At 36.7% G+C, this 288,022-nt stretch overlaps 1 protein-coding gene across 6 annotated transcripts; it reads right to left on the bottom strand.

Annotated features, from left to right (window-relative positions):
• Positions 1-44,986: 44,986 nt before the first annotated feature.
• On the bottom strand, positions 44,987-232,630 carry LOC149565304 (uncharacterized). 6 transcript variants are annotated; one of them, XM_089818836.1, is made up of 19 exons: positions 232,388-232,588; positions 232,215-232,286; positions 227,858-228,342; positions 214,078-214,249; positions 165,707-166,030; positions 165,499-165,588; positions 164,853-165,383; positions 164,617-164,724; positions 145,748-145,878; positions 145,500-145,632; positions 121,987-122,353; positions 121,329-121,867; positions 120,982-121,161; positions 120,741-120,899; positions 117,235-117,309; positions 99,491-99,692; positions 99,020-99,216; positions 76,694-76,909; positions 44,987-45,789 (listed from the first exon to the last, which is right to left on the bottom strand). In XM_089818836.1, exons 3-19 carry the CDS (start codon positions 228,019-228,021, stop codon positions 45,169-45,171), a joined length of 4,209 nt encoding a protein of 1,402 aa, XP_089674962.1. In that variant the 5' UTR covers positions 228,022-228,342; positions 232,215-232,286; positions 232,388-232,588; the 3' UTR covers positions 44,987-45,168. The 6 variants fall into 6 exon arrangements, with proteins under 6 accessions (XP_089674962.1, XP_089674961.1, XP_089674966.1 ...); XM_089818835.1 differs by having other exon boundaries at positions 232,215-232,588; XM_089818840.1 differs by having other exon boundaries at positions 44,987-45,442; positions 232,215-232,588.
• Positions 232,631-288,022: the final 55,392 nt, after the last annotated feature.

Below are 288,022 nucleotides of genomic sequence, written 5' to 3'. Positions count from 1 at the left end.
TGCACTTTCAGGTTTCAATACACCAAAAACTCTCATGGTAGTTGATTTCTTAAAGAAGCATAAAGTAATAGTGTTGATCAACTCAGGTAGTACTTCTACGCACCCTAAAATGGTCACCTAGACTATGGGACCCCATTATTCAATTTATCAAATTTCTTAAATCAATTATTTGTAATATTTCATTAAATCAATTCAAATCAAATTTCTTTGATCAAATTATAATTAATTCAATTATTTCAATATTTCCTAAGGTTTCATCATTTTATCCTAAGTCTTATTTAATGAAAAGGAAACTTCTCTTTTAATTAAATAATTAATCCACATTTAATTAATTAAGAGAAAAACCCCTCTTTTAATTTAATTAAATATTTCTTATTTAATTAAAAGAACTTTCTCCCTTTTAATTAAATAAAATCCCACGTGAAAAAGGAAATTAAATAAATAAAAATTAAATCCACTTGAAAATATATATAAATTAAATATAAATAAATAAATTCTTTTTTTGGTCTACACTTAAATGCGCATATCTCTAAGTTGGATTTCTCTTTTTTCTCTTTCCACTTTCTTCTCAAATGCTCCTCTTTTCTCATTGGTGGAATTTTGTCTCACATGGATCAAACTCTATTATTCCATATTAGTTGTGAGAAGTTTCCCACCTCCACATTTTCCTTTATAAGGAGCCCTCTCCTTCTCATTTTCATATAGAGCAATAAAGAGAGATATAGAGAAAATAGCTCATTGTTGTGGTATTGTTATGCTACAGGTTTATAGAGTGATTTTGAAGAAAGAATTTGAGACTTAGGGTTTGGACATTGGAGCTTCATTGCAAATTCTCTCATCTTGTCTTATTCTCTATTGCATCCATGGCTTCCATCATGAGGTTCCATCCTTGCATTTCATATTATCTTAGAGTCATATTTGTTTTCATAGATATTGCATTGTTATTTCCTTTCATAGATTAGAATTTCTTTCTTGCATTGTTTTGCATTCTTATCATTTAGATTAGTTTGCATCTCATTTTCATTCATATTTAAATATTTAAATCTCTCATTTTATGATGTACTTGCACCGGCACAAAATAGGTCAAACTAAGAACCTCCATTACAAACTCTTGCACTCCATGAATAAAGAGTTATGCGCCACCATTCAAGACCTCATTCTTGAGAAATCTTGAATATAGTGACTCATAGATGTGTGCTCACATTTTAGGCATACATTTTTGGCACCCACCATGGGGCAACCCACCTTTACTTGTAGATTTTAGATATTTTTGGAGTTAACCCCCTTGTGTAGATTTGTTTGGAGACAAAAAAACTCTAGATCTGAAAGATTTGATCATATCTTCCAAAGGGTTTGGTGTTTTGGTCTGAATTTTATTTTTTTTAGGGCGGCAACATATGAGACAAGCTTAAGTCCAATTTTTAGATTTTTCTTAGGTATTTTTTATTTTTTATAATTTTTTCCTTGATTTTTCATGAAAAATCATTTTAGGACACAAATTAACAATTTTTTTGGAAAAGTCTACATTTTTGGACAGCTCTCTAAATTCTAAACAGATTTGGTTCGTTATATTTTGATTCTAGAGACCATATTAGGGCTCAATAATTTGATTTGCAAAAACTAGTCTACTTTGACAAAATGGCTCTCTAGGGCACAAATGAAAAGATCTTTTCAAAATTTTGACATTTTTGGAAAGCTCTCTGCTTTTTGATTGGGGTCCCTTTTTTGCATTTAAGTTTTTAGATCTAAATTCAAATCATATAGGTCCAATTTTGTTGACTAGGTCAAAAATCAATATTCAAAAAAGGGCATTTAATGAATAGCTTGCATTTAATTTTCATATGGATCAATACATGATGTGATCTTTCATTTGGGTTATTTGTTGGTTATTACCACCCTTAAAAATTAGATTTTGAGACCTAACCCTAGTTTTGCATAAGTTGGATATATATTGCATATCTTGTTTTTGTTTGTTTTGCTTGTTATTTTGTTTGTTGCAAGCGAGCATTCAAGCGTAAAAAAAAGGTACAACAAAGAAAGGATGCATTGCAAGGATTACCAAAAAAAAAATTTGGATCTCTATAACATTTGGATTTGGAAATAAAATGAACCCTCTCATGTGTTTGGTTTGACAGTTTTTACATGCTTTCATAGATTCACACTTCATTTTGTGCTCTAAAATTGGATCTAGATTTAATTTTACACATATGTATTTCACATAGTAATTAGGCCCTATGAACACTATTTGTGGAGTTCTTGAGAGAATGTTCTTCATTCACTTGCTTTACATGCAAAGCTCTTCTCGATGATAGATCCCCTTGTAGGTAGGGAAGAATATTTGTTATTATCTCACTATTCTACTTGGATTTGTCCTCAACATCCATTAGTACTTTCTCTTTTGAGATTGGTGGTGTTTGTTGTTGGATTTTTCAAAAATTTGGTGAGGTGATTTTAAATTATCATGTCAGAGAATCTTGTTTGCTATGTTTGGGTAAAGTGAAGAGGTTAGAGGATTATGCTTTGTTCCCTTTTAGGCACATTAGAAATGTGGAACCCTTGAATCCAAACCAAGTCATCATGTGGTACAACATTGTGAGCCTTCCTTGATTAGAGGGTTAACTGTAGTGGGCATTCCCTTTATTGGGTCAACCACGTGGATGGAACCTCAAGCGATAATAGCTATTTTTGATGTGATAGTAGCAACCACCATATAAATGTCCTTATGGGGGAAATTCTCATAGGTGTAGTCTTTTTTTGGGTTGTTATATCTCTTCGGCATCTTTGATTGATTAAATTCTCAAAATATGTCAAAACCCTAGTGCGCCAAGATTGGATTTCACCCTCTAGATTGTAAATGTTACAGAGTTCAAAATTACTAAGAACCATAGTCCTGCCAAATTTTCTTTTCTAGGACTATGTGTATGATTGGAAAGTATTTTGAGAATATACAAAGTGGTGGTTTTAGGGATTAGACTAATACTACAACACCATTCTTATTTATGTGCAAGGTTACTTTGCACCTTGCTCATTGTTTGAAGATGTTTTCTTGAAATCCTAGTTTATGATTCAAAATTTATCACACCTAGTTGGATATTGAAAAAAAAAAAAATTTGAGTTCTTGAATCAAGACTTTATGATCAAATTGCTTTGCTATCCTGCTATTTCTAGTCTCCCTAGGTTGATCTAGTTTAGATTAGGCTACTTACCCCATTGTTACAAACTTGTTTGCACCTTGGGTTATTGTGCTTTGACCCCTTAAATTAGTAATCTTTGATTTCACAAGTGACCTTTTTTGGAGTTGGTGTGTTAGAGATCATACTTATTGAGAAAGATATACCTTTGGATTCTTTGATATTATGCTTAGAGAGTCTTAGTAATTTCTTGTCCATCCACTTTCATAAAAATTAAATTTTAATTATTTATAATTTGGGTAAATCATCCTCTTAGTCCATATGTGCTAGGGTATTCACCCAAAGTTGTGGGCACCTCTGTGGCAATGTTAGTTTATGCCTATTGCAAAATTCTATCTCATCACATCTCTTTTGGACAAGTGAGTGCTTTTACTATCCTAGTTTGGTATCAATGTTTCCTAGGGTTATCATATCACCTAGTACCTTTTCCTTCATGCTAGGTACAACAAGATATCAAGTAGATTAAGCAAAGAAACCTCAAGTCATCTTTAAACAATTACCTTTTGTTCAAACTCATCAAAGATGTAAGGGAAAAGAACCTATGTTTGTTCAATCGCCTAAGAATATTTCAGAAGCTTTGTTTGACACTAGTAGTGACCTTATTGAGTTGAGTATACCTTAGCATCACCTCACTTGGATATGGATATGGATTTTACAATGGCTGAAAAAAAGAAGAGTCAAAGTGGTGAATAGTATGTTGACCGCTTGATTGGTGGTCCCACTCATGAAAATAGACCAACCTCACCCCATATTGAGGATAGATATTTGGATGCATACCAAAGGGCTAAGAAATATAAGCATTATGCATATCAAGAAGAGAAATCCGAATATGATGATCAAATTAGTGAGCCTTCTAGCACTCATGTGAATGCAACATTTACCAGTAACCAATTTAGACAGTCAAGATTGTGTGCATCATTTATGACACCTTTAGGTTATGCAAGTGGTAGACTCAAAGTACTTGAGTGTGAGAGAAAAGACCTTCTAGAAGAACAAGCTAAGAAGGAAGAAAAATTTAGACACCTAGAGGAAGAAAGGAAAGTTATTATTGAGATGGAAAGGAAATCCCATCAAGAATCACAAGAGATTCTCATGGCTTCACAACTGGACAATCAATTCAACAGTGCACACATTAGTGGTGAAAACAACTCTCCTCCATCTACCCCTCCTAAGACTCCATGAAGTGGAAGACACTCAAGAACATATTTCCAATCTCCTAGCTAGAGAGGAAGGAGAGCTTCAAGACATGATTATTATAGGAGACCAACACCTCCTAGAGTTTCAAGAAAACCTTCACAAAAAGCTCATCATGGTTTACAATATGGAGATGGTAGCTCAAACTTTGACTGTAATGCTTATGATTTCCTAGCTATGCAACTAGATCCACATTTTCAGCAACATATGGAAGCATATATGGACCAAAACAAAGATTCAATCTTTCAATGTTTAATTAACAAGGGTGCTAAGGTCCCTTACAACTTTTATGTAGACAAAAAGATTCAAAATCATGATCCCTCTATAAAAGAAGAAATTGATCGATTGAAGAAATAGCTGAAGAAAATATTGGCAGCCAAGAGTTCTTTTCACTTGATTCAATTTGTCCTAATCCTATATAAGAGTGTTGATATGAAAGATTTTCCTAGAAAAATTGAAATCCCCCAATATGACACAATATGATGTAAATGGGGATCTAAATGATCATGTGCGCCAATTCTTATATCCCTCTATATAAGAGTGTTGACATGAAAGATTTTCCTAGAAAAATTGAAATCCCCCAATATGAAAAATATGATGGAAATGGGGATCTGAATGATCATGTGCGCCAGTTCTATACTATGAGTTCTAAGTTTCATCATGAGGACTCATATCTTATGAGACTATTTCCTAGGATTCTTAAGGGTCAAGCAATGGAATGGTTTACCAATATAACTCTTCCTATCAAGATGTTCCCTAAGTTAATTTAGAGATTTGTTCAACACTTTGCATACAATCTTTCACAATTTGTCTCACTATTGGACTTATGTCACACAAAGCAAAATCAAGGAGAATGCTTTGTTACTTTCTTGCAAAGATGGAGGCAAAAGTGCTCTCGCTACTCTAGGATTATTCCTAAGAAAGAAAAGATTGAAATCCTCATTAGTAACATGGTTCTTGAGATGAAGTAGGAAGTTAAGAAGATGGTTTTTGAGTCCTTTGATACCATGGTTGAAGTTGCATTTAGAATTGAGGATGTTTTGAGAGAGCAAGGTATTTTGACAAAAAATGGAAACAACAAAAACAATGGTCAGAATAGCAATAATAATAAGGATAAAGGAAAGAACGCATATTGGATTAAGAACAAACAAGTGGTTAATGATGGAGTTGTGGATTCCTCTAAGCCTAAAGACCAAGCTATTCTCCATTTGGCTAGTGCTAACCAACAAAGTAACAAGCCAAAATATCAAGAAAGGCCTAAAGGAGAGAAATGTAATTTTACAAAATTGGGTGAGCCATGTGAATAGATATTCATGAAGCTCCTTGCTCATAATTATGATGCCGCAAAGTTTTGCATACCTGAAGTTAAGTGGTGGTGGGTTGAGAACGCCTATTCCAAGCTTCAAAATGGCATTGGACATGATATTGAAAATTGTGGGAGATTTAAGCATATTGTTCAAGATGTTATTAATAATGGAAAACTTGAAATAGATGGATTAAATACTAATTCTGATCACATTGAATTCAAAGAGCATTTTCCCAAGTATGAGAAAAGGAATGGCAAGGCTATAATCAATTACACTTATGCAAATTCAAAAAAAATTGTCAATATTCTTGATTTTGTAGAAGAAAGTGTCACCATGATGGAAGATAAAGATCTAAATGGTTATAATTTAAATTTGAACTCTCATATCCTTGCTGAAAAACCTATTTTGGTGCTAAGGGGTGCTCACTCTAGAGAGTCATCTCAAGGTCCCCTTGTTATTAGAGGACCCAATTCAAGCCAGTCAAGTAAACATAAGCAAGTGTCTTCCCAAAGTCTCAATGTTGTTATGCAAAGTCAAGGTCCCCTTGTTATCAAAGGACATAGTTCAAACAATCCAAGTAAACCAAAACAAGTGCAATCCAAGTATGTTCCTTTAAGACTACTGCTCAATCCTAGGCCAAATTATAATCTTGTTGATCAATTGCAAAGAACACCCACTCAAATTTTGATCTTTGAGCTTTTAGAGTTGTCTCTGAGACACAAACAAGTCCTTGAGGATGCTTTGCACATGGAAAATGTACCTAAAAATTTAGATGTTGATTAATTCCAAAACATGGTAATCATATTGCTAGACCTCATTACCTTTCCATTTTGGAGAAAGATGATAATCTTTGAGCTATCTCCATTATCTTGCCCTTTATATTGAGGTCATGATCTATAGGACCCGTGTTAGATGTGTGTTGATAGATGAGGGTGATGGGCTTAATATTTGTTTTTTGAGTCTTTTAAAGACATTATGTTATTCTAAAAAAGTTATCGATACTAGAAGGAAGATTATTATCAAAGCCTATGATGAGGCAAAGAGAATTTCAAAGGAGTTGGTCGTCCTTCTTGTTAGGATTGGTCCTATTGAAAAAGATATTTTATTCCAAATAGTTGATCTTGGACCCCTTGCATACAATGTTTTACTTGGTAGACCATGGATTCATGATATGCAAGTAGTGTTGTCTACCTATCATCAGTGTGTTAAGTTCCCTTACAACGAAATAGAAATTTGTATACCTGGGGATAATATGTTGTCTATTAACTCAATTTTAGAAAGTACTCATGTTCCCCTCAATAGAGAAGTAGATGATTTTGATGAAACTCTAGTTGAATATAAAGAGAAGTTTAAATCCATAGACCTTGGCATGGGGGGATATTAACTCAACTCCCTTGCAACATTACCAGTTTCACCTAGGTCTTATGGTAAACCTTCACAAGAGAGGAAACCTTCCTCTTTAGCTATGACATTATTTGACACATTTGTATAGTCACCAATGCCTATTCAAGATGAGAAAGAAGATGTGCCTATTAGAAATTTGATTTATAGAGAAGAGAAGTATATTCACAATGAGAACTTCACTCCATCTCCTAAAGCTTATCGAAGAGGGTATACTTTTGTCAAGAAGATGGGCTATCCTAGACATGGCCTTCTTAGTAATAGATTGGATGCTAGATCTAAACCCCTTGATCATGATCTTTTCATAAACAAGTCTAAGAATCTGGTTGGCCTAGGATATGAAAATCACAATAATGTTGCTCTTATCCTTGATAAGTCAGATAGTGAAGAAGAACAAGAGTACATACCTAATTTGGAAAATCAACAAGATATGTGTGAAGATTGGGTTCCTTCTACTAATCTCCTTTAGGGAGATTCAGATAGTCATGTATCTCATGAGATAGTTGCCAATTTAGAACAAGAGAGTGTGACCCTTGATGATATTGAGGCTTCCATGTCTAGACATCCCAAGCCTTAATGGTGTAAGCATCCTAGTCAAGATTAAAAAATAGATTCTAATGAATATGAATGGGACTCCCTCTCAGAGCCTTCTACAATTGATATGGACATTGATTTTGTTCATATATATAGTTCTCAACCCAAGTTAATCGACGATTCATGTGTAGGATCAGATGATTTGAACTCACATGTTACCTTAGTGGATGATTCTTCACTTGTTAGGAAAAATCCCAATTTTGGTATTTTACAAAGTTACTTGATAGACTCTGACTCTTTGGTCACTAGAGATATCATTCATATTCATAACCTTGAACTAGTCATTGATTTACCCCTTGTTCATCCTGATTTGATTGATTGGTCCCAATGCAATCACGGACTTGAGTTTTTAATGTTTCAAAATGATTATGGGATAGCCTATTATTTGAATTCCATTGAACCCAAAGTCTTTTCCATTAGTGAACCAGCTACCAACATGATAAAGCCAGACATCAAATACCTTAATCAATAAATAAAGAGAAAACAAAATAAAAAGAATAGGAATTTTGACTTTGAAAACCACTAAGTGGTGGTGTTAGAACCAAAAAATGTAAAAAGAAAGGACATATCCAAGGGTGAAAACCTCTTTGAGGTGCCTAAGGATGAGGTACTTTATCATCTCCCTAGTTATTTTCAAGATAGATCTTCCATTCTTATTGAACCAACACAAGCAGTCAATTTGGGTATAGATGAAGCTCCAAAAATGGTACATTTGGCTCAGTCTTTGTCATCACAATAAAAAGAATCCTACACAAGTTCTTATGAGAAAAGAAGATCAATTTTGCATGGACTTATTCAGATATGCTAGGGTTGGACACTAATCTTATTATGCATCACTTATCCATGGCTTTAGGTGTTAAACCAATTAAGCAAAAATTGAGAAAGATGCATCCTCACATAGCTCTTCCAGTCAAGGCAAAATTAGAGAAACTCCTTGGTACAAAATTAATAAGAGCTATTGACTATGTTAAATGGATATCAAACATTTTACCAGTTTCAAAACATGACAAAACCATTCGAGTTTGGATAGATTTTAGAGATGTTAATAGAGCAAGCCCAAAGGATGATTTTCCACTTCCTAATATAGACATGATAGTGGATATGACTTTGGTTATGTGAATTATTCCTTAATGGATGATTTTTTTAGATCTAATTATATTAAGATAGCTCCTAAAGATCAAGAAAAGATTGCATTCACTTGTGCATGGGGTAACTATTGTTGGAACGTTGTGCCTTTTCAATTAAAAAATGTAGGATCCACCTATCAATGAGCTATGACAACTATTTTTCATGATATAATGCATAAAAACATAGAAGATTATGTGGATGACACCTTGTCCAAGTCTAAGAAAAGAGATACACACTTATATGATTTAGAAGTCATTCTAGATTGCATAGAACAATTTCAACTAAGGTTAAATCCTAAAAAGTGTGCATTTGGAGTCACCTCTAGAAAATTACTAGGATTTGTTATTTCAGAAAAAGTAAAAGAAGTGGACCCTAAAAAAGTTCAAACAATCATGGATATACTACCTCCTAAAAACATTAGTCCAAAGAGGAGTCTTCAAGGGCACCTTCAATCTATAAGGAGGTTTATTTCATAGTTGGTAGATAGAGCTCAACCTTTCAACAAGAACTTACATAAAGGAGTCAAATGTGTGTGGAATGAAGAGTGTTAAAAGAGCATAGATCAAATCAATAAATACTTGGCAAATCCTCCTATTTTAATGCCTTCTATCCCAGGGAAACCACTTATTCTATACATTTCAATGACAGAGTCTTCCTTGGGGGCATTATTAGCTCAACTAGATGAACATAGGAAAGAAAGAGAAATATACTACATTAGTCGTACTCTTGTTTCATATGAGGTTAATTACACCAGTATTAAGAAAGCTTTCCTCATAGTTGTATTTGCTTCCCAAAAGTTGTGACAGTATATGCTTGCACAGACTATACACTTCATAGCAAAAATATATCCACTTAAGTGTTTACTAGGTAAGGTTACCCTCATGGGTAGACTTGTTAAATGGATGATGATCCTTTCAGAGTTTGACATAGAGTAGGTTGAGCATAAAGCAATCAAAAGGAAAGCCATAGCAAATCAATTGGTTGATTTCCCACTACAAGATAATGTACCTATTCAAGTTGATTTCCCAGATAAGCACCTCATGTGTATGACTGAAAGAACATGGAAGATGTTCTTTGATGGGTCCTTTATGCAAAATGGTTCTGGAGCAAGTGTGTTGTTTGTTTCTCCTCATGGGTACATAATTCCTAAATCTTACAAGTTATTATTTCCATGTACAAATAACATTACTGAGTATGAAGCTTTAACAAATGGACTTAAGATGGCTATAGAATGGAGAATTATAGAGTTACATATCTATGGGGATTCATAGCTGATAATCAACCAAGTTAATGAAAATTATTTAACAAAAAATGAGAAATTGGTACCTTAGAAACAAATGGTTGATTCCTTGAGATGCTACTTCACATTTGTCTCATTTCAGTAAATCCCTAGAATAGAAAACAAGGTGGTTGATGCTATGGCTATAGTTGCTTCACTTCTTCAATTAGAGTAACATGAATAAGATTTGAATTCCTAGTGGAAGAGCTACATCACCCTATCAATGATTCCCAAGAAATTCATGTTATTTGTACCCTTGTTGGTCATGAGTCACCCCGTTATGGTGCCATTTATTCATACCTTTGTGATGGCATTATACTTGACACATTTAACAAATCTGAGCACAAAATCCTTATTCAAAATGCCTCTTGTCATTCCCTTATCTCTGGAGATTTGTATAGGACGTGTCTAGATGGAACACTTCTTAGATGCTTACAAAAGGAAGAATCCAATCAAGTGTTAGTTGATGTCCATGAGGGTATCTATGGAGGACATTCCAATGGTCTTTCCATTGCTCGACGGTTGCTTAGGGTAGGATACAATTGGCCTATGATGCAGTAGCTTTTGCAAAGTTATGTGAAAAGTGTCAAAAACATGGTAACCTGATACATGCTCTAAGTAGGGAACTCATTCCTTCTATCTCTCATTAGTTGTTTCAACATTGGGCCATTTATCTTGTTGGAAAAATTCATCCCAACTCATCATGTGGACACAAGTTTATTATCATTGCTACAAATTACTTCACTAAATAGGTAGAAGTTGTCCCACTTTCTGTTGCCTTGGGCAAGACAGTTTCTTTGTTTATTCGAATCATATTATCTATAGATATGGAGTTCCTTCCAAGATTATCACTGAAAATGGAGGCTAGTTTATAAATAAGGACCGTAATCAACTTTGTAAGAAAATCAAGATAAAATAGCATTGGTCCTCCATTTACTTCCCGCAAGGAAATGGTCAAGTCGAAGCATCAAATAAAACCATTCTCAAAATCTTACATAGAATAGTTCATAGCAATGGTAGGGATTGGCACTTACAAATAAATTTGGCTTTATGGGCCTATATAATGAGTATTCATACTCCTACTGGGGCTACTCCTTTTGCCCTTACATATGGTGTCAAAGCAGTGTTACCTTTAGAGGTTGAGATTCCTTCACTTAAAGTTTCCCTCAAAGGTCTAGTTATAGATGAAGACTACCATGCCATGAGACTTAACGAGTTAGAACTTCTAGATGAGAAATTCCAAGCATCATTTGACCATATGAGGGTCTATCAAAAAGTGTATGTCAAAAGCATTCAGTAAAACGGTTCACCCTAGAGAATTCTAGGTGGGAGATCTTGTCCTACATGAAAATCCTAAAAATCAATATAATAGAGATCAAAAAGGTAAATTTGAACCTAATTGGCTTGGAAGTTACATTATTATAGCAACTTCTGGGTCTGGTGCCTATTTACTATCTATAGTAGAGGGAGAGCAACTCCCTGATCCTATCAATGTTTTATACCTAAAGAAGTTCTATCCATGATGGTCATTCTATCTAAGGGCATCTTTATACATATTTATCTTGAAAAAATACAAAAAAAAAATGATATATCTCAAAAATCCAAAAGAACAATATATTTCAAAAATCCAAAAAAAAATTGTATTCTGTCAAAATTCTAAAAATTGGAAAATCTCCTGAAAAAATGATCATCTTAGTAATAAGTGCTTTGATGTATCTCAAAAAAAAATTATATATTCCAAAAAATTAAAATTAAAAAATATCCAAGTGGTGAAAACCTAGAAATGGGCACTGCTTGAGGTCTTTGCAACCTTGTTTCTTAGCACATGTCCTAGACGCTTGGCCTTTCTCCATCATGCCTTGTCCTTATTTCCTTCATTTGGAATTGGTCTTTGTCTAGGGGGCATAATTGTGTTATCTTTGGTCTTTTGGTTGTGTTAGTCTTTAGGACACCTTGCAAATGGTGTTTTTTAACACTAACCCAACTATATTTTTCAATACAACTCCTGACATCGAGTGTTTTTCAACAGTTATCAGTTTGGTCTTGTCTAGTTACATCATGTGATCTTACCTGCCTCCAAGCATTTGATCCTTATCCTCAGAACTTAGTATCAATTAACACACTTAAATTTTTAAATAAAAATACTTAATGTTTGACCTATGTCATGATCTTTTCTTTGCGTGTTGATTGCTATTGATTTTTGTTGAGTGTCCCCATCTGATAAGTCTTTCTAGGATGCATAGCTAGAGGAATTGGGGCATGGGGCATGATTTTATTTTTTTTCTACTTTTGGGTATGGTCTTGAAACTCTAGAGTATCTCTTGTTGTCCCCTTGAAACACTTAGGAGATTTGAGGCATCATCCTTGACTATTTTTGCATAACAGTTCTTATGGTCATCCTAGCATCTATGCCTTGATGCGAGCATGGTTTTGCTACATTAAATTGGGTAAGCTAACGTCAAATTCATCTTGACCTTTATGTATTTGATGCTTATGTTAGAATCTTTCCACATTCTAATATGATAGAAATCACATTCATATCTTCATAGTTGCGCTTGTAATTAGTGATGATTGTGTGATTTTCTAATGTCCTTTAATAATGGCCCAATGATGAAAATAAGTTCTTTTACATTCTCTAATGAATGATAAACACAAAATCCTATGTTACAATTTCTCTTTTGCAAGTGCACCTTTGCATTTTCATGTAGCTTGCATTATTAGACTTCATGTTAGTTTGCATTTTTAGGCTACATTATGAGTTTGAGAGGTTTTTCCCTTCATCTTTCTTGTGGACTTTTAATCAATTGTGGTCATATTTTGATCTTCTTTCATGATCTCAATCAAAATTTATTCCATTTTCTTTTACCCCACTTCTTTTCTTATATATTTTGATTTTTCAATTTTTCGGCAGGCTTTAATATGACCCTCGGACCTACCTGATTCACACTGAGGGATTAACGTGGGCACTCAATAGTTTTGGTTTTGTACTCTCCGTTATTGTTGAAAAAACAAATCCATGATTCATCCCGGGCCTTTGTATATCCTCTTAATAAACTACATCATTACCTTTTTTGGGATCTCCTTATTCTGGATGTAGTATATGGAAAATAAGCACGACTAGTATTACTAGTAGGAATAGCAGTTGGTTTCGATGAAGGAGTGGTTTCATCCCCAGTAGTACCGATATCACATAAAACAAAGGGAGCACCTAAAATTTTAGGTCGGCTTCGCTCCTTCTTATCTACTAAATAGTTCATAGTGAAGCTCCCCCCTATATATCTATGGGCTCAGGTTAGACCTAATAGGAGTGTCACAGAGCAGCTACGTGGCCCTGTCCCAATCCCGGATGTAGTCCCATCATCAGTAGCTAAAGTAAAGGTGGGACCCCCCTTGAAAAGTTGTATTTTATCAGGAGATTGGATGTAGGATCAAAAAGGGCAGCAGCATCACGCCCCAGATCCCTATTCTGATCATAATATTTCATGCTTGATGATCTACCTTGGTTTTGTGATTCTTATATCTTTCATCTTACATCAAAAACTTTATCTTTTGTTCGATTTGATCAAATTTATCAATTTTTTGTTTCTCCTCTATCTCATTTTGATTTCAATCACGAGGGGGAAGATCCTATCAACTTCAATCCTTGATTCAATTTTATCAATTTTATCTTTGAATTTTTTAAGTCAAAATTTATTTGTATTCTTTGTCCTAATGTGTTCCCTAATTGACCACACATCTAGGTTGTTTTGTGATCCCAAATGGGTCTCACACTTTAATTTCTTAATTTGACTACATGTGTTCCCAAATTGATCACACATTAGTTAAAGAGGGGCAAATGTATGCACTCTAAAATGGTTGCCTAGACTATGGGCCCCATTATTCAATTTATCAATTTTTTTGAATCAATGGTTTGCAATATTTTATTAAATCAAATCAAATCAATTTCTTTGATCAAATTGTAATTAATTCAATTATTTCAATATTTCCTAAAGCTTGATCATTTTATCCTTAGTCTTATTTAATTAAAAGAAAACCTCTCTTTTAATTGAATAATTAATCCACATTTAATTAATTAAGAGAAAAACCCCTCTTTTAATTTAATTAAATATTTCCCATTTAATTAAAAGAACTCGCTCCCTTTTAATTAAATAAAATCTCACATGAAAAAAGAAATTAAATAAATAAAAATTAAACCCACTTGAAAAAGGAAATAAATTAAATAAAAATTTCATTTATACTAAAATGTGCATATCTCTAAGTGTGATTCCTCTTTTTCCTCTTTCCACTTTCTTCTCAAACACTCCACTTTTCTCATTGGCAAAAATTTGTCTCACATGCATGGATCAAACTCTATTATCCCATATGTCTCACACCTCTACATTTTCCTTTATAAGGAGCCCTCTCCTTCTCATTTTCATATGGAGCAATAGAGAGAGATATAGAGAAAATAGCTCATTGCTATAGTATTGTTATGCTACAGGTTTAGAGAGCAATTTTTGAGCCTTAGGGTTTGGACATTGGCGCTTCATTGCAACTTCTCTCTTGCATCCATGGCTTCCATCATGAAGTTTCATCCTTGTATTTTCATATTATCTTAGATTCATATTTTTTTTCATAGATTAATACTCCATTATTATTTCCTTTCATAGATTAGATTTCCTTTCTTGCATTACTTTGCATTGTTATCATTTAGATTAATTTGCATCTTCATTTGCATTCATATTTTGATCTTTGAATCTCTGTTTTATGGTGTACTTGCATGGGGCACAAACTAGGTCAAACTAAGGGCCTCCATCACAAACCCTTGGACTCCATGAATAGAGATCTATGAGCCACCATTTGAGATCTCATTCTTGAGAAATCTTGGATATAGTGACTCATAGAAGTGTGCTCACATTTTAGGCATACATTAAATTTGGCAACTCTTCTAAATTGTTTTATATATCTAGCCCCAGAGTTTCAGGTTTTGATTATAGACTAGGGCACATTTAGTTGTTCAGAGAAGTGTCATAGCATCAAATTATCCATGGGAGATTATCAACTTGATACCCCAATGTATGCAATATCTGTGGCTGCAATAGATATTGTTTTGGGAGTACAATAGCTTACTATATTTAAAATAATTGAGATGAACTTCTAAGAACTATTCGTGTGAATTCTATCAAAAGGAAAGGTAGTGGAGCTAAGGGGATTGAAGGAAAAACCCCCACAAACGGTAAGCTCTCATCAAATGAATAAGTTTCTTAAGAAAGGTGCAAATGGATTTGTGGCCCAACTATGTGCATTAGAAGTCTCTTAATCTAATTGTCTTACACATCCAGATTTACAAGCAATAATTGATCATCATTCAGTCATTCTTGATAATGCCTAAAGGACTTCCTCCTAAGAGGGATCATGACCATGCCATACAACTAGTTCCAAGGAGCCAGCCACCAAACCTCAAGCCTTATAGGTACCCACACATACAAAAAAGTGAGATACAACAATTTGTTAAGGAAATGCTAGAGGTGGGAATTATCAGGCATAGCCAAAGTTCCATAGCTGTTGTGATGGTGCATAAGAAGGATGAAACTTGGTGCATGTGTCTAGATTATAGAGTGCTCAACCAGTACACCATTAAAGATAAGTTTCTTAGTCTAGTCATTAATGATCTTCTAAATGAGCTAAATGGAGCTATGTATTTTACCAAGTTAGATCTTAGATTGGGTGATCACCAAATTCGGATTAAGGAGGAAGATATTTGTAAGACAACATTTCGAACTCATGATGGTTATTATAAATTTTTGGTAATGTCATTTAGTCTTACCAATGCACCATCTACATTCTAAAGTTTGATGAATTCCACTTTTAAGAAGTTCTTGAGAAAGTTTTTGTTAGTGTTTTCTGATGACATATTAATTTATAGCAAGACTTGGGAAGAACATTTGCAGCATGTAGATCAAGCATTATGATTACTTGAAGATCATCAACTCTAAGCTAAGCCATCCAAGTGTGCTTTTGTTCTTAAGGAGTTGAAGTATTTGAGACACATAGTTTCACATGAACGAGTAAAGTTGGACCCTAACAAAATTAAGGCTATCATGGAATGGCCTATTCCAAAAACTATTAAGAAGTTGAGGGGTTTCTTGAGATTGATAGAATATTATAGAAGATTTGTGAAGAATTATGGTTGTATAGCAACACCCCTTATCACACTATTGAAGAAGGATTCTTTTTATTGGAATAAATCTACTAATGTATCATTTGAGAAATTGAAGAAGGCTCTATGTACAACTCCAGTGCTTGCCACTCTAGACTTCACAAAGGAATTCATTACGGAATGCGATGCTTCTAGAAATGGGATAGGAGTAGTTCTCATGCAAGAAGGTCAACCAATTACTTTTGAGATTCATCAATTTAAAGGTAAAAAAACAACTCAAACCTATTTATGAGAAGGAAATGCTAGCAATCCTTCATGCAACTAAAAAATGGAGGCCTCATATTAGGTTGACACTTCAAGGTTAAGACAAATCATGATAGCCTAAAATATTTTTTGGAACAAAGACTATCGTTAGAAGAGAAAAAAAAATGGGTCACTATGATGTTGGGATATGACTTTGAAATCGTATACAAGAAAGGCAAGGAAAATATTATGGCTGATGCACTTTCCAAGAAGGATGAAAAAGATGAAGCCTTATTTTGTTTCCTTTCAATATTACAAGAAAATTGGGTGGTAGAAGCTAAAGAAGAGTGGCAAAATGATGTTGCAACAAGTAATCTCATCTAGAAAATAAAAAGTGACCCTAGTAGTTTAGATAAGTTTTGTTTAAAAGCAGTTATTCATTGGTATAAAGAGCACTTGTATCTCTGCAAGAATTCCACTCTTAAACACAAGATTCTCAAAGAACTACATGAGTCACCAATTGGTGGTCATTCAGAATTTTTGAAGACATCATTAGGTCAAGCAAGATTTTTTTTTGGGAAGGGCTAAAAGGTATCTTGTAGCCTTTATCTTTTCCTAGCCAACATTGGGAAGAGGTGTCCATGGACTTCATCACAGGGCTTCCCAAATCTAAAGGTCATAATGTCAACATGGTAGTAGTTGATTGCCTCACTAAATATGCACATTTCATTGCATTATCACATCCTTTTACAACAAGTACAGTGTCAAAAGTTTTCTTGGAGAATATCCAAAAGCTACATGGTACACCTAAGGTTATTGTTAGTGATCATGATCCTATCTTTACTAATCACTTTTGGAAATATTTATTCTCATGTTTGGGTACTCAATTGACTCATAGTTCTCAATACCATCCTCAATCAAATGGAAAAACTGAGGTTGTTAATAAATGTTTGTCTACATTGTTTCACTTCAGAAAAATAATCTCAATGGGTAGATTGGCTACCTCTTGTAAAATGGTGGTACAATACTTCTTTTCATAGCTCATCAAAAATGTCTCCATTTTTGCCACTTTATGGATATCATCCTCCTTCCATCACATCATCATTAAAGTTTTCACCAAGAGTTTAGGAAGTAGATGACCACTTTCTTCATCAACAACAGGAACTTTCAAGATTCAAGGAGAATTTAGGTATGGCACAAAATCAAATGAAACAAGCGGACCAACATCATAGCGAAAGAAATTTTGAAGTTGGGGACTAAGTCTTCTTGAGATTGGAGCCTTATAAACAAATATCAATAAAGCAACAAAAAAAAGAATAATAAGTTGTCTCCAAGATATTATGGACCATACCAAATCATACAAAAGATTGGTAGTGTTGCCTACAAGCTTGAGTTTCCACCAACGACAAAGATATCTCCATTTTTTCATGTTTCTTGTTTGAAGAATGTAATTGGGAAAAATATTTCTACTCAAATAGTACTACCAGAACTTGATGAAGAAGGAAGAATAATTTTGGAACCAAAGTGCATTTGTCAAATACACATGAAGAAGCTGAGGAAAAAAATCCTGACTCAGTATCTCATCCAATGGAAGAACTTACTAGTTGAAGAGGCCACATGGGAGGATGAGGAGTTCATTCAAAAGAATCCACACTTGATTAGCATTGAGGACAATGCTTCTTTCAAGAGAGGGGGCATGCTACGCTCTTAATATTGGTGTATATAGGGTTATGAATAATCAACTTGTGACCATCTTAATCCTTAATTAAGTCATGTTATCATTATTATATTATTATTTAGGTAGGTAGGTTAGCGTAGGTGTTATGTAGGGTTGTGTCTATTAAACCTGAGCATAATTAGGTATATATAGGAGGTTGTGAGTCTTATTTCAACATCATATTGTGACGTGTATTCTCATTGGATATATTTGGAAGTTGCCCCCTCAAAGTGGCCTATTATTCTAAGTTATTATCAAGTATTTATATAATATTTCATCTTATTTCTTCTATTGTGCAAGTTATTTCATTACAAAAACACTCTTATAAGCAATGGCAAAGAAAATGTAGATGCAATACATATATTACTATTATCTATGCATATGTATGTATGTATGTATGTATGTATATATACATATGTGTGTGTGTGTGTGTATACACATACACATATATGTGTGTGCCTATGTATGTATATATACAGAGAGATCTTGGCACAACACAAAATTCATCTAGTTGCATACATATTCCAAAATCCAAATAATAAAACAATAAAATTCACTCAACCTGCACTAAGTGACTTACCTCAAGATCATGCTCAAAAATAAGGTAGACTAGGAAAAATGGGCAGAGTTCACAAGAAATTTTACAAAAACATATCATAGCAGGAACAATCAATTGTTCCTAGCTAAAAGGATCAAATACAATTTTTAAAGGTGATAAATTGTATATACAAATGTATGTATGTGTGTACATATGTATGTATGTATGTATGCATAAATGTGTGTGTATGTATGTATGTATGTATATATGTGTGTATGTATAGGTTTATATGTTTGTGTGTGTCTATATATGTATCTATCTATGTGTGTGTGTATAGATGTGTGTGTCTATGTATATATGTGTGAATATATGTGTGTATATCTATTTATGTATGCATATATACAAAGAGATCTTATGGATTGTGGAGAAGATCTAGGATTTCGTTGTTGTGATCTCTACATCTTGTTGTTGCACCCTTGTGATCTCTATATATGTATGTATTGGTATGTATGTATGTATATAAACATAGAGATCTTGGCACAATAGATAAATAATAAAACTCACTCAACACATAGCATGGCCACAGATGCGATAGAAATGCCTATTGCTAGGTAGATTCCTCTTTTTCTCTCTCATTTTTCATGTGTTTATTACACTTGAACTATTATTTCTTAGGGAACATTTTGAAATATTGGATTCATTTTATGCAAGACACGAGGAGGACATTCTTGGATGTACCTGTGTTAGTTGTATAGGAATCACTAAAGAATTTTGATGAATTGCTCGTGATCAATGAAGATGGGCTTTTCTTGAGAGTAGCAAGAGGTGATGAGGACATTTGAAGTACTTTAAAGATTGATTCTTTCTTAAATATTTTAGATATTAATGGGGAATCTAGATGTTGGGGGGGTGGGGCCAAATGAGCTTCCACCTTCACAATTAATCTCAGATTGCTTTTGACAAGGCAGTGACAAAAAATTTAGTTATTATTCTATCAGTATTTTTGTGCAACCTGAGTGCTCAAAGCAAACTGAGCAATAAGTGTGCACTGAGTGATCAAAGCCAGAAAATATATGTTAAGTAATATACATAGTCAGTTTCGAGCACAAGTATATGTTGAGAAAATAGTTAGTGCCAAGTCACTCGTGATCCAACTAAACAGAGTATGTCAAGTCATTCAAGAATCGAGTTACAGCATTGAAGATATAGTGAATGCTGAGCATCAGAGACTTCAATTGTCGAGTGAATGGTTTTGGACATAATTGTTTGTAATAGCACAAATTTTTATGTAAACCATTTTTAGGTCGACTTAACATTTTTTTACAATTCTAGATGTATATAGATGTATATTATGAATCTCTATGCAGTGCATGAAACCAATCAAATTGAGGGATGTTCTAAGTGGAAAAATGGTTCAACCTCAGTAGTTGATTCTAACCTAACCCTAGACAACTTGCGTTTACTTATGGAGACAAACCCTAAATAGTTTTTAAGTGCATGAAGAGAAGGAGACACAAGAGAGATGAATTCTAAGTGTAGAGAGCATTCATAGTGGCTATGTAGGTTGTGTTAGTGTTATGAATTATAGAATCAATTAGAGAGAAAAAAGGAAAGAAGAGAGAGGACAAAGGAGACATATCTAAACAAAAGGATCAAGTACACAACAGGAAAGAGAAGATCTAACATCTAGCAATAGAGTGCTAGCCAAAGGATCATGGTGTTGAATCATTCTAACAAGTGATGTAGAGAAAATCTTCTAATAGAGCAGTCTTAGCAGGCTTGTGTAAATCTCTTAATTGAGTGCTTGTTTTATTGCAAGTTAAAGTCCTCTAACAAGGCACACTTTTAGTAGGGTTTTTAAATCCTTTAACAAGGTGAGACCTAATAGTATTTGTAAGTCTCTAATAGCGCAAATCTTTCATAGGGTAGATCAGAGTTAATGGTAAAACTTCTTGTGAACTTAATTGGCTACACTTTATAGCTACAATAGTGAAGATTTGTGGGTGTCATCCCCACTGCAATTTTACCTTCTCATTAGAGGTTTTCTAGGCTACAAATTTATTGTGTTATTTGTTATTTGTTTGATGCTATGGATGGTCATGTGTAGTTATCTATTTCAGTTTACATGCTAAATTGTGAGATGGATGTGTGGTGAATGTTTTATGGTTAAAATTTGAAGTACTAATTCACCCTCCCCCCTTCTCAAAGTTTACTTTCTCATTGTTATTTCCAACAATTGGTATCATAGCCTTCTTCTCTGGAAAGGAAAGCTTTGCATCTTTGAGGAAAGATCTTGAAGATGGAAGTCTACAGGTTGGGAAAGACTATTATGAACCAGAAGATTGAAATCCACCTTGCCCTACACCAACTCATGGAAGCAAGAGATGAACTGTGGAATTCATTAAAGAGAAGGAAAGAGATAACTATTGAGCAAAATGACACTCATTACCAAGACGAATACACTACTAAATTGTTTGCAAATGGAAAATGTTGGTAAACAGATTCATCGTCACACAGAACTTCCTAAATAACCCTTATTTTCCCAATAATAAAGACACAAAAAGCTACCAACAGTTGGGTCGCTTTGCCATCGGATTGTGCGAGCACCCTCTAAATTTTATAGGGTACAACTCCCTGATTTAGATATAAAATGAATGAGATTATGAAATTCTTTTAACTTGAAAGTGAAGGCTTCCCTCGCTACTCTTAGATAGGGGAAAATAACTAAACATAAATGAAAAGAAAAAATTTGCACATATGACAATGGAAACCCACAGTCACTCCACTCGTATACGCAATTAAAAAGATCAAGAAATGACTAAACAAACAACAACTCTACCCAATATAAAGATGCAACAATACAAGATGACCCCATAATCCAATCTTGATTCAAATATAAACCACAAAAAAAATATTAAAAGTTTACAATTTGAATAAGATATGGTGCTTTTCATTCATCCAAAATTTATTTGAACAAGTTACACTACTAAACATTCAAAATATTTGTAGAGAACTGAAAATAAAATATCTAAATTAAAACTATTAGCTTTGATCACAATAAAAAATGCTCATCCTTGTACATTATATCCCCCAAATGTAGCACATAGTCTGCCTCTTTCAGAAAAAGAACCCCTTGTCCCTTAGCCAAATCCCCTACTATAGATCATTCCTTAAAACTTTCTATTCTAGTAGCCCTTTCACTTCAAAATAATTGAATCTTGAAAGGGATCCCCACCTGCTCTTTTATTTTCATGTGGTTATTAGGAACCCTATGATAGTTTCAAGGATATGATAAACTAAGACTCTAATGGATTAAGAGAGTAATTAAAAGTTGATTCTAGCTTATAGTACTTTCTTCACATTAACTCTGGAAACCTTTTAGGGATGTCACAAATAAAATCAATCACTAATATTTTCATATGACTTCGTGTGGTTGATGTACTTTGCTACCTAGTATATTCAATGTCTTCCACTGATGGGCATATACAACCTACCAACTATTCAAGTACAAATGTGGCCACCAAACTTTCTACTATCCCAAATCACATAGATTGAGGGTAGTTGCCAATGATGTGCCTATCAAGAGTATGGATGACCACAAGAAATTACAGTCAATTCCTTACCAATGGATTTTGGGTGACAACGAGGAGACTTCTTTGGTATCTAACTTTGATGAAATTTGTGTTCAAGAGTTCTATCGAAAGCTTCTCCAAGTTTCATGCCACCAAAGTATAATGTGATTTTATAAGATTCCCAACTACCTATCAAATGATCACTACCCAAGATGATCATGTGTGCTCAGTATATGGAGGTTTCAACATATTTCTCTCTTGTATGAAAAATTGAACATTGATGTCATTTGGTCAAACAGTTCGTAGAGTTCTCCATATTGAGACTTTTTAGTGATGAGAGGTCGCCCAAGTATTTTGTTGAGTACTTTGGCCAGTGTTCTCCACACATGAAGACCCAACCAATTAGATGGGATCAAAGATCTCACAGCTCATCTCATGTGCAACTCATGGCTATTCACCATACTTTTTCATCATGTGTATCCTTTACCATCCAAAGGTAACTTACTGAAGCTTAAATCTTGCTTTTGCAATATGTAAATGGGATTTGACTTTCAGTTAGTGAGTATTTGGCTTGTCACTATGGTGAGAACCATGCTAGGATCCAAAATGATTTTCCACTAAAACCTTTCTCAATGAGAAATATCTTGATTGCTAACTCCTTCAAAGATCGAGTATAAATGTGATGCACCCCTAATTTATGGACTTATCCTCGGGCCAAGACATTCCCTTCTTAGCTATGTGCATGAAAACACACATTTGACCAAATAGTTTGTCAACAGCTACTATATCCTTTCCATTTCAAGCATAAATTTAGGAGTTTTTCCTTTCTGATAACAGTCAACAAATTTCTCAATGCGAAGAGTATATTTTGAACAAAGGACCTACAGATTTCCACCATGAATCTCCATGTATCCATAGAATGTGGGATAACTTTCCATTTGCAACTCGATGGCTATGAATGTGATCTCTATGTGGCAATAGTGATAGGCTTTGGCTATGGAGGGGCCAAAATGCACCTACATAACCAATTTATTTTAAATTAAAATACATAAATTTGTTATATGTTATTTTAAAATTAATTAATAAAAGTGCATTTTGGTCCCTACATATACAGTACCCTGAAGTGATAATGGTGTCGCTCATTTCAGCTAAACATATTGTATGTATCATGTGTACATATATGTCAATATGTGTGGATTTCTCTTCTTTGAAGGTCTTGGGAAATCAACCAGTGGCCCTATGATTTTTCTCCACACATACTAAAATATTTACACCTATAGCTATCGTGATTGGAACATTCCCAATCAACATCATACTTGATTGGCTTAGTTTCATAAATCATCAAGAATTTTGGGGTTTCTACCAATGAGCTTTATACCCATTTCATGTAGCTTGTTCAGTATAATGAAAAAAACTTAATATATGAACTAAGTCATCGGATAACTCTGTGTTGAATTTGTTTCTAGGTTCCCCTTTCATTGATGCACTGACCTCTTTAAACATAGAGGATAATACATCAAGACCCTCATTTTTACCTTGCGTTCTCCAATTTAATACTTTATATATTAATACCAACACTGAGATTATATTAATACTAGTAATAAAAGTACACAACGTAGAGTGGTGATGACCTAATGATCCAAACTTAGAAACCTTTCATCTAATTACTACATTGATGTAATTGAATTTGACTTGCTGCCTTTGAAAATAGAACTTTGAGTTTTGAGTTGAGTGTCTAAATGTGCTTTTTACTTGAATCACAATTTTCACCTATGCTTTTGAGCTAATGAGCTTGAAGTTTGAATCTGAACTCAGAAGTTGAACTTCAAAACTTTAACCAAAACTAATTTTTGGTATTGAGTCTTGACATTGAACTTCTAAACCAATGAATTTTCCTTTTCAATCGTCTTCTGTAAATTGTATTGTAGCAAAGTGCAGCATCAAGACTACTAAATGCACTTTTGAACTGGTGAAACTAAACCTTGAACTTCAACCTGACCATTTGTGCTCTTAAACCTGCACTTTGAATTTCTAGCCTGAGAACCTTGAAGCTGAACTTTGGATCTATATTTTGACTTCTACACTTATGAACTTTTGAATCATTGTAAACAAGGATCTAACAAAGGTCTTGCACACTCTAGAAACAATCATCAAAACACGCCTATTGTGCCATATCGAACCAATGAACCTATTTGAAATGTAGTTGAACCTTTGAACCTGTTGAACTATCTAAGCTTTGTTTAATGAGTACAAAGTGGTCCAGGACCACTTTGAACCTAGCTAAATATGGTTTTGAAATTACAAACGGAAGATTTGAACCTTGAGCTTGAATATTTTGGTTTACTTTTGTGAAATTTCATCTGAAACCTACTTTACACAATGTGATTTTACATAGCATATTCAATATAAATCAGAGAGGGGTCATTAGGAATACTGAACTTTCAAGTTCAAAATTGGGGTTCAAAACACCAACTAATAGAAACTCAAGTGAGTTTGATGTAGTTGTTGCAAATCTGATGGAAATGAATGGTGCCCTAACTAAACAGGTTAGAAATATTAAGATAGAACAAGAAGTCCAATCAGTATTGGTATGTGGGGTGACCAAGCAGAAAATGAAAGTTGAGGAAGACAAAGTCATAATTGAAGATGACAAAAGAACACTAACCAACAAACTAGAAGAAAAGATATCAGATGTGCAATATATTGCTAACATGTAATTGGATACAATGAATCAATTGATGATTTCTAATCATGAATTGAATAGAAAGGACATTGAGATCACAACCTTGAAGTTATAGAATGAACAATTGAGGAATGAATTGTGAAAAGAAAAGGAATTTGTTGAAAGTTTCAACGAACCTAGTGAAGCCATCAAATACTTGAGAAACAAATGAGATCTCTTAGATCTAATAATGATATTGTTGGATTAGGATACACCAATACTGAGGAAGGAGAATCATCTAAAAGTGGAGAACAAAGAAACAACAAAGGTAAGAACTACAAACCCACTTGTCACAATTGTTGAAAGTTAGGCCATACAACAAATGTTTGCATGACCAACAATGCAAATCATAACCCTAAGCAAAAATTTAAGGGTTACTGTCATAAGTGCAACAAGAAAGGACATTGGGCACATAAATGCAGAACCAAGACCTTAAGCACATAGAGATTTGAAGGATATTGCCACAATTGTTAGAAGTATGGATATAAAGCATATGAATGTAGATATAATACCAAGTGGATATCAAACAAGAAAACAAAGGTACAACAAAATTGAAAATCCTACAATTGGGATTACAATAAATGTAGAATTCTTACTATTGTCAAGAGTATGGTCATGTTCTTAAGAATTTCATTAGAACACATTTAAGATGAAACTACAATAGATGGTTGAGTGAGACTACATGCTTTAGCTATTTGAAGATCGGTCATATTAGCAAAAACTATCCAAACAGATCACCAGCACCAAGCATTGGAAACAATAAAGGCATAGAAAAGATCAATTTTGAGAAGGTCAAAGTGCATATGAACAAGACATGGAAGAAGGAATATTGTAGCACATTAAGTTTAGATGAGGTCACTTCATCTAATGGATTAGGTGATCACATCATCCCCAACTAGGCAATCAAAAGGTATGTGTGGGACTAATATTCGAAAGTTATATTATGCATTAGTTCCAAGAATCTAAGTTTTGAAAAGATAATATATGCATGAATTAAGATGCAATGGATTGGTTAGAACCTAGAAGAAATATATTGTTTTTCTAGTTTTCATGTTGTTGCCGAGCATGAAAGGTTTCATAGTTACTATCGAGTGAGAATGGAATTTCAGTTGTCATTGAGTAATGAAGGTATGGTAGTATTGGCCAAGTTTTCTATGTTAACTGAGTGTAGTGGAAATCATGTGTAAGTTGAGTGAGTTGGAAAGCCTATGATGACCGAGCTTACAATTGTGTAAGCAATAATCATTTATTGCAAGTTACTCAAGGGTTATATAGTTGTTTCTCGACTCATTTGCATTCACCAGTGATTGAAGAGAGCATGAGGAGCATGAAGGAGAATTGCAACATGAGATTCTTGCATTTGTGAACCGAATTCAACTACAACTTGACATATTCATCATATTGGAAAGATATTTTACTGGTGTCAAGTTAAATTTTTGAATTTTCGTGAACCCTAACTATCAAATATGGCAGCTAGCTCTTCTACAAGTGTTAGGAAAGAGGGAAACAGAGTGTTTAATATGAAAATAATTAGTAATGATAGAAGACAACCACCATTCCAAGCAATATCTGAAATTGCATACAAAGAAGACCTGTCTAGTGCATTATCAATGATACCACCAAAAGTTCTTATGATTTAGGATGTCAATTGTTGTTATACATGCAAGGTTGGAAGTATATGAGATATGGAGATAAGGAATTTGTACAGACAACTTTATGATGATGGAATCTTAAGGGAAGGGAATAAAATTGTAGAAAAGAAAGGGTTGACCCATGGCCTAGACTTCCCTAATGTATTCAAGACTGAATGGATAAAGATTGTGCTCAGTAGAATACATGATGACATCATATGGTTGCAAAATGGACCAATTAAGATCACTAAAAGGATCATCAACCGAGTGGCAAGATATTCTACCCTAGACAAACCTAAAAGCATGTGAAGTGATTCCAAAAAGATAATTGAGAAGAACACAAGTGCAATATGGAACAAGAGGGGAATGTCTATAGAATTTATCTCAGACCCCCTAATTTCCTTTGTTGTGAGAGTGATAGCTCAAAATTTCTTTCAATCTAGGAAATGGAATAGTGTATCTTGCATGTTGTAGATTTAGGATACAAAATAGTGAAGAGAGACCATACCTATGATCTTGTCGAGTTGCAACTTCAACAATTAGCTAAAAATTTGGACGCCATTAGGAAAATAAAGAATGCATCTTGCAAGTTTGGCTCTTTACTAGTTTGTATACTCTTTTATGTGTAGAACACATTTCCTACATTTGGAAAAGTTGCTTGGAAGACCAATAGGTCTATTACAGTTCAAATTACAGAATTCATAGAGCAACTTGGATATAACTTTGAGTTAGTACTGACTAGTTATTTTGAGGATTTTAAAAAATCCATGAGGCAGAGGCTAAGGATTCATGTGTCACTAGTGGAGAAACATTACAATGATGTTTTCTTCTTAGTTGATGTAGATTATACATATGTACAGGTAGTTATTCGTAGGGTCAGATGGCTTAAGCCCTTTCCATATGAGATTAATGTAGATGAGACATTTGTAGCTACAATAGTTCTACTGGCAGAAGAAAAAGATAAAAATGCCACCTCATTTGGGAACTATGAGGAAGCCAAGTCTAGAATTTCAATTTTCTTGAAAACAACTTTTGTGGTAAGGAAGAAGAATAAATTTGTGAAGAAGCTAAAAGAGAGATTTGGTGAAGGGGGAGAAGAAGAGGAAGAGGAAGATGATGAAGATGACAAGGAAAAAATGAGGAATTCAATCTAGAAGGTGCAAGGGGAGAAGAAGTCAATGAAGCACCCAAACCAATTGATAAGAAGAAGAGAAAGGCTAAGGAGCCGGAAGTGGAGAAACCCAAGAAGAAGCTTGTAAAAATTTCACAACAGAAGCCAATGGTACCTACTACCAGGTAGCACAAGGGTAGCCACCAAGCAAGTTGAGGTTGTTGAGAAACCAAAAGGAAAGAGGACTATAGCCTCAATAGAGCCGAGCCAGCCAGCAAAGAAGACATACGTGAGGAGAAAATATACTCTAGTGGTCGAGTCGGATGAGGAGAAGATAGAATCTGATGACATGAGTCAATTCAAGGTGGTAAGCCACAATCCATCCTCTGAATAGATAATTTGTGTGAGAATGTAAAATCAAATGCAGATTTATCTGGCTTTGTACACATAGATTTTGATAAGTTAGGAAAAGTTGAACAAAATACTACTGAGGAAGCCATATATGTGATGATGGCTACATTCAAATCAACTCCTATTGAGATTGGCAACTCCCTACCTAAGAGTCTATATGACCGAGTTGAGAAGAAATGGCAATACAGTTTACAAACAAAGAGACGAATCAAGGAATCCACTCTAGCCCAATTAATGTCGAAATTGGATATGAGAAAGATCACCAAGGCTATGGAAAAGCACAAGTCTAAATTTACCCCTAAATATAGAGTTTTTCATATATTTAATAAGAACATTGAGGATGTGGTAGTCAAAATCACATCTATTTCGAGATCTATTTATGGGTTACCTACTTTTGCAATAAAAGAGAAAGGTGAGCAAGATATGCAAGAACCTAAGCAAGATGAGCAAGAGACAATAGAAACAATACAAGAGGTATTAGTAAAAGATGGTAGTGTGGGAGGCACTAAGGAAGCAGTAGCAGAAGAGGCTATAGTTGAAGAAGAGCAGCAAGATGAACAAAATGTACAAAGATGTACAAGTGTCGAATGTCAGTTCCCCAAATGTAGAGTAGTCAACATGACTTAATACAAATCAAGGATGTTTCTGACAATTCTATTCAGAACATCAATCCTTTGACTGATGATGATTTGAAGAAGATATTGAAAGATTCCACCATCGTAGCATAGTTGCAATGGAGTATAAACCTTTAAATACACCAGTAATCTGTATAGCTCGTCGATACAAACTATATATTGATGAGAACAAATGAAATTGAAAAGGTAGAAGTGGCAAGAGCAGGGGGGAAACAAATTGACACATCCAGTGTGCCCCCTACAACTACAGAGACATTAGACCAAAGTGCAAGAACTAAAAAACTAAGTTTTAGTACTGAAACACCAGTAGCATTGTCTCTAGTGCCACTCATTTCAACTAAGCAAGCCTTAGTTATAGTTGAGAAAGATGGAACATAAGTCAAACTAGGTCAAGAATCCATTCCTCTACCTACTCCACAAACTCAAGGTGAAGTTTAGACATAAGTGAGACAACATGACAAGTCTAAAGAATTGAAGGTGACTACTGCTCCAAAGGAACAAATTGCCATCCAGACTTTGGTTACCTTACCATTTTCCATGACTCCTACCAGCAGTCAAGTACTTCAGAGGTCGAGCACTCATGCCACACCATTGTAGATATCAAGGCCAAGTGGAAAAACATAAAGGAGCTCAAAAGAAAGAGCTTATGGAGATGTAAGCCTAGATGAGGTGATTGAACTACTCAAGTTTAATCTTAACACAATCACCGTTCAGCTAATAAGCATTCTACAAGAGGCTCTCCAAAGGAAGAAACAACAAGATTTTCTAAGAAGGGAGCATAAGCAAAAGCAATTTCTTCATGACATCAAAGACATATTTCTTGATGCTTTAAGTCTTCCAGTTACTAATGAAGACAAACCAATTATTGAGCAATTGGTACACATTGTTGATAAGATTATTCATGAAGACCTAGGTTCAAATACTAAACTATTAGAATGGTTTGAAAGAAAGTTTCACATTAAGGTACTTGAAAAGATATCTAGTGCCTTTGCACTACAATGGGTTGATTTAGCAACCAAGATGGAGAGTGTGAAGATGTTGGACAACATTTTCTCTCTTTACACCAAGTTATGTGATGTGAATATTTTCACACATGAGATTTAGATCCATGTTGACCAACTAAAGGGAGATCTAAAGACTACAGGTAATATCCTAAAACTAGCTCCTTGTCAAAGTCAGTCACATTTTCAAAGATTGATATCCACTCAAGGTAAGCTTGCTGAGCTAAAAGCACAAGATACTAACATTCAAGCTACTTTGATCAACATCCAATCCATGTTGACCCCACACATGGCAGTATTTCACAAGGAACTAGCCTATGTTGAAACATTGATGAAGAATGATTCTCATCTTTCCACTCATGATGGCTTAGTTAACCTTGTTGTCGAGCTAGAAATCTAGTATCAATCTTAGAGGTAGTGTGCAACAATTAGAATGTAGCATTGAAAATCATAATGGAGATCCATCAATTATTTTTAGATAAACACACTATCAGTGTACCACCATGACATAAGTGTCAAAAAAGGGGGATAATGATTATAAGGGAGATATAGTACAGAAAGGGATATAGTGAAGTGAAGGGGAGTAATAATGTAGAAATAGGGTATGATAAATATACTTAGCAAGAGTATCAAATTCAAATACAAAAAGGAAACATTTACTCATGGGGAGTAATGGAGGAATTAGGTATGACAGTTCATCATCCATTTTGCAAAATTTTGAAGTTTTTGAAATTTTGTATAAGAAATGAGTCACGGATATATATTGCCCGAGTTATGCTCATAATAAGGATTGTGTATGCATGACAACATGCTTTTTCCACTCATGTCATAGGGGGAGATTGTTAATCTCATATTGGTTTTGACAAGGCAGTGACAAAACACAGTCAATATTCTACCAATATTACAGTGCAAAACAAATTATCAAAGCAAGTCAAGAAATCAATGTGAGTTGAATGATCAAAGCATGCTAAGCATAAGTTGCTAGATAATACATGTTGAGCAATATACATAGTCAATGTTGAGCACCAGTATGTGCCGAGCATATAATTAGTGTTGAGTCACTCATGAGTCGAGTAAATAGAGTATGTCGAGTCATTCAAGAATCGAGTAATAGCATTAAAGATATAGTGAATGCTGAGCATCAGAGACTTCAATTGCCGAGTGAACGGTTTTGGAAATAGTTGTTTGTAGTGGCACAAACTTCTATGTAAACCCTTTTTGGGCCAACTTAACGATTTTTTTATGATTTTAGAAGATGTATACAAATTTATATTACAAATCCCTATGCAATGCATGGATCCAATCAAATTGAGGGATGTTCTAAGCGGCAAAACGGATCAATCTCAGTCGTTGATTATATCCTATCCCTAGCTAGCTTGTGTTTACTTATGGAGACAAACCTAAACAATTTGTAAGTGCATGAAGGAAGAGAAGACACAAGAGAGATGAATTTTAAGGGTAGAGATCATTCATACTAGCTATGGAGGTTGTGATAATGTTACAAATTGTAGAATTAGTTAGAGAGAATAGAGGAAAGCAAAGAGAGGATAGAGAAGGCATATATGATAAGAAGGATCAAGTACACACTAGGAAAGAGAAGATTTGACATTTAAAACTTCTCCTTTAGCTTCTAAGTTGTCAAAGGAAAAATTGTTATCTCTACATATGCATTGTCCACAAAATGCATTGCAACCTCCCCAATTCTTGCTAGATGTAGCCTCATCAAACTTTGCCATGCAAGGAAATTCTCTTTGTTCAACTTTGGCACCTACTCCTTGTACATCTTCATATTTAACTTCAAGTACCTTGAAAGTTTTCTCTACAAGCACTAATGCTCTAATACCAATTATTAGAATGTTTAGAGTAACTGAGAGGGAGGGGATGAATCAATGATCCAAATTCCATATGTATCAATCGAATAAACAAACACTTCAACTACTTTAGATTGGAACATCCATTAGCTCGATATCTGTAGTAAACTTTCAGTAACATAAACTAGCAATCCATTATCCTAAATATAATAATCTTCCAAAATGTAAACATTAACAATAAAGCATCGCAAATAACATCCGCACAAGTTTAACACTAGGATTTAATGTGGAAACTCAATTTAGGAGAAACCACAAGTAACATGTCACCAATCTTTTCACTCTTATGAAGTGGGCTCTACCATGAGCCAACCCTATTAAAGGTTACAAAACATGATGTTAAATGTGACCCTGTTAAAGGATTTAATCACCCTGTTAGTAGTGGCCTTGTTAGACGACTGTAGAACATTCCATTAGAATGCCACCTTAATTAAACAATTTACAATAGTGGCCTTGTTAGAGGACTGTAGAACATTCCATTAGAATGCCATCTTAATTAAAGAATTTCCATATGACTATTAGGTCAACTTTGATTAAAGCATTTCAATACAAATACAATGGTTAGAAAGTAATAGCAAGTTTTAATCTAAATAAGTAAAACTCACTTTGCAAAAATAGATCACAATTTTGTTCATAAGTTGATCCACTGACTGGTTTTCATGCTGATCTCTATTTCAAGAAATCACCCTTTGCTTCTTCATAAGTCTTTTGAGCCTCCTACTTCACTAGTCAAGAGCATCAACATCTGCTCCAACCTTACTAGGCCTTCACGCTCACTCTCATACTCACAAGCTTAGCTCTTGTTCCTCCTTAAATGGGTAATTCTAATCTTTTTCTTCTTAAACACCATTGTAGATCTCAAGTTTAGGTCAGATTCATCTAATCCTTCCAACATTTTTGTCTCCTCTTTTCTATTCTAGAAACTTCTCTAAACTTCTCCATGAATCCTTGCATAGAAACGTGCAAACATGATTTCAATTGATTTTAACGTTCCAAGTCATCCAGCCTTATCTTCTACATGCTTTACATATCCCAAATAATTAATTTTGTTAGCTGAAAATCATGATTTCCTCTTAAACTGTCAAATTGTTATCCCTCAACCAACACTGTGTGTTGATGCTCAGTCTTCACTAGGTTGCTTGGTTACTACTAACTTTCTTGTTCAACATATATATTGATGCTCGATCAACACTATTTCTACTATGCACATATTGTGGCTCAGTCGACACTAGCATCACTCAGCACAAACTACAAGTTCCTTAATCTTGTGTTGTGTTGCTTGGTCAAGCCTATGCATTTGGTCAATCTTTGATTACTTTTTCAAGGCTTCAATACAACTATCTTCCTTACTTGTAACATGATTAAACAATTTTATCGTGTCAAAGTCTAACTAGTCAAGTGCCCACTGTAGTTTTATCTCATAACTTAACCTTTCCTCTAGGTGTTTTTATTATGACCAACTTCTCAAATCCTCTTCATCAATTAGCACTCAAATCAAATAGAAAACTTTCTTACCAATAAGGTTTGACATCAATGACAACATAACAATTGTTCTAATTGTAGCTTCCAACAATTTCATCCCATATGTTTTCTTCCTATGATTTGATAGTAGGGTTTGGTGACTAGACTTAAGATAGTTTTTTTATCATCTTAGGTTATCTCATAATCACATAATTATATTTTCAAGCATGTTTATATAATGGCATGCCTCAAATTGATTTCTCTTTATTCATTCTTATCATTATTTTTATATTCCTTTTCATTGACTAGAATGGTTTCATTTCTTACCCCACACAATGGCAGGATCATGCTCTAATACCACACTAATGCCCCCACTAGCTACGACTAGAATACCTACAAAACCAATGTTAGAATTTATAAAATAATAAATTATGTTTCACTATTCTACCCTCTATCATAACCCTGACCTTAAAGACATCTCCATATTGACATTGATAACCCTCTCGAAGATCCTTAGGTGCCCAATTACTTCTTCGTCTTCCATGAAGTGCTCCCTTTAAGGCCTTTCCTGGAAGAGACATTCTCTTTCTAGGGCTCTTGTCACATATGCATATGTTAACATGTACAAAATATTCTAGCCTTAAACCATATAAAGATCACTCTTTTCCCAAAGGGACTCTCTTGATTTTAAGCTATTAAGATCACACTCTTCCCAAAAGGACTCTCTTGATCTTAAAAAATAACCACATTGAATCATATGTATCATTCTCTTAGTACTCCATATCTACATATACATGTTTACTTTTGTATATATGTATAAGTTTAAATTATCCATTAAAAAGTATATCAATATCTTTTCTTTTCATATATCCTATATATACATACGTATGTATATATAACATAATAATTCATCTTATTAAAAAATAAGATAATTTCAAATTCTTAAAGTTAACTCTTTATAATCTTTCTATTACCTTCCATTTATTATACTCCTTTTTCCTTACTTCTGTATACTCCCCATTTTGAGATTCAAAAGGCTCCCTTATTTTTAACCTTAATACTTCCCATTCTCTTAATTTGTTCTCACGTGTGTGTAAAGAGTATTTTAATGGTATGAACTTTTTTGGTCATTGAAAAATTCCCTTTCTCCATGATTTATACATTTTCATCCTCTCCAATCACAGTCAGTGCAAAGTAGGATGTCTGGTGAAGAGACTTATATGTTTGGTGAGGAGGCATCATCGGAGGAGTATCCCGCAGGGAGACCTCCAAGGTCCAACATCAATATTGGACCTAGGAATACACTGAGAGTAAGTGATAGAGTCGATGACTTGGATAGTCGAATGGAGTCCCTGGAGGACATAGCCGCAGCTCATAGGATAGGGCAATTGGAGGCGGAGGTCAAGGACTTAGTGGATGACTCTGGTAGAGTGACAATGGAGTTGCAGACCTTACAACAGGAGCATAACTCACTGTCCGATGATCATACTCTTCTGGGAGAAGCTCTCAAGAAGCTTCGAGATGATCATGCGGCATTGTCAATTGAATTCCAAACCTTATCAGGGGAGCATAATACCATGATTTCAAACTGTCAGACTTTGGCAGCAGAGGTGCAGAGGTTAGTCAAGGAAGTTGACTTCATGAAGGCAGTCTTCACTCGGGGAGGTGGAAGTAAGGTCGGGCACAAGAGGAAGCCCCCTGATCCCTACGATGGAAAGAGGGATGACAAGGTGTTGGAGAATTTTGTTTTTGATATGGAAAGATTTCTAAAATCTCACAAAGGTTACACCGATGAAGAGAAACTTGATGAGTCGATGTATTGCCTCTCAGGGGAGGCCAAGTTGTGGTGGAGAACCAGGCTAGAAGACCAGAAGGCAGGAAGGCCAATTCCAACGGTGAGCAAGTGGGAAGACTTGAGTGCACTGCTCAAACAATAGTTTAAGCCAGAGAGTGCAGACTTGGAACTGAGATATAAATTCAGATATATGAGGCAAATGGGGTCACTAAGGGAGTACATCCAGACCTACCGTACATATATGCTGCAAATGCCAAACTAGGAAGAGGAAGAGAAAGTGCATTTCTTCATAACCGGCGTGAAACCAGGTCCAATGGCTAAAGTAAGGAAAGCTAGACCTCAAACAGCTGAGGAAGCCATCGCCATTGCGGCCGTTCTTGAAGACCACCAGTTTGGTAAAGAGACTAACAAAAATGGGCCATTTCATAAAGGGGACAAGAAGCAGTTCCAGAAGAAGAATGACGAGAAGAGTAGTGGGACTACCAAGTCAGCTGGATCGTCTTCAAGTACCAAGACGACAGGGTCGTCGAAACCAACACACAAGAAGGATTCGGGCAAGGGAAAACCTGATGAGTCAAAGCCAAAGCCTAAGATCCCTTACAAGGCATGTTTTACTTGTGGAAACAAGGGCCATTGGGCCAGGGATTGTCCAGAGAGGCAGACGGTGTCATCGACATAGGCTGAGGTTGCGGAGAAAGATGGTTCATCTTCACTAATGGGAGTGATTCAAGGTTTGCATGCCATGAAGAACCAACAACCTCAGAAGGCTACGGCAGCTAGGCCCGAGAACTTGAACAGATTGTTGTATGTGGAGACCGTGATGGCCAACAAGGTGACCATGGGAATGATAGACTCTGGTGCCACACACAACTACATCTCAGCTAGGAGAGCTGTAGAACTGGGACTTAAGGTGCAACCAGGCACAAGTTCCTTTAAGGCAGTGAACTCACCTGCCAAGCGAGTAACTGGTGTTGTGAAAGGCTCACTAGTGAAAGTGGGAATGTGGCAAGGCCACATGGATCTTATGGTGATTGAAATGGATGATTTTGAGTTGATTTTGGGGCAAGAGTTTTTGAGGCTGGGTAAAGTGGTAGTGATGCCTCATTTGGAGTCAATTTTGTTCTTAAATCCGCAACACTCATGTATGGTGAATACATCAGACAGGCGGCAGTCTGGGAAGGCTCCAGTGATTTCAGCTATGAGCATGAAGAAGTCAGCCAGAAAGAAAGACAAAGAACCTATGTTCTTGGCAGCACTACTTGGTGGTTGGGATGAGTTAGAAGGAGTCAAGGAGACACCGATTCCAATAGAAGTAGAAGAGCTCATATCGGTTTTTGAAGACCTGATGCCAGTTAAGTTGCCCGCACAACTCCCTATCAGAAGAGCCATAGATCATAAGATTGAGTTGATACCGGGGGCAAGGCCTCCAGCTCAGGCACCATATCGGTTGTCAGGGCCAGAGATGGTTGAACTTAAGAAGCAGTTGGAAGAATTGCTTGAGGCGAGATATATCAGACCATCCTGTTCTCCCTATGGAGCTCCTGTGTTGTTTCAAAAGAAGAAGGATGGAACATTGAGGTTATGCATCGACTTTAGAGCTCTAAATAAGTTAACCATCAACAACAAGTATCCCCTCCCACTCATTGTAGATTGTTTTAACCGCTTATCAAGAGTGAGGGTGTTCAACAAGCTTGATCTGAAGCAGGGCTACTATCAAGTATGGATTGCTGCAGGGGATGAAGAGAAGGTTGCATGTGTGACAAGATATGGGTCATACGAGTTCATGGTGATGCCCTTTGGGTTATGTAATGCACCAGCAACATTTTGCACACTCATGAACGATGTGTTTCGCCCTCTATTAGATAAGTCTGTGGTGGTGTATTTGGATGACATCTTAGTCTACAGCAAGAATATGGAGGACCACAAGCAACATCTAGCAAAGGTTTTTGAGTTGCTCAGGGAGCACAAACTATATGTGAAGAAGGAAAAATGTTCATTTTCTCAAGAAGAGGTGCACTTCTTGGGACATATAGTTGGTAATGGTCTGATTCGTCCAGACCCAGAGAAACTACAAGCAATCAGGGATTGGGAGCCTTCGAACAATGTTCACGAAGTGAGGCAGTTTCTAGGTTTGGCAAACTACTACAGGAAGTTTGTTGAAGGGTATTCCAAGCTTGCGGCCCCTTTGACAGATCTCTTGAAGAAGGACAAGAAGTGGTGGTGGTCAGATAAGTGTCAGGATGCATTTGAGGGATTGAAGGAGAGACTCACTTCTTCACCAGTGTTGACATTGCCCGATTTCACAAGGCCATTTGAAGTCCAGTGTGATGCTTTGGATTATGCAGTCGGAGGTGTATTAATGCAGGACGGACATCCAGTTGCATACGAGTCTAGGAAGTTGCAGGACAGGGAGAAGAATTATCCTGCCCATGAGAAGGAAATGACTGGGATCATACATTGTCTCAGAACTTGGAGACATTATCTCTTGGGGACACAATTCATTGTGAAGACAGACAACGTCTCCTCAACTTACTTCAAGACTCAAGCCAAAGTGACACCGAAGCAGGCCAAGTGGCAAGAGTTCCTGGCAGAGTTCGACTTTGAGATCCTGTATAATCCAGGAAAGCAAAATGTGGTGGCGGATGCTCTAAGTCGAAAGGGGCAGTTAGCTGCAGTTGAGGAGGATCAAGTGGCTCAGCCAGGGGCTAGCCGTGTGACACTATCTGAGGAGGTCTTGGAGACTATCGAAGAAGGGTATCAAATTAATCCTCAGGCAGCTCAAATGTTCAAGCAAGCATCTGAGGGTAGGACTCGCAAGTTTAGTATTCAAGATGGGTTTTTGGTCTTTACCCAGGATCGAGTCTACCTTCCTAAGTGGAAGAATGTGAGGAGGGAAGTCCTACATGAATTTCATGATAGTCCTTGGGCTGGGCATCCAGGGCAGAAGAGGACCCTTGCATTGCTTGAGAGAGGGTTCTACTGACAAAATATGAGAAAGGATGTAGATGAGTATGTCAGGAGTTGTCTCATTTGTCAGCAGGACAAGGCGGTGATGAAACCTCCGGGAGATTTCCTGTAGCCGCTTCCCGTTCCAGTAAGACCATGGGCAAGTGTAAGTATGGATTTCATCACAGGGTTGCCTGATGTGAACGGGTATACAAGTATTATGGTTGTAGTTGACAGATTCTCCAAGTATGCCACATTTGTAGCGTGCAAGGCACCATGCAAGGCGGAGGATGTTGCGGATTACTTTTTTAGGAATGTGGTGAAGTATTGGGGTGTTCCACTGAGTATCATTAGTGATCGGGATGCAAGGTTCATCAGCACTTTTTGGAAAGAGTTATTCAAACTGATTGGGAAAAAGTTGCTCATGTCGACAAGTCATCACCCGGAGACAGATGGACAGACTAAAAGGATCAATGGGATTCTGGAAGATTATCTGAGGCACTTTGTTTGGTCGGACCAATCCAATTGGCCAAGGCTATTGGACTCAGCTCAGTTTAGCTACAACATGCAGAAGAGTGCATCGAGTCAGTTCTCACTGTTTGAGTTGGCAACAGGCCAGCAACCACTGACTCCTCATACAGTTTTGAGTGGATACATGGGAGAAAGTCCAAATGCAAGGAAAAGGTTGCAAGAGTGGCATGACCAAGTAGATCTTGCTAGGCATAATTTGGTCAAGGCTGCTGAAAGAATAAAGCACTATGCAGACTCAGGGAGGAGCAGTGTGGATTTCAAAGTTGGTGAAAGGGTCTTTTTGAAGATGGATCCAGTTCAATTCAAACCACCAAAAGGGTTGAGTACAGCACTGGGACGGCACTATGATGGGCCTTTTTCAGTTGTTGAAAAGATTGGGAAGGTGGCATACAAGCTGAAGTTGCCAAACCACATGAGAGTTCACAATGTGTTCCATGTCAGCCAGCTCCATCTGTATCATCAGGATAAGGAGGACGACAGCAGGAATGTTCCAACATGAGGACCAGGGTTTGTCAAGGACAAGCTAGGGTTAGAGGTGGAGGAGGTAATTGCTGTTAGAGATCGGGAATATGGTAACAGAAAGTGGAGAGAGTTCTTAGTTCATTGGCAGGGCCAGACCAGGGCAGAGGCATCTCGAGAGCGAGCTGAGACCATGTGGAAGTATGAAGATAAGGTTCTGGAGTTCCTGAATCGAGACTCCAACTTATCCCTTTGAACATCAAACTTGGAGTTGGGTGCCTCCGCAGCACAACATGGCCAAGTGTTGCCGGCATCCGGGACGTCGTCTGTTTTAAGTGGGGGAGGATGTAAGGGATGGGTGATTCGCATAAGGGGAAATGTTATCCCTAGGTTGTGACAGAGGTCTTTAAGGGACTTGTCGACTATACAGACAATTTCTAATGCGGAGTGGGTTGAGCACTTATAACTATTATAGGGGGAAGAAGAGTACCCCGACTATTCTAAAACGAACATCTACATGTGATTGCTTTTATTCTCCAAAGCGAAGTGTCATGGTGCAGAAATGCAAGGAGGCACACAACAGCTATCAGTGAGCAGAGTGTTCTAAGATTGCAGTGTGGTGATGTGAAGCAGTGTAGAGATAGTGAAGTGCTCAAGTGCAGTGTGACTTGGGCTCCCCAGCTGGGGGAGGCTTGGGTCTTATCCGTGTAAGCCAGCCAGGGTTCAAGAGAGAGCCAAGGTTGCCTCGGCAAGTTCCAACGACACAGGGTGTTGGGGGTGTGAAGTCTACGTGAAGGACAACAGCCTTGGAGGTGAGGTGCACAAGAGGTGTGCCAGTGTTCTAAGAGTGGGTGCACAACTAGGGGTGGGAACTTGTATTGAGTGCTTGGGAAGCACTCGGGTAGCGATCAACAACATAGTTGAAATTGATGTAAACCGAGCCAAGGGCCATTGTTATAATCAATAAAGCTACTTGTTACCCCATATCTGGTGTTCAGTGTGTGTTGCGTAAATTTCCGTTTTGCAAGTTATTTTGTATTGTGCTAACCAAGGTGTGTGCAGGTGTTGAGCTTGGGGAGTTTGGAGACAGGCATAGTCTGGGATCGTCTCATCTGGGAGAGATCGCCAGTGCCGCACGAAGTAAAAACTTCCACATTCCATCTGCAGCTTTTTATTAATATATTTGGTCTCCTTTATATGTTTCACTCCCTTCTTGATATACACCTACCTCATCGGTTTTAGATTTGTTATAATATATTTATTAGTGTTTATAAATAATGTGTAAATCATTTTTGCCATTGGAATATGGTTTATTGATTGGTAAGGGTAATAATATTTGAATTTATATAATAGGCCACAAACATATATGTGGGTTTATAGGTATACATGTTATGTATGTTATGTATTATGTAATGTTTTTTAAAAATATATGTCTTCTTTATTAAATTAATTATATTAAACTATTTTTTTTCATTCTTGATCTGTTTATAATTAGACCTTCCTTATAACTTTATATTATAATTTAGTTAATGATTTATGTATTTTCAATGTTATTTACTGATATTGTGATATCATTTTGTAGTTACAATTATTTCCTTATTATGTACTTATTTATTAGATCTTTGTTTGAAAGGGGTCACAACAGCCTCTTTGATCACTGTCAAATTATTTCAAATGTTTGGCAACCTATCTTCCAAAGACTTGACATATAATGGGTGTTCAATGTTAGTATACAATAGGTGCTCAATGTTGGCATATTGATGAAAAGGATTGATACCAAGAGCATGAAGTATCAAAGTTGTGTAGCCATTGTTGGCAGCAACACATACTAAAGGTGATGTATCAATCATACCGAAAGTGGATTGAATTACACAAACATAACTAAAGGTGACGTATCAATCATACCAAAAGTAGATTGGATCACACAAACATAATTACTAAGTGTTCATTGTATTGATGACAAATAGTCAATTGTGGAACAAATGATCAACGATGGAGTTTTTCAATGTTTCAAGTTGTGTAGTTCATATGGAATCATTGTCAAAGTCATATCAATGTATGTCTGGAGTTACATTAGCTACTTAAGTACATGCAAACATCTAAGGAAGTGAACCAGTGATAGAGTCAAAACAAAATACTAACAATAAGTTGGATGGAATCGACAAACTTGAGGACAAAAAGTCAAAAGCATGTTTTATTTTCTCATTGAATTGTTTAGGGCAAACATCAAGGAATTTGAGATGGTGGATTGGCATCCTAGCTCGTATGTTTTAGTTGTTTTGGAAGTTGACATCGGCAATACATTTTAGGCTTTCCACTAACATGGAAAAAGATCTATAAAAGCATATGTAAATCATATTGTTAAGTGTTGTGATGCATGATTGTAATTTGTGAAGCTAGGGTAGAAGTGTTGTTGAAGCATTTCAAAGCAGCAAATTGAGCAGAACAATATTGGATCTATCAAGGAGTGAGTTCATATCACCGCCACTTGTTGAATCCTAGCAAGTTTGCAAGTTGTGGATTATTCATTTACTTTTCTTTTATTTATCGGTAGTACCCATGGAAACACCTTGTTAAGAAATTGTTGCAAAAACCCTTACCATGTGTGTTGGTGCATTTAGAAAGATATAAATAATCATATATTTGGACAATTTGTAAGTACCATAGACGGTCTATAATAATGTTTGACAAGCTCCTATGTGCGAATATTGTTGTCAATCAATAGGAAAACCCTAGCATCCCCCCCTTCTAATTGGGACCATATGGTAACACCTAAAAAGCTCCCTAATACTTTCTACAAGTTTGATGATGGCAAGAAGTCAGCTTTGAGCAACAACAAATAGATTCCTCATCCCCCTGCTCTAAACAAAACTTTAATGGTGCTAAAAGATAGGGATTCACAATTGATGGTTAGGTAATTAGAGATTATAAAGGTAGTTTAATTTTTGCTTATACTAGCAACCCAAAGAATTCAACAAGAAAAAAAAATCAATAGGAAACCATGCAAAGGCCATGGCCTTGTCTTCGGGCCTCGAAATTGATTTGTCAATCAGAATTAAATCAATGTTTGTTGAGGTTGACTCCAAAGTTAATTATTGAAGCAACCATTGGGTCCTTAGAATTGATTTGTTGATTAGAGTTAAATCAAAGTTTATTTCAAATACTCCAAGCTAATTATTAAAGTGGCCAAAGGAACTATGAAGGTAACTTACAATGTGGAGGGTACTTTAAAAGACATCAAGTCACTTTTGACTAGGTTTGAAGCTTTTACCATTAGGCACACTTACAGAGAAGTGAATGTTGTTGATTTTATGGCCTCTATATGTCTTACTCATGATGGTTTGCAATGTTGGAGTCTAGAACATTGTCAGTCCTCCAACTTAAAATCCCTTCTAGGGAAGGAGAAAATTTCTTCACTTCATATGGAATCCATTAATTTTTCCTTTAGTAGTCCTTTATGGTCTTGTTTGAGGTTTTGTTCCCTTCAAGGTTGGGGTGTTATTTTAAAAACCTACATGAGTTATCTTTCTAAAATTTAAACTACCTGATCATGTTGAACTTGGAGTACATTCATTGCCAACCTGTCCACATGGTTGTGTTGGTTAGGTTAACATGGCTAACTTTTTAATAATCTTAAGAGGGCCTTTTTGTGTTGTGATCTTAGGTGGTAGGATTTTATAGGATTACAAAATCTAAACATAATTTGTGTTCCTCTTCTTTCTATTATGATGACAGACTTGTCACACAAGACTTATCACATGAGCAAGTAGCCTACTCGGAAATTTAAAAAGAGGATAACATGAATAACTATGAATGCACGAACTACATACATTTATAACATATTTATGTGCCATTTTTTGTTTGCAAATTTCATTTTGGATCTTTTGCAGTCATGTATTCTCTCAACTTTGGATTGTAACACAATTGGTTGTAGCTTTAGATGATATGCCTTTTTGGAATTGTTTTAGAAATCAAAGTGCCATATTCCTCCAACTTTTCCTCCATTCCCTAGAGGCATTGTTAAAGAAATTGTTGAGGCCAAAAGCCAGGTGACAAAATGGAACATTCTATACCAAGGTTTCATGTTTAGATTATATTGTTTCCCCTAAGTCTGTGCCTGCCCAAAGGCATTTGAGTTCAAAAAGCCCTTGCTTCCTCTAGCCCACAGTAAACTACCTTCTTGGACACTGTAGGACGTAGTAAAAATAAATGTTTTAAGAACCCTTCCCTAAAAGCTCAACAAGGATCACCTGACACACCCTTTACCACAATGGCTGAACAAAAACCAAAGGAGGAATAACTCCCTTGTTAAACTGAAAGTCAAGCCCAACAAAAAGGGTAAATTTAATATATAGGAAACATACTCAAATAGTGAAGCTCCTGAAGAGAATAGTACACCTTGTTGATCTACCAGACTGGCTACTAAGCCTCCTAAAAAGGGAAATAATCTAAAGACTGACTCAGAGTTTGATGAGGGAGGACAGAATGATTCAAATGGTAAAAATGACAAAGAGGATAATAGTGTCCACTGAAAAGTGTACACCACACTGATCTACCTGATTGGCTGCTAAGTTTGCCAAAAAGGGAAATAATCTTAAAGACTGACTAAAAAATCTGATGAGGAAGGATATAGTGCTTCTGATGGTAAAGATTACAGACGATGAAGCTACTAACTGCAAGTAGTTCCTCCATGACTCTGAGAACTTAAAAAACGATATTCCTGGACTTTACTAAGAAAGTGGCCATTGAAATGAAAACCTTGTTGCCTACCACTAGCAAGGGCAAGGTCGCAGTCAACAGAGAGGGAGGAGAAAATGTGGACACCTAAGAAGAGAATAACAAAATAAAAAATAGAATCACTAACATGGAGAAATGTCTCCAAGATGTTTCTTTGTTTGTGATGAAGATCATGGACAACTCAATCACCACATTGTGTTTTTGCAAAAAGACGTTTGGGATGGACAATGACGAGGAAGATAACTTTCAAGTTCCTTATTGAAGATTGGGCAACGGGAATGCTTCCTAAACCATGCAAGGCTAAAGAGAACGGGGGGTTGGGACCCTCCTTCCTTTGTGTCATTGTTAGGCTTTATTGGTACCTATAGCCTTGTCTCTAGTACAACTTTACTAGTTTCTACTGTTAATATCTATTTGTCTAATCTCTACTAGTTTGAAACTACATTGTCTCTCACTAAGACTTTATTACAGTTTGGTATTAATCAATGTAATTTGACAGTGTTTTGGTTATGGTAGGTTTAGCGATAACTATGCACATCATTACTCTTTGGATAATGATAGTGTTAGCAGTAGTTGCTATGGACAGGGTTCCAGGCATGGTTTACTCTGTTGATGTTGGCTAGTCTGTTTTTGATATTCAGTTAAGAGTGTTGTTACTATGCTCTAATTGTTGATCTGTTGTTAGTTGTCCATAAGGTTTTTGTTTTCAAGAGGTACAACACCCTTGTTTTGTTGATGTTCATATAAAAAGCAAATCATAGAGGGAGGTGTTGAAGTATAATCTTCATTTAAGTAGCTGCTAGTAATAATATGACAAAATTAGATCATGATGTGACCATATCCCCATTTTTTTGCAATTACAGCTGATGGCTTGTATCGAACAGCTAAACATAATGCTTGGATACTGCTTTGACTCAGAAAATTAGTGTTAAAAATTTGCCTACCATAAATAGATTACTGTGGTCAGCCATAGAATTTACAGCCACTTTCTAGCTTAAAGCATTTTCACTTTTGCTTAATAATAGAACATTAAGGTTGTGAAACTCAAAACTAATATCTTGGTCGTCTCCTAACAAATGGTAGCCTGAACTGTTATTTCTCTCTATAAAACTTCAATCATATAAATATACTTTCCTTCATATATTGGAAAAAAAGGTGGGGAAAAACTACATTAAAGACATTAGGAAAAAAATGTCAACAAATGCAGAGTTTCTGCCTCGATTAGTAAATATTAATAATAAAACAACAGAAGAAAAAAAAACATTTCTGAACAGCACTGATATAAAACTAATCAACAGACATCTCAAGAACACTAACAAATGAAGTAAATATACTCGTTTTGTAAGCCTACCCAAATTTGACCCTTGCACCAACATATATAAAGGCACATTTTATCATGCTTCCAACATTTAAACGTTACATGTACATATATTATACATTTTCAAAGAATTAAGCTGAAACCACTTCCAAGAATTGAGAAGCTTGACAATAATGAAATGTATTTACATCTATTCAGTGCTCAATTTACAAGATTACATCTGCTCCCCTACCTCAAGCTCATGGCAAAGCATCTATCTTTTCCAGCAGTTTTTTTGCCAGTAAAGGATCAGCAGTCAAACTATAATTTTGACCTGCATATTGAACCCAAAGATATTCCTGGTGTGACTCTGGGAGAAGCCGAGCAACCTCTGGCAAGCCAGTACAAGGAGGATTTGGTAGCTCTCTGCCATCTTCTGAGTAAACAATGTCAGCTAGAAGCAGCCAAACAAAATCTTGATCGATGCTTGATAGACCAAGCAAGGCATCTGTAGCGGCTTGATCCAACGTTCGACTACCACAAGAAAAACCCACAGTCAACCCAGTTATCTGTTTGAATATTGCCTCCAGAGCACAAGCACTTTTCTTGTCATTTGCAATAGCTGTGATCATTAAAAAAAATGCTTCTTGCACCTTAAGCAAGGTTCCTTCTGCCATGTCTGTGTGGTCAGTAAGATTGCTACCCTTTCTAAAAGGAAGCAGCATAGATTTTTCTGTCTTAAATGAAACCTTACTCAGGTAAAGCCCCTTAGATAACAATCTTAAAAAATGGGAGCAATCAGTTTTGAAGCGGCGGATGAAAAAATCCCCTCCACATACATGAATTACATTGGCTATTGCACTCAAACATCGGATGACAACCTATTTGGATAACATAAGAAATGCTATTCAGAAACCTTATTTAAGTTGAGGGACAAAACTGTCAGAAAAAACCTTACAAAACATAAAGATTAATTTAATAAGGCTAGAAAAATTTCAGACATCCTGTAGTTGAAATACTTTGCTTCACGTATTAAAGAAATATGCGTTTGGCCTGCATTAATAAAGATCCAACTTTGTTTACAATTTACAAGAATACATTAAGCTATGCCAAAACATGCATGCAAAAACAAAGATAATCAGAATATTCAGCCAACAATCATCACAGTTGCATTTCAGGAAAGAAATAACTACTCATATTTTGAAACAAACAAAGAAAGATTTGGCAATGATTAATAGTCAAGACTGTTCTGCCTCTAATGATTTGTACAAAAATACTTCATTAAGGGAGATTAAGTACAGTTATTCAAAGCTAAAAACCATGACTGAGGTGTTCAAACAATTCCAAGAATGTCACTGAAACAGAATGACCCAATTTTAAGCCAGCATAATTGTTCATATTATCATGCATATTTGACTGCATTTGAAATTACAACTAGTGCAGATAAACAGGAATTAGATTTACCTCGTTAACTTGACAATTATTAGGAAAAACTCAGATGGCCCTCGGCAGAACGGACAAATTCATGGGAGGCTATTATTCATCACAATAAAAAAAGGGCTCAAATCAATAGGAAGAGTGGACTATATAAAAGATCTACAGTGCGGATAAACAGAAAGGGATGAACATATGAACCATGATGTTAGAAATTTGGATACATTGTCTTCGATTTCTAGTTTTTCAAAACTATAAAATAAGCCCAGCATTCCAAAAAAGAATTGTGAAAGCCTGCTACATATCAGTCTGCAAGATAATTTTACTGTCAACTTTTTTTTTTTTTCTCATAATTTGAAACCCTAGCAATGGCCAATATTAAAATTATTTTAACAAAAGCTAAAAAAATTACAGGCCAAAACATTAACATCTTCAAGTCATAAAATACTCCCCATTGCTGAGCAGAGTAATTTTGATAGAATAATTCTCAAAGCATAAACTAGAATGTTTCAAATCTTGCAGATATCAATAAGCATGTTAGAGAAGCCTGGTTATTGAAGATACTGTCCATTTCTCATGAATTGATCCAATGAGTTCAAAATGCCAGTTTCACTAGTCATTTTTTATAAATCCTGAGAAACAAGCATCAAACTTCTCAAAAAGTTAAAAGATTTCCGAATTTGAAAAACTGAAGTTTCACACAGAGTTGGGTGAGGGTGATTAATGGATTTCCAACTAACAAAATCCCTAGTGTTAAGAGTAGCCGCAGAAAGAAATCAGTAATCAATGCAGGTTCAGACAGGAAGAGCACCTGTTAAAAAGATCTATAATGTGGATGAACAGCAAGAGATGAACATATCAACCATAATATGGGAAATTTGGGTACACTTTTAATTTTCTATTTTTTCTAAAATATGAAATGCACAAGATTCTGCAAAAATATTGTGAAAGCCTACATCATTTCAGTCTGCAATTAAGAATTTTTCTGCCCAAATTTTGCTTTTTAGTTAAAGTTGAAACCCTAGCGATGTCCAATTATTAAAATAATTTTGCCCAAAGATGAAAAATTGATAGGTCAAAATATTAATATCTGGAGTCTTATGATACTCACGATCGCAGACCAATGTCTGTGATAGAATAATTCTCAAAGCATAAACTAGAAGGATTTTCAAACCTTGCAGATTATTGTAGAGAAGCCTCAATGTTGTAGACATTATCCATTCCTCACAAATTGGTCACATGGGTTCAGAATCCCAATTCTAATAGTGATTTGTGAGAAAGCCTGATAAATGTGCATCAAACTCAAAAAAGTAAAAGAATTGTGAATTTAAAAAATTACTGTTTCACACAGAATTCAGTGAGGGTGATTAATGGATTGCTATCTACCAAAATAAAACAGTGTGTGGGAATCTCTATGCTAAGCAAATATGAAAGCTATTTCCTAATGAAATGGTGTGGCATGCAAAGGTGACTTAGATCTCATTCAAATAAATATCTGTGAGCCATCCTAAAAATCAACAACAATCATTGTTACAAGGTATATTCTGTTGCTGGTTTATGATCTCGGAAAACATTAGTATACTTTTGAAGAATAAGTATAATTGCTCTGGGAATTTTGTCCAGTTCAAGTCATTGGTTGAAAAACAGAAGAATGGATTCATAAAAATCTTCAAGTCTGATAATCACGGCAAGTTCACTTCCAAGAGAACTATATGAGACAAAATGCATTTAGAGACAATGCGTACACCCCTCAACAAAATGGCGTGGTTAACAAGAAAAAAGAATTGTTGTGGAGATGAACAAGTGCATGAAACACAATAGAGGTGAATATATCTACTAAACAGATATTTGTGCAAAACCTTGCAAGGTGTGACATCTACAGAATCCTTATTTGAGTTGAGACCAAAGGTGAAATTGTGCTTTTGGATGTTTCGCATCTTCATAGAAAATGGAGTAAACAAAATTAATAAAGATGCAGATATTTCTTAGTATAGTGGACAATCTAAAGCATTTGAACTCATTGATACTTCCACTAAGAAAACAAAAGTTTGCCAGGTACAACAATCATGATTATTCTTTGATTGTAACCTTAAACAATACGCTTCCAATGATTAATCAAAAAATAGAATTAGGTTCCCCTAAAAGATGAATTTTCTAGTTCCTCTTGAGCTCCATCACTCACCAATTTGTCAACCTTTGCCTGATATTTCTCCTATTCCAGTATCATATCATAATGAACATCTTTGTGGAATTCTAAGTTGTGACTATTTATCTTCTATTGGTTGTATTTGTCTCATTGTAGAAGGTGGATTCTAAACTGTGACTCTTGATCATCTGAAGTGACATTTTCTTTCTTTGATTGTTGTGGTGTTTTGTTTCTTTGATTGTTGTGTTGAAGCAAGAACCTAAGATTTTGTATAGATCTTCAATAGTGCCTTTAAATTTTACAAAACATGATCATCTGAAGCGACATTTTCTTTCTTTGATTGTTGTGGTGTTTTGTTTCTTTGATTGTTGTGTTGAAGCAAGAAACTAAGATTTGTATAGATCTTCAATAGTCAAATATTACCACTTGGGTTTCCACGACCGTGTAACATGAGAGTCTTGTAGCAAAGTTACATCTTGAGTTTAAGCCAACTTGGATTTTTTTTAATATTGACATCGATTACAAATCTTGTGCTCATTCAAGCAATAGCATGAGAATTACAAGCTTATTCAAGCTTATTCTAAATCTGAATTGGTTCAAAGAGGGTATTCATTATGAATCTTGAAGCCTCCCCTCCTTGATCTGTAGATATAACAAATCCTACTATAACAGAGGGGAGTGAGGGAGCAGCTTCTCTAATGTCTCTCTCTTCCAAATCATCTCTTATAGAGGATTCCACCAAGTCAAAGCCTCCCTTTTCCTTAATAAGGACAATCTGCATGTTTGGAGGAGGATAAGGAAAAGAAGGGCTCTAATTCGAGATTAGATAAGCTGATGTAGGGTCCTCTATGAAAGATCCTTCCACGAATCCTGGTTCTATCCTGGGTGACCTTCCCTTAATGCAAATCTTTAAAATCTTAGGATTACAAATGTTGGCATTCATTTTGGCTATGATAATTGGACTCGAGAACCTCCATTTTGTTTCTACAAAACCTACATATTTCTCTAACTTGTTACCCATTAATTTAAGAATTTCTTTTGTTAGTAGTTCAATAGCGAGATTAGGCAAATTAACAGCCTAATCTATTATGAAGGAGCCTGGGTTGTTCGGGTCAAAGAAAGGCTATCAATCAAGGACTCTAAAAGATTTGCCTTTGAAAACTAGGGCATAAGTTTAAATAACAATTCTTTTTTCAAACTGGTGCTACAACAAGCAATATAACGAAAATCATTTTCCAAGATAGTTACTTCTAATTTCTTATCATAAGATTCATTCAACCATCTCACAATAGATTCTACCTCTGTACCTATTCCTGTCCATTTGGCATAGAGTCCATCCATCTGATTTGAGTTTAGGCAATGGCGATCTCGGAATTGGATCTCTTAGATGCATGAAAGGATTAGAATCCAAACAATGTCTAGACAAAGTCCATCGCAATCTTCTTGTAAAGGGCAGTTTGACCTATGTGAATTTTGAGGATAAGGGTGGGAAGGAATTTGAGTTTTTGGGGGATTAAATGGTACTTCTTGTTGTCTAGACCGTTTAGATTTTACAATAATCCAACCCTCGTCATCAAATTCGTTCTTTACTAGTTCAAAATGATTCTAGGGAACCAAGTCTAGAATCAATATATAGTAAAGGAGATGGCATATTTTAGTCGCCAAAAGATAAAACATTGTCTATCAATTTTTTCCCTAGACACCTAGTCTGCATAGATTGAACAAAACGCAGGATTCATTTTCACAAAAATAACAATAATAATAACAATATAGTGTTTGACAAGTAAAACTCAATATCATAAAATAAAGGTGATATGTTAGAGTTCAGACAAATCACAATTTAACTTTCCAATTGATTGCTTATTATTTGCAAACAAGAATAAAATAATTATTATCAAGTGGATATAAAAATGGATCGATTGAAATGAGACTCAGAAAAATGCAGATTTAGATATTAGATGATAAGTTGAGTAGAAATTGTTATTCGTTGGATGATGTCCATCTTTCTATATTGTCAAAGAATTTGCTGCAATGTAACTTATACTCTCTACCACCAACTACCTATAAATGCTCGGTCTGCTTATCCACGATCTCAAATGCTTGGATTGCAAAAACCCTTGAAATCGAATTAAAAATTCTATGGGAAAAAATGGTCAACAAGAGGCTATCTTCAGCAAATTTTGTGGTGAGGTGGGAAAAACGAGGCAAATTGCGTTTGGACTCGGACTCGACCGAGTCCTGACCAAGTTTTGGCTGACTCGCCGAGGTAGCTACCATAGTTGACTCGCCGAGTCCTACTAGTCGGACTCTACTATCAACCAATGAAAAATAATAAGCTTTTCAGCTTAAGGGTAGGAGGATTTATACAAATATAAAATTCTTATACTTTAAGTTATATTTGTATAAATATCGTCAAGATGTTTGAGAAAGTTTTCAACTTTATAGGAGTTAAAATGCAGATTATAGATTTTGGGGGTTTTCAAAAACTTCCAACTTTAGCCAAATTTCAAGATTTAGCATGCCTTTAATAGTGTTATCTCGCACAACTTGTTTTGGCTATTTGAGGTCAAACTAAAGTTGGAAGTTGATAATCATGTCTTCACTAAATAAGGCTTGGAGTGGGTTGATTAGGTGGATCGAAGGATAGAGGCAGTGATAGTGGCAATGGCAGTGGAGGAGGCTAGAGCACAAGGAGACCCAGTGTAGGACCCTGAGGCCAAGAGAGATTGATCCGACTCTGATGATGAGGATTATGAGGATGAGTATGAGGATGAGGAGGATGATCATGATGAGCATGTCACTGAGGTTCAACTTCACACACGGAGAGATGATGGCTCTAGACTTTAGAGTCTTACATGACCTATCTTATGCATAGTCGTAGGAAATAGGCTACTATGAGCCTTATTTTGATATATGTTTTGAATTTTTGATTCAATGGACTGCATATTCTATTAATACTATAGACATTTGACAGTAACACTATATTTCGATTATGTTATTCAATTTAAATTTACGCAATTTCTTTCAAAAATTTGCATTTATACTTATGTGATCTATGAAAAGTTGTGGATGCGTGCAAAGTAGCTTCTATTTTTCTCAATTAATGTGTATCTGATGCTATGTTACCCGGAAACGCATTTCCACCTCTAAGACCCAAGTTTCGGAAACGGGGACAGTTTCGAGGACAGTGGGACGACAGGAAACATTTCCAAGCCGTCCCCACCTAGAGAGGAAAATCGGAAACGCGTCCTCGAAACACCGGAAACGGTCAACACGTTTCCGAAACTTGTTGACTGTCCCGGGGACTTAATTTTGTTTCCTAGACGTTTCCGGGACTTTCAAAAAAGTTCCCGATTTTTAATTTTTACCACAAAAATAATAAAATTAAATAAGCCGCCTCCTGAACTTCAAATATATTAGAAAATGACTTCTAATGTTTTTTATGTAGATTTATGTTTGTTAATGTTTATTGTTTAAAACTTTAAAACTTTACAAGGAAACGAAATATTTTCATTTCCCATTCCCGACAGCTGAAGGGTTGAAGATCCAACGCAATTCACCTGGTCTGCAGTTTGCAAGTTTGTTGAAGACTCAAGAGCCGAGTTTTGCAAGTATATTATCCTCTTGGTTGTTGACTTTATCAGACGCTATAGAAGATTGGGTGTTTTCATTTCGTCATCTCTATCTAGGGCGAAATTAATCTACACATTGCTGGGGTTGGGCTTGGTGATTTATTTGGCAAATCATGCCTATTTTTGCCGTCTAAGGCTAGGCAACACCCAGCATGTTTTTTAGGGCTTGAATCACCATTAATCTGAAGCGATTTTATTGTGGGAAGCTCACATAATGTCAAGATAATGATAAAAATCGCTGGGCGTTATTTTTAAATTTTTTTGGGGAAGCAATCTACTGGGTAGACCTGCAAAAATTCCCCCTTGTCTGGCAAGCCGCAAGCATTATTCAAGACCTGGTTGCATAAACTAGGGCCCTGCGAGTCATCTATACAGGCTTGCAATGATTTCTTTGGAGTTGTTTAAAACCATTTGTTTTTCAGTTTTCCTGGTTCTAGCTCCTTCAACCGCAGCTCAGCACACCCTATTATTTTTGCATCCTGAAGGACCCCTTCCTCATCATAAATCTTTACAGTTAAATGCTGTGTGACAACATCTTCAACCTCGAACTCAAAATGTTCATTCCAGATAGGATTCAAATTGTTGTTCTTCAATACAAAGAGATCATTGATCAATTAGTTGATTGATCAAATCCAGATGGATGCAACATCCTATATTTACTGTTAAAAATGTCTATTAAAAAGAACTTTAAAAGAGTTATAAATTTATGAAATTATGATTAAATTTTAGCTCAAGAACATCTATCAGCTTAAGAGACATTGTCTAATTAACTTCATGGTTAAACATTTTTGGGATAAGATATCCAATTTGATGTTGAGAAAGATATGCCAAACATCTCTGCCCAGCAGGGAATATCTCAGCATAATTGTGTCAGAAATTTGGTGCTCAGGATGTTTGTCACGATGTTCTTATATTGTAACAGTTCAGTTTTTAGCAGAATTTACTATTTTAAAACTCCTGGATAAGCATACTTGAGTCTTAGTATGGTCTTGCTGTTCTTCATTTGTGCTCTTAATGGCCTGATGTACAGTACTGCAAAAGGATGGGTTTCATAATGAAACTTTCATTCTGAGTTTGGTTTTATCCATATTTATTTATTTTAAGATAATATTATATATGTTAATGTTAAAGTATTCTAAAATTTATATTTAATATTTATTGTGTTAAAGTTTTTGATATTTTAATACTATTTTTTTAATGTATGTCATGACTCATGAGAGAGAAGTCTAATTTTCATTTTCATTTTTGTTGTGAATGTAGAATTGATGAATATTTTTGAAAATTTCGATATGTATATGTATATAAATATACATATATATATATATATATAGCCGTCCCCTGCCGTCCCCTGTTCTTGCCAAAAAAAAAAACGTCCCGGAAACCCGTTTCCCCGTCCCCCCGTCCCGGAAACTTGGGGTAACATAGATCTGATGTTAATTGGCTAAATGATGCATGAAAAAAACTTCAAATCCTTAAAAATCTTTGAATTTCATGGGTTTTTAATTGTTGGATCCATGCCGAGTCTGGCCACCAAGTCCAAGTCTGAGCCTGATTTGGGCTTGCCGAGTCTGAGGCTAGTAACACTGCTTCAGACCCTTGTTGCCTTACTACACACACTTCTCTTTCTCTATTCTTTCATCAAACGCTACACATTGCAAACACTCCTTCACTATTGTGAGAAAGAAAATATTTTAACATAGAACCCATGTTTTTAAATCTACGGAAAAATTTCCTTGTCCACGTTGATCGTGGAATGGGCATATACCATCTCCCAACTATTCACAAATCATACGTGACAATGGAAAAAAATCAACATGAATTGGTAGGCCCATAGCAAGAAATTGCAGGCCTTATAAATCCCAACACATGCCCTGTTTGTGTAATCGCAGGCCTCTAATGATGAAGCACAAGACACAACAATGACTCGAAGGGTCTTTTGCAAATATCAGATATTTATTCGGAATATGTTGCCTTAGATTTTGACCAAAATGGAGCTTTATCAAATAACGCAAGTCTAGTCGGAGTTAAATGTAAAAAGCTTCTCAGCGGTCATTGAGAATTCCTCATTCTATGTAGATTTCTATAGACTTTCATAGTGTTTTCTATAGGTTTCCTTTGGAAGCAAACCCTAAGCTTGTTGTCAGGGAATGAAATATCCATATTTTCTTCCAAACATAGTTCACGAAAGTATCAAATTAGGGCTTATACCTCTTTTTCAAAATGGACTCCAAAATTGTTTAATTGAATCAAAACCCTCATACCATGCAGGCCAAGAAATGAAAAATTTCAATCGAGGGTGCAATTAATCGCTATTTCTATCACAAAATTTACTACACCTTCGTAGATTGAATTTCCTGCCAAATTAAGAGAGCTAGCTGGTACATTAAGATGAAATTGCTATACCTTGTCCCAACATCTCTGAATAATTCTTTTGGACATGAGAACATATCTCATTTTTTTTGTTAAAAACTTAATCAAATTCATTTTATTTATTTTTTCTTTCCTGATGTTCAAAAATCTGATTGTCATTGCTACCCTCCACCCTATTCGTGGCATTTCTCTGCAATGTCCACACTTTAGCAATTGTCCAATTGTGTGACCGTTAACCTATTTCTACATGGTCCTGGAGGCTAACGAAGAGGTTAGTGGGATCCTAAGATGTTTTGGCCTAGTTATTTCCAATTCAAACCAAAACGGAGCTGATTTGCATGGTGTTGGGAAAACTTACTATTTTTAGTAAGTTAACAGGGCATAGGCGATGTCAAAATTAGTGATTGGATTTGATGTTCCTCGATGAGATTTTTCCAACAAGCTATCACTCATATTATTCCAAGCCTAATTACTATTTTATTTTAATGCCCAAAGCTTATTAAAGTAACATTTAAATTAAATGTGAAAATAATAAAGTGTTACTTTAATATTATTCATGTTGGGTTGTGTGTTGGAAAAAGGAAGCCCAAGGGAGACATAAGGTGTTATTTTATTTTATTTTAGAGCACTTTATCCCACATTGTTTGTGAAATGTGGGTCGACCCTATGAAGTAGAAATCAAAAGGAGAGCTTGTGGCCCTTGTTCGGCAAGTTGAATATGAGAAGAAATTGGTGTGTGAGTTGCAGATCCGTTCTTGGCATTAGAGGATGTCTATTCTCTCTTGTGACATTCTAGACATCATTCCCTTGGGGTTTGGCCTTTGGAATCCATTGCTATCAGCTTGACTATTAGGCAATTTGATTGCATTTTCAGCTACAAGCAGATTCGATATTTTGCTCATATCTTCTTCAATACTTGTTCGATGCTTATGCTGCTTTGAGGGAATGATTTTATGAAGGTAGTGGACAATTTGAAAGAAAAAGTACTGTAACAGCACTATTCACGTCACACTATTCACGCAGCTCTATTCACACGATACTATTCACGTCACTGTAGCAGCAAGTTTGAAAGCATGGGCTGGAGTTTTATGCCAATGATATTGGAGTAATTAGTAAGTTGATAGTCTTCCATGTATTTGATTTAATTAAATTCTGAAAATAACATTTTATCGGCAGCAGTTCATTGTCCACTTTGCATATTATTGTAGTTTCTTTCTTGTTTATGTTGTATGATTCTCATTCCATGCATAAAACACAACAAACAAATAAACGTTTGATTCCGAAGTTATAAGGGGTTTAAACATTAAATGGAGAAATAAGAAGTTGAATCCAAATTGTTTGACATAATTGCTTTCAGCAGTTGTTGCTTTCAGCAGTTGGTTTAGTTTTTTGGTGAATTCAAGGGTGCCCATTATAGTGGTATTAGAGCTATAAGTCCAATCATCCTGTGGAGGTCTTCTAGGGAATTTGGAACAGTTGGATAAAGGGAAAAGTGTTTAACAAAATGTCAAAACACTAAAATCAGAAATTAAAAAATAGGCTAAACATTTATGTTTCAGCATGTGACAAGGGCCTTATAATTTCCGCAATACTAGAGTAAGACAAAATAGGATTTCAGACTTGTATAGCAAACAGCATAGTTCATCCGTGCAGATTGACATACAATCCAGTCATACAGACATGAAGGAGATATTCTTTGATCAGGACAGCAATATGGGTGACCGAGATGATAGCAATACAGGATTAGGCAGAGGCGGGAATACCGGGTTAGATCAAGGGGAGGTAATGTTCAAATAGTTATTGGATACATTAGAGTAGGGGCAGCATATGTAGCAAGAGCAAAATAGGTGAATGAATGTGATGTTGCAGCTTATCGCTAGACAAATGGGCATCAATATTAATCCAGGTGATGCCAACAATGGGGGAAACAATAACAATAGGGGCAATGATAATAATGGAGGCTAAGGAAACAACAGTCCTAAGAATAACATTAATGATAATAATAGACATGGCAACAATGGGAATGAGGCTGATAACTTTAGACACGTTGCATGCCCAACTCGAACAGTGAGCTCGAGACCTCTTATACCCACCTTCCCACCCCGAGATCCGGTTCAACCAATAAATGAACCATAGAGTATCAAGTCACAAGATTAGTTCAAGAGGGACTAGGAGGCTATTGGACTGGAGTTTCAAACAGACATTTCCCTTAAAGATTATATGGACTTGAGAATGAGACACATGCCTAGAGTAGAAGGGAAGAATCAAAACTTTGAGTTGAGAAAATAAGTTGGAAAACTTTCTTTACCTTATTATGATGCTTCAAGGAAGATGACTGCACGAGCTTAGGTGCAAAAGGTAGATACATACTTCTAGTTGAATTCTATGCCTGAAGAGGAGGCTATAAAGTATGCGGCTATTCATTTGGATGGCCCAACGCATGAGTGGTGGCACCATGGCATGGTAACCTTGGGGCATAATCAAATCACATCTTACAAGAAGTTCACTAAGAGGCTCATAGACAGATTTGATACCAAGGATCCCGAGTTACAATTTCAGGAGTTGGCACAAGTCAAGTAGGGGGGATCAATTGAGACATATATTAGTGAATTTCAAAGGTTAGCTATGTTGGTCACAAATATTTCAGAGAGGAGGTTAGTAGTGTTGTTTATGGACGGGCTCTCAGATCCCTTAAGGGGTTGGGTCAAGGGGCATGACCCAGCTACATTACAGGAGGCTACTAAGAAGGCTCGTGACTTAGCACCTTCTTTTAGGAGCAGATTTCAACCTAGGGATTCACATATGAAGAAGGATAAGGAGGATAAAAAACATTTTTATCGGGATGCTCAACCAAAAAGGGATAATAAGTTGGATAATGACATCCTGAATGAGTTGAGGAGGAAGAAGCTATGTTTTCATTGCAGAGAGCCTTGGGACTTATAAGTGTCCTCTCAAGGTTAAGGCAAATCAAATAGAGTATTTCTCAACAAAGGAGTCACAATCAAAGAGGGAGGATCAGCACTCTAATTCAGACAAGGGTAGCACTACAGAGGAGAACAGCATTCCTGAGGATGAGAATTCATTGGCACGATTAATGGGGGCTCAGAAGGCAATCACATTTAAGGTTAGGAGTACTATCCAGGGGCAAAAAGTGATGTCACTTATTGACACTGGGACTACACATAATTTCATAGATGCACAATTGGTACCCAAGAGAGGTTTACAAACCAAGGAGCATGTTGGATTTAGGGTCATGGTGGCGAACGGTGACAAATTATTATGCACTAGGAAGATATCTAACCTTCATATAAGGTTTGGAGATGGTTATGAGTTGGAGGATGAGTTCTATGTAGTAGACATGGGAGATTATGATATCATCCTCAGCATGACATGGATGGCCTCACTAGTTGAGTTCACACTCAACCTAACAAAATTAGAGATGAGGTTCCAACATGAGGGTAGAACTGTTGTACTTAGAGGACTTTCAGAGGGGAATTGCAAAGTAATCTCCTTGAGGAGAATGTAGAGACTATTTCGGCATGATGAAGTAGAGTGGGTGGCAAAATGTTTCACTTTTCCAGCCTTGCAAGAGCCACACATGAAGAGTCATCCACTAGATATCCAAGAGATACTTCATAGGCATGCTAAAGTTTTTGGCGAGATTCTGCATGGGGTTCGTCCTGATAGAGAGATAGAGCATGTTATTGAGCTTGAGAAGGGAGCCAAACTAGTTATGATTACTCTCTATCATCATCCTAAGAAACACAAGGATGAGGTAGAGACGGCGATTAAGGATTTGTTGGAGATGGGGCATATCAGGCCTAGTAAGAGCCCCTTTGCTTAAACAGTAGTATTGGTAAAGAAGAAGGATGGGACGATGTGTGCATGTGCATCAATTACAGGGCATTAAATAAGAAGACTATTAAGAATAGATATCCCATCCCGCAGATAGATGAGCTAATTGATGAGTTGCATGGTGCATGCTTCTTTATGAAGATTGATTTATGGTTAGGGTATCATCAAATCAGGATGAGGGTGGAGGACATTGAGAAGACAACCTTTCAGTGTCACTATGACACTTCAAGTTTTTGGTTATGCCATTTGGGCTAACTAATGCCCCTAATACGTTCCAGAGTTGCATGAATCAGGTATTCAAGGGGCAGCTTAGGAGATTTGTCCTAATTTTCTTTGATGTCATTTTGGTCTTCAATAAGACTTGGGAGGAGCATTTACAACATCTTGAGATGGTGTTGTCCATTTTGGAGAAAGAGTCACATATGCCAAGGAATCTAAGTAAGAGTTTGGTTTGACTGAGTTACCATACCTTGGGCATATCATCAACGCTGATGGAGTTTGGGTAGATCCTAAAAAGATTAGAGCTATTGTTGATTTGCCTACTCCTGTGAACCTCACACAGCTTAAGGGGCTCTTTGGTCTCTGCGGGTTTTCTAAGAGATTTGTTAAGGGATTTTCATAGACCGTTGCACCCTTGACAGACCTTACTAGGAAAGGGGCCTTCATATGAACCGGGGCAACTCAGAGATGCTTTGATCATTTCAAAAAGGTGATGTCGCCATGTCCAGTATTAGCTCTACCGAACTTCACGAAGCCATTTGAGCTTTATTGTGATGCGTCAAGGGATGGGATTGGGGTAGCCTTGATGTAGGAGAAGCATCCCATTGCTTTTGAGAGTAGGAGCTCCATGGAGTGGAGAGGAGCTATTCCATCCATGACCAAGAGAGGTTGGCCATTATGCATGCATTGGCCAAGTTTCAGTCCTACCTAGTTTGGGTGAAGTTTGTTATCAAGACTAATCACAACAACATCAAATACTTCATGAGCCAGCGTGCCTTGAATGATAGACAATAGAAGTGGATTATGAAGTTGCAAGCTTATGACTTTGACATTGAGTTTGTCAAAAATAAGAAGAATGTGGTGGCAGATGCTTTATCCAGGAAACCTCATGTTTGTGCTCTAGCTGAGATTACAGGAGAATGGAGAAATAAGATTACAGCAGAGTATGTGAGGGATACTTGGACTTATGGAGTGATTGCAGGCACCATACAGGATTATCGTTATGTGGTGATGGGCGGATTGATCAAGTTCTAGGATAGGATATATTTGATTCCTTCATCACAGTTTAGGGAGCTAATACTTAAGGCATTTCATGATGCACCTACAGCTGGACATCCAGGGATCTTTAAGACCTACAGGAAGATCTGTGAGCAATTCACATGAAAAGGGCTCAAGGATGATGTTCAGAAGCATGTCAAGGAGTGTGCAGTTTGTCAGCAGAATAAGGGAGAGCACACATTTCCTGCAGGGTTGTTACAGGCTTTGCCCATTTTGAATAGGAAATGGGAAAGTATCTCTATGGACTTCATCACCGAGTTACCATGAGTACAGGGGAGAGATTGCATCTATGTGGTAGTTGACCGAATGACAAAGTTTGCTCACTTCTTTGTTATTCCATCGACCTACAGAGCAGCACAGGTGGCAGATCTTTTCTTCAGAGAGATATTCAAGTTACATGGGCTACCTAGTTTCATTGTCAGTGATTAGGATAGTAAATTTATGAGTGCTTTTTGGCAAGAATTGTTTGGGTTGTGTGGCATAGATCTTACACCTAGCACTAGTTATCATCTGTAGACAGATGGGCAAACAGAGATTGTGAATAAATGGGTGGAAGGATATTTGAGGAATTATGTGACTACACAACAGAAAGCTTCGGTCAAATAGCTACATATGGGAGAGTAATGTTATAACACCACTTATCATATGTCCATCAAGATGACTCCATTCATGGCACTGTATGGTTATGAAGCACCTAGCTTCATGGCTCTAGTTTTGGGGGATAGTAGAGTGCCCAAAGCCAAAGATTTCTTGCAAGATTGTCAGGATATCTTGAGGGTGCTCAAGGAGAAAATATAGCAAGCCCAAAACCAGCAGAAATTGTATGTTGATCAGCACTGAATAGAGTGCAGCTTTGAAGTTAGGGATATGGTTTGCTTGAGGCTACAACCATACAGACAGTCATCACTCATGAAGAGCGGATCAGAGAACTTGAAGCCTAGAGTTTATGGTCCCTACAGAGTGAGTCACAGGGTGGGAGAGGTTGCCTAGGAGATTGAGCTTCTAGAGGGTAGTCGAGTGCATAATGTGTTTCATTTGTCAAGGCTTAAGAAAGCCATTGGTCAGGGGGTTGCCCCTTCTGCAGAGTTGCCACCATTGGAGCATGTCAATTTTTGAGCTGCAATAAAAACTTGCATTATAGAATTGAATTCAGCAAGCTTTGGGCATTCCAGATGACATAGAGATTGAAATGCCTACTACCTTATCTGGTAGGCAACAGATTCAATCTATTCAGCACTCACATTAGCAACTCGGGACCTTCCACTTGTAGTGCTATGGCTGAAGTAGGACTAGGCAAGGGGAAACAAAAAGTTACAATTGAAAGTAACCCCATAGCAGATTTATTTATTGCACACATGAAAGAGGAGATAGAGGAAGCCATTGGTAGATTCATTTTTCCTAATGTTGTACCACTTCACATAGCTCAATCTCGTTATTATAAGGAGATGCTGCAGAAGGTTGCGAAAGGGGGAGGACCATCATTTGTGCTACCAGGTGAACACAAGTTGAGGACTATTATCTTGGATAACGAGTGTGCCAAGATCAAACAATGGAGAACATGAGGGCAATTTGGGAGGAGTCAAGATGCAACATTATCATGGATGGGCAGATGAACATTAGGAACCGTCCACTCTTCAATATCATAGTTACATGCTCAAATGGCCCATTCTTTCTTAGGGCGGTTGATTGTACAGGGCATCGAAAGGACGCTGATTTTTAGTTTGACATCGTTGATGAATAGCTTCATTCAGAGAAATTGGATGATAATATAAACTATCTTGATCTGCACATAGCATACATGCATACATACCAATATAACTTAGCATATATTAATACATACACATATATATTAGAAAACAGATCAATTATTTTGTCATCCACTGAATTTGTGCTTTTTTACCCAAGTACAAAGAGTATAAAAAGGATCATTGATGAGATACTCATACTTTCGAAAAGTTGATATCCGTGACCATTATTATATGGCTTTGTTGATTCAAGTATTTAGAATTCTAATATCTATGGTTCAATGTTTAATCACAATGCAATGTTCAAATATTTAAATTTTAAAAAATCAGTATTTTTAAATTTAAATGTCTTATATTTTCAATTTTATACATATTTTCATAGCTGTCATATAGCATAAAGAATATACACCCCCCCCCCCCCCCCACCTCTCATCCCCTATCGTCATCCCCCCGTTGTCCCCAAATTGAGGGTCCTTTATGCCCCCCGCTCGAAAACTTGTCCTCTCGTCCCAATGTCTCCCTGTCCCCTAGGGCGGCATAACTATGGCGCAAGAGCAACCTTAGATAACACACAAAAATCATCTACAAGGAAAAGGTCTTATTAGAAATCATCTAATAATATCTATTTCACTATAACAATACTATCAGATCTTATTCAACAAATAACAACTTGATAGCAACTCTATTCTTAGTGAAGGAATAAAGAAATCATACAAACACCAAAATACTTCAAGGAACCACCAAAATTCAATCACAACTTCATTATCTTGATAGCTCTTAAACAACAATCTCTAACATTCCATGCTTTACAAATGAGAAGTTTATCTTTTGTATAGGTCTCAGAGTACAATGGGTGACCACGATTAAAACAAAATCAATGGCCCACCCAGATCTTACCACCTCAGAGCTAATTAGTGTTAGGGCATAGAAAGAGAATCTACAATGAATGAGCAGGCCCATAGAGACCAATTAGAAGACAACCACTCAGTGGGGAAGTGGTCAAAGTTGACCCATCAATGGAACAAGATTCCCACTAAGAAATAGATGCTGATTTTCTCAGAATAGTTTCTGCTTGGTTATTTTCCTTAAATGCTACAAATTTTGACTTGGAGACCTTTGATTGGCTCATGGAAGTGACTAGGTGTTGTGTCAACATGTTAGGGTGTTTTCCAATTCGATCATTTCGTAACCAACATCCAACTTTCATTACCTTTTTTGAAGTTATATCACTTTCTCCATTTTCCCTTCCATGAACTTTCTTGAGAATTCACCTTCTTGAAATGGATTAGACTACCTTAATGATTTTGTCATTCTAGAATTTCTTCACACTGGACTATGTGGCTATGGTCTTGGATTTTTGGAGGAAATTCAATATGTTACAATATTCCTTCTAGACATAAACTTTGATCTTAGAGGTCATGAACCTTGAGTGATAGTTAGAAGACTCAGATTTGCCTCGGGCATCTAGATTTGGCAAAAACTCAGCAAGGACTTAGCATATTGAAAACCAAGAAATTTAAAGATTTTTAAAAATTTAAAACTTTTTGTACGCGGCATTTAACAAATTCACATCAAAGACACAATAAATGAGATAAATAGAAGCTACTTTGCATAAATACACAAGTTTACATTTATCACATAACTATACATGTGAATTTCTTAAAGAAATAAGTTAAACTAAATAACACATTCAAAATATATTAGTCTCACTATCAAATGTCTACAATATTCGTGGAATATGAAATTCATTGAATAAAAAGTTTAACACACACCAAATAAAAGCTAGAGCCTGGAAGACTAAGGCCCAAAGTAGCCTATATCAGTGAATGCAAGCAAGCAACAAACTTTCACAAACAATCAGCAACCGGTATTTGAAAGCCAATCAATCTGTTGGTCTAATTTCTTAAACCCAATATTCTTTTCTCAATCCTTTTTTCACTTTTCCTTGTGGTTGAGAATAAATAAATGCTCCTTTGGGGTTTGAGAGAAGGCAATAAACACAAAAAAGTCAAAGAAAATCATTACTTTTTTTAATCATTACTTTTGTTTTAATTTATATTGTTGACTGTCACGTGAGTCTTGGGCCCAAGACTTTGCAAGTAAGTTGAGTTTGGATGACTCGGCGAGTCAGCCCAAACTCGGTCCGACTCAGCAAAGTCAAAGTTCAAGGTCAGAAAACCATGCAAGAGTCGACTCATTTCTAGACTTGCAGTCTTATAACTATGCATTGAATGCCTTGAAATGGATTGCTTGAAACTTGGATGTCTTCAATACGAGAATTGAAATTTTGGGACTTAAATATCTTCCTTGAAAATTGTTGAAGTAACTAAGATCGTATCTACAAATGTATTTTTATTGCCATTTTAATTGATGATTTCCAAATGCAGATTTGGATCACATATATGTATAATATGAGAGGAGACATGTCTCTTCAAGAGACATAAAGAGACATGTCTCTATGGTTAATCACCATTTAGTTTATAAATAACAAAATCATTATGTAATCAACATAATGTATATTAGAATCTCTTAGCAACATAAAATATTTCCTATGATCTCTACTTGCACTTAAGCAATGTCTAGAGATGTCCATGACACACTCATGATCTCTACTTGCACTCAAGCAATGTCTAGAGATGTCCATGATAATTTGTTGCTCATGATTTCTACTTGCACTTAAGCAATGTCTAGAGATGTTCATGATAACAGGCCTATCATTTGCAAGATCATCACCTTACAAAGATTACCTTCTGTTTGTTTGTTATCATGGTGTTCGGTAGATTTCGGCCCAAAGAACTATGATAACAGGCCTATCATATGTAAGATCGTCACCTTACAATGATTACCGTCTATTTACATATGCCAATGAAAGATCGTCACATTTCATTACATATCTGAAACAACAATTATATAACCAGATATATATTGAAATTAAATATTCAACATATCAAGTTTTACCTTTGAAATATTTCAATTCAACATTTCCCTTTAGAACTTCTCCTCATAGAGAAGATATCATCCATAAGAGATTGCATCTCAAAATTTCTCCCTCTGAATATTGATCTTGGGTTGTCAAGTCCTCTTGTTACTTCCTCAGAAACTCTCTTTTCCCAAGCATGCTTGTCAAACTCATCAATCCCTCATGATATATGTAGGAGTAGGCCCATCAACATCATGCAGTCACCCATATGGATTTCTAGACTCCCTCTAAGTATCAATCTTCTATGCTCCAGCATTGCCTTCGGAGAAGTGTCATACTCCCTCTTAATGTAGAAGAATCTCATAATCTCAATCATCAAAAATACTTACATCAAGAGCCACGCTTTATCCATCTTGATCATCAAGGTCTTTTGAACTACTATCCTTAGATTTAGTCTTGTACAATATTTGGTAGCATATTGAAGTACCAACCTTCTTTTCCCGTAAGAATATCCTCAAACATAAAGGAAAAGATCAAAGCAAATGACCCTTATAGTATGTATAGAATTACAAATAAAAAAATAGATAAATGTAAAAGATATAAGTACTTATCTGCCCGTGAGGGTCATGGAACATCTCCTTTTCTAAGGATGGTTCAAGTGGGAACGAAACATTGTCTATTATTCCCCCCCACAATGTAAAGTTACCACTCTTATATTAATGAACACTTTCACATCAAATTTGACGACTTCTTTCTAAGTTCCAACTTGCTCTTTTCATCCATTGAAGCTCCGACCATTCATTAAGCTTAATAGTAGAAGCTAACATAAGCTCGTCCACAATACGCCAATATCTTGATTGAGTATGATTGTGTCACTTGAATGACTCTACAATTCATACGTCAAGTATCATTTATCATTTATCATATATCGTAGATGATTAAGATCACATAGTTGCATGAATTAAAGTCCTCTTGACTGTTACAATTTATCGATCATTGAAGATTCTATCACAACATGGTTTACTCCCTCTGAATCAATATGATTGAGATCACTGAAGATTGATTGAATCACATCACCTATCTACTCTCTCTCTTTTAAGGTTGTCTCTAATGAAATGTCAGACTCTCTCAATCACCATCTTCCTGTAGTAACAATCTCAGAGGACAAGATCAAGGCACATAGCTCATATAGATATATAAAATAAGAGGGACTGCAATAGATTAGATAAATAAAATACCCAAGAATGATCAATTTAATAATGTCAAATTTATCAAAGCTCATTATTAGATAAAACTATGTTAATGATATAACAACCTTATGTAACTTATTTCATAAGAATGTGAAAAGAAAACTTTAATATTGTTCCTTACCAAAATAAAAATCTCACTCTACTGATCACTCAATGCAGGACTAGAAATGTGTTCACTTTGAAAAAACGATAGGAATAGGCATATTGTCCTTTCATGATCTACTCCATAATTAATGTTTCATTTATTTGTGCATTTCCATGTCTCAGTTAAATTAATATATTCCAATAGTTCCGGCACTTGATCTCATTTGGAAATTGATCGAATTTCCTATCACTTACGCCTCCTCGTTCCTCAGTCTAGGATCTGGGATAATGTAAAATTCTCATTCTTACATCATGAATTAATTTTGCATCACATCAATTGTGAGAAACTTCTTTATGTTATAATAGATCTTGTAACCTTGGTCTATTTGCAATGTGGGAAGATGCAATAGAAGCGATTGAGCCAAGCTTTCAGCTTAGTTTCAGCACCTTTCAAATGAAGAGAATAATTATGATGAGCACTGTAGGTAGGAAGTTTGAAAAGGTTATAAACTGTCATCTAACTGCCATGCCAAACATAACCTCTATCCATGATGTAACTCTTTTGTTCATCGATGCTGAATTGTTTAGAGAGTTTGGAAGAAGTTTATATACTAATCATAATGGTTGACCATTGTGACTTTTCGAATTCTACTTAATTCCAACGATTGTCATAACAGAGATGGAAGATTATTTTCCTTTCAAACACGTCACTAATTTGGCAGATTACTGTCATAAGTGGCAGATTACAGTCATCATGATTATGAGTCATCCTTTATAATTAAACAAATAACGATTCACTCCTGTGTGGAACATCTGTTGTCTATTCTGTAAATTCTAAAGATATTGAGGAAACTGTCGATAGCAACTGTTTGGTAACCTTGCATGTTATTAAATACTTCCATATTATGCTTGTTGTTACTGTTGTCACGACCTTCCAAAAGAAATTTCCTTATAAAGCCTGACTTTCATATTGGAAAACCATATCTAAATGAACTCTCACATTCGCAAACCATATTTGAAAAAAAATTTAAAATAAATTTTGGAACTCATGTTCACATATAGAAGACTACGCTGCAATCTTTTGTAACATTTTTCCCGGCCAACAATCTTTGGTAAATAGTTGTTGTACATCTGTCAATATTGTGTTGTATCATCCCACTATTACTATGTGAATTTGCTATCCATGAGTTGACTTCAGAATATTTCTTCTATTCCTTGAAGGTTTGCCTACTTTTGTGTTTGATGGCAAAGTCATTCTTCTCTGCCATCTCTACTCTTATGACAACAACCGTATTAGTTGCTTCAACCAATTCTAGTTATCACGCATCTATGAAATGGACTTCCTTTCTCTTCTTCCACGATCACAACTTATTTTCTTATTTCTGTGAATCTTTTAAATCTGCATGTCTTAGACAACCGTTCCGAGATTATGCAGTCTGACTTCACACTGTATGACAATACATCTTTATTTGTTGTATAACGATACTGCTTCTTCTTTGTGGGAAATGGTACAGTTATTTGTCAGTACTGTTTTTGTGTCATGTCACCAATAATATGTCGCTTCTTACTGCTAGTTGACTTAGGCTAAAATATATTATCTCCAACTTTTGCATTGTTCAGTATAGATTCCTTCATCTCTTTCAATTTATTAATATCATTCTCCCTAAATTGGTCCTTATCCTTCTATGACTCTTTTGACGTGTGCCTTACTTTGGTATTCCCTTGATCTTCCCATTCAACAAGTTATTCACTACATTTTACTTCTTCTCTTTTCTATTCTTTTTGTCTCACCTTATAAGGTGTTGCCAATTTATTATGATTTAATCCTCCTTATATCCACGTCAATGTTGTCTTTGACCAATTGTATATCTTTGCCTTCTCCATTGCTTGCTGAATTCCTTTATTTGGAATTCTCTTCCGTCCTAGTCTCGTCACGATTTAGATTCTCATCACTGCAGAAACAGTCATTGCTGCTGACAAGAAAATTAGGTAGCACTTATGGAATCTTATTATTGTTGACTTCTCCTTACTAGGCACTGGTTGAAGATCTTTGATTTCTCACTACTTATTCAGTTTTTCCTATTACTTCTTGAGCAGTCATCTTGTCCACTTTGAGTGGTATGTATGCATCCTTAGTGTCCTTTTCTCCTCCTAATTCTTCTGGGATGTTTTTTCTTCTGCTGGTCATCCGGAAAGAGACATTTTCTGTAAAAGAAGCACTATAGTATCAAGATACTCCTCCCTATTCATGTGATGCCAAATTTGATGCTGACTTGATCTCCATTCATTTGTATCCCTATTCCTATGTCCAATCTTCATTTCTATCTACTGGAATAAGAACAGAAGTCTAAACAATGTGTTTGATATTTCCGTCTAACTGTATTTCCCCGAAATGAATATTATAGCCACTTCACTTGTCATATCTCTTTCGAATTTTTTTTTTCTTCTATTACACTTAATAATCCGTGATGTGTGACTCCCTTTGTAGAGATGAAAATGTTAATCACTTTCTTACATTTGCAGCCTATGCTCTGATACCATGTTAAAGTAACTGAGATCGTATCTGCAAATTTATTTTCATTGCCATTGTAATTGATGATTTCCAAATGCAAATTTGGATCTCATATATGTATAATATGAGAGGAGACATGTCTCTTCAAGAGACATGACGAGACATGTCTCTATAGTTAATCACCATTTAGTTTATAAATAACTATATGCATAATTTATCTTTAACATATATATAATATTAATATATTAACCATATATGTAATATTATATTATATTATTATATTATTATTATTATATAATGATATATAATACATATTATATTACATATATCATATATATATTATATATATAAGATATATAATGCATAATATATAATATACATTATATTACATATACAACAAGATCCAACGAAGCTATAGTGTTAGCATTTGGGGGGGTGGGGGATTGATCTTATGTACGAATTCAGGTGAATTGAAATCTTCAAGGCAAAATCTGCAATATTACATTTATGTTAGTCCCTCGTGAAAAGAAAACTAATTCCATAAAGTTGAAGATTGTAATCAGTATGTAACGGCATCTGCCATATATCAAGTGGCTCAACAGTGTCCTCAACAAAGGTGGCAAAGGTGTTGGTGTTTTAGGGGGGTGTTTCCTCCAGTCTTGGAAACATCCTTATATAGGGGAACCTGGCATGTTTTGGCGAAAACACAAGTCCATGAAATAATGCAAATCTATAACTATTTCTCTGCAACATGAAGCCTTTACCAATTCTTGAAAAAACTAATATTGAACCTAATCAATCTAAATGATGAGGGCTATGCAATTATCCAATATTCCACAAAGTTTTTGCACTTGCTTTCCCTCTTGCTCTTGCTTGTAGTGAACCAATCAAAATTGGCAAATGTTCTCAGCCTCACTGCTGCATTCTTAACTACTTAGGTGTCTCATGACCACAAAACATTAACATTAGTGATACTATTGCAGACATTGAAAATCTATTATTTTGAAAGAAAATGCACCTTTTGAGCTAAGTGATATGGAAGATGCCAAAGCATATTGTGCACATTGAAGAGACATGATAGCCTAAACTAGGGGGAAATTTGAAGATGGCTCTAAAAAGTGACAGTTGGAAAATATTAGAGAGCATTCCCCCATAGTCCTTGCTGCGGTAGCCACTATGGTTTACCATCAAAGTAACGAAAATCGGAATTGGATCAGAATCAGCAAGGTCAAATCAAATCGTGAATAGGCCATGAATCAAAATCGAATCGGCCACGAATCGGCAAATTTAAAAACCCTTGAAAATTTAGAGATTTTAACACTTCAAAACTTATTTCATACACCCTTTATTGAATATAACTTAAACACACTATAACACCATCAAATAGAAGTTAAAATACATAAACATGGAACATAAATGATAAATCCATCACATACGTAACTATGTTACACGTAAAATGTAAATTGTAGGTTGTAGTTGAAGTAAGTAGAAATCATAAGATCATAATGATTCAAATCATAGAATGTATGTACGATGAAGATCCATAAGACATCAAATCATAAATGTATGTAAGAATCTAAGATGAAGATCCTCTCTTCTACTCATGCTAAACAATTAAAAGGTCCTTTAGGGTTAAAACAAAGAGGAATGGTAAAAAAAAATATTTTAAAAACATGTGGTTTTATTAAAAGAATGTCTTCACTTTTGGCTGTCTGTGCCAATTCATCAGGTCGATTCATGTTTTTTTTGCATGAATCGCATGAATTGGCGATTCACGTGATTCATGACAATAAATCGGTGATTCGATTCACCAGCTCCAAAAAATCACCAAGCATGAGTCGAATCACCAAACCGGCAATTCTAGCAATTTTAGGGTGATTCTCTGAACTATGCCTTGCCACTAAGTACAAGAAGCTATCTTTTGATTTGACTGAGTTCGGCAATTTAGTGTTCTTGATGTTCTATGCAAGAGATGAGTTTGGATTTCATGCTAGAGATGTTGTGAAGGTTTTGGATGGCATTCATGTTGCTTATTTGTGTTCTAGGATCATGTGATGATTGCATTGGTGATCCACATTGATTGAGGAGATCAGAATTAATATTTTGGTAGCGTGTCAATGTTTTTTTTCATTTAGGTCCTAATCGATTTGATGAAGTAATGTGTTGCAATTCTTTGTATTACAATTGTGTTTGTATAGCACATTTGTGGGTTGAAGATTATCCAAGTTCTAAACGACTTGTTTTGGATCACATTGGTGATTGAGCATATCTTTTATATCTTTTATTATGCTAACTCGACTATTACACCTTTTAGATGTTTACTCTGTGTAATTGTGATGAGATATCATTTTATAATTGTGAATGTGTGTGAGATATGTAATGTGAAAGTATGCGAGGATGATATGAGCAGAGAGAGATTGTACTTAATTTGAACTTTGTCAGCATTGAAAATGCAATTTGCCAGCTCTTTTATAATGGACTTCTTGTCCATCTTGATATAATTGTAAAGAGATCAGTGAAATCGATTGAGCATCGGATTTGAGATTGTAATGTGACCAATGTACTTTGGGCAGTGTGCCTTGTTTATTTGATTGTAAGCGCCTTTGCATGTACGTGCAACTTTTCTATATTTTTCATGTTCCTAACCGAACAGTACTTTTAACAGAGTACATCATCTTGTGCGTTAGATCCCCACCAAGGTTTTCCCTTGTTGATGTTTGGTAGCTTTAGTCAAATAAACCTATACATATAATATATGAGATAATTTATAGATACGTGTTTCATTATATATGAGATATAAGTTTATTATTATGAAAGAAATTAATATAATAATGATACACACACACACACACACATACAGAACTATGATTTTCTATTATATTAATTAGCAATTTAACAAATAGACATGTCCCTTCATGGGACATGTCTCTTCATGGCTTATACTCATTATAAATTAAGAGTTTTCTGCTTTAGGAACACACATACCAAAATTAAATGGCAGCACTATTACATTTGCAGCGATCTCTAGTTCAAATGTAAGTATATAAATTGAAAGAAGGCAATGAAGCATGCAGTAGGTCCTATTTTAGCAGAAGCCCATGTGGGCCTATGTGAGGCAGCATTACAAATATTAATGGGAAAGCATAACATTTTACCACAACACACGTGCATATGTATGCTCACAAATAGTTTTCGGCAACATAATTGCGCATCTATCTTAGTCAACACCCATTAAGAATGATCGGAAGGAGTTGATAGCACAGTCATAGAGGAGAGATCGAAATAATATAACCATATGAATACGATAGAGATACAAGGAGACTTATTATTAACTCTTCGCTAGTAAAGAAATCAATGTTCCTGAAACATGGAGATCGTAAACTTGCCTATCGAGATACCTTTTCTTATATAGTCGAATATCATAAATAAGTAACTAAGGTCAGAAAGAGCACTACAAAATGGTTATTAAAGAAGATTACATTTAAACCTACTTTTTCACTTAAGACTATTGCTAATATAAGGTTTATAATATTTATAACATTTTCAATGGTTAGCACATAATACTATCACATCTATTCTTTCATTATCGCAAGATATGGACGCAAATAAGGATATATCGTAAGCAACGAATGATACTAAAAATAAAACAGTGCGCCAAACAAGGATTCTCAAGGAGTCCATAAACAATCAACGGACCCGACATTGAATATATAGTTTATAGACAAGGGTTTCTTTAATGATGAGAACCAAAGGTCACATGAGATATCATTCATGGTCGGCCACAATGTGCAGACCTTAGCAATATCGTTGTTTTGATCGGTGTATTGGCCATCTACAGATATCACCGAATAAAACAAAGGAATTATCTCGCATTTTCCTTGCCCAACATTTATAAACTTTTGAAACTGTGGAAAGTCCAATTATACACTAACCTCAACAAACAGTAGAAAGCAACTAATACAAACCCATCAATCAAATATGTGGTGTGTGGCAAACATACCATTGGCACATAACACCACAACACTCGCATAGTACGCTAGTTGATAGGGGTCAAACCCCATTAACAAAGACCGCCTATCGTGCAGGACAGTCAAACAAAATATACGTGAGACATGATAATGTAAAGGGGTCGAGACCCATACAAGTGTGAGGAAAACAATGAACTAATTTTTGGGACTTCTTTGGATGCAACTTTTTTTTGTGTTCTGATTTTTAGAGACGAAAAAATGTTATTGTTTGTATTTACATATTTATAATATGCTCGTCAAATGTTACAATTTTTTAATAATTAAAACTTTTTCTTTATATATGTACACGCATGCACACGCGCACACACACACACACACACACACACACACACACACACACACATATATATATATATGTTTATTTTGATAAATAGCAATATTTAAAATTTAATATTATTTTACTTCATATATAATCATTCTACCATAGCTTTAACTTTTGAGTAAGACAAAAAATTAAGGTAAAAGTGAACTTGTTATTTATTAGATTAGACTATTATGCTTATTTAGTTTATTATTTCAAAATAATTATTTTTAGTATATTTAGATATTTTCTAAATTAATTTATATTTAAAATTTAATTTTTTAAATTTAAATGGTAATATTGTAAATATAATTATAGGTCATAGCTCATGTTTTTTTGTAGATTACAAGTAGTTATACCAACTTATAATTTTGAAGTTATGAAAATCTCCTCCAATAACGTGAAATATTTTGTTAAACATGTGTATATGTTTTCTATAAATGTTGTATTTAGTTATGTCCATATCAAGGGCTTTCAATAATAGTTTTACATGTATGCAAATCATGTTCATATCCATGTCCATGCAACTTTGGCCCTTGCAAGTCAAGGATGCCCAATCTCAAAAATGAATGTTTTTTTTTCCAACATGGATGCATTTGTGTACCACACAAAAAACACTGTCAACAAGTACAAGGCTCATCTTGTTGCAAAGGGATAATTCACATCCAAAGGGATAGACCATGAGAAGATTTTTGTTCCTATGAAACAAAATGCCTCCATTCTTCCATATTGCAAAGCCACCAATAGAGGAACATCTCTATATTCAGGGATATCCTCAGTATATCCAAATCAATGTAACTCAATTTAACGTGATAAACCATAACCAAGTATTGATTTGGGCACAACCCTAGCACCATGCTTGGCATTCCAAATGGAAAGAAATGCTTCTTATTATCCCTAATGCCCAAACCCCAACAAGAAAATCTCTCTTTTTGGGCAGTGTTTGCGAAAATGTTATCCTCAAGATGGCCAAGGGAATTCGCAAACATCCATTGATTGTCTAACAGACATCACAGCATCTCCATCCGCACAATAGAAAACTCATTAAATTAGAAAAGGCAGCACAAAGAACAAGTGTGATGTTAAAATGTTGATATTTCGGTATTTACGGTGCTAATTTTATATCAAATGGGTGTAGTCACCCTTTTAGCCTCACCATAGTTCAAAATATCATTATCAGTAACATATTACTAAGGGTAAACAAAGATATCAGAAATATCAGAGATAAGTCAAAAACTTATCCAGAAAATATCCGTAAAATAAAAACTTGCTTAAAATTAATTATAAATGCATTTGTTTGCAAAATATAATAAGGAGATGCATATAATGATTCACTAAATAAGTACAGAAACCAAACAAGATGATCTAGATATATACAAATGCAAATAGGTTACAAATGGTTAAACTTAAAGAACAAACCAAGTATATTAGAGATGCACCAATCTATTTAACAATTAAAAAGTGATGTCGAAGAATGAAACAAATATTTAATAAAGAACATATGCATCAATTGAAAGTAAGGCAAAAGGAAACATACAAGGTGCTAAGGAAAAGTTCAATCTCACTAAACATTATCGATTCTTTGCTTCAACCATAATTTTGTTCCTTTCGTTGACACAGCTCCAACGAACATAATTAGTACACACAATAAGAGGAAGATGTCAACACAAAGCCAGCCAATAAATAAGTACACACAAGTGGTGTAGACATCCATTTACAGTGAGAACCATAGAGGAACTACCAAAAAGAAAGACATGCGAACCAATCTGCAATGAGTGGCAACAATAGAGGGACTTCCAATACCAAAATTTCTCTGAGATTTGTATCTCATAAAGAAGAATGTTCTTTGTTTGACTAATGCACTAGGTAGTAACAATGGATGATGCCTCACCTCAGTGAGCAATATATTGAATTGCAATCCAAAAATTATGTTTTGACCCTTTTTTGGACCGTTACGATCTATATCCACTTGCGGCCGATAAGTTTTTGCAATATTGCAATAAGTTTGCAACTTATCCCAAATATTTTGACAAAATGTCTACAATATTGTTTTGATTTCTCTATGATAAGTTTATGCACGAAAGTCATGGAATATAAAATGTTCACTCATCAAAGAGATATTTGCTATATTTTGATCTATGATATGGGTATTTAAACATTACAAATTACTACTCTCTAGTGGATAGACAATGAAAGAGCACTTGTTGGAGTGTCCAAAGATGGAGTCCACTTGTCTCTCATAGCTAAAGAGGAGCATATCAACTCCTTAAGTGTCCCACTAAGAAAGAAATGCGAACATTCAAACATTAACTCTTTGGCATCCATTTTTATATATAATATCAAAACATAAATAAAAGGGTGTCATTGGTTAAAATAAACAGAAAATCATAAAGCAAACAACAATTAACTAAAGGTTTGGTCCTAGTCAATGATAGCAAAGACACTTGTTATCTCACCTTATTAATAAGTTCTTTATTCTAGATGGACTTTGAGTCAATGTTAAACGACCAATGCATGAGAGGCTACCAATGCATGAGACACTGTCCAAAAGTGTGAAGCAGATTTCTTTATCCCATTTGTTTCAAAGAAAACATATTGAAGTTCTGAATAGTATAAAATGGGGACGCGTCCCCCCCCCCCAAAAAAACTAGGCCATCTCAAAGACGGGGATGTCCCCGAGATAGAGGGACAGCTCTCGGCATTTCGGGCAGCACCACTTAGAGCGCCACCTCCACCAGAGATGACGAGACATCTCTGAGATGGCAAGACGTCTCCTGTGTGTGCATGCAGAAGGACGCTATGAAGTCTCCTTTATTGTGGTGGGATGCGACGAAGTCTCCTTTATTGCAGGGGGACGCGATGGAGTCTCCTTTATTGTGGGCGTAGGGAGACTTGTAGCTTTTTTTTGCGTTATAATATTATATACTTATTTTGATATCATGATTCATGGCTCATGATACTTATTGTAATCATCTTTACGTCATGACTCACATGATCATTGATTACTTTTAGATAGTAGAATCTAGATACTCATACTATTGATCTGAAGACTGATATATAGACTAATATTTGTTGATGTTCATTGTTTGCTTGTCATTTGATCATGAATCATGATGTTCCAGTTCAAAACTTCAATGCAATGTTCAATTTTAATTTTCTATTGTTTAAGTTTACTGTTTTTTACATCTTTATATGATTATATCAAGTTATATTGTATAATCGTAGTATATATTTTCATAACTAGCATTTTAAGTACCATATGTAAAGTATATTCACCCCTGCCCGCCCCCCATCCCCAAATCAAGGCCCCTCTGTCCCCCCCTCTCGAAAACTTGTTCCCCCGTCCCCCCGTCTCTTCAAGGCGGTATAACTATGGTTTTGAACCATTCAAACTTCTTCTTTTTTAAACAATGTTTTCAATGTGTCTATGGTACTAAAAAAGCTTACAAAACTAGGCTAAATTCACCATTGTCTTAATTGAATCCAATTCAAACGGACATTATATGGATTCATGCTTATACTTTAACTAGATGCATTTTAATGTTCCCATTTTTATAAAAATTATTTTATTTCCACTTACCTATGTTCCTTTGGCATATTTAATTTATTTGAATTGTATACTTTCAATTAGTGATTTTGATATATTAATTGACTAGAAATATTACCCACTAACCCAAAAATCTGGACTGCAATTACAAAACCTGCTCTCCCATCCACAAATCCCCCCATACTTGAAAATTTGAACTTGGAAAATCACTGACAAAGACTCATATGATGAGCATAAGTCTTCAACCAAGAAACTCTGTAGTTAAGCGCGCTCAGGCTGGAGTAGTACTAGGATGGGTGACCTCCCGGGAAGTCCCGGTGCTTCACCCCTGTGAGCATCACCTAGATCCGATGAGTGCTAAGTGTTCCATTTATTCTCGTGAGAGATGGATTCATGTTGAATCACTACTCATGAAACATGGGTCAATGAGTTTGACTCAAAATCACACAGTTAAATCCTGATATTCACATCACAAAATAACTAGGCATTTCAAAACATCAGATCTCACTCGGCCACATATGAAAATTTTAGAACAAATAGTTTTAAAATTTTGTACATTTGTCTCTTAGATACATAATTGTGTTGATTGTAAAGCAATACTAATATGATAATGCAAAATGAAATCATCAAGTAATAGAGATACAATGCATAAAGTCATTATGACACACAAAAAAATATGTTACCTGAGGCTGTGTGTGTTTAAGGCAAGCAACCAACAACGGCCATACATTGTTCATAGCAGGTAGCAGAATGTTACCATCCTTCCCTGCATCTACGTGATTTAGGATATCTTTAAGTATTAAAAAGGAATACTCATTTGCCACCCACTCAATTGCTTCTCTAGATTCTTTTTCTTTAACTAGTGCTGCTTCTATTATAGAAAGAATGGTAATCCCGTTCTGCAGCAAATTTAACCATACATAAATTATCCCTCTTTCATAAACAAGCGTTACATCATAATTCTGCAACCCCTCTAACAGCCTATGTTACAAAATAGAAAATTGGAATATTTTAAATCTTATTTAACAAAATTGCAGACCAGGCATAAAGTGTATAAATAAAATAAAATATCTCAGTAACATAATAAAACAAAATCAGATTGCTTTCCTTCCTTTCCATTACACATCAAGTAAAACAATGTTCAGTTTTGATATGCAATAGTTGCTCAGAATTTCATATCTCTAAAAGAACAGTGCAAACAAAATTTGATTTTCTCATTTGTAATGAACATTTACTTTCAAATAGTTGTTGTTTAAAAGCATTTGCTTACAAGTTAAAAAATCTCATTTTTTAGTTCCAAAAAAAACAGTTATTAATGCATATCTTCCTTAACAGCTCCGTACAATGTTTGTATAGAAGACTGAACCCAGGAAATCACAAAATGTGCATTGACAAGTTGACGCATACATCATACCACTAGATGAAACCATAGACAAGATAAGATAAGATAATGATATTAATGTCCAACAAGAGACCAACAAAGGGTCCAAGGGACTAGAAGATACAATATTATTACAAAAAAACTAGCAAAGAAAGTGAACAACAGTAGACGAGAGGATTAAATATCCTTTCTCGGTGAGAAGTCGTCCAACACCGAAGAATAAGGCCTAGGGCGACCAAGGGAACAAGCTCATCTTTGGGTACTGCTAGATATAGGATGCTGCTGTCTAGTGAAACCACGACAAGGCCTAACAGATGTGGTATGGCCGGAGATTGGTGTAGCTAGCAGCCGCTTCATGCCTTTGGAGGGGAACATCGGTGGGAAAAATGTGGTGATGAGCAGATTTGAGGCCTGGCTCTAAGGAAACATGAGTTATAGAGTGTGGTCGCAGAGATGCGAAGTCTCTCTGAATCAACAATGGAACCTGCCTTTGATTTCATAGTATATAGGGCACCGGAAGATGAAGTGGATCTCAGTCTCAGTCCTTGACATGCTACAAAGGCGGAAAATCTGGCCATCTCCGCTCAAATGATAATTTGTCTCACACCGAAACCAATGAGAGATGACTCTAAAAGACCCCAGAGAGATGCAAAGGGTGTGACTCAAGCGCCTTCTGAAGTAGTCAGGAAGTACAATAATCCCGTCACAGATCTCAAGAAAGTGCTCAAAATAGAAGGCCATCCACGTTCGCAGACACCCAAAAGGGTTAATCCAGGTTGTGGTGATGTATTGTCTACATATGTGGAGTCTAACATGCCCATTCAACTCCTGCTATGAGGGGAGATGGGCGGAAGCATCTAGTGCGAACTGGTAAGGCAGAAGACGATCAATATCAATCCCGATCGCACCCAAAAATGTAGTGGCATGTGTCATGTCCCCTTCTCCGCGTTAGTGGCGGCGCCGAGTTAATCTATCTCCGCATCCGGATAGATTAACGGCATCAATCAGGATGTTTTACCAGTCACACTGAGAACTTTAATTTAAAGGCTTATCTGATATTAATTTGGACATTCAGTTATAAAGTCACTTTATGTTTATAAAGTTTTACTTTATAAAGTGACTTAAGTCACTACAGGACGAAACAGTGGTTTTTATCCCACATATCTCATGCCAACTCTTTTCCCTCATTTCGAGGTTATAAAAAGGAGAGCCTACATTGGGATTGTCACCACGAAGTTGATATTAAATGTTCAGATAAGGCTGGTTGCTTGAATGTGACTGGGAGGACGAAAACCCTCAAGGTTGGGAATACCAAGGGAGTTGGACGTAGCCCCAGACTTCCTTAAATTTCTTAATCTCAATGATATGGGCAGTTCGGCAATAACTTTCAGGTGAGTGTACAAGTGAATATTATTTAGAAGTGATTGTGTGTTGGGCGAGTTGAATCTAGGGAAAAGTATACGTTCGGTTGTTTATACTATCTGCTCCTGCGAGTAAACGGGAACAGTATAACTATTACGCAAGGAGATTTTGTTGAGCCGAGCAGGTTTTCAGTGGTGAATCAGAAACAAGTGCCATAAGCCAGAGGTGATTGAGTTACATTGCTCACGTCGGGTCTTTGCAAACGTCCACGCCATTCCCAGCGACCACGTATTACCCCGACTGGAGTAGAGCCGCTCACGCATGGAAGGGAGTGGATGAACGAGTGATAGGGTCGACCAAGCCATCTTCCACTCGTGACGTCCCAGGAACAAAGACGCAGTCGGATTCAACTGAATCACATCCACATAGGTCGGGCGAGTGCAGGTGTTTAATTTGGGATTGAAGACGCCAGTTCCAGCTTAGTGCAGCAGCCGGTTATGGAGTGAAGACTAATACACGCAGCAGGTGTACACAGAGGTAATCGGACCAAGGTTATAAAGCCAGTTTAAATCCTTGCACACGTCCCTGAGCATCATCAGATTAACAGGACTGCATTAAATCCACTATTCCAGTTCTATACAAATCGAAGGTTAGTTCTGAAAATCCTTTGACATTCCTGGAGTCATTAATTAGAAATTAATCTGTATGAACACTGAAATTGGTTTCAAGATATTGTGACTCGAGTTCGACTGGCACATTACTGTAGATGCACATTGTGAACAAATTCTAGACTCAGCTCCAGGCAGTAATGAGTATTAGTATTTAATCTTCATGTTGTAACAATCTGTAGTGACAGATATCGGTCACTTGACAACTGTTTGCGGTAATGTCCTCGTGTATTTTTTCCATAGTGCCTGGACTAATAATACAACATTCAGAATTTACAATCAAAGGGGTACTCCAGAAGTTTATGATTTGTTTGGCAAAAGAAAATTAATATTTAAGACTCCTGAAGTGTTCATCAAAGGAAGAAAAATAGATAAGGACAGAACTACCAGAGTTTAACAGTAAATTGCTGTGGGATAGTTGATTAAATTATTACAGTGGTATCAGAGCTAGAGACCCTGCCAGCCTGTGGAAAACTATTATTGCAGGTTTATGAATGAGTAAGAGGCAGTATACATTCCGACATCTTCAGCCGGAAAGGACAGAGTCTTCAGAACATTTGGTAGTGGAAGACAGTTATTCGGTGGATGAGGATATAAGCTTTGGGCCAGAAATCCAGGTTGAACAAACGACTAGAGTTGAACAAGTTCAGGAACAAGTACAGGTTTCTCCTATGGCACGTAATGAGGAAGCAATGGATAGGGAAGTAATGGAGACCATGCGAGCTATCAGGGAAGGACAAAATAATATTGCTGCAGCATTACAACAGCTCACAGGTGCCATGCAGCAGTTAGCTCCGGTTAATAGGAGAGCTCCCAACCACCATAGTGGAGGTGGTAGCATTGCAGGAACACCCCGCACAGTAAGGACTCCTACTCGGAATATAGATAGACCCTTGATGCCTGTTTTTGTGGGAAATAACGCTGGAGAAGTAGTGGCTCATCCTGAAACTCCAGCCTTGTTAGCTGATAATGTTATAGTTACTTATGACGAGTGGGATTTACTTCCGGATCATATAAAACAAAACCTGAATTTTAATCAATATTTGAACCAAAAGAGGGAAGCTGAAAAAATCCATCACGATAGGAGGCCCAGGATGCAAAACAGGGATCTTAAACATGCTATGAACAAATTAACACTTCCCACGTTTGATGGCAGCAATAAAACTACAGCAAGGGCATGGATTCATAAATTGGATACTTACCTAACACTCAAGCCCATGACAGAAACAGAAGCTATCCGATTTGCTACAATGCATCTTGAAGGCGCAGCCTATGATTGGTGGCACCACGGTCTAGTCACTCAAGATCACGGACTCATCACTTCATATGAAGTTTTCAGCTCAAAGCTGATCACCCGTTTTGACAGGAAAGACATCGAGGTTTACTACAGAGATTTGGCTCAGTTACGACAGAGCAGGGCTTTGGATCATTATATAGATGAGTTTCAGCGGATTTCAGTAATGGTACCTGACATGTCCGAGCAACGCAAGGTGATGTTATTCACAGAAGGATTGCAGGACAGATTTAGAGGCTTGGTCAAGGTCCTAAAACCAAACACCTTGGATGACGCCATTAAGATTGCTCACGATTTGGACACTCCTTCGTTGTCGCAGCCTCCTAAGAAATCCTATAAAGGATCCTCTTCTTACAAGGGGAACAAAAAACAGCAAAAAACAAATACCCCCAGATTGGATTTTGAGTCACGCAATGAATTGAGGAGGAAGAAGTTATGCTTTACTTGCAGGGAGCCTTGGACTCCTGATCACAGATGTTTGGGTAAGGGCAAAATCCACTATGTTGAGATCCATTCTGAAGAGGAGGAAGAGGTAGAAGAACCACGGGAAGAGGATAGCAGTAGGGACAGCGAAGATGAGAAGGAAGATGAAGAGCAGATGGGTAAAGATAAGAAAAAGGAACAAACTACTCCTGAACAATCTCCAGTTTTAGCTACCCTATCTAGTGAACCAGCATGTCATCCTTTCAGGGTGAAAGGGGTTGTTAGAGGCCAGCGTATTATTTGCCTTTTAGATACAGGAGCCTCGCATAATTTCATTAGCACACAGATGGTATCTAGGAGGGGATTACAGACAATGGCCATACCTGAGTTTGATGTTAAGGTAGCTGGTGGAGATGTTTTGAGGTGCACAAAGAAGGTAGTCGGGCTTCGGATTCAGTTTGAGGGTTATCTTCTAGAGTCTGATTTTTATGTGGTTGATCTAGATGGGTTGGATGCTATTTTGGGCAGACAGTGGCTGAGTACTCTTCGTAGATATACATTTGATCATGTGACTATGCAGTTGGAGTTTTCACAGGGTGATAAATTGGTGATCCTTAGAGCTATCTCGGATAGTATTCCCCGGGTGATTTCAGCTCACAGGATGGAGGCTATCTTGAGACATGAGGATATAGAGTGGGCTACTCAGTGTTTTATCTCGTCCAAGGAGATACAGGGTACAGGACAGCGATATCACTGTGATATCCAGACAGTTCTAGACAAACACAGGAAAGTGTTCGAGGATATTCCTCCAGGGATTCCTCCTGATAGGGGATTTGAGCATATCATTGAGCTTGAGGAGGGAGCTAAACCTATTATTACTACACCTTATCGTCATCCTAGGCATTACAAAGAGGAAATAGAGAAGACGATAAAGGAGCTTTTGGATATGGGGCATATCAGACCTAGCTCTAGTCCCTTCGCATCTTCAGTAGTGTTGGTTAAGAAGAAGGATGGCACCCTTCGGATGTGCATAGACTACCGCGCACTGAACAAGAGAACGATAAAGAACAGATACCCGATTCCCCGTATTGATGAGTTGTTAGATGAGCTTCATGGGGCAGTTTATTTCTCCAAGATAGATCTTCGCTCGGGGTACCATCAGATTCGGGTTCGGAAAGAAGATGTGCATAAAACAGCGTTCAGATGCCATTACGGACATTATGAGTTCTTGGTGATGCCTTTCGGGCTCACTAACGCACCAGCCACCTTCCAGTCTTGCATGAACCATATTTTTAAGAAACAGCTAAGGAAGTGTGTTTTAGTATTCTTTGATGATATATTGGTTTACAGCAGAACTTGGGGGGAACACATACAGCATTTGGATGAGGTTCTTAGCATCTTAGTGGAGAACTTTTTATTTGCGAAGGAATCTAAGTGCGAATTTGGATTGACTGAGATTCTCTACTTGGGTCATGTGATTGGAGCTGAGGGAGTTAAGGTGCACCAGGAGAAGATCCGAGCGATATTGGATTGGCCGCCACCGAAGGATGTATCAGAGTTACGTGGTTTCCTTGGTCTTTGTTCCTATTATAGGCGGTTTGCTAAGGGTTTTTCACAGGTCGCTGCACCCCTTACTGATTTGACTCGGAAAGGGGCTTTTTCTTGGACAGAGGAGGCCATGATTGCATTTGATAGGCTGAAACAGGTGATGAGTTCATGCCCAGTTCTAGCACTCCCGGATTTCTCTAAGCCCTTTGTTCTAGAATGTGATGCATCGGGAAGCGGAATAGGGGCAGTTTTGATGCAGGACCGGCACCCCATTGCCTTCGAGAGCAGGAAACTTCGGGGCAGCGAGATATTGTATTCCACATATGATAAGGAGATGCTGGCCATAATGCATGCATTGGCAAAATTTAGACAATATTTGGTAGGGAGTAACTTTACAGTCAAAACTGATCATAACAGCCTACGTTACTTCCTTGAACAGAAAGAATTAAATGAAAGACAACAGAAATGGGTCAGCAAGATACAAGCGTATGATTTTGACATTGAATATGTCAAAGGGAAAAATAATACTGTTGCTGATGCCCTTTCACGCAAACCCCCAGCGCGGGATTGTTACATCATTTCTGAAATTTCAGCGGATTGGAAATCACAACTTCTAGTGGAGTATTCCAAAAATGTACACGCTTGTCAGATTATGGATGGCATACTTCAGGATGAGAGGTACAAGGTGCTGAACGATATCATTTACTACAAGAATAGGATCTACCTAGTACCTGATTCTAAATTAAAGGAGGATATTATGCGCACCTTTCATGATGCACCCATCGCAGGGCACCCAGGATTTTTCAAAACCTACAGGCAAATTAGAGAGAGATTCTCTTGGAAGGAGCTCAAGGATGATATTCTTCAGTATGTTAGAGAGTGCCAGACTTGTCAACAGAACAAGTCAGAACAGGGATTTCCTGCTGGATTACTTCAGCCTCTTCCCATTCCAGCCCAAAGATGGGAGAGCATTTCTATGGATTTCATTACCGGGTTGCCGAGGGTCCAAGGTAGGGATTGCATCTTCGTAGTGGTGGACAGGTTGACCAAATATGCACATTTTTTTGCGATATCAGCAGATTGGTCAGCTTCTCAGGTGGCCGAATTGTTTTTCCGAGAGATTTTTAGACTCCATGGACTACCCAAAACCATTGTGAGTGACAGGGACAGCAGATTTCTCAGCACTTTTTGGCAGGAGATCTTTAGATTGACTGGTACACAACTGACTCTGAGCACAAGTTATCATCCACAGACTGATGGGCAGACGGAGATAGTGAACAAGTGGGTGGAAGGTTACTTGAGGAACTACATTGCAGGACAGCAGAGAGCGTGTGTCAAGTGGCTGTATTTGGGAGAACACTGTTATAATTCCACCTATCATATGTCTATTCGGATGACCCCTTTCCGTGCTCTCTATGGTTATGAGCCTCTCTCTTTTGTTGATTTGGCATTATCAGACAGCAGAGCACCGTTAGCCAGAGATTGGATTGAGGAGCAGCAGGACATCCTTCGAGCACTCAGGGATAATATCCAGCAGGCGCAGAATCAGCAAAAATTGTACGCTGACCGGCATCGTACCAAGAGAAGTTTTGAGGTTGGGGATAGAGTTTTCCTACGTCTACAGCCTTACAGACAGAGCTCCTTAAAGAAGAGTGGATCCGAGAAACTGAAGCCCAGATTTTATGGACCATACTCCATCACCAAGCGGGTAGGAGAAGTTGCTTATGAGCTAGAGCTGCCAGGTGACAGCCGGATTCACAATGTGTTCCATGTTTCGTGCCTCAAGGAAGCTGTGGGACAACGAATTGTGCCTTCTGAGATTTTACCCCCGCTTGATGAAGAGGGTAAGCTTATTTTGGTGCCGGAAGAAGTAATTGAAAGCAGAGAGAGGAAGCTGCGAAACAGAACTGTCAGGGAATTTCTAATTCGGTGGAAGGACTTGCCTTATGAGGACACCACATGGGAAGGCGAGTCTATATTGCAGCATCCAGCTTTGAGATTGCTTGAGGGCAAGCAATTCCGGGAAGGGAGGACTGTCATGTCCCCTTCTCCGCGTTAGTGGCGGCGCCGAGTTAATCTATCTCCGCATCCGGATAGATTAACGGCATCAATCAGGATGTTTTACCAGTCACACTGAGAACTTTAATTTAAAGGCTTATCTGATATTAATTTGGACATTCAGTTATAAAGTCACTTTATGTTTATAAAGTTTTACTTTATAAAGTGACTTAAGTCACTACAGGACGAAACAGTGGTTTTTATCCCACATATCTCATGCCAACTCTTTTCCCTCATTTCGAGGTTATAAAAAGGAGAGCCTACATTGGGATTGTCACCACGAAGTTGATATTAAATGTTCAGATAAGGCTGGTTGCTTGAATGTGACTGGGAGGACGAAAACCCTCAAGGTTGGGAATACCAAGGGAGTTGGACGTAGCCCCAGACTTCCTTAAATTTCTTAATCTCAATGATATGGGCAGTTCGGCAATAACTTTCAGGTGAGTGTACAAGTGAATATTATTTAGAAGTGATTGTGTGTTGGGCGAGTTGAATCTAGGGAAAAGTATACGTTCGGTTGTTTATACTATCTGCTCCTGCGAGTAAACGGGAACAGTATAACTATTACGCAAGGAGATTTTGTTGAGCCGAGCAGGTTTTCAGTGGTGAATCAGAAACAAGTGCCATAAGCCAGAGGTGATTGAGTTACATTGCTCACGTCGGGTCTTTGCAAACGTCCACGCCATTCCCAGCGACCACGTATTACCCCGACTGGAGTAGAGCCGCTCACGCATGGAAGGGAGTGGATGAACGAGTGATAGGGTCGACCAAGCCATCTTCCACTCGTGACGTCCCAGGAACAACGACGCAGTCGGATTCAATTGAATCTCATCCACATAGGTCGGGCGAGTGCAGGTGTTTAATTTGGGATTGAAGACGCCAGTTCCAGCTTAGTGCAGCAGCCGGTTATGGAGTGAAGACTAATACACGCAGCAGGTGTACACAGAGGTAATCAGACCAAGGTTATAAAGCCAGTTTAAATCCTTGCACACGTCCCTGAGCATCATCAGATTAACGGGACTGCATTAAATCCACTATTCCAGTTCTATACAAATCGAAGGTTAGTTCTGAAAATCCTTTGACATTCCTGGAGTCATTAATTAGAAATTAATCTGTATGAACACTGAAATTGGTTTCAAGATATTGTGACTCGAGTTCGACTGGCACATTACTGTAGATGCACATTGTGAACAAATTCTAGACTCAGCTCCAGGCAGTAATGAGTATTAGTATTTAATCTTCATGTTGTAACAATCTGTAGTGACAGATATCGGTCACTTGACAACTGTTTGCGGTAATGTCCTCGTGTATTTTTTCCATAGTGCCTGGACTAATAATACAACATTCAGAATTTACAATCAAAGGGGTACTCCAGAAGTTTATGATTTGTTTGGCAAAAGAAAATTAATATTTAAGACTCCTGAAGTGTTCATCAAAGGAAGAAAAATAGATAAGGACAGAACTACCAGAGTTTAACAGTAAATTGCTGTGGGATAGTTGATTAAATTATTACAGCATGTGTATACCAGCAACAAGCCTTGGTCGACAAATCAAATATGGCAATATCAATGGAGGAGCAGTATGCAAGGTAGGAGTATCTATGGTGACCATCCGTAGAGGCCGCAAAGCCCCTAAGGTGGTAAAGGAACCGGATCAAATCGAAGATGGCACTAAGTCTGAAAAGGTAAGCATCGAACTCAAGCCAAAATGATACTATACAGGGTGTACTAGTGACATCTGATAACTCGACGGAGGAGAAAAATCTTGATCCACTCAACTGAAGCCCAATCCAAATCAAGAAGAGAAGGCCCCCAAACCACAGAGAAATATAAAACTATTGGTCTACCTAATGAGTCCATGAGAGATACTCGGACTCATTGTCCTGAAAGTGATGTCAGATGCACTATATACTCGGACTCATTGTCCTGAAAGTGATGTCAGATGCACTATCTCTCTAGAAGGGTGAGGAACTCATCCCCTTGGCAACCCTTGGCAAGTGGGTGGGTTTCAAGCTAAAGCAGAGACCAGAGAACTTTACCACAAAATAAGTGTACAAAGAGACAAACTCAATTGCCTAACCCTGGAAGCTAAAGTGAAGATGTGAGGTCTTTAGACAATCGAAGACCATAACCCAATTCTTGCTCAGGTTCACAACGACCTACCTCTGGTCATAGAAGCCGTTGGTCATACAAGGAGGCCAACCCATCAATGAGCCGGTGGAGCCCCTCAGGAGAGGAGGCTAAAAGGACTGCATCATCGGCAAAGAGAAGAATGGAGATTAGAACCTAGTGTAAGTGGCAACCATCACCAAAGAGCGAAGCCACACTGGGGAGAGAGGGCAGCCTTGCTTCACCCCAATGGTGCTCTGAATCCGATCGAAAAAGCCCTCTGGAGCTCTAAATCTACCGACTACAGTCTCATAAAGTCTCATAATCATTGTCAAAAGAATATCAAAAATGCTAATGTTTCTGAGCCTTTGGAAAAGGGGGCCCCGAGGAGCTAAGTCAAAGGCTTTACGAAAGTTGACAAAATAACAATAGACTTTCCTAGTGTGATGTCGAGCTTACTCGATGATAGTCCACAATATCAAAATGTGATCCATAGACTGGAAGATAGTACGGAACCCATCCTGTCCGCTAGCACAACACCCTCTACTGTTAAGTTGTCCAGAAAGAATGGTATTCAAGAGTACTCAGGACTATGGCATAAAGCTTGGCAAAGGTATGCTCAATCATAATGGTCATGTAGTTGTCAGGGTCCGAAACCAACCTAGACTTATAGATTACATAAATCAAATGTCTCGACCATTAATCTAGGAGCTCAGTACAAACCACACTGTTGAAGAGCATCGGAAGAAAGTAGCTCAAGATCAGGATACTGAGTTTAAAAATCTCTGCTTGAAATCCCCCTCTTCATCGACAGCTCTTTTGCATCTCATGAATCTCACAGCCTCACGAACCATAGGAATGAAAAGATGGCAGTGGGCGAGGGGGGTAGGGTGGACAGGTAGTTGGTTAGGGATATCGTAGAGAGCAGAGACATTGGACACCAAAGAGCGCCAATCAAGGGTGGAGGGTGGGGGAGGGTGGCAGGGGAACAAGGTACGCCAAAATGTTTTCAAGCGACGAGCAAGAATGGGATTTACATTGCAAACCCACAAACAATCGTTTCTTGTAACCAAGAAGACAGCCATATGAGGAATGCAACTAGTTATAGGAGGTGGAGTGAATAGAGAAGGACACACGTAGGGAGCAGTGGAAAGATTAACAGTTGTCGTCATACCATTGGTTCATGGGGTAGGATTTTCGACTAGCAGGACTGAGGGGGGAGGGAGAAGTGTGATGGGGGATGGAGAGGAGGGCAAACTCCCAAATACCAATAGCTAGAAGGTCAAACAAGGACAAAGCCTGGGAGAAATCCAAAAAGCGGTCAAGGGGAGAAGTCCTCTAAGGTGGAGGGTGAAGATGAAGCAGTCACACTCTGAGAAGCAAAAAGTGGTATGGGCCCTAAAAGTATAGGCGAGGGATGGAGTGGGAAGGGTGAGGGTTAGGGAACGAAGTGGCTAATAAGGCTAAGGATGAAATGGTCAGCCAAAGGGGGGCGAATGATGGAGAAGTGGCTAACCAAGGGGATAAAGGAGGCTAGCATCAGAGCATAGTCGACATTACTTGCACCACCACAATAGGGCCAGCAAGTGAAGAGTTCGGAACCCAAGAAGCAGGGGAGGTCATTCAGGATCTACAAATTAGAAGCCTCACAAAGCTGGATGAGATGATGACCATAGCATTAATGACGCCCAAGGTTGTCCTGAGAGTGGCGTTGAAAAGCCATATTGGGAAGATCGATTTCCCAAGTACAAGTCAAGTTCAAAGTGCAGTCATAGAGAGGGGTTTAAAGATCTCTAGTCCGTGCAATGAAGTCACCCAAAATGATGATGTTACCAAAGCTTGAAAATTTGGAGATCCACTCATACAAATCGGAGAAGGGGTCACCATCCATCAGACTATGAATGGCATAAGGAGAAGTGGCCAACGGAAAATAACAAACAGCTATAAAGATGTCCCTAAGACAATGATGAGTGTGGCAGATCTGAATCCACATAAGTCAAACCAAGGTGTCAGAGTGAACCACAGACATAGCATTGATGTGGTCGTCTCTGATCAAACAAGCTACACCACCAAAGCCATAGACACCACCCGTTGCCGAAACCTCCTCTTTGCAAACAACTAGCCACTACTAACCGGAAAATCCTGGGAGAGGTCGAACCTGACTCATGAGTCTCTGTGACAACCAAAATGTCCACATAATCAACCACATCCGAAAATAGACTAGGTAATGACCAAAGATTGCCATTACCATTCCAACAACTGACATGAAGACAACTGGAATCTTTTCCATGCAACTGCTGGCAAGACCGTCATTTGGCTAGAGGAGCCGGTATCCCAAATAACAACTTTGAGGTTTCGGATCACCACCCATTTCTCAGCTTGTCTCACCTTACTAACCAATCCCTATAATGTCTCAGCTCAGCAACCTGTGCTCTAGTAAGGTCTTCATCCAAAAGATCTTTGAGGGAAGAAGGAATAGCTTCCTCTTTGATCTACGAGCCCATAACCTGTCGGAAAGTGAGAGGAACCGCAAAAAAAGGGTACCATCTAGTCCCACCCAACACTTGTCTATAGTGATATCTAAGATGCCTATCTAATTTAGGAGAAAGGACAGCCCAGCTGTCATAGGATCAGTAGTGGAACTAGGGAGGCCCTGGACACTAAGGTTAAGTTCACGGGCACGTCTCCAACACTCCTCTGTAATCTGCCCCTCGACAATCTTTTCACACCCACAAAAGGAGCAGAATCGGGATTGGTGCAAACAATGCCTATGATTTGGCCTTCTTCTTAGTCTCGAATAGAAGAGAAGTGTGTTTTACCACAAGTTCATTCCGTTCTCTGGAAGCGTCAAGATCTGCCTGTTGCTCTATGACCATGTCAAAGTGGGTTTTGATGTCTGTTCTTTCAGACAATAAGGGTGGCAGAGAAATTACTTTAACGAGTTGGAATCTACATGTACTTTAATAGCCGTGATGGTTTCTGAAACTGTTTGGACTGTATCTCTCAAACATTGGTTCTCTAGCTCCATTTTGATCAGTCTACCATACAGCCTCTGGTATGTTAGAGAAAACGCAAGGATAGCACGGAAGTAAGAACAGATAAAGATCCAAGCATGACAGGAGACTAGCAAAACACGATAGAAGGACCATGGATAGCATGAGTAGAGGTTGTAAGGAAGCAGCAGTAAACGTTGAAAAGGTGGACTACTGCAAAATCACCAAAGCTTGTAGCATACAAGTTCAGGATGAAGAAACAACTAGATAAATAAGATTAGGATCACACACATCAACAGCAGATACATGAGTGACAGAAACCTCACAAGAAACAACAACAAATAACAGGATCAGGATTATGCGCATCTACAGCAGAAGAACGAGTGGCAGTAACCACTCCAGAAATACTCGTTGAACCAGACCCTGAAAAAGCTCAAACAAGCTCAAGCAAGCCTGCAAAAGAGAGAGACCCAGCAACACACAAACCAAGTCACGACATATAAGTATCAATGATCGGAAAAGTGCAAATTCGCAACAGCAGTAGTAGTTTGATGATGATCTATCCACACCCACAATTCAGATACGATAAGAAATATTACTTCAACTCGACATCTGTAGCCCCACAGGTGCAGTAAGCCTTGCAAGCCTACTGCAGTAGAAGAAATTCCATGAACGAGTGTAACTCGAAATGAATACTCAAAGATCCTCCTACGTGTGTCCTCTATTCTATGAGTATGAACAACCAGACATCGAACCATTCATTGCTTGGAACCCCTATCTCTGATGATCGGAAGAGAAGGGGAATGCCATTCATTCCCAACAACGGCATCTACCCCCGCCCCCCCCCCCTATAAAAACCAATTGAGGTTTCTAGTTGCTCACCTGAACGCCCTATTCGTTCGAAGGTGAACACTCATCTGCCCGCCCGCCCATTTTTCTAGTAGGGGAGAAAGATGAGTAACAGTGAAAAGAATGTCAATCGTGAGGAATTTGGTCCTCACAAACCCTTCAAGAATAACTCTCAAATATTTCATAGAAGATCTTGGAAATTTATTGAGATATTTGTCAAGCTCTTGTTTCTCACCCTGTTCAACAAGAAATCCTTGAAATAACTACAATATTCTGAAGTTCTTGGCCAGCAAAGTTTTGCCAGAATAATAAATGCTATCTTCCAGTTTGTTGCCCGATAAATCCCGCTTTGCATAAACTGTGATTTATTGTTTGTATAAGCAATGCTATTTGTCTATCAATCTTTCTCGTTTTTTTCTTCAATTTTATTTCTGATTTTTAGTGTTTTACAGAAATGATTTTTGGGGATTCTGAACAAGCAGCAAATTTAAGGACTTTTTTGTTCTTTTTTTTGGAATTGAGGCTAAAATAGCAGTAACAATCAACAGTATGCGACGCACATGTCCAATCCAGTCCGTTAAATCACTCCATGGGCTCTCTATTGTATGTCATCATCCTCTTCCTTGGTTTAGTCGACTGTAGGTAATGCTTGTTCATGCATTTTGTCATATCTCGGGTCAGTGATATTTGAATCGTCGTGCACTAAAGGCATTTTCAGTTGAAAAGTAACAATCTGTGACAGTTGAATTCTGCAATAATCTATTCTTCTAACTCTGCTTCATCTGGGCAATCTTCCCAAGAGTCTTCAAGGTGAGGGATAGGCAGAAATTGAATATTCAACTGGAGGGTCCATTTGGCAAAGCCTTTATCGTCAAATCCTTCTCTGTCATGACATTATTTAAATCTGAAGCTACGCAGATCATACCCTATGCTGATGGCATCAACTAGGGATTTGCAAGAAAGTCGACCCAGTTTGATAAGGAATACAGTATCCCATTCTTCTTCAGGGAGGAACCTTTTCACTATCTGAGATAGTGGTCTACATAATTCAGCTAACACAAAGCAGACAAGAGAGTACCTGGCTAATTTTACATCTTCAAATCATCCTACCCAAATACAAATGAAATGGGAGTACTATATGTAGAATCTTTCGTATGCTTTCACCAATTTTCGGGCTTCTTCTATCATCCTTTTATTCAGGAGTCTTGCTCACTCGAATGTAAACTACCTATAAACACATCATGTACCCGCTTGCAGACTTCCAACACCCTACGTCCTTGTATCATGGAATAGTACTCATAAATGGTGATATTTTCAATCCAAGGTTCATGGGGGATCCCTATCAATTCCTCAGTGCAAGCTAAGCAATATATGACATATGAAGTCATAAAGAAATCCTTTCCATTCAAGTGAGACATTTTGAGTTGTTCTCTCATTGAATCTGCTATCACTTTACCCCAATCTAAATGTTGTTTGCCTTCTAAAATGAGTTGGATAAAGTACATCCATTTGGCAAATAGATGGGCCTGTGAAGAACCCTTTACTTTGTGTAGCAACACCATTAAATCTTGGACATAGGGCTTTATCTCGTCTTTGGTGAGGATTTCAGCGGCTGAGAACCTCCTTTCTGAAATTTCAACAACCAATTTCTTGCGATAACACTCCAATGTTTATCAACACATTCATTAAACTTAACAACGGATTGGGTGGGAGGAAACTCAGAACACACCTTCTCAGGTATTTTAAACACACTGTTGATAGTCTCTCTATCAACTAGTAACAAAATCCCACCATCATTCTTTCCAATAAGCTAGGTTCAAACATCATATTGATTTATACACTCCACCAATTTTGGACATAGATCAGCTGGCGGAAAAGCGACAACCCCCATTAAACCACTTTGCACAATCTGTATCATGGAAGGTTCAGCTGTCTGATTTTCCAACTGTTCCTTAAATTCTTCCAAGCTGAACCCCATGATGTTTGTATTACTGATAGTTAGTTAGTCCCTCACAGGCCAAACTAGTAGCATTCCCAAAGAGGTGAAATGCAAACTTCATATTTTATTTCAGACACTATTCTAACCAGTCTGAATCCTTTCTATACTTCATCATAAGCATAGACAAAGAGAGGGCTATCAGTACTCACCTTGACAATGAAGACACTCTGAACAATCCCTTGCACCCAATTGTTTTTACCTTCCAAACAAAACGAAGCAAATATTACATCTTAGTTATTGTATCTCCCTGTTTGTGGCAAAAAGACTTGGTTCATGTTTTCATGGTGTATTTCATTAATTATTTGTAATCACTCCCACCACCTCATCAAGTCATGATTGTCGTAGCATTGTCAACTCACCTTTCTTACGTCATTCTGGGGAGTACAGAACCTTTTCGGAGTGCTCAACATTAAATGTTATTTTTTTAACCTTTCCATAATGCCTCAGGTAACCATCCTGAACCACCTTGAACCTGTATCAACCTCGGTTTGAAATGGTTCACAATGGTTCGTAATGGTTCATGCCTTTACCTGTGTCTGAAGTCAAAGACTTGTGTGTCTGCAAATCAGGGATGGAACCGCTTAGTGGGCCCATCTTACCAAACTCTTGAACTGGGATGAATCTTGTCAAACCTACTTGAACCTCACTGAACTTGGTTTGAAGTGGTTCACAAAGGTGCAAGATATTTCACATTTGTCTTTGTTTGTTTAGAACTATGAGCCCCCCATGTTTGTATGTGAGAAATGAAACTTGATTGGTAGGTCAGCCTTTATTGGTCTTTGAACTTCCTATAATCTTGTTGAACCCACATGAACTCGGTTCAATGTGGTTCAATGTGGTTCGTCGCGGTTCACAGGTATAAGGTAATTTACCTATTTTGAGTGTTGAGATACTTAAGTACATAATAGAACAAGTTACAAAGGTAAAAGACATGAACCGACTAGACGAACTCATATGAGATAGGACCTTCACGACTAATGAACATAATTTTCATGGACCATCCATACTTCAAAATAGGAATAGGGTGACTCAATATACAAGGAATAACACATTGTTAGGCATTTAGAGCTTCCTTGTTCAAGATCGAATTAGAGATTTGGTAATTCATCTTGAAATAATAAGTGTTTCATCCTGCACTCTAAGGTGGTGATAAAACTCACATCTACCGGTACTAATTATGGAAGGTCGTGACCTTTGAAAAGGCCAGCCATGATGAAGAGTTGTGACTCTTCCTCACGTTGTAGGATATAAACAGGAGAACATTCCATTTGAAGAGCAATTTGGGAATAATATATTATTCTCAAAAACAAACAATGAAGGTGGTAACATATTTAATGCAAATTAAATATTATATATGCTAACCAACTTGATTTGATAAATCGTATTGTTTGGTGAAAAGGTGGCTTTTGGAAGGTATAGAGGTATGTTGAGAATCATTTGGGCATCCAGTCAACGCAATATCCTTCTATTTAGGAACAAACTTATAAAGCAGATATGAGGTCATAAAAAAACGAACTTTGTGGGAATGAGAAGGCCTGTGAGCAAATATGAAGGGTATGAGCAGACCTAAAGAGTGAATTGTTACAGACCTACAACCTAAATTGAGAGCAATCTAAAAGGTCAGATTTATAGTAGAATAAAGGAAGACTTAAGGCAATGTCTAGAGGGACTTATTTGAAGAAGACCATTGAACACTAGCAAAGGGAAATGCATATACAATAGAGACAATTAATACAACAGAGAAAATCAAACCTATGGATTGATTACCCCAAGAGATGGATCTGGTCATGGTTGGGCGTTCCTACCTCTTGTTAGATGTAACACAAAACTCCATGATAAATTGAGTACCCTAAGAGATGGTTCTGGTCCCAGTTTAACGTTCTTGCCTCATGTGGGCTAAGTGATGAATTGATTACCCCAAGAGATCGATCGAGTTCTAATAGGACATTTCCACCTCTTGTGAGCTAAGTGATGAATTGTTTACCCTAATAGATGGATCTGATCCTCGTTAAACATTCCTACCTCTTGTGGGCTAAGTGATGAATTGGTTACCCAAGAGATGGATCCAGTCTTGACTTGACATTCCCACCTCTTGTGGGCTAAATGATAAATTAATCACCCTAAGAGATGGATTTGGTTACAATCGGGCATTCCTACCTCTTGTTGGTAAGTGATTAATTTATTGCCTAAAGAGAAAGTTCTAATCCTAGTTGGAAATTCCTACTGTTTGTGGGCTAAGCAATGAGTTTATTATCCCAAGAGATGCATTTGGTTTTGGTTGGACATTGTCGCCTCTTGTGTGTTAAGTTATGGATTGATTTCCTCAAGAGATGGATTTGTTCCTTGTTAGATGTTTCTAGCTTGTGGGCTAAATAATGAATTGATTACCCTAAGATATGGATCTAGATCTGGTTGGGTGTTCTTAAATCTTGTGGGCTAAGTAATGAATTAATTACCACAATAGATGGATCTTCTCCTAGGTTGGCGTTCCTACCTCTTGTGGGCTAAGTGATGAATTGATTTCCCTAAGAAATGGATCCGGACCAAGTTGGAAATTTCTACTTCTCGTGGGCTAAGTTATGAATTGATTACTCCAGAGATCGATACATTCCTGGTTGGAAGTTATTGTGCTAAGGAATGAACTGATTACAGAAAAGGATGGTTCTGGTCCAATTTAGACATCCCTGCCTTTGTGGGCTATAAAGCAAAAGGCTGTAATTTTATGATTTGTTCAGAGATGGTACCCCACACACCCTACCAATTTGAGGACATTACAAAGGAACTCTGTCAATGATATTAGTTATATCATATGATTGAGTTAATGCTTCTAACCCTAGTATGAAAGATATTTTATATTGATTATATTCAAATTTGTAACTTCAAGGCAAAAAACCAAGGCATTGTCAAACATAACATTACATAAATCCCAGCATGTGAGGTTCCTATTTGAGTTTGTCTTCCTGTGCCTTCACTAGAGTTCTAGCAGAGTGACATTCTTCACTCGATTGCTCTACTGCTTGGAGAACCTATTGTCTCTATGTTTCAAACTCATTACTTATGCCTCCATTTGTGTTGAAATTGATTTAAATAACCTCTTTTTGAATTATATGAAAATTTACCTTGGATCCTCTTCTCGGATTCAACAACTCGACTATAAGATGCTTTTAAACACATGTCATGTCTTTCATGTGGATGGGCATTAATGAATTTAGTAACATAGATCTAATCAGATAGCTGCTGCAATTTATGATCCCTCCTCCTTTGCACCTAAGATTGATAAAGGGAAAGATCCCACAATAGATGGTGGTGCATACAAAGAGGGTTTCATTCCTACTAAGACTTACAAAAGGAGAGGGGGCAGAAGAGAACTAAAGGACAGGAAATGATGATATTTTCAATTGGTGGTTTGAGGCTCTTATAACTTGGTCCAACAAGAGGGACTTCCAAATGAGCTACCTCTAGATGTTAGCTTCTTGGAAGCAATTATGGCTAATGATGGAGAGAAAAATAACTGAACATCAATAGCTTGCAAATTGGGCAAATGGATATTGACTAACCTTCTCAAAAGCAGGTTGCTTCAAAACCAAGTGAGACCACAACTTTGAAGGATGCTAGTTAAGGAAGTTTGGACCCTAGGGGAATAATAAGAGGTGCTTCTTAGGTGTTGGGCTTGTAACAAAGACCCCTTGAAAAGAATCCTTTGGATAAAGTCATGTCTCTATGAGTGTGGCTGGAGAGGGAGGAGTAAGAAAGATCAGGAGAAGGTAAAGCTAACCGGATGAACATTGGTAGAATTTGGGTCAACATAGACCATTGATTACGGTTTCTTCCAATCTCACAAATGACTGTCCTACCATGGAATGTAAGGAGTATGAATAACACCCCTAGACAAAAGGTTTGGGAGTTTACAAAGTCTCATTCTCCTGATATTATCTTTATTAAAGAATCCAAATTGATAATGTATGGTATGTTAAACAGTCCTTAGATCCAGCCTCCTGACTAAGTTAGGGTGTTGGTGCTCATGGTAACTTTGGTTGTGTGTCTTATTTTTGGGATCTAAAGGAAGTTATTACCATGTGGTGGCTATCAAATCATTCTTCCATTTCTATGGTTGCTTCTAATTTGGACTCAAGTGAAACTTATCTTTTCACTAATGTCTACGCTCTGGCTGATCTTACAAGCATGTCACAACTTTTGGCTCATTTTAGATTTGTTTGATCTCTTGAGCCTTATCTTCCTTAGATTGTGACTATAAACTTCAATGAAATTTCTACCTTGAAGGAAAAAAGATAAATCTTACTCAGATTGGATCATTCTGCTAATCTACTTAGGGATAATATTGCTCTCTTGAATGTTATTGTTGAGAAGCTAAACAATGGTATATTTAATTGGAACAACAAATAAGTGGTGCACATGCTATTTCTGAGAAGTTGGCTGATTTCTTGTCTCTTGATTTTGGATGGGGGATAGGTGGACTACCAACTCAAAGATTCTGAATTACAGAAGTTTTTGTCATTGGTCGATCAAACTCTCAAAACAACTTCTTTCCAGGTCTCAAAGAAGCCCTCTTTTAAGTTCCAACATATGTGGTTGCAAGACCTTTCTCTTCACGTTTTAATAATGGACTTGTGTGTTACGCTTTTGAGGTAGACTAGAGTAATAAATAGTATTAAATATAATGCAGAATATGAGGCAAACTAACAAAACATACTAACACAAAGATTTAGTTTAGTTCACCCAACATGGGCTACATCCACCAAAGAAATTGTCGTCCACTACTTCCATTATCTAGCAAAGAGAAAATAACAATATGATGTCTTGTTAGTTTACAAAGGTTGATTTATGTGTCAAAACAATGGTTGACTCCATCAAATAATAGGCCCCCTGCACTTCTTCAGATGTGTAGTGTCATGGTTTAAACACTTTGTTGGTGAAGCAGAAATTGAGGTTCAAATCCCTATTGGGCCACCGTGCACACGTCTTGGCCTGCATGGGTTGTTGAGCTTACATATATGAACAAACCAAGTGTCAGGATGAGATCCCCCTGTTTGTCGCCTCGCCAAGTCATAGCTTTGAATTCAAAGCATTTCATGTGGAGCCAAAAGGCGTGTCAAGCCAGCATTACAGATGACTTTAAAAAAATATTAGGTATTTAAAAAAAATAGGCACCACTACACTCCTTTGCTGATTGATTTGGGGGGGAACATGGCTGACAAAGTCACCAAAGTTTAAACCCAACAAAATGATCAATCACCACAAACCAACAATCGCCCACTTGGAGAACGCTCAAGTTCACTCTGAATAATCTCCCATTTGGAAACATATATTTGACAAATAGTGCTGCCCATGTAACTCCCACTATATTGACAATTTTAATTTGGAACTCACCATTATCGTATCAGATTACTTTAATCGATCGATATGCTATACTGTTTAGTCCCTGCAATCTACTTTGGTCATTTATGGGCAGTTCTATTATTTCTTTATTTCTTTTGGTGGTGCATAAGCATATATTGTGCATGATCCAGCTAATACGGGACATTTTTTACTTTAGCCTGAAAAACTTTATAATGTTTGTTGATTGTAGGACAGAAAACATAATAAAAAGATACAAATATTATTCAGCTAAGAAGGATTAACAAATGATTGGTAATGTTATATCAAAACAATATAAAGCCTCCTGACGTGAAGTTTTCTGAGTCATTTAAAATAAACTGTCAATATATGTCAAAAAATGGCCGCAGGCAGAGAAAGCAGCATCAAAACAGCATTATTTGAACCATAAAATATGATTATTTGTACTAGACAATTTTAATTTGGAACTAACCAAAATTGTATCAGATTACATTAATCAATCAAAATATGCTATAGCATTCAGTCCCTGCAACCTACTTTGGTCATTAATGGGCAGTTCTATTATTTCTTTTGGTGGCGCATAAGTATATATTGTGCATGATCAAAGCATTATTATGCCTTGTCCAGTTCTAGTGGTACTTACCAATTTTAATTAGAATGAAGGTGAATTATTTTGCTTCAAAGATTGCTAGCAAAACCAAAATCAGCTCCTTGAGGCTTTTATAATTGACTTGACTCGCAATCACTTCAATAATTTTGAAAATTGGAATGGGTAAAGCTGTTGTGACTTGCAATCACTTATATAATTTTGAAAATTGGAATGGGTAAAGCTGTTGTGACTTGCATAATTATTTAGAATCAAGATAATAAAAAGAATCCATAATATTTTCTTTCCACAACACAAATCATAGAGATGGAACAAGTCATCTATAACATATTTTTTCTGGAAGAAAGGCACATAAGCTCCATACCTCAATAATTCCTAGAGATTTTAGAGAAGACACTTGTCCCTTTGAACTTAGAAGTGGGATACAAGCTTTCAGACATAACTGTACAACATTCCCCAGAGAATGATAATATCTTTTTCTATCATCTAATGCCAACAAAGCCTGTTCCCAATGCTCCAAAGATAAATCATCTTCAGTGACTTTGGTACCCTCACTACAGTCTGTGACAAAGAAATCTAACTGTTAGACATTCTGTTAAACTAGAAATACTTTACTTCATTTAAAGGAAGGCAAATAATGTATCAGTTCTTAGCGGGAGATGAAATTATTACTTCGGTAGGTTCCATCAAAAACAATCAGAAAATCCTAAAATTTCACACATTTCTCAAGCAATATTCCAAGGATATCTACAAGTCAAGTAATCATTCCTGGAATTCTGTCAATCAAAACCATGCACTGCACAAGAAAAAATAAAGATTCATCTGCTTTGAATACCTCTTTCAAGAGTAGTATCTGCATCTTTGTTGTTTGCACCAGAAGGCTTGCCCAAAGATAATTCAGAATCGCTTGAGTGAAATTTCTGTATCCTCTCTTTAAGATATTCAACTTCTGATTGAATATGCTGAAAATAATATGATGATTTTTGTATTATTGAATTTGCTTCCCACCTTAAAGCTTTAACAATTTCATCCAAAGCCTGATAAGCACGGAACAGACAAAACATGAGCATATTATCAAATATTTGCACTAGTAAATCATAAAACAATTCCTCTATACACATATACAAGCTGACAAATGAGAAAAATGGAACCCAGAACTTTACTAAAGATCAAGAAATATGAAGCATGAAGAGCACATCATCTCAAATATTTAACCATTTCCAGTGTGTCTAAGACAGATTCTTGAAAGAAAGCTCTTTCTCATTTTCTGTTACCTCTAAGATCTGATAAAATAATGATCCACTTTAGAGTTCATCAAAATATATGCATTCTATCTCATCTATCCATATCCCAAAATGTTCATCGTATGCTGCAGTGTATTAATGTTCATCTCAGCTTTTATATATCCTCACAATGTTCCTCATATGCTGCACACAGTATCAAATACTAGACACTCCCCAGCTTCCCCATTCTTGTTTGGTGACAAATATCAATGTCCAGAAAAAGGACAATACATCAGCTCATAAAAATGAAAATAACAATGTGAAATCAGTTTGGGTGTGGGGCATGGTTAACACAGAAACACATAATGTATGTGCTAGCTAATACTGAATGTCTTCTCAGATCCTATGACAAAACACTGTCATGATTGCAATATCTATTATAAAATATTTATTCAGTAAGTCAAGTCCTTTACACAAGGGCTCTCATACAGAGCCATTCCTATAAGAAGCCAAGTCCCGAGATATTTGAGATGCTGTAAACAGTGGCTGAAGGCAACCCTCAAGAAAATCTGGCTTTGCCAAACTGACAAACGATCACAACAAGTGAACAAGAAAATAGATTCAGTGAAGATTAATTTAAATGACCACACACCTGGCAACAGAGAAAATTGAAACAATTTGGAGCTATTGATCGAGCACGTTTTTTTATAAAGAACATATTGTATTTGTTTTAAGTTGTAATAGAGGGATCTGCAAACAAAGTTAGAGCAGCTTCAAGAAATTAAATATAAGCATAGACTACGATGATCAGTAAAGAATTATTGCTGAAGATTCCACAGGAATTATTGCTCCTTTTAATCATATGGGAGATAAGTAGAAGGCAAGTAAAACCTGACTCCTAAACAACTAAGAGTATTTATATAAAAGATTAGCTGTGTGTAGTCGGTCTACAATGTCTATTATTATGTTTCAATCTAAGTTACCAGTTCAAGATTGAGAACAGTGTGGGTACAAGAACCCAATACATGGCTTCATGAAAATGTTTTTTTAAGGGGTTTTGGTACATGTATGTGTTGGGTGGATATTTTGCAACCGACAATTTTGGGTAAAAATTCAGTCGCAAAATACGATGACCAGCCACAGCATGTGAGATAGAGTCTCTCCTACCTTAAAGGGAAGGCTCCCCCTTCTCACTGTTCCTTGGATCAACTCAAGGTAAGAAAGAAATTGAGATATTTATAAAGAGGGTGTTACTATTATCCTTTCTTCTTAACTTTCAAGAAAGTATCCACTTATTTGTAAGGCGAATAATGGGCAAGGTGAATCTCTAATTACACTTCTATCTCGAGCTGGAAACAGTGATACCGATAAATTTTAACTAACTCAAAGGCTAGCCAAAACGTACCAGTTTGGCTCTAAGTCCTGTTGTACTTCTATATTGTAAAAGTTTTACAATTAGGGCACAAAGACTCCTAAAAGTAAGAACAATCTAACTATTTTGCGAATTAAGATGAAAATACAAGTCACAGACAAAGCTTCTAGCTATGGATTTTCACAATTGTTCCTGGTCAAAGCTCGAGCTTCAATTGTTTCTTAACTCTCTATGCTCTTTTGTTGAACACACAACAATAACATGAATCAAGACAATAGGAACAAATTATAGTCAAAGCTTCGAATCCAATTGCTTTTTTTATTCACTTTTCTCCCAAATTCGTACTACACAATCAAAGTTATGCTTGCACAAATGTGGCAGAGCTTTCTTGCATACAACAAAAGATATTTTTTACAATGAGAGGGCACTCCTTTATATAGGCAAAGAAGTTGAGAAAAAGGGGGAGGAAAAAGTGGGAGCAACTCAACCAACTTTGACCAAGTCTAACTACAAGAGAAAATACAGGGTTACATGCAATTGCACGTGCAACTCGCATTACATCTTTTACATATATGTAATTCGCATTACATGCAATTATACTTTTTCATATAATGCATCTTCTCCAACTACAAACATGAAAGAAGAAGAAAGAAGACAGACGAGAAAAGAACAATTCTGAAGGGCCTTGTACTTGACGATACAATCCTAGATGATAACAGGATTGGGAGTTCTTGTACTTTGTATTGCTGCATTCACGTTGATAACCATAGTGTTGCGTCTTTTGATGAATTGTCTATTATCATGTGGAAACTTGATGTGATCCATCTTTTCTCGCTCAAGTTGTCGTGAATTCTCCTTTGTAGATCAGCACAAACTAGAGTCTTTGACACTTTGAAAACCTTCTTGAGGATGTTCGGATGTACACTCGGAACAATTTTCCATCAGCACCTTTAACTCTTTTTTTTCTATGAAGTAAAGTGTTTCGTCCATGGGAATGCATGTAAATGGAGATTGCCGATTTTCAAAAAGTGACTTGGGCTTTCAAGATGTCACTACACGAAAAATGGATTATATGCAAATGCAACATCTAATGGAAGGTGGAGGGTGAAATGAGATGCAAGTGTGAGTGAAGGATACACTTTAAATGCATATGCGGATTAAGGCTAAGATGAAAATCATGGAAAGATACAAAAACATGTATTTGCTCATGGAAGTGCAAATGCTTATATGAAGAGGAGAAAATGACATCATTTTGACTTTTCAAAAAGTGACTTTTAGTCAAATTTGAACTTTTTAGATGCAATTACACGTAAGACATTTCATGTAATTGTGTCGTGCAAATGGAAATGAAAGATAAGATGGATGAAAACGGAAGTGGAAAATGGGATTACATGCATGTGTGTATGGCAAATGAGGTGAAAAACATGTAATCACATTTGTCGGATGAGATGTGAGGTGTAATGACATGGAAACGGAATGTGAAATGAAATGATAATGCTTTCGCATGTAGTGAAGGAAAAACAAGTTTTTGGGAAAAAACTTGCAACTTCTCCAAAATGGAGAAAAACTGGCAACAAGCACACAAAATCAAAACAAAAGAAAAACATACTTTTGAAAACAACTCAAAATATGCCAAGATGCAATACACTCCGAAGATGAAATTCGAATTTGGAACTTGGGGAAGAACCAAAAACATCAAAATGAAGGAGAAATTCATATTTAAAGGAAAAATGCACATTCTAAGGCAAAGATTCTTACGAATGACATCCTTTCAACAATTTCATGCATAAAATCAGCAAGGATAAACATGAATTAAAATGCAAGAAAGAAGAGATCCACTTACATGAAGAATATGTGCCAAAAATGAAGGAGAAAGAGCTCAAATAGCAAGTTTTATAGTCTTAAGACCAATTCTCCCTTAAATCCGGATTTTCAAACAACCTTTTGACTTTTTCAGCACTTGCATGTAATGGACATTCAATGGTCGGATTTGACATGAAAGTGTCAAATAAATGGTCTCCAAAAACAATATCATGCATTTAAAACTCAAAAACAATCCCTTTTGATCAAATGTAAGGGCTGAAAATGAAATTTTTTGAGTTTTTTGAACAAAAATATGACTTTTTAATTCAAAAATCTGGGCCGTTTTTGCAAAAACGTGACTAAAAAATGCATGTTTTAAAGTCATTTTTGACTTGTGAATGCAAAAACGAATTTCCCCAAATGCATATACATGGATCAAAATGCAAAAAAGTGACTTCAAAACGCATAAAAGTGGATTAAAACCCCAATTTTTCGAGCATTCTAAGCAAAAACGTCTCTCCAAGCAAAAACGATTTGGTGTTTTAACACCAAAATAATGATCACAATGAAATGGAATCAGCAAATAAGGTCAAAATGATTTGATTCCAAACAAAAACATGTTCCAAATTTGAAGATTTATGGAGTTTTTCCAAAAAACGTGCCCTAGCTTGGGAGTTTCAAACACGTTTTTGGGTGCAATAACTTGATTTTTGATGAGGGCAAAATGCTCACCACTCCAAAACATGATGAATGCAACTGATTTCATTCAAATCCATAAAGAAAATCAAAAGTTATGATCAAAATAGGAGGTTTTTGGAGCAAGAACATGTTTTCTTCACATAATAGGACATTTTTATGTTCATTACATATTTTAAAACATGTTGGAAGGCAAAAGAGGACCTTTTAGAGTCCATTACATGTTTTAAAATATGTCTTGAGACATAATCTCACTTTTTGAAGCCCATTACATATTTTAAAATGTGCAAGTCTCCAAAATCCCACTTTTTGGAGTCACTTATATATTTTATAAACATATCTCACATTTTTCATGCACAAGCATGAAAACTCAACTTTTCATGTCATTGCATCAAAAAGGTCCACTTTTACAAGCATTGATGTAATGACTTGAAAAAGGTCCTCAAAATGAGTTTTCATATGCATTAGCATGAAAAGTTTCCACTTTTCATAGTTTTTTACATGCATATGCACATAAAATGTCCACTTTTAGGCTTTTAAGTTATGCATTTCACTTATTTTTATAAAAATGTCAACAATATGGGTCAAAAATAACATTTATGCATCATATTGATCAATATAATACATAAACATTATATTAAAGTAACATTTATATAAGTATTTGATTTAAAAAATCAAAAATTTAAAAAGTAACTATATAGTTCTATAGTCACTTTAAGTGAAAAATTAAAAAGTAACTCAACTTATAATTATAACATAAAGTGCACTATAGTCACTTTAAGTTATAAATTTAAAAGATAAAGTAACTTAAAAACATAACAAAAAGTGAGTAAAATGTTATATTTTCAAAAAGTGAATGTCAAAATGAAAATATAACATCATTTTTTTAATTCGTGCTGTTGCACCTAAAATGTCCACTTTTCAGGGACTAAAATGACCATATCTCTTGACTGACAACTCTGATTGACCTCTAGGTTAGACCAAATCGAAGGGGAAAACGAAAGACGTGATATGAGCAAAACCAAAGGACTAAAAACAAACAAACTTCAAAAATCAAGCAAAGGCTCGACAGAAAGCAAAACGAAAATGACTTGACAAAGGCCTTCAGTAAAAGGATTCATTGTATCAATTGGTAGCAATTGGTTAATCAATACTAACCAATTAAATAATGAAATAAACTCAGAGAAATGCGAAACTAATTTGAAAAAGTTTCGTACTGTTACCTACATTTTGTGGTGACAAAATGCAGGACAACAGTACGTATATATATGCATTATATATACAAAGAAATAAGAGAAATATGCAGAATTCTAAAACTAAATCATTTCATAGTATGACACTTGATCATTGATCAATGCCACAAGTCAAAGATAAATATTAAATGCCAAGTAATGGTGGGAAAGTAATTGAATAAGCATATACATACCCACAACAGGTATCATGTGTGCACTCAATAGGTACCCATACACATACCCATACCAGGAGCGTACCTGAACCTAGTACAGGCTCTGTGGGTACAAACTCAATAACATAGTTTTTGATAATAGTGGTTATCTAAATATGCATTAATTGTTTGTCAGCTTTGCCCAGTTACAAGTGTCAGTTGGTTGACGATTGTGGTCTTCCTGGTAACCATCGAGTGTATTATCAAGCAGAGCAAACTGATCTAGATGGATCAACTCTGACTCCTAGCTAACCATCTCTAGTCTTCTTCTACATTAATTTCATGTACAACCAAACATTTATCTCTTCCTATATTCGGCATGCATTGTCATCCCTATTAGTAATTCATGTATTTTCTTTTATGAGATAGAGCAGTAAACATTTTCCATTGTTTCTTTAAACAAAATCAAGTTGTATTTTAAGTCATTCATACCCTCATATAAAAATAAAGACGAGAAAAGGCCACAATGTGGTCAAGGCAATTGTTTACCGTACAGGGTAAAAGGATACTTAATGCATGTAGTATAGTAAGATATAACACAAAACAGATACTTTATTCATATATGCAATATGCACCTCAATGCTTATAATATGATTATGCTCATTACAATGATTCTAATGATTACAATGACAATTTTCCGAAGTCCCTTTTGGACAGTGTACATACACTTTTCTGAAGGGATGACTCAACCATCACGCGCCCATTTGGATACTATTCTATCCGTCGGCTACAATATAGAATTTACTGACAACATCATCCCCCCAAAAAGTGAAGTTGTCTCCAAACGACAATTACAAAATATTCGAGACAAATTAACAAAATAGAATATGATTGTAACTAACTATAACAGGATAGATCTTTTTCCATCACATCACATTCACATTTCTCCCGTGCCTGCACCAAACTGGTCTCTAAAACACATTGCATCTATAGCCTCTGCTAACACAATACTTTCTTCTTAGCCAAGTTGACCTTGATAGCCACCCGTGCCACCTTCTCTGCTTCCAACACCTGGGTACGCTAAGCCAAGTGTCGCTCCACTGCCTCCAACTGGATGATCAACTCCTCCGAGCTCTCTATGCATCCAACAAGACAACCTCACATCCAACACCTACTCTGAGTGCCTCAAAGCATAGCACCCCTCTCGAAAGGCTTGCTCCAGTGCTCTCTCCACCTCTGACATACAAACACTCCATGCCTGCAGCAGCTTCAAGTCTCATCAACTAGTCACACTTCCCACAACTGATAACTTAACTGGCTGGGGGTCTAGAGGCAACGCCCCCAGCGGGGTTAAGGGGCAACACCCTTGCAAGGTGCTGGGCCCAAGACCAAATTAACACCCTTAAACTCATACAGAAGTGCATGGAACACACCATTTTTGTGATTTTCTTCTGATCCCATACTCTTCTTACCAACCACTTATGTTTTCTTCCTTACCTATTGATGTCTTTCCCTCTGGTACCGTACGTTTTCCATTGTCAATTGTTATGATTTGTCATCGGTCTTTTTTGTAAGAACATCCACGAGTGTCTCCTACTCGACCGTACGGTTACGACACTTCACTGCTCTTGATACGTACGGTGCTTCCTCTTTTTATACCACAACATTACTTCATACGTTGTGCGGCCACATGATGGATTGCTTTTGCCATAGCCGTACAGCCGTACGGTCTCCTTACTATCGTAGGATCTACCTGCTACTATAGGACCTCCGCACTCTAACTATTGCTACCATACGAAACGTACAGTATGGTTCTACTGCTATTGATGTCCGTATGTGTTCATGTCTGTATGTGTTCATTGTACAGTCTCTCTCATTCGTCGTACGGTCACCCAACCTCCAAGCAATACGGTCGTACAATTCACTTAAGGGCCTCTCCTTGCAACTTTCCCGATCGTACAATGTATCCTGATTTATTCCTCTATATGGTCATACATACTCCAACCTTTTGCCTGACCGTATGGTGTCTGTTCCCCTGAATGTATTCTTTAAGTCCGTATGGTATCCCTTGCACTAGATGGCCATACGGTATGCCTTTCTTTCTACTTTGAGTGTCGTGCGATGCCTTGCAATGTCTCTATTCTTTTGTCTTCCGTATGGCACACTTTTGTGCCACCAAATTGTCGTACGATGTTTAAGTTTCACCCTTCCCTCATTTTAGTATAGCACCTCTCCCTTTTTCATACGATCGTACAAAGGTTGTTTGTGTGTACAATTCCTCTTTGCAATTTCACGAGCCATACGATAAACTGTTCCTTCCCAATAGTCGTACGGTTCCAATTTTCTCCTCTTTATGCTATTGTACGGGTCTCAAAAGTCGTACGACACTTTAATATTCATGTTCTTCATACTCATCCTTTTATTACTTCTGTGTCTGTACTAAAAAAGTATGCTCAATTTTATATATTATCTACATTTTCATATATACATTAATAATTACTACTTTTACACTTTCTCTCAATTGTCCATCCACAGAGGTGCATTATTTCTTTCATGATAGACTTTGAGCTTCAACCCATTCACTGCATTGGCTACTTTCTTCCCGTCAAGCATCCATAATTTTATTGCTCTGTTATCGCCCACTTCACGGATTTTATATCGTCCTACCCAATTTACTTTGAACTTTCCTGGTTTGATCTCGTTCCACCCATTATACTTCAAAACTAACTGGCCTGATTGAAATTTATTCAATTTCAAATGCTTGTCATGCCATACCTTTCGCCTATTTTGTGTAACTTTCATGGCCCATTGTGCTTGCAATTATTGCTCATCTAGTTTATTTAAATTGTACAACCTTTCTCTCAAACTTTCCATATCTCCCAATTTGTTCTCAATCATGATCCTTAAACTCGATACCATGAATTTCGTCAGCTGCCACTCTTTGCCGTCAATAATTGTATTCTTGATTCTAGAACCTTCACTTTGTACAATTGCAGATTTTATTAATCCCTTCCTCTTTGTTTTTTGTACAGACGGTACGATGTGTTTTCCTTGCTTTCGGCACCTTTCTACTATATCCACGGTGCGGTGTAACCCTCTCTTTCCGTGCAATCCGTTCATCGGGTACCATACGATTGAATCTTTCCTTTTGCTAGGTTCATATGGTATGTTCTTCCCTTCACCTTCAACCGTAACCGCCTTTCCTTCTTCCACTTCTCTATATTCCTTCGGACATTCATTTTCCTCTCCTTTTTGACCTTCGTCAACCCTTAACATATTATAGCTCGAAAAGAGCTTGTAATCCTCCATTTGCCAATGGAGTAGGCCATTCACTGAGTCTAGGTCGTCATCATTCAACCCTCCTAATCTCAACACTCCTTCATCCGATTCTATTCTATTCTTTCCTTCATCGTCACTCTCACCTTCACCTTATGAGTGACGACGTTGCCTCCTCACCTACCATCTATGCGTGCAAGTCAATTATAAATCTTTGGCCTCCATGTTCCATGGATAGGGTATTTCGTTTCCAGTGCTGTTTCACTTTTGCTTGCACTAGCCCCGTCCAAAGATAGTGTCATACCCTCTTCTTTTCAGTGGAATGACCACAAAATCTAATAAACATGGTTGCGTTCCAATAGTTACCGGTTGTGCCATCAAGGTTCCCAACGGTTTGATTCTGTGTTGGTTCGCCATGAGTAACTAGAATGTAGGTGGCCACAGCGTAGGTTGCCCTAACTTTTTCCATATAGAAGGTAACACATTCACACGTGACCCTTTGTCCACAATTGTGTCTGTAAGTACAATTCCCAGAATACCGATCTCGACAACTTTCGGGTGCCTTCCCGTCGTGAGTGCCAGTAACATAGGGTTTATTGCCGTTGTTCCACTACCGTCCTTTCCTATTTCCTCTGTTGCTTTCGAAAGCGGTGTCATATTCAGAATGGTCGTCCTTAATTGGGGCATTGTAAGGTGGTCATTTAATTTAATAGGGACTTCTGTTTGCATTACTTGTCTTATCATGTTTTGTTCAGCTAAGTTCCTCTTCGAGGTATCGACAGTGTCTTTTACTTGCAACTTACCTTTTTTCATCTATCTTTCCAGCTCTGTTCGTGCTTGCTGTAACCTCTCGTTTTCTTCTTTTGCATCAGTGTATTTTTCCTTCGTAGCTTGCTCACATGTAATGGCTAGTACCTTCTCATCACATGCTTTGATGCTTAACAAATTTACCCCTTGCTTTGGGCATTTTGAATCTTCATGGTCTCCCAAACCACACCATCTGCATAACAGTTGTGGCATCTCCTTTGTAGTACAATCTCTAGGGAAATGCCCCCAGAGGTTGCACGCACGGCACTATATCATTGGCCGTCCATTCACGTCGTACTATATCTGACTCCGGCCTCCATTGTTATTATCGTTATTATTATTATCACCCCTTCCGCATTGATTATTGTTGTGATAACCCCTTGAGGTTGCATTGTTGTTTGTGTTTGTTCTGGCAGACACTTCTTATGCCAGTAATAATTGTTGGTGTCCTTTTGACTTCATATTAAACGGGCACTCCTTTATGGAATGTCCTGCAACCTGGCAGATATCATAGAATTGTTTCTTCGGGCATGAGCCCTTTATGTGGCCTTCCTCTGAATCCAACGATTTGTGCTTCTTGTTTATTTTTTGTTCGCTTTCCAAATCCATCGCCCTATTATATGCATCTGTGTACAATGTTGGAGGCACAATCTTCATTTTTTTCTTCAGAGCTGGTCGTAGCCTCTCAACAAACCATCGTTTCTTTAATCCGTCACCTGGTGGGCTCTCCATCTTTCCCACCAACTCTTTTAGCCATCTTGCATAGACACGAACCGTTTCGTTCTTTCCCTGCTTTGTGCCATATATTTGTGCTATAATATCGTCATTGTCCCTTAGCAGCCGGAACTCTGCTACGAACTCCTTAACTTCTACCCATGTAGTAAGCTTCTGAGGATCCGCGTCTACAAACCAATCAATTGCTATGCCCTGCAGGGTCGCTACAAACTGTCGGACCCAATCAGCCTCTTCTGTTACACCATTTGCTATCCATAATTGTTTCACACATCTTGCAATGTCTAATTGGATCTATCGTTTCGTCACCATTAAACTTCAGCAATTTCTCCTTTGATCTTGCCATTGCTACTTTATTTTGATTCTGTGGTACTTGTGTACCCACGTTGTTCTGAGTACCCACACTATTCTGAGCACCCACATTGTTCTAAGCACTCGCGTTATTCTCAGTACCCGCGTTGTTCTGAGTACTCACGTTGTTCTAAGCACCCGCGCTATTTTGCACAACCACGATGCTTCAAACAATCACCCTGGTTCCAACAACCATGTTACCTAGTGAAAGATCTTCCTCAAGCGAAGTTGTTTGATTCTCTGCTTGTATATGTTCGTCAGGTGTATCGGGAACGAAAAGTTCACTCCACACTCGTGCTCCTTCGCACTTTGAGTCGTGCGAGTTGCTTCCCTTCCATTCGGATGCTCTACCCTCGACGTATACAAGTTAAAGAACTCCTACCTTGTCTCTTCCACCAAATTTAATCGCTATCGAGTCTCTTCTAGCAGTTCCTCAGCACTCCTCAATCTGCTAGGTGAATGCACTCCCTCCCTCTATGCTCCTTCACCCCCTCGGTGTCCATCGATAATCTATTAAAGCTTCTATCTGCGATCTGCCTATTGTGCTAAAATTGAAACTTCTTGTGTTGTGAGCATTTCATCCTTATCTTTTATCTTATTCCTATCCTTATTAAGCAGATTCGGCATTAATCTTCATAACATTTCCTTCATACAATGTTCGATTGGCAATGGCGCCAAATATTTACCATACAAGGTAAAAGGATACTTAACGCATGTAGTATAGTAAGATATAATGTGATGTCCCCTTCTAGCTAGAGACATCACTTTAGCTGGTGATTAGCCTATCAGAGACCCTCGTAGGCTAATAAGATTGGATAGAGGGTCACCTTGGTGTGGAGATCTTCCAAGGACCAGAGCAGAGTACTCTTCTGGGTTGCCAGAGTTTGTTTATGATGAGTTTTCCTTTGAGTTTGGCTTGGTCAGGCTATTTTTAGCAGTTTTGGAGTTATATACGTATGTGTATATGCATGTACAAGTAAAGGTGGATACAACACGGTATCCTTATATTAACACATTGAGAGCAATTTATAATTCTACCTTTGGGAAATGTTATAATTTATTATTTTGTGCCACCAACCCTTTTAAATATTTTCCAATGACCATATTCTTTTTATATTCTTCATCACGCCTTTATAATTTCCAGCGGCCTATTTGATGTTGTTGAATTAGCCATATGTATTATCGTCTCTTTCAATGGCTCTTGAAAGTAACTCATTATGTAGAACCTTTCCTTATCTTGCTTTTAACCAAGCATGCTCTTGAAACTAGAAGACAATCTCTTTGTATAAGGTTGCATTCATACCAGCAATTACTTTCCATATCAGTGATTACATTTGCATTCACTATTCGCGATTTCATTTTCCATTTTTCAGATTCCATTCATAATGTCGTACTCCCTATTTGTGATAGCATTTCCATATTACATTTGTCCTCTTCTGCGATTTGCACCTACAGTGTTGTAATCCATACTTGAGATTGCATTCCATATTTCATTTGTTCTCTTCTGTGTTTGCACGTACATAAGCCTAGGCTCATATCTACGATTGCATACACAACAGCCTTTGTTCCTCAACTGCAATTTATTTATACTAGCGATGGCTAGAACCTATAAGCTAGGAGCCATACCAGGCATTCCTGTTTTCACTAGCACTTGAGGGTGATAACACCTCAACCAGGTCGTGCATTCTTTCTACATTTCTTTTTCCATTTATGTTATATAATAAGGCTCTAAATCCTAGTTTGGAAATCTAAAAGCAACACTGATAATATACATAGCACCAAACGAACAAGCTTTGTATTCACTATCTTGTTTACATGAATTTGTTTGTATAAAACATGCATAACAGTCCAAATTATCTGTTGCACTTGTTATGATTATTCTTTTCAGAACTTAATTTAATTTGGAAGGATCTCCAACTCTGTGCAATACTTATACAAGGGTATCTAACATATGCCTCTGAGATAAAAGAAGGCACACTTAGAAGGAAATTGTTATGAAATATCATGAATCTTTTATATAAATGTCTATCATAAGCACAGGCTGGCAGAAAGTACTTGACTATGATAAACAAATATTGTTCAAGGATATAGACAGCCACACTAAGATTCATCAAGGATGACAAGCAATTTTTGGATGAAGAATGTGGGTTGATATCAAATGATCGGCAGGTTATACTTGCAAGGTAAAAGAAAGAATTCAAAAACAATCAAACAAGTAATGAACATAAGCAAATATAATTAAAGCAAGCCATCTCATGGTGGTCAATAGGTATTAGTCTTGATTTGAGCCAAGGTAGGATTAGTGGCTCATGATTATTGCTATGATCACTAGAGGTCAGGATAGCTTACAATCAGAAGGATAGGTTGATGAAGGGTATTCACAACCTAGTCGGTTGTGAGTTTACACTCTGCCTTAGGAACGAGAAAGAGAATAAGGAATAGATAGCTAGTCCACCAATCGAGATATGGAAATAATCACCCCATCCTTTCTGAGTTTCCGACGTTGAACCTGCTGCACCAATAGATTACAGAGATGTTGAATATAGAATAGCTGGTTTCGATGCAGGGATGGATAACATCAAGATACTTAGTGGAAGGATAAAGGTGTCCCATGCCCAATCCCAAGTAGGGACGGCCTTCCTCAATTGAGATTGTGTGGGCATACTTAAGGGTCTGTGGTCAGGAGGTTAAGCCCCTGATAATGCTTCTCCTCTCCCCCAGATGCTAGGACTGGCGCAAGACAAGGCAAAGATATGCATTCTTAAGCCTTCACGATTATCGGTATATTCTTTTTTATGTTATTCAAGTTCAGTTAATTATGAAATTATTATGAGACGGTTGCAAACATTTTCTTCAGCATTAAAACAGTTGAACTAAGTAGGAAATGATCTCTCTTTTCATTAAGTAATGGTTAGTTATGATGGCAATTATCCATATTGCATTTGTTGTTTGAATGCTCTTTCAATTCTTAGTTAAGATAATTCAATTAATTAGTTATAAATGTAAATCTCTTCCATATGAACATGTAAAATAGTTGATTTAACTACCTTCTCATGCTCATGAATATGAAAATGTAATTCTGATCAATGATATGATGGTGGTTAAGACTGGGAAAAATGGGATGTTACAAAAGTAGTCAAGTTGAAAGGTTGAGTTAGCCTTCTCTGGAAAAGGGAAGTTGGGAACAAAGTCATGTTCTTTTATTGAGTTGTCCAAGAGTAGACTTCAAAGCATCAAAATGTTGTCAACCAGACGAGAAGAAGTCAAGACAAGGGTGTATAACACATGATCTAAATGCAAAACATGTGTGTTGAAGGCTGAAACAAAGGAAAGAGTTAAGAATTCCTAAATGGCCGAGTCTATGAAAGAAGCATCGGAACATCTAAATCAAAACCCCCTCGCGAACAAATTTGATGCACTAGGTTTGCATCAAAACAAAATCGTGATAAGCTCTAGTGGTGAAAAGAAAAAGTTGCCCAAATTTACACTATAAGACATGAGACAATCTAGCAAAAAATGGGCAAGATGATAAAACAATTTGGTAATAGTCTTTTCCAATCACCTTACGAAGTGCCGTAATTGATTTGTGCAACAAAAATTGACCAAGCCTTCATAAATACATGGGAGGGACTAAAGAAGGTGTTCTCAGAATTTTATTTTATTTTTTATATTGAAATCATTTACAAATCTTGTGCTCATTCAAGCAACAACATGAGAATTACAACTTTATTCAAGCTCTTTTCAAGCAACCAAACTAGAAACAACATTTGGAAGACCAAGAGTCACAACTTAGAATCCACTTTTTTACAATGAGACAAATGCAACCTATAGAAGACCAAGAGTCTCAACTTAGAATTCCACAAAGATGTCCCTCTTGGGATTTGAACCAAGGTCTCCACAATGAGAACTCATTGCTTCGTGATGATAATGAAAAAACAACAGAAATTACAATATAAAACAATTTATTGTAAGAGCTTATAATCGTAGACTTAAAGAATCGTTGGTGAAATTGGAAATAGAACTGACAATTCCTTATGCTTAAACAAAAAAGACAAGTCCTTGGGCCGACATATAGAAATAGAAAGGCTAGTGAAGCGATGGCTAATGTGGAAAATGCTATGCTAAATGAACAATGCCACTCCAATGCAACTACAAGTAGGATAAAAAGTCAATTATAATCCAAGAAAAACAGTATAAGGTAAGTATCTCAACCTATTGTACCAATTAACATAGTGGACTTATTGCGAAGTCGTATGAAGGGAACATGGAATATTGCATGCTATGACCCAATATAAGTCTGGTGATAATAAAGTTCCAATAACCCAACTTTCATTGTTGGGCTACTAGGTGATTGATCCCATTATAATGATATGTAGCACAACAAAGAAGACAATTGAAGTCAATATGGAGATCTCTTGAAGAACTCTCATGAATAAACTTGTTTATGGTAGGTATGGCATGAATGTGCTTTGGAAGACACGTGATAAAGTCTTGACAAGCCAAGCACTCAGCCTCAAACTTTTCCACTGGTGGTTTCACATCAATAAGGTATTAAGATACATTGAGTAGAAATGGGACAAAAAGGTAATTATTTGAAACCAATCATTTTTCGTAAACTTTTTCATAGTTTCGCTGAGGAAAGAAGTGTATGATGTAGTGTTCAATTGAGGTTGGATGGTTAACTTACAACCTCTAACTATGCCTCTTAAATAACATGCATTTATGTCTTAGTTGTACTGTGTGATATACATCAATAATTTGTGATTTTCCACATACAGTGTCTATATATAGTTTTTTTTTTCCCTACAATCGTCAAATAAATTTATTAGGACCTAATCTCTTAGTTACCCGGGTTCACCATTTTGGCGCAGGAACCCTACCTGGGTTCAAACCAGTTCAAAATTATGTTCCGATTCAACCTAGGTTTGAATTTACCTGGGCTGGTTCGACCCCGCAGCCCAGAATTCAAACCCGAGCGAATTTGGGCTGCCCAATTCGAACCCGTGACGAATTTGGGACAAATTTCGCTGATGGGTGACTTCAAATCATTTTTTTATAACCAATTTTATAATTTTTGAGGTCTAGTTGCCCTAAAAAGTGAATGTAAAGAGGTGGGATGTAGATGCAGAGTTGGCGGACTTGGATATTTCTACTTCTCGGCTTACAATTGAAGACTTAGAAGATTTTGATGCCCATACTATAATTGTTGGTGTTGATCCCATTGGCCTTTGCTCCATTGGTGTTGATGAATATTAAAATCTTATACATTATGATTACTTGACTTGAAGTTGAAACAATGATACTTCAACTTGCTGTTATGATTCATGGATAATGATTTACTTTTAAGTTTTAATGTTTTCAACCTCTAGTGTTGATCTTTATTCATGATGCTATGACTACAATTAACGTGTATAAAGTTTATGCCTATGGTGTTTTTGTTGATTAAATGATTAACTTAGTTTACATCATATGATTTTATGATACTCTATGCTTCTAGGCCTCATAAATATGTATATATATAATTTTTTATAATTTTACATGTTTTCTGTATGAATGAACCCAAACGAACACAAAACCCTTTCCAAAATTTTGTTGTAATGGCGAACTGACTCTTCAAATCCGTATTTCGGACCAAAAATTTTAAAATTTTCATCAATCTTTAAAAATATTTTTCTGCATTATATCATATGTTTGGAACAACCTAAATCTAACACTTGTTTCTCATCACCTCTGTTTTCAACTTTGTTGCATGAAAGAAAGTAGTGAAACATATCTTTATTTTAACCTTTATAGACTATTGTAGTCTCGTGGACCTCATTAAAATCGCATTCATTTATTCATTCATATGCTATCTATGCATTATTGTTTTTCATAGTTTGTTTTCTCCTTCATCATTTAATCCTTAAATCTATGTTCTCTCTACATGACCAAACCTATTTTAAAGCTAACACTATATTAGTTTCCTTTATACAATAAATCAATCTTTCCATCTTCATAAACCATGGCATCTACTTGGTCTTCTTCATCAAGAATTACAACTAACTCTTCATATGCATTCTCATAGTTTGAAAAAGTCGCAGAGAATCAATGAGAAAACAATTTCTCACAAGTAAGACAGACTCCACACATTTTGAGGGCTTTTACTTGCCCGAAAAGCTCACCGAGTTTGACAAAAACTCAGATTTGGAGCTTTTACAAAAACTTCACAAGGTATGTGAGAACTTCTCAGCTACATCTATATAATGCATATCAACGTCAAAACAAAAGGCTTATTTGGTTGTTGTGACTTCTTGTTTTCTGCTCACACCACAAAGCACCCTTCCAAGGTATTGCAAGGTCATTTGCAAGGATCATACCCAAGCTTGAGGTAGGAGACCTCATTGTGTCTGAATTGGACATTTACTAGAATGCAAGGGGCAAGCTATTCTTTTCAAACTTGGCCAGGACAAGAATTCTAGAGTCTTTCACAGCAAAAATTACATTAAAACCTCCCAATTACAATGGTTTCGTTTACCGAAAAAAGAAATATACAAGGCTGCATTATGCCAAAATCAATAAATGTTGCCAATATAAATGAGGATGAAATTCATTAGTATTAAAGTGCTTTAATTTGTATCATATCAAAAGTATAATGCAACAAAGATATTTGAAGGGAAATTTCCCAGATCTTTTCATGCCTGAAAAGGATCATGTAGCAGTACGTCTTCTTCCTAATATAGAAAGACCTTATTTGCTCCTAGATCACACACAACTTTAGTTTTTAAAATTATTAGTATATAGTATATACATCTACAAATAGGGTCTTCCTACATTTGCAGAATAGATGTAGCATACAATTATTTCCAACCTTAAAAACTAAGCTTTTCGTAATGAATAAATTTCTTATGCAAGATTAAATCTTATATCCAATCTCAAATTCTATTTACCAAGCCTACCTTCAGTATAGGAACTGTCAAATCTGGATGTTGATGTCGTGCAAGTATCTCAAGCTCTAATGAAATAGAACGCACCTGTAAGATTCAAATGACAATATATGAGCATAAGTTTGTCTCTAGAAAGGTTGTATTCTGACAAATATCAGCTAAAGGTGAGGATTCCATCCACAATTGCTCAAAACACTATAATTATAATAAGCCAAGTCACAGGATTCGCCGAATTTCATCAAGTTCGAATTTCAGTGAGTTTTTACCCTTTCCGAACTTCTTCCAAATTTTATGATATTTAATATAATATTATTATTTTAATATTAAAATAAAATTGAATTATTTGGTTTAATTATTTAGCAATGCCAAACTGTTTTGACAGTTTTGTGGATATATTATTATAATTAAAAATAAATAAATTTATATAAGTAAAAATTTAATTATGTTTTTTCCGAAATTTTACCCTTGCCGAATTTCATCCAAATTTTATGCTCGACAAACTCAAATTCAAATTCGAACCTTGTGACTTAGGTAATAAGCACTACAACAGCAAGTACCTATACAATGTAGAATAAAAAAAATCAATACAAAGCTCATGTGTGTAATTTGATTCCATGCTATGCAGACATGACAACCTTCTAGTATTTTACTGAAAGATGTTGCCAATTGGGTGTATTATTGAGCTACATTAAATAATTTCACTAAGGTTGCCATTTTAATTAAAATATTTTATCATGCACCTCATTGTTCTAGCTCATTGGATAGAGAACAGAAAGTTTTCAATTTCGAAAGGCTTTAGACACTCAAAAGTGACTTCAAGTGCCGAAAATGATTACAAAGTAAATTACATCACCTTTTAGAGTTACAAGGCTTAATAAATTGACAAAGTGATTTTCCAAGGGAGTCTTCCGAAAGTTCCCTATAAAGCATATAAGATGGGGGAATGAGAGCTCATTTGGTTATTAATTTATTATTTTCTAATCTCTTCGAGAATATCCTAAGTGGTTATGGAGATTTGGACCGGGTCCATCTGAATCTTCCTGATGGAAAAAACTTTCTTGAAGAAGACTAGCTATTGTGGTGAAAGATCTACTATAGCCAGAATTTGTTGGAGATATCTGAGGTTATCCACAGCGTTTTCAGATTTGGTATTTCTCTGTGTGGTATCTCATAGAGTCTGGATTACAGGAGATTTTAGCGCTGGAGTTTGGAGGGTTCAATGGGGATATGATGCAAGAATCACCTTCCTTTGAAGGTTGTACAATTTCAGCGAGAGGCCGTACCTGCAAGAGGGACATAGGGTTTTAATAAGGTGCATCTAACTCTATTTGAGAAGGGTTTCCTGTTCATTTGGGTTCACCCAGCATGGAACAGCTCAAAGGAACCTTACTCGTGACAAAAAGATCAAAATTTGAAGTTTGGCATCCGGAGTAAGGGTTTCCTGTTGCTGGTTATAATTGCAAAATAAATATTACATACTCCAAATTTCATGGGTATGTTTGAAATATAGATGGACTACTAGCAAAGTACTCTCCGAGTTACAAAAACTAACTGAGTTTTCTACCTTGGCAAGTTTTTATGACTTTTACCGGCACGAAAAACTTGTAAAATTTTTGGCAAGAACTTGTCAAGTACTCGCCGAGTTTTTGTTAAAAACTCCGTCATTGTTCTATAACAGCAGCTAAAGGCAAAAAACGGCCCAAATCAGTTTCATTTCTCATTTTTTCACTTGTATTTTGCGGAGAGGGGAGAAGTCTTCCAAACACTTGCAAACTGATTTCAATCGATTTGAAGCAGACTTGAGGCGGGTTTGAAGCACATTTGTAGTGGGTTTGGAGTGGAGCTTTTGAAGAGGATGACATAAATGATTTGAAGAGGCAGGCTATGGAGGAAGGCATGGATTTGGTTTCACGTTGGATGATATTGAGTTGAACGAGTAGTCACTGCTAGTGCCAGGAGAAGCTAGAGGCAAAGCTATATCTAGGATTCAGGACAAGCCACAAACTGAGTTACACATACCAAGCAAGAAGGTAATCATGGCTAGTGCAGACTTCTAGGATTAGACCCTCTAGTTATACCTCTCCCTTAGTTTTTATTCGAACTAAGAAAAGGAAGATGCAACTGAAATGATGTATTTACTTTTAGTTTTACATAATGATAAAGTACTTACTATTTTGCTTCCAGCCATGAGTCTTCCTCAAGACAATGCAATTTTGTACCCTCTTTGTATTTAAGCTTGTGTTCTCATTTATTGACTCGTTGGATGTATCTTCGCATTGGGTTTTGCAAAAAAATGCATATCTAATTAAATTTAAGCAATTTTTTAAGTTGCCGAGCTTTTTCTGATAAGTGGTCATGCTTTCCCGAATTTATTTTTCAGACCTTGGCAAGTTTTTGGCTATGGTCAGTTTTCCGGTTATGGTTTGAAATGTCCTGTTGGTGGTTATCATTGGAAAATAAATATTACATACTCCAGATTTAATGGGTATGTTTGAAATGGCATTGTAATGTGTTGATTTGGGTAGTGTTTATTTTTATACAACATTGTGAAATTAGTTCTGAAAATACTTGCAAGTTGTGGGTGATTCTGGCGTAGTGTATTTAATATATTTTTATTCTTTTAATTGCTGCAAATGACTTATTATTAAAATAATTCCTGTATATCCGTCAATCTCTCCAAACAAATAAAAACCAGTAAACAAAACAAAAAGTAAACAAGTATTCATATTGAAATCTGTTATCACTTCAACTATGATGGTTCGAACTTGCGATTAAGGACTGTAAGAAACAACTAATGGTAAGATACACTTGACTCTTGGCTACTAACAACTTGTGGGAGACTATTTGTAATTGTTCTTCTAAGGCAAACGGTTAACTAGTTTACCTAGGTTTTGGATTGTAATTTCTTTAGCTGCAATATTTTCTGCTGCTACAGATGCCTCTCCTTATTCAACTGTTACTAGAATTTCATTATCATTCTTAAAGAACTTTCAAAAGGGGACTTGTTCTCCACCACATGAAATATATCAAAGCCAAAATGCCATCCTGAATAATGTTAGTGAATGTTTTGATAGTTCTAGTGTGGGTTGTTAATCCTAAGCCACATGAAATAATATTAATCTAAGGAAAGCAGCAAAAACTAATTCATATCCCAAAAGTTCTAGAGATTGATAACATCACTGGCATTTGCACCAAAAATGTTGAGTGCTACCAGTTCCCTCTAAACCTACTACAACTCACACTCGCATACATTTTAGGTATTTGCTACTGACAATATTTCAATATCATATATGTTCCGTATTTCAAGATTTTCTGCATGCCACAAGCATGTTTTAATTCTTTAGCTTGACAAGTCATGGTCTAGTCGAAGGCATATCACAGTATGCAAAAGAAAATCATATTCCTCATCTTAAGATGCATTTTTGTAGATCAACAACAACATTGCAAGTTGAAGGTATATGTATTCTGTTTAAACAACAAATCAATTAATCATAATTGCATTAAAGGCAGTATCGTACTGGCTCCTCTAGTAATTGCAAGATATCCTGAACAGCACCAATAGAGGAAAGTATAGCAGCAAGTATGTTCGGCGCATGAGGATTGAGTGTCAAGTGGCGTAGTTGACGACATAACGAATTAATTATATAATCCAAATTTGCCACCACCATATCCTTTACCTGTTGGCAAAACAAAATGAATCAACACAATTCAATTAAGAGGAAATAAAATAGGGTCAATTCCAAAAGATCCAAAACCCACCGATGAATAACCAGCAAATGTGGAAAGCACTCTGAGTGCAACATCTGCTGCACCCCGTATTTGGTAATTTGAACAGACAAGCTTCTCCAACAACAAGCAAAGGGACGAATACAAGAACCCACTGGTTTCAAAAGATTTCCCAAGTGATATTCCAAATACACCAAACCCCTCTAATATAACCTGTACAGTGAAAATAAAGTGTATAACATTGGAGAAACTAAGATGAAGTGATACAGAAGTGCTTTTGACTTTTTCATACACATAAAAACGATTCTAATCTACACAAGCAATGTGGTCCCAAAGCTACAGAGAGAACAAAACTTCCATAAATATGTACACTAATGTACCTGTTGCAGCATTGCAGTATCCTGGAAAAAATGCCAAGGCAATTGCTGATTGCCTAAATTTTGTAACATACCAGGTGACGATAAATCAATAGGAAGATCCCAAATTTCAGAAGATATGTACTCATCCAATACACTACAAACACACTCAATAAGATGCTGACATAAATCTGTTCCTGCATTCAATTCCCACTTTTTTTGAGAACATAAAATATTCTCTTTTACATAGTCATTCAGACCACACTTATCACTGTCTGAAACTCCTGTCATTATCCCTGTGCTCTTTACTTGTAATATGCTTGTACTTTTGAACAAACTTGTGTATGTGTATGTAGCCCTACCTGATGCACCATAAATAATCTCATTTAAAACACATACTGAAGTAGCTGCATCACGTAGAACACGGCCTGAACCATGACTGCTATACCAAGTCTGCCAATCTTCTTCTCTGTAGTCTCTTAAGCGCATCTCTGAAATATTGTGACGAAGAGACTCTAGTGGTGTCTCTATTAGATTTGATAAGGAAATTGCATCTGGACAACCTAGATTTTTGGAATATAGATAAAATTCAGAAAGAAATATAATTACAATATTGTAATGAACAATGATCATTAACACTTTATTCAACTGAAAAGTAGAAGTATTAACACAAGTGCTATACCAGTCACAGCAGATAGCCCTGCAAGCCTTATAATCGCTGCAATCAATTGATAAAGTTTGTGACCACCAACATGGATAAACCAAGGAGGCATTCGGGGTAGCTGTTCATCTATTGGTGAATTTTCAAAGTATCTAATCAACTCTAACTCCTCTGATTGCAAAGCGTGAGAGTCCAACTTCTTGCTTGAAGCTCGCGATAAAGAAACACCATTTTTCTCTGTAGTAATATCCGAGTTCAGCTCTGAAATCACATGTAGATGCCCTGATGACTGTGTCTTATGATGTACCAGTTCTTCAATTGGACCAGTAAATGCTGAAGAGTGGCTCAGGAATTGCCTCATTACGTCAAAAAAGCGACCTATTGCACCCTGCATGAGCTTATTTAAACATTACAAACCCATGGGTATAAAGGAAAATGAACAACGCATCACAAATAAGAAAAGTATCCCATTATTCAATGAACCATTCACGGCAAGTAGAGAATCAACTAGAAACACCAGAATTGACCTAAACTTGGCTTGTTCTTGGTCTACAAAGTTGCGATTGAGAAGATGGACTGAGAAAACCATAGAAACATAATTCATCAAGCAGAAATATGCCAATACAAGGGAAGAAAGCCAGTGCAAACGGAGCCATTCCATAGAGGGCATGTGGGGATTTGAGCAAATGGATTAATGCAAGGACAGTTAAACAAAGATACAAACATTTTGACATTGAAGATCATACTTTTAGTTGTAGAGCTTTTAATTTATCAACCTATCACTAAAACAAAATATCATCCCCAAAGCAGTACAGATTACAATCACCAATGGATACCAATCGAGAAAAATCCCCATTACAAACTTGCTAGGTACAAACACAATAAAGATGTAGTAATTACATTATAAGGACTAAAAAACTAAGAGCATACTTACTGGTGAGAATGAAAAGATAGAGTGACATGTTATATAAATCAACGGACACATGCTCAAGAAAAAGCCCCATTACAAACCTACTAGGTACAGACAAAATAAATTAATAGTATTTACATTATAAGGACTAGAAAACTAATAGAAAACTGGTGAGAACGAACAGATAGAGTGACATGCTATATAAATCAAGGGACACATGTCCCATCAAGGTGAAATTTGGATCTCTTAATACGATTAATAACTAGTTGTGATTACATACATCTATAACAATTTCAACAGCCTAGGACATATAATACTATACCAAATAAATTGTTATGCATATACTAATTGGTAGATATAACTTCATGTGACCGCCCCCACTACAAATAGGTATGGGTGCTAGTCCTGGTTCAAGTGCACTGGAAGTTCTCCTAGGGTCTATATATGCGAACACAAATCCGCTTCCAAAAAATGCATTGAGAAAAGAAAAACAGTTTTTTTCAGCATAGTTAAGCTTTGTAACTTCCAAATACATGGTTTCAATATTTACCAAGTACATTTGAGTTCATAAGGTCGTCAAGTGACTCGCACTTGAACACATATGAACATAAAACCCACACTGTAATGTTCCTGTCATAAAATAAATTATTAATTAAACTTTCGTCAATGGGCCAATTGATTTAGTATATCTTGGACCCATTTTTGTTTTAGTTTCCATAGGTAAGTGTAGCCGTCGGCTATCTTTATACACCCTCGAAAAGGTTTTGTCCACAGGTATTTAAACATGGCTTCTAGGTAGTCAGTGGTATGAGATTTGAATTATTTCTTGGTACTGCAAATTCCCATTGGGATTCTCTGTTGTTCACTATTTCAGAAGTGAAAGATCTTCCCTACTTGGCTCACACAGTTTGGTGGGATTCAACCCTCACCCTATTTCGTTGCATGTAATAATTCTCTCAAATCCGGCAAATCGGAGCACATCTTGTAGCAAATATAAATTGAAGGATTATATGTGTTCAAATCTTCATTCTTGTTTGGATTTCTTTCATGAATTCGGATCTATAAGTTTTTGGTTGTAGGACTTAGCATTCCCCTTCGATCCGCACACCATCCGTTACCGTGGCTTAGCACAACTCACCATACATCTGCCCACCACCACACTACACGGCCATTTGGGCCTACCGTACGGCCATCCACCCCTATTGTCTCCATCGTACGGCAAACATTCTATTTCACCACAGTACAGACTATCTCAACAACCATACAGCCCACTCCACCGACCATATGGCCTTCTTGTGTGCCTATTGTTTGACACCGTACGGCCTGTACCACCCTACCATACGGCCTAGTGCCTCATCACTGCACAATCTTACCATTCCTTTCCCCCACAGACACGTTTTCACCTCTAGGATCATCAGACTCATTTTCTAAAGTGATTACTAGATAGGAACATTACAGTGGTATAAGAGCTTCAATCCTACCAGCTTGTGGATAGTGAATGAGAATTTATAGCCAGAAGAGAAGATGTCATTCAGTTGATAGAATGGCAGCAGAACCAGAACCCATGGCTGCCGAGCTTGCAACACTACTAAAAGAACTTGCAAGGAATCAAGCACCGATCAATGATACTCACGACTCATGGAAGAACCTCTCAAGAAATTGGCAAACAATAAAATATACAGTCAATGAAATAGTCATAGAGCGGATTTTACGTCGAGAAAAGCAAACCCTCATCAAACATGCTCACGACCTTCCATGTCGTTTTTTCCCCCACGGACAGAGGCACCACATGGATGGAAGCAACCAACCTGTGTGGAAGTTCAAGAACAGTTGAGAGTAGACTAGAAGAATGCAAATTTTGATTAAGATATATCTTACAAAGACTATGCATATCTGAGAATGAGATATTCGAGAAGTGGAAACCGAGGATATTTTAACGATGATCTCAGAAGGAAGTGGAGCAAAGTAAATTTGTCTCCATTTGACGGATCTGGATCCATATCTGCACAAGTGTGGGTAATAAAGGGCAATACTTACTTCCAGCTTAATCCTATGCCAGAAGAAGCAATTAAATTTGCGGCATTACACTTGGAGGGAGTAGTGCATGAATGGTGGCGTCACGACATCATCACATTGGGGCATGACCAAATTAATACCTATGTGGAATTCACTAAGAGATGGATAGATCAATTTGATGGTAAAGATCCAGAACTTAATTTCAAAGAATTGGCACAATTGTAGCAAACTACATCGGTTGATCAGTACATTGTGGAATTCCAGAAACTCTTTGTTTTGGTCACGAACATTTCCAAAAGAAGACAGATAGTGCTCTTCATGGACGGACTAACAGAACCATTGAAGGGTTTGGTAAAAGCGTTCAATCCTACTACCCTGTCAAAGGCCATTAAGAAGGCTCAAAGTATGGCATCTTCATCAATATCATCCTCTTGAGGCTACTCACATTCCAAACCATCGGTGTTTCCCAGAGAGAAAGATAGTAAACCTTCGCTGAGGAAGCCATCATTAGACAAAGCTACCAGATAGGAGCTCCAAAGGAAGAAAGTATGTTTCAACTGCAAAGGACCATGGCAACCTAGGTACGGATACCTTGGAAAAGGAAAAATTCACTACAATGAAGTCATGTTCGATGATGAAGACAAACAGGGAGATCTACCCTCCGAAGACAACCATCCCCACGAGGACACCAAAATGGTTAGTCTGAACTGTACAAAGAGATTTGCAGCATTAGTACAGCACAGAGGAACTATCACCTTAGCTGGGAGCCCAAGGTGTACGGTGTTTCATGTTCAGGTAACCCTTCAAGGACAAAGAGTCATGATGATGCTTGATAGCGAAGCCACTCTAAACTACATAAACTCATCTATGGTGAAACAAACAGGTCTACCTACTAAGACACACACAGGACTCCAAATCAAGGACGTCGGAGCGACCCTTCTACCCTATCACACCTTGTTCCCCAACTAAGTATCACCATGGCTAACCACACGGTGACAGAGGATTTCTTCATAGTGGACCTAGATGATTATGGAGGTTATTCTAGGCATACAGTGGATGGAGACACTTGATGAACACACTCAGAGCTTCAAACGAATGGACTTCACTTTTGTTGTCGATGGGAAGAAGGTTGTTCTCCGCGGAATGGCCAATGAGGGACCGAAGGAAGTTCAACACATCTGATGGAAGCAATCTTTCAGCATGATGACCTTGCTTGGGCTCCACACTATTTTGTCTCAGCAGAACCCATGAAAGGACAATGGACACCTCCCCAGGATGGCAATCTTCAAAATATCTTGAGTGCTCATGATGAAGTTTTTATGGACATTCCTCCAGGCATACCTCCTCATTATGGGATTCAACATACTATCGAGCTAGAAACAAGCACCAAGCCAATCATAACCACACCCTACTGCCATCCCAAGAAACTCAAATATGAGATTGAAAAGACGATTCAGGAACTACTTGAGAAAGGATGGATCTGTCCCATTTCTAGCCCTTTTGCATCATCGATGGTATTGCTCAAAAAGGACAAGACGATGTGCATGTCTGTGGACTACCAGGCATTAAACAAAAACACAATAAATAATAGATATCCTATTCCCAGGATCAATGAGTTGTTGGATGAATTACATGGTGTGGTTTATTTTCAAAAATAGATCTTTGTTTCGGATACCATCAGATCTGCATGAGGAAAGAAGATGTGGAAAACACGGCCTTTTGTTGTCACTACGAACATTATGAGTTCCTGGTCATGCCCCTTAGATTAATGAATGTGCTCACAAGATTCCAGTCATGCATGAATCACATGTTCAACAAACAATTGCGTAACTACTAACTACTTACTGGTATTCTATGATGATATCATTATTTATAGCAAGACATGGGAAGAGCACCTGAAGCCTCTGGATGAAGTCCTAAGGATCATGAAGGATCAATCTTTGTTTGCCAAGAGATCAAAGTGCAAATTCAGTAAATATGGAGTACAGGTTCATCAGGAGAAGATTCAAGCTATCCTTGATTGGCCTCCCCCAAAATCATTCTCTGAGTTGCGAGGGCTATTTAGATTGTGTAGTTATTACCAGAGATTTGTAAAAGGATTTTCTCAGCTCAACAGCCCATTCATGGATCTGACAAGAAATGACTTCTTCCAATGGAATGAAAAGGCGCAATGCACTTTTGATAAGTTGAAAGAAGTAATAAGCACTTGTCCAGTACTCACCTTACCTGACTTCACTCAACCATTCATTTTGGAGTGTGACACATCTGGAAAAGGCATTGGCGTGGTACTGATGCAAGATCGACACCCCATAGCCTACGAGAGTTGGAAACTTACACAAGTTGAGTGTCTATATTCCATTTATGACAGAGGTGTTAGCCATCGTTCATGCACTAACCAATTTCCAACAGTGTCTGGTGTGTGCAAAGTTTGTTGTCCATACTTATCATAATAGTTTAAGATATTTTCTAATGCAATGGGACTTGAACAAAAGGCAAAAAAAATGGGTAAGCAAGGTTCAGGCTTTTAATTTTGACATTGAACATGTAAAGAAAAAGAACAATGTGGTTGCAAATGCTTTATCCAGAAAACCTGCTATCTGCTTACTGACTCAGATCTCAACGGACTCGAAAGCACATTTGTTGGTGGAATATTCCAAAAACACATTTACTTGTGAGTTAATGGATGGCAACAGAGGATGATCGATACAAAGTGGTGAATGACATCATTTATTATTAGGATTGGATATACTTAGTGCCTGAATCCAAACTAAAGAAGAAAATCTTGAAGGAGGTACATGATTCACCTTTGGCTAGGCACCCAGGCTTCCTCAAAACTTACAGACAACTCATGCAAAGGTTTTCATGATAAGGTCTTAAAGGAGACATATTGCAGTTTGTAGGAGAGTGTGCGATATAAACAAATCCGAACATACTCTACCCGTCAGGTTATTGCAACCTCTGCCTATACCAGAACAGAAGTGGGAAAGTATCTCGATGGACTTCATTAAAGGACTCCCTAAAGTGAATGAGAGGGATTGTATCTTCGTGGTGGTTGATAGACTGATAAAGTATGCACATTTCTTCGCCATCCCCTCAAATTTTTAGGCCGCAAAGGTAGCTGATCTATTTTCCAAAGAATTCTTCCATCTACAAGGGTTACCTCGAAACATTGTTAGTGATCGGGATGGACAATTTATCAATATCTTCTGGACAATACTGTTTCGGTTGGCAGAAACAAAATTGTCACCAAGTACTAGTTACCACCCTCAGACAAACAGATGGATGGAGATTGTGAACAAGTGGTTAGAACACTACCTTTGGAACTATGTTTTGACACAACGGGCGTAGGTCAAATGGATGCACCTCGGGGAATATTGTTACAATACCACCTACCACATGTCCATCAGAATGGCACCTTTCAAAGCACTATATAAGTATGAACCCCTTTCATTCATCGACATTGTACCAGGTGACAGTCATGCACCACGGGCGAGGGATTGGCTACAAGAGCGGCAAGACATCCTGAGATGGCCGAAGGAAAACTTATAAGAGGGCACAAAATCAACAAAAGATGTAGGCTGATAAACACCGCATCGAGAGAAGTTTGAAGGTGGGAGATTTGGTCTATCTCAAGCTTCAGCCATTCAAGTAATCCTCATTGAAGGTAACAGGGAAAGAAAAACAGAAACCACGATTTTATGGCCCTTATCATGTTGTTCACCGCATCGATGAAGTTGCTTATGAGTTGGAACTTCCGAAAGGGAGCCCCATTCATAACATTTTTCATGTCTCCTACCTTAAGAAAGTTGTGGGGAAAAACATCAAGGTAGTTGCAGACCTTCCACCGCTCATTGAAGGGCAGCTCATATTGGAACTAGCCGAGATCATTGAAGTTCGCGAGAAGACCCTGCGGGGGTGAAGTAATATTTGGTACATTGGAGACACTTGTCGTTGGATGAAGCAACGTGGTAAGGTGACCACATTTTAGAGCATCTCACACTGTGTTTGCTCGAGGACAAGCAAAATTTGGGACGGAGGGACTATGATGTACCTATCATAAAATAAATTATTAATTAAACTTTTGTCAATGGGCCGACTGAATTTCTATATCTCGAACCCATTTTTGTTTTAGTTTCCGTAGGTAAGTATAGGCACCGGCTATCTTTGTACACCCTCGAAAAAGTTTCCCCAACGGGTATTTAAGCATGGCTTGTAGGTAGTCATTGGTATGCGATTTGGATTTCTTCTTGGTACTACGAATTCCTGTTGGGGTTCTTTGTTGTTCACCATTTCGGAAGTGAAAGATCTTCCCTATTTGGCTTACGCAATTTTGGTGGGATTCAACCCTCACCCTATTCCGTTGCATGCAATACTTCACTCGAATCTGGCAAATTCAAGCACCATCTTGTGGCAAAAATAAATTAAAGGATTATAATTGTTTAAATCTTCATTCTTGTTTGGATTTCTTTCATGAATTTGGATCTATAAGTTTTTGGTTGCAGGACTTAGCATTCCCCTTCGATCCACACACCACTATCCCTGTTGTCTCCACCGTACAGCAGACATTTTGCTTCACTACCGTACGACCCACTCCACCGACCATACGGCCTTCCTATGTGCCTATTGTCTGACATCATACAGCCTGTACTACCCTACGGTACAACCTAGTGCCTTATCACTGCACAATCTTATCATTCCTTTCCCCCACAGACACTAATGGAGCCCTTCTTTTTTTTGCGAAAAATCAGGGCCTCCATTTATGACATTGGAGGTTTGAAAATGGATAATAATTGATGTTAAATAATCTCATAACCAAATACTGGTCAATGAAAATGATAAAATCAAATATATACACAGTACAGTTAAAACCTGTCTTTTAATTCCAGTCACTTTGAAGTTGTGGTGTAACTCCGTGTTAATTAAGGGTTGTGAATGGACTTATAATGCTTCTCTAATCAGCAAGGTGACCTGCTGGAGTATCCAAAGTCAGTGACAGTCATACTCATGTTTTGATACCGTCACTTGAAATCTACTTTATCATAATCATTTCTAAAAGATTGATCCTTTTTCAAACATTATTCCCCACCATTGGACAGAGATTCCATATCCTTGGCTTATGTCTGATCATCAGAACATTGTTATAACTGTCATGAAAGTAAAAGTCAGGAGCTGTTCATTCCTTGGAATTTGTTTATCCCTTAAAACCATCCCAAGGACATATTGCTCCCTTTAGAAAGATGTAATCATGGAAAATATGTATCATATATTAAGTGAGCTAGAGAGATTTGATGGCATAGTCTGAAGAAGCAATACAAGATATAGAAGTAGACATGAAAGATGTTTTCAAATTAGAATATTTGTGCAGAGATATTTGTTGTGGGAGAGCATAAGAATTCTGATGAAGAGGAAAACCAAATAAGCATCCATCATCTGAAGCCATGATAGAGATGGTAGTGTGCCAGAAATAAGAGTGCCTCATAAATTTGAAAATTCTCAAACCAGTGATATATAAAGCAAAAATCATTAACCCATTAGCACGAAAGAAACCTGATGGGAAAGGTAGTGAATTGGTTTTCCAATCATGTCAATATCAATGTTGTGTTCATCAGCAAACAGTATTGATTAGTATTGGCAATCATTATTAAACGTACAATATCCAGCAAATGAAAAGGAATCTCCAAATGTTTGAAGATAACCGGCAACGATGAATATTCTGGAATTGACAGCATGCCGTCAGCAACATGTTTTTATTTGAACAGAGCCCTGTCACCCTTTGCACAAGTGTATGAATCAAGAGTACAAAATACAGTGGAAGATAAAACGACAAATGGAGTGTTGAAATTACCCACGTCTATCTTTGAAACATCCATCATATGAAGGGTATCATCCATACGCAGCTGCAATATCATACCTTCAAGGAGGAATATGTTTATAGCAAAGAACAAGTACAAGTTCATCCCATACAAGTGATTGAATCAATAGGAAATTTGAAGGCAATCATATGAATGGCGGCAACTCAACAATCGGGAGCAGCTTTAAACAAATCAATAATAAAATGCATAGTTCCAATACATATGATATGTAAGGGAAAGACATATTAAAGAAGATTAGAGTTGATGATTAAAATAATTATGTTATGAGAAACTGTGATTTATATTTTGGAGACACAACCTTTGAAATTTGAAAAGTTGTGTTGCTTTTGTTCTCCAACATATAAAAGGGAGATCATTTACCCAAAACAGAGATATTCAATATTTGGACATACACATCCATATTCTCAAAAGAAGTATTTTTATATTACTTGTATGGAGGGATAAGGAGTATATTATGACTTCGTAATATAAACCCTATTTATTTTATTTTTATAATAAAATAAAATGTCTTTTGTTTATTACTAAATGGCATGGAGATTTAAACTGCAGGTGAATCGTCCTTTGTAATTATTTTTTGGAATCTTGTATACAATTCAAACGTTGAATAAGTGAACATAGTCATTTAGCATTTTAAATTTGATCATCGCAGCTATTGTGATATAAATAGTTGTTTCCGCATCTATGTCCAGTTTGTCTCCCTACCAGAGGAGTTAAAATTCAATCTGGACTAATTTAAAATTGCATATATATTTGATCTATTGCATCTTGATTATTTAATTGTTGGCAGTATAAGTGCTTAAGAACTTTATTAATTTGTACATGAAAATTCACTAAAGTTGACTCTATTGCTCGGATGAGCAGAGGCACTGGTCTTTTTATTATTGAAGTCAGAAAACCTATAACTTCCTTCCTACAAGCATCAAATTAATTATTATTCAATCACACAAAAAATTCAACCATTATCCAGCATCCAATTTTCATTTTAATCGAGTTCAAGGATCTTGCTAGTCGGAGAACCCCAAAGCTTAAATTCTCTTTAGAAAAGCTCTGAACCAGGTGATCAGGTTCGAGGAGAAGGTCCACCCGCTTAGGTGTAGCGGAGCCTAAAGTGTAGGGGAATTGAGAAGTATTCCCATTCGTTGGCCAGAACTAATTGAAAAGTCCTATCGGAGAAGTGGCAGGTTCTTGGATTTCCAATCTGCAGTTTTGGGAACCAATAGACACGTTTTCACCTCCAAGATCATCAGAGTCATTTTCTAAGATGATTACCAGATAGGAACATTACACACACAAGACTGCAGGAAATACATGACAAATATACTGTAGATGCTGAAAAACGTTGATAACAGATCTATTTAACTACATTCACCAGTCCTTTGTAATTCACAGCTGCAATTGAACTCTTTCAGTTCATGATTAAAAGGGTTGAAGAAAAGATTCTGCAGATATCATGAAGACATGTTTGTTTTCCTTATTTTGTGCAACACTGACTCAAATTGCCAAATTTATTTTACATCCATTCCATTGTAGGAAAATTGAATAAAGAAAATAAACGGAGAAGAATGCTGAATTACAAGAAGGATGACACCAACAGATAAACACATAAGCAGCAAACCATTCTCACTTATTAATCAGTGGTGCATACAAAGTATAAGGATGTGCAATCACCAAGTAACCACCCTTCAATCGGTGCGGTTGACTCATAATCAAGAGACATATAAGCTAGTAAAATAAACCATAAACTAAAGTATGCGAACATACATTCAACAAACTTGAGCGTTGGTTCTAGTACAAGTATAGGTGTTGGTTCGGGTTCAAGTACACCAATACAAAAAATATTTTCTATGTACGCGTACAATTATGTGTATGTGTGTGCAAAAACATGCAAAATACAACTCTACAGATGTGAAAACATATTTGATAATTCACACTCAAAGCATCCACTGTATAGATTTAAAATACTTCTTTTTGGCGCTAAATTGAAAATTAAATTTGACACTAGATATTGATATTGATAAAGGTAATTGACAATTCAATACTACATAATAAATGTCAAATCATTACAATACTTGGAAATATTAAATAATACATGTAATAAAGAATATCTGACTTGCTATGTAGAAAAAGCATCTTGATCTAAATCGTCAATTGGTTCAACTTCATTTGAACCACAAGCAATCACAACCCCACTCCTAGTAATTGCATCAAGTGTAAAAGCTTCTTTGTCTTTTTAAGAGACCCTAACATACTCCAAAACCAATTCATTCAAGTTGGCACACCCAATTTTATGTCCGAATTCATTGTTGCATCATGAACTTTTTTGCTGCAGCATATGTGTGTGTGTGTGTGTGTGTGTCTGTGCGTGCACACATATGTGTTTACCGTATGGATTAATTAAGCAATGCACACAGGAAATCGATAAGAACACCGAACAGCAAATAGCAAAACTTCTATTATTATTTGCATATGCCAACTGTACATCATGCTTTTCTCCTCTGATAATGATAAGATATCCTCACAATGCTTCCCTAAGGGGTTATAAATACTTTCCGACGAACCTTCCCGAAGGTATCCGTCGGCCAAGTACATTATACCCGTTACAAACTGTTTTACCCGTCGGCTATATAACAATACTTCTACCGAAGGGACCCGTCGGCCGATGCACAATTTCTGCCGACGACATTATCCCCCCCAAAAAGAAAAGTCGTCCCCTGACGACTAGCAAAATTAGGAGACAACCCACAATCAAGAAGAAAGAAAAACTAGAGAGAAGGAGGGTTCCCAGAAGGGTGCTGATGACGACGCAACTCATACACTTGGTCAGTCCGGATGCGCAGATCTGTCTGAATCTGTGAATTAACTTCTACAGCCTCCTTCAGTAGAAGTGCAGCATCCATAGCCTGTCTCCTGGCCAACTGTAACTCATGCTCTGCTGCATCTTTATCCCGGATAGCTGCGTCCTTTTCCTGTACCACTGCTGCCATATCCTTCAAGAGTTTTGCCCGTTCTGCTGCCCATGCTGCCTGCTTGTCGGCCAAATCAGTGGCTATCTTTTCTGTTGCCTCTTTTTCAACTGCTAGAGATCTTTGAGCTGCAATACAGTCTGCTGCCCTATCCGCCTCCGCGCGCTGCCGCGCATAGTAAACTTCTTTGTACAGTCCCGCGATCTCATGTGCCAACTTCATCATTGGAGTGTCACTCGGTCCCAACTCCAACTCAGCGGCCCAATCTGCCAACATTTCTGGTGTCTCAACTACCGGCCACCCTCTATCAACAAAGCAAGTCTGAAATCGCTTAGGACAAATCCCACGAATATATGCACGAATCAAATGCCACTCCGTTCGCCGAGTGAGAGCCTGAATCGCCACATCATGCCCTTTCTTTAATGCAGACTTCATAGTCCTGAGGTAGTCCCTGCACCTGTCCTCATCTGACCCGTAATCCTCCTTGGCGAAGTCCTCGACTGACCATTCGGGATCACTATTGTCCTCCTCATCAGCGGGAGCCATGCCCACATCCGGTGCCGCCTCTTCTGTTGTCGGCGCACTCACGGCATGTGGCATTCCCTCCTCCTGAGACTGAGGCTCTGGTGCAGGTGCTACTCCTGAATAGCTGGGGGACTGAATGGGCGGGCCGCGCTTGTCAGGGACGAGTCGGAACTGTTGCCTCAGAAAAACACTGGCTATATCCATGACCTCCGGTTGCGCTGGGTCCGTACACTCTTGTACTCCTTCGTCTGGTACGTTGTCTACTGGAAGTGCCTGAGCTTCTGCTGACTGTGCTGCTATAACCATTGCTGTTGGCTGACTTATGGCAGACTCCACGGGTGCTGCTACCGGAAGTGCTTCAGGAGCTGCAGAAGTCTCTCGGTCAACGGGTGCGGCCAAGTGGGCAAAGCCGACCGTAAATCCTACCCCCGGCCGGACAGGAGGTCGTACCCCATGTTGCCATGGTGCGGCTAGTGTGACTGCCTGGTGGGATCCTCCAGTCATCAATATCGGTTGTCGAGTCTGCCCAAATCCTGGAATGTGAGCCATGTGTAAGCCTCGGGGTAACAACTCGGAAGTCATAGGAACCGTAGTACGCGGAAATAGCAAGGGGGTAGCCGTGACAATCTGAACCTCCTCATTATCCTCGCCCTCGCCTTCTTCTTCCTCCACACTATCCTGCTCAGAAGATGTCTCCTGTCGGCCGCTGTCAGTATCATCTGCCACGTCCAACCGGGGCCTCTTTTGACCTTCTGAACCCTTCTGCCCAGAGAATGTGTACAAGTGCTTCCATTGCATGATAGGAGGTTCTCCTGGAGCCAGTGGTCCAAGTTGTGCCTCAATCTCCTCTGTTGGAATCACCCGTGCTACAGCATCCAAGAATAGACCAATGGCGTAATGAGGCATATAGAAAGTCTTGTGCTGGAGAGTCATGAATTCATGCATCCGTTCAGCCAGCACAGACGCCCAATCATACACTTTGCCAGTCATTATGTCGTTCATCATGGACACCTGCGGAAATGTGATATCCAATGCCCTAGAGGATCCCATGAGCCTGCTTTTGACTAAGTCCATCAGACACCGCCATGGCCCTTCCGGAATGTCGGTTTTCTTTAAACCCCTCCCCTTTGATGTCTCGGCTAATGCCGCCTGTTCGGCTTCAGTCAAATCTCCACACACTAATTTGACTAAAAATAGTTTTCCATCCTTTGGAATTTTCTTCGGCTGAATTTTCCTACCCTGCTGCCCTAGAATGCCAAAAACCCGGGTGAAATATGTTGCGTTGAATGATACCACTAAGTTTCGTCCCAGATACTGAAATGTGCTTCTGCGAGAGGCTCTTCCATATGTTTCAATCATGGTACGCAGATACCCTTCATACTCTCTAATGCAAAAAACCGGCATCTGAATGGCCCATTCAACCTGTGCTCTTCTGATGCTTGCTTTGACTGGATGGTCATCAGGGGTTTCATGCCACCATTTCCGGCAATCCATTCCATTTAATCCCTCAAATTGTATACTTTGTGTTGTGACTTCAGCTGTTGCAGGTGCTATGGTCTTGCGCTTCTCCTTGCCACTGCTCGAGCCTTCATTCAAATTACCTGTACCTGCCATGCTTCTGCCTTCCACAAGTTTGGACTGTGCTAATTGTTTTTTCCATTGCCGTTTACCTGCAGACTCCATTAATTATTTTTATCTTTTTCTAACGGTCTCCCAAATCCAGTGCAGAATTCTTCCAAGTCCGTACAGTGAAGAGTTCTTTCAAAAATATGTATGGTAAATGACCACTCTTGATCTAACAAAGCCGTACCTTTTTATTAAAAAGACCTCAAATCCGTACCATAATTTCCCTCTCAAATCCGTACGGTGGTTGAAAAATCTGTCCAATGCAAAAAATACATAACAAAGCCGTACCTTTTTTTTTTTTTTTAAAAGACCTCAAGTCCGTACCATAATTTCCCTCCTCAAATCCGTACGGTGGTTGCATTCATTGCCCGCAGAATCCATACAGTATGTTGCAATATTGTTCCAAAACCCGTACATCGCCTATTCAAATCTGTATTGCTCAAGGCTCTAAGAAAATCCGTACATTGCGTTCAGTTCCCCTCTTCTTGAAATCCGTACACCACAGAAATGCATTCCTAGTGGAATCCGTACTGCCTGAAACTTGGTCAAAAGCCATTCATGCAGCAACTATGGAAGCCGTACCTTCTAGAACAAAAAATCGTACCACAGCCATGGAATCCTTACAGTTTTTAAACAACCCGTACTGTAATGCCCCTTCAATTATAAAACCCGTACGGCGATTACCACAAACCCATACAATGCTTTATGGAACCGTACTCCACTTAAAGAAATCCGTACGGTGCATCCTCTAAAAACCGTACTTCACCTTAAGAAAATCCGTACAGCTTGGAAAGAACCATACGGTGCATTACTAAAAACCGTACGGTGGCATTACTAAAAACCGTACGGTGCTGGCATTACTAAAAACCGTACGGTGCCTCCATGAAACCGAACAGTGCTTACCTCTTTTTTTCTTTTTCTTTTTTTTTCTTTTTTTGTTTTTTTTGTTTTTTTCAAAACAACAGTCAATTTTCCCTTCGACTACCGTTACCGTCAGTCTGCAGTGACGGAGGGGTCTCCCGAAGGCTATTTCCTGATGCAGAAGTCTTTCGGTCGTGATATATCTTCAACTTCGACCCATTGACCGCCTGCAGCACTTCATGTCCATCCAAAGTCCATAATTTGATTGCTCCGTTGTCCCCTACTTCCCGAATTTGGTACGGCCCGACCCACTTAACTTTGAACTTACCCAGTTTGATCTCATTCCGACCATCGTACTTTAATACCCACTGGCCGGGCTGGAACCTGTTCAGCTTCAGGTGCTTATCGTGCCATGCCTTCCGCCTATTCTGTGTTACTTCAGTTGCCCACTGTGCTAATAATCGCTTCTCCTCTAACTTGTTCAGTTTATACAACCGTTCTCTTAAGCTTTCCATGTCGCCCAACTTGTTTTCTAGTGCTATCCGCAAGCTTGGTATCATAAATTCCGCTGGTACTACGGCCTCCTGTCCATACATCAGTTGGAACGGCGTGTGTCCTGTTGTGACTTTGTATGCCGTGCGGTAAGCCCACAGAGCAGAAGGTAATTTCTCTTCCCAATCCTCCCCTTCGACGGCGCAGGATTTGTATATAATTGATACCAGGATTTTGTTGGTAGCTTCGGCCTGTCCATTTGCCCTTGGGTAGTACGGACTTGATAGCGAATGGTAAATCTTGAATTTCGTGGAGAGCAGTCGGATTACATGGTTGACAAAATGGCCTCCTCTATCGCTTGTTAATTGTAAGGGAATGTCGTATCTAGTAATAATTTGCTCGTAAATAAACTGCGCTGTACTTACCGCTGAGTTGTCCGGTAGTGCACGCGCCTCCACCCATTTAGTCAAATACTCCGTAGCAACCACAATGTATTGACATCTTTTGGTTCGGCTCATCTTCAGGGGTCCTATGAAATCCAACCCCCATCCTTCAAAAAGCTCCTGAGCATGAGAAGGATTTAGAGGCATGAAATCTCTTTTCAAGGGTTTTCCAGCTCGCTGACATGTATCGCATGCAACAACCCATTCCCTGGCGTCATTGTATACTGTTGGCCACCATAACCCTGCTAGAAGTATTTTCCGTGCAGTTGTGTCCGGCCCCATGTGTCCTCCTGCCAGTCCTTCATGTGCTTCCTTCAGTACCCGTGGAATTTCTTCCTTCAGGATACAACGCCTCAGGATCTGATCGGGTCCCATTTTATACAACAATCCATTAATCAGTTGGAATGTTCCACTCCGTATCACCAACTTTCGTTTTTCATTCGGTGGCATGGTATTTGGAAACTGTCCTGTTGACAAGTATTCGCCAATGCTTGTATACCATTCTGGTAGTGCAGCAATCTGAAACAGCTGTGCATCAGGAAAGTCATCATTTACACCGTCGGCCGGTTCTCCTATTTTAATACGTGATAAATGATCCGCGCTTACATGTTTCTTTCCTGGCCGTACGATAATCTTGAAAGTAAACTCCTGTAACAGGAGTAACCATCGGCTGATTCTTCCTTGGATGATTGGTTTGTTGATCATATACAACAAGGCCTGATGATCAACATAGAACACAAATGGAGTTGCCAACAAGTAATGTCGAAATTTCTGCACAGCATAGACCATCCCCAATGCTTCCCGTTCAGTTGTACTATAATTTTGTTCAGCTTTTGATAACAAACGGCTGGCGAAGTAGATCGGATGATCCAACCCGTGGCTTTTTGTCTGTGCGAGAGTTGCTCCAATCGCATAGTTTGATGCATCCACATGGACGTGAAACTCCTTCTGCCAATCAGGGTATGCTAAAATAGGTGTTGTAGCCAGACGTACCTTGAGTTCTTCGAATGCTTCATCCTGTGCAGTGTCCCATCGGAACAATTCCGTTTTGGAAGTTAACCTATCCAACGGATAGGCTATCTTTGCAAAATTCCTGATAAAATGCCTGTAATACCCTATATGACCAAGGAAAGATTTTACCTCTGTCACATTGGTGGACGGCTGCATCTCCAATATGACTCGTACTTTGTCCGAATCTATCTTCAGTCCTTCCTTGCAAACTGTGTCCGAGCAACCTTCCGTGTGGAACCATAAACCTGCATTTCTTCGAGTTGAGAGCCAAACGTGCACGGCGGCACCGTTCCATGCAGTCACCTAAGGCCGCCAAGTGTTTGTCCTCCGTACTGAATACTGACCAATCATCCAAAAATGCCTTGAAGTTGCCGACGGACATCTTGTCAAAGATGTGTAGTATAATCCGCTGAAATGTTGCAGGCGCATTGCACAGGCCGAACGGCATCCGATTATAAGCATAAACCCCATCTTCCACGATAAAGGTCGTCTTCAGTTTATCCTCTTCTGCGATTGAGATCTGATTGTAGCCGGAAAAACCATCCATAAATGAGTAGATCTCATGTCCCGCCACCTCCTCGAGAATGCTATCCGTGAATGGGATCGGGAACGGATCCTTGATGGTGACTGCATTCAAGCATCGAAAATCAACACATATTCGGATTTGAATGGAGTCCTTTTTCAGAGAGATCACGATCGGGGATACCCATTCACTGGTCTGTACCTTGAAAATAATTCCAGCTTCTAGCATCCAATTGATTTCTTCCGTAACTCGGGCCGCATAATTTCTGTTCATTCTGTAGGGCCTTTTCCTTACGGGTATTGCTCCTTCGATCAATGGAATGCGGTGCACACATAATTCAGGTGGTACGCCCTTCAGGTCCTTGTATGTCCATGCAAAGACATCCTTATATTCTAAAAATATCTTTAAGGCTGTTGCCTTTAATACTGGGTCCCAATTATCCCCTACCAGTATGTTTCGTGGTTCTGCTTCATCTCCCAAATTCATGGTCTGCAACGCGACTTCATTATATTTGATGGGTTCTCCTTTGGTGAACTGATGTGCCGGGGTTACATCGAGTGCCGCATCCCCTTCCTTTATTTCAGTGAATTCCTTCGGAAATGCATCGGTATTGTTTTCTTCTATGGTCAATACGTTGCAGGTTGGAAACAATTCATAATCCTCTATCTGCCAATGGTACAGACCATTTACTGAATCCAAATCGCCGTCTCCTTCCAGTCGTAGAACTCCCTCCTGATCTGGTTCCATAATTTGCCCCTTTTCATCCTCTTCTCCCTCAGAATCTGACGAGAGGGCTTCGTCCCCGACCATCTGAGTGTGTAGATCAATGACATACTTCCGGCCTTTGCTTTCGAGTGATAAGGTATTTTTCTTCCAATCGTGCTTTGCTTTTGCTTGTATCAGCCACCCTCGACCCAAAATAGCATCGTACCCCTTCCGCTTGAGAGGAATCACAACGAAGTCCAAAGGGAATGGTTGTGTTCCGATTGTCACTGGTTGTGCTGTGAGTATTCCCAATGGCTTGATTCCATGTTGATCGGTCGTTAGCAACTGGAAGGTAGGTGGCCATAATGTCGGCCGTCCCAATTTTTTCCAAGTATCCTCTAGTAGTACATTGACACCGGATCCTCCGTCGACGATTGTGTCTGTTAGCACAGTCCCGAGTATGCCCATTTCAACAACCGCCGAATAGCGTCCAAAGGAAAGAGCTAACAACATCGGATCTTCTGCACTTGTACCCCCCTGTTTGTTGTTGTCTTGTTCTACTGGTTGTTTAGCACTTGGGACTATATTTGTGAGGGTCGTACGGAGTTGAGGCATCGTGACCAACAGATCATTTATTCTGACGGGTATCTCAGCTTGCAATATTTGTCGGACAATGTTCTGTTCTGCACAGTTCCTGACGGAGGTACTCGGTATGTCCTTCAGGTGTGTTGTTTCTGCCCATGTTACTTTCTGGATCTCTGCCCTTGCTTCCTCCAGTCTCTTCTTTTCTTCCGCTGGGTCAGGGTATAGCTTCGCCTGTTTCCGAGTGATTGCCAAAACTTCTTCGTTGTCTGTTCCTACGGTAATCAAGTTTACGCCGGACTTCGGACACTTAGCATCATCATGATCTCCAGGTCCACACCATCGGCACAGCAACTTTGGTTCGTCGTTGTGCACTCTCGGGCGAAGTGACCCCAGAGATTGCATGCGCGGCATTGAACAATTGGCCGAATCGTACTGAATTCGACTTCTTCCCCCATTGTTGTTGCCACCATTGTTGCTATTGCTGTTGTTGCTGTTTGGACAGCGCCGGTTATTTCTATATCCGCCTGATGTGGCACCTTCCGCACTGGTGTTCCCGTTCCCTCCTGACGGGGATGCCTCCTGTGACAGGAACACTTGTTGCGGTGTCCTTGTTTTTAAATTGAAAGGGCACTCCTTTACCGAGTGTCCCAGGATCTGACAGATTTCACAAAATTGATCTTTCGGGCAGGATCCCTTTGTATGGCCTTCTTTCTTACATTCTGTGCACCATAGGTCATTGCCCTTAGTTTCCTTGTTCATGTTTTTGAATTCTTTCATCATCCGCATCATGTCCTTCTAGAGAGCACGGACTTTCTTGTTGCTTCCCTCGTCATCGTCGCTGCTATCTTCTCCTGAAGGCTCATCGTCATCTGAATCCGACGAGCTGGTCTTCTTCTTCTTTGTCTTCTGGTCACTTTCGAGGTTCATTGCTCGGTTGTAAGCTTCAATGTATGTCGATGGTGGCACGATCTTCATCTTCTTCCGCAGCGTCGGGTGAAGGCCTTCAATGAACCATCTTTTCTATAACCCGTCAGCGGGCTTATTCTCCATCTTACTGATTAAGTCCTTCAACCTCCTGGCAAAGACCCGTACAGTTTCATTCTTCTTTTGCTTGGTATTAAATATCTCTGCGACAATTTCATTATCATCACGCAAAAGTTGAAATTCTGCGATGAACTCCTTCTTAATGTTATCCCAACTATTCAATTTCTGTGGATCGGCATCAGTAAACCAATCAATGGCAACACCCCGTAGGCTTGCGGGGAATTGTCGGATCCATTCGTTTGTATCTGTTATGCCATTGGCCCTCCAGATCGTTTCACATGTTTTACAATGTCGAATGGGATCAGCTGCTTCATCACCATCAAATTTAGGTAATTTTTCCTTCGGACCTGCCATTATTACTGTATGTCAAAGGTTTTGTTGTGTACCTGCACTGTTTTGCACTCCCGCGCTGTTTTGAGCACCCACGCTGTTCCGAACACCCGCGCTGTTCTGGACACCCGCGCTGTTCTGGACACCCGCGCTATTTTCTGCTTCCGCGCTGTTTTCAACACCCGCGCTGTTTTCTGCTTCCGCGCTGTGTTCATCACCCGCGCAGTTTTCTGCTTCCGCGCTATTTTCAACACCCGCGCAATTTTCTACTTCCGAGCTGTTTTCAACACCCGCGCAGTTTTGGACTTCTGCGCTGTTTGGTGAAGAAGAGGGTTTGTCAACCGTAGCTGTCCGTTCCGGAAGTATATCTCAGACGAAGAGGTCACTCCACGCTCGTGCTCCTTCTGCACTCCGAGCCATGCAAGTCGATCTGCTTCCGTCAGGATTCTCTTCCCGTGGCGTATGCAGGTTCAAAAACTCCTCCCTCGCTTCTTCCACCAAATCAAGCCGTTGTCGAGTCTCCTTCAACAATCCTTCCGCACTCTTGCTTCCGTCGGAAATCTTCTGAAACCTCCTTCGACACTCTATCTGCTGAGCCAAAATTAAATTTTCCTGCGCAACGCGTATGTCATCTTTTTCCTTTAGCTTACTCTTGTCTTTGTTCAACTAATTCGGCATTTAATTCATCTCCGCCTGCCTGCGTGCCAGATCCATCGGGCAACGGCGCCAAATGTTTACCGTATGGATTAATTAAGCAATGCACACAGGAAATCGATACGAACACCGAACAGCAAATAGCAGAACTTCTATTGTTATTCGCATATGCCAACAGTACATCATGCTTTTCTCCTCTGATAATGATAAGATATCCTCACAATGCTTCCCTAAGGGGTTATAAATACTTTCCGACGAACCTTCCCGAAGGTATCCGTCGGCCAAGTACATTATACCCGTTACAAACTGTTTTACCCGTCGGCTATATAACAATACTTCTACCGAAGGGACCCGTCGGCCGATGCACAATTTCTGCCGACGACAATATGTATATACATTATTACATACATAGATATTTATATGCATACACGTATACATATACATATACATACATATATATATGTGTATATATATATATATATATATATATATATATACACATACACATACACATACACATACACACACATATATATACACATATACATACATATATACATATGTATGTATGTATGTATGTATATATGTGTGTGTGTGTATAGATAACTTATGGACGAACCCGAATCGGCATCCTAGCTAGAATCTGAACCAGCAACTTAGATTTAAATAAATGTTGTTTATATGGATTTATATGTTATCATGGATTCTTGATGTTTAATGTTAGTACCTGTGCGCTTAGACGTTATCCTAAATTTTTCATACTTGGTGATTTTCATAATCCATCTCCATTAATTAATATTTTTTGTACGACTTATGCCAATATTACCTTATATATACACTACAATTGATATAATTAATTTGAAAGTAATAATTGGAAATAGAATGCATTTTTCAACTTAAATTGGAATTGTTATTTTAGGGCAAAAATCAAGACAATCCCTGTAAGGACATCACACCATTTTCCACAATTTTATCAAAGCCAACAGCCATCTAAAATTTAGGTTCTCAAAACAACCCACAGCACACACAAAACCCTTTAAAGTTTAAAACCAATATATACCTGCTAACCTGACATCCTGATATCAATATATTCCTAGATCCTTAAAATGGGGGTGAGAGGAGCTGGCATTCTTTTACTTCATCAATGCATTTCGTGCTCCACACTCAAATCCATGCGAAAGGAACACATCTTGCTTCAAAATTCCATGGGACAGCAAAAGGAATGTCTCTACTTGTTGAGAAACAGCTCTGAGTATCAAATATTAATACTTGCTCAATATATATAGGCACTTGGTGATATCTAAATTGATACATAAAAGAAAAAGTTTCCCAAAACTGTTGCACCAACATTTCAGCAAGGTGCCTCTTAAAAGAACCAGATGGCACTTATCGAGCTTTGGTCCATAGCAACCTACACTTCCACACAGAGACTGTCCAAAGAAAATTCTACTTACTAACCACATGCTGCTGAATCAGCCGCACCAATGCACTAAAAATGTAGTTGGAACTCTCCTCTTCTTACCAGGAAAGGCTACCCAACAGCCTTAAAAGGGAACCCCTAAATCTCTCAAAGCTCAGCACTCTTATTCTGGTTATTGACAGCCAAACTTCCTATGCATTTCCTTGGCATTTCAGAATATTAGCTTTTTATATTTTCCCCTACTTGAAGATACTTCTTTTAGCCATTTTGCAATTTATATACCCATGCCTCTTGGCCTTTAGAGCTTGCAAAATGCTTCAGACAATTGGTAATATCTCTTTCTCAAATAAAATACTCTTTTATCAAAACAAGAAGTTCTTTAAAAGTATTTCTACCACTTAATTTTTTAACTTACAATGCATATTAAATTTTGATTTATATAAAAACATTATATTATTAATAATTCAATGCCATCTTGTTCAAGCTTACTAATTAACAAAAGTTTTTGTGAGTGATTAATATTTATCTTGTACATGTTAAAACTTAAAACGTTTATTTTCAAATAGCTGCATGATATGAAGTTATGAACATACAAATTAATCTAACGAAGTATGGATTATTTATAGACAATCGTTAATATAAAATTATAAGGTATTTAAAATTAGAAATGTATTTATTATGTATAAATACACTGAAAATAATAAAGAAAACAGGAAAATTCTATTATTAACACTCAAAGACAAAAAGCTTCAAATTCACAATATTTTCCCGAACATTTATCCTAGCCAAACACAAATTTTAAAATTCGAATTGTGTGATATAAGCCTAGCATATCATGCTTGCATAGTCGATGCTGGTGATCTTATCTCATTTTCCAATAAGTTATATTCTCCAGTGAACATTAGATTACTGTTGAAATTGAGACAAGTACATTATATAGATAACAATCTCTCTTATTTTTCTAACGCTGCCATTGTGTATGTTCACCACTAACAATACAAAATTGAAGCATCTCACACTTATCAACTCATATGGCCATCCTTATAAACACCGTTACCAGGTTTTTCGAAATTGATTTGTTTGGGAGAAAAGAATTTGGAAATCCAGAATTTTCACTAAAACAATCTGTAAATCTTTTATAGAAACTCAAAAGTACAGAACAAAACAGGCAAAACAAACTAGCCCAAAGAAATTGGACGAAACCTGATTTGATATCTATGCCTACAACAGCTAATCTATAAACTAAGATCCTTGACATCTATAACCAGTAAAAGGAATAGCAAATAAACATGAGAGATATCTGAAGGTTGTCAGAATTGGCATGTTGGTTCCAAAAAGGATATGTATTTTCCCCACTTAAGAATAATTTCACCTAATGCAAAGGAACAAATCTCCACAATCTTATAGTAACTAAATCAGCACATAATTAGGCATTTGCCTAAATTATCTCAAAACTTTAAAGAACTTGTAAAGACCTAACCATCGCTTAATTAGGATCCCAAAAGTATTCACTTGAATAAGTTAAAAAAATTGATTAAACATAAACCACTTACTGGGGAACCAAACAGCTGACAGCTCACACCTTTGGGACCTGCAAAATACATGGCTGCAAGCAACCTACGAGCATGTATTAATGTAGTAGTTTCATCTCCTCCAAGTATTGTTTTAGGCAATCTTTCCATCAGTCTGCCATTAAAACACAAATGAAGTTGATCACACAGAAAATTTGCAACAGAAAGATTGATTTATTCAGAATTAAAGGCTGCGAAATAAATACAGATTAATTACAGCAGCAACGAACCTGCTAAAGACCCTATTTAGTTCATTTTCTTGTTTGAATTTCCCATCTGATGAGAATAGGACTGATAGAAAACTATGAGCGGTCAAAGAAACGCTTTCCCAATCATCACAGACTAATGCTAATAGGCACTCCTGCAAGGAAAAATGAAGAGTTTAATTTCTCACATAAAATAACTGAACAAACCAAACAAATGCTCTCCAAACCAAAAGAGGCAACAGAAGCAACTATAAAACAATAAAACAAAGGGAAAACATAATAACATTAATACTTAATAGTAAAGAAGGAAAAAGAAAGAAATTATATGAATGTCAATAAATAGCTAAAATAAAGTAAATGCGAGTCAAAGATACAATCAGATAGTAAGAGACGAGTACTAGTATTATAACATGTTGCAATACGAAGATCACTGAGAGAGGGGTGAATCAGTTATATATAAAACACTTTTTAACTTTTTACCTTTAAACCAATTACATATGCAGTGATTACTTCAACATCATTATGTGTATATGCTTAAGATGCAAGAGGATATAAACAATAAGATATGTGCACACATTAGGATCATTAACACTTTGTTTACAGTGGAAAACCACTTTCTGAATATCTTTTATTAAGCTTTTAATGGCAAACGGTTAGAGCACCCATCCTAGGAGCACCTACCCCTTACAAATTAGAAGCACCCACTTCATGGAGCACCACCCCCACACAGATTTTGAAGCACCAACTTACTTGTACAAAATACAAATAAAGATTTTATGCAAAGTAAATCACAATAGAAATCTTATCAACAATAATAATCATATAATCATAGCATTCTGCATCTCTGACTACAATACAATAATTTTAATGTCTTCTTTCTTTTTATTCACTTGCACCAATCAATGACAAACATGCCATCACACAAATGTGTCGCCATTAATTCATGATCGACATATTCAAGTATGCATACACAGCCCTGTCACAATACACAATACAACATTTGCTCATAACAATAATATTCAGATATGCATATTCAAACTTAAAACAGTGATCTTCCCTTTCAAATGACCTGCAACAACAGAAATGCCTGATATATTTCTACCGATCATCTTCATATTATTCTTGTCCATATAATCATGTATCAGCAATCCTCAACTTGTAACATTCAAATATAAACTATGACAATATTAGTTCAAAAAACAAGTTACACCGACTTGCAAAGAGACCCTGTCAATAATCACGTCTGACTGCAGTGTTAGTGACATAAATATTTGTTCATGACCATGTCATATCTTTCTTCCAGTATTAAGATCATTTCACAACCAACATTTACTTACAGTCATGAGTACTTTTACTGTCAAGACTAACATATTGTGGAATGAGATATATTAATCAATTTCTTCGTCACAAAGTAGAGATTGAATCGGAGTTCCTATCAACAGGTAGATACATTAATCTTCCCTGTACCAATTAGTGGCAAACCGTTAACAAATAGTCAGCCCTTTCTCTGTTCTGTTAAGCTATTGCAAACTGTCATTATTTCTTCCTCTCTGAAGCATAACAAAGAAAGACATAATTTACCAATTTACTGGTTAGCAATGTGTAGAATCTTCAAACAGCTTTCCACACTACATTTACAATCAGCAAATATAAATAGAAAGAGCGGACTTTAAACAAAGTTATACTATCACAAGTGCACAGTCAGTAATTTCTCTCTGCCAACTTCTGTCTTTCGGCTTTCTGCATTTATCTTCATACAAAAATCTTCACTTTTAATGAAATGTCTTCTTTCCAGTCAACCAACACAATATAATAGTCTTCTCACATATACTCAAACTCTTCAAATTGTCTTCTCTTCCAAACCACAATCTCAGTTTCTGTCTATTGACTTCTATATACAAAAGAAATCTGTTTTGTAACCAACTTTGGACTATTGAATAACCACATGAATCTGAAGTTCTAAATGATAAAACATTTCTAAAAGTGTATAGCAGATTGGTGGTTTATCTTTTAATTCATGTCTCTACAAAACACAAACTATCATGCTCCATATGAATCACTTTCTCTGTTAATCATTAACTTCCAACAGTTAAAAACAACAACTTACCTTTACAAATACTTTGTGCTTTTACTTGATAAATTGGTTGAAATCAAAGACTTACAAAAACCTTTAAAAATGACTGGTACATATCGTAAATGATATGTATTGTAGATTCTTTAAGAAGTGCCATTTTCAGTCATCATACCAATCCAACGATATCTTTTAATGTAATCAAACTTTATGAATTTAGTCTGTGAGCCATATACCAGTTCTCATCAAAATCGATATCATTTCCTCTTTGAAGAATCCGATCATCATAACAGATTGGTTAAAAAACGATATCCATAGCTTTAAAAAATTTAATGCAGATTGCCTTTTGATAACAAGAACCGCTTTTCAATAACAAATGATGGCTGGCAAAGGATTTCAATTATATTTCAGATCAGTTTTGTTTATCATTCAACATTCCCAATTAATATGAACATTGGTGTGATCTTTACAACTGTAAGATCGGTTCAACATTATTTCCCTTAACTTTCAAATTGGTTGCAAACTGATTAGTCTACTAAAACATAAGCAAGTTGATTTGTCTTATGAAACAAAATCAATTTCCATTCTTATAGTATTTCATATAAGTTGATATCAACTTAAGCATAAGCAACTTTGTTAATGAATATGAATCAGTTCCCATTAGAGCATCAAACACCAAATAAGACTATGATACCTTATACCAAATACATTGATCAAAGGAACTACCACTGTAGATACATTTTCGCTTAAATTTCTGTAGATGTACCATTATCAGGCAAAGTTCCTATCACTGTAGCTACCAATGGATCAATTAGAGACAACATGTTTAGTTATTTAATCGTCATTCATCAACATGATTAGAGTTCTCATTGACTGTTGATAAACACCACTAGTTCTACTAATGACCAATTGACAACCTTTTGATATCACTAACAAACACTGCCAAAGTCAACATCAGCATTTACAAGATTCAGTGGCCTTCCAGGTGAGGCAGTCTTCCAGAGGCTGGTGGCCTCTTGCCTCGGACTCGGCTGAGTCCTGGGCAAGTTTCCATGGACTCACCGAACTCAGCAAGACCAGTTGGTCTGACTCTGTCATCGGCCAACATAAAAAAAAAGATCAAAAAAGCACATATTTTAATTGTTTATGTTATGTATTGCATGTCTAAGATCTAAAAAGGTCATTCATCACTTGCGAACAAAAACAAGAGAGAAAGAAGGCTTGGGAGAAGAGTATTGGGGGTTTAGGAGATAGATTGGCAAATCGGTTGACTCTCGTATATTGGTTGTTGATTGTTTGCATCACTTTGTAGATTGCATCTAAGCATTAAGAGGAGTTAAAAGAAGCATTTATAGGAGGCTTCTACAAGCTTGAGTTCCATTTCCATTTTTCGAGCAAATTTGAAGAGGTAAGTTACATTTCTTTGTGTTGTTTTGTAAAGAAATTTACATTCATGAATCTTTTTTTGTTTCCATTTGTTTTAGTCTTTAGATTTGTTTCATTTCATGTTGACAAAAAACTTGAAAAGCAAGCAGCCCGAGTGTATGTAAATTTGATTCTCTATATTGTAGGTGGTTATTATCTTTTATTTATGATATATTGCAGCAGCAACAACATCATGTATCAGGCTAAGGATAGCAAATCTAGGCATAAATTTAACCCTGCTGCAGTATCAAGGGATAAGGCTTGTTTCCAAGCCATTCCTGGCCAAAAAAAAAGTTGTTACATGTTGGCATTGTATGTTACCACATAATGGGGGAGTGTAACATCCCATTTTTCCAGCCTTAACTAACAACTATCATATTATTGAACACAGTTACTTCTTCATATTCATGAGCATGAGAAGGCAGTTATAACAGCTATTTAGATGTTCATATGAAAGAGTTTAATGACTATAGCAGATTAAAGCATTCAATCGACAAATGCAATATATATAAGTGCCATCATAACTATCTATTATTGTAACCATAGTTCCAAGAATCACGATGATTCATGCGATTCACGCGATTCGGCAATTCGATTCAAGCCAAATGATTTTTTCTGAATTGGTGAATCAAATCAGCGATAAAGGGTTTATGAAATAAGTTGCTCACTAAATTTCAAGGATTTTTTTAATTTGCCGATTCATGGGCGATTCGATTCCGATTCATGGCCGATTCACGATTCAATTCGGCCTTGCCGATTCCAATTCGATTTCAATTCTTGTTACTTTGATTGTAACAAGCTATTTTTCCATAACAATTTAAATATAAACAAAAAATACATTACTTTTCGTAATCATATGAAAGTCAACTATAACAACTAATTCACATATTCAAATGAAAGGAATCAACAATTATTACAGATTAACTCAATCCTAGTCAATTAAAAAGAGAGTAACTAATTTAACCATATTAACCGACTAAACATATCTTCCACTGAACTTGCAAGAACTTAAAAGTAAAATGCCCGTTAGAAGAAGATAACTTGAATGCAGATCATATCTTTGTCTTGTACAAGTCCTAGCATCTGGTGGAGAGGAGAGCATTGTCAAGGGCTTAACCTCCCAGCCGCAAACCTTTAAGTATCCCAACACACTCTGAACTGAGAAAGGTCCTAGGCTTGGAACACCACTGTCTTGCCACTAAGCATCCTGGTGTTAGAGTGTCAGCTACACAGCCAACTAGGCTATGAATACCTTCCATCAACCTATTAAACAAATGCTAGCAACCACGACCTCTAACATCAACAAGCATGTCACTAACCTATCTTGACCAAGGATTTGTGTGGGCACTAGTACCCAATCACCCACCACTCCACTTGACAAACAAGACTTATACTTTGGACTACCATCAGGTAACTCAGTTCGTTAAATTGCTTATATATATTATTTGTTTATTAGTTATTGATTTATTTCTCTTATCATGCAAGGATAATGTGTTGTTCATTGATCATAAACCCACACCCTTCATCCCGACCTTGTTGGTCATCCTTGATGAATCTTGAGGTGGCTGTCTAAACATTGTATAATCACAGCCAAATGTATTTTGCCCTAGCCTAGGCTTTTGGCTTAACATTAATACAAAAAAGTTATAATGCTTTATAATTGTCTTTCTTGACTCTTCCTGAGAGTGTCGTCTCTTATCTCAGAGGCATATAGAAGATGCCCCTATATAAGCATTGCATTGGTTGGATCTCTTTCCAAGTTCAACAAAGTTCTTATCAAAAAACCGATTGTAACAAGTTCTTCAAACTCTTATGCATGTTTGTAGAGCCAGACATGAGAAAATAAAAGACACTCCATCCAGAGCTATACTCTATCTATATTATCATTGCTTTCTTTCAATTCTCAAGCTAAGATTTTCGAGCCTCTTATAACAATTGTAAAGAAAAGAAATAAAAATGGATGACCTAATAAATATTATCGCTTCTTTGTATGTTCAAAACGGACCCTTAGCAATTGTTGGTAAGAGTAAAGCAAGGGTTGCAATCGTAGAGAAAGGATTTAAGAGGCACGACCTCCAATATTGTCTCAAGGATTTTAGAGGTGCAGCCTCCAATATTGTCTCACAACACTATATGCTTGCACCCCTCAAGCAAGGATGCTCAGCATTGTATGAAAGATATCTATAAAAATGTTGTGCAACTCTGTGTGAAAATTATTCTCAACAATGATGAACGATATTACATATAGGCAACTATAAATATACGGTAGTGGAATTGCAATTGACTGCGGCTACACATGTGATATGAATTTACAGAATAATATGCAACTGTGAATGGAACGAATTTATAGAATAATATGCAACTGTGAATGGGATGAATTTGCAAAACAATAAGAGGATTGAGAATAAGATATGAAACTGTGATTGTTGGCATGAAGAAACAATAGCATATAAGAACTTGTCTCTTTAATAGCATGCTCGATTATAAGCAAGAAGGAAGGTGGCAATATGAGTTACAACAAGTACCATCAGTAACATATATGCAATTTCATATTATTAAAATGGAACTGAGAAATATTAAGGCCCGCTAAAGATTATAAGGAACATGGCCACACATTATATAATATTAAACCATTGCCAAGGTTGGAAAAAACATAATGATAATAGCTTCATCCTCCTTATGTTTTTGTTGATGAAATAGGATCGATTAATCTATTCTGTAACTTATAATAGCACTTCTAGATATTTATGTGTTTTTCAAGTTACTATACGAATGAATATATATGTGATATAAAGAGGCATGTGATACTAGACATGTCTCTTTAATATATTAACTTATATTAGTTATAATTATAACACAATTAATACATCCTCAATATATCATAATGATTATATAATAAGATATATATATATATATATATCACTCTTAATATAAGTTAATTATTCCATATATAATATTTGTCATATATTATATATCTCATATATATAATATAATTTATCTGATAGAATTATAACAATAACAGTTTTAATATAAGGACATCATTGTACCTGCATATAGTCATATATGCACATACACATACACATAAACATATACATGCATAAATCCTAAACATACATATCTTGTGTATACGTCAATTTTAAAGTAGGCGAATACGTTCTTGTATATCTTAATTGATTTACGGATATATACATATATATGTACATGTATGAGCATCGTTATATAAAGACATGTCTGACACAACAAAAAGCTCTTAGAATTTCCCAATTTATAAACATAACAATTTTGTTCATAGTTTGTTCAAGCTGAAGGGAATACTTTTATTGTCATATTAAATATGTTGACCCAATTAGCTCATGGTGATCACTTGGTTTAGCCTTGCTTGCCTAGTCCATTTTCCATTGGTCATGGTGATTTAGGACTCATACCTGTTAACTCAATGGCAAGTGGTCCATACCCAATTCCCTCTCTAGCAATGTTTCCCCCCCTCTTCGTCACGTTCCTATAAAAGAAAATTACCATGGTAATAACATATTTCCCAAATCATTTTTGTGATTAAATCAAATACACAGGTCAACTAACCATTTCCAATTCATATGACATCATAACGATTAAATAATATTTCTTATTCCCATGAAATCATAATGAATAACTAATACTTCAATTTCACTTGAAACCATAACAAGTAACTGATTTTTAACCAATCAATTCATGTTGGCATGAAGTCTCAAAAGCTATTAAGAATATTTTAAAATTGAGCAAAATAGAGGATGTAACATACCCTCACCCTTGTGTTTCATCGTCCTCGGTGAAATTAGCAATTCAAAGCACTAAAAAGTTTATAGGAACACCACCTAAATATCGATCCATGGCATACCATAAACCAATTCAAATATCAAATAATATATCAAATCAAATATTTCCTTCCAGAATGATTTTCCAAATTTAAATTGCATACAATTTTAAAATCACATGATAGTTATGCTTATGTACCATACCTTGGTATTACATGGATTTGACTCCACTAGTAGATACTTCATATCCATATCAAGTGTTAACATTTTTAATCACATCTTGGTCACAAATTGAAAAAAAAAAAGTTATACATACCATCTAACATAGGGTTCTCACCGGTAACCAGATCATCTAGGCATGCTTGCCAATCACTTGTAAAGAATAGGGAATCCAATTTTCCCATTCATGTGACCTAGGCCCTCATGCCCATCTTGTCTCAATAATATTTCAATAGAAATTTTTAAGTCGTTTCTTGATAGAAACATATTCCAGCTCTAAAACACTATAACTCCTTCAAGTATATTTATAGACCCAGTTGCATCTTTACTTCATTGTTGCGATGGATACTCTCATAAAGTTCACTTGCCCTAACAGCCTCATGGCATCCGACACTCCAATCACCATGGGTAGAATTAGGCAACTTGTCCCAGTTAGGAATAAAATCATTTGGAGGGCAGTTTTGTGGGTCATTGGTGTTCAATACATCAATTGCCCAAATTGATTCAAGTCCAACACTGACATGGTGGCTATGTTCATTTCCATACCTAGGCATGTCTATGCGGATGGTAATCTTACAGCTAAAATGTGTAGGAATCTCTTTGATGAAGAACTCCTAGGGGTTTTGGACAGGCTTATGCTAAACATTACAAATGATTTTTTCCATTCCCCTGGCTTCTAATTATAATATTCTCTACATTAGGTGGGAACCCGTGCCCACTTACCCTATTATCTTCACTGAGGACCCAGCGTTTTTTTGGGAAGACAAGCCAATCTTTGAGCCGAACTTCTGCTTCCTTCTATACTTCTACGCTATCCTAGACCCATTAAAGGGCGACTGGCAAGAGATCTATCTTGAGGAGGAAGGGTTGCGGCATGAAAGGCCTTTGCATGTGGCTATAGAAGACCTTTGTGACACATTTTGAGAATAGGGAGGCCTTGTTCAACTTGTTATTTTGTTATGGACATTTTATGTGGTTTAAAAAAACCTAAGTGCCGATTTCGAAGCAGATCTATAAGCGGATATCGGGTGCGGATATTTTTGGGGGGATGCAAATGCGTGTGTGTATGCAATGAAATGAAAGAAATATACAAAATTAAAACATTTGATAGCTTGTAACTTCACCAATACATACTCAAATACTCAATAAGATTAAAAAATATAAACCATATCAATGATATGAATATCATACGCGTCTATGTTCATAATTTCAGCAAAGCACAACTCTAAAATCAAAACATAGTTCATCGTTCAATGTTTGTCATTCTAAATCCGTATCATATGGATTCACAAAGAACTCATCATCATTTCTTGGTTCCATCTCCTCCAACTGCTACAAGTTCACGATCATTTGAACTCAAAACAGTTCCACTTGTGGTAGATACACTGTGTCAAGATGTTATCAGCATCATCATCTATGATTGTGGGATGTAGAACTATTTCTTTCCAATATGGTCATCTCACCAAATTGAAAGCAAGACCATTGGCATAGAGACATCATGAAATAGCTTTATCAACAAGCTCTCTTGCCTCTCTTGTCTCATCAACTTTAAAAGTTTCAGAAAAAACTATCAACATCAAGCATATAAGTGCAAAAAAATGATAGAAAACTACTTAAATAGATTGCTAAACTTCTTGCTTTACTTTTTTTTTTCAAAAATAAAATTTAAAAAACTTGAAATTAAATAAATTTAAATCAAAAAAAAAAAAAAACTATGAATATCACGCATACAAGTAAAAAACAATGATACAAAACCATTCATATAGATACCTAAACTTGGTTCTTTATTTCTTTCAAAAACACTATTTGAAAAAAAACTTCAAAATTTTCTTCAAAAACTTGAAAAAATTCATCAAAATCTCTAAAACAATTATTAAACACTCAAGAATGATATCAAATGCTTACCTCCAAGGTTAAAACTCCTTTGTTGAAGCTAACTCTTGCCCTACGATTGATCCTCTTCGAAAATAATCAATTGTCTTCAAAATGCCTAAATGGAAGCAAAATAAGAAGAGTAAACCCAACTAAAAACAAAATGGAGATTGAATACTTGGAAGGCCTCCATTAGGGCCATTTTAGGGTTTGGCCAAAAATATGTATTACAATGTTCAACAAATGCTCGTCTTAATGTTTTTTTAAGTGAAAATCGTGTTGTTTTTATGGTTTTCTAGGCGTTAACGCTTGCATCCACACACATCCGGTTTCCTGTGGGTGGCATTCGAGTGGCATCCACAAGGCTTCCGTCTGTATCTACGCTTTCGTAGTATCCGCTTCTGGCTCCATGAATTTCCTACAAGTATCAGTATCTGAGAAAAAACATATAAAATGAACATATGAACAGCTATGGTTTTTGTTTTTATAGTTTCTCTAAGTTATAGTAATCTTAGGAGGAAGTTGTCACTGTAACAAGTTATTTGACTTTAACAGACTCAACAAACAATATGGTTAAGAGTATTTTGATCTTAATGATACATAGGATAAATTCTACTGCTAATTCACATAATCTTCTTTTAAGAGATAATTGATACTACAGATACGTTTTCAAAATTCAAGGTTTCGAGTTTCTTGTCTTATGGTTTATTCTGTGGCTAACTAGAAGCTCCTTTACAAGTGGGATGTTCCTCTTGTTTCTTATTAGGGATTTTTATTCATCTTTTAGTGGCAGATTTTTTGGGTTCGCTGGGATGAAATTAGATGCCCTCTTAATTAGTGGTGGCTATTGAAAAGCTCTCCCTTTCTGACAGGAGGATTCTTAATTTATATACTGGTTTAAATTAACAATTTTACTTGTAGAATGTTAGTTTCCTAAAGCCTACAATAAAAGTATAAGTTATTCTATGTTGTTCATGGAAAGTGGTGTATGTAGAATTTATCTACTGGGCTCTTGGACAAAGCTTTGAGATTCAATACGAATAAGATCTAGTGGTTTTTTTGATCATTATAGTATTTTCAACTCCTCTAATTGGGTAGATGGTTTGCTGGTAGTTGGTATCTTTATACGTTTATTGTTTATTGGGTTTCCATTGAGTTTTCTTTTATAGACCCAATTAGATTGGTATAATAAGAAGCTTCGTTTCTTACAGCTATTCGAGCCATCTTTTATGGCTTCTTACACTTTCGTCTGGTCTCTCAGCCTCTTTCTAAAGTCTCTTTGTCTCTATGATGGCTAAGAAGCAACAATTGAAATAATGAGGTAATAAAAGGAGGTCCTCATTTGCTAACAAATAGAGGTTCTCTTGCACCATTCGAGCCCAAAGCTTATTAGCATGTCATTTGTAGTTGAAGCAGTGTATGTTTCTCTAATCTGCATATTGAGCACTAACCTTCTAATAAATTGCCGAAGAGTTTGAGCTCAACTTTCTCATGGTCCCAGTTGCTTCACCTTTATCCAAAGGACTGATCTAGAATAGTATTCTTTGAAGATAAAGTAATACTTTCGAAAGGTTTTTGCCCATAACACCAAGGCTTAATCTTGCAATTTCAAATCTGAAAAGCTCAGTTGTAAACTTTAATGCTTTATATTATCAATTTGTAAAAGAAGGTATGCCTTCTTCAAGTCCCTTTTTGCGCACATATACGTATACAGGACTTTAGTCTCGGGCTACACCAAGGGTTTTTTTAACTTGTTCTTTTTCCCCTAGTTCCTACACTTGAACAAGGATTTTGGAAATATTTTTTATATTAATAAAGTACAGGCACTTGCCTTTTATTGATCAAAAAAAAGTCTTTCATCTAAATATCATTGAGAAATCAATATAATACAAGTGTGCTAAATATAAACATATGCATCACATTACATCATGATAATTCATTACCATACAGAATCAATACAGCATGTGTATTATACATCTATAACGATGCATCCAAAAGTATAACCATAATACACTATGGAAGATCATATCACATCCATTCAAGACCATCGAGGTCATAATTTACATGGTAACACACTATCTTCATCACAATCACCTAAGCAATCGGACTACACATCGACATGCATATCCTGAGATGGGAGTGTGGCCCTGACACTTGTATGTTTTATCCACAAAATGTTCCAATTGTGGCTCAAACCCCAAATCCGATCTTTCCACCACACTTTACATTTCCTTGGGAATCTTCATATAGAAATGACTACCATAGGGTGGTTAGCTTCCCTGGCTTATCCACAATCAAGTTCATAATAATGTGCTTTGCTAAGAAATTGGTCTCATGCAATGTGTTATGAATAATCAGCCATGTGTTAGTAATATCTTAAAATGGTTCATTGAGATGTATTTTCCACAAATTTCATCTTTGCATGAAGATCCATAAAATGCTTCTAGGAGCATCAGCTCACATCCTGTATCTTGTTCAATATTTAATTATTTTACATAATGTATTTCCAATGTATGCACCTATATGCATCTAATTTAGTTTGATCATTTTATAACAATTAGGACATATGTAAAATAATATCTCATTGCATAATCTTAGCTACCATTTCATATGAACATGAATGTAATTGCATAAAGTATAATGAAGAAGCTGAGATAAACATGCAACTGAAAGAAATAACTCATTCCTTACAAGGTTTTGATCACACCACATCAAGAGAAGTAGAAACTGGCATGTACTGTGCAAGTCTACGCATTTGGAACTAGTGTAATCCCCACTCATTCTCTACTGAGAATGGCCCTACCCATATGGAATAAGGCACATGTACACCATCTTATCTTGCCAACTGAGCATCTTGGTGTTAGAGTTGTCAACTACACAGCCGGCTAGATTGTGGGTAACTCCCAACAGTCCATCCATTCAATTATGAGTTATCGTCACCTCTAGTGATCATAGCAGCACCATTTGCCACTAAACCTACCCTGGCCAGGGATTTCCATAGGATATTATGTGCCTGATTATCAACCGCTCAACTTGATAGAATTACTAGATTTCAATTATGTTATTTTTCATAATTTTGATTCATTTTCCTAATTTTGCAAGTTTATCCATCTATCCAATTCATATGGACTACACTCATCTCAACCCTTCTTGGTTATCCTCGATGATCTCTAGTGTGATTTTTCCAACTTACTTTATAAAATATTCCGTTATGTAAAGTAAGTCAAATGTAGCTCTTTAAGGAAATCGGACACCCTATTCCTACGCATCTTGTCTATTTCTTCCCTTAGGCTTATCCTGCCCTTTACAAGATTCATGATAAATCATTTGTGGCTTACTTTCTTTAGCATTACAAATTTTAATAAGTTGAGTTCTCATATTTGTTCTCTTGACAAGAGTCCACCTAACTCTCTCTTTCTTGATCCGGAGCAAGGCATGAGCTAGAGTCTCATCATCTTTAGGTTTAGGAGCAATCATATTTTGGCATGTTTTTAATCAAAAAGAAGAATACAGGATAGCGGGGTTTCTTTCAACAAGTAAATTGGGTTTTTCCATCCTGCCTCAGTTAACATTACATTTTTAGTTTCTTGGAAAATAATGATGAGCCCAAGGTTCAATGTCGAACCCAAAGCTCTGATACCATACTTAACGTCCCGTTTTTCCAGCCTAAACTAACAACTATCATATCATTGAACATAGCTACTTTTTCATATTTATGAGAATGAGAATGCAGTTACAACAGCTACTTAGATGTTCATATGAAAGAGTTTAACGAATATAGCTGATTGAAGAAGCATTCAATCAACAAGTGCAATATATATATTTGCCATCATAACTATCTGTTACTGTAACAAACTAATTTTCATAACAATTTAAATATAAATAAAAGATACATTACTTTTCGTAATCATATGAAAGACAATTATAACAACTACTTCACATATTCAAATGAAAGGAATCAATAGTTATAACAAATTAATTGAATCCTAGTCAGTTGAAAAGAGAGTAACTACTTTAACCATACTAACCGACTAAACATATCTTCAACTAACCTTGCCAAAACATAAAAGTAAAATACCAATTAAAAGAAGATAACTTGAATGTAGATCATATCTCTATCTTGTAAAGTCCTAGCATATGGTGTAGAGGAGAGAACTGCCAAAAGTTTAACCTCCCAATTGTGACCTTTAAGCATCCCCACACAATCTCAATTGAAAAAGGCCCTCCCTAAACTGGAATTAAGCTTGGGACATCATTGTCCTAACACTGAGCATCCTAGTGTAGAGTGTCAGCTACAAAACCAAGTAGGCTATGGATACCTTCCATCAACCTATCTACCAATTGCTACCAACCCCAACCTCTAGTGATCACAGCAGCAAGCAAGTCACTATCATATCTTGGCAAAGGATTTGTGTGGGTACTATGAATCCGATCACCCACCGCTCGACTTGACAAACAAGACCTATACTTTGGACTACCATGAGCTAACTCAATTCGTTAGATTGCTTATATTTATTATTTATTTATTAATTATTGATTTCTTTCTCTTATCATGCAGGGATAACCCGTTGTTCATTGATCATCAGCCCGCACCATTCATCTCGACCTTGTTGGTCATCCTTGATGAATCTCACAGTGGTTGTCTAAACATTATATAATCATAGCATAATACAATCTGCCCTAGACTGAGCTTTTGGCTTAAAATTAATACAAAAGATTCATGATGCTTTATATTTGTTTTTCTTGACTTTTCCTTTGAGTGTTGTCTCTTATCTTATTCGCATTTAGAAGATGCCCCTGTATAAGCATTGCACTAGTTGGATCTCTTTCCAAGTTAAACAAAGTTCTTTTGAGAAAACCAATTCTGAATGTAACAGATTCTAGACACTCTTAAGCATGTTTGCACAACCAGACATGAGTAAATAAAAGACACTACATTTGGAGCTAGACTCTATCTATATTATCATTGCTTTCTTTCAATTATCAAGCTAAGATTTCTAAGCCTCTTATAACAATTGTAAAAAAATAGAAATAAAAATGCATGACCTGATAAATATTATCGCTTCTTTGTATTTTCAGAACAGACCCCTAGCAATTGATGGTAAGTGCGAAGCAAGGGTTGCAATCGCAAATTGAGGATTTAAAAGGTGTAGCCTCCAATATTGTCTCACAGCACTATATGCTTGTGCTCCAGCAATGACACTGGGCACTGTATGAAAGATATCTGCAAAAATGTTGCACATTTCTGCATGGAAAGTATTCTCAACAATGATGTGTAATATTCCAGAGAAGCAGTTATAAATATACCCTAATGGAATTGCAATTGACTGCGACTATGACTGCAAATGTGATATGGAGTGAATTTGCATAATAGTATGTGACAGTAATGGAATCAATTTATAGAACAATATGCGACTGTGAATGGAACGAATTTGTAAAACAATGTGGACTGAGAATAAGATATGAAATTGTGATTGTTGGCATGAAGAAACCATCGCATGTAAGAACATGTATCTTTGATAGCATGCTTGGTTACGAGCAGGAAGGAACAAGATGGCAAAATGAGTTATAACAAGAAACATCGGTAACATATATGCAATTTCATATTATTAAAATTGCCACATAGAAATATTAAGGCCCGCTGAAGATTATAAGGAAAATGGTTGCACGTAATATAAGATTAAACCATTGCCAAGGTTGGAAAAAAAATAATAGCTTCATCCTCCTAATTTTAATATAAGGACATCATTGTACCTACCTATACTCATATATGCACATACACATACACATATACATGCGTAAATCCTGAACATACGTATCTTGTGTATACATCAATTTTAAAGTAGGCACATATGTTCATGTATATCTTAATTGATTTACAAATATATACATATATATGTATGTACATCTATAAGCATATAGGTATCATGGTGTCATTATATTAAGACATGCCTGACACAACAGAAAGCTTTGCGAATTTCCCAATTTATAAAGGTAACAATTTTGTTCTTAGTTCGTTCAAGCTAAGTGAATATTTTTATTGTCATATTAAATATGTTGACCCCATTAGCTCATGGTGATCACTTGGTATACCCTTGCTTGCCTAGTCTATCTGCAATATCCGATATACTATGAACAACATACTGCAGTTTACCGATTATTTATTAGTGTTGAGCTTCATTTACTTCTTTTGACTCATCCTCCTCAGGGAATTTGCAGCTTGTGACCTTAGGTGTTCACACTGGTCTTGAATCTTCCATGCCATAAAAATTCAGTATCTCTTTGCCATACTTGAATTGACTGACATATATCCCATTCTTCATTTGGTGTACTTGAAAACCAATGAAGGATTTGATTTCACCTATCATTGACATTTCAAATTCCTTTCTTTGTCTCTTCTACAAATGACCTGCTCAACGCTTCATTTCCTCCAAATATTATGTCATCAACAAAAATTTCAGCAATTAATATCCTATCCTCACTTTCAATTTTAGATATGCATTGCTATTATCACTGGTTCCACCTGTTCAATATAAATAAACTGAAAAAAGATGCTAAAGAAAGAAAGTAATTGAAAGCTAGCAAAGATCAAATCACACCATATCAACCGACATAGAATCCATTCCCATCTATACAAAGTCTTGGCAGTTGTTGGAGAGAAGAAGCGGTGTCAAAGGCTTAACCTCCCCACCATGGACCTAGTGTAATCCCCACTCGTTCTCAACTGAGAATGGCCCTACCCTACGGGGGATAAGGAATGTTACACCATCTCATCCTACCACCTAAGCATCCTAGTGTTAGAGTTGTCAATTGCATAGCCGGCTAGTTGTCAACTACATATCCACCTAGTCTGTAAAACCCTGCAACAGACTATCCACCTGACTATGAGTTATCCTTACCTCTGGTAATCATAGCAACATCATTCACCATTAATCCTACCCTGGCCAAGGATTTCAATGACACTATGTGCCTGATCACAACCGCTCTACTTAACAAACCAAGCAATACCCTCTTCCCCACTATGAGCTGACTAAATAATCATTTTTCAGTTTGTAATTCATCTTAGGTTTTGATATATTTCCTTCTTGCTTGTGAGCTTTTCATGTTGTCCATTTAGTATGGACTACACCATTCATCTCTATCATTCTTGGCTATCCCTAATGAATTGTGGTGTTATTTCCAACTTTCATTATGTTAGATAAATGTAACAATGTAACATGTTCCGCCATCATGAAATTTAAAAATGATAGAAAATACAGAGCTATGGTTCCAATGCAGCTACCCTTTCATCCATGACTAGGCTTTCCAATCTCAGAATATATGAAGTTGATGCCTCTGTATTCGGAAGCTAATGGCATATACTCATGGTTCTTCTCATCATATTACTTAAGTATTAGAAAGAATATAAATAATAAAAAATCAGAGATCCAATTTAAGCCCATAGGCTCCTTGTATGACTAATATATAACTCTGATCCAGTTGAACTGGCTTACAATGCTTGACAGGGTCTGATTAGACCAACATGAGAGATTACTGCATCATAATTTAATACTGATTATGCATGGCATAACTTGGGAAACGATTTGATAGAAATCAATCTGACAAGAAGGCTGCAAAATATTTACATATCACTTGTGTTTCTTCTGCTGACCAAGCTACGAGCTCCAATGATACTCAAAGAAAGCACAACCAGCGGACGCTAGCAGCTATTATTAGATTGGCAACAATCAAAGGTTTCTATTAAGGCTTCTTACAGAAGCACCATTCTGTGTATACTGCCTGAGTGAACAAAACAATTATGAAGAGAAAACTGGGTAAAATGCTTGTAGGGATATGAGAGCTAGATACATGCTCGCCTGCCAAACGGACAAAGAGAGTTATGCTTGCATGTAAAATAAAAAGGTGGCAAGGCATGCGTTCGAAATCTTGGCAAGAAAAACATGAAATAATAAAGTGGCCGAAATATTAAATGGAACATAAGAGGCCACTAGACTTTAAGAGATAATTTAATTTGTTTTGATATTTGGTCAACTCTCACACTATTATAGATAATACTCATTATCTAAGTGCACTTGTGTGTGTTTCTTATACATACATATACACATGCGCTACATTTAAGGTATATGTTCACAAGTATGTACATACGCATTAAAGCATATGTATGCACATGTGTTACTTCAAGGTATGCATATACATACATGTGTGTATAATGAAATACATACAAATATACCTAGGCACCATGGTATGCTTTATATCATAATATTTCCAACATCAGATGGTGCAGAACTCCCAAGTTAAATTTAAAGGTATTCATTTTATTTCTCTTATTTGTTCATGTGAAATATAAATATATATTTATCTTTTAATTTAGTGACTTGGTCAGCTCATAGTGGACACTTGGCATTATCTTGTCTGTCCCAGTCTATTTTTCCCTGACCCAAGAGGTTTAGACGAATACCTGATAGCTCAGTGGCAGGTTGGTGCTCGTGTCCTATTCCCTCTCTGCCAATGCTTCCCCCTTCGCCACACTCCAGGAAGGAGGAATAACATGGTGAAAGCATATTTACAAATCATTAAAATACAGTTAAGTTACCATAACAAATAATCATATTAACTAACCATTTCCGGTCCATATAAAATCATGATGGTTATCCAGCGTCTTCTGATTCACATGAATTTACAACGAATAAAGCAATATTTCCAATAGCCAATTAAACTGACCACTTCCAATTCATTTGAAATCATAACTGCTATATAGAACATTTTACATTTAGAAAAAAATAGGGGATGTAACAATTTTGAAAGATTTTTATTACATACAAAAGGAAAAAAATGTCTTGGGGTTCTATGTCAGTATTGTTGTTTTCACTTGATCCATATTAAATCTATCTTATTATTAATTACTTACAGTTGAATAGCAAGTCTTTTCCCTCGGTTGAGTCTCAAAACCATGACCATAGTCACTAGAGATAGTCCCATCAAAATAAAGGAAGATCTCATGGATAAATCAAACAAATGATGGCATTGACTGTGCCACTGCCACCTTTTTTTGGGAGGAATAATAAGAAATAATGCTGTTTCAGACAAAATATAACAGACTGGAGATATTTTTTTAATCCATACAAACACATCCTTTTTCAAATGCTTCTCTTACTTAGTTGCACTATGAAATTAAAAATATTTTGCATAATTGTAAAGCAGGGCTCACTTCAAAATACATCAACACACAATGCTTCTGACATATAACAACTATCTCCAATGCCTTTAAAGAATAATTAATAAAAGAATAATTAATACAATAATGCACCATAGTTCATACAAAGAAAGTTCAATCTATCCAAACGAAGAGGGTGGATAATGCTTCATAATATTAGGTAGCTACAATGTAGAAAATCATAAACAGTGGCTTATGAAATCAAAATACCACGTATTCAAGAAATTTTGATGAGCCTAGTCAAAGATTATGAAACCTTCAGATATAAGGCACGACTTATGAAAACCTTATTTCTTCTTACCAAAAGCATTGGTTTACTCCTTTTCAAGGTAATGTTACACCTTGTTAGCAAGGCTCCTGCAGCCTCAGCAACTCCAAGCCTAACAACTCTAGCCGGGTGAGCACACAACTGATGAACGAGAAGAAAAAGAATACAAGTTATGATGTTCAAGAAGGTCAAAAGCATATAACAGTTAAAGCTAAGCAATAAAACAAACCACCAAAAAATAGCAATTTTAAAGAACGTTTGGCCCTTACAACTGGGAAGGTAGCAGATAGAAGAGAATCTACATGTTGAGCCGTTTGCTCAAGCCACTGCTTATCTCGATACACACCGAATTTAGAACCTGTTTCTCCTGTTCCATTACCCTGAGCTTCACTGATTTTCTGTGTCATTTGTTGTAGATCTTTACCATTTAATGCATTATTTGGTTCTTCCTTTTTTGCTTCAAAATCTTTCATAGCACGAGTCTGGACAGATAAACTTTTAAGTGCTTCCAAGGCTGCATTGCCTGACCTGTACTTGCTTGAGAAATTTCCTAACAGACCCTCACTGTAGGTCTCTTCAGGGCCAATATTTAATTGAGTGTCATTCCTCTCGTCTGCAAGACACAGAACTAGCATGTCAGCCAGACCTTTAACAGCTTGCTCAAGTGCTCCAATACTTCCAGCTGCACCAAAAGTCGGTTGGAAGGAATTTCCCGTTGTAAATTTTGAGACACGTAAGACCTTTGCTAAGCCACTAACAATCCCTGGCAGAAAGAAAGCTAATGCATCTGCATTACCAACCTATAAAACAAGGTAAACATCCAGGAAAGGTGTAAATTCCTCAGAGATGATGAAACTCTTACAGATTTTTGTTGCAGAAGGAAACCAGAATCTTATAAATCTTGCAATGGCATACCTTGAAGATGAGCAATCTAAGGGTTGACAGAGCTTCAGCACGGAGTTTCCCACTTCCTAGATGTCCTCTTTTTGCTTCTGCTTCTGCAATCTTAAAAGATAAAAAATAGTTGTCTTCTAATCTCTAAGTGCTCTTTGTGAAAACAAAATAAACATGACTCATACCCATCACAAGAGGGGCTTTTTATATGAAAAACATGACAGTGTACCTGAAGTAGAAGAGAAAGCAAATGCCCCACTGGTGCCAACATGTCCTCTGACTGCAAAAATGCAACTAGACAATCATCAGAACAAAGTAATTCTGTTTCAAAATGACTTGGGATGGTATCCTTAATTTGAAGCAGCGAATCTAGATCCAAAATAAGGGAAGGTGCTAGAGGAATTGTTTTGCATGTGCATGTTTTGTCCAAACATGGCTTTAGACCAGCTATTACTGCTCTTAAACACCTCACAATCCCAACACGAAATTCCTCAGCAGCCTCGGATGGTGAGAGTAAAGCTCCTGAAGTAAATTTCTTTAACAGCATTGACAGCTGTTGCATTGGAAAAAATATTTTCAGACACCATTCAGAAAAGATGGAAATAAAATACTATTTTTAGCAGCAAAAAGAAATGCAATTTTCATAAATAAGGTCCACATTGAATCATTGACCATAATTTTGGAAGTGAAAAAGAAAACATGGAGAATAGATTAACAGATTAATATATAATTTCATATGCAAATCTCGTAAAAAGAAATACGATTTCTATGGAATAAATTTACAACTTGTATGAAGTTTGAGGGACATTAAGTTTTAAGATATAACAATCAACAGCCCTTGCTCCATTGGTGCTCTACTAAACTTTATGGGCAATGGTAGTAAATGACACAAGAACCACATCACCTCACTTCTGGATGGGCTTTCTTTAACTATGGATTTTATCATCTAACAAAAATTACAAAACTAATAAATATTCCCAGGGATTCGATTGACTCCAGATTAATATTTTCTTACCATGAGAACTCTGTACCAAGAGATCATTGTTCGAGTACTTTGAATTAATTGTCACTGACTACTCTCAAATTTTATCAATTCTTTATTCAGATCTGGTTCCCATTCTACGCATCCATTGAAAATAAACAATGTCATCGTTTCCTATAAAAATTAAAACTTCTATGAAATTCGAGGAACATTAAACATTAAGACGTAACAATCAACAGCTGTTATTCCACTGCTGCTATATTAAACTTGATGGACCTTGGTAGTAAATGACACAAGAACCACATCACCTCACTTCTGGATAGTCTTTCTTTAACCATGCTTTTTTATCATCTAACAAAACTAATTAATATTCCTGCGGACAAGTCTTTTCTTAGCATGAGAACAATGTAGCAAGAGATCCTTTTTAAGCTGAGAGTACACACGTACATGGCCAAATGTTGGGACAGGTCACCTACCCAGTGACTCAGTGATCAAGGGACATGGATGATTCGCAAGATAGGTTGTACTCCTCATGCTATCCAGTGCAAAAAGCCCAGTGCTTTCAACTCCAACAGAATGGCCAAGTGTTGTATACAACCTTCAATCTGGAGTCCGCCACAATTAAAAGAATAGGAATTCATCAATAAACTATAACTTTGCACCCCATGAAGACAGGAGCTTTTCCACCACTACACAAGTAGACCGTGTTGCCAAGGCCAGGAAAGGTATCACTGCATAGCCTCAATTTTTCCAGAATATAGTTCAGGTGAAGGGTGTGAAATTTCCTATCAATTTTTTTTTCCATCTACTTCCAAAACATTTCTCACAGACAATAAGGGTGCTTCTCACAGGAAAGAAACAAAATTCCTAGCTATAACAACTTTCACAAAATCTTCATGTTGCTTGCCAAAGGTGTCCAACTCCTCTTTTTTCGTTTGTCAATCAGTGTTCCACAAGATTGCTAATTTGCAAATCCTTGCTAGCTGTAACATGCGGTTTTTCATAACAAAACAAAGACGATTTATAAAGAGTTTTTCCCAACAAATTATTGAACAATTAACTGAATTCCTTTTCATAGAACACTATCTGTTTTAACTACCAACGATTAACTGACTTAACCATGTTCAATAGAGATAACTATATCAATGATCAACTAAAACAATGATCAACTGTAATAACCATATTAATGATTAACTGAAAATAACTATATCAACAATCAACTGAAATAACTAAAATAGCGATTAACTGAAATAACTGTATCAATGATCAACTGAAATAACTAAAATAACGATTAACTTAAATTACTAGAATAACAATTAACTATCTTTTCCTACACTACAAAGAAAGTAAATGCTTAACATGAAAAGAGGAAAACATACAAGTATTATCTGGTGAGTCTTTAGTTGGTTGTGCAAGCCTCGACTATCGATAACAGGAGAAGCATTGACTTAGGCTTAACCTCCCAACTTCGGACCATACTTATACCCACACAATCTATTGAATTAAAAAATTATTGTTGGGATCAGGGTTGGGATACTATTAGTCCAGCCACCTCAACATTCCAGTGTTTAGAATGTTCACAGTGCACACAGTTATGGACAGACATGTCTGAATAACGGGCACCACTGACATCAAGTGATCTTAGATGGCAACCATACCTTTAAATGACCTTGGCCAAGGTTTTTCTGATGGTTTCACTGACTCAATCACCATTGCTCGACTTGACAACAGGGGAACAACAATACGGACATGCATGAGCTATTAAGTAAAATTATTTAGATTTAATATATCATATCTAATTTCACTTCCATATCATTGCAGATTCCATCTCACCTTTTCCATGGCTATACAGCCGGTGAGTCCTAGGTGCTCGGAATCTCAAAGCAATCGACTCTTTCTGTTGATTCATGAAAATTATATGCTTCCAACATTTCACAATCTGTGATTTGAGAGATTATATTCTTTAAGGCTTGCAGAAATAAATATCATTCAATTCTAATTTACAATGGCAAAAATAAATCATGATTCCATGTCATGGATACTTTACTATGATTTATGGTAAACAACTCCCTAAAGTTATTTAAGTGTGAATGAGTATAATTTGCAGCTTACTGCTATGGAAATCGAAATGCAATAACAATTGTTAATGGAATTATAGCAATATTTGGAAATGATTAACCACATGACCCGGTATAATTCCATAAATGTCTAGAGTCTTACTAAACGCTTATGTATCAGCTCTTCTTCAATTTGCTCTCGAGGCATAACCACAGTGTGTAAATGCAACCTCAACTTCAGCAAGGAAGGAACAACATACGGCAAACTATAACAAGAATGGCTATGCTATAAAACATAGATGTTTCGAATGAAATTTGCAGAGATTCGAATGGTATTTGCAAAGTATCGGGTGGTAGGTGGAAGCTGGAAATGAGCAAGGAAAAAAGGGTATAAGAAAGGAAGTCGAGAATGTGATATTGTATGTCCTCTGTCTCTCCCGACCTCATGATATATATTAAAGGTTAAAGGACTTTGGCTTTCCAAGAAGCCGTAACATAAAAGAAATGTCTTGGCTTCTTGGACGCCAAGAATGTGTGCCAAGTGTTCAATCAGTTTTAAGCAAGAGAAAAAGAATAAAAGGATGGAAAAGGATTTAAAGGTTATAAAAATCAAAAAATATTATGGTTTATATCTGTCTATGTACACGTAGATATATTGGTGAGGTGTTATTATTTTATTATGAAGAAAATAATATTATGGTGTCACTTTAATTTTATATCTGTGTATGTACATAGGTATATATTATAATAATATGGTGAAAAATCATTCAAAATCCTTTGAGGTACGTATTATATTTTAATTAAATTATTTTATATTTTAAATTGTTTATTTAATAGCTCATGTGGGTCCTTCAGTTGTATCCTGAAGTTCTAATCACTAGGTCCTTACCAAGGTAATTTAAAGTCATGCCTGTCAATCCTGATGACTGGACTAAGCTAGTATCTCATTCCGTTGATCTCGTTTAGCAAAGCTTCCCCCCTTCATCTTCTCCTGCAATCACCCGCGTAATACTTCCACGATAACAACAAGTTCTATAATAATTTTCATATAAACATTTATAAGAATTATTAACCATAATTCCAAAATCAAGCAACTGCTAATCATCACATGGCAAATAATGGATAACGACCATCTTCATTAACAATTAATACAATGAACATAAATAACTACCTACCTCACATGATTATGAAATAAAAATCCGTTCAATCTAACGGCTATGAGCAAATTTAAAATTAGGTCAAAAATTGGTATGTTATCCGTTCAATCTAACGGCTATGAGCAAATTTAAAATTAGGTCAAAAATTGGGATGTAACATACCCTCCCCCTTAAATTTTTCATCGTCTCTGATGAATATCACAACAAAACTTAAACAATATCTATTCAGATTATTTCAAGAAAGCAAAGGTTCAGTTTCTAGCCCTAGAGAAAAGATGAGTGTATTTTTGAAATATTTTGTGATAATCTTCCTAGGTGGCATTATCTTCTACATACTGATCCCACTGGACCTTGCATTGAGTCACCTCTCGATTTCGTACGCGTAGCTTACACACCTCGAGTATTCTGAGTGGTTCTATTTCCACCACCCCTAGTTCTCGCACCTGTAATAGGTTCTAATCAATTATATGATCATGATATATGATCATGATGAGTGATGTGTTTCTTAAGGTATGACACATGGAAGATGTCATGTATCTTTGCAAGGGCTAGTGGTAAGGCAATTCTGTAGGCTATTGGGTTAATAACTTCCAATATTTCAAAGGGTCCCACATACCTTGGGCCTAACTTGGCATTCTTATCAAACTTGATAGTACTCTTCTAAGGTTTTACTCTTAATAGCACATTTTCTCCCACTGAGAATTCCCTAGTTGTCCCTTTTGCATCTACATAACTTTTTTGTCTGTCATTGGCTTCCTTCAATCTCTGACGAATTTGGATTATTTGTTCTTCCATTTCCTTAAGCATTTCAGGCCCCACAATAATTCTATCTTCCAATCGATTCCAACTCATAGGAGTTCTACATTTGCGGCCATATATAGCCTCAAAGGGGGCCATTTTAATGGTGGATTGGTAGGAATTGTTATAAGCAAATTCTACCAAAGGCAAATGCATTTCCCACTGATATTGTCAATCCATACAGTAAACTCTCAAAAAATCTTCTAATACCCAGTTTATTCTTTCTGTTTGACCATCTGTCTCAGGATGATAAGTTGAACTGATATTTAGTTTAGTCTCTAATGCTGAAAATAATGTTTTGCCAAAATCTGGAAGTTATCCTAGCATCCCTATTTGAGATAATTTTCTCTGGAACTCCATGCAATTTGAAATTTTCCTTTATGAATTTATGAGCTATTTCTGGTGCTCCATCAATTAGATTTCCCGATATAAAGTGAGCAATTCTTGTCAATCTATCTACTACTAACTAAAGGGTGTTGTGTCTATTTCGTGTCATAGTTAATCCTTGTACAAAATCCATAGAGATTATCTGCCATTTCCATTCTGGTACCTCATTTGGATGCACAAGACCAGCTGGGTAACGATGTTCTCCTTTTACTTTTTGGCATTTCAGGCATCCTGCCACAAATTTTGTTATCTCCCTTTTCATACCTTTCCAAAAATATAGAGGTTTTATATCTAACAACATTTTAGTTACTCCAAGGTGTCTTGAATATAGAGTTGAATGAGATTCTTCAAGAATCATTCTCCAAAGTTCAGTTTTGTGAGGTATATAAATCCTGTGATGATATCTTAACAATCCATCCTTTGTTACCCTAAATTTTGAATACTTGGGACCTTGTGGGTCTCTGATGAGAGCTAGGTTGATCTCTGCATAAAATTCACCACACTCTAGATGCTGCAAAATCTGGTCTTTTAATCTGAAATTTATAGTAGTCATTGTTGAACTGTCTCCTCCTACTTAAGGCATCTGCCACTTTGTTTTCCTTGCCCTTGATATAACTTATGTCAAATTAATAGCCCGCTAAAAATTCCAGCCATCTCCTTTGTTCAGCATTAAGATTAAGTTGAGTAAAAATATATTTTAGGCCATGGTGATTGAATCGTAGATCAAAAGGTTTTTGAATCAAATAATGTCTCCACATTTGAAAAGCATGAACAATAGCTGCTAATTCTAGATCATGAGGGGCGTCATTCTGCTCATAATTCTTCAATTTCCTAAATTTGTATGCAATTACCTACTCATCTTGCATTAGAACACCTCCTCTCGATGCATCAACTATAACAACGAATTTCTTTTGTGGGTCAAGTGCTCTTAATATAGGTGTTGTGGTTAACTTTTCCTTCAAGCATTCAAAAGCTTATTGACATTTTTTCGTCCATACAAATTTCCTTCCCTTTCTCTGAAGTGAGGTAATCCAGTAGGCTATCTTGGAGAAATTCCTAACAAACTTCCTATAGAACCCTGCCAATCCCATGAAACTTCTAACTTCTGTCACATTTTTAGGTATAGGCCATTTCTTAATTGTTTTGATTTTTGACGGATCTACAGCTATTCCCTAAGCTGATATAATGTGTCCTAAATACTAAATTTCCTTTTGATAGAAAGCGCACTTAGACAATTTTTCATATAATTTATGCTCTTAGCCTTTGTAAGACTTTTTCCAAATGTTCTTGATGTTCTTCCTCGTTCTTTGAATAAATTAGAATATCATCTATAAAGACCAATACAAACTTATCTAGGCAATCTTGAATATGCTATTCATTAAGTTCATAAAAGTTGTTGGAGCATTGGGTAACCCGAAAGGTAACACTATGAATTCATAATGCTCGTACCTAGTTCTGAATGTAGTTTTGTGAATATCTTCGTCCTTAATACAAAGCTGGTGATATCCTAACCTCAAATCAATTTTTGAAAATATTGTTGTGTCTTTCATTTGATCAAAGAGGTCGTCAATTCTAGAAAGTGGATACCGGTTCTTGATAGTAACCTTATTGAGCATTATGTAATCTATGCATAATCTCATAGTTCTGTCCTTCTTCCTAACAAACAGTACTGGGCCTCCCCATGGTGAAACACTAGAGCGAATCAATTTGTTGTTTAACATATCCTGTAATTGTTTTTGCAACTCCATTAATTCTATGGTGGTCATTCGATATGGTGTCCGAGGAATGGGTTCTACTCCTAGAAACAAATCTATGGTAAAATCAAAGACTCGGGATGGAGTTAGACTGAGAAGTTCTTCGATAAACACATCCTGATAATTTTTTAGGTAGAGATTTTTCTCTTCAGAAGATTCCTTTAATTTTTCTCTGATTTCCCCATCTTCAAAAATGTAGTCATCTCCATATGTGGTGATTATAGGATTTCTCATATCTTCAACTCTTATAGCAAAAATCTCACAGCCTTTTCTTCCACATTTCTTAAGTTGCATGGATGATATCTGTTTTGATTTAATTTCATGTTTAATCCCTATAATGCTTGCAAGTTTGCCTTTGTCATCTAAACAATCTACAATTTTAGCAAGACAATCCACCTTAGCCTGATGTTAACTAAGCCAATTAATGCCTATAATAATGTCGTAAGATCCAAGAGGTGCTACATACAAATTCAATTCAATGGAGAAATTCGAAAAGCCAACCTGAGCCTCAAACAGACACTGCTCTACCTTAGCCCCTTGACTGGTTTGCATACTCGACTGTCCATGGTTTTGCCATAAAACTAGCTCTCTTTGGACATTCAAAACTAGTTTAGGTGATATAAAACATTCAAAAGCTCTAGTATCAATTAAAATAGAGGCAAGGTTCCCATAGATCTTACCCGGAGTTTCAATCGGGCCTATTTGTTGTTCTGTTTTTCTATTGTCAAGGGTTGCATAGATTCTTTGTTGATAAACATGCTATTGTTGTGGAAGAGGTGGTCGATGCAACTAATTAATGTTGGGCTTGACGGGGCATCTATTAGCATAATGATCTGCCCAACAACTGTAACATTCTGAAGGTGGCCCCTTCTTTTCATTGCTTTTATTATTCTTACTTGTACTGAAATTACTTTTGAAATCCTTGATTCCATTCCCTTTCAATTCTGGCTTGCTAAACTTATAATCCTTAAACTATTTCTTCTGAAATCTAGTATTTGCATTTTTCGTATTCCAATTTGCTTTTCTCTTATCATCCCAAATCAAGTCATCTCTCCTGATTTTATGTTCTTGTCGGACAACTTTCTCTAAAGCTTCTTCGATGGTTTGAGGAGTGAGAACATCAACAACTCCTATTATATTATTCAAACCCATGATGAATTTCCTCACTTTCAAATTTCTGTCTTATTGATATGGTGGTATATACTTTAGTAGTCTGGTAAATTTCTCCCAGTACTTGTGTATAGTCATGTCTCCTTGCTTCAGGTTTTGAAAATCCAACAATTTTTTGTCATAAAAGGTTACAAAATGGTTACAAATTTTTCCCAAGTAATTTCAGTGGTTTTAATGTTTTGCTCAACCTTGGTGTTTCCCCACCATGTAGCAGCTTCTTCAATAAAGTGGTATATTCCCCAAACCACTTTTGAGGTTTCTAAAAAGTTTCTAAATTCAAAATATTGTTCCATTTTGGTTAACTAGCCCTCTGCATCCTCTCCAAATTCAGAAGCAACAAATTAGGGTGGTTTGATTTTCTTAATCTCTACGAACATATAACTCACTATTTCTTGTTTCTTTTGTTCTTCGGTTTGAGTAGGTGAAGCTTGTGAGGTTCTTTTGTTGTGTTCAAAGACTTTTGTCTCTGTTCTAAGAGGAGGCTGTAGACACCTAAATTTGATTACACCGCTTTGGTAATCCTATTTAGTTATCTCTAAAGGCATCATTAATTAAATTCTTATTTAATTAACCCTTTGCCATCCCTAGCTGATTAATTTAATTAATCATCTATAATCCTAATTGATAAATCAAATAACCTATCATTTATCAATTAAATCCTATTCTTCTATCTAATTCCAAAAATCCCCATTTATTAAATAAATCTATTTGATAAATAAAATCCTCAAATCTAAAAATCCCTAACTTATCCCTAATCCTCCATTTAGCCTAATCCACCCCATCCACCCATACTAACCTAGCTTAACCACTAACTCACCCAATCTCATTAATGCCATCCCCTTGCACATCTCTAACATCCCTAATCTAATCCTAAACCCAAGCCTAATCCACCCCCTAATGTTGTCACATTCCCTAAACAAGTTTAAGACATTCCTAAACCAAACCAAAGTCTCCCCTCAAAAAACCCAACCACCAAGTCATGAGTGCTCTTACAAACCATAAAAGACTCTTACAAGCCCACTCATGACTCTTACATCCATCTTCCACACTCTTCCCTCTTCCACACTCATTCCTCTTACATCTCTCTTACATACTCAACCCCACTCATCATGCCTTTAACCAACCCTTTACCCTACCCTCTCACACTCATCCTCCTTGTGACAAGTGTCACCTTCCCATTGGTGTTAAACAAGCACAATCCATGTGCTCTCCTTTGAGTGCATCCTAGCCCTCCTTAAGCCTTCATCTCTCTTTGCATCTTAGCCCTCCATCCCTCAAGCCCTTAGCCTATAAATTGAATCCCATCCCAAGCCATTTCAACAACAATCTTTGAGCTAAAGTTACCATGCTATTTTGAGAACCAAAGTCATCAATCTTAACCTTAAAATGCTAAATTGAGAGCTCACAAAGCTACCAATTCGCTATTATCCATCTCCACCGTTGAAGCAACTTTGAGCAATTAAGCATACATCCACATCAAAGGACACATCTACAAAATCAAGGAAGCATGGAGTGTTTTCTCTTTTGAGGTTTGCATTTCTTGTTTGCTTTCTTTGTCTAAGCTTATATGTGAATTTAGTTTTAGTTTGTGAATGTTTCTCTTATTACTAATATTCCTTGCACACTAAGATCTAGTTCTACATTTTGAATCCCATCCCAAGCCATTCAACAACAAACATTTTGAGTAAAGTTATCATGCACTTTTGAGAGCCAAAATTCATATCCATACCCTTATAATGCCAAATTGAGAGCTCACAAAGCTACCAATTTGCCATTACCCATCTCCATTGAAGTCATTTTGAGCATTTGAGCATACATCTCCAATCTATACATAGACACATCTCAAAAACAAGAGAACAAGCTCATTGAGAGAGCCTATCCATGGCTCACATTCTCATTTGAGTTTGCCTTCTCTTTGTCTCTCTCATATGTTATGTTAGTTTAATGTGTAAATGCTTTCATTGAATTAGTATTTCTAGCACATTAGATTAGTGTATACATTTTAGCACGCCCGGTGGGACCCCACTATGGGTCATTCATTCATTCATTTCACCCTACGTATTGTTATTATAAACTAACTATCTAATGTTTGTTGTTGTTTGAGTGGGTTGTAGGGTGTTTTGCTTGTTTTTGCAGGTTAAAGAACGCACTTGGGAAGAAGACATACCCTCAAAAATCCGAAAATAACCAAATAAAAAAAAGAAAAAAAAATTCTGGAAAAAATCCGCATTTTTCAACTTTTTTAGTGCAATGTCGTCTCCGCATTTTGGCATCTGCGCCTGTAAATTGTCGTCTCCGCCAGCTACTCTGTCGTCTCCGCAACCAAACCGACGTCTTCGCAGTTTGGCGTCTCCGCCTAGTTTTTTGCTGTCGGCGCCGCCACTAGACTGTCGTCTGTGCATTCTCAACTGTCGTCTCCGCAGATCAGTGTCTCCACCAGCTACTCTGTCGTCTCCGCAACCTGAACTGTCGTCTCCGCCGCCGCCAACCTAAAGTGTCATCTCCGCAAACCAGCATCTTCGCTTGTCTCCTTTTTTTTGCGCCGCAAAACTGATCTGTCGTCTCCGCTTCTTTCTCTGTCGTCTCCGTAGATTGGCGTCTCCGCAGATCAGCGTCTCCGAATTTTGGCGTCTCCGCCTATTGAACTGTCGTCTCTGCCTGTTTATGTTGCATTTCTGCTTTAAAATCTTTATTTCTGCACTTTGTAGTTAAACAAACAAAAAAAATTTAATTTTTTTTTTTAAAAAGTATAAATCAAAATTTGACTTTTAGTGATTCCGTAGGATTTAGGCCATTTTAAGCATTTTTACGCTTAGGAAAAATAGCGAAAAAGTTAAAAAAAAATTTCCCATTGTTAAGCTTTCATTTTTAAAGATTTTGGGTGACCAACTAAATTGATTTTTTTGTCTCATTGCAGGTTGGAGCACATATGAAACCACTAACCATGTTTCTTGCAGGTTCTCATGTTGCTAAAAAATGAACTTGAATGTTTAATCATTTGTCTTTAAATACGTGTTGCTAAAATGAACTTGAATGTTTAATCATTTGTCTTTGAATGCATGTTGCTAAAATGAACTTGAATGGTTAAACACTTTTTCCACTGAATGAATGTTGTTCAAAAACACACTCTTGAATGCCATGGATAAAAATTAACTTTTTATTGGAATGCATGCTTAAAACAAATGAACACAAACTTGAATGCCAAGAATCAACTAATCATTGCAATATCTCACACTTCCAATTTGGGCTTAAAACACTCTAACACAATCTTGAATGCCTAACAATCAATGAACATTGCATGATTTTGACGCATCTCAATGATGCTCGCATTTCTTACGTTGACGAATTCTCGATTTCCATTATGTTGATGACGCTGTCAAGTTGGAATGAACATTGTATGCCATAATCACGAGTGTCTTCAATCATAGCTTACAAAATCTAAATCATCAATTGGAAAAGAACTCTGCTTTTTAGCCCAAGGTCATCCAAGTCTTCTCTACCCTTGTCGTCTTTCGAGGCCATCTTGGGTGCATAAGATTAGGATCCAAAACCTTGTTTTCTTTTTTTTAGGAGGCCTGCTTCCTGCTTGGGGATTTCATCGCCCCTTGGGACGACCTCAACTCCAGCGTTCCGACGGAGTATAAAAATCGGGAGGTGAATCGAAAAACACCTCTCTTGGGATCAAAATTTTGTCACTCGGGCTAAGCCTCAAGAAACTTTATACCCTTGAGAAGTGAAAGAGGAGAAGTGGGTTACCGCTCCTCTCAGCTGTGTGACATCTTTTTAGTTTCATCTACGGATATGGGCCTCATGTACCTTGCGTATATCGAGAACTCCCTAGCTAAACCAAATTTCATCCTTGTAGAAAGCTTCCGAGAATGTTGGTGTGTTTGACGTGCTTGCTCCAAACTTTTGTCTGCTTGTTTGTTCATAGCTTTTGAATGAATGTTTGCCAACTTTGGTCAAAATCCCAGAAAAGCAGAAATCTCCTAGCTCAAGGCATACTTAGCGTAGTCACTGCCTCACGAGAAAATCATCCAAGCTCTCCCGCTATAACCAAATCTATCTAGTTCTCTGCCTTAGAACAATCCCAAATCCAAAGTCCATCCAAATCACCCACCCCCAACCAACTAGAAACCCAATCCAAAATCACACCGAAGCCTTTAAAGAGTTGTTGTCACTCTACCAAAATTTGCTATCCAATCAATCCTACCAATCAACCAATCTCACCAAGGTTATCCCTCTGACAGAGCATTGTCTAGGGTAATCCAGCTTTGTCACTTGTATCCCTCATCACCTTAAGCTAAAGGTTGGGATCCACAAGTGGTCAATCTCGTGTCATGCCCATAGGATCATTAGTCTATCCTTAAGTTGACACAATCTCCACCAATCTTGCACATAGGAAAGCAAAACTCTCACATAAGACAGCATGCCCTTGAAGTCTTCCATCCACAGGAAAGCCAAAAATCCCCAGCCAATCCTCCTTAGGTCTGTCATACAGCTTTGACTCTCCCTAAGAAATCTTTCATCAACCAATCCAAAATCTGAGCTTAATCCAAATCCGACCATGAGCTTCCGTGTTCATCCATATGCAAGACCCCATCCCCATCAAACTCATCGTCAAAGCATGAAGTACCAATCCTATCATGATGTGTTCGGTCGTATTGTCCTTGCTCCTGCCACCTCCTATTCCAATGATGATGAAGATCTTGTTGACTATGAAGGGTATCTTGAGAGCCTTAGAAACATTCCACCAACCGTCCCCCAAAATCCAAGAGTTATTCCAAACTATCTAGTCATGCCATCTGATATCCCAGCTTCTCCTCCATCACCCAATCAACCAAGCTTCCAATCTTCCACCCCCATCACACTAGCTATTCCTGTCAATTCACCTCCACCGCCGACACACAAGTCTCCAAGGAATCTCCCAGAGAAAATACAAGAAAAGCCGCCTCCAATAGTCGATAAGCCATGTCATCTAATCCAACCATGTGAAATAGTCAGTAATGAAGCTTCCCCATCCATAAGGTCGTCTCCATCTCCAATTGCTATCATTCCCATACAATCCATCAAATTGCTCAAAATCCTTCCACTTCCCACAAGCATCAAAATCCCAACACCTGTCAAATCCCTCCAAATCCTATCCACATCCCCTCCAAGCATTTCCCAAATCTCCCGTGATGACCCTTATGCATCCATCTTCTACTCACCCATTTCCACTACCGAGTCTCCCATCTATCCATCCGTTGCCTTTGAAGAATCCATCCCTTCACCTCTTATCGCACCATCCACTTCAATCCAATCCTATCAAGATCTTGCCCAAAAGCATGTTGACATCCCCCAAAGCATAAACGAAGATATCATCGTATCATGTCTTCCATCCATAGCGCAGTCACCATCCCCTCCATTTCCAAAACCTCAAACCATACCTCCTCTACTGCAGGATATCTTTTCATCCCATCAGCTAAATCAAGATCCTATCCTACCATCTCCTTCGCTTCATGCTTCCATCTTACCACCTATCCAAGCTATTCCACCATCTATAATCTACCCTCTTGGTTCACTTACATTCATCCATGGTGGCCTCCTCTCAGCAGAAGAATTAAGAACAGTATCTCCCCGTTGCAGTACAACTGAGAAAGCACTTCCACCATTTTCCGCAAGCAAAAAGTATCCTCAGCTAGTTCAAATGCTCAATCGATGGCATTATCAAGGTCAAGGTTTAGGACCACAAGAGCAAGGAATCAAAAAGCCTATTATTGCACAAAAGAATCCAAGATTTCATGGTCTTGGATATGTATCCAAAGGCTCACCATCTAAAAGTGTTGGTACACGCCATCCCCAAACCAAGCCTATCTCTAAGCCCACCATGCCGGCCTCCCATCACTCCTTCAAGAAATCTTATGCCATCCCCCCTCCACCATCTTTGTAACCCAAAACAACCTACCATATTCCCCCTTCATCCGCTAAATCCATTTTGGGTCCCTATGTCCCAAAATCTACCATCCTCCATCCTCCTATCAGCCATCATAAAAATTCTATTCCCTCCATTCCTACACAAGATCAACAAAGGCACATATCAGGGCACATCATCCATCATCATCCCCCTACATGCTCTTCCATATCCTTTCCATCTCACAAAGCTTCTGCTAACCATCTTCCCAAAGCTTACCACAGCAATGTAAATGCCAATTTCAAAATGGATAAAGCTAAAAATCCACATCCTAGGCAATCATATGTCTATTCTAAAAGACATACTCCAAAAAGGAAAAATCCAATCAAAGAATGCAAAATAATGTAAAAGCCTAGAAAAAGAAAATCCAAAACCATGTGGATCCCAAAGAAAAAAGTTGAAACCCAATGCATAATGGCATCCACCATTGCTAATCCCCCATCTAGTGATTCATGTCCCCCATCTCCTAACTCCATCTTGGGTGCCTATATCCCCAAGCGTGCTTCCACAAATCCTCCATCAAGCTCGCATCTACCATCTATCCCCCATATGCTCTTTTCACACCTATCCCAACATGTGCCAATGTTGATCCTACAAGCATCCCCATCTCATGCTCCTTTCCAGCCTTTTCATCCCTCATCTCCTACCATTAATCCCATCTAATCCAATCTATTGCATAACTAACACATCCGGTGTACCAACAGCTAGCTACAAAATTGAACATTCCAACATCTAGTGAAAAATTCCAAAAAAGCCAAAAATAGCTGAAGAAAGCCAAAATCATTCCAGCTAAGTCCAAAGTCAAAAAGTCAAAAAAATAAAAAATAAAAAAATAAAGCATCCACTAGTGAAAACTTGGCAATTCAAGCGCCTTGGACAAGTACCATGATGAAAACTTGGCAAACAAGCGTCATGCGTAATCCAGTCATCCCCAGCTTAGCCTATCATCCTCATGCTTTTGGTCACATCCTGCCATCCAGCTCCATCTTCCAATTTATCCACCTATCTTTCATCCTCCAGCTTTTATCTATCACCATCCACTTATCTCCTGCAACTTCAACCAACCATCATAGCTATCATCCATCTCCCTAGCCCCTTCAGCTTTTTCCATCCTAGCTTCAATCCTATCATATCCATTGTAAGACCTCCTTCCACATGTTATCTTCTGACTAGAGGCATTGTATTCCTTGGAGATCTTGTCTTGTCCATCCTCCCTTGTCATTGGTATCTAGCTCTAGGCTATCCTCATGCAAACCCAATGTCATCTCTTTATATCCATCATAATCCTAGCTATCTACCATCCTATCCAGCCATCTCATCCTACTCCTCTAGCTATCCTTGGTCACAAAATCTCTCATCATCATTGGATGCATCCTACCAAATCCATACCTTTCGCTATCACCCCATCCTTAGCTTTCGCATCTTGCACAACATCGAACCATCCCGCTATCCTATCATCCTGAGCTTTTGCCTACTTGTAAATATCTTGGTCAGCTTCAGCTTGTAAATATCTTGGTCAGTCAGCTTGTACATCCTCTTTAGCTTAGTACCACTGTATCTATCCAGCGCTCATCTCAGTTCGTCCTTGATCAGCATCTTGCACACATCGCACATCTTGGTTAGCTATTCCAATGCATCCTTTAGCTAGATCTTCTGTCACCAAAGTGTTATCCTTCTTAGTTCAGCTTGCCAGACAGATCACTCATCCAAATCCACCAGCTTAGGTGCTCTCCGATAGGTCCTTGCAGGATATAGCTTTCCTCATGTCTGATCTTGGTCCGTTAGTACCTCCTCCTACCCATCTCGTTGGCAAACGGTTCTCTTTTGGATTTTCACTTTCTTTTGATTTGGGGATCTTCCCTTTTGGGTCTTGAAAATATCTTTTCCAAGCAATCTCCTTGTTCCCTCCTCAAGTTTGCCACGATCTTCCATATCATGGTATGCTGCGAATGGGGCAATCAGAGCGTAAGGTCTTGATCATGTCTTTTGCTTGTTTTCTTTTTCTGTTTGTGGGTTACCTAGTGTCGTATCCACGCTGCTTCCTCTGGGATTCATGTGTGATACTGGAGCAATCCTTGCGTGTTTGTTTCGAGCCAGTTCGTCAGTCCTCTGGACGGTTGGTGAAAAGGCCTTGATGTTCTTGGTAACCTTGGCAATTAACCAACAGTCCTATAGCAAAACTAGTGCTCAACTACATGGTGGTACTTCTCTTTGAAGTATCCCCCGCGCTCAAAAAAAAACCTTCAATGGATTCCCTTCATTATCCCCCATCCATCTCTAGCATCTATCACTCCTCCCCCAGCTTATGCATCAGTATCTCTTTGAATCACTCCTCACGCTTAGCTTTAGGGATCCACAATCCTAGTCTTAGGGATCCACCAATCAAATCAATCCACCAAGCCTCATCTTTCGAGATCCACAATCCTAGTCCTAAGGATCTCCGAAACCCATCTTTCGCCACTCCGACTCTTTGAAATCCTGTTGCATCAGCTTTATCATCTCCTCATCCATCTCCCTACCATGGATTCCTTTTATAGCGCTCCGCTCCTCCATCCTCCCCCAAATCCTGGAAAGTCTTAAGCTTGCTTTACTATTGTGCCTCTAATTTCTCTTTATCATTCTCCTGTAGTGAGAGTTTGAGCTAATTCAGCCCCTTCGCCAATCTGTGTCTCTGCTCATCTCGATTTCTTGTACTTTTCAAGAAGTCGTCGAGCCTCATTTCTCTCTTCGCTGCCTTCTTAAGGGGGCATCATCTAAGTCTAGTCTCTTCTCTTCTTATCCGAGACTGGGGCAACTTTGTTGCCAAAACATCTTCCTCGTGTCGCCTTCATTCGAACTTCTTTGAAATAGTGTTGTCTCAACACTATGTCAAAGAGGGGCAAAATGTAGACACCTAAATTTGATTACACCGCTTTGGTAATCCTATTTAGTTATCTCTAAAGGCATCATTAATTAAATTTTTATTTAATTAATCCTTTGCTATCCCTAGCTGATTAATTTAATTAATCATCTATAGTCCTAATTGATAAATCAAATAACCTATCATTTATCAATTAAATCCTATTTTTCTATCTAATTCCAAAAATCCTCATTTATTAAATAAATCTATTTGATAAATAAAATCGTCAAATCTAAAAACCCCTAACTTATCCCTAATCCTCCATTTAGCCTAATCCACCCCATCCACCTATACTAACCTAGCTTAGCCACTAACTCACCCAACCTCATTAATGCCATCCGCTTGCACATCTCTAACATCCCTAATCTAATCCTAAACCCAAGCCTAATCCACCCCCTAATGTTGTCACATTCCCTAAACAAGTTTAAGACATTCCTAAACCAAACCAAAGTCTCCCCTCAAAAAATCCAACCACCAAGTCATGAGTGCTCTTACAAACCATAAAAGACTCTTACAAGCCCACTCATGACTCTTACATCCATCTTCCACACTCTTCCCTCTTCCACACTCATTCCTCTTACATCTCTCTTACATACTCAACCTACTCATCATGCCTTTAACCAACCCTTTACCCTACCCTCTCACACTCATCCTCCTTGTGACAAGTGTCACCTTCCCATTGGTGCTAAACAAGCACAATCCATGTGCTCTCCTTTGAGTGCATCCTAGCCCTCCTTAAGCCTTCATCTCTCCTTGCATCTTAGCCCTCCATCCCTCAAGCCCTTAGCCTATAAATTGAATCCCATCCCAAGCCATTCAACAACAATCATTTTGAGTAAAGTTATCATGCCCTTTTGAGAGCCAAAATCCATATCCATACCCTTATAATGCCAAATTGAGAGCTCACAAAGCTACCAATTTGCCATTACCCATCTTCATTGAAACCATTTTGAGCATTTGAGCATACATCCCCAATCTATACATAGACACATCTCAAAAACAAGAAAACAAGCTCATTGAGAGAGCCTATCCATGGCTCACATTCTCATTTGAATTTGTCTTCTCTTTGTCTCTCTCATATGTTATGTTAGTTTAATGTGTAAATGCTTTCATTGAATTAGTATTTCTAACACATTAGATTAGTGTATACAGAGGCAAAGATTGCATTTCCTCATGGTTCTGCCTCATCTGAGCTGCCATCTCATCCATTCTTTTTTCCATATTGTCCAACTTCAGTTGTGTTTCTTGCAAAATCTGAAGTAATAAATCAGTGGTTGGTTGTGTGTTTTCTTGGACCACGTCATGATTGTTGAGATAATGGGTGTTGCACACATTGCATGATATTGTTATATTGTATTATTTTATTTTATTATGTAATGTTCAATCTAGATGGACATGCAACATGTAAAAATTCTCATAGGATATACTCGATGAATTGTATTGTAACATTGTGATAATATTTCATGTAATTATTTAATATTAGGGAAAAGAATTAAAATTTCAATATTAAATGTGGGATAAGTGGGTTAGGTAGCACATGGTTTATGTAATAGCAATTGGTGGTTTTGTGGGATTTGCTACTATATAAGCAACCAGAAGGATAGTTGTGTGAGAAGAGGAAAAGGCAAGAGTCAAACAAGACCAGGCTTAACAAGTTAGCCAAGGGAGCATTTGTGAAAGTTGGAAGCATGGCATGGGATGTGCAGATTCATGTTTGTTCACATAGATTGCTCGGTAGTGGCTATGGCTTTGAGGGCTTCCATGGTTGTATCGCAATGGTGTTTTTTTGTTGAATAATACATGGTGATAGATGCTTTTGCAGGCTGGATTTTTCCCTCAATGAGGGTTTCCCAAGGTATATCTTGTGTCACATTTTTGTGGGTATGTTGTCTATTCTCTTGCATGTGGATTTTAAATGCATATTTATTTCAGATCTATTATGGGTTATGTGGAAATGGTTATATTCTTTGTTGCAAGCTTCCTTTCAAGTGGTATCAGAACTATAGTTTTATTATTGTAACCCTAAATTGAATCCATGAGAATGCATGAGAGGATAAAAGAAAAGACGAGATATATGAGTTGTTTATTGCAAATCTGAGGGTTTTGGTTTCGCTGTTATGATGGGATGTTGAAATATTTTGGGCATGTGAAATTATTAGACAAATAGGTTTTTCGGATGTTTCAATTAAATGAGGATTTTAGGGGTAGCTTGCAAAAATGACCTCCTAGATAAAAACAAACCTCACCATTGGATTCGGATCGACATTTCCATAAATTTTGATATATAATATGTCGTAGTTTGACCATGTTCAGAGCAAATGAAAAAGATTTTTAGCTTCAACCTGTAATGGCCATCAAAACTAATCCCGTCAAAATTTCCATTACAAAAAAAATCATATTGAAAATAGTAAAAAGACTATCTTAGTAAAATGGTCATAACTTTCTCTAAAGATATCCAATTCCAGACTTCTTACAAGCGTTGGAAAGCTAATTCAGAGCACTACAACTTGGTGCAGGTTTGGTTCTGTGATTTTGACATTTTGTTCAGTTTTAAGAGCCCTATAGTCAGATGTTATTTATTTTGAACACAGATTAAGGCATAACTTGGGCATATAGAGTAAGATTTTGGACTTCAAATAGTCAACGGAAAGCTCTTTGAGAGCTCTACACATTGGTTCAGATTCGGTGCAATTTGGCATGATTTAGTTTGGTGATATATTAATCTGAATAGTTTACGATATATATTGACTATCGTAGCATTGTGAGTTTATGACATTTTATATTTTGAAAATTTAAGATTTGATGTCATTGTATACTCAGTTCATATTTCAGATTGGTCTCATGATGATATGGTTATCAGTTTTTGATTTGGTTATGTATGATGACTTGTTGAGTATACAAGTTGTGAAGTGTTGTAAACGGTCTATACTTACAGGTTGCATTTATAGCTTGGATATGGGTTGTCTTTGCCCACTAATCTTTCATTATTGATGCATATTTAGATTGGTGGTTTGGATTTGGGTTGTTTATGCCCCAAGTTACATAATTTGTTAATTTTTCTTCATGTAGAAGGGATGAGATGTTACCAGGTATAGTCATGGTGGAGGATTATGGTTGACTATTTTATGCTAACAGGTTGGACATATTGAGAGTCATATGCTTGGTTCATGGATGTAACCATGGTGCCATGGATTTGGCATGACATGATTGGATATACAAATACATCTTTGTTGTTTATTGGCTTGGATTTCTGATTTGGTTATGGTGGTATATCTTCTTGGGTGAGGATCATGGTTATGTGGTTTCTTTTGAGGAGCTCATGATGTGCACTTTGAGTTCTTCGATGGTTTGATGCATTAGTTGATTCTCATGGTTAGAGAATGGTTTTTCATCATGTGTCATGAATAGCTTGGATACATGGTAGTTGATGGCTACATCCTCAAATGCGACAGGAAGATTACAAGTCTGCCCTTATCAACAACTTTGATCTCAAAGAAGATTTTTATGTTCTTAACATGAGTGATACAAATTTAGTTCTTAGCATGACTTGGTTACATGATATAAGGTTCACTCTCAATTTGAAAGATATAGAGATGAAGTTTTAGTCAGAAGCGAAGACCCATATACTTAAGATCATTAATGACAGTGGGTTTAGGATGATGTCTTGCGGACGCATGGAGAGCTTGTTGAGACATGACCAGGTTGAGTGAACAGCCCGTTGCACTTTAATGCCATCACAAGAGTAGCAAAAATCAGAATATCACCCAGACATAAAGGAATTGAGAATCAAACACTACAAGGTTTTCAGTGAAATACCACCAGGTAAACCTCCAAATAGAAGTATTGAGCATATTATTGAGTTAGAGGAGGTGCTAAACCCATCATGATCAAACCCTACAAGCATCCAACGATATTGAAGGATGAGATTGAGAAAACCATCAAGAAACTACTTCCTATGGGGGCAAATTAGACCAAGTAAGTCTCATTTCTCTTCTTCTGTGGTTTTGGTGAAGAAGGATGGTACTCTTAGGATGTGCATAGATTACACGGTCCTAAACAAGAAGACTATCAAAAACAGGTATCCCATCCCACGGATTGACGAGTTATTAGATGAGCTACATGGAGCATGTTTCTTCTCCAAAACTGATTTGAGATCAGGCTATCATCAAATCCGAGTCAGAGAGCAAGATATAGAGATGACGGCATTCAAGTGTCATTATGGCCATTTTGAGTTTGTAATTATGCTAGTTGGGCTAACTAATGCTCTAGCTACTTTTCAGTCCACAATGAATAAGGTCTTTCAGCATCAATTGAGGAAATTTGTGTTAGTCTTCTTTGATGACATCGTGGAGTATAGTAGGACATGGGATGAGCATGTACGACACTTGGACATTGCATTGAGCATTCTGAGCAAGGAGTCCTTGTATGCAAAAGAATCAAATTGTGATTTGGGATTATCAAAGTTATTATATCCAAGTCACATTATCAGTGCTCAAGGAGTACGCATGGATCCTGAAAAGATTTGTGTTATTATTGAGTGGCCTACTCCAGTGAACCTGACACAGTAGAGAGGATTTTTTGGGTTGTGTGGGTTCTACAGGAGGTTTGTTATTGGATATTCTAGGCATACAACACCCTTGACGGATTTGATGAGAAAGGAGGCTTTCTTATGGACTCTTAAGGCACAAGAGTGTTTTGATAAATTCGTGGAGTTGATGACTTCTTGTCCAGTGCTAGCATTACCAGATTTTAGCAAACCTTTTGATTTGCATTATGATATATCTAGCGAAGGTGCTCGAGCAATGCTTATGCAGGAGAAGCACCCGATTGCTTATGAGAGTAGGAAGCTCGAGGGGGCTAAGAGGAGCTTCAGCATTTAGGATAAGGAAATGTTGGGCATAATGCATGCTTTGGCTAAATTCATGCAATATTTAGTGGGTAGCAAATTCAGCATAAAAACTTACCACAATAGCTTGAAACATTTCCTAGGGCAGCGAGATCTTAACGACAAGAAGCAGAAATGAGTAAGTAAATTATAGGCATATGACTTTCATATTACCTATTTCAAGGGGACCTAGAATGTAGTAGCAGATGCCTTGTCCCGACGACCCCACTTGAGCTTAATGACAGATATATCAAAGGATTGGAGACATTTGATCCTTGCAGAGTATGCAAAGGATGCATGCGCATCAGGATTCATAGATGGATCGCTCCAAAATAGTGATTTCACCCTTGTGAATGAGATCATCATTTACAAAAGGCACATTTATTTGGTGCCAGGGTTAAAGGTGAGAAGGATGGTGTTGAGAGTTTATCATGACTCACCTATGGCAAGCCATTTAGGTTTTTACAAAACCTACCAGTAGATTCGTGAACGTTTTCCCTAGAAAGGGCTTAAAGCAGAGGTGTTGCAATATGTTAGAGAGTGTCCCACTTGCCAGCACAATAAACAGGAGCACTCTCACCCAGCCAGCTTACTTCAACCACTTCCAATTCCTAACAGGAAGTGGGAGTGTTTATCCATGGACTTCACAGGACTACCGAGAGCCCAAGGTAGAGATTGATATATTATTTTGTTGATTGGTTTACAAAATTTGTCTACTACTTCCCGATCAACACTACATACACTGCTAAACAAGTGGCAAATTTATTCTTCAAAGAGGTATTCAGGTTGCATGGTTTACCTCGGAGCATCATCAGCGACAAGGATAGCAGGTTTATGAATCACTTCTAGTAGGATTTGTTCAAATTGTGCAAGATAGAGCTCACTCTGAATACTAGCTACCATCCCCAAATAGATGGTCAGACAGAGATAGTGAGCAAATAGGTGGAGAGATACCTCGGTAATTACATAGCAGGGAAGCAAAAGGCTTGGGTTAAGTGGATATATCTATGTGAGTACAATTCCAATTATCACATGTCTATCCAAATGTCACCATTCAAGGCATTCTCTGGATATGAGGCACCCAATTTCATGGATTTGTTGCTATCAGATAATAGAGTGCCCAATGCTAGAGACTTATTACAGGAGAGCAAGGACATTGTAAAGGCTCTTAAGGATAATATCATAAAGGCACAGAATCAATAGAAACAATATGCTGAGCAAAAAAGGACTAAGCGGACCTTTGAGGTAGGAAATATGGTATATTTGATGTTGTAGTCTTATCGCCAGTCCACTCTCAAAAAGAGTGGTGCCGAAAAACTTAAGCCACATTATTATGAGCCTTTTAGAGGAACAGGACAGTTGGAGAGGTGGCTTAGGAGTTTAATTTATCGGCAGAGAGCAAAATTCATAATGTTTTTCATGTGTCACATCTCAAAGAGGCATTAAAACACCAGATTGTTCCTTCTACAGCGCTTCCACCCTTGGACAATGAGGGGAAATTGGTTTTGGTACCAGAGGCTATCATTGAGTTCAGGGAGAGGAATTTGAGGAGACGAACTATTAGGGAGTACTTGGTAAAGTGGAAGGACCTACCTGTAGAGGATGCCACTTGGGAGAGTGAAGAAATTTTGCAGCATCCAGAGTTTAGATTGCTTTGGAACAAGCAATTTCAAGAGGGGCGAACTGTAATGTCTTCATCTTTTTAGCCTCTTAATGGAGTTCTTAGCCTTTAAATTCTCTGAAGGCTAAGTGAAAAAATAAGGAGAAATTGATTTAATTAATTTCTTATAAAGTCACTAAATAAATTAAAACTAAAAGGTGACTTTATATTTAATTAATTTAATTAAAAGTGATTAAAATTAATTAGATTAATTAAAAGAATCTTCTAGGAGGAATTAAATATTATTTCATTTCTTTTAAAAGAAGGTCCATCTATTGGAGGAAAAGAATAAATAGGGAGGGCAGCCTCATTGTTGATCATCGAATGTGTTGCCATCTACTCTTCCAGATAGCTTGTGGAGCCAAGGGTTTTTGCAGTTGCTACATTGATCATTGAGAACCAACACTCCCATTGATTTGCATAGCTGAGGTGGTGAAATATCTTCCAAAGGGTTGCGGCTGTTGGAGAAGACAAATCAATCTTTTCATTGTGCCAAATTTGTGGCCTAGGGCTAGATTTGTGGAGTAAAGAATAAGTTAGATATTGCTACAGTACCGCTGCTACAATGTCGTCGCTACAGTGATTTGCTACAGTAAAATTCAGATTTTGGAGCAATTCCAAGTTTTCATCCACTACATTTTGCATTGTTTGAGAGTAGATATTTAGGGCATTGGTAGGGTTTTTTAAATCTATTGTAATCTAATTTATATCAGAAGTTTTATATTAGAATTTGTTGCCCTTATGTCTTATTGATGTAGATGCATATTTTCCTATTTGTAATCAGTGTTTTACAAAAACACTTCCATCTTCATTGTTAGATGTTTTGGAGTTCTTTGCAAGCATATTTATTGAAGTTTGGCATTTAGAAAGCAATCAGAATTTAGATATGCAATATATCTCTTGCTTGCAAAGTGTTTGACGAAATGTCAAACAAGTGAATTAGAGAAGAATTTATGTTTGACAAAGTTATAACCGGTTGGCGTTATAACAGGAATACAATGTTATGATTAGTATATCAACTCTAATATTACATACAGGTGAATACCATGATCAACCCTATTCATATGATTGTCTAAAGTCTTAATCATAAGTGGTATGCAACTAGACATAGTTAAACTTGTAAGGATGATGTGGGACTTATGAAGGCACCTACACAGGATGTATAGTACTAAAGATGCTGCCATATTTCAAGAGCAATAACTTCATTTTTCTGATTTCTAGGATTCTACATTCAACAGACCAGAGGCTAGAGTGGGTAAGGTTACTGTTGCACAATATAACTATGTTGACCGGTGAAAATTTTATGTTTAGGACAAAATACAGCTAGCCAACTTTCTGTTCACCTACTCTCACAAATTGTTAGTTCCTTCGCTGCAGAGTGGAAACAGTTCACGTAGGCTACACCAACTCAAACAAAAGGAACAAAGCTATTTCTAGACAAGCAAAAACACTAGATTTGACCCATAGTGCCTTGAGACTTCAAAATGAAAAGACTCTTTATAACAACAAACTCCAACCACATCCGGGATGCCAAACCAAAAAAATGTGAGGCAGCAGATTGACAAGAAGCAGACGCAAACTCGATTGATCAGTCTTCCATTGGACAAACCACAGCTTCAGCCATAAAATGACTCAGATTCAAAGAGCTCTTTGATATTGGTAGCCCACTTGAGGCAGAGATACATGTAGTACTAAAACTATATTTTTAGATGTTGTTGTATGTGGAAAAAAATTGACTTGACATTTGAACACTGTGATCAGAATTTATTCTTAATTTTTTCATGCTATCACTGTCAGCTACGAATCTAAATTATGATGTGTGCATGTTGTTGTTGCTATACTATCAATGCCATGACTGCCAAATTTTTATTTTTATTTTTTTTGTCACTGCTGTTGTGATATATTCATTGATGATAATTTTTTGGAAACACAGATGCTGCTATAATGCTGTCACTGTCTTAATTTCAATGTCATCTATTGTTAAATTTGTAGACATTTGAGTCTCCCAGCTGGCCAAAAAATTGGCCAAAGGACTGCCATTTCCAAAATCCATGCCCTGCAGTATCCTAGTCCAAATGCCAAAAATGGAGTGGAAAATAGTGCTTGTCATATTCTTTTTCATGTGGAAAAAGAAAACGTTTTAGTAATGAGAAATTAGATAATGCAACCAAATTCACAGAGAAAACAGAGATCTTCAATTTTCTAAAAAGTGGAAAAGATCAAATAATGAAAGATTACATAAGCCAACTATAAGCAGAGCGATTAAAAGAATATAATGAATTTAATTTAATGAGATCAATCAGTTCAATATATACAAGTTTACATAAGATGTTTCCATTAAAGGACTAAGACAGAATAATGGAAATGTCCAAGCATATATGGGAAATATTTAAACAGCAGAAGTGCCCATAAAAAATAGAAACAAATGAGCTAGGAGAATTTATAGATATTATTCTAATACCCTCCCTTAATGGTCAATCTGTCCAATACACCAAAATTGACCCCTGAACTTAGCAAAATATCCAGATTGAGAGACTTGGCGAGAATGTGTGCAATCTTATCCATAGTCAGAACATACTGCAACAATGAATCCATCTTCAACCAGCTAGGTGATGATGAGACAATGAAGCTCAATCTGCTTGGCTCGCTCATGGAAGAAGGAATTTTGGCGAGTTTGAGCACCCCTTGATTGTTGTATACAAGGGTTGAAAGATCTGCTTGAAACATATGGATGTCTAAAAGTGTCATTTGAAGCCAAAGCACCTCACAAGTTGCTTTGATTGTTCCCTGATATTTAGCTTCTAGCAAGGAAAGAGATATGGCCTACTACTTCTCATTTGTCCAAGTGATGGCACCTATCTCCAAATTTAAGACGTACCTGAAAGTGGACTTTTTGTCATCAAGAGAGCCTCACCAATTCAAATCTATGTACCTACTGAGTCTAAGATATTTGATTTGTTCATAGAGGACACCAAGGTCTGATGTGCCCTTGACATAGTGTAGGATATGCTTCTCTACAAATCAATGATCTGAAGGAGCTGTCATTGTTAGAGTTTTAGGTGACTCTACAACACCCCGGGGATCAAATGAAAGAACAAGATAACTTCCACAAGACATTGGCAAGACAATTGCATTAAGATGCAAGAATGATATTATTGACAATGGACATAATAGGCATGCATATATAGGCAAGGCGATTAGAGATAATGATAAGGAGAAGATAACCTATCACCTACGCAAGGTGTAATCACATGTCTGCAAAAGGTGGATGATTCTCCAATATGCAATGACACATGTCTAATGAATACAAGGCATAATCAGATGTCCACCAAAGGTGGATCATCCTCCAATATGCGATGATGTATGTGTCATGATGAGGACGATAATAGGACGTGCACTAAAGGTGGATCCCACACATAAAGTGGAATGAGATAACAACTATCACCACCTACAGTGGAATTCTCCAACACCATGTGCTTAATTGAGGTGAAAGATCCTAGATGTCTCAATTGCAAACTACCATGTGATGCATTATCCTAAGAAAGCTTAATTGAAGTGTTATTTGTGAATATTTAATTAAACCAACAACCCCTGTTGAGTGTAACATAGGGAAGTGCACTTAAACTCACAATACAAGATGGGTCCTCGCTACTAGCCATATTAGGTACCCATGTACAATATACAATGCAATCTCTCATAAAGCGGAGAAAAATGGAAAAACTCATGGGAGAACCCTCCCCAAAAAGAAAGATGAAAACCAAAAGATGCATGGATGGATGGAGTACTCAAGAGCCCAAACGACTATATACATCATGTATATACAAGCAATGATCTTCCCATAGGAAGATACTAGGAGACATGATATCCCACCATAATGAAGAAGCTCCAATATTGATCAACTGCACCTACAAACAAAAGAGAGTCCAATGCCTACAAGCGACATGTCTCCCCTTAGGAAGTAAAAAATACATCAAATGATGAAGAAGCCAATCCAAGTGCAAATGGAAGGAGGAAGAAGGTCTCCAAGTATGTATCTCTAAAGACTAGATAGGTCTCTCGAAGCACAAAGATTTCATTACATCTTCAAGCTAACCTAGGAAATGTGACAAACCAAGTGAAGGAGAAGAATTAAGCATATCAATCTCTAAAGAAGGAAATGAAGTATCTTCAACTATGATGAAATTGTCATCAAAGAGAAGAGAAAAGCCCTCAAGTATGTCTCTAAAATCTGCAAGTATGAGATTCAAGAAACAATGTTGAAATTGTTAGAGTGGGGTTGTCGTTGTACTAACAGACCGATCTATAAATGCCCGATACAACCACTCAACTTATAGTACACAAAAGGTGGTTAAGCCCTTGCCATGAATCCCGAGGGGAGTGTTGAACAAATTGCCAACAATCTCCCCCTCAGCATTACCCAAGGGTCTAAGGATTCGAACCTGTGACTGAGCTCTGATACCACTTGTTAGAGTGGGGTTGCCATTACACAAAAAGACCAATCTATTAATGCCCGATACAACCACTCACCTTAAGTACACAGGTGGCAGTTAAGCCCTTGCCACAAATACCAAGGGGAACACTGAACAAATTTCCAATAGAAATGTCATTCAAGTAGTCATCCCACACTGCAAGATCTGAAGTGCAATGTTCATCCTATTGAATAGTATAACTTGAGTCTTAAGAAGAAAGAGGTGGAGGAGTAGGAATCTCAACACTTGTCTCAAGAATACAATGATTCAAGTGTCCAAAGTTTTGTTCACTTGCAAAATTCACCCTTGATAAAAGGGTAAGTACATCATGGAGATCATCATTTTCATCAACAAAATAAGAAAAAGAATACAAGTATGATGCATAATAAACAACTCCCACAGCTATGACACCTCTAGTCTCCATGTCCCTAATATAGACATAATTAGGAGTGAACTCAACAATTTTACCTTGTGCCGCATGAGTAATTTGGTAAAAATAAAGGAATTGGTGGTTAAGGATGGTACACAAAGAACATCTTTAAATCTCCCCTCTCTTGCAAGAATAGAACCTTTCCCACAAACCTTCATGTATGTGTTATTACCCATCAATATAAATGGAGAATTACAAGGATCAATAGAAGAAAACATATCCATAAAAATGTCATATAATGTAATGCACCTATATCAAGAAGTCGTTTACCTTGCTCAAGATGTGTAGAGGCTATGAGTGCTTGATGTTAAGGAATATGAGATATGATAATAGACTGATCCAATTTTATTCTCTGATATCTTTAACTTCAATATATACAAGATAGTTAATGTCTCTTTTCTATCTTATATAAAAGGACTGAAACTGACTTTTATCTCTGTGATATACTTGTAGGTAAAAGACGACTTGAAAAGGTAAAAGAAGTATTGAAACATATGGTCATCAGCCCCCAATGGGGCATTTGGAAGAATTCCAATACAACAAGGGCCTTAAATGTGAGAAGAATGATACTAGATGAGGATTGGTGGGGTCTTGTGACTTATGTGTTGGAAAACACCCTCCAATAATGGCAATGCTTCACTTTGCAGACAGTGATGAGCCATGCGTTGGGGATATTTATGATTCCATGCACACTATGCTGGAAAAAATTAAAATGGTAAGTTTTATGCTCTTTCACAACAATTTTTTATTTGAGAGATATCTAGATTCTAAAGTTTAAATTGACATATTCACTAATTATAATTATTATTCATATCTCATATCCTAGGTCATATAGAGGAGGGAGAATGATCCTGAGGACACCCTTTACAAGGTGGTGGAAAAAATTGTTCATCATCGATGGAACAAGATGACCACACCTTTGCACCTTCTTGCATATGCTCTATCCCCGAGGTACTGTAGTTCTTATCAAATGCTTGTGCTTATTTTATTCAATGTTTGTGCTATTGATATTTAATAGTGTTCAATTGTCTTTTATTATCCCCACGTACTATCGTGCAAATGTACTTCGCCTTCCAGGTAGAGTGACACCATTTAGAAATGCAGAGGATGCAAATGGGTATGACAGGGCACTAGCTAAGATATTCCAAGATCCAGAGATTGGTGCAATTGTGAGGAGTGAATTTGCTGCCTTCATCTCAGGTGAAGATTTCCACCCTATTGCCATAGCAGACCAAAGCAGGACGGGTGCCATCAAATGGTGGTAACTTCATGGGCAAACTTTCATGTACCTCCAACCTCTTGCCATAAAGGTCCTATCCCGAGTAAGTTTGTAAAATTAAGTTTAAGGTTAACACTCTCAATTCCTTGAATTTATTATTTAATTTAGTTATCTTGATTGTTGTATTGATAATTTTTAATTTCTCTTTAGGTTGCCAGCTCTTTTGTAGTTGACCGAAATTGGAGTACTTACTCCTTTATCCACTCAGTCAAACGCAACCGGTTGGCTCCAAAAAAATCGAAAGACCTTGTGTTCATTCACAACAATTTGTTGTTGTTGTCACAGAAGGATCCAATGTACAAGAAGGGGCCCGAAAAGCTTTGGGATGTAGCACTCGAGACTCCTGATTTAGATATGACCATCCAAGATCTTGCTAGATCCACTTTGATTGATGCGGATGATGAGGAGGAGGATTATGAGTTCACAATCCCCTCTACTACTAGTGGTTTGGGTTCCTCTACTGATATAGATGCAGCACTTGCAACTCATCAGTACCCATCTGATGCAGATTTTCTTGAAAATCCATTTGATGATTAAATCAAAAACTTTAGTCTCGACTCTTGACTCTTTTATGAGTAAATCATGTTACAAACTTTAAGTTTAATGATCTATATTTTGAATGTTACAAACTTTCAGTTTCAGTAATTCAATGTGAATATGTTGATTTTCTTTATAATCGTGAAAATAGATTAATTATCATTGATCAAGTATACTAGATTCATAGATGCATACTAGACTTAGAGATTCATACTATGAAATGATTTAGTTTTAGAATTATGTATATTTCTCTTTTTTTTTAGTATATATAATGCATATATTTATATATATATATGCACAAATCCTCCACGAATCATAATTGGGAAAAAAAAATCCCGAATCCACGTATCTGATTCATGTGCCCAAATCGGCCTCCACGAATCATAATTGGGGAAAAAAAATCCCGAATCCACGGATCTGATTCACGTGCCCGAATCGGCAACTAAAGTTCTTCACAATACTTATACTATGGTCAGAGTATGAAATGATCAAAATTATTTGCATACGATCTTGCTTGAATGATTTGTTATGAATCACTGATAACAATGGACTGGAATATGATCAATCTGATCGCAGATGCAAGAGAAAGTAATTTGTATTTATTTGATATGTTCTCTCAAGCAACCCGATCAATATAAATACTGAGTCAGGAGTCGTGTCAACATAGAGACATGACATGCCACGTAGGGTCATGTCCCTACGTGGACATGTCACATGACTATCCATAACATTATTGGTTTATTATCATTAATGCCCGATAAACTCAGAGTGGCACTCCATATAAGAAACATCCTTTACTTGGGCGCAATACATATCATGCAAGCCCGATCATCAACCTTGAACATTCACAGCTATACAGTGATTGTAATCTATCAAAACAATAGTGGATATCATCATTCATATGATCATGAGATTGCATAGTATCGAGGGTTTGTTGATGAGATTTTATCACAGAAAATAACAGCCCTTTCTGGGCAATGTACATTATGGAGATCTCTATTCTAATCGAACATATCAGTAATTTTATATAGAAATATATAAAATTAACACTAATGTTTATTGATCAGATATGACTGAGACTAAATTTCAACACTCCCTCTTAGTGAGGGAGGAACTAATCAATCCAATAATGATGTTGACATCATCAACACGCTCATCAACAAAGTAACAAACTATTTGGTGGCTGGCACATTCCAGGACAAAATATAGTCTTATCAAATAATTTACCTTGATCAAGGAATATATATATATATGCTAATGTAATTTACACTGATGTTTATCTATGTTCCCCGGGGACGAGTACCCGGCCTAAAACCCTGACGTTTCGAGGACGGGGACGTCCCGAGGACGAGGGGACGGGTATAAGACGTCCCCCAACCATCCCCAAATGACCTTTTTTTTTCAAGGGACGTTTCAAAAACTTGGGGACGTGGGGGGGACAAAAGGGGGAGGGCTAGCCGTACTCGGTACGGAAAAGGGACGTCTAAAAACATTAAAAAAATATTTAATGCCTCCTTAGTCGGCTAGTGGGCCCCACTCCTCCAAAAACCCTAAAATGTATATAACTCCACACATTTAATTTGTTTTAACAATTGTTTGGTTTTCATTTTATGTTGCAGCCAGCTGAAGTTTTCATTTTGCAAGTAGAGGAGATAATATTTTTGCTTCCAAGAGCTTGACCAAGGGTTTGATCCTCTATTTTGTCCACCAAGTAAGTACAAAACTCTTTGTGCTTTCATCTATCATTTTTTTAATAAATTTGCAGCTTGCAAAGTCTGATTTTTTTTTAATTCTTTCATTGTTTCAGCTCATATATCTATTCAATTCAATATTTAAACACAATGAGCAGCAGTGGGAGTACAAGTAGTAGTAGTGAAGAAGAAAATGTAGGGGTTGATGTTGCTAGTAGTGACACTAGACAAAAACCCAATCCTAAAGCTGATTTGTTTAAATCCCCTTCTGCCATTATGAAGAATTTTGCAAAGGGTCCTTTCAATAGGAGTCAAAGCTTGTCCTAACCTAACCGATGAACAAAAATTAGAATGCCAAAGATTGCACTTAGAGGCTGAAATGGAGGGGCAAAATTTGACAGTGACATCACCATCCATTCCCTCACAATCATCTAGGCATATTTCATCCGCCATTGGTACTAGTGGCAGCCCTAGTGGGTATAGAGGGAAGAGAAAGATAAGTAGTGGTGAGAAGGGCTCGGTGGAAAGTATGTTTAATGCACAGGCAAAGGAGAAGTGTGAGGCATCCATTGGTAGATTATTTGTTGCTAATGGTATCCCATATAATGCAAACCGTTCCACTTATTATAAACAAATGGTGAAAGATATTTTGAGCATGAATTCCTCATTTGTACCCCCCAGTGAGCATAAGCTACAAACCACTATCCTAGATGAAGAGTACTCAAAGGTTGCTTTGTTATTTGAGGATATGAGACGCACTTGGGTTAGGACAGGCTGCTTTATTGTGATGGATGGGTGGACCGATGTTAGACATCAGCCACTCATCAATATCATTGTCACATCCCCTGTTGGCTCTTATTTTTTGAGAGTCATAGATTGCTCAAGGAAGAAGAAGGATGCAGATTTCCAGTTCACCATTTTGCGAGATGCTATAGAGGAGATTGGGCCCTCTAATGTTGTACAAGTTATCATAGATTCTACACCTGTGTGCAAATCAACTGGTTTGATGATAGAAGGTGCTTATAGGCACATATTTTGGACCCCTTGTTATGTTCATTCCTTGAACAATGCATTGAAGGACATAGAGAAGATTGAATGGGTGAAACAAGCAGTGCTAGAAGCTAGAGAAGTGCAAATGTTTATTTGCAACCACCACACTTCACTTGCTTTATTCAGGTCCTTCTCTAAGAAGGAGTCCCTCAAACCAGCCGAGACAAGGTATGTCAATTATAATTATAGTTTACTTTTAGTTTGTTTTAACTTTAAGCTATTTTTAAAAATTATTTATAAGTTTACCTACATGTGATGCATTTTGTTTTAAATTTTAATCATTAATGTTTAAGTTTAAATTTTTAATTCTTAATTGTTGCTATAGGTATTGCACATATTTCATCTTGATGGAGAGGATGATTGAGGTGTATGAGGCCCTTCAATTGATGGTGGTGAATCCAGAGTGGGAACGATGGTTTCATTCTAAGTCCTCTGAAGGAAAAGCGGTGAAGCAAAGGATCCTTGATGAGAGTTGGTGGTCCACAATGAAGTAAGTTGTTGATTTTTAAATTTACTATTAGTCTTTTGCTTGCTGATTTTCCTACTAATAATCTTAAAATTCTTAAAATTCTAATTCTGATTTTTATTTTTGTTGGCATCTTGATCTTGCAGATATATTTGCTTTGTCATAGCACCTATTGTCGATGTCATTAGATATGCTGATACTGATACTCCTAGTTTGGGAGAGATCTATGAGACTATTGACAACATGTTGGGTAAGATGAAGAGAATTGTTGCGGCAAAGGATTCTACATTGGGCTTTTATGAGGAGCATATTAAGTCTATTGTGATGCAGAGGTGGAACATAATGAATACCCCACTTCATATGGAAGCTTTTGCTCTAAATCCCAAATGGTATGCACAGTTGGGTGGAAGGGGCCTCCCATGTGATGATCCTGAGGTTTTGGATGGCTTCACAAGAGCAATTGATAAGATATATTCAACTCAAGATGCCTCTACTCTTCGTGCACAATTCTTTGACTTCACCAACCTTGTGGCCCAAACTTGGGTAAGCCACAAGCAAGGTTGGATAGAATTGTTTTGGCACAGAGGAATCCTATTGGATGGTGGACCTGGCATGGGAGAGATACACCTGAGTTAAAGATACTTGTCAGTCGCCTCCTTTCATAGGTTGCTAGTTCCTCAGCTGCAGAGAGGAATTGGTCCACATATTCATATATCCACTCTACTAAGAGGAATAGACTTACCTCTAAAAGAACGGAAAAGCTAATGACAGTGCATCATGCTCTTCGACTTGCCGATCGTCAAACTCCAGAGTATAGGCAGACACCAACTTTGCGATGGGATGTTGACCCTGAGGATGTGGCCCAGATAGATGAAGATGACATAGCACCAAGACTGGTTGGGGTTCCATTAGAAGAGACTACGCTTCCTGTGGAGGATGACAGTGACGAGGACTCTGATTTTGATGCCATGGCAGTAGAGGCAAAATAGGAGCAGCAGTTTGCTTCATTTTCTATGTTTTGTTTTTTGTGTTGAACATGAACATGATAATGATACATTGATAATATGATACTTATTACTTTATGGCAGCCCTCTACCCTTTGGGCCTATAGCTTTGGGCATATTTTGATTTTGATTTTCAAATGTATCATGCTTATCATTATGAGTTTTATGATATTGACAATTGTTAATAACTTAATGTTCATTGTTCAATGTGCTCTGATATTGTATTGATATGCATTTTGACAATTGGGTACTTAAATAGTAAAATCAGATATTATTTCATAGATGGCATTCAAATTTTGTATGTTATGGTTCTATTATGTTTAAATGACATGTTTGGTGCTTAGTTTCATATGAATGACATGTATGTTTACAAATTTCAATGTATATTTTAAAATTTCCCTATATATATATAGCCATCCCCGTTTGCCATCCCCCCCATCCCCAAAATCGCCAAAAAAATTTGTCGTCCCGAAAACCCGTCCCGTCGTCCCCCGCCGTCCCCCTACCGAAAACTCGGGGGAACATAGATGTTTATTGATTAGGTCTGATTGAGACTAAATTTCAACACTCGACATTTACCTTTATCATTGGATCATGATGCAAATGTAGAAGTTGCCAAATGTGTAGGAGTAGACACTGATAACAGCAACTTAATATTGTTCTTTTGAAGAATGTGACTGAGCACATCGATCTTCTTGTGGAAACATTATGCTCATCATGCCCTAGCTTTTTACAGTATGCACATTTTTCCCTCTTTCATCTAGATGATTCCTCTCTTGAAAAGGACTTGGACTCAAGAGTATGTTGTGAAGGAGAATCATCATCTTTGGCATGTTGCTTAGGACCCTTCTATTGCTTTTTTCCTTTGCATTTGGAAGCCTTTGAAGTGGAGTCATTTCCAACCACTGCATAATGCTTTGAAAGCTCCAGCCGACGCATGTGTGTCAACTTTGCTTGTTCCCTTATGAGTTGAGGTACAAATTCATCAAGAGAAGGCATTTTGTATGCACGACCAAGAGCATCCATAGTAGAATGTAGAAACAAAGATTTCTCATTCAGGATCTAGCTTGGCAAGAATAGAAAACATTAATTATTATTCATCTTTAGTAATGCGACAATTTGGAAGCTCCACTAATAGAATTGAACTCAGAGAGGATGTCTTGAATATTGTCAAAATCACTAGGACTTAGACCTATGAGCTCATTCTCCGGTCTGAATCTTCTCATTCTATCAGGTTTATCAAAGAGTTCCTCCAAGATTGTCCAAGCATTATAAGGATGTATGCAAGATATAATATGATATAACAAATCATGAGAGATGGATGATCTAAAAGAATCAAGTGTTTTATCTCTTCACCGAAACCATTTTCTCCTTTCTACAACACCTATAGCTGGATTTAGATCTTGTCCAAGTGTGATTCTAAGAAATCCAATATTTAACAACTAATTAGATGCAGATTCTTTCTGCTCATGATAGTAATATGGAGTGAGGATTTTGACTTCACAAAAGTCCATAATGCAACCAAATAATGGATGAAAACAACTGATAACTCCTTCAAATCACTAATGCAAATCAGAAAACTGAAATCAAAGGATTAACCAAGTGCTTATATAGCCCCAAAATGACATATGTCCGAAAGTGATATTGTAACTCTGAATCACTGAGAATTGATTGCAGAAATTGTTACCATATGTGCCCAAATAAAGCTCTAGAATTTGCCAATTGCAAGATTAAACACGAACAGTCATGAAAATCTACAAATTCTTGTCAAACTAGCCACCACAAAGCAAAACTAATGCCACTATTGGAAACTTCGGGAAATTTAACCCCTGGTTGAAAAAAAACTCAAAAAGATGATTAAAAATGAGCAAGATATGAGCATTTGAAATTTGATTGCAAAATGAAAAGCTCCAATGGTGACAGCAGAATGTGCAAACCCTCAAATCACCTCAGCTATATGCCTGGTTAAAATTGACAGTCGCATGGTTGTTAAACCAAAAAGAATCCTACCCATGTTCGACATGCAAAAGTGTCAAATTTAAGACAATGGCAGAGATGGTGTGGCAAAATTAATGTGCATTGCCATCCGCTAACGTGGCAAGAACCCACTTGTGGCCAGGAAAAGGCCACGGGATTTAATTGGTTTGACCGTGTTCCAAATGATAAGACCAAGAAAAGGACATCACATGTCGTTGTCGAGGCAATTCAAATCAAGTAGCGATGTGAGGACGTCAAGCCTGTGAGTGCAGACTTTTGTTGTAAGTAGGTTCTCTTCAAGGATGGCCACAGTCAATGGCAAATACGTGTTGCCAGCAATGCCTATGATGTTTTGGATTTTCTTTTTCTGTTCGACTTGTCTACGTGCTTATGGCCACTATTGGATGGGGGCACTAGACTAACAGGAGTGCCTAACACCTCTATGATGTGCTCTTGCCTCTGGATCTTGTCACGTTATATGCTCGATCTACTTGCGTAAGCAGTAGTAGGTGCTTATATGTTGACTATTGATTGCGCTAACGGGTAGAGGTGGAGAGTTTGGGGATAATGCAGATCTGAAAGGTTACAAGCCGCAAACAATGAAAACCCTCTCCCATGTCGCATGACTGTGCAAGATTGAGGACTATGTGGGCAATGCGGATCTGAAAGGTCAGGCAAGTGTGGTGTGGAATGTCTTAGCATGAATGCTGATGATATTCTTATGGGGGAGTATCTTAGCATTACCGGAGCATTGGAGAGATTGATAGCATGATTGTGCATTGCATTCATGACTATGTTTGTCATTGATGTCAACATAATGAGAAGATTGGCAGAGTAGCAGGCAGTGATTGAGATCGTATGGATCGTGGATTGAAGATGAGCTTAAGCACAACTAGGATCATGTTCTACAAAGTGTCTTGATGACATGGTCAAGAGCACATGCAAAAAGTCAAAGACTGGTACAATTATTCGAGATTTACAGAAGACAATTTGCAGACAGAGTTCAACGAGTGAAGGAAGTCCAAAGTCACATGTGTGAAGGACTTGTAAAGATTGTGAGTCGACAATGTTAAGTAATTATGAAAAGATGTAATGTAGCGTGTTATCTTAATGAGGTCTTATTGTAATTATAATTGAAAAAGCCTCAAGGACGACTCAATGAATTATATTGAGGACTTCGTATAAAGGAAGGATTGTGTCCTTGATTGTTAGATGTATTAAGTGGATTAAGTGTATGTAGATGCAAAGTATAATGCAAGTAAGAGATCTAAGGGATTATTGGGATGCGAGTTTGTGGATCTAGTATTGAGATCTAAGAAGTGTTTGGTGCAGAAGAGGCACGATATGAGTTGTTGAGATCAATTGTATTTTTTATTTTTCTGAAAGAGGCCAGTTGTACAATGAGTTTGGTGATCTGCCCCTGAAGTTGTTTGGATAGTGGGTCCTTTTGCCTTCTACAACTCCTAACAGGGTTGGAATCTATTTATAGGGATTCAAAGTCTACTAACTGCGACTGATATGTACTGAATGTAATTCTTTGGGTCCTAACAAAGTCCATCCTTACAAGGAACTTATTTATTAGTACATCATTTTGTGGGTACCATTCCCATCGGGGTTTTCCCTCTGATCAAGGGTTTCCCTAGTTAACATATATGGTGTTATTGTGTATGTGTATCTTCTTATGGTTGCTGGTTATATTGATTACATATTCGAAAATTAATAAGGTTAATAAAAGTTCTATTGATCAAATAACTGACTCCTCCCCCCTCTCAGTTATCTTGGTGGACTTTACTTTCTAACAATTGGTATCAGAGCATCAAGTCCTTGAAGGAAAAACTTAACAGCTTTAGGAGATCAATGGTGGCTCATTTTGAAAAGAATGTCCTAACTTTGATGGAGTTAACTATGATAGATGGAAAGAGAAGATGAAGACACATCTACTATGCATAGGTCCAGGTTATTCACTAATAACTAAAAATAGGAAGATCGTGATTGAAGAAAGTAAACGTGATGAGTGTACTGAAGATGCAATAGATTTGTTCATGTGTAACATGCTTGCCAGAAAAGCACTTTTGTCAGCTCTTCCTGAAAATAAGTAGTTACTTTGAGGTTATCTAGTGAAATTTGGAAAGCTTTGGAATCTACTTTTGAAGGTGATAAACATGCTAAAAGAGTTGGATTACAAAATTGGATATGTCTATTTCATGAAGATAAAATGATGGAAGATGAATCTGTAAGAAGTTATATTCGCACAATATCAAAAATTGTTGCAAGAATCAAGGCTTGTGAAGGAACTAAAGAAAAAAAATGAGATCATATGGAAATTCTTGAAAACTTTGACACCACCATTCAAGCAAACAGCACAGATGATTGAGCAAGTGATACCTTGTACTGAGAAGTTCTCTAGAGAGACTCTTCTTGGAAGATTCGAAGCAACAAAAATAAGTTTGACACAAATTGGAGATTTTCCTAAAGTGGAGACTACCTTTAGCACACTAAATGTTCGTCCTACCTTATCAAGGAGTGCAAGCGCCAGTGGAGATTATGCTAGCAGCAGTAGATCAAGATCTGAGAAAGACACAAAGATTGAAGAAGGAATTACCCTGCTTGTGAGAAGAGAACAAGATGGTATGAAAATCTTTAAATATTGGACTTGTGATGAATTTGGTCATTATGCTTCTAAATGTCCTAAAAGAGTGAAGAAGTACAAAAAGAATTTCAACTCTAGAAATCCAAGAGAATGTTTGTATGCAAATGATGATGATGAACTAGATTAAAGAGTCGACAAAAAAAGTGGTGATGAGTTGGGATTTGTTGCCATAGAAGAAGAAAGTCCTAAAAAAGAAGTTAGAGAAGAAAAAGCCCTAGTGTCAAAAGTTGAGAAGAAAGTTGACTAGATTATAGACAGTGGTTGTTCACATAATATGATTGGTTATATGAATAAATTTGTTGAGTTCAACAATTGTGATGGACGAATTGTTAGAGTTGGGAACAATGCGGCTTGTCATATTAAGGGAATAGGTTCTATTACTCTTCATGGTAAAACTTACACAAATAATGTTTATTTTGTTGATGGACTAAAACATAATCTTCTAAGTGTTGGGACAGTTGGTTGACAAGGGATATCAATTACAGTTCACAGAGAAGACACGTATCATCAAGGATAAAAATGGTAAGATGATTAGCACTGGCACAAGATCCAAAGATAATGTTTTTCAACTAAATCCTATAGAGATAAAATGCTTGGTTGCTAAAGTTGATAACAAATGGTTATGGCATAAAAGGTTTTATTATATAAATTTTGATAATATCATTAAAGCAAGCAATACATTTGTTGTAAGGGTTTTGCCAAAAATTGTGAAGTCTACTAATGTTGTATGTAAGGAATGTGTTATGGCTAAACAGAAGAACAGCGCTTTTCCTCGCAAGAAGTTCACTACAATAGCAAAGTTGGAGATTGTTCACACAGATTTGAGTGGTCCTACAAAGACAAGAGGATTCTACGGTAAAAGGTACTCTATGATTCTCATTGATGATTTTACCAGGATGATGTGGGTATCATTTCTTAAGGAAAAGTCTAAAGCATTTGAGAAGTTTAAGGTGTTTAAGAACAGAATTGAAAATGAATTTGGATTAAAGATTAAGTGTTTAAGATATGATAGAGGTGGGGTGTTTACCTCGAACGAGTTTGAGAGTTTTTGTGAAGTGAATGGTATTAAGAGACAGCTTTCATCCCCTAAACACCTGAGTAGAATGGTATAGCTAAGAGAAGAAACAAGTCTGTAACAGAAGCAGCAAGAGCTATGATGTTTGAAAATGATGTATCAAAGGCATTCTGGAGAGAAGCAATTAATACAGCAACGTATACAATGAACAGAGTACAGATCAGAAAAGGTACAAACAAGAGTTACTTATGAATTATGGTTTGGACATTCACCATCAGTAGAGTATTTTAGAATTTTTGGAAGCAAGTGTTATATCAAGACAGATAATGGCATTGGTAAGTTTGATTCAAGAAGCGATAAAGGTATGTTCCTTGGTTATTCATTGAAAAGAAAAGCTTATAGATGTTTTAATCAAAGGAAACTATGGTTGAGAGCACAAATGTGAAAGTGGATGAGAAGTTTGGAATTCAAGAAAGAATACTTGGTTACGATTATAATGAAGAAGCCAATCCTAAGGCTAACCAAGAAAATATTGAGTTGTTTTATGAAACTAACAATGATTTGTAGAATGAGATCCAAGTTGTGGAACAAAGAGAGGAACCAAGATTTGAACCTAGAGCAGAAGTAAGAGTTGAGACAGTGACACCAAAAAAGAATTTGCCAAAGAAACACCCTGCTGATTGGATTGTTGGAAGCAAAGACAAAGGAGTTATGACAAGTAACTAAGTACATGAACAGTTGTGTTTGATTTCTCAAGTTGAACCTAAAAGCACAAATGAAGCTAGCAAAGATGACTTTTGTATTCAAGCTATAAAAGAGGAGTTAGATCAAATTGAGAGGAATGATACATGGAAATTAGTTCCTAAACCCAAGGATAAAAATATTATAGGGACTAAATGGGTTTTGAGAGATAAAATGAATGAACAAGGAGAGGTTGTGAGAAACAAAGCTAGATTGGTATGCAAAAGATATTCACAGCAAGAAGGAATAGATTATGAAAAGACATTTGCACCTGTTGCCAAAACTGAAGCAATAAGAATGTTTTTGGCTTATACAACTAACAAGAAATTCAAATTGTATCAAATGGATGTGAAGTGAACATTTCTGAAGAGAGGACTTGAAGAAGAAGTATAAATTGAGTAGCCCAAAGGATTTCCTTTGACAAAAGGAGATATGGTTTGCAAGTTGAAGAAAGAAATATATGATTTGAAGCAAGCACCTAGAGCTTGGTATGCAAGGTTAGATAAATATTTTCCAAAATTGGCATTTGCTAAAGTACTGTAGATAGTAACTTGCATTTGAAAGTAATAGAGAATGGTTTGTTGATCATTTAAGTATTTATGGACCATATAATATTTGGAGGAAATGATGAAACAAGTGAACCATTTGCTAATGAGATGAAAGAAAGCATTTGAGATGAGCATGATTGGTGAGATGAAGTACCTCTTGGGTTTGCAGATTATGCAGAGCACTTAAGGTATTTTCATTTCTCAGACTAAGTATTTGAAAGACTTATTGATGAGATTTGGTTTAGAGAGTTGTAAATCTGTTGGTACACCTATGGTAACTGGTCATAAGTTATCTAGCAAAAATGAAGCACCTATTGTTGAGCAGAAGAAGTACAGATCCATCATTGGAGGTTTGCGATATTTGACTCATACAAGACCAGACATAGCTAATGAAGTTGGCATTGTTTTCAAGTTGATCCTAAGGAAACAAATTATGCAACAGTAAAAAAGATTTTCAAATATTTGAAGGGTACACCTAATTTTGGGTTTTGGTATGACAAATCAAATGACTTTACTCTATGTGCATACACTAATGTGAATTGGGCAGGCAATATGGATGGTACAAAGAGTACAAATAGAGCATTTTTCCTAAGAGGAAGATTGGTTTCTTGGCTAAACAAGAAACAAGATTGTATTTTACAGAGCACAACAAAAGCAGAATATGTAGCAGCAATGTACACATGCAATCAAATCATGTCGATGAAACAAATGTTGAAGAATATTGGGATATTGTTTTCAGAACCTATCATCATACATTCTGATAACACAAGTACAATAAGTATGTCTAAGAAACTTGTATTACATTCTAAGACGAAGCACATTTCTATTAATTATCATGTTTTCAGAGAGAAAGTTGCAGAGAAAGAGATCAGACTAGAATATGTTAGTACAAAAAAGCAGATTGCAGATTTTTTACGAACCCTTTACCTAAGGATACATTTGAGAACTTGCAAGGTATCCTTGGGGTTATGCCCCTACCTACCTCAAAGTAAATGATGCAAAAATTGCATCAATCTAGTGGTATAGAGCACTATTGTTTATTTGGACTGAATGTTGATGCTTCCTCTATGGGGGAGTATCTATGTTTGAGCTAAGTCATGAAGGACTCTTGGCATTTGGAAATGAACAGTGTCTTTGGACACTTGAGCTAATTAAAGATATTGAATAGCAGACTAACATAATGATGTCTTTGCCATTGATGTCAATGGGGGAGACAGAGTATGAAAAACACTTCCTTCGAATTGGGAAGAAAAGTATCTCCTGTGAATGTGGGAGAATTGTTAATGAAATAGAGAAAATATAGATATCAAAGGGGGAGAAACCGCACTGATGAAGAGTTGTTCCTGAGAGATTCAGATTTGATTGATGAAGAGAATTTGAAAAAATGAAAGCAGCAGCAGCAGCAAAGTTGTACTTGTTATTCATGGAACTTAGATGTTTTTCATCTGTGTGCCATCAATGCCAAAGGGGAAGATCGTTAAAATGAATGCTGATGAAATTCCTATGGGAGAGTATCCTAGCATTGTTGGAGCATTGGAGAGATTGATAGCATGATTGTGTGGTGCATTCATGACTATGTTTGTCATTGATGTCAGCATGCTAAGAAGATTGGCAGAGTAGCAAACGGTGATTGAGATCGTACGGATCATGGATTGAAGATGAGGTCAAGCGCAGCTAGGCACATGTTCTATAGAGTGTCCTGATGACGTGGTTAAGAGCACATGCAAAAAGTCGAAGACTAGTAACAATTATTCGAGATTTACAAAAGATAGTTTGCAGACAAAGTTCCAAAAAAGTGGTTTCTGATAATTGGATTCTGGTTGAGCACAGTTAGATAGAGGTGGAAGACATCCTAATGATGACATCAACAAGTGCATGAAGTCCAAAGTCGCATGTCTGAAAGACTTGTACATACTATTAGCTAACAATATTATGTAATTATGAAAAGATGTAATACAGCGTGTTATTTTAAAGAGGTCCTATTGTAACTATAATTCGGAAAGCCTCAAGGCAGACTCAATGAATTATTTTGAGGACTTCATATAAAGGAAGGATAGTTTCCTTGATTCTTAGATGTGTTAAGTGGATTACATGTTTGTGGACGTGAAGTATAATGCGAGTAAGCAATCTATGGGATTATGGGATTATTGTGATGCAAATTTGCAGATTTGGTATTGAGATTTGAGAAGTGTTTGGTGCAGAAGAGGCACACTAAGAGGAAAGAGAAGAGTATGAGTTGCTGAGATCTGTTGTATTTTCTATTATTTTGAAAGAGGCCAGTTGGACAGTGAGTTCGGCGATCTGCCCCTTAAGCTTCTTGAAGAGTGGGCCCTTCTGCCTTCTACAACTCCTAACATGGTTGGCACAACTCCTAATAGGGTTGGAATCTCCTTATAGGGATTCAAAGTCTACTAACAAGGACTGATATGTAATAAATGTAATTCATTTGCTCCTAACGGAGTACATCCTCTTACAAGGAACTTATATATTATTACATCATTTTTTGGGTACCATCCCCACTGGGGTTTTCCCTTTGATCAAGGGTTTTCCTAGTTAACATATCTGGGGTTATTGCGTATGTGTATCTTCTTATGGTTGCTAGTTATATTAATTAAATGATTGAGAATTAATAATGTTAATAAAAGTTGTATTGATCAGATAACTATTTTACCCACCACCGCCCCCCCCCCCCTGCAATTATCTTGGTGGACTTTACTTTCAAACAAGACATTGTGTTGCAGATAATGTGACAGGATCGCCAATAATTGGTTGTAGATCTTGAGAGAGGGCTCAATTTGGATGCGAATCAGATTTGAGGTGGTGTCCTTTGAGTGTCACCGATTGCCCGCATGATATGGAAGTAGCCTCTTGAGCAAGTTAAACCCATGATTTGTCGATGAGTCGCAATTATTCTCAAGATCATTGTAGAGTGAATGGGTTGTCATAGAGGCAACAAATTGAAGGGGCTCCTGTTGTGGATCGTGAGAGTTGTCGCCTGAGCACAATCCATTTTGGGAGTGTTACAGAAGTATGGCTAAGTGGGTGGTGGGCAGCTTGTGACTACGCTAATCCCACATTCAAAGGGAAACATTTTTTACTCTCGTTTTAATATGCAAATCCAAAGATTAGACAATGAATTGGAAAAATCCATCGGTATGACAAATCACACTATCATGTGCTTGCCTGCAAATTTACTAAAAGAAACCCACAGGCAAGCCCATCAAAATTTTGCCCAACAATCTATAAAAAACTACAAAGAATAAACGGGAAAATTGCAGAAAATAGAATTTTATAATAAAATCATACCATACTTGCACAAGGTCATACGGCTTGCTTGTGCAAAACAAAATGGCCACAAATTTGACTTTTGCCAAATATAGATGTTTTTATAGTCAATTTTCACCGAAACAGCCTCTTAGAGCCCACAATGCAAAATTTTGCACCCACAATTGAATCAAGCCAAGATTGCACTTCTTAAGAAGTGGTCTTCACACCTTGAGAGCTCTAATACAATAGAGTTTTAAGCGACTTTACAACACCCCAAGGATAAATGAAAGACCAAGATAACATCCAGAAGAAAATTGCAAGATAATTGCATTAAGATGCAAGAACGATTTTCTTGATAATGGACATGGACATCACATTATTTGACATTATTCAAATGTAAATAATGGGTTTGCATATATCGACAAAGAGATAAGAGATAATGATGAGGAGACGACAAACTATCACATATTTAAGGTGTAATCACATGTCCACCAAAGGTGGATCATCCTCCAATATGCAATGAAGTATGTGTCATAATGAGGATGATAATGTGATATGTGCACTAAATGTGGATCTCACACAGAAAGAGGAATGAGATAATGAGTACCACCTAGAGTGGAATTCTCCACCACCATGTGCTTAATTGAAGTGCAAATTCCTAGGTATCTCAATGACAAACTACTATGCAATGCATTATCCTAAGTAAGCTTAAGTAAAGTGTAATTAGTAAATATTTAATTACACCAACAATCATGAAGCGGATACGTAATTCACTACATAGCTAAGATCAAGTCTAGTAGCGGTAAGATAGATTAAATTGCCCACTAGGTCATAGGTATAGATGTGGGTTTACAGTCCTACATTCTAAATTCGTCTACCAGAGCCTGCACATACTTAGATTAAGAGATGAAGATGTCATGAGACTACTGTGAAACCTTGACACAAAAGCAATAGTACAGAAGCCTAAGGTCGGTCATGTCGAACGACTGGCATAAATTTTGGTTGATTCCTTGAATCAAAGATGTCGAACTACCAGTGATGATCAAATCATCAACATATATAACCAAAAGGATGATATAACTTCTGAATGCTTTGACATACAAACTTGAGTCAAAAGAAATGTCTAAAAACCCTGATCTGTGAGGTACTTACCAATTTTCATGTAGCATGCCTAAGGAGCCTATTTATGTAATGTCCCCGTTTTGGAGGAGTTAATTATTTATAAAGTTATCGATAAAAAAAATATTACAAGGTAACTTTATATTTAATTAAGTGATATATCTTATAAAGTCATTAAATAAAATAATGTTCTAGAGGTTGCTGGAAGGAGCAGAGAAATAATTTTAAAATGAGGCCGACCTATCGAGGAAAAAATAAATAAATAGGCATTGAGGGCTCATTGCCTATCATCGAGATTTATTATTGATTTTTGCTAATGTGCGTTGTGGAGCCTAGGGTTTCTGCAAGTAGTCACAATTGGCCACTGAGAATGAAAACTCTCAATTGGTACGCAATTTTGAGGGTGTGAAAGATCACCTGATTTATTGCAATTGTGGGAAGGATATTTCAGTCCTTTCACTTGTACTTAATTGCTGGTTTGGAGTTTCAAGTGGAGTTGCACTTTCACCATATCATCTTCAGCAGTCAGTCTCCAGTATCTGATCAATCCAGGCTCTTCTTTTCAGTTTGTAGTTGTAACAAGTTCTCAATTGTATACAGCTAGTTAGGGTTTATCTGTAATGTGCCATGTCATAATGTTTCGATGCTGAAAATTGCCATATCATTTGTAAAAACATTTGGTTTTCATTGAATAAATACGTTGGCACTATTATTTCCTTATTTCAGCAATATACTTTAGCAGTGTATTAAATTTAGGGTTTTGTTTAGTGGCCTATTAGATAGGGTCATTACAATTTAGGGCGTAGATTGCTTTCACTAATTTTAGTACTTGGTGTTCTTTACAAGAAAATTTGAATCCAAGAGGTTGTGTGATGTAGACCTCTTCCTATAACTTACCATTCGAGAAGGCATTCTTGATGTCTATTTAATGGAGCTTCTAGCCACACTGAGTTGTCGTGGCTAGGACTAATCTGATGTTGCTCATCTTTTTTGTCAGCGCAACAATCTCCTCATAATCAATTCCTTCCCGCTGGGAGAAGCTTTTAGCAACAAGACAAGCCTTGTACATTTTTGAAGTACCATCAGCCTTGTATTTGACCCTATAGACCCATTTTCGTTCAATGGGTTTCTTCTCAAGAGGAAGATCTAACAAAACCTTAGTGTTATTCTTTAGCATTGATATCAAGGCAAAATAGCAGATTTTTGGGCATGGATCCCAATGTAAGGATTATGAGATACTGAGAAACGCTCTCAAAAAAACCCACAAAGAAAATGTTATCAAAATTTTCATTGACTAAAAAATCCAAAGGCTCTCACACGAACCCTAGTCGGCTAGAAATGATAACTAGAGGTCTGTAAACTTTCGAGGATCTCTGAAAGGAAAGAACGCAGGTCGCATTTTCAAAAAACCCTCGTCTGCAAAAACAAAAGCTGCAGACCCAAGCAGAGAAAGTGCAACTGTATTTTTAGAAATGTCTGAAAAAAATGACCAGAAAATGGTCTTTTTGAGAGCAAAAAACCATCCAAGATGAGTTGCTCAAATGTATAGAGTATTTGCTACAGATGCGACATAGAGAAAATGACCCACAAAACTCTAGAAAAAACATAGTAAAATATTGTTGCTACAAAAAAGGGTACAAAATTATTCGAGTTCTGGGAGCTGTGGTTGCAGATGACAGAAGACTAAGTCCCGGGAGATTGCGTAATCATGGGCTGTAACACAAAATCAAGGCACCAAGAAACGACATCAATGGCAAAAAATAATCTTGTCACTGCAAAAACTGCAAAGAAAAGTTGGCAAAAAAGTGGAAAATACCACAATTAGAAGCCAAGAGAAAAAAATCAAACCTAGAAAGAAAAAAATGAAAAAAAAAAGTTTTCGCAAAAATCTTTAAAATATAGCTCTGATTCCATATAAGCGGGGCAATTCAACAGTTTATAATGAATTGAATTTAATTAGATCAATCAAATCAATATATACAAGTTTACATAAGATGTTTCCATAAAAGAACTAAGACAGAAAATGGAAACATCCAAGCATATATGGGAAATATGACCATTACAAATAGGAACATGTCAGCTAGGAGAATATATGGATATTATTCTAATACCAACTAGACAACATTCACTAATTAAAAAAGGAAAACGCAAAGCACAGTGATGGATGATAAAAAGCCTCAGTTCACGATAAAAATAAATAGATGGTAGTAGTAAGCTTTTAGAGATAAAACTAAGTTGCGCGATTTAAGGCTTAATTATGACACCTAAATACATGGCTGTAAGAGCAGGGTTCATCTACATTACATATTTATCAACATGAATTATATAATATTTAAAACCTTTAGTAAATATAAACATGTTGAAATTGCAAAAATTAAATATGTATATGTACAAAAAAGTTTCAACTTCATATGATCCTACACTTGGAAAACATTTTTAAGAGTCTACATTGTATCATCATATCAAGATTCCAAAGTGATGCAATTTTTGACATGCATTCATCATAAAATTTAAATTAAATCAACAAAAAGGCAAGTCTGCAAGCTCTCATGTTTCTCCAAAGAACTTTAAACAATTCTAGTGATAATAGCTCAACAAAAGGCACTAGTTTACTCTAACTTGATATTTGAAATATTACCAATGCTTCTAGATTACCTGGTTTGTAGAAGATAATGAACATCGTTTCAACACTTCCTCCAAACATGATAAAACACCCTCAGCCACGCTGTCACTAATTATGATAGGCCTCTTGGAAGAATGATTGCTTTTGGTTGATCTGCAGGCTATTGAAGCATCCAAAAGCAGCAAGAGAGGGACAAGTATAAAGCTGAAAAATGAAACCGTGGACAGAGAATCTGCTGTCAGAAAAATGTAAAATTGAACACTACCCTAATGATATATCTGTTAACCATGTATGTTAAGCCATGTGCCATCCACCCATCTTTGGGGTGACCTACCTGTGGCATGAGTTTTAGTAGAAGGCGCTACTGATAAAGTGAGCCATTTGATTTCTACAAGTTTTAAGGCATTGGAGTAAAATTAGGAGCCATGGAAGTATAAATAAATAATACAGGAAAAAAAAATTAAAAATATGCAGGAGAACTTAGAAGTGAAATTCCTAGTTCATTTTCCTTTATGTATATAAGCCTTATAAAGTTACGTGGGGCCTAAGTGGGTAGTTTCACTTTTATCAAAACCTTAACAAATAATTTATGGTAAAAATTGCTTCGTTATCTACAGAGCATCCATGCGGAGGAATCCCCACTCCTCACTTCCCTGCTTTCATCCTCAGTGCTATTTCCTATTCAAATATTCTTCTGAGGATTTTGGAAGTTGTTGACTCTAAATCATGTATAACCCAGAGAGTCAAAAAGCATTAAATTTGTGTGCTCCCATGCTTTTGCAACCCTGTGCTTAGTACTGACCAGAAATATGTATCTAATTTTTGGGTCTTATCCAGGTGACAAAGTGATTCATATTGTCTTGTATGGTGGCCTACGTGAATTCTTAAATGAGTTGTCGTTCCAACCACATCTCAACTTTGGTAGTGGCAGGAGCAAGGCAATATCAATGTGGCTTGTCATCCATGGTGGTTACATATTATTGGGTACACGTGTTATTTGGTGGGATCCTCTTCTACATCTCATTGAAAGACTTTTCTAGTTGCCTTGCGACGATATGGCTGTGCAACAAATGTTGATTTTCTCATTACAGACAACCCCTCAAACTAACTAACTTGTGACTCTTGTGTTTGCATGAATGCTAATCAGTCATTGATTCAATCATATAGGTCCAGCATCCTCTGTGTCATGGATTTTTACTAAGAACTCAAATTGATAGCCATATGAATGCTAATTAAAAATTGTTTAATCATGTAACTCCGGCAACCTTTGGGTCATGGATTTTTTACTTTTACTAAGAACTCAAACTTGATAGCATGTAACCCATGCCCTACGGAATCCAAGCTGTTTAAGGCTTTATTGCTAGTGGTTGTGTTTTCTCTGTGTTGTAATGATCATGCCTTAACCAAGACCCATGCCAAGGCTTCATGTTCTCTTCCTATGGCTGGTGGTGATCTCAATTTTATGAGTCCAAGTGCTGTCCACTTGTCCTTGACAGCATCGTTGAGCCTGATGGTAGTCTATGGAGGTATACAGAATCAGAACAGAGGTTTCATAGCTATAAAGAGGATATCAAATCTGAGTCAATTGTGGGCATGGGCTGGACATGGGTCAAAATTATGTTTTTGGGCTTGATGCACTGGATTTGTACAAGGTGGTTGTCAACCTGGTCGTGCATTGTCACTACATTTTTCTGTGGATCAAAGCTTATCTTTATTAATTAAGACCCACACTTGTGTGCAAGGATGGCATTGGCACTCAAGGTTTGTTATTGCAAACTACCATTTAGATTAAATCCTTTGATGAATGCGCACAAGAATGAGGTAGATCAATATCAGTTTACCTTATAGGTCTGTAATAAAGTAATCAATTGAATCACATAGGCATTTCTGAAGTACCAGAATGTGACCCAATGCAGATTTCTTTTACAATGCATGTGCAAATCTTCTGGCTGCCAGCAAAGGTAGACTATGACACAACCTAATGCTGTTGCAATTTGACTTGCCACATGCACATATGCCCATGGGTCTGGTTGTACCAGAATTGTTTTGTAGACATGTTTGTGCGCGGTAATCTTTTTGTTGGCTTATTGGTTGGTATGAGGATTAAGCCTTCTGTTGTAAATCCCTCGCTTCCAGATCAAATTAATCTCTACCATCAATTCAACCATTTCTCACTTTGTCTTTCACTTCTTCTCTTGTTATAAGCTTTTGGATAAGGAATAGAATGCAGATTTTTGTCGGTCACGGTGGTGTCTCATTGTGTCCACCAACTTTCAACGACGGGGATGAAATGGCAGAAGGATGGATTTCTGGGAAGAACATTTTAGAAGGCCAGTTTTAATGAACAGCAGGTGGGACCTACTGAAAATATAGGAAATTTCAAATAATCATATTATGGCATTGATGAGACATTTATTATATGCATAATAGAAGCTTAATACATAATATTAGACTTGAATTGAGATTTCTCATGAGAGTTGCCAAATGGATTAACAAGGTTTAATTGCTTTCTTTGTCAATGTGCATATATAGTTTAATAAGATTTACAATAAAATGCCCAAAACCTGCAAGTTTCAACAACAAAATGACACAAGAATAGAAAATATGCTGCTGCCTGTAATCAGGATCTACTATATCGCATTGAAATTGGAGGTTAAGTCACTATCACTATGAGGAACTGTGTCATCCAATGGAACCCTAATCAATCCTCTTGTGTATCTTCCTCATCAATTCATGTGGCATCTTCAAGATCAACACTCCAACCTATAATTGGAGATCGTCAATCCTTACAACTATGTCTTCTTAATGTCATAAAATAGTATGCCCAAGCAACAACTTCTCCAATTCTCAACTGGTAAGCCTACTCCTCTTGATTGGCTATATAACATGCATGTCTGTATGTTATGTACAGGTGACTAAAGATTGATACAAACTTGTCATTCATCCATTGTTATGTGTTTGTCTATATCTACTTGCATTGAGGATTAATTGGTTTGTTAATGGTTGTCATTACGGCATGGTAATCAAAGTATTGTTAAATTTTCTTAATTTCTCTTTAATTGTCATATAGAGAAGACCCCAAGGTTCGCCCTCCTGGATTCTGCAGAGCCTAATGAAGAAGTGGGGCTTCCCTTCCCTATAACTTGGCATCTGACTGTCCTCTCATTGTTAACAAACCCTTCTCTTTGCCTATGACATCTTCTCACCAGTATCTCAGTCTCAGTAATGATTCTACAAAGTAGGTGCAATTTTGTGTACCAACGGAAGTGTTTCTACATCTCACCTTTAGTTACAGGTTTGAGCATAGCTACAAAACTAAAATCCAACTTTTCTTTTACAGTTTCTTGAGAAAACCATTTCAGCACTGCTTTTTTCAGGCAAGAGTTAATTTACCTCTCTGTATCTTTGTATTAGATGAAAAAAAGCTCTGGGCATGAGAGGTTCAAAAAGAAATGTATGATAAAAGGCTGATTTTGGAACCTGTTGGAAATCAACTGACATTTGAGTTGTATCTCATTAGTGATAAAGGATGTTCGGAAAAAGGGCCTGATCAATCCATGAAGCATTATATGGCATAGACAAGCTTTGTGATCTTGAAATACATTTTTACTATTTAGATTGTAACGATAATTGTATATACAACAATGAAAACATAGCTACATTATATAGGCCATCATATTAAGATGTTTCTAAATGAAACAAACGTAAAATGAAGCCGAAAATAAAGAGACTAGCTAAGATGACCGTTAAAGAAACACTGCATTATTTTAATACCCTCCCTTAATGGTCATCATTCTAACCAACCTACGTAAGACATTATTTGCAGGCCGCTTGATCACATATGCATAGAAGGCTGCCCCATCCTGGTCAGAAATGCATAGAATGCTCTACGACATGAGAATATTGCTGAGACCCTCCCTAATGCTACAAAAAAATTGGAAATGACCAAGATGACCAAAATCACTCCAGCCTAATGTTAGGGAACAAAACTGCCCCTCCTTGTAGCTAGAGATACCAAGAACAACTTCTCAAACTGAAATCACGATATTGAGGAGAAAAGCGCCAAAAACTTTTGTAGATAAGCACTACGACCCAAAACAAACTGCAAGAAACCACGCTTTTTGTGGATATAATCAACAAACCCTCAAATGATTTTTTCCAGAAAAAACAAAAAACCACAATAGCAGCAACACTGATGAAAAAATCATAAAATCCAAAAACGATTTTTGAGGATAAAATCAAAGAAACCGAACACAATGTTTTTCCAAAAAAAAAGTCCATCAAAACAAACACATGATTTTTTTACAAAAAAATTATTAAACCCAGACACTAAAGCATCTATCGTGATATTTTGTGGAAAAAAATCAGAAAACCTTTTGCAGAGAAAAAAAAACCCATGATTTTAGTGCGAAAAATCGAGCAAAAACAAAAATAGCATGAACATAACTTTTTGTAAAAATCAAGCAAACCCCATGTACAAAATGATTTTCGTGGAAAAAATTGTACCAAAACCAAAAATAATTTTTGAAGAGAAAATCAAAAATAAAAACATAAAAAATAATTTTTGAAGAGAAAATTGAAAAAAACTTGACAATAATTTTTCAAGAAAATAGTATAACACTGAACAGAATTTTTTTGAGCAAAAACCTATAAAACCAGTATATTTTTATGGGAAAAAGTATAAACCCAAAAAAAACCATGACATTTTTTTGGAAAAACATGCAAAACCCAAGATCACAGAAGATTATACAAAAAACCCTCGATTTGAAAATTTGCAGATAAAATCATGAATATGAGATTTGAATGCTGCAAGTCTTCATGTAGGTCGGAGAAAAACAAGGCACCAAAAACTTTGCAAAGAACGCAGACATCTCGTATCTGTAAAAAACACACACAAATCTCCTCAGAAGCACACCATAAACCCTAGCCACACGTTAAAGATTTTTGTCGCTAAAAAAATAAGAACTACAACAAAAATGCACCTTGGATGCAAGCCACAAATTTTGGAAGAATGCATCCAAAAAACAGATGGACCATTAATGTGAAAAAATTTTAAATGGCATGGAAAAGAGATGGGAGGTTGTGCACCTCGTTAGTTGGAAAAAAACGTAGATGCCAATTACACACCAACACAACATGCACATTAAAATGCTACATAAAGGAGAGAAGAAACGACACCTAAAATACCCACAAAAATCCTTGTGCTCGATTATTCAATCTCAACAATTTTCAGACTGAAAAAACAAAAAATCACAAAACCCTCAAATTGAAAAAACAAATTCACAATTTGTAGGTAATAAACAACCTTTGCTTTTGTTGGAAAAATAAACTAAAATTCTAAATAATTTCAAGATAATTATTTAGGATCAGACCACAAAGTTTTTATAAAAATTGCGCAAACTTAAATAACCTCATTGACCCACTCTTATACCATGTAATGGAAATTGCATATACAAAAATGAAAATGGAGTTACATTATATAGACAAGTACATTACAACATTTCTAAATGAAACAAACATAAACTGAAGTCTAAAATAGAAGCTAACTAAGATGATCATTAAAGAAGCATAACATTATTTTAATATAGATATCAGCAGCCATGCACTTCCATATAATGAGAGTAAAGTTAAATAGTATATACACTATGTTGAGAATGTGAAGGCCATTCCTTTCTCCGTCTCTTCATTTGATGGTTGTTTCTTCCTATATGAAGAGTTAAACATTTGTATAAAATGGTATAGACTTTGAATTCTACCGTACCTGCAAATAAAGATATTGCCTTGCTTTCCAGTGGATGTAGCCTTTAATGATGAACCATGTAATTCCTTGTGTTGTGTGTAGATTCTTAATTTCTTGGTTTTCCTGTTTGTTGTTTGGTGTCGATTTAATCATTAATTTGTTCTTTTGGTATTTACTCAATAAGTAGTATCAGAGCTCAAGAGAAGTTGTGGGAAAATTGAAGAAAAATGGAAGTAATAAATGTACAAATGGAAATTTCTTGGGTCAAAACTTTGTAAAGTGGAAGCTACAGCTAGGAGCTTTGCTAGTACAAATAAAACTGGAAGGAAACACAAAGAAGCCAACTGCAATGTATGATGAGGAGTGGGAGAAGTTCAACAAAAGGCGGTGGCAACAATAATATTTTCCCTCTCCAAATTGTGTTGTTTAATATTACAATAGAGAAGACACCAAAATATCTTGAGGAATGGTTATCTAACATGTATGAAAGGGCTTCAGCGTCAAATGAAATGTTTTTAATGAAGTTATACAATCTAAAGATGAAGGAAGACAAAGTTGTGTCGAACCATTTAAACGAGTTTAACACATTGATCGGCAAATTAGTTTCTGTGAACATAAACATGGATGATGAAATTTAGGCCAATTTGATATTGTGCTCTCTACCCAATATCTGGGAAGAAGGTGTAATGGTTATCAGCAACACGGTGTCCAGCAAGAAGGGAAGTGTATAAAAATTTGATGATCCTGTCGAGACTCTTCTCAGTGAAGTTACGATGAGGAAGAATCAGGTAACTACATCAGGAGATGCTTTTATAACCAGCAATAGAGGGACATCAAAAAAAAAGAGGAAATCATAACTAGAGAGAAAGAACAAAATTCAATAGGAAATCAAAGTTAAGAGGTTGAAATAGTGACTGTTGGTATTGTGGCAAAAAAGGCCATATCAAAAGAATTGTCGGTTATTCATGAAGGCTGAAAATCAGCCGGAAGAAAATGAAGTAAATGCAACACATGAAGAAGATGTGGGTAATCTAATTCTAACTATAAGAAGAAGATGCAGGTGATACTGTTGGAAAATTTACAGCAGATGTTTGGGTGCTTACTGCGAGAGCATCATTTCATGCCACTCCATGCGGGGAGTACCTCAAAAACTACCAAAGCGGTAAATTCAATAAAGTTTATCTTAGCGATAATAAATCTTGTGATATTGTTGGCAATGGGGATATTTTATTGAAACTAAAAAATGGAAATAGTTGGCTGCTACAAGACGACGGATATGTTCCTCAACTTAGAAAAAAATTGATTTCAATTAGCCAAACAGATTCTCAAGGATGCAGTCAACTTTCAAATCAAGTAGATGGAAAGTGACAATAAGAGCCTTGGTAATTGCTAGGGGCAGAAAATCAAGCACTTTGTATATGCTACAAAATCACACTAAAGTGGGAGTTATGATGGCCAAGAGGGACGATATCCACTCTTGAGCCTAGGGTATAGGATTTGTGGAATATGGAATCCTAACTAAGTACACCCCTCATATGGATGGCAAAGAGCCACATGATGGGCAACTGGTATAGTATCCGCCTAAGATACTGATACTTGTATGGAATGACTGGATACTGAAGTGGATGCGCACGGAAGCTCAGAGGCAGACAGGTGCCCTGTGGGTGCTACTCGGATGCCACTCACAGGCAACCGGATGCATCTGGATGCCTTGAGTGGCATCCAAGTAGCACCCACAATTTTTTTATAGATGAACCAACACCTCCTAGTCTACCATCAATTGTTTCATGTAAGACCCATAAATCATGCCTTAATTAAATAATCTGTTGGTTCACATCTGTCGTAATTACCTCAAATCTGTTAAACATTACTAGATGCATATTTATCTGACAGCATAGAACTTGTTATATTCTAAGTTGGCTATGTTATTTATTACAGTTTTCATTCTTCAGTCAGTATCGATACTAGAAACATTATCATTTTTTTAAGTGACTTGAATCGGACAATATATAGATATGAAATAACTCACATCTCTCTTTATCATATACATATCGACACTTCAGATTTTCGCCCAGATGTTATTACCAACTTATTCATGAATGTGTCAGCATAGACAACATGCCCTATTCCTGAATAGAAGGTTTTTCATCTCACATACTTATTAAGAAATCACTTTTGACCATATGCTCGAACAACTACATTCACCACAATCAACAATGGAAACACAATCTGTCGTTATTTTTACTTCAACATCTTTTAATTAATCTGTTGACAACGCACAGTGGCTAATAGAACGAAATCATAAGAGAAACATATTACTGTATATTAACAGGAATATTGTCTATGTCTATCAGACTTCAGAATGAAACGGAACCAAGCAAACTTCTCAGTGTTTGTGACGTATTCATACATAGTACAAATCGAGGATTCAAGAAAACCAAAGCCAGGATAATCATAATTTTCAGTGCCAGCAGTTAATCATTTTTATTCAAGACATGAAGTCTAGTACCAGTAGACAGTCATCTCTAAGTTTGGTATTTTAATATTAATATTAGGTATAGGTGTACATACACACACACACAAACACACGATTCCAAACACATCTGTACCCAAAAAAAAATCCTGCAGCCTGTATCCGCTTCCACATCTATATCCGAAATGGTAACTTAGGTATCTGCTCTTGGCCCTAGGGTAGAAGACCGATTGGATATGGATTCCTCACTGGGCACACCTCAAATGGATGGCAAAGTGCCACATGATGGCCAAGATGGATACTATTCACTCTTGGGCCTGGGGTAGGGAATTGGATATGGATTCCACACTTGGCACACTCCCTCGTATGGATGGAAAGAGCCATATGAAGAGGATCGTAACCGACTATGAAATTTCTCATTGGGTACAACCCCTTATATGGATGGCAAGGAGGGATGGTATCTATTATTGGGCCTAGGACAGAGGATTGTGAAGGATTGTATAAGGCACCCTAATGTGCCCCTTATCCTAGCCCCCCTGTGGTTGAGCCCCACCAATGAATGAACATATATCTTATAATTAAATTAATAATCCTAAGCCTAGTTGAAATAATCTTATGCTTTTAATGTCTCCAATGACGAAGATCTATTTTTTGGATTACGTTTCAATGGTCTTGTAATGTCCCATGTTGGGGCCTGATTGAATTTGTCTTAAGTCTCTCAATTAAGGTTTGGATTGTAATGTCCATGATGAGATTAGTCATGCATCTCATTAGATTTAAGTTGTCTTTAACACTCACATCCAACCGTATTACTATTTCAACTCTAAGAGAGAAGGAGTAGGTGTTATCAAGTTGCCTAGACACCACTAATGGATTTCCTCAAAGATTACAAATCCAAGTTTGTATCACGAAGGCTTACGGAATGCTAACCCCTACCCTCTCTAGGGGCAAGATAAATTTGCTTGGAATTATACAAGCCCCTCCTTGGTAACACTTCAATCTTCCCTTCTTAGTCAAATAGTAATTGGCTCTGAGTTTATATTTATAATCTTGATTATCAATGATAATACATAATCATTTTAATTGTTATTATAATAGATATATTTATTTATTTATTTAAACAAGTGTGTGTGTGTGTGTGTGTGTGTGTGTGTGTGTATATATATACGTGTATGTATGTATATATGTATATATATAATTTTGAGTTTATTATTATTTTTGTCTATGCAAGACCATGTATGGATCCCTTATTCGTAACAGCACTTTATTATACTATTTTGTAAATTAGTATCAATGCATAGATAAGTTACAAACATACTACTTGTTACCTATACTCGTAAGTTGTAAGCAATTAAATATGTTTTAATTCCTTTATAAGTAGGATGATATATATTCCTTTTTGTGATCCTTCTTAATTATAATATAAATTCTCTCCTCTTCGTACTCTGAGAATGAAATTGATTTGTATTGCAAATGGTCCGTGTACCCTTTGGTATAAGTTGTGACTCTTCTTAAACAAATCAAGTTTTGTATAATCACACCCCTTAGACAATTGGGTTAGTAAATCTTTATTTTTGCTGGTTCTATACTTCGTGTGATTTGTTGTTTATTGTGTAATACTTATTTTATTTATTTATTTTATTTATTATTTATCTATTCATACAGTACCATTATTATTTCAATAATATTTTAATAATAGATCACAATATTAAGATTATTAAATTTATAATTATGAGAATCTTTGTTTGTCATTTAATCTACTGGTTTATATAATAATATTTTATTCAACAATTATAATATTTCTTTTGCAATTTAATAAAATTAGTCAAACTCTAGGATGTGGACATCACAGATCTCCTACTATCTTGAAGGACCTTAGCGAGGTACATCATGTTAATAATTCTATTCTTATTCTTGTTCTTCTTGGAATATGTAATTTAGGGCAAAAACTTGGGCATTTACAGAAGGGGACAGTACAAGTACATAGTGTTGGTAGCCAATCAAAGTTCGAGTACAAGTGAGACAAACAGAGCCAAAAGAACAGTGCTTAGGGAGGTGTTCATTTATAGACCAATTAAAGAGCAGATAAACTAAGATAAATTTATTAGTGTACAACAAGAGACCACAAGGGTCTATGTGACTAAAAAGTGTACAAGGCCACAGCCAACAACGGGAGCACCAAACGATGTCCACAGAAAGAACAAACATGAAAGAAAAAGAATAGAAAAGGAAACAACTAGATACTCCTCACATGCAATTGTTAGTTCAAGACTAGAGGATACAGTCTGTTAATGGTTAGCGTCAGAAGAAGCAAAACATGAATCTTGTATGCTACCACTGTTTGCTTTGCATCACAAAGAAATAAGCATCTATATTTTTGTTACTGCTATCTACTTTACATTACAGAGATATAAGCTTCAGAATTATGCTAACACTGTCTGATATGCATCACAGAGATATGTGCATACGTACATACATTCATGCCTATGTATGCATACATATACATATACATATATCTCTGTCATACATCCAAATTATTGACAGCATAGTGAGCATATTGTGACCAACTTATATTGGTTGGGCTTTATATTATCAGCAACTTATCATATTACTTGTATCGGGTTTCATATCCCGTGCCTTGCCTTTGTTATATATTATCAGGCCCTTTATGTTGTTATCGGGCGACAGCTTATAATTGATTGGGCAGTTATTATTAACTAAACATGCCTCCGAAGAGGCATGTCCCTACGTGGCTTTTAGGCCACGTAGAGACATGACTCCGAAGAGTCATGTCTCTCACTGCTTGTATATATACTCTTCATTGCCGCAGAGAAAAAGGAACGATTCAAGGCATCTAAGTACCTGCGGATAAGTATCAGTATTGTTTATTATTGTTATCACTTTCACCTTTTGTTATATAGTGATCAAGACCTTTACCCGTTGCTGAAGGAGGAAGATTGTTAAAAGTTTGCTGCAAGTCACAGTCAAAGATAAGTACTTATATTCTGCTTGATTTAATTCAGAACTTATCTACAAGCATTATTCGTAATTGTTTATCTATCAGAGATCCACTATTCTTAACACAATCTAGGGTGAGGGAAAACCCTAGAGCATCTCAAATAACTGTTGGAGAAAGGGTGATGTTATTGAGTGTATCCTCTGTGAGGTCTAACAGTTATGGTGGGACCCAAAGAAGAAAGGTTGAGCTATTGCTTTGTCCCCCAGGCAAGAGAACTAGGAGTGATGAAGGAGGTGATAAGCAAGTCAAAAGTTTGTCTAAATGGAACATGAAGCTGTAAAGTGTGATCACAAAGCCGCATGGCCTCTTGGAGATAGAGAGCAAGGCACTGTTGGTCCATATATCTAAAGAATGTAGAAAGGGACCTGCAATACTTGAATAAGCAGTAGAACCTTCCTCTGATCTCATAGTAGATGGGTAGCAAGAAACAAAATGGGTCTTCATCTCCGCCTCCCTTGGGGACAAAGGCGACACATCCTATCCTCTCTGTCAATATGATGGTCAATTTGCATATGTAACCGATGAAAGCCCACTCTAAAAGACCCCAAAGAGATGCGGAGAGACTGAGTCTAGCAACGAGTGAGGTACCATGGGTGCACAACAACCCCATCTTGAATATCCATGTGGTCCTCAACATAGAAAGCCATCCTCAAGCAAAGCCCCACCTGGAGGGTTACTCCATGTCGTGACAATCTGTTGTTTGCAGACATCAGTCCTGACGTGCTCATTCAACTCCTGTCGAGAGAGGACGAGGTGAACGGGGGCATCCAGAGAGAATTGGAGGGGGAAAGGTGGTCCATCACAATCCCAACCAAACCAAGAGAGTAGAGATTGAGAAAAACAACAAGGAGCCCTACTAGCATGATTGAAACTCATCACCACCTCGGAGAGCAATAAGCCATGTAAGAGTATCTATGGCGACCCTCAAACGAGTCTGTGACACTCTGAAGCTAGTGGAGAAACTACACCAAATCAAAGATGGCCCAGGCCTGAAAGGATGAGCCCCAAACTCAGCCAAGATCATGTTGTGAGGAGTGGACCGGTCACATCTAATAATGTGCCGTAGGAGGGTCTAGACTCTCTACCGAAGCCCAATCTCAAATAATTTCCAAAAGTTTCACAGTAGATGTAGAAGAAAATCTCAAATAATTTCCAAAAGTTTCATAGCAGATGCTAGTATATCCATTGTTGAGCAAGGGCTAGCGAGGCCATCATTTGCACCTGCATGTTTTGAGCCCAATCAAGAACTATATTCAAATTCGCATATTGAGCTTATGGCCATGGTACAGTGTAGTGAGAAACCTCCACAGATTAGAAAGGTAGACAAACCTCCAAATACAAATCAACTGCCATCAACTCCTCAATTACAACCAAGAAAATTGCCGTGGTAAACAATCTAAGCCCAAAGAAACAACAGCAAAATCAGCACGCATGCACAAAATGTTCAAAATGAAAACTACACAGAAGCTAGAGATGGAAGAAAAGCATTGATTAGGGGCTTTGGTAATATTCAACCACAATCAACTAGTTCCGTATAAGGACATCTAACATACTTAAACCTTGGAGATGACCTAAGAAAAATGAAATAGTACTACCTTGATTTCCATACACCTTCTGGTAAAAAATGGCGGAGAGTCTAGAAAGATTCAATGTAGAAAGAGACTCGATATTTGCATTGGCACTTTGAGCAAGCCTCAAATTTTAAGGGACAGAACTGCTTTGCATTTTAAAGTAGAAAATGTTCAGCTGTCAGTTACTGACTCTGCACTTGGAGAAGCCACATCCAAAGTGTTCTTGAACAGAATTTGGAGAAGCTTTAGTCTTGCAAAGCATCTCTGGGCTTAGTTAAAATGTGACATTGAAATGTGGCTGTATGGGTTGGACTTCAAGTGGAAGGTTGTTGAGAATATAAAGTCCAGCGATCATCTTGCCATTCCTTTCCTCCATCTCTTCATTTGTGGGCTTTCTCTCCATATTTTAAGAGTCAAATATTTATATAAAATAGTTAGTTGAAATTTTGAATTCTGCACTAACTGTAAATAAAGATGATTGGGCGTATTTCTGATTGTTATTTGGAATTGATTAAATCTTTAATCTGCTCTTCTATGCAAAACATCCCTATTTGTTTTTCAGTAATGTACATAAATCTTTACGGCTAGAACTTATAAACAAATTAAAGCAAAATCCTTAGAGAATTTAAGTTAAATATTGGAATTGACATGCCATAACTCGGGCATGAACTGGATAAATATCATTTAACTATCCCAAGTACGAATTTGAAGCTGAACAGCATTCAGGTTGTAGTTTTCATAGTCAAGTGAAATACGCACATCAAAACTGAAACAGCTTTTCATAAAACAACACCTCTATGGCTGATTCCAAGTTTTATTTTACCTTTGGGAGAAAAACATTTAAAATGAGCTTATAAAACATCCCGCATGACGAGGACACAAAAATCAGTCATGCTCCAGTATTTTTAGTTGTTCGACATACAAGCCTTGTCTACGTACAATCAGAGCACTGTAAGGTAAAAGTATACAGATAACTGAAATAAATTGAGAGGGGGTGAAGAAATCTTACTCGAGGCATGGATTTAAGACCAGAGGCGCAGATTGTTGCACATATGCAGTGAGCGAATGTAGCAGCGAATTAGAATTCCCTTGAGAACTCCCTAAAATCTGAAACAACTGGGTGCATAGAGGTTTCAGCTCGGAAAACACCCTGCCTGCTTCTTTCTCCTCCATTATTTCCCACTTGCTGCCCTTCCAATTTATACTCGAACTATTTCTCAACAGATGTGGCAAATAAATTAGAGTTCCAAACTCTTAAAAATGGCTCTAGCCCTACAATATGGAGATGCTTTTCCGAAAGCCACTAAATATGAATACAATTCCTGCATATAACCACGCGAACTGATTTGTCTTTTCTCCAATAGAGTTGTAGCCCGTAGAAACTTCCACCGTAATGAGCTAAAATAGCACTTTCATGGACAAGAATATATACAAGAAACACATTACATAAATGTAATAGAGAAGTGTACTTTTTTTGCTGCCCAAATGCGATACCTGCAAAATTGGTAACATTATTAGTGGTTTGTAAACAAGGGACGCGATGCGTCACAGTTCCTGCAATATGCTATAAAGGAGCTTGGAATAGAGTTTTATTAGTTCGATGGGAATTTATGTTACCTTGAAATATGCCATAAAATTATGAAAGTAACTGACAAAAAAATTAGCAAATAAACATAAAGAGAGTTGTAGAACAATATTCAGTGGACATAATAGTAAAAGTGCATGCAACATATATTAACTAACTATAGAAAACATTGAAAGCTATCAAATTTTGAAGTGGGAAGAAGTATGTATATAGAAGGCTATCAAATTTATGTGCAATAGAATCTGACAATAGATAAATACATCAACATTGTAGTAATTCTATGACGACCCATGACTTGATTGAGTTTATCGTGAGAAAAATCAAAATGATGTTCATATTTCTGTGCATTGTCATAATGCAAAATCTGCATTGCTTTTCCATTTTTTGAAGTGGGAACTACATTCATAGCAAGTACAAATTAGAATAGAAAAACTGTACAATCTGTGCTTTAAAAAAAAAGCAGAAATGCATGTGAATAGCAACAAAGGCAATGATAATAATAAGAGCAATAAAATTTCAGAACAACATGGAAAACTGAAATTAAGTAATTCTTCTTGTTCATACCTTTAAGCAAATATATGCAGATATTTAATAGTGACATACACCAGTCATTATATGCAGGTTGTGCTGAAAATGATGCATATGCTTTGAAACAAAATAGGCTGACAAAGACAATACTATTATCATTTACCATGTTACCATTATGACAAAGACAATAGTAAGTTTAATTAGAATAATAGCATGCTATAATTACTGTCAACATTAACATTGATGCTCTAGCAATTTAAGTATCAATCTTTTAAGTGATTTCATCTAACACTTTTGATCAGCTTTAACAGCAATCATTCACGCTAGAATGAAAAAGAAAGAAAGAGACAAAGAGAGACCATTAAGCTCTCCAAGCTTGTATGCATTTAGCTAGTTTCTAAATTTGTTAACAGATTTTCTTTTCTTTTCAAAATGAGGTTCATATTTCTGTCCACTTTCATAATGCAAAATTTGCAAGTTTTTCCATTTCCTGATCTGCGTTGCCTTTCCATTTTGTGGAACAAAGGTCAAAGCTAGAATTCTGTCTTTGATCCTTGTAATAATTTCATCCTAACAGATACAAATAGACTTTGTAAATAAACAATGTACTAGAGGAGTAGACATTTTTTGGATTCTATTTGCTTTAAGGCTGTAATTTGTATGATATAATTTTGCATGTTTGTCAGAGGTAATCGACACTCACGAATTTATAACTATTCATTTCTATTTTAGCTTTCAATGTATATTTAAAAACTAGTTCGAGCAGGTGCACATGTATTCTTATCAAATACTTAGAGCCATGTACTGATCATGAAGATAAATTCTAATGTTGAAATACAAATTTGAATCCTAGTTACCTACCTAAAAAAATTGCGGTGGAAGACTACTACCTCGTCTACATGATTTGCCTGTGATTGCTTATTTTCCAAAACTTATACAACACCGACTTTTTTGGTGCAAGAGGGTCTCGAAGCAATGGAACCATAGGCCATTAACAAAAACTCTTATTTATAGTGCCATTTACTTCCACTTCTAGGCCATTAGACCAAATCTAAAATTTTGCATTGAACAAGATTTTCAAAATTTTCTCAGATGCTAATTCTCAATTCTAAAATAATAGCTACTTTGTTTTATATTCAAAATAACTTCACATGTTTGTTTACATTGGTTTAATCCACAAAATTATTGCATTTTGAGGAAATCGTCCTGTCAACAGCATACCTGAGCATTATTGCCTATATCTCCAGCAGTAATGGTGTGGCAAGCACCTTCCTTCTCATATGGGCCTGAAAGCTTCTTAGAGAGCCCATAACGAACCAGAGATATATTTAAGTCTCCAACAATCTTAAAGGCCTCATCAAGGAGGAATTCTCCAAATCTTAAATATCTATGTGAAAATCAGCAAAAATAGATTCGGTGATGTAAGTAGCCAGCTTTGAGCTAAGGTAGCAATGAACTATCATGTTTTTCAATCATTTTCTCATGACAAACTATTAAAATAATATAGTATTTTTTTGTTCATAATGGCTAATTAAAATTTTAGGATAAACTTTAGGAGTATTCATTTATTCTTTTAGTTAAGTTCTTATCATCTGCTTTCTTTGTTATCAATGTTATCCTTTTCTGATATATCATTGTAACTAGTATTTAAAGAGAATTTTGCTCCTTCGTAATTATTGAATATCTTGGTAATCATTCTGTGTTTTCACTTTTTGTAATATGGTATCAGAGCACAGCGACATCTCAGGATTGATGATCATTATGAATTCTACACTGTGACAGTGATCAATTGCATGCATGTAACACAAAATTTATCAAAAGGACAATGGATTTTGATGGGGGTTTTGAGAGATTTTTAAACAGAACTCATGATCTTTTATCATGTTCAAAAATTGTGATATTATTCTACGGAAAATTATGATTTTATTATGTGGTAAATCATGGCTACTTTTTGACAAAAAATGTGCTCCATGTTTGTCTCAACATTTCAATCTTTTACTGAAATCACAACATGATTTTATCATGTCATCTAGGCTTTTTCGTGTGAGAATGTGATCAGCTCACATTGACCACATCGTCTCCCATTTTTTTTCAACATTTTTTGGGTTGTTCTTGAAATGCAACATGTTTTTACCAGATTTTATGACAATTTCTTTTTAAATGATGGGTTTATAAAACTGTTCAGCAATGGCTAAGGTTCGGCAATGATTTTCTATTGCCGAATTTTCAGAATTTTATTTGCAAGTTTTTGGTGATTTTCTACTAAAGGCATGGGTGTTGTATGCTGCCTAGGATTTTGATAAAAATGGCTAAAATTTAGTAAGATGTTCTTTCATGGAAGCTATTGTATCTTTTATTTTCCATGATTTACAATTGCAGAAGGGATAGTTTCATTACCCTACATGATGTTGAAAGCAAAACAGTCCTTCACTGGCAAGATTTATAACACTTGAAAGCAGACAATGTTCATGATATTTGACTATAGGTGACTTCATAAGATCATCCACAGGACTGACATTGGTCAACAGTTGCAGGTAAATACGAGGACAAATATGATCAGCATAATCATGAAGGCATCATGCTAATCAAAATATCAATAACAGATGCAATGTTTCTAGAGGTTCCATCAGACAAAAACTTTGCAGAAATTTGGACGCACCTACAGGTTTGCATACATCTAGCTCTGCGTCTCTATAGGGGAGCATGCTACGTACTTCGGCTACAACGCCCCCCTGAACTCCGGCTGCAAACATTTGCGAACTACTTGGGAGAGGAAACCCTAACTCTAATTAACCTCGACAAAGTTATTTTTATGTAAAGGATAATATGCAGATATTTGGCAACATTAATAGCGGCTCGAATCTTTTTCAAACAACGCACGACTTGAATCCCTGTTACTCGCATAAAATTACTGGGCTCGAAGAGAAAATCATCGTTACAGAAAAATTAAGCTTTGTCAAACACAATAGATAAGCATTTACGGGTTCATAAAAACTTAAATCAAGAAGTCACGAAAAATGAGATGGATTTTGGATAAACCCAAATAGGTAATTTTCTAAACAAACAAATACCAAACAACAATTTGGCCTAATGAGCGTCCATCATCTCAAAATATTTTAGAAAACCCCTTCATGTTTGAATTAAAACTGAGAACCCAGTTAAAAAAAATTCAAAGTATTTTAACCCATATGAATTGGAGATCAGTTAAACCCAATTCCCCGATGAAATGCCCAAATTCAGAAAGAGTCCTTACCACTTGGTGCTGGAACAAGCATAGGCTGTGGAGCAGATGTTACTATGTACTGGAACAATTTACCTTCTTCAGCTGAACACACCAAAACACTGATAGAGAATGAGGTAGCGTATGAGAAGCTATCAGAGAATGAAAAACACAAGTAAATGGGTAACAATTCCTCTCGTCAACACCTGCTTCAGAGACCTGGATGACAAATGGAAGACATGGATATGGACGAACAATATTCAATGTCAAACGCAGAAGAAAATATTTGCAGAACCATCATGTTTTAAATTTATCCAGATAAATGCCAACCGACTCCAACCATTGATGCATGTTAATTAATTCCCAACAAGTAAAGACAAATGCAAAGATTTAACTGGCACAGACATACTATGTCATACTATGTCAGGGGTATTTATTTGTTCATAGCTATTAATAAATATCGGCCCCTTGGCCTAAATTGACCATAGTCAATGGAATGTCAAATAAACAGTATTTTAGATATTTGAAAAATAGTTATTTTAATGTTATAGTTTTTTTAAAGAAACATTAAAATAGATTAGACATGTGCTTATTATTAATGAAACTAAAAAAACTTTTTTTATAGTGAAAAAGAGGCAAGTATTAAGAATGAGTTATGATATGATGCAAATGGTAAAATAAAGTGGGAACTAGGTTATAATTTAGGAACAAGATAGAGGTAAATAAATTAGTACAATGTATCATTAAATATCAATTAATTGAATGATCAAACAATTATAAAATCTTATAAAACTATTCAAACAATAATATTCATTGAATGATCAAACAGTTATAAAATTCTACAAAACTATTCAAACAGTAATATTCATTGAATGATCAAACAGTTATACAATCCTACAAAACTATTCAAAAAGTGATATTCATTGAATGATCAAACAGTTATAAAATCCTACAAAACTATTCAAACAGTGATATTCATTGAATGATCAAACAATTATAAAATCCTACAAAATTATTCAAACACATTCTTTAAACATGTTTCAATAAAATTATCAAACAATCTTACAAAATCGGTCAAATACACTATTAAAATCATTAGATAATCTACAGTCAATAGTAATAATACATTTAACATTCAATATCAACCATCAAATATCAATAGTAAGCTTACAAAACTAATCAAAGACACTACTTAAACATGATCCAATACCAACAATAATCCTACACCTCATCCATACAAAATAAATAGATAATTATTTTTATATTTTTATTAATAAGAATTGTGATTTGTGTGTCCGTCATAAGACTGCCAAGCCCAACAAATTGATGGGTTTTCGTATTCAGTTTGGAATTGACATCATTTTTTGCTTCGAAATTGGGTATGCTTCAAATGTACGGGTTCAGCAGAATTGCAAATTTGACGCCTAGTTTTATCCCTTCCAAGTTTCCAACATTCAACCAGCGTTTATCTTGAAATGTGCTTTCCACGTTTCCAAATGCTAAAGATTAACTAAGTCTTGTTTAACTCATTACTTTCATTGGTTTCAAATCATGCTTTTGTGGGTGGACTGTAATGTTCATTGGACTGCATGTAGCAGTCCAAAACATACAGATTCCCAAAAAAACTCATGGAACCATGGAATTTACTTATGTCAAGATTTTGCACTGATAGTGCCATATAATCAATGTTGTGTCGCTTGTTTTTTGTAATCACTTATAAGTATGTAAATGTTTTCATTTGAGCCGTACCTATTAAACAATCTAAAGTATATATTATTTTATTTTTAAAATCTTTTTCTATATAATAATGTCTAAATTTTCGAATTGACTTTTAAAATCTTTTTCTATATAATAATGTCTAAATTTTCCAATTGGCTGAGATCAATTTTATTAGGGATAGATTTTTTTTTAAATTACACCAAAAAAAATTGACGTCAATTTTTGCCGGAAGTTATTTCAGCAAGCCTGTGAAGCTTTACTAAAAACTTCGTATACATTGATACCAACGAATGCTAAAAGAATCGTCTAATCAATATACACCCAAGACAGTCCAGAGTACTTTCACAGATTTTAACGAACATCCAGGTGTGCTCAAGGCCTTTCCACGAATTTTATAACATAGCCATCTCAGTTCGGGCATTTTTAATAATATATAAATTCGTAAAAAAATGCAAAGACTAAACCTAAATTCTTTGGAATTTACGAGTTCATGAACTATTATTTGATATATCAAATCAAGAAAATCAACCAAAACTCGCAAAATTCATTTTAAAACAGCTTATCCATAGAAACAATCTTCTAAACAAGTCGTATATCAAAATCTACAACACAAATGTAAATGCATAAATTAATAATAATCTAGCCTAAAGGTCATGAAATCAGTTTATACCCAGAGCTCTTTCACAGGCCATAACGAAAGCCCAAATTAGTTAAAGTCTCCAATTTTATCGTTTCTGATGCAACCGATGCATACAATTTCTCCTTTCTCCCGCAATCATGCTAGAAGTTGAAAAAAGCTTATGAGATTGTTGATTTCTAATATAACTAGCACTTACCTAACTTGACAAAATCAGCTCTGATAACAACAGTTTCAAACGATTTGCACAACATCTAGAGCAAAAATTTGAATAAGAAAACATAATTTTAACACAAAACATTTCAGCCAGATTAAAGAGATAACAGATACAACATACAAGTAAATGGCAGATAATATGGAAATCTCAATGCCAACTGCAGAATAAAATTTGGATGCCCCAAGTCGAATATATACAATATGCCACCGACTAAAAGAATTGATCGATCAGTTATCCGTTCAGACAAACTACCACTACATAAGTTTTTAAGTTGGCACTAAAAGAAGAAAAGGTCGATGGAGAGAATCGCTCTACTGAACCTCACTTTCCCTTAACAATTGCATGATTTGCCACTATACATTTCAGCACACTCATTGGATGTAGCGTGATACAGTAGCTGATTGGTCACCTAAGATTGTGACACAAGCACAATATGGAAGCCCTTTATACTCCTGACAAGCATTGGAACACCCACCAAGAAGACTTGATGGCTACAAGGAACTTTTAGACATCATCTACCTTAGCTTCCCAAGTAATTGGAATATTCAATTTATGCAAACTTAACTGTTTAACAGCAAACTACCAGAAAGGGAAACTATAAGAAAATATATATGCATAGGCTACTGGCCATTTGAAGCTGATTGCTTTGGAAAAGCCAAAATAGAAAGTAATGCAACCATAAATATACAGAGCTTCAAGTATCAAATTGAGGAAGGGACAACATACTCAACTGTCTCCTAGAATGACTAAACAATAAAGTCACATAACACTAGTTTGAAAAAATAGCAATAGTAAAAAAGCACCCATAAAAATGCTTTGCGTAGGATCTCTGAAAACATCATAGGCTATCAAAATGGATAACAATCTAAGGTACATATCCAACATCTCATGAGATAGGTTTCATCAGTATCTTCTTTCATGCAACCCTTATAAGGTCTCTTCTTTCATCATACACAATTCGTATTGTGTTTCACTCCTGAGACTAGTTATAGATTGGCACTTACTTATCAGGTTGCACTTCTTCTGTCTGCCTACACATGGCTTCATCTGCATATGTATATAAGGTCCTATTTAATGTTTCGATTGGTCTTAACATCATAAATCAGGTTTACGGATTTATCATTTTTTGTTAATTCCTAGATTGGTCATGAAACCAAAACGCAGAGTTTGGAAAAAATTGTCAGGTAAATGGAAATATGCACAGAAGCATCAAGTCCTGGACCATGAAGAGGAGGATATGGATCCTACAGTTTGTTACTACACTATATCTCCACTTTGTGAAACGTTTGTGTCTACATCACCCTTTGTTCCCAAATAAGCACAAAGTTTACCCTTTTTACACTTACTCTGTCGTTCCTTAACTAAAATGTCTAGTTTTTCATTAACATTTGCAGCGCCTTTGCTATACTAGTCTCATTAATAACAACCTTCACTTTCTTCAAACCCTAAGCTATTATTCATTTTGTGAAGTCTTCATTTTTTTATCAAATGCCAAGCAATTTCTTAAAAATGAACACAACTCTTACTATTTTTCAAACCCCAAATTGTTTCTTACCTAAAAATTTCCATTCCTTCTCAATATTTACCGCAGCTTTACAACTTCCGCACCTATTCATGTATTTCTAACTCAAAATTTACATAATTGAATAAAATCTCTTCCTAGCTTGGCCTGTAATATATTCTTCTTTAGCTATTTATCGATTCTTGGTGTTTTTTGGGGACAAAAATTCCATTTTTAAAAAGCCCTCACACCATCTGCTAATTTTTAATAGAATTGAAACTTTCAAACGTTTTGACATACCTGGCTATGCAAAGACGACGAATTTAAGCCTCTATTATCCGATCCGAAGGCTGAATGCTAGCATGCAAAGCCCCTCATTTGGGTTTGCAGGGGTTTAGCTCTCAAAATGCTTGAATCGAACCCCAAAAAGGCAAGAGCAGAAAATCTAAACAAAAACACAGAGATAAGGAAATGATAAAAAATATTCTTCCCTACAAACAGAACCAAAAATTAAAAAACAAGATGGCTGCAGACTGGTGGAAAATGAAGTTGCCCAATGTTTTCCAATTTTTTCCAGCGGCAGATTGGGGAAAAATGAAGCTGCCATGGTAAAAAGCTGGAAACTTCTGGAGTTTTCCATGTTGATCAAAGCAACATTAATTATATTATCGCCAATGCGTGGACAATTTTTTCCGGTAATTTTTATTTTGGAAAAATAATTTTCTCCCTGCTATTTTTCAATAGAACCAATAAGATGTCAGATAAATGACATTTTTTATTTTTTTTAAATATGTGTAAAGTTTCAAACTTTACCATAAATTGAAGTCTTCAAAAATACTGAAATCTTATTAGTTTAGCAATCGTTCTTATTAGTTTTTGAGTGGACTGACCGATTGCATTAGTATTCTTGCCGCCGGCAGGAACTAATAAGAATGACACTAACAACCATTTATTAGACATAAATGTTTTTGACAAAGCTTTTATTATTCTGACAGCTTGTTGGCACCGCCTCATCCTAGAATTTCAGCCTAATTTCTATTGAAGACAAATATTTTTTTCCTTGCCTAATTTTCTGGCGGCCAATGACATGGCTAAGAAAATTGTATTTCAATATATTTTAAATACATTTTAATTCAGAAACTTTTAGTACAACTTTAAGGTTAGAGAAAATAGTCAAAATTTATTGGTTCAAAAAGGAAAATCAATAGGAACTACATGAATGCATAAGTATTCCTGCCTCTAGGCAGGAACTAAAAATAGCAAGCAAAGATCAAGAGGAGCGGGTTTTAAACGAAAACAGCAACAGAATTGTTTTTTTTTCACAAAAAGAAACTATAAATTTTTGGAGGGAAAAATTTAATTGCGTATTTAAAAAACGAATTATTAAAGTTGGTTTAGTGGGTAGGATGTATGCTATTTTTAGCATTGTAGACTTCAAAAGTCATCTATTTTTAGCATTGTAGACTTCAAAAGTCATCTATTTATCTATTTGGTGATGGAAATGATAATAGAATTTGATTTTAATTTAGTGGGTAGGATGTATGCTATTTTAAGCATTGTGGACTTCAAAAGTCATCTATTTTTAGCATTGTAGACTTCAAAAGTCATCTATTTATCTATTTGGTGATGGAAATGATAATAGAATTTGATTTTAATTTAGTGGGTGGGATGTATGCTATTTTTAGCATTGTGGACTTCAAAAGTCATCTATTTATCTATTTGGTGATGGAAATGATAATGGAATTTGATTTTAATGTTGTAATTTTGTTTTTTTACTATATTAAAAGATATAAATATATATGAGATAAATTATTTCATTGAAACACAATGGACTATTTACCTCATACTAAAAATTTAGTATTAAATAATTAGGTTCAATTAAAAATGGTGCTCTGGTGTGGCATACTCTTTGTGGAAGCTAGGGTTTTTTAAATATTAATGTGCATTTCGGAGACAAGAAAGGGGGATGGGGTAGTGGTTTGAAGGTGCATGGTCATTTGGTGTCAAGTGATGGACGACACTTAATGTTGGAAGCAACAGTGGAGGATTAAGAACCTTTGAAATGGAGATTGCAGTGGTCAAGTTTTGAGATTAGAGACTCATCCTGCATGACACAGGGAAAAGACATGGGATGCGCTAAAATTTGTAGTGGGTGGAGAAGATAGTTGGATCAATGCTTAGTCCTGGGCTTTTCAATGGGAAACGTCCCTTAAGAGCGACAACCAATTGTAGTGACATCAAGATGTTGAGTTCCTCATGGCTGGGCAGGTTTCAAACAAGACAAACTTGTTCTATTCTGGCCCAAAATACCTTTGTATCGATGACCAAAGCTTGTTTGGTGGTGTTAGATGCATAGTTGCAAGAGGAGGTAAATCACAACTTGGTTGTTTTCCCAGATTTAGGGTTGATTGGGTATTTTAGAGGCTTTTGGCCAAGTGTGGTAGACATTTGGTGATGAATCTTATGTAAATTATTTATTATTAATAAAATATATATTTGTTACTAATAAAATAATAATAATAATATTGAAGAGTCATGACTAGCACTCTTACTAAAAATATTTATATTACTATTATAAAATGAAACCATGGCTTTACAGATATAAATAAGTTGTGTTTACATCAATTTTAAAATTGCAAACCTAAATAACCATTTAGTTAAAAGACCACATAAAAACAAAAACCTAACAAACTTTTCTTCAATTCTCCTTTGAATTTTTTTGCTCACTAACCTACTAATCTTACAAGTCAGACTATATGTATTTTTTGCATTTTTCATCTTTTCATCCATGATCACCTTCCACGTCTTCTCTAACCCAACAAAAGGTGCCCCATGGTGTGATAAAAATCTCATTGTATCCAAATAAACTATTGAATAATAATGCACCATGACATGTTGTGAATCCACTATCATGTCAAGGAGCCTTTGTTTATATCACAAAAATTAGTGCACATTTGAATCTTATTATCACCTTTAGATACAACTATAATGTTTAAAATCTAAGCAGAATAATCAATAGGTCAGATTAAACTAGCATCAAGAATCATTCTATCTCAAACTTGACAAAGAGAGCAATACTAGGATTTGCTTTGCATATCTTTTGTTTTGCAAGTTTAGTATCAGAAGCAAGAATGATGTTGTGAGTCCAAGAAAATATATGTGGGAATTCCAAAAGAATTGAAGTAAGTTGTGCATGCTCTTCCTCATTTAAACATGTAGCAATCTCGATGATATTCTTAGGGTCATTAGGATCCATTCACACATCAATGGTATTAGTGATCAAAAGATTACTTATTATAAAGACATCTTCGGGCATAGGAAGATTAGGTTGATTTTCATCTTTAATGTCAGTTCCAAAATATGCCTTAGTGCTAAGACAATAAGGCTTCCTTCTATTATGGTGAAAATAAGAGAGATCATCATGTTGCCCTTAAAGATCAATCCCAGTATCATCAGTTATAAAAGTATCAAAAGAGGTTTTCTAACTATAGTCGATAAAATGGGAATTCATTAATCTTAGGGGTCCAACACAAATATGGTTTACATTCAAAGTAACTTGCTTCAAGTGCCTATAAGGATTAAACCCCAATCAATAAGATGTTCCATGTTAATCTTTGCCTAATGAAACTTGAATCCCTTGTTCAAACTTTCAACATACATGACTATTAAATCCATATTTAGCAAGTAGGTGGTAACTAGGACCATAATAAGAAGTCATATATGAAAGAGACATCAAGGATTCATAGGCCACTATGTTATAGGAATTGGGCTTAAAAGTTTCTATAGTTTCCAAAGATGAATCTGCAACAAAGTTATTAATTAATTCACCAAAATGAAGAGTATGAACGACTAGTTCCTCTTTATTGTTAGACTGGCAGTTCATAAATCAAAGTTTTGACTCTTTATATTTTCCAATGAAGATTGGTGTAAAATCCAAACTTCCCAAATGATCTTCTTGAAGGACAAAAGAAAAAGAAGAAGGGCTCAACATAGGTTGATTTGTTGGTTTTGTTTGAGGCACTTTGTTTTCTTCAATAGACTCAAGACCCTTACTTGATTATGTGTTTAAATAATTATTAGGTCTATCATCTGTGTGAAATGTATGCATGTCATTATTATAAATGGATTTGACTTTTTGATGAAGTGTAAGGGGAATAACATGTATATTATGCAACCATGGCCTATCCAAACATCACATGAATAGAGTCTCTAGAATAAATAGAGCACCTTAATAGGTAAAGTTATAATACCCAAGTTCTTTTTAGGAATAATATCAAATCCACAACTAGGAATACTATTAGGTCGAATAGTTGTCATCTAAGATTTGATGGCTTTCAACATGTCAAGACTACATACATTCAACCCATATCCATTATCAATCAATGTATAGTGAATCAAATTGTCATTAATGAGATCATCAACCATAAAAGTGTCGTATTGGTCTTGGACTTAATTGGAAGGCAAATCATCTTCAATAAAAACAATCTTAGGAGCAAGAAGTGTAATATGCATCTATTATAGGAAAGAATTGATATTATATTGATTAGACAAGGGAATTGGAAGGGTTGTTATAGATTTTTTTACAAGGCTTCATGATATGTACGAGAAGTTTGAAAAAGTTCCCAGAGAAAAATCTTTGCAAGAGTAGTACATAACAATTCAATCAAATCGTATTCCTTACCAAGAGTAGGACGTAAGAAGGTGCAAAAGGAAGTATATGTTGAGAAGGTGGTAAAGTAATAGGACAAACTAGATTAGACGGTTGAATATTATTTGAAGTACTATAGGCGTGGGCTACCAAACTAGTGTCATTGAAAAAATCAACAGGATTGCTAGGGTTTCCTTTGATAGTTATTTGAGGAAAAGCTTTAAGAGTAATAAGAGGTTTAGCATGGACAACCACTTTAAATGTTTCAATGTTAAATACAGATTTGTTTAATTTAACAAGAGGTGGAGAAGGTCTAGAGGATAATGATGTTGAGATGAGATCATGAGATAGCTCATTTAACATGAAAACATCTTTACTACTAGACACCTCAATAGAGTTCATATCATTATAAACATAATAAGAATCATCAAAGTACTCATAACGCAAATGAGGCAATGCAAGGCAATTGAGTCTACAAAGGAGATGACCTAACTCCCAACAAATAACCAGACAATGGAAATACAACAATGACACACAAAATCTGATATAAAATCAAACTTCTTTATTCAACAAATAATTGATTAAATGCAATGTGTCAAGTTGTAAGGCCTTCCTGATTATGGCCAGATATGAAGTAATTACAGTAATAGTACGACAAGATCTCACAAGATCCAAATAACTCCTAGCTAGCCCAAATCTCCAATAGCACAACAATCTAGTAAAAATCCCAAGAGAGATCTAAACTTGAGCTCACAAGCCATCAAGCAATCTTCTTGTTTCCTAAGCTCACGCTTAGCTGTTGTCTTTACTATACTTCAGTCCTCTTAGCTACTCCTTGCTCAACTCCATGGTGAATTATGACTCTAGACATCACAAGACCTTCTTCTTATACTAAACCAAGCCACAAGTTAGCCTAGAAAGTTACATTAAATAAACACTCACATTAAATAAACTCACAAGCCACAAGTTATCATGGTAGAATGACACTTAGGACAAGCCCCACGTTTATAATCATAACTAACTCACAAGATAAAATAATCTTAAGTGACCTTAGCTGTAGGACCACACACCATCTAGTGATCTAGATCTAAGAGCACACAATATAACTCCCATGGATAAAAGCTCACAAAAATAATCTCCAAAGTTCACCCAAGAAATAGGAACACGTTATCAGTAGCCACCAAAAAAAATCTCTAGCTCCAACATGATCCATAAAATCATTATGCTCTCTAGGGAGAGGTCCACCAATATGCCTTAAACATAATCCCAAGTGCACAAAACATAAGACCCACAAAATCCAAGCTTGATGCTCCTACAACGCTAACATACAAAATTGAGAACTAGTCTAGGATGCTCCCGCATCAGACACTCTAGGTGCAAAAATAATGTTCTTAGTAACTAGAAGAACATCTCCTAGGATTAAACACATAAATCCTGAACTGGTTATTCACATACATGTCCTTAATATTATCAACTTGTACACTCTTTCCACTGTCCCACTTCAGGAAATCTTTTCCTGCAACAGACAACTACTTACTTTATTTCTTCACATCCTTTCTTAGTGCACTACAGGTTTGTTTCCCACACTGATCTCTAAGCCCTTGAGAACTCTTTAACTCAACTTGCCTACCAAAAATTAGGTTCCTCTTACCAAGTTCTACATTTTGCAAAGAAATTAGGGAAAACTTCTTGCCACCTTCTCAACTGTAAACACATTCTTGACATAGTCATGCACTTCCCTATAATCATATTGCCAAGGTCTACCAAGAAATTTGTGACAACTACTCATATCCACAATATCACACAACACTTAATCAACATATTGACCACTTTAAAAGTTAACAAGAGACTTCTCCCTCACTTCCAAAGCATGGTCATCTTGCAACCAACCAATCCTATTAGGATAAGGATGTCTCACTCTTCTTGGACCGAGTTTTTGAACCATCTCCTTAGCAACTAGGTTATAAGTAGTATCACCATATGCAATCACATTCTAGTAATCAGCTCCAAACTTACAATGCGTCCTAAAAAAATTCCTCACTAAACAATACTCACTGAAGCAACAAATTATCTTCCACCTCGAGCTCATTCACCAAATCCTCGTTCTTACATACTACAGCAACTCTTCTATCACCAACCTTTCTATCAGCATTGGGACATTCAACTAATCTATGTGCTTCTTCACCACATCTAAATCAAGTGCCTTTAAATTCACCTCTACCTATTCTTTTGTTATGTTCAACAGGTTTTGGTTCTTCCACAACAATCTATTTATCCTTCACTGAGTGTTCCTTCTTCTCCTTCCCTTAGGAATTACCTTGATGTCTTCTCTTTAACTTATCTTCTACCTTCAGAGCATACTGATAAGCATCCTTAATTAAATTAATCTTTAACATACCAATATCATCTTGAATATTGAATCTCAAACCATTAATATACCTAGACACCTTTTCCTTAGAAAGTTCTCTATGTCTATACCGAATAGTTATCTTCTAAAATTCCTCAATATAATCCTTCGCAACCATATCCTTCTACTTTAGATTTTGGAACCTCTTAAACAATTCAAGTTCACAATCAACAAGAATCAACTTAGCCTTCAAAATTTTCACCATTAATCTCCACTAGTGATCTTCACTTCACCCTCCTCTTATCTATCTCACTACAATTCTCTCCACAATTAAGTAACGAGTCCTTTCAACTCAGTTTGTGCCAATGTCACTCTAAGTCAATCACCAATATCCTCTAACTCAATGTATTCTTCTAATTCACCAATCTAATTAATCAGGTCTGTAGGATTTAAAGTACTTGAGAAATTGGCAACATCCATCTTATGCTTCAACTTCAACCAAGTGCTAGATCTATCCAACTGACCAGTTATATCCTCCATGGATCTCTCCATGGATCAATTCTATCTTCACCACTAGATCCATCAACCTCAAAGTCTTCAACAACTTCCTAATAACCATTTCCAGTACCCACATTCCTCAGTACACTAGCTATAGCACTCATGATCTCAACCATATCATTCTTCATCATCTCTATCTTAGATTTAAAATCTATTCTAACCTTATATGAAATCTTAGTCTCCACAACATCACAAAGATCTATAGTCATCCTAGGGTCCAATCTTCTTGGAGGTATCTTCCAAGATCTTCGTCAGTCCTTGAGAAAAAATTCCCTAACAATTACCAACCAGATCAAACCTTCGCTCTAATACCACTTGATGTAGTGGAAGGTAGGTGAGTCTCCAAAGGAGATGACCTAGTCCCCAACAAATAACCACATAGCAGAAATACAACAATAACTCACAAGATCTGATAGAAAATCCAACTTATTTATTGATCAAATAATTTATTACATGCAATGTGTCAAGTTGTAAGGTCTTCTTAGTTGTGGCTAGATACAAAGAAATTGTAGAAATAGTAATGCAAGATCTCAGAAGATCCAAATAACTCCAAGCTAGTCCATATCTACAATAGCATAACAATCTAGTAGAAACCCTAAGAAAGATCTAAATTTGAGCTTGCAAGCCACCAAGCAATCTTCTTATTTCCTAAGCCCACACTTAGTTACTAGCTCTGCTAAAATTTGCTCCTCTTGGCTACTCCTTGCTCAACTTGGTGGTTAATCATGATTCTAGACATCACAAGAACATCTAATTATACTAAACTAAGCCACAGGTCATCTTAGAAAGTTACATTAAATAAACGTTCACATTAAATAAACTCACAAGCCACAAGTCAGCTTGGCAGAATAACACTTAAGACAGGGTCCAAGTTTACAATCATAACTAACTTGTATAATAAAATAACCTTAAGCGGTCATCATTATAGGACCACATGCCATCCAGTGATACAAATCTAAGAGTGTGCAAGATAACTCCCATGGATTAAAGCTCGCGAAAAAAAACTCTAAATTTTTCCATGAAATATGAACTCATTGCCAACATCCAGCAAAAGAAAGTTCTAACTCCAACATGATCCATCCAATCATTATACGCTTATAGGACAAGGTCCACCAATATGCCTTGAACATAATCCCAACTGCACAAAACATAAGACCCACAAAATCCAAGCTCGATGCTCCTGCAACACCAACATACATGACTATGAACTACTCCAATTTGCTCTTGCATCAACAAATCATACATTATGGAAATAATAAACAAGTACAATGCTTTCTTTTGTATGTTTCTTTGAAATATAAAGGAATTCAAATGATAGATAACAAGTTTTTGAATTATTTTTTTAAATGCACAAGCAAGTAGACGAAAGTATGCAATGCAAACTAACTAAAGATGAAATATAGATCTATATGCTAAATGCAATGTTTTTATTTATTTTTGCATGTCAAATGAATGCCTGATCTAACTAACCATTCAAAGGCATTAAATGTGTAAAAGGTATTTACCAAAATATGATGGTGACGATGGGATACATCTCCACCATCAACACAATAGAGGTCAAGATGAAGAAGTCAAACTAATAAAGTAAATCTAACAAGAGCTACTAAGAATAGAGGGCAAAATCACGAGACCTTAACTTTAAAGTTTTGGGATCTTTCTAGGCTCTGACTTATTTGATAAGAAGATGATTGCAAAAACAAGAGAAAAAAATTATCTAGGATTTGAAATGCAAGGAATAAGGATAGAAATGTGTGTACCTATAAATTCAATGAAGCAGAAAGGGCCAAATAAATAAGTTACTTGTATTTAAAAGCTTGAAAGGACCTAATTTATGATCTAAGCCCCTAGAAACTACAAATTTTGATCTGGGTAGGAGTCTAAATCAAGTAGGGTCTGGGATGACTTAGTAGGTCTGGGATGACTTAGTAGGTCAGGGATGTGTTGGCATAACTAATGGTGTGATGAGTGATGATTAGTAATGTCATAGTACATATTTTATTGCATGATGATTAATTATTATGTTGTTGTTGATGTCAACTATTGACATAGTATCCTCGTATGGTCAAGCATAATTATGAAGAGTAGAGTTTTGTAATAGGGATTGGTGAATGTGATAATCAAGAGATCATTAGGGATGTCACTTGAATTTTATATTCTAATCATTTCTACATATTCTAACCACTACTACTAAAGAGAAGAATAAGTTGGTCGGTGAAATCATAGTGCAACTATTATAACAATCAATGACAAGTGATAGGTGATTTGATTGATTTGTCATATCTATGTCAATGGAGCAGAGTGATCACAAGATGATGTGAAGAAGTCCCTAAAGCTGATCTAGTTACGATATCAACTCATTATCATTACTTATAGATAGAAAGATGATCAGTGAAATAGTGACAAGTGATAGGTAAAGTTGTGAAGGTTCAATGAACAAGTTAAAGAAGAATGATTTCTTGAGTAATAATTAGTTAGCTTGTGGTTATGATATCAACTCATTATCATTACTTATATATGGAAAGTTTATTGGTGAAATAGTGACAAATGATAGGTAAAGTTGTGAAGGTTCGATGAACATGTTAAAGAAGAATGATTTCTTGAGTAATAATTATTTAGCTCATGATTAGTGACAGGTGCTAAGGTTGTAGTGAATCAATATGAGTAAGTCATGATCTAGTGATGTGGGTGAATGTTTAAAGTGATTATTTGGCATCAATTGATCAAGAATAATGTATGGAGAAGATTCTAGAAAAAACAAGTGGTTGGTTAAAATATATTTGACCTAATTTAGCACAAAATTCTTTGAATTAGTTGGTGCAATTGTGTAAAAGTGTTATAGAGCATAAGATATTATCCTAGGAAAGTTGGGTTTAAGAAGAATATTTAAATTTCATAACAAAAAAATTTAGCCCTTTAGATGCATTTACAAGCAATTTGGAGCAATTATAGATAGGTAGATGAAAAGTCAATCAAAAGTTGCATGAAGAATAGAGTTGTGTAATAAGGATTAGTGAATGTGATCATCAAGAGAGCATTTGTGATGTCTCTTAAATATTATATTCTAACCACTACTATTGAAGAGAAGAGTAAACCAAGCAATGAATTAATAGTGCAACTACTAGAACAATTAGTGACAAACGATAGGCAATTTGATTGGTTTGTCAAATTTATGTTGAATGGAGTAGAGTGAAAACGAGATGATGTAAAGAAGTCATTGAAGTTGATGTGGTTATGATAGAAACTCATTATCATTACTCATATATGGAAAGATGACTAGTGAAGTAGTGATAGGTGATAGGTGATGTTGTGAAGGTTCAATGAATAGGTTAAAGAAGAATGAGTTCTTGAGTAATAATTAGTTAGCTAGTTATTAGTGGCCAATGCTAAGGTCATAGTGAATCAAGATGAGTCAATCATGATATATTGATGTAGATGAACATCTAAAGGTGGTTATTTTGCATCAATTTATTGAGAATAATGTATGAGGAATATTCTAGAAAAATCAAGTGGAGTGGTTGGTCAAAACATGTTTTATCTTTTGAAAAATGTTGTTATCTAAGGAAAAATTAGTTAAGGGACCCAGATTAAATTAGGAAGGAAAATAAAGGGTGAGTTTAAATGTGTGTGTGTGTGTGTGTGTGTGTGTGTGTGTGTGTGTGTGTGTGTGTCCATTGTACGAAAGTTAGACAATTTTTACTTGCAAAAATACAATCTTGTGGTAGTTTTACGTAGTCTGTGCTATAAGAGAGTGATACTTTGGCCACATTTTGAATTAAGAACTTGTTTTTTTTTTTCCAAATAGTTTATCTTAATTGATATCTTCCATTTTGCATTATTATTTTAATTTTTTGCATGTAAAGAAATAGTTAAATAAATTATTGTTTGAAATTGCTTCTTGTTTTTGTAGTTCTAGGGTTTGTACCAAAGAATGCACCTAACTAGAATCCTAACCATGGGAATTTTATGCCTTTTGGAAGGATAAAAGTACAGGTCATGTACTTTAGGTTACAAGTGGAATTTTACAAAAAGACTACCTCTGTTATTTTTAAGAACAAGCATTGGTAAAGCAACTTGGTACACTTGACTAGGAATTTATAGAGAAGACAAAAAAATAAAAGGGGTGGAATGCCTATTTTATGGGAATGATAGGTGAGAGTCGAGTTAAGGTAAAGAATACTACTTGAAGGGTTATTGTCAAGTTATGAATGCATTTCATATTCTTAAGCAACAAAGTTGGTTTCAAGCCCTATTTAGCCTAAATGTACCCACTTATGAAACATGGCATTGTACATAATGATCCTTGGTTTTGGGAGTCATTTGGAATTTTTTTGGGTAATTCTCTAAAAACTAAAAAGCTAGGCCTAATTAGGGGCTCATCCTAGTAGGTCCAAACACCTATTTGTGAAGTTGATAGGGATTAGATTCAAGAAGGTTTCAAAATGAGTTGAACTAAACTGGAAGTTATTTATTTAAGGTCGTTTAACCCCATACTAACCCATGAACACACTTAGTGAAGTGTTGAGAAGACTTATGAGCATTAACTTGGTGAAGAGGAGTTCTATTGTAATTTGATTGGGTAGCCCTAGGATAAATTTTGATGTACGATGTTGAGAGCATCAAGAAAGGAGTCTAAATCATGTTAACTCATGCATTACCAAGTGAGAAACTATATGTAAGTGGGAATGAGACTTTAGAAAGGTCAAAGTTGTGACAGAATCCTAGGGCCTCATTATCACTAGATGAAGTTATTATTGATAAGATTTCTAGTGTACTAACAAGAAGAAAGGAAAGAGAAAGTACTTGTTTGCTATCTCAATTTGAACCAAGGGCAATAAAAGATACATTAAAAGATGAATATTGGATAAAAGCCATGAGAGATGAATTGGAGCAACCTAAGAAAAACTAGACTTGGACATTAGTGCCAAGACCAATGGATAAGAATGTAATTGAAAAAAAAAATAGTTTTAAAGAAAAAGATAAATGAAATAGCTAAAGTAGTTAGGAACAAATCAAGATTAGCTTGTAAAGGTTATGGACAAAAATGAGACTTAAAATATGGAGAAACTTTTTGCACCTGTAGCCAGCCTTGAAGGAGCAAGTATACTTCTTGTATTTTCTTCTTACAAAGGATTTGAAGATTTTAAAATGGATGAAATGTATGTCAAGTCAACATTTTAAATTGTATCTTAAAATAATTAGTTTGCATAGAAAATACTAAAGGTTTTACCAATTCAAAGGCAAGAACATGGTGTGCAAGCTACATAGATCATCATATGGACTCAAATAGGCACCAAGGGCATGCTATGAAAGGCTATGATCATAATTAAATAATATTGGATTCATAAGAAAAAATGATAATAACAATGTGTACCTAAAGGCAAAAATTGATAAAATTTTGCTAATTACATAGATACTTATGTATGATATTATCTTTAAGAGGAAATAATGTGATGAAAACTACATTCTCAGAAGAAATAAAGAAATAATTCAAAATGTCTATGATTTATGAGATCAAGTTGTTTGTAAGATTTCAAATATATCAACTTGAAGATGAGATCTACATAAGTCAGACCAAGTATGTGAAAGAGACATTGAAAATAATTGGGTTGGAAGAATCAAAACATGTTGGTACTCCAATGGTAGCAAGTTGTAAAATATCCAAGGAAGATTATTCTAAAGTAGAGGATGAAACCCTATACATATCTATGATTGGTTAGCTAAAATATGTGGTGCCCAATAGACCAAATATAACACATGTAGTTAGGTTAGTAGCTATATTTTCCGCTAGCCCAAAAGAGTCTCTCTTAATTGCAGCTATGAGAATCTTTGGATATATTAATGGAATTGGAGATTATGGTCTATGGTATGAACACAAGATATTTCACATTAAATGCATACACTAATACTAAGTGGGTAGAAAGTATGGATGGTAAAAAGAGAAAAAGTGGTGGAGCATTCTTTATTGGTGATAAGCTTGTGTCAAGGACAAGTAAGAAACATAATTGTGTGTAACAATCAATAATTGAAGTTAAGTATGTAGATGCTACTATAAATTTCACACAGGTGATATGGATCAAGCAAATTTTTGAAGGAATTCAATAGATAATACTGAACCAGCAACTATCAACTGTGACAACAGAAGTGTTGTTAATAGTGCTGCACTTTGAGACTAAGCACATAGCTATTAAGTATCATTATCTTAAAGACAATGTTTAGGCAAAGAAAGTAATATTAGAGTATGTTCCAACTATGGAATATGTAGAAGACATATTTAGGTTAGGGGTCACTTCCTTACCTAAAATAAATTAAAGAAATATGTAGTTGCATAAATTCATGTGTACTCATTTAATATATTTATGATTTGAACTGATGTAGACAAAGGGGAAGAATTCTAGTGCAAGGGGGAGCATCTAGAGAAGAAGAGTTATGGATGATAGAAGCATAAACATTCTATTTTGTATTGATTGTTGATAAGCCTCACAACTAAGTTCATGTCCACCAAGAGTTTATTATCCTCCATTGAGCAAAAGAGTTTGTACGGTGATGAGAGGATAAGCTTACATAGGTGTATCTCATAAAGAGATGTTTTAGATACCATGTGCTCAATTGGAGTGCAAACAACTTTGTTGTCTACATGACAACTCAGACGAATATGCAAACTTCTATGTTGTCAACAAGACAACTCATATGACTACGCATACTCCTAGGTGTCTATATGATAATACATTTAACCTAAGTAAACTTAAGTAAGGTGTAATAATAATTAATTATTTACACTAACACCCCCCTTAAGTACAACTTAGGGGAATGCACTTAAGTTCACAAGAGCTATGAGAAAAATGCATGATGGGTCTCGGCTACTAGGCCATGTTAGGTACCCATGTACAAATGTAATGCAATGCAATGCAACCTCTCTGAAAATGGAGAAAGAGGGAAAACCTCATGGGAAAAACCCTCACCCAAAAAGAGATATAAGTACAAGAAAGAAGAGAAGAGTCGTGTGACCTCCCTTGGTGAAATATCCCACACCCCCAAGAGATCTCACAAATGAATATACTTGACCTCAATGAAGGGTTTAGTGAAGATATCTGCAACCTGCTCTGTTGTAGGACAATGTTGTAATGCAATGACCTATTCATGTATTAGCTCTCTGATGTAGTGCATATGAACCTCAATATGTTTTTTATGTTGATGCTTAACTGGATGTTTTGAGATCTTAATTGCACTCTAATTATCACAATGAATGACTGCAGACTATGGAAAGTTGAACCCAAACTCCTTCAGGATATGTCGTAGCCATATAACCTCTTTAGCTATAGTAAAAATCCCTCGATACTCAGCCTCAGTCGAAGAAAGAGCAATAGTATTTTTCTTCTTACTCTACCAACAAATGGGGTTGGAACCAAGATGAAACATGTAACATGAATTAGACTTGTGAGAATCAAGAGCCCTTGTATAGTTTGAGTCTGTATAACCAACCAACTGAAGTCTAGTATCTGGTACATAGTGTATCCCATGTGTATTTGTACCCTGGATATAGTGTAAGATGCATTTGGTTGCCTTCCAATGAAGCTCATGTGGCTCTTGCATGAAGTGAGAAACCATGCCAACTACAAAAGTTATGTCAAGGCATATATGTGTCAAGTAAATGAGACTCCCAACCAATTGTCTGTATAATGTAGCATCAACAAGTGGAGTGGAACACTTGACCTCTAACTTAACCCTTGAAAGAAAGGGAGTAGGTGCAAGCTTACAATTGCTCATGCAAAAGTGAGAAAGTAAATCAACAACATACTTGGGTTGAGAAAGTGTGATCCCAACTGAAGATTGTGTGATCTCAATACCAAGGAAATAATGAAGTAAACACAAGTTAGTCATAGAAAATCTATCTTGAAAAAAAGTCTTGACACTGGCAATGATGGATAAAGTAGTTCCTACAATGGTCAAGTCATCTACATAAAGCATGAGTATCAAGTGTGAGTCATCCCTCTAAAGAATGTAGACATTCAAATCTGAATAACACATGGTAAATCCTATTGAGAGTAGGAAGGAGTCCATCTTGGCATACCAAGCCCTAGGAGCCTGCTTAAGGCCATAGATAGACTTCCTCAACTTGCAATCCAAAGTAAAATCCTAAATGAAATCTTGTGGCTGCTCTGTATAAATCTCCTCACGAAGATCACCATTCAAGAATGCACTCTTCACATGCATCTCACGAACAACCCATCTCTGAGCTATAGCTATAGCTAGTGTCAAATGAATGGGGTTAATCTTAGCTATCGGTGCAAAGGTCTCCTTATAGTCAATACCAAGAACCTATGAGAAAACTTTGGCAACAAGTCTAGCCTTATACTTATCCACACTTCCATCTGCCACAAATTTGGTCTGATAGATCTACTTACACCGAACCAACTTTCTTCCCTTAGGAAGAGGAACTAAGTCCCAAGTGTTGTTTTTCATTAAAGAGTTATATTCTTCCTCCATGGTCTTGTCCCATTCAGGAACCCCTGATGCTTCCTTAAATGACTATGGATCATAAGCAATGGCAATGTATGCATGTGGAAATGATTTGTGTTGTGCCCTTGTCCTCCTAGTATTTGAAGGATTCTCCACCAATGAACCTGATTGTGAAGAACCTCCTTATAGCAATATCGTGAGAATGCTCGAAATAACAGAATACAAAGTGATAGCAGAACTCAGAATGAATCTACTGATCGCAGGCCACTTCGAGGGGGTAACCTCCTTTGAGCAAGCTCAATACAATAAATTCGTCCGTGCCCATCAAGGGCCTCAACCTATTCTTATATACTGGGTACGATCTAGAAAAGTAATACTACCTATGCATGTGGGATAATAAAATATACTCACGGGACGACTTACAAAGCATATGCATCCAACAACACTACTCTAACAAAATAAACAGAAGGAACACACAGGTTCCTAACATCCCCTCTCCCTTAGAAAAAAAGCTTTGTCCTCAAAGCTTAAGGTGTGGAAATTGTTGTTGAATCTGAAGAAGGGGTTCCCAGGTAGCATCCTCTGGTTGCATGCCATGCCACTGAATCAAGACCTCAGAGATGGAGCGAGAGCGAAGCTGGCGAGTGCGCTGGTCAATGATTGCCACCGGCTCCAGGATAATGGATCCTTCCATATCCATTTCAGGGAGAGTAGTTTGTGCTCTGACAGTGGTACCCAGAACTTTCTTTAGACAAGAAACATGAAAGACTGGATGAATGCGGGAAGAAGGAGGAAGTTCCAGTTTATAAGCAACTGAACCAATCTTCTGCAGAACCTTATAAGGCCCATAAAATTTTGGGGCCAGCTTATGACGCCCTTTCAGCTTTAGGGAGGATTGTTTGTATGGCTGTAGACGAAGAAAAACCATATCCCCAACTTGAAATGAGCGCTCAGAACGGTGTTGATCTGCTTGCTGTTTTATCCGATTACGGGCCATGTGAAGATTATCCTGTAAGGTACGAAGAATCTGATCCCTGCCGCGGAGAACTATGTCAACTGCTTGGACTGGTGAGCTGTTGGGAGTGTAGGGAAGGAGCACTGGAGGTGCCTGACCATAGACTGCTTCATATGGAGTCATTTTAGAGGCAGTGTGGTAAGAGGTATTGTACCACCATTCAGCTAAAGGGAGCCACTTGGCCCACTGATGTTGCTGTTCGGAAGTGAAGCAACGAAGATAAGTTTCCAAGCATTTATTGACAATTTCAGTTTGACCATCAGTTTGTGGGTGATAGCTCGAACTCATCTTCAGTTTGGTGCCAGTTTTCTGAAACAGTTCAGTCCAAAAATGACTGGTAAAAGTTGCATCACGATCAGAGACAATGGAAGAAGGGAGTCCATGAAGACGAAATATCTGGTCCATGAAGATTTGTGCAACAGAGGAGGCAGTATAGGGGTGGCTGAGGGCACAAAAATGACTATATTTCGAGAGACGATCAACCACAACCAAGATCACTGTCTTGCCACCGGATTTAGGAAGCCCTTCAATGAAATCCATAGAAATATCAGTCCAAATCCATGTAGGGATGGGCAATGGTTCGAGCAAGCCAGGAAGGAGGGTCGTTTCACCCTTGTGGCGTTGGCAAGTATCACATTCAGCCACCATCTGTTGAATCGTCTGTTTCATCCCTTTCCAAAAGAAGTTTCTCCTTACTCGCTCATAAGTTTTGAGGAAGCCTGAGTGCCCTGCTGAAGGAGAAGCATGGAGTTCATAAAAAATAGCCTGATGTAGAGCTGGGTTCTGAGGAAGCACTAGCCGACCCTTGTATCGAAGAGAAGCACCATCCCAAGAGTAATGTGGTATAGCAGAAGGATTATTGGCTAGCTGGTGAATGATTTGAGATAAAGAAGAGTCACTGTCATAGCCCTGCTGAACAGACGCTAACCAAGTGGGAATGGGCATAGAAATAGCGGAAAGGGAAGCTTGATTATCAAATGTGCGAGAAAGAGCATCTGCCACAATATTCTCCTTACCCTTCTTGTAGGTGATCTCATAATCATACCCCATGAGTTTGCTGACCCATTTCTGTTGTGTAGGAGAGGATACCCGTTGTTCCAGGAAGTATTTCAGACTTTGGTGATCGGTTCTGATGCAAAAATGACTCCCTAAGAGGTATGGCCGCCACTTCTGTACAGCATGCAAAATAGCCATCATTTCTTTTTCATAAGTAGAGAGGGCTAGATTCTTACCAGAGAGGGCTTTGCTAGTGAACGCAATAGGATGGTCATCTTGCAGGAGAACAGCACCCAATCCATTGCCGCAAGCATCACTCTCAATAGTGAAGGGTTTGGAAAAATCTGGCATCGCGAGAACAGGTGTACTGCACATAGCCTGTTTCAGTTGTTCAAATGCAGTCTCAGCAACAGGGGTCCAGGAGAAGGCATCCTTTTTTAACAGAGCTGTCAATGGTGCTGCAATTTTCCCGTAATCTTTGACAAACTTGCGGTAGTAGCCAGTCAACCCCAAAAAACCCCGAAGGCTCTTGAGAGTTTTAGGATGCGGCCAAGTTTTCATGGCATCTATTTTTGTAGGATCCACCCGCACTCCATGGTGTGCAACAATATGCCCGAGATACTCCACTTCCTCCTGGCCAAACACACATTTAGATAGTTTTGCACAGAGTTGATGATCAGAGAGAAGTTGCAAGACAAGCTCCAGATGATGGAGATGCTCAGCCCAAGTTTTGCTATATATGAGGATATCATCAAAGAAGACCAGAATGAATTTCCGGAGGTATGGTCGAAATATGTTATTCATCGCTGCCTGAAATGTTGAAGGAGCATTCGTGAGGCCAAAGGGCATCACTAAAAATTCATAGTGACCATCATGTGTGCGGAAGGCAGTTTTAGGTATATCCTCCTCATTAACCCGAATTTGATGATACCCAGAACGAAGATCTAACTTGGAGAAAAAATGAGCCCCATGAAGTTCATCAACAACTGGAATGAGAAACTTGTCCTTTATAGTGAGATGATTAAGTGCTCGGAAATCAATGCAGAGTCGCCATGACCCATCTTTTTTGCGAACAAGCAGAACTGGAGAAGAAAAGGAACTGGTACTAGGGCGAATAATACCTTGCTTCAGTAAGTCACGGACAAGTATCTCGATTTCGATCTTCTGATGAAATGGGTAGCGGTAGGGCCTGATGTTGGGCGGAACACTGCCAGGAAGGAGCTGAATACGGTGGTCCTCTGGACGAGAAGGAGGTAATCCCACAGGTTCAGCAAATATACCAGAATACTTGTCCAAAATGTGTTGGAGATCGGTAGGAGTGCTAGAGACTGCTGATGGCTGCATCTGAATGGAATGGAGCTGAGCGATGACACCATGTGAATTCTTCTTAAGAAGTTTTTCCATACGGTGTGAACTGATGATGCTGAGAGACCCTGGTTGTAAGCCTTTCAAAGTGTGTTGGTGCCCCTCGGCTGAAAACTGCATCCAAAGTTCAGCAAAATCCCAAAGAATGGGGCCAAGAGTGCGTAACCATTGGGCACCCAAAACCACATCACAGCCACCTAAGGGTAAGGCAAACATGTCAGAGCGCATGTTATAATCTCCAATAGAGAGACGCACATTGCGACATTTCCCTTTACAAGGTAAAGTGCCCCCATTGGCAATCATGACTTCAAAGCTAGAGCAGGGATGGATAAAGCAATCAACCTGTTTGGCTATTCGTGGATCAATGAAGTTATGAGTGCTACCAGAATCAATGAGTATAGTAAGAGGGATCTTCTTGAAGAAACCCTGGACCCGCATGGTTTGTGGAGTAGTGACTCCTGCCAAAGCATGGACAGATATCTCTGGTGGAGCTTCTGGTGAAGGAGGTTCAGGCTGGTGAGGCTCAACCTCATCATCCACTGTTTCCTGAGCATCTACATATTCTTCTAGTTCCGGTGGAGAATCCACATCCAAGAGATAGAGCTTTTGCTGAACACATCTATGGCCCCGAGACCATTTCTCATCACAATTATAACAAAGCCCTTTGTCTCGCCTGACTCGCATCTCTGTTTCAGACAAGTGCTTGATCGGAGTAGTTCTGGGAGCTGGTATGACTGGAGGGTTGTGAGAACCTGTATTTCTGAATGGAACAAAATTAGATCTGGAGCGTTGTAGAGCACTAATCTTGTCTTCCGCTAACTTAGCCAACCCAAGGGCTTCCATCATTGTAGTAGGTCGAAACATTTTGACTTCTGAGCGAAGTGCATCCTTCAGACCACTGACAAAACAACTACGGAAGAATTCATCAGACAAGCCCTCTGTGTAATTAGCTAATTTTTCAAACTCTGTCTGGTATTCTCTTACAGTGCCTGTTTGACGCAGTTTAGTGAGTGCTCCTGTGAAATCATCAAAGGAACTAGGGCCAAAGCGCTCCAAAATGAGGGTGCACAATTCTTTCCACATTGGGTCTACATTAGCCTTGATGTACCAACGGAACCATTGAAGAGCTTCATGTTCCAAATGAAAAGATGCAAGGGGGACTTTGTGGTTATCCAAAGTATTATGCAAGCTGAAATACTGCTCTGCCCTATAGATCCATCCAGTCGGATCAGAACCATCGAAGCGTGGAAAATCAAGCTTTGGTCCACGAAAATTGCCAGAAGAGGACCCAGTATCTCCTGAATGGTTTCGGCTCATGGCTGACTGCTGAAAGTTAAGACCCAAAATTTTGTCATCCAGATCTTGAAGTTTGGTTTTGAGGGATGCAATTTCCTCTTCCATGATTTTTGCTCCTGTACGCGTAACAACCATAAAACAAGGTTTTTTTTTTTTTTTTTTTTTTTTGGGTAGAAGATGAGAAACAAAAACTTTTTTAGTTACGACAAACTTGGATTTGGGTAAAACTCATATAGGAAATGGGTGTTCGATGGGTGGTGGGAGACTATCTGGGGACAAGGGAAAAAGAAAAATGAGGGTTTCAAGGGTAGGGAGGCGAAATGAGGCGAACAGTCCAAGAGGGATAAGGGAGCAAAATGAGGAATTGAATCTTGTGGCTCAGTTTGGTGGCGATTGGATGAGAGGTGAAAAAGATAGGGCAAACCCTAAAATTAGATAAATGAGGGATTTAGGGCTTTGATATGTAAAATTTGGGGTTGGGTCGCCAAGGAAGGAAGTATGCGAAATGATATTGCAGACGTTCTGCGGAAGTATGAGCAGAAACAGAAAGCAAACAAGGAAGCTACGACTAAAAAACAGAAAAATTTTTACTCTTTTTTTTTTTTTGAACAGTCGACTTAGAAAAATTCACTCACAGACAGAACAACTGAAAAGAGTTATTGCAATAACAAGAGATATTAGAAGTGAGAGGAACCTGAAGGCCACGACAGAAAAAAAATTTGATGTAATTTCCACCCAGCGAGCCCAAGAGAGTGCTCTGATACCAGATGTGAAGAACCTCCTTATAGCAATATCGTGAGAATGCTCGAAATAACAGAATACAAAGTGATAGCAGAACTCAGAATGAATCTACTGATCGCAGGCCACTTCGAGGGGGTAACCTCCTTTGAGCAAGCTCAATACAATAAATTCGTCCGTGCCCATCAAGGGCCTCAACCTATTCTTATATACTGGGTACGATCTAGAAAAGTAATACTACCTATGCATGTGGGATAATAAAATATACTCACGGGACGACTTACAAAGCATATGCGTCCAACAACACTACTCTAACAAAATAAACAGAAGGAACACACAGGTTCCTAACACTGATGAATCAAGTGTTTGTTGTGCCCAATGAGGTCTAGTGGAAGAAGAAGAAGGAATATCCTCAACTGTTTATGGAACTTGCGAAGTTAGTGTCCTATGAGTCAAAGTTGAAGGAATATCATCTTCCAAGTCACTGTCATCACTTTCCATGAAGGAGGAAGGAGGAGTTGAAGAAGACAAACTTGGACAAGTCTCTTCAAAGTGAACACTTTTCTCAAAGAAGAAAGTGTTTTAACTTGATTTTCTTCCACACCAAGCCTCAAAAGGTGTAATTCCATCCAAGGCCTTATGGGGACTTCTGTTTTGGATGTAATTGGCACAACACATAGCTTCTACCCAAAAAACTTGATTTAGATACTTATGTTGTAGCATACAAGTGGTCATCTCCTTAAGGGTTCTATTCTTCCATTCAATGACACCATTTTTTTGTGGAGGGTATGCAACTAAATGTTGAAGATCAACACCCTCACGAGTACAAAAGTCTATAAGCCTTGAGTTCACATATTCCCTTCCTATTCGAAGATCCTGATGGCTTTCCCTGATTGCTTCTCAACTTGAGCTTTGAAGGTGATAAACTTATCAAACACTTCACTCTTATGAGAAAGAAAGAAGACCCAAGTGTAGTGAAAATTCATCAATGAAGGTGAGAACATAGCGAGCCTCTCCAAATGATGGCACTGGAAATGAGCCAGCTACATCACTATGAACTAGTTCAAGAAAAATAGTAGCCCTCCAAGACTTCCCCTTGTTAAACTTCTCTGTGAGATGCTTGCCTACTTCACAACCTATACATAAAACCTTTGAATACTTGACTTGAGGTAGACCTATGACCATATCCTTGTTGCTAAGTTGTTGAAGGTAGTGGTAATTGAGATGTCCAAACCTCTCATGCCATAGTTTACTTTGTGAATTTAAATGGGTCAACAAGGCAAGGGAAGTGGACTTAAGCACAAAATGAGAAAAAGAATAAAATCTTGTATCATGATTTTCCTTTCTTATTGCCGCAATAGAATCATCCTTTAGATTTTTCACCACAACTAAATCAGGAAGGAACTCCACTTTGTTGCAACATCCATAGTGAGTTATTTGATAGATTGAAAGGAGGTTGGTGCTAAGGTTGGGAACATGAAGAACATATTTCTAAAACTCCATTGTCCAACTCAACATTCCCATTTCCTTCAACTTCCACTTGTGTTTCATTTCCCACATAGATGTAAGGTACATGTGATGGTTTCAAAGAGGAAAAATGCTCCCTTGAAGCACCCATATGATGTGTAGCTCCTGAATCAAGAACCCATTCCTTAGAATTGTTTGTACTTGCTACCAAGGCTTGTCCCTTACCTGTTGAAGTGGATGAAGATCCCTTATCCTTATAGGAATTTGGCACATCAATTTTATGTTTCCTCATTATGTTTCACAACTCGTCAATTTGATTATCCTTACACTCATGTTCATCATAACCATTCTTCTTACAATAGGCACAAGTTTTCTTCTCCCTTTTGTTGAAGTTGTTCCCCTTCTTATTATTATTTGAAAAAAACTTGCCTTGTTGTGAGGAAGATTGTTGTGTGGAGGAAGATTGATGTGTAGAGGAAGATTGTTGTGTAGCATCTTGTGGCTTAGCATTCCACTACTTTTGCTTCTTGTTGGAATTTTTACCACCTTGATTCCCTTGATTAGCTACCAAGGCTTTGGTCTTGCAAGACTGGAGAATTCCCATACTCACTAACTTTTCATGTTCCAAGACCAACATTCTTGAAAATGACTTGAATGAAGGCTTGGTGAAGGCACTTCCCATTGTTAACTTGTGAGTATTATAACTTGAAACAAAAGTGGCATATTCAAGAGGAAGATGAGTCATAACATGTTTGATCAACTTTCCATCCTTGATGGGTTCACCACAATCCTTAAGTTGTTCCCTATACATGTCTACTTGGGTAAGATAATCTTTAATGGTGTCAAAATTCCTAGGATCCAATTTGAGAAGATTGTCCTCAATGGTGTAGGCCATATCTTTATCTATTATCCCATACAATGCTTCAAGTTTATCCCAAACTTCTATTGGATTGGTAATGTTCTTGATGTGATATTTTATAGGATCTAAGATATTCTTTAACAAGGTTCCTAAGGTCATTTCTTGTTTTGATGCCCAGTCTTCGTTACAAGACTCATCAACATCATCATCAAGTTTCTTTGCTGCACCAGTTACATAATGTAGTAAACTTTTTCAACTAATGATTCCTTTATCTTTTCTTTTCGAGTAGCATAATTATGTGTTGTTAACTTAGAAAAAGAACCCATAAGGCAAAAGAAAGAGCACAATATCAAAGAGACGAAAGAACACAAGACATACCCCCCCCCCCCCCCCCCAAATGAATGCTTCAGGCACTTTATATGTAGCGCATTTACAATAGCCACTTACCAATTTAGGGCCTAAGTGGACTTTTGATTTGGCTATTTACAACCTCCTCTTGGAGTTCAAATCTGGTACTTAGCAATGTAGCTCAGATATACAACAATTTTGAAGTTTTATCAAAGCAATAAAATGCAAAAAACAACCTATTTCTAAAAGTGGTATTTCTATCCACATGAGCCTATAATTTGATTGCAGATCTAGAAAGTAGACAAAAAATTATGCACTTAAAAAAAATAGAACTTGAATATGTGTCCACATGAGCCCGTATGAAGCATTTGAAGTTGCAAAATGTAGGATTGGATAGGTACAGTCACTAAAAATTGACTCTTCTAACAAATCCATGCACCAAAACCAAAAAAATAAGAAACCACTAAAAGGTTCAGGAAATTTTAGCCCAAATAAAAAAAAAAATTGTACCTAATTTGGACTATGAATGACTGAGATATGGCCTCTCAAAGTTGGATTGACAAATCAAAACTACATATGGTGAGGGGTCTGGCCTGATGATGTTAGGAAAAAATTGGCTTAAATTTGATGTCCAAATGGTCATCATGGTAGTGCAATATGGCTTGCTTGTGACGATCAAATGGCAGTCAAATTTAGGATTGTAAGTTGATATCATCAGCAAAAAAGGGCCCAGGTGGCTGATGTGGTAGTTCTCATACAGTGTTGTCATGGCAGCTAACTGTGCTGGGGGCTCTAATGTGGTGGTTGAGTCACCTTCTATGATGTGGCATTGCATGGTGGGTCATGTGGCACTGATTTGGCATTGTTGAAGATCTTCATTGGTGGTCGAGGTGCAGACTGATGGTGATGATGTGGTCACCAATGGGAGCAGAAGCTGATTGAGCTCAAGCAGTGTCATGGAGAGGTGTTAGTGGAGGATGCAAACTGGCCGATGGGAGTAGATAGATGATGGTTGTCATTGTGGAGGAGAAGCTAGTAAGAGAAGAAGTTGACATTATGGTGGCATGGGAAATTAATTCCACATGCACCATGCTCACAAGAACAAAGGTGTATAAGGATAAGGGACCATAGAGTGTGAAGCAGTTTAGAAGCCACTAGTGTATGTTGAGATCCACAGAGATTGTTCTTTCACCGATTTGTGTGGAAGATGTTGGTTGTAATATGGAATATGTTGGCTGCAGTGGAATATGCCAACTATGGGCTGCCAGGGTTTGACTGCCCGGTTTACCTGCAAAAAAATGCTCTCCTACTAGCCTAAAAGGCCAATTCTTTCACAAAATTTTGGAAATAAAATGCAAATCCGAAAAGAAAAAATGTAGAGACACAAAAATATTTAGATCTAAAAAATTAATTGCACATATCTAAAGAGAACATACCAATTTTGCAAATCGGGCCTTCAGGTTCTAGATTGTAAAAAAAATTTGCCTTTGATTTGACAATGGTCTAGGGTAGGAAAATTTATAGTCAAAATTTGCCAAATCGATCCTCCAGATGCAATGGTGAGGTCTTCTTTGGCTCTAGACGCTCCCAATAACTGCAGATACTCTAGATTTAAATCATGGCTCTCCAAGAGGTGAAGTGAAAATGGTCTGCAATGGCTATGTGAAGAGATCTCTTATGGTTTTGATACCATGTAAGAATTTACCTTAGGGAAAAATAACACCAAAATTAAGAAGCTCAAGTACTAGTCCAATATGGACCAATAATGGATGATCATAATAACAATAATGAGAATGAATATCATGTGAATACACACTAGAAGTGCCTGTATATAAAGGCATCTAGAATGACTAGGAGGCAGCAAAGTGATAAGCCTCACAACTAAGCACATGTCCACCAAGAGTGGATTATCCTCCATTGAGCACAAGAGTTTGTGTGATGATGAGAGGATACACTTACATAAGTGTATCTCATAAAGAGATGTTATAGACACCATGTGCTCAATTGGAGTGCAAACAACTATGTTGTCTACATGACAACTGAGATGAATATGCAAACTCATGTGTTGTCAACAAGACAACTCATATGACTACGCATACTCCTAGGTGTCTATATGATAATGCATTCAACCTAAGTAAACTTAAGTAAAGCGTGATAATAATTAATTATTTACACTAACACTTTAAGTATTGCAAAGTGTAGTAAGTTTTTCCATTAATGCCAAAGAGGGAGATTGTTGGCATAACTAATGGTGTGATGAGTGATGATAATTAATGTCACAATTTAAGTTTTCTTGCACGATGATTAGTTATTATATTACCGTTGGTGTCAATTGTTGACCTAGTGTCCTAGTATGATGTTGAGCATGCATAATTGTGATGAACAAAGTGTTGCAATAAGGATCAATGAGTGTGATTGTAAAAAAATAATTGGGGATGTCTCTAGATGAGTATATGTTGACCACTATTACTGAAGAGAAGAGTAAGTTTGTCAGTGAATTCATAGTACAACCTCTAGAATAGTTAGCAACAAGCAATAGGTGATTTGATTGGTTTGTTAAATCTATGTTGATGTGGTTATGACAGAAATTCATTATCACTATAGGTAAATCATTTCCATGATGGAAAGATGTGATACATGAGAATCTTGGGTGTAAGGGAAATCTTTCATCACACAAAAATATTTATGTTTATGTCTTTTCAATAAGGGCTATTTTAGTGCAAAGTTACTATTTTTGGAAACTCAATATTTTTAGTAGGTCAACGAGCTCAAAAACGTTTTGATTTCACTAGTAGAGGTTTACCTTGGCTATATCATCTTTCCTGTGGAGCTTCATTATCATAACATTTGTATTGCATAAGTTATTAAGGTTTTTTGGGTATAAAATTTGTGAGCTTAATCTTGAAGGCTTAAAGAAATTGAAAACCAGGTCAATCCTTGACTAATTGGAGCTTGTGTGAGTCAAACACTATAGATTAGGAGCTCTTGTTTCTGCAAAGTGGTTATAATAGCCAATCAAAGTTCATTTGCATAAGTTATGGCTTTCAAAAGTTGGCATACCTTAAATTATAATTTGGAATTATTTTGAGTTGACTTGATGTAATAAATATGAAAATAATATTTATTTGGGGGTCGGTTGGCCTCGAGGATTATGGCTAAATGTTTAGAACCTTCCTAAATAGTGGAATAATTATCTATATAAGGAGGGCATGTAGTGTTGTCTAGGAAGTTCTGGGTGGAAGTTCGTGGTTTCATCTTATAGAAAATTGTAAGGAAGGAGATCACGTGGCTTTGCATATTGTATTTATGAATTATGTAATTCCATATTTATGTAATGGTTCATAAGGCACAAAAATTAGTGAAGTTTTTGCAAATGGAGTCACAAGCAGAGTGGGTTTAACCATGGAGGAAACTTTGTAGTTAAGTGTGCTTGAGCTGGAGTAGTACTGGGATGGGTGACTTCCAAGGAAGTCTCGATGCTTCACCTATGTGAGCATCGCCTAGATCCAATGAGTGTTAAGTGTTCCATTTATTCTCATGAGAGATGGATTCATGTGTGAATCACTACTCATGAAACATGGGTTAATGAGTTTGACTCAAAAACTGCACAATTAAATCTTGATAACAATATCACAATTTGACTTGTTGTGGAAATATCTCCTACTTATCACTTGATGAGATTAAGGGGATTTCTAATGAATGGTTCATAAGGCACAAGACTTGGTGAAGGTTTTACAAATGGGATTCTAAGAAGAGTGGGTTGAACCATGGAGGAAACTCCATAGTTAAACGTGCTCGAATTGGAGTAATACTAGGATGGGTAACCTCCCATAAAGTCTCGATGCTTCACCTCAATGAGCATCACCTAGATCCAATGAGTGCTAAGTATTCCATTTATTTTCATGAGAGACGGATTCATGTGTGAATCACTATTCATGAAACATGGGTCAATGAGTTTGACTCAAAAACTACATAGTTAAATCTTGATAGCAATATCACAATCTCTCACTTTACTGGATTTCTTCTAATATGTCCCCCATCTAGGAAATTTAGTATCCCTCTCAGGCTCTAATATTTTCTTGGTGAATCCTTCTAATATTTCCTCACCAACCTCACAACCCATTGGGTGAATGAATATTCCTATAGACTCTATTGTCTCCATACAAGTATAATCTATTTCTACCATAAAACCATTACTATAGTTTGCATCAATTTTTTTTATGATAGTTTGTCTCTCTTGCTAACAAAATTTTGTTGGACGCCAAATAGAACTAGACGTCACTAAATAGGTGTCAAATATTTTGATGGGGCTAACTGTCATTGGATGCTCGTGTTGAAATTATAGATGGACTAACTGAGAGGGGGGGGGGGGGGGGGTTGTGAATCAGTTACTACAAAAACAAATCCACAGATCCCTTAGATGTCTTAACTAACTAGTTACTGCTGATACTTGGTAAACACCATAAAAATGTTGTCACTCGGTAGATTAACTAATTACTGATCATCTAGCATTCATAATTATTAATATGCATGCAAAGCTTAAAAGAACACAAGAGACACCAGATTTAATGTGGAAACCCAATATGGGAAAAACCACCAAGTAACTAGCTACCAATTTTCACTCTTCTGAAGTGAGCCATGTTAGGAGCCAACCTTGTTAAAGGTTAAAATACACACTGTTAGAGGATTTAATCACTTTTTAGGAGTGGCCTTGTTAGAGGTCTTTAGAACAATTCAACTGAACTGTCACCTTGTTAGAGGATTTACAAAATGGTTGTTAAACCAACTCTGTTGAGAGATTTGAAATTACTGCTACAATGGTTAGAAAGTAACAATGAATTGACCTGAATAAGATGCAACTAAATTTGTTGATAACAGATCTCCATTCTGCACTATTAGATCCTTCTTGATGAAATATAGCTTTTCTGCTCCTCAATGATCTCTGATCATCCTTCAAAATTCGCTCTTAGTCCTTCTCATTCACATCTATCACACACACTTAGAATTTGCAACTTGACCTCTTGTATATACCATTCAAATTATCAAGTTAGCTCATTCACAAGTTACATTTACCAATAAAGCATATATCAGTCGGTGAAATGTCCCTTTTCTGATTTTTCATGATATTTCCAACCTCTAATCAGATCTTTAAAATCAAACAACTGCTATCACAAAGATCCACCAAATTCCTTAAGAAACCCCAAATCGGGTATGTTGAAAATAGTGCTAAAAGCTTCACAACTTCACAAATTATTAATGAATCTGAAAATGGAAATTTTTACAGAACTTTCAGCAGCATAACAGCCTACAAATTGATATTTCCAGATCCGTATAGCCTTTACACAACAGCTCGAAAATGTAGGACCAAAACTATGCTCATCGGGCTCCCGAAATAGCACAAAATATGCTCGAAAACACCACAAGAACACTAATAATCTATCTCAGAAGTTTAATCACGTCCCAATATATATATTCAGCTCTATTTTAACAGCTTAAAGTATAAAATACAGCAGCAACCAAAACTGATATGAAATACTCAACCGGAAACACCAAACTCTTACAAAAATACACCCGGAAACTCACAAATCTGCACTGTTCAGCACAAAGGCAAACTCTGTATGAGCATGCACATGGAATGGCTTCAAACTCCCGTCCTTAGCCTTCCTGGAAACCTGCAAACTCCCATTCTTGGGTCTCCCTGGAAACCTGCAAACTCCCGTTCTTGGGTCTCCTTCTCCACAGGTTTGGCAGCCTCTGAAGAATAACAAAGAATGAGTGAAAATCAAGTCTGGAATCACCCCAAAATGCCTCCAAACCTCTTTAAAAAGGGCATAACTGTAACTCACATCCAAGAGAGGTTAATGAAACATATTTTAATAATAATTATCATTTATTAGTCCAACGGTTTCCAAAGATTAACTCCCTTTTTCCGAAACTTCACTTTCTTGGGCCTGCCTGTCTTAGCAAAGATTATTATTTTTTAATTATTTGAAAAGGGGACATGACAAGTCCTCCCCTCCCAAACATTGCTTGTCCTCAAGCAATGGCTGAACAATAAACCAATCAATCCTCCTGGATCCCAAATGTAGTCATGAACTATACTACTACCAATTAACACAGACTCCTGCAAGATCCTCTGCAATATGACCAAGAGGAATCCATAATCAAACTGGCAATTATAGCTCAACCAAACTCCAAAATCACCATTACCACAGTCAAAAACCCATGAGACACAAACTCTTAGAATATCAAAACCCAAGTAAAGTGGACTACCAACATGGTAAATACCATCAATGCATTCCACTGGCCTATATGGAATGTACAATCCAACTCTGCAACAATGGTGAATGCTCTCAAATGAAACTATACCAAGTATGGAGAATCCACACACTATACAACTCCTGCAGTCAACACAACTCTGTAGATCATTGGCCACTGTCTCATAACCATAACTCCCATGCACCCCTGATGGTGAAAAGCCATCACAAGATAAACAACAAGAAATGGAACCCAAACCAAATTTTCCTGCCATCAACTCCTCAGCATAAGGATCAATTGTTAACTGATGTACATACCTTGCAATATAATGTTGATTAAAAAAACCAACCTCAGTCAACAAATCACCATGAACAAGTGATACAACCCACTGTGACTGATCACTAGCTAAGTCAGGAGATGTCATAGCCAAAGGAGTAGAATCAATAACAACACTTGCTGAAGCATCACTCCAAAACTCCTGCTCTAAGTCATGTATTATCAAGCTATCAACTACAAAACCTGTCGCCATGTCGTGCCCATCACAACTCTCATCTCGAGGCATCAAACTATTCCATAATTGATGATAAGCACTAGGAACCAAAGTACATCTCTGTATCATAATCTCATCAACATGGTCATCAAAGGTAAATTGATGAGCGTACCTCACAGTGTAATGCCGATAGAATGCGCCAATCTCAGTCAGTGGCTCAGACTGTAATCCAGATGAAACTAACTGCAATTGATCATCAACCATGTTGGAACTGACTACTACCTCCAAAGATATCACCAAGGGAGTAGTATTACTATCAGGAACCATGCCAACTGTCGACTCACCAACATCACACATGACCTTTGATACATCTCTAGTCTCTGTGCCTTCAGTACTAGAGGCCACCACCCTGTCAGGCATACAATAATCTGCTACAATACCCAACTCAACTAAACCTGACTCTAGTGGGAATGAACCTGATATGCCAATGTTAGTATCAAGGATGGATGCATCCCCATCTCCATTGTCTCTGACAATCTCAGTCATGGACATCCTCGAATCACCAAACACCATAGCTTGTGACTGTATAGAATCAGATAAAGACTGTAGTTGCTCTAACTCCATGGTCACCTTAGCCAAATGAAACTGTGACTCCTTGAAAGCCAACTGTGTACTCTCAAGAATCTCAAAAGTCACCTCAAGCTGCTCAGTAAGCTCACTCACCTCATCTTCCTTGGCCAACAATGCATCATATGTTGTACTACCCCACTCCATAAGATAATCTCTATCAACTACCAACTGCATATAATTCTGTCTCAAAATCTGAATAGCCTCCCATAAAGAGTGGATCTCTGTCAAGGAAAGATAACTTCCTTCCTGCTCACCACTAGTAGGAGAACCCCATCCATAAACTGCTAATAATTGACGAGCAGCATCAAAATGTTGGCAAGTGATAGCAATGTCTCGGTCACTAACTCTCAACTGATTAGACACATGATGGCATTGGCTTGACTGTCTCCTACAAACCTCCTTTGATGCACTGTCTAAAGGAGTATCCTCAAAGTTACTAGTCTCTAGAGTATTACCATCCATGTCCTGTGAATCAACTCTAAAGCTCATATCAACATACAGAGTATCAAAATTTATAGCACTGCTGTCCAACTCCTCTGTACCCAAAGAAACTAAGTCTTCAAAATTGCCCACTACATCCTCCTGGATGTCATCGATGCCAATATGATCCTGGGACTCATCTGTACACACTGCCAAATATGAAAGATCATCAACACATTCCAGCAAGTATGGTCGACTGGATATATGAACAAAGCCCAACACCGGTGTATAAAAACTAATACCAACATCAGACAAGATACTGGCACAAGAAAAGACAACACCGTGTAATCTGCTAATCAAATCCATGATAGCACCCAAACAAACACTGCGACCAAAAAGTGTTAAAGATCTCCAGTCAACTGAATCCCAAACACCAATATAACAATCTCGTGTCCATATCCGTAAACTAGAATCAACTGGTAACTCAAGCAAACTCCTCACCTGAGTAATATGACCAATACCAACTAACTCCACATACCTGTCATGATAAGGTAATGAATTCACAATACTATCTTCACTCACCTTTAGCTGGCGGGATAAATCATGTGAAGTACTACCTGCCTCAACCTCATGTGATGAAGCATCTAACTGCGCCTGGTACTCTTTCTCAGCAAATTCATGAATGCTCAATGTCTGCTCATCTCTACTAGGTATCTCACCATCCTGCACAACAACATCCTCATAATCATCATCTGAACCCACTACACTGTAGTCACTGCCTGTTGTAACTATACCATCCTGAATACCTGTGGCATCACCCTTTGACAACCTGTAAACAATTGTCTCCATTTGAGTATCAAGTTGACTGTTACTATCAATCTGTGTAATATCCTTTCCCACCACCTCCTGTGGCAAAGTAGAATCTGAGACCACTACCTGGCTATCAGCTAGTTTCTCAAACTCCTCATGCAAGTTCTTGGGAATTGTGTCATCTGTCCTGTGAGAAAATCTGCCAAATAGAAATCCAGTCAACTTATCCACCTTAGCTGGGTCAGATAACATGTCATTTATACGGTGGTGCTCAACCAACTGTTTAGACATGTCATGGCTTATTTTCATAAGTTTATCTCGAATGTCTAAATAACCATCCTTTCTACTATTTTGACTCTGGCTATCAATTGTCCAAGATCGTTCCCTCTGAGACTCTGTACTATACCTGTCCATTCTGGATAAAGTAGAGTGTAACCCCAATAGGATATAACTTCTTCAAGCACTAAGAACTAACATGCAAATGATTAGAAGTAGCATGCAACCATAGATTTGGACATGCAACTGATTAGAAGCAACATGCAACCACCAAATTATGACATGCAAGATCTGGGTAGTTGTCAAAACTGACATGCAAACTTCTACAACCGCCAAATTCACCAAGAACTAATAGGCAAATGATTAGAAGTAGCATGAAACCATAGATTTGGACATGCAACTGATTAGAAGCAACATGCAACCACCAAATTATGACATGCAAGATCTGGGTAGTTGTCAAAACTGACATGGAAGATCTGGGTACTTGTCAAAACTGAAATGCAAACTTCTACAACCACCAAATTCACCAAGAACTAACATGAAAATGATTAGAAGTAGCATGCAACCATAAATTTTTACATGCAGCTGATTAGAAGCAACATGCAATCATAAATTATGACATGCAAGATTTGGGTAGTTCTCAAAACTGAAATGCAATATCTGGGTAGTTGTCAAAACTGACCTGCAACTTCTACAAACCCTTAGGCTGGCAAGATCATGGCTCTGATACCACTGAAATGTCCCTTTTCTGATTTTTCATGATATTTCCAACCTCTAATCAGATCTTTAAAATCAAACAACTGCTATCACAAAGATCCACCAAATTCCTTAAGAAACCCCAAATCGGGTATGTTGAAAATAGTGCTAAAAGCTTCACAACTTCACAAATTATTAATGAATCTGAAAATGGAAATTTTTACAGAACTTTCAGCAGCATAACAGCCTACAAATTGATATTTCCAGATCCGTATAGCCTTTACACAACAGCTCGAAAATGTAGGACCAAAACTATGCTCATCGGGCTCCCGAAATAGCACAAAATATGCTCGGAAACACCACAAGAACACTAATAATCTATCTCAGAAGTTTAATCACGTCCCAATATATATATTCAGCTCTATTTTAACAGCTTAAAGTATAAAATACAGCAGCAACCAAAACTGATATGAAATACTCAACCGGAAACACCAAACTCTTACAAAAATACACCCGGAAACTCACAAATCTGCACTGTTCAGCACAAAGGCAAACTCTGTATGAGCATGCACATGGAATGGCTTCAAACTCCCGTCCTTAGCCTTCCTGGAAACCTGCAAACTCCCGTTCTTGGGTCTCCCTGGAAACCTGCAAACTCCCGTTCTTGGGTCTCCTTCTCCACAGGTTTGGCAGCCTCTGAAGAATAACAAAGAATGAGTGAAAATCAAGTCTGGAATCACCCCAAAATGCCTCCAAACCTCTTTAAAAAGGGCATAACTGTAACTCACATCCAAGAGAGGTTAATGAAACATATTTTAATAATAATTATCATTTATTAGTCCAACGGTTTCCAAAGATTAACTCCCTTTTTCCGAAACTTCACTTTCTTGGGCCTGCCTGTCTTAGCAAAGATTATTATTTTTTAATTATTTGAAAAGGGGACATGACAGTCGGCTACAAATATTACATTAAACAAATAAACTTTATTTCACAAAATAATAGAATCCTTCACTGGCCAACCCTGCTCAGTAAATACTGCATCTGGAAATAATTTCCCGAGATAACTGTCTTAACTTGGTTAACAATGCAAGAGCTGCAAAATCCTTTGGCTGCCGAGGTAACTCGGTAAGAACTAGATTTCCTTCACTGTCCATGAAAGCTTGGTTAGAACTATTTTTTGCACTATTTTCTCTTGATGACTGAGTGAGCTCAGTAACAACTGAATTTCCTTTGCTAAACCTTTAAAGCTTGGTAGCAACTATTTCATACACTATTTTCTCTTGATGACCGAGTGAGCTCGATAACAACTGAATTTCCTTCACTATCCATGAAAGCTCAGTTAGAACTGCAAACCTTCTTGGTAACCTTCTGAACTCGATAACCTTTGTCTTTTGCCTTGCTGACCATTTGAGCTTGATAGATTCTGACTAATAACTAATATGACATTTGTGTAACATCAAAGAAAATAAACAATTGAACAATTGTATCCAATAGCTTGACACCCCTTTTTATCAGAAGACTATGGGGAATTCAAAGCTAGGAGATTAACTTGATCAACGAATGATCGACAACATAAAATGTCAGGGGTATGGCATCCTCATCGTAATTTTTTTTTGGAAGGTATTGATATTCCAATGGAGTGTAGTTGAAGCTACAATGATAATGTTGTCAGGTATATGACATTGTCATTGGAATGCGCATCATATATTTTTGCATTGATTTCATAATTCTGATGAACTATGCTTAGTATAATTGTGTTAGACAAATGATTTGGGTTTTTACAATCTTTATGTTGGTAGTGGTATAATATTCTCCTACGTAAACCAATTTTTTAAGGTTTGACTTAAAACTACAAAAAGTTCTAAAAGAATATGCAGATTATTGGATGAGGAGCCTTGATTGTAGAAGTGGCATATATCCAACTTAAAGTTGTAGTATTGGAATGAGAATCAACTTAAAGATATTTATGCAAGAAATTGCATCAATATCTTGTGTAAATGTCTCCAAGTTGATTCTCATTCTAATAAAGTGACTTTGAGCTAGATATTTGTCACTTGTACAAACAACATTCCTCATCTAATTATTTGTGTGTTATTTTAGAACCTTTTTTACAATTTTCAAGTCAAACCTTTAAAAATTAGTTTATGGTAGGAGAATACTATACCATGAATACTAACATGAATATTGTTAATTCCCAAATCATTTTCCTAACCCAATTATACTATGCACAAGTCGTCGAACTTCCAACAAAGAGCATTGGTTAGATTTGTAAGTTCAAAGAATATAGAAAACTAAGAAATATATGAAAGCACATTATCAATGATAAGGAAGGCCTTGTTGAAAGATGTTTTTCATCTAAATAAGTAATAGGTAATGATGATGAGGGAAGTAGTCCAAAATCTACACTAATTTTTCAACAAAATCAAATTCCCATTGATCCTAAACAAATTATATTCTTCAAGAGTTTCTATGATGGACAAAGAATGGATATAGAAAAGTTTCATCCTTCTCTCCTTCAAACATTGAGAAATAATGAAAAAATAGAGGGAGGAAATAACCAATTCTTTTCAAATGACTATCTGACTAAATCAAAAATCAACAGCAATGATGATATCCCTTCTACTATAACTTCTCCTCAATAAAATAAAGATTTTGATGATCCCAAGAATGCTTAGTTTTTGAAAATCTTTTATGATAATAAGAGACTTGATCCATGTTTGCCTAAAAAATTATACAAGATTAAACAAGAATATGGGAATGAGAATCCTTACAAACTAGTTAGTTCTTGTACAAGTTTTAAACTTTCTTCTCTAAGTTGATAGGTGACATATGAAAACTGCAAGTAAATTTGTAGTTTCTTCTCTATCTCGTAAATGCAATGTGAAATGACATACATCCCATCATAGGTATCTCCATCAAACTTGAATTTTAATTGTGTTTATTGGGAGCATGTTTCATTTATCTATATAATGATGATATCCTCCATATTTCCCCCTCACATGAAACTTGTATTCTTCTCAGTCCAAGAAAAGGGGTGTTATATTCTATTTATTTTATAGGTACATGATATATTCTATTATATATTAATTTTTTTAGTATTTTTCTAATTATCTTTGTTTCTCCCATATTTTTGGAATGTGGGAATATTTCTCTTGTTAGTTTTTTTTTTTTTTTTTTTTTTAAATATAATTTTGATTTTTTTTAATTCCTATTTATGTGACTGTATTTCCTATGTTGGATAATGCATTGATCCTTGATTCCATGAAAGACATATGTAAGTTGATTTTATAACAACGTCAACATTTTATTATACTTACATGCAAATATGTAAGATGATTTTAAAAATTACAATATCATTGGCTAAATATTTGAGTAACTAGACACCTCATTTCATAGTATAAGAGAAGCACATAATTAGAAGAAACTATTATGGAAACTGCTCATTTGTAGTGTTTTCAAATTATAGTTACAAGCGATAAAGTTACATACCTTTGATTCTAGGTGTACAAACAATGGATGAAAATAGTTGTTTGACTAAGATAGTGCAAATGTTGAAGCCAAAAAAAATTGCTACTCTATGATAGTCATCCATACAAAGATCATTTTCATTAAATGATAAAACAGGAAAGTCTAAAATGCATAATAAAGAGATGTAAAATATCAATAATGAGGAGAGAACCATGCCTTAAACTAATTAGGTTACATGCACCCTCCCCCCACCCCCCCTCTTTTGAACTCCATGGTAATTTGAGTTGACTCCCATCTATAAATGTGGTGTGTTACCCATTAACATCTAAGATTCATTCATTCTTTCATCCATTAATAAAATATAACATTCATTATTTATCACATGAAGCAAAAAATATGAGCATCCATAAAGAAATCTCATAATATCCAAAGCTAACATCTGACATTCATTAACACTAGAATATAAACACATAACATAAAATAAAATGTCAAATAAGGTATTTAAGCATACCTCAACCAATTAAAATTTATTTTGGATCAGCCACCTAATTAGTTTGGAATTTAATTCTCACCAAAATAAAGCAAGAACAATCGTGACTGAAAGCTGAAAGAGCATAAAAAGATGATGATTGTACACCAGTCATACTAACTGGTGATTTTTAATGATCTTTAAGCATGTTTATTCTTACAATTTTTTGGCTTTACCTCCAAATGGTCAGCATGTGTTTTGAAATTTTTTTCGTGGACTCAGCCATGAAAAAGAGAAATATCAAACTTGAAAACGATGTACAAAAATGTAATTAATTTTTAAACATCAATTTGATAAACTTACAAAGAGAACTACATAATTAGAAGGAACTATTGTGGTTTTTACTATTTAAAAACTATAGTTACAAGTGATAGAGTTACATACCTTTGATTTTGGGTACACACGCAATGGAAGTGAAGTATCAAATAAAAGTTCACATTTCAAATCATGATTTATCTGTTTTGGGCTTAAGAATTGGTACACCAGTCTAGTTGAGAGGTTCTATCTAAAACTACAAGGGGATAAGGAGAGAGTATACATTTTAGAAGGGGTAGACTTTGGAGGGGTTCCAAACATGCCTCTAAGGATTACCAACATTGAACTTTCCAAACTAGTGGCACAATAGGAAAAGGAGTACAATAAAGTGATGGAAATGATGAGAAGAATGGAGAAGGAATTAGAGAAAGTAAACAAGAAGAAGAATCAAGGGATTGATGAAGAGGATTAGATTAAAGATGAAGAGGAGGAAGTGGAGATTGAAGGAGAAAGGGAAAAATTACCTAGAGAAGAGATGGAGCAAGATGGTATGGGGATGGAAATGTTTATCAAAGTCATTAAATTAGAGGATTACAAAGGGAAGTCTAAAGGTAAGTGATATGTGGAGAGTACTAGATCCTAAGGTGGAATTTGACCATTGATATGGCTCTTGAATGTGAAATTTTTTGTGTATAATCATAGTTTGAGAAGGTGATTAGGCATCAAGCTTCACTTTGTTTCAAGAATAGTTTACTATTCTCTACTTAATGGGGCCAACCACATAAAGGTGGAAGCTCATCTGCCCCCACCCCCCAACATAACTTTGAATTCCTCATTAACAACAACATTTGTTCCAATATATTTAGTGGAAAACACAAGTGGGGAGAATCACCTAGTCCACTTGATATACCCTGATCAAGGTGACAAGGCTCATTATTAGGCCAAAAAAAAGTTGTAAAAAAAAACACGTCCATATTTTAGTTAATGATATAAAAGAGTATTAAAAAAAACCATTATTGGATTATTTTTTAATTAAATATTTTATCACTATTTACCAATTTAGCAGATTCTGTGATAATAACATCGTAATCAATGTTGAAGCCTCTTTATATCCTTATGTAATATGAATTAAGGATTTGAATTTATAGAAGAAGCAAAAAAGTGAAGAAGATGCTTGTGCAATAGAAGATCTTCAAAGATCATCAAGGTTTTGTAGTTTAATTCTAAGACAATATAATTTCAATAACATTAGGCCAACTATTAAAATAGTTCATAATAATATTGAAATGTATGAACTAAAGTATGATTAGAATTATTCATAATAAAGTTCAACCCAATTACATTAGGTCCATAAAAATTCATAACAAAATTTTGTTATGAACTATTATTTCATAATTCAAATAGTTAAAAGTGAGTAATAATTATTCGGTTCGTACATGCAATTTTTTTATGGACTATTAGTTCATAATTAGAATAGTCAAAGATTAGTAATCATACTTAGAATAGTTCAATTATTATGAACTATTCTAATTATACAAGTTCAACCCCATTTTACTATGAATTGTTCTAATTATAAAAGTTCAACCTAATTAGGCAAGAGCCTACAATGCATCAGTAAATTTCCAACCTCTCATCAGGGAGGTCTTGGGTTCGAATCTACTCGTGATTAACACATAATGATAATTAATCTTAATAATAATAAATAACCTAGGCTTTAGCTGTTTATCTATCCAAAAAACAAAGTTCAACCTAATTTATAATTTAGATCATTATGAAGTATTCTCTTGTTCAATGTATGAACTAAAGTACCATTCCAATCTCCACCATTTGATAGAAACAAACATAATATAACTTCTTGATGTCCACTATTATGTTCAAGCTTGTAAAAAAATGGAATTGGTGATGGTAGCTATCATGAATGATAGGGTTATTTTGGTTGGAGAGGAAGACTTCCACCATTAACCACTGTATTTTGCTTGGTGTCCATACCCTATTCGCAAGCTCCTATTTTAGCACATGTAAGAAACATGCTAAAAAAGTTGTAAAATGTTTCCTGTCAGCTACCATCAACAATTCCATTTGTTTACAAGTTTGAACAATAATGTTTACCATTTAATGCATATCCTATAATCATGGATTTCCATTAGATGAAATCTCTTTGAAGACTCTATGAAAGAATAACCCAACACCAATTTCAACCGTCGAATGAGTCATTGATGTCCGATAATGCAGCATGCTTTTAGAGTGATCATTAAGAAGTTATATTGCATGTTTCCTATCAAATGGTGGAAGTCTTCCTCTCCAAGATAATTTGTGGCACCAATCTTTTCAAAATGAATTCTCGACAACACTAAGTTGTAGCACAAATACAACCCGATGTCCCATCTCTATATGGATATATTAATTATAGGTTATTTGAATTTGTAAATAAATAGAACTATGCATAGTGGTTAATAGTGGAACTCTTCCTCTCCAACTAACACAATCCTATCAAATCTAGAATTGTGCATCTAGAGATGTCCAATTCTATTTGTTTACAAGTTTAAAGAGCCTATATTTAATATATCCATTCACTGCATATCCCATAATAATGGATTTCCATGAGGTGACATCTCTTTAAAGCATTTTGTGGAAGAATAATGTACCTTGTTTATTTTCATGTATTTTGCATATGTATCTATGAGTGCATCACCATTTATTAGTTATGAGATGATCGAATGAGTGGAAATAGTTGAGAGATTAGATTAACACAATTTTCAGATGATCATATGAAATGAAATGGGCATGCGAGTACAAAGACAATAGAAATACATTGTGTATAGATGAAGGTATAAAATTGATGATTTTGGAGGACTCAAAACATACATTCAACATTCTTTATGAAAATACCACCATTCGAGATCAAATAGGTGTGTGGGATTATACACAAAGTAAACAAAAAAAGAGGGATGTCCCAAGGCTCACACTTGTTGAGGTTCACTTTAGCAATGGCCCTTCCCATGAAACTGTTGTCTAAAATCTTTCTCATGAGATAATGTGTTATGAGCTCATCATCAATGGGATGGAACCTGAATCTAGGAGGAATTTATGCATCACCCTTATCATGACTATAACCAAATTTAAGAGCCTCCATTATTTATTTCTCTTCCCAATCTAATCACAAAAATAGAAGAAATCAAATAGACTTTTTCAACCGTCCTCCACTAAATAGGCTAAGGAAACCATGCCCAATTTTCTAGATGTCCACTTAGTCTTTTACAAAATCTAATATGCGGGTTGTGGGGAGATGTTGTGTTGAGTTATTATATGGGTGTTAGGAGAGGTGGCAAAATAAAATTGTTTGAAACCTAATTTATGTGATTTGAAAATGAAATTGCCTAGCTAGAAACCTGATTTTATTTGAAAATGAAATTGCTTAAAACCACATAAAATTGAAGTAGTACATGTCCTTACCTAGGTAATGTCAATGTTATGTTGGCTTTCAGTATTGAGTCACACACACATATACACACAATATGCATACGAATACACATAAGTACACATACACATACATATACATATAGACATACATATATGTATATGTGTACATATACATATACACATACATATACACATACATATACACATACATATACACATACATATACACATACATATACATATACATATACATATACATATACATATACATATACATATACATATACATATACATCTACATCTACATCTACATCTACATATACATATATATACACACATTCACACACATATATATGCATGTATATATTTACATACACACACATAAACATACACATACATATCATAAAGATGTCATACAATAAATAATGTATTCTACGGGGTTGCATGGTGCTCTAATCAGACCTAATGTGTCCCAATGACTCTTAATTTGTTGCAATGGGTCTTATTTTTTTGTATTGGATTTGATTTTTTTTAGTGGGTATTAATGAGTCTTAATGAGTCCTAGGATCATTTAGGATCCATTAGGACTCCTTAGCACCACTATTATGCACTAGGTTCCATTAAAACCCATTAGCTATCATAACTTTCTTACTCATGTCTAATACCCATGTCTTAGGTGCCAGTGATAACAGCTCCCAAAAGTATCCTCTTGGATATACAAAAGACCAATGAGGAACAATGTCCACCTCCAAAAAAACTACAACCATGAAAGTGAATGCCTCAACTTAACTCAAGTGATTGGAGTTTGGATTCAAGAAAAAGTAGGCCCTAGACCAACAAAACACATACTTGCATGATATTATGACCAAACTTGCACCCCAAAGGAAGAAAAAGAGGGTGAGAAGCATATTTAATATGAGGAATAATTATTAGGGGGAAATAATAGATAAAAAGGTTATTTCACCTTTGGATTATAAGGATTATTTAGAGGTCACCCTAATGGACTACTGAACTACCCAAATTAATATGGGAAAAAAAACTAAGTGGGGTAAGTTAAATAACCATAGTTATATTATAGACATAATGCTCAAGAAGGTTTAAAGGGTGTATAAAATTAAATAGGACTTTAAGGCAAAATTATCTCATTAGAAGGAGGTTTTATAGGAGCTAGATTCTCCCATATCCTCTCAAGGTCGCAAGACATTGTTAGATTGTGGTGACTGATCAGGAAAGTACTATACATACTTCATAAATATGACCGACATGTTATAACCCTAAAGCGGTTTAATACTTGTATAAAAGGGCTTAGGGTTGGGTATTTTTCATGTTGTTGTGATGCAAAATTGGTTCTTGTGGCGGTATTGAGCTGTAAGGGATTACGGATTGTAATCAGGTTGTAATCACTGGATTGTAATAAGATCAGACTTGCTGTTTGGTGGACGTAGCCCAGGGATTGGGTGAACCACGTTAAATCTTGGTGCCTTGTGTTCATTTTTGTGTGTTCTATTATTTTTTGTTATTGGTTATATTTGCATGTAGTTTTTTATTTTTGTCCGTGGTTTATCCTAACAAGTGGTATCAGAGCGAGGTTGTCTTTCAGTTATCCTCTACAGGAAAGTCTCACGGTTGAGTGGGAGTGATGGCAGATGAGGGTAAGCTGAGGGTTGACAGGTTTAATGGGCAGAACTTCCAATTATGGAAGATGCAAATGGAAGACTATCTATATCAGAAGGATTTATGGAAGCCATTGGAAGGCAAAGCCAAGAATCAGGGAACTATGTCAGAGGCTGAATGGGATCTCTTGGACAGAAAGGCACTCGGAAGCATTCGGTTATGCTTGGCACCATCGGTGGCATTTAATATTACAAAAGCAAAGACGACAGAAGATTTGATGAAAACCCTAGCGACACTGTATGAAAAGCCCTCCGCTTCAAACAAGGTATTTCTCATGAAGTGTTTATTTAATATGAGAATGGCAGAAGGTGGATCTATTGCAGATCATTTAAATGAGTTTAATACTATTACTAGTCAATTATCTTCTGTGGGTATCAATTTTGATGAAGAAATTAGGGCTCTCTTGATTTTGTGTTCTTTACTTGAAAGTTGGAATGGCTTGGTAATGGCTGTGAGTAATTATGTTCCTGGATCTAGTACCCTAAAATATGATGATGTGATCGATGTTATTTTAAGTGAGGAAACTCGTAGGAAATCCTCAGGTGGATCTACATCCGGAAGTGCTTTAAATGCACAAAGCAGGGGTAGAATGACTGAAAGAGGAAGTAACTCTGGAAATCATGGGAAATCAAGAGGAAAGTCAAAGGGGAGGAGGTCTCAATCGAGAGGACCAAATGATTGCTGGTACTGTGGGAAACTAGGGCACAAAAAGAAAGATTGCTGGAATCGAAAGAAAAATGAAGGAGATAAATCAGATGGAGACAAGGAGGCAAATGTGGTAAATAAAAAATCCAAAGAGGATGCTTTGCTTTTGTCTTTAGAGAGTGTTGATGATTCATGGGTTTTAGATTCTGGTGCTTCATTTCATGCTACACCTCATAGAGGTTATTTCATTGATTATGTCCAAGGGGATTTTGGGCTTTTTTATTTGGGGGATAATGAACCCTGTTAGATTGTTGGAAAGGGAAAAATTAAGATTAAGTTGCAAAATGGGAATCATTGGTTACTACATGAGGTAAGACATGTTCCAAAACTAAGTAGGAATTTAATTTCAGCAGGGCAACTCGGGGATGAGGGTTGTGTAGTTACTTTTAATGATAAAAAATGGAAGGTTTCAAAAGGTTCCCTTGTAGTAGCAAAAGGTGTGAAAGTAGGCACCTTATATCTTTGTACAGGTCATATTGTTCCTTCTACTTTGATTGTTTCAGAGAAAAATGAATGTTTAGGAACAATTGCTGCAGTTGAGCAGGGAGAATAAATAACTGTTGTAGATTCTGATACAGCGCTGTGGCACAATAGACTTGGGCACATGAGTGAGAAAGGTATGAAAGTACTTCATTCAAGGAAAGTTTTACCAGGTCTGAAATGTGTGAATATGGATTTCTGTGAAATTTGTGTGTATGGAAAACAAAAGAGAGTGAGTTTTGTAAAGACAGGGAAGGAAAACAAAAAGGAGAAATTAGAGCTTGTGCATACAGATGTATGGGGACTAGCCTAGGTATCTTCCCTTGGTGGCTCTCATTATTATGTTACATTTAATGATGATGCAACTAGAAAAGTATGGGTTTATTTCCTTAGACAGAAATCTGATGTATTTCAAACTTTTAAGAAATGGAAATGCTTGGTTGAAAATGAGACTGGTAAGAAATTAAAATGTCTCTAATCTGATAATGGTGGTGAGTATTGTAGTCATGAATTTGAAGATTATTGCTCCACTAATGGTATTCGTAGACAAAAAACTGTTCTAAGGACTCCACAGGAAAATGGATTGGTTGAACGCATGAACAAGACTATAATGGAGCGTGCAAGGAACATGAGGTTGCATGCTGGGTTGCCCTTACACATGTGGGCAGAGGCTGTCAATACTGCAGTATATTTGATTAATAGAGGTCCCTCTACTCCTTTGGGCTGTGGTATTCCAGAGGAAGCATGGACTGGTAAGAAGGTGAGTTATTATTTTCTCAAGACCTTCGGTTGTGAAGCTTTTGCTCATATAGACTCTGAAAATAGAACCAAGCTAGAAGCTAAATCAAAGAAATGTGTCTTTGTTGGATATGGAATTAATGAATTTGGTTATAGGCTTTGGGATTTTGAAAATCTTAAAATTGTTAGAAGTCGAGATGTCATATTCAATGAGAAAGTGTTGTACAAAGATCTATTGCAGCAACATGAGAAGAAAGAAGATGATTATGTAGTGCTGGATGATACTCCAAAAGCTAATGTTCCAGCCATTCCTCATGATGTGCAACAACTGCAACAACAAATACCACACACACCAGTAAATGTTAGACGGTCAACAAGGCAAATTAGACCTCCACAAAGGTTTTCTCAACAAGGCAAATTAGACCTCCACAAAGGTTTTCTCCCTCTTTGTATTCTATTTTACTTATTGATGCTGGTGAACTTGAAAGTTATGATGAAGCTGTGCAGGTGGATACTAAGATTCAGTGGGAGTTTGCAATGAAAGATGAAATGGACTCTTTGCTGAAAAATAAGACATGGGATTTGTGCAAGTTCTCTGCGAGTAAAAAGGCTTTACAGAATAAGTGGGTTTACATGTTGAAAGAAGAGGAAGGAGGTAAGAAAAGATTTAAGGCCAGGTTAGTTGTAAAAGGATTTGTACAGAAAAAGGGAATTGATTTTGATGAGATATTTTCTCCTGTTGTTAAAATGACTTCTATTCGTACTATTTTAAGTTTTGTGGCTACTGAAGATTTGCATTTAGAGCAGATGGATGTTAAAATAGCCTTTCTTCATGGTGATTTGGATGAAGTAATATATATGGCTCAGCCATAAGGTTTTGAGGTCAAAGGTAAGGAGAGCTTAGTGTGCAAATTGAAGAAAAGCTTATATGGCTTGAAGCAAGCACCTCGGCAATGGTATCTGAAATTTGGCAGTTTTATGCATGAGCATGGATATAATAGGTGTCATTCAGATTACTGTGTTTATTTTAAGAGGTTGGATGATGATAGCTACATTATTCTATGTTTATATGTTGATGATATGCTTGTAGCTGGGTCTAACATGGATCATATTAAGGGGCTGAAACGCCAATTAGCACATACATTTGCTATGAAGGATTTGGGGGCAGCAAAACAAATCCTTGGTATGAAGATTTGTAGAGATAGGAAGAACAGAACATTGACGCTATCTTAAGCTGATTATGTTGAGAAGGTGTTGCAACATTTCTCTATGGAGAATGCTAAAGCTGTCAACACACCTTTACCCAGTCATTTGAAATTGACTAAGGAAATGTGTCCCAAGACACAGGAAGAGGAGGATAAGATGTCCAAGGTACCCTATGCTTCCGCTGTAGGAAGCTTGATGTATGCTATGGTATGCACTAGGCCAGATATTGCACATGTCGTGGGAGTCATTAGCAGGTATATGAGTCATCCAGGATTTGAGCATTGGAATGCTGTCAAGTGGATTCTCAGATATTTGAGAGGGACATCCAATAAGTGTTTACACTTTGGGGGCTCTACTACTGATTTACAGGGCTATGTTGACTCAAATTTGGTAGGGGATATTGATACCAGGCGGAGTACTACAGGTTATGTCTTTACTGTTGGTGGGGCAGCCATGAGCTGAGTTTCTAGGTTACAAAAGATTAATGTTTTATCCACTATAGAGGCAGAGTATGTTGCTACTACAGAGGCAGCCAAGGAGATGATATGGCTTCAGTTCTTCTTGGAAGAATTGGGACATCCTCAGAAGGATAATTATTTGTTTACAGATAGTCAGAGTGGCATTCATCTTGCTAAGAATTCAGCTCTGCATTCTAAGACCAAACACATAGAGTTGCGGTACCATTTCATTCGGTCAGTTTTGGAGGATGGACAGTTAAAGCTGGAGAAGATACATACCAATGACAATCGAGCAGATATGTTGACAAAGGTTGTAACAAGGGAGAAGCTGAACTCCTCTTCAGCTTTGGTTGGTCTTTTAGACTGAACATGAATAAAAGAATAGTAGAGTCCAGGATGGTTTGATCTAGTGGGAGCCCCATGTGGTAGTGGTATTGCTACAGGATCAGTCTCCAAGTGGGAGATTGTTGTTTAGTGTGGAGCCTGATCAGTCCCCAAGTGGGAGATTGTTAGATTGTGGTGACTGATTAGGAAAGTACTGTACATACTTCATAAATATGGGTCATGGTCGACATGGTAGCCGACATATTATGGCCAACATATGGCCAACATGTTATAACCCTAAAGCGGTTTAATACTTGTATAAAAGGGCTTAGGGTTGGGTATTTTTCATGTTGTTGTGATGCAAAATGGGTTCTTGCGGCGGTATTGAGCTATAAGGGATTACAGATTGTAATCAGGTTGTAATCACTGGATTGTAATAAGATCAGACTTGTTGTTTGGTGGACGTAGCCCAGGGATTGGGTGAACCACATTAAATCTTGGTGCCTTGTGTTCATTTTTGTGTGTTCTATTATTTTCTGTTATTGGTTATATTTGCATGTAGTTTTTTATTTCTGTCTGTGGTTTATCCTAACAGACATATGCTCTAACATTTATTCTATATGAAGAGATGGATTCTTTGAAAATAACGAGTGATTATGGACCAATATTTCTCTAATCAATTGGAGAAGGTTTTTATATTCCTTGTGGGATCAATTAATTATAATTTTGTGACCACACAAACCAAGCATGAGTCAACAAGGAAGTAGTTGTATGGAACATTGATATTACCTATCATGAAAAGCAAAGAAAGATCCTAAAAAAGATACATGCCTTAGGTGAGGGTGAAATAACACAAAAAAAGTCCTAAAAAATGAGGAAATTAGTTTCCTCAAAATAAATATCCAAAATCTAGACTTCAAGTTGGAAGACATGAGTATTTCCAAAAGGATGATCACTAATTTTGCCTCTACAATACATAAGAGTGCCAAAACATTTGTGAAATATACTGAGGAGACATCGAGTCTCCATGTAGATGAATAATCCATCTCTTATGATAATGAATGAAAAACTTCAAAATAGTTGCATCTAGGTGATGCTTAGAGTACCACTTTGGCTATTTTTTTCAGGGTATGATGTTTGTATTAAGACTATAGGGATAGCATTAGTGGCAAATATTTCCCAATCGAAAAATATTAAGTATTTTTAATTTCAAAATTGGAAAATAAATGGAACCAATTGGAGTGGTCATATTTCCCTAACTTTATAAAGTTTTGGTAAAATGCAATTTAATATTCCATCAATTTAATTAATCATTTTAATTTATTTTCAAGATTTTGCTAATAGAATCTATGTTTTTCAAATGTTTGATTTAATATTTTTACCTTAAATTTGGAAGTATGTATTATTTGATGATCGTAATCTCAAATATGTGGTCATAAGGTTATGATACAAGTTAATTCTACATATTTGACATGTGTCTCTATTCCAAAGACTTTTTATGGAAACTTTCATACTTTTAAAGTTTGGCTCGAAATATATTTGAAAATGGACACAATTATCTATTTTAGAACTTTGTGCAAAACCTTGCATCATGTAAAGGTTTGGTCCAAAATAGAATTTAAGCCATTGATACATGATAATCCAATGGATACAATAAAGTGAATTAATATATGTCAGATGATATAAAATTAAATCAAAATTCCTTCCTAAAATACTAAAATTTGTTTGAGCTTTGAGGCGTGCTTCCCTGAAAACCCTCACTAGTGTGTACTACCACTTGACCTTGACCTATATTGTAATAGGAAGTACACCAAGGGTGTTACCCCTAGAACCTAAGGGGTATTGTCCATTAACCCCATATTGGAGGAAATAACCCCAAGGCCCCATTAAATAATTTGGGGGGAAATTACAATGATAAAAGTGGGAAAACTATAACCTTTAGGATGATAATTGATTAGGATCTATGTAGTAATAATGGTGAAATGATGACTTCTAGGTGTATGTTCATATGACTACAATTTTGTAAAATAAAATAAGATTCACAAGGAATTTATATAATTTTCATATGATTGATTTTTTTCCCTATACAAACTAATATTTCAAATAAAAGAATATGCCAACAATATTAATTCAACCCCCCCTCCTTAAATAATGTAGGATTCACTAGGATTTTATACTGTTTTCTAGGAGGGAGTTTCTTAAAGTTATCCCTAATCAAAAAAAGCATTTCAATGCTAATTTGCTAGGTCACGGTGCAAAAATTAGAGTTAGATATTTGTTCTCTTCTACTAAATACATAGTAAATTTGGATTGTATTTTTGGGACAAGAGGTGATCGAAGGGGTGGATAGGATTTTATGATCCTTTCCCTATTGAAGGTTGGAATATTGATGAGCTCCCATGATAATTTTTCCTTGGAGTTGTTTTTCAAGTCATTAGGAGTAAAATTCTTAGTTGGTTTTATGCTTTTCTAATTTGTAACAATATCATGTGGTGGAATTTATATGATGAAATTAAAAATTTTCCTTGTATTTTTCTTGGTTAGGTGCTCGACTCTTGAGGTAAAGTGTATAATGATAGTATTAACTAATGGTTCCATTTGATACAAAGGGTGCATTATATTGTGATTCCATCATGAGATATGAATGTATTCTTTTTTATTTAGGCTGACCACAAATGAATTGATGTCCTGAGTGACACATTAGAGTGGGGTGGATAGTTGGTATGAGACACTTCCTTCTATGGAAGAAGGATACAAGTCCTTTAATCCTTCTAGTTTTTTTTTCTCTATGATGGTGTATATTTTTAAATATATGACAGGGATAAAACATTGTGAGAATTTGACATTCCACCTATAGCCAATGCAGTTCAACAAGAATTTTTTGATACTAGTAAAGGTGGATGGCCATTTTCCCATGGGATCTAGATGGAGAAATCTTACAATTAGTTATGTTATAGGGGTTTTTTTGGTACCTTGATACTCCCTTTGGTGGATTTATTCATCTATACTTATCAAACCACTATTGGAATTGAATCCCAGTATTGACTCAAGATTCTATTGGAGTTTTAGGGCACCGTGCATGATGATTAAATATTGATATATGAATGCCTTATTTTTCATTTATCCCACCCAAAAATAACTTGATGCCCCCAATGGAACATTAGTGGGGTGTATGTTTGATATGAGATCCTTCAATGGAATAAGGAGCCAAATCCTATAGGCCTTCTAGTTTGTTTTATCTAGGATAATTTCTATTTTAGAATACCTGATAAGGAGGTAGTGTGTTGTCAATTTTGCATTCCAATTATAGCCAATATAACTCGATTTTTTTAAAGATATTTCTTAGGGTGGATGACCATTTTCATATGGAATCTAGCTGGAGCACTCTTATGGTCAGTTATGTAATATGGAGTTGTCCAAAACATAAGGATACTTTTTTGGTGGATTTATGCATCCATACTTACTCAACTACTCTTGGAATATATTATGATTATGAGACTTGGTATCTAATTATTTACATTATTGATGAAGTACTTTGCATATTTATACAAATTGAAGAGACACATGTAAGAATCACATATAAATCAGTGGATTCATATCTCTAATATTTATATGGAATTTGGTATTCATAGTGACATAGAGGGATAGATAATATTTGGTTTGTTATACAAATACAAATTATTGAGGAAAATACATATTTGGGAAGTGAAGACTGTGATGTCTCCTTTTTAAGAATGAGAAATTTTTAGGGCTTATCCTATGACTTAGGTCCCCATAGGCAAATATGGTGATTAGGAGATCATTGAGGGTGTTTCTATTAGTAAATTGGTCATATGAGCTTAGAATGTTCTAATTTCATATATGGATTCTCATCTTAGATATATTAGCCTACCAGTTGAGTTTCATTGCCATATCATATGTATTGGTGAAGCTATTGAGGACTTTTAGTATAAAATATTAATCTCAGATTGGTTTTGACAAATTAGTGACAAAACACTTAGTCATTATTTAGCAAAGTGTTGACTGTATGTCGAGCATAATTGTTCAAATGGTACATGTTGAGTAATATGATAGTTAGTGTCGAGCACTAGGGGGTGCTGAGCAGTTAGTGTGTGTCGAGCTATTTAGTAGTCAAGTATCAGTATTAAGAGCACAATGAAGGCTGAGCATCAGAACCTTTGGATGCTGAGTGAATAATTTACATCATAGATGTTTGTAATGGCACAAACTTCTATGTAAACCATTTTTTGGCTGAAATAATCATAATTTTGATTATAAGAGATAAGTATGGAGTCATATTATGAATCCCCATGCACTACATGCAACCAATCAAATTGAGGGAAGCATTAGGCAGAAATAAGGATCAACCTCAGTTGTTGATTCTTTCCTAATCCATCACTACCAATGTTTATTTAAGAAAGAAAACCCTAAAAGGTTCACAAATGTATGAGGAGACAAATTCTAAGAGTTTATAGGGCATTCATGGTGGTTTAGATGGATATGATAGAGTTATACATTGCAAAATCACTTTGAGAAGAATAAAGTGAAGAAGTGAAAGGATAGAGGAGACATATCTGATTAGGAGAATCAAGGTTTAAACACTAAGGAGGAGATCTAATATCAAGCAACAAGGTGCTAACAGAAGGATCACAATGTTGAATCATTTTAATAGGTGATATAGAGAAAATATTTAACCAAGTAGTCTTAAAAAGCTATTGTAAATCTCTTAACTGAGTGCTTACTTTATTATAAGTTTAAATTCTCTAACTACAAGGTGAGACCTAATAGTCTTTGTAAGTGTTTAAAAGGGTAAACCTTTCATAGGGTAGATCATAG

This window comes from Cupressus sempervirens, chromosome 3, assembly GCF_028749045.1.
Source record: "Cupressus sempervirens isolate cs-2001-9-10 chromosome 3, ASM2874904v1, whole genome shotgun sequence".
Classification (NCBI taxonomy): Eukaryota; Viridiplantae; Streptophyta; class Pinopsida; order Cupressales; family Cupressaceae; genus Cupressus; species Cupressus sempervirens.
Note: the sequence above shows the minus strand (reverse complement) of the source record. Positions and strands in the feature narration are given on the sequence as shown.

What these genes read in the sequence shown, in the direction of transcription:
- LOC149565304 (XM_089818835.1), bottom strand. Translation starts at nt 228,021, where the DNA reads ATGGAGGAGAAAGAAGCAGGCAGGGTGTTTTCCGAGCTGAAACCTCTA. An exon ending in TATCTGCTACCTTCCCAGTT is followed by an intron (nt 164,725 to 164,852) that starts GTAAGGGCCAAA and finishes CTCGTTCATCAG; the next exon opens with TTGTGTGCTCACCCGGCTAG. An exon ending in AGGGCTATCTGCTGTGACTG is followed by an intron (nt 121,868 to 121,986) that starts GTATAGCACTTG and finishes CCAAAAATCTAG; the next exon opens with GTTGTCCAGATGCAATTTCC.